This window comes from Chamaea fasciata, unplaced genomic scaffold (assembly GCF_029207755.1).
Source record: "Chamaea fasciata isolate MVZ Bird 193981 ecotype frontalis unplaced genomic scaffold, bChaFas1.0.hap1 SCAF_2, whole genome shotgun sequence".
Taxonomy (NCBI): domain Eukaryota; kingdom Metazoa; phylum Chordata; class Aves; order Passeriformes; family Sylviidae; genus Chamaea; species Chamaea fasciata.
In genome coordinates, this window is record NW_027094087.1 from 103,035,613 (window position 1) to 103,323,353 (window position 287,741).

At 41.8% G+C, this 287,741-nt stretch overlaps 9 protein-coding genes and 3 long non-coding RNA genes across 23 annotated transcripts in view; 6 read left to right on the forward strand and 6 right to left on the reverse strand.

Moving 5' to 3' along the window:
• Positions 1-7,886: 7,886 nt before the first annotated feature.
• Positions 7,887-21,059, reverse strand: LOC136285585 (uncharacterized). Its single transcript, XR_010719489.1, has 4 exons — positions 20,416-21,059; positions 20,031-20,168; positions 11,357-11,429; positions 7,887-10,814 (listed from the first exon to the last, which is right to left on the reverse strand). It is a non-coding gene; the product is annotated as an uncharacterized lncRNA (long non-coding RNA).
• Positions 21,060-36,303: 15,244 nt separating this feature from the next.
• Positions 36,304-44,223, forward strand: PRDX4 (peroxiredoxin 4). 2 transcript variants are annotated; one of them, XM_066176945.1, is made up of 8 exons: positions 36,304-36,551; positions 38,297-38,414; positions 39,382-39,498; positions 40,053-40,175; positions 40,792-40,922; positions 42,499-42,533; positions 43,730-43,776; positions 44,100-44,223. In XM_066176945.1, the coding sequence occupies exons 1-8, from the start codon at positions 36,335-36,337 to the stop codon at positions 44,101-44,103; spliced, it is 792 nt and encodes a 263-aa protein (XP_066033042.1). In that variant the 5' UTR covers positions 36,304-36,334; the 3' UTR covers positions 44,104-44,223. The 2 variants fall into 2 exon arrangements, with proteins under 2 accessions (XP_066033042.1, XP_066033041.1); XM_066176944.1 differs by lacking the exon at positions 43,730-43,776 and having other exon boundaries at positions 36,307-36,551.
• A 3,001-nt stretch (positions 44,224-47,224) lies between these two features.
• Positions 47,225-70,679, reverse strand: ACOT9 (acyl-CoA thioesterase 9). 4 transcript variants are annotated; one of them, XM_066176946.1, is made up of 16 exons: positions 70,232-70,679; positions 68,802-68,893; positions 67,203-67,229; positions 64,317-64,362; positions 60,518-60,712; positions 60,388-60,425; positions 58,281-58,364; positions 57,588-57,691; positions 56,735-56,808; positions 54,618-54,685; positions 53,537-53,648; positions 52,390-52,480; positions 51,541-51,626; positions 50,675-50,762; positions 50,337-50,487; positions 47,225-50,080 (listed from the first exon to the last, which is right to left on the reverse strand). In XM_066176946.1, exons 1-16 carry the CDS (start codon positions 70,243-70,245, stop codon positions 50,022-50,024), a joined length of 1,329 nt encoding a protein of 442 aa, XP_066033043.1. In that variant the 5' UTR covers positions 70,246-70,679; the 3' UTR covers positions 47,225-50,021. The 4 variants fall into 4 exon arrangements, with proteins under 4 accessions (XP_066033043.1, XP_066033044.1, XP_066033045.1 ...); XM_066176947.1 differs by having other exon boundaries at positions 47,226-50,080; positions 60,518-60,688; positions 70,232-70,678; XM_066176948.1 differs by lacking the exon at positions 67,203-67,229 and having other exon boundaries at positions 47,226-50,080; positions 60,518-60,688; positions 70,232-70,678.
• Positions 70,680-76,458: 5,779 nt separating this feature from the next.
• On the forward strand, positions 76,459-79,187 carry SAT1 (spermidine/spermine N1-acetyltransferase 1). The gene is made up of 6 exons (XM_066176950.1): positions 76,459-76,705; positions 76,831-76,882; positions 76,967-77,050; positions 78,232-78,333; positions 78,421-78,461; positions 78,674-79,187. Exons 1-6 carry the CDS (start codon positions 76,640-76,642, stop codon positions 78,842-78,844), a joined length of 516 nt encoding a protein of 171 aa, XP_066033047.1. The 5' UTR covers positions 76,459-76,639; the 3' UTR covers positions 78,845-79,187.
• Positions 79,188-97,428: 18,241 nt separating this feature from the next.
• APOO (apolipoprotein O) lies at positions 97,429-125,768 on the reverse strand. Its single transcript, XM_066176951.1, has 9 exons — positions 125,692-125,768; positions 121,620-121,727; positions 119,189-119,308; positions 116,514-116,568; positions 115,319-115,414; positions 113,286-113,377; positions 108,158-108,265; positions 100,613-100,708; positions 97,429-97,747 (listed from the first exon to the last, which is right to left on the reverse strand). Exons 1-8 carry the CDS (start codon positions 125,698-125,700, stop codon positions 100,640-100,642), a joined length of 657 nt encoding a protein of 218 aa, XP_066033048.1. The 5' UTR covers positions 125,701-125,768; the 3' UTR covers positions 97,429-97,747; positions 100,613-100,639.
• Positions 125,769-129,179: 3,411 nt separating this feature from the next.
• On the reverse strand, positions 129,180-131,225 carry LOC136286100 (uncharacterized). Its single transcript, XR_010719756.1, has 2 exons — positions 129,869-131,225; positions 129,180-129,785 (listed from the first exon to the last, which is right to left on the reverse strand). It is a non-coding gene; the product is annotated as an uncharacterized lncRNA (long non-coding RNA).
• A 4,082-nt stretch (positions 131,226-135,307) lies between these two features.
• On the reverse strand, positions 135,308-163,370 carry KLHL15 (kelch like family member 15). Of its 6 annotated transcripts, XM_066176954.1 has the most exons (8): positions 162,997-163,370; positions 162,814-162,898; positions 160,713-160,807; positions 158,888-158,998; positions 153,219-153,315; positions 151,941-152,021; positions 150,195-150,906; positions 135,308-141,987 (listed from the first exon to the last, which is right to left on the reverse strand). In XM_066176954.1, exons 7-8 carry the CDS (start codon positions 150,897-150,899, stop codon positions 140,878-140,880), a joined length of 1,815 nt encoding a protein of 604 aa, XP_066033051.1. In that variant the 5' UTR covers positions 150,900-150,906; positions 151,941-152,021; positions 153,219-153,315; positions 158,888-158,998; positions 160,713-160,807; positions 162,814-162,898; positions 162,997-163,370; the 3' UTR covers positions 135,308-140,877. The 6 variants fall into 6 exon arrangements, with proteins under 6 accessions (XP_066033051.1, XP_066033050.1, XP_066033049.1 ...); XM_066176953.1 differs by lacking the exons at positions 151,941-152,021; positions 153,219-153,315; positions 158,888-158,998 and having other exon boundaries at positions 163,129-163,370; XM_066176952.1 differs by lacking the exons at positions 151,941-152,021; positions 153,219-153,315; positions 158,888-158,998.
• Positions 163,371-163,643: 273 nt separating this feature from the next.
• On the forward strand, positions 163,644-177,389 carry EIF2S3 (eukaryotic translation initiation factor 2 subunit gamma). Its single transcript, XM_066176958.1, has 12 exons — positions 163,644-163,749; positions 166,000-166,063; positions 166,529-166,656; positions 166,777-166,898; positions 168,224-168,318; positions 169,512-169,670; positions 170,842-170,976; positions 171,869-171,963; positions 172,867-173,011; positions 173,432-173,601; positions 174,569-174,741; positions 176,952-177,389. The coding sequence occupies exons 1-12, from the start codon at positions 163,681-163,683 to the stop codon at positions 177,013-177,015; spliced, it is 1,419 nt and encodes a 472-aa protein (XP_066033055.1). The 5' UTR covers positions 163,644-163,680; the 3' UTR covers positions 177,016-177,389.
• Positions 177,390-189,471: 12,082 nt separating this feature from the next.
• Positions 189,472-190,936, reverse strand: LOC136285594 (uncharacterized). The gene is made up of 2 exons (XR_010719493.1): positions 189,767-190,936; positions 189,472-189,644 (listed from the first exon to the last, which is right to left on the reverse strand). It is a non-coding gene; the product is annotated as an uncharacterized lncRNA (long non-coding RNA).
• Positions 190,937-192,690: 1,754 nt separating this feature from the next.
• ZFX (zinc finger protein X-linked) lies at positions 192,691-216,727 on the forward strand. 2 transcript variants are annotated; one of them, XM_066176959.1, is made up of 8 exons: positions 192,691-192,776; positions 198,617-198,705; positions 199,150-199,716; positions 208,300-208,449; positions 208,643-208,786; positions 208,880-209,014; positions 211,299-211,439; positions 212,857-216,726. In XM_066176959.1, exons 2-8 carry the CDS (start codon positions 198,645-198,647, stop codon positions 214,041-214,043), a joined length of 2,385 nt encoding a protein of 794 aa, XP_066033056.1. In that variant the 5' UTR covers positions 192,691-192,776; positions 198,617-198,644; the 3' UTR covers positions 214,044-216,726. The 2 variants fall into 2 exon arrangements, with proteins under 2 accessions (XP_066033056.1, XP_066033057.1); XM_066176960.1 differs by lacking the exon at positions 192,691-192,776 and adding an exon at positions 192,970-192,985 and having other exon boundaries at positions 212,857-216,727.
• Positions 216,728-238,723: 21,996 nt separating this feature from the next.
• LOC136286101 (organic solute transporter subunit alpha-like) lies at positions 238,724-250,572 on the forward strand. 2 transcript variants are annotated; one of them, XM_066177515.1, is made up of 8 exons: positions 238,724-238,802; positions 240,250-240,401; positions 240,520-240,593; positions 241,935-242,093; positions 244,789-244,900; positions 245,797-245,943; positions 247,308-247,413; positions 247,895-250,572. In XM_066177515.1, the coding sequence occupies exons 1-8, from the start codon at positions 238,724-238,726 to the stop codon at positions 248,080-248,082; spliced, it is 1,017 nt and encodes a 338-aa protein (XP_066033612.1). In that variant the 3' UTR covers positions 248,083-250,572. The 2 variants fall into 2 exon arrangements, with proteins under 2 accessions (XP_066033612.1, XP_066033613.1); XM_066177516.1 differs by lacking the exons at positions 238,724-238,802; positions 240,250-240,401; positions 240,520-240,593 and adding an exon at positions 241,572-241,752.
• A 24,834-nt stretch (positions 250,573-275,406) lies between these two features.
• PDK3 (pyruvate dehydrogenase kinase 3) overlaps positions 275,407-287,741 on the forward strand; it is a 54,906-nt gene continuing 42,571 nt past the window's right edge. Inside the window, exon 1 of the mRNA XM_066176961.1 lies at positions 275,407-275,604. Within this exon, the coding sequence (XP_066033058.1) occupies positions 275,499-275,604 (106 nt within the window). The 5' untranslated portion in view covers positions 275,407-275,498. The remainder of the gene's footprint in view (positions 275,605-287,741) is intronic.

The window sequence follows — 287,741 nt, forward strand, 5'->3', positions numbered from 1 at the left end:
TCAGTCTTTATTGTCTTCAGCAGAAAGGCCCTTGATGCCCACCTGGGAATGGAGTATAGCCTTCAAAGTTGCCTGGAAACGTAAAACATGATAAGACTGTTCAGGTATTGAAGTTGCTCTCAGAAGCCAGGTGAGGACAGCCTCAGGCTGCCACAGGGCTTGTGGAGAAACCGATTACCAGGAGCAGCAGAGTGAGTTCACCGCCTTTTTCACCCACATCAAGAGCCCTCAAAAGCCAGACAAGTGGGCGCTCCCAAAGGTGGCACTGGGATATGCAGGCAGGTGTGCCTCACCACCCTGACATTTCACAGTCACATCAAAACAAGCTCATATTTCCCTTCTTTTCCCCTGATCTTCCTCCCTCAGCTCCCCATGCAGTCTCCATCTTCCACCATCATCTTGCTATGGCAGGAACAGCCAAATACCTCAGCCCAGAGTCAGAAAATGTAATGCCCACCCTGCTGACTCTCCTGAGCCAGCTCTCACTCTGCACCTTCCTTCGCGTAGCAGTTCTCAGCCACACACATTTCCTCCACCAGACTTGTACTGGTACTGACCTCTACTCCTGAAACAGCCTTCAAAACCCTTATCAAAGCTTCCCTTCACCAGTCACCATCCTGATCCACACACAGCCTTAAAATTACAAGCCCTGGATCCCTGCCAGCTTAAATAATGCAGATTCAAATGACTTTAATTTTTTTTTCCTCTCTGCATTTTCCATACACAGTGTTAAGACCCACAGCAGAAAACTGCTTCCCTGTGTTATTCTGTAATTTGCAATGCCACCCACCAAATGGTACAGTAGAAATAGTTAATCACATAGGCTTGGGATATGCATAAGCTGAGTTGTAAAGGTGCTAATAGATATATTTGAATTCAAAAGAGATCTGAGGGGTGGAAAATAATATCTTATTAGTATGCTATATGTGTGTGCAAAGCAGCAGCCTGTTCTCTAAAAGATGTAGGGAAAAACAGTAGAATCAAAGCCTCCAGCTTCTCCTATAACAACACATTAAAGTCAGCAATCTTTACATTTTTTCTCGTTAGAATTATTAACACTATTGATTTCTATTTCACAGAATTTTGAACTATTGCAAAAATATTGCACACAGTAGATCTGCATTTCTGTATGTTGATAACCCCTGGTGTCTGTCTCTGGGTCCAGCCTCAGACACCAGCAGTTCAGTGTTTCCATACAACTTGCAGTTTGCCAGGCATTTGGAGAAACGTGTTGAACCTGAATCACGTAGGAAATGGGTTCTCAAAATGAGCTGTTAAAATGTACTGAATATGGCCTGAAATAACACAGCATGGAACTATCTTCAACTTGCTTACCTTTATTTCCCAGAACAGACATATTCCTCAAATACATGTAATTTATGGGAATGGCTGTTTCTGTCTCCAACACACTGCTGGTTTGCAGGTTGTTTTCTCCCATTCTCTTTGCTCACTCTATGAGCAGCAGCCTTCACAGAACAGGTCCAATTGAATGTATGACTGAGCACTTATTTCACGGGGCCAGGGACAGAGGTTCTCCATAGACACAAGGGAGAATAAGACCAATGAAGCACGCGGATTATGCATGGGCAGGATCATAAGTTAAAAACATAGAGAAAACAAGGATACCCAAGCAATTAATCCAAGTTTCATTATGACTACTTAATGTGCTCTTGTTAGTCAACTCAGTAATTCTATCACATCCATCACATTTACATCTCAGCTACAGAATTTGGAAATGATTCTGCAAGATACAATTCAGGGGAGAAAAAGGTTACCATTTCCTTTTCAACCTTGGAGCATGAGGGGAGAATAAAGACTGGTCTATTTGAACTTACTCAGAGTGTTTTCACTGGCATAGAGATTTTAACCTGTACTCTTTTTAAAGTGAATTTCAACATTAAAAATAGATAAATGGGTTGTGCCACCCACAGCACACGCTGGGAACCAGGAGCATGACTGAATTTTAAAAAGCATTAGGCAGTCCTTGCCTGTAGACATTACCCCCCATACCAAGTTGTCTAATATACAAACTGGCACAGCGTAGAGACTGTTTCCATGAGCAAGGGGCTACTCTTGCAGAAACTCTTCTTGGTTCATCTGGTCTCAAACAGCAAACCCAGATGAGACCAAAGTTGTTCCCATGGACTTCTACTGGGAAGAACTTTCCTTTGTACTGAGTAAGAAACGCAGAAAACTGAACGAAGCAAATCCCTTGGGCACATTCCACTCTCCTCAGCTGCTCAGCATCAACCTCCCAGGATCTTTAACAGCATGAGTCAAGTTAAGCAATCTCTGTCCACCAGGGCACCTGGAAGATGCCATCCTGAGTGTGGCACACACTCCATGAGGCCTTCATGCAGCTCTGGCACCTGATGAAGGGCGATGCATTTATGGTGGGGCAGAACATTATGAGCCCCTGGCAGGTGCGTCACCTCCGGGTTTTGCCAGCAGCCCCAGAATGGCTTAAAATATTAGCGAGACATCATCATTGGAGGTGTTTGAAAAGCAAAGTTCTAATTAAGATGAAAATAACAAACCATAAAGAACAAAAGAGGATAAGCCATGCCAGGTGCAAGGAGGACCTTTGCACCTGCTGCAAGACCCCAAAAATGCACTGTAAGTCTTTGTGCACTCCTTCAAGTATGTAACGCATAAGGCAGGATTCTTGGCACCCTGCCCAATAGAAATAGTAACAGGGTTTTGGGGTACAGCTTCAAGGATCCAACAGGTGTCTTTGTGCTGGAACACAGTCAAATAAGGTATCAAACCCTCTGGTTTTTACCTTATAAGTGAAACAAAGGATGAAACCCAAATCCTTTCCTGAAATGGAAACCCCTGCTCTGTGGTGGTGCAGACTCCACCATGGGAGGTGCAGCCCCACAGAAGGGCACGGCCGAGTGCCATGTCAGCCACTGCCAGCCGGGAGGGCAGACACACTGCCAACACTGGGGTCTGACACGGGCTAGGCAAGCCCCATCTTTCAACCTAATGTTGCCTTGAACAGCAAGAAATTTCTATCCATATTGTATTCACAGCACAGCGGCTGCCCTGGGGACACCAAAAAGACTTTAAAAAACACAGAAAGGAAAACCATCTGTAACAACTTCTCTCACTTCTGCAATCACAAAAGCTGTCAGGAATCCAGAGGTCTAGAAAGTGAAGCTTCCTGTTCATTCTGAGCACAGAACAGACTGCCCAGAGAGGTTGTGGAGTCTCCTTCCCTGGAGATACTCACGTTGTCTCAACACATTCCTGAGTGATGTGCTTTAGGAGAGTAGGAAGGTTGGACCAGATGACCTCCGGTGAACCCTTTCACCTATTCTGTGCAATTTTGTGATTTATCACTTCCGGGGAATGAGGTGGTGCCCAAGCAAAGCGCACAACTATGCATGAAAGTCAGGGTGAGACAGTAGGTGGATAATGTGAAGCACATACATCTCCTCTGTTCTGCAGGAATCAAAACATCCATTTCCTTATCCATATCCTTTTTGCAAGGCTAAATCACACCTATAGCAATTACGTTTTCGTTAGTTAACACCGAATCTGTCTTTCCTGAATAAAAAAAAAATTTAAAAAAAAATTTAAAAACTCCCAAAAACCAAAAAACCGACAACAACAAAAACCAACCCACAAATTCATTTTAAAAGTTATGATTAAATGAACCAGTGCTCTTCTGCAGGACATTTAAACCTTGCTTAATCTCATGCAAATCTCTAAAATCAACATTTCAAAAATGCTTGGCCCATCGCTTTTTTAATTGCTCACACAAAATATATTTTATTCTTTTTATGCTGGGTCCTCCACATCACCTTTGGAAAGTATTCCACAAAGTACAAGCGTATGTACATTCAAAACACAGTTGCAAAAAACCTCTAGTGCAAAACATAGAGCACTCAAAACTAGTTCATGTGCATATGGATTTTTAAAGTTGAACTGCGTAAAAACCCAACAGAAGAGCAGAACACTGAAGACTTGATTACCATTTTTGCACCAGTACAGCTTCCAGGCAGAGGCAATATTTTCTTAGTATTTTTCAATTGAATCTTTATCAAGAATATTATTATTTTGCTGTCACTGGATTTTGATTAGTACCTATTCACAAATGTTTCCATTTTGGTTTTGTGGTTTTTAATGTTCGGCTGGAAATCGTAGCGTTTCACCAGCCACAGACATCATGGGAAGTATTTGATACTTTGGGGTTTTTCTTCTGTCTCTGGAGTTACAGCAAAGGCAGCTTCACCACAGAGTTTATAATCACCTTTAAAAACAATCTCTCAAATGAGTGAAAACTATTGCTGCTGGGAGCTCAGTGGGTAGCAGACACACCAGGTGCTGCTGAACATTCAGTTCATGCATTGGGCATAACTGGAATTGGAAACAATTAGATGAATATTTCAGTCCTGCACTGTGTCTCTTCCTCTAATCCTCTCTGTTGCAACTGTATTTGCTGCTTAGCAATATCAGTTTTAATTCCCAGTCCCTAATAATTTCTATCAAGCACCACTCTCTTGAGTTCATTATACAGAACCGGATGAAACGTTAGGTCAAGTGTAACTCCCAGGTGAGCCGACTTTACCATTTGCCTCCTGGTTTCTGTATGTGCTCTGCATGTTCCACCTCAAACAATGGCAGATCCTTTGCAAGTGCTGAAGTTGTTCAGCTGGGTCCTCAGGGCACCCCAAAACACAGCAGACACCACACAACAGCTGCCACAGCCCTGAGGTGTTTAGTTATGGCAGTGCAGCTGGTAAAAGCAAGCAGCCTAATAGCTGATAAATGTCACCAGGGTTAGCACAAATCATCCTTCACTCAGTGTTTTTTCCCGTTCTTCCCATCCTCTTTCATGGCTTTGAAATAAAGTTGCATAAGCAAAAACTGGTGGTTCATGTCCATGACAAATTACGAGCGTGAAATACGTGACAACTTTACATATTTAAAAGGCTTGGAGGAGGCATTTGGATCATCAGGAGCCTCAACCACATGGTTTTTAATATGCATTTCCAACTCTCAGGGATATGATGAAGAGTGTTTTACTGCTGGCTGAGCACTAATGGATTTGGAGCTGTTAACTGTAGTCCAGAGGCATCCTGAAATGGTGAGCTAATGTGCATTTAATTTTGCTTATTTGGTTTTAGCACAACCAGGTTTAGTTATAACATTGTAGTGTCAGCACCAGCCATCTGGAGGTTGAACACTGGGAGAAAAGGGTGTGAGTGGTCAGTGAAACCCTTAGAGAAAGGGAAATTTAAAGAGAAGCAGATGAAAAACAGAAGAGAAACAGGCAGGGATAAGAAAAAGGGAAAAAAAAAGTCAGAGAAACAACAGCAATAACAACCAGTGACAGAATAAAGCACCAAAAGGGAGTGCCTCAAATAAATATCCACACGTCTGGTTGCTCCACACATCTGGGTAAAGACTGGGTGCTGCTGGGAAACTCTCTGCAAACACTGGTATCAGCAAACTGAGAGATGCCAATGTTCCTGTTTTAGATATCAGCCCTCAAATTAGGATTGGAGTACTGGATCCTGTCCTGGAAAAAGAGCAGCTCTGAAACCATTCAGTTAGTCCTGGAAACATTTAGGGGCTGCACGGCCATTAAGCAGCTCATGTTAAGTTTCCTCCATGAAAAGCATTCAAAATACAGTATTTCAAAACAAAGCGGGGAGGAAATGCTTTTCAGGGAAGAAACTTAACATAAACTACTTTGATATATTACTGTGGACTTTCACCTGAAAGTTTTGCAAGTTATAATGGGCTGGCAGGATGTTGGCACAGGAACTAAAGGATGACAAACCAAACAATGATACAGATTCACAGAATTTTCTGAGTTGGAAGGGATCCACAAGGATTTTTGTACAGAAAAACAGGATCATCTCAGGCGTTTAGAAGTGTTCCTACCAGCAGGAAGAGAGTCCAAAGAAGCAAAAGGGTCAAAGACATGAAGACTAGAAGATCTGAGCAGGGACATCTCTTCAGCAAACCAGGAACACGATCCTCTTCCTCAGCTCTAGATGTGCACCTCAGGTACATCCCAGCTTGTAAGGACCTGAAACCCAGACACATTCCCAGGAAGAGGAAGGTATGAACACAAGGTGCCCCCCATGTAGTTCAGGGTGAAGAAAAAACAAGAGTGCAGTAAATACCATGTCCAGAGCTGGATGCACAGACCAGCAACCTGAGTGACACCAGTTCAGCTAACCAGCACCAGCACAGAGCAGCATCCTGGCAGGGAGACCATGAACTAGCCCCAGCCTGAACAACTCTTGGCACTAACAAATGGACCAACCATAAAAAAAAAATCTCAGTAGATCATTTTCATCCTTAGAAATTTTGTTACTAATGATTTCACCTCAGTCCAAAAGAACCTTCTATAGTTCTTACCCTGGCAGGGCCTGAAGCAAAGCCAGCTCTGAGCAGACAGTGGATATATTCCCCTAATTTTTAAGACTAACTGTAATATAACTTAGTCATCACCAGCAACAAGAACTCTCCCAAGAGGCAACCTTGGAGAGCCTAGGGGGGACTTTTAGCATCACATTAAAATATGTCTGGTCTTTAGCACTGACCAGAATTTCACTGTTTTTCATGTGGTAAACAGAAGACAGGAAAATCCACCATCTCTGAGTGACTTGAAATAAGCACGAGTTTAAACAGTAATGTCAGATGTACAAGTTCTTACCTGGAGTGTAGATTCAGAACCTGCTGGCAAATTAATATTTATCAGGAATCTTAGGACTTTAGAAGTGTGCTGCACACTGCAGGCTTTTTTATAGTAAAGAAAAGAAACAAAATACCAGCTAAGGTTTCATTGTGTTCATACACCTACTTATAATGGGACATGTTTGGAGTGGTCCCTCACACCAAGGTCCTGCAGTGGCTGAGGCCAGGTAGGAGCAGGGATCACAACACAGGCTCTCTGCCTCCCTCACACTAAATCTGCATCTCAGATGTGGGAATACCACCTGAAGCTGGAGCCTGCAAGGGCCAAGCTGTGCTCTGAGCTGAACCTGCTCATTTGCCCTGGGTACTGGGACGGTGTTTTGCAACAGAAATTGCAGACAAATCCAGAAGGATTAGAGGCTGGAGAGCAGGAGCTGAACTGAGAAACCTGCTCCTCCTGCCAAGTAAATGCAGCAAATGAGTCTTGGGTAATGGAAGGTAGAGGGTGTTATGTGAAGGAAATGCATATTGCTGTCTCCTATAATGAGGGCCACAAAGGACTCGTTGCATCAATTAAATTAAATCAATTTCATATCCAGTATTGCACTATTGCGCAACCATCACAGAAAGTGATATTTCAATTAATAGCATTTTCTCTCAGTTTGGATTGACAGTTCATAGTAAATTTTTAAAAATTTAATATAATCTCTTTCTAAAGTGAAATCCAAGCCTTGACACCAAACCATTAGCTGATTTCATGCAAGCCTAGAAAAAGTAACTTCTCAGCAAGATACATAAAGTCATGAGGAAGATTTTTGAGTTTTGTGAGAACATTTATTATTGTCACTTCTTTTCTAAATTTCATTTCTAAAGCATTGTGAGGTTTTACTTTATTGTGGCTGGTTCTGTGATTGAGTGATGCAAAGCAGTTTGTCTGTGCACTGAAAAGGGTTTTTTTACTGATAAAAGATACTGAGAATCCTCTTGAGCTTGGACTATTTAATGGTGAATGAAGATCTATTAACTTCCAAGGACATTTTTTTTTAATTAACTTATGAATTCATATGACCAATCATTACACAGCACTTCTAAAACTCTGGAAGATTTTTTTGTTTGTTTGTTTGCTTGTGTCTATAGGAGAAAAAAACTCATGAATGGCAAAACTGGTGAATAGTGCTGGTAGGTAAGCCTGCTCATCAGAAGCAAGAACATTCAGAATTTAAGTGTTCAGTCAGACTGACACAGATTTACTGCAAAAAGTGAAAGCATACAGACATTTGAGTTAAGCTGCCTTGAGGGAATACCTGTTGGAATTTTCTTCCCCTGAAGTGAGGTTTTATTGTCACCTCATCTCAGGCAAGGTCCACTCTTGGAGCATTGGCCAGTATAATCATCTTCTATGGATATATGGGGAAGAAGGGAGCAAGGAGGGGAGAGAGGGATGAAACAAGGGAGAGAAGAAATGAGATCATAGGACATTTTTAGACTTGCCAGCATAGATATATTTCTGTTGGAAAATCACTTTAGCTAACCTCATTTGTTTTATTCCTTGTTTTATGATATACCTGGGGTAAATAACAATGCCAAGTGTAAATTTTTGCTGCTAGAAGCTTATAAAGACTCCATCTGTGTTAGACAACTGTGATAAATGAACCTACTGCTCATCTAGAGGTTATCTGAGATGTAGTGAACAGTTTTTCACGTCTCCTTAGTAGTTTAGTACAAAGTGCAGTGGCTTGGATTATTTCAACTCAGATGGTTTGAGACAGCTCCTATAGCAAGGTAGAAATCACCACACCACATTCTGCAAGAAACAACTTTCTGTCTGAGAGCAAGCTGAGCAGCCACAGCTTCTGAACTGAAAACTTTTTGAACCACTTCAAGGTCTTGCATGTGCCTGCTGATATCATGAGAGTGCTGGGCTGTAAAGCTATTCCACCACACTAGACATGTTCTAGAGTAGCCTATGACCATGAAGATACATCCTATGGCTCCACTTGCATTGTTCTGTCACAATTTCTGGTCATTTCTCCATCCCTCTTATGAATAGGCAGAAATATCAGCCCCCAAACCACAGATGAGCAAAGATTTGATCCTGCCCTTCTGACCCTTCCAGACTTCAGCTCCCTGGCCGTATGTAGGGCTTCTTTGAAGCTACACTGGTACAACTTGTGTAAGCAGTTCCAGCCTCTTAAAATATTCCCTGGGAGGGTTTCCTCACCTAGAAAAGTCGATAATATCCTTATTTCAGCTAAGCATTCATTAACTTTCTGTATGCAAGCCACTGAGTGGGCAGGGAAGAGCAGAAGGATGTGTATTGAGAAGACACAGTGTTCTCCTCTGGCAGTGTGGAAAGACTGGCACATCATAATGTTCAGGAATAATAATTGCACCTCTAGCACTTCCACTACCTACTTGATCAATGTTTCATAAGGATTTAACATACTGATGTTTCTGAAAAGTAACCACCAGTCCAGATAAACAGCTTGTGAGGGTCAGGATAAGGGCAATGGAAAACTCTTTAAATTAGCTGCATAAGAAATTTGATTGAAAACAAAAAGAGTTGAAAAGCAAGTTACTACTTCTGACTTTTGCTACGGAAAAGCAACACCTCAAATAAAAAAGAAAAAAAAAAAGAAAACAAAAGAACATATTTTCACCAAAAACTCTGGGAAAGCAGGAATAATAGCTTTCATTTGAGTGACTTATATTGTCCTTGATGTAGGCCAAGCTCTGTAGTCCAATTGTACATCTTGTCATGCCTGAAGATATCATTCCCCTTCACTCATGAAAACCATTGCTTCTGGGGAACCTGGCTTACAGGGTAAATGGGGTAATGGGGTTTCCTGGCTTACAGGAAACAAATGGCAGCTTTCCGAAGGATTTGGCATAGCACTTCCAAACCAAAGGCACAGGTCTTGGCTGTACTACCTCTGTTTTCAATGAAAAGCAACTATTTCTGCCAAAACACTATTGAAGTTCAAGTGATTATTTTATTATACCTTAATTGATTGAAAATGTTGCCTCTCAATTTTTGTGAATTACCTTCATTGAACCATTGAAGGCAATGATAGACTAATCTTTTTTCTTATATTAAAAAGGAGAAAATGTGGTGCAATAATACTTGACTAATTTTGCTAGACTTTCAGATCTAATAATAGCATTCTTCATAATTGATTTAGTCTTTCTCAATTCCACCTAAATTAGCTTTCGGCTTTAATTAAATCACAACGTATTTTATGCCAGGAGAGAATTGGTCATTTTTACCTGCTGATATCATTACAAAATTTCACCAAAATGCACAAGAGAATCCTGAGGTCTATAGTTAAAAATAACCTTAAGAATTAATTTTATGCTTTTGTTTTCCCTCCAATATTTACAGCGTATTTGCATTTCTGACATATTTTATGCTGCTATGTTTTACAGTGTTTTGCAGACGGTTTTGCAATTCTCAGCATGCAATAATAAGAATTAAATATTTATGGTTGTGCATAACTTCGTTTCTCTCTGCAGTCTTCGGAGTTCCCTGTAGAAGTCAGCATTTGTCAGCTCGGAGCCTGCACCGGCACCAGTGATGACTGCACTGGCACTGCCTCGTGCTACAGCAAAGACTCTCTCTAGCCCCAGTTCATCCATAATTTCAGTGCATTTCATCTCATCCTCTTCACAGAAAAAAGTTATCAAAGACAAAAACGTTGCCCTACTTTTCCAGCCTCAGGAAGACATTATCTGTGAGCTGAGATTTTGCTTTGGTTTCTGTACATCTCATGCACACCTTGGAGGGAGAGGTTTGACTCTGTGTGGGACACTTGTAACCCAAGCCTCCAGTCAGGCCAAGACTTCAGACTTCCCTCCACCACACAACAGGTCACACAAAACAGACAAGAAAGAGATACACATGTTCCCTCCAGGGGCTGGAGTCCTACCCAGAGGCTGCAGTGAGAGACTGAAGGTTTTCAGGGACAGCTGCTCTTCTTCCAGGACAGGACCAGAAGAGCATCCAAGCTCTCAGCAGAACCAAACCTGCAGCTGACACACACAACAGCTGAGACAAATCTTTGCCTACTGCTGTCCTGGGTCCTCCTGCCTGGGCCTGGGTCTCCTCCTTAAAACCAGTTCTGGTGCTGTTCACAAACTTTAGGATCCTTTTCTACCTAGTAGACAGAAAAGCCCTGTTAGTGGCAGGCCATCCCATGCATTTAAACTAGAAACTTCAAAATTAAGTAAGAATCAAAAATTAAAAGCACTGCTAGTGTCTGTTAAAAATGTCTACACTTTTTCTTTCTCTGTTCCCTTATCGGACCATCTTAAGAACAGGAGCTTGAGTTATTTTCTCCACTGTACACAGTGAAATGGACCCCAGTAAATCTGCAGGTCCCTCCCCACAACCTTTGCCCTTTGCTATGTAAATGAAATTATTTTAATGAAGTTATTTCAATGATATATTTAGGGAACTGGCAAATCCTTTACATCAGTACATGATGCTATTTTCAACCTTGAATGCAACCACTGAAAAAAAAAAAGTCCAGAAAATAAAATATTCCTTTGCTATACATACATATTTTTATTGTTCCTAAATAGTATTTCAATTTTTATCTGGCAGAAGCTAGGAAGGGACAATAATGATTTCTCTTCAAAAATGAGAAAAGCCTAAAAACTTAAGAAACAAGATTTATGCCACCAAAGGGGTACTCACTCAAAATGCCCTGTGTCTCAGTGTGAGCAGGTACATGCCTTCCCATTTGAACATCATCTCTGATGTGCCCTGTCTGAAAGAACAGTCAGTCTGTAACTTGGACATTCATTAAATAGAAGTGAGGAAATCCTTTTTATAATGCTGTGCACAGACACAGAAAATTATCCCTTGTGTATAATTGCATATGACAATTCCAATTTTTTTACATGTGTGTTTGCAGACATATGTATGCATTTATATTGAAACATAAATAATAGAAATATGCTATTAATGACTCCAAATAATAATACTGCTGCATATTCTGGTGGCAAATGACTTCAGAAATCTCCCAAGGGATGTTGTCATTGTAACAATGTTGTTCCAACACTGTTGGAATAGAACAAGTGGACTGGAGAATTGCTACGGTCAACTCACTCCTCATGTGGGAATTTACTGACAATATAGCTTCGGGTAGCTTTCCATGACAGATCTCTACCTACAGCTGCACCAGCTCTCTACACAAAAAATATGAGTAAAGTCTTCAAATCATGTGAAGGTTCACAGCACTAAAGCTAAGATCTGAAAATATTTTATGGAAATACTAAATATTTTAACAAAATACAGCTGTGTAGTAACTGGACTGGTTCAGTAAGTGCTTGATGTAGTCACACACACATGCCTATCTGGAGACCTCTGCCAGTCTAAAATTAACTTGAGTTTTATTAAAAGATTGGAAAATGAAAACAGATAATTAAAGACAAAGGCAAAAAAGTAGCAACTTCTTAACTTTTAGTTTCTACCACTATGACCACAAACTAGTAGCAGAATTCAATCACTGATCTTACATTTGAAATCACCTAGATGTTACCCACAACCTGCTGATGTAGTAGCTGAATGCAAAAGAAATAAGGTGAAGAATAATTAAGCAACTCATAATACATTACTGCTATGCATATACACAACAAGGAATAAAAAGAAATCACATTGGCAAAAAGAACACATGGAGGAGACCTAGTGCTTTTCCTGAAAAATTGTCCAAACTACTTCCTTTAAGTAATACTTGGGAGCATATTGGGTTTTAAGGCCAATTGTTCTCACATATTGAAATTGTGGGAACATTTACTTTCCTCATTAAGTCAGAGCTATACTCCATAAGACTGACAATAAAAATATTCATGGTACTATGTCCAATTTTCAGCTGATTATCATCCTCTACAAGCAAAGCTTGCAAAAAGCAAAAAAAGCTTGCAAGCAAAGCAAAGCTGCAGGAAGCAAAAAACTGAGTTACTCACTGAAAAACAGACCAACCTGCTTTTCTCTCACAAACTAAAATGTCCATCTTTAGGAACACACTGGCAAATTTAACTAAAAAAACCCATATTTGTCCATGATCTTCTCAGTAGATGACCTACTTCATATCTTATTTTTTACTTGAAGTAAATTAACTAAAGCATTGCCAATTATCAAGTCTTTATTTATTGAGCATCACTGGGCTAGTTCCCAAAAAATCCTAATTTAGTTTGCAAGTCACAACTCTTTTTAAAAACTTTTGCAAGTCTGTCCTGTACTTCTTATAGAGGATAAATTTGTTCTTATACGACTTTGCTATAATCTTGTAGCATTATTAACTTGACAGAATTTTGGACGACCAGACCAACCACTCATCGGCAGTATGGCTCATGACATTTAACCTCTGGCCTCCTCTGCCCTGCAGCTCCAATTGCTCCTCCAGCCAGGCCAAGACCAGCATTTCTCACAAAACTGGAGTGACCTTCCCTCCTGTGGGCCAGAGAGGTCTCCAGGACCACCTGCAACACACTGGAGTTCTCCTCTCAGCTTAGAATCATAAAATCAACTAGATTGAAAAACACCTCTAAGGTCATTAATTTCAACCATTAGGGTTCTTTCTGCAACAAGTCCAGACTTTAGGCCTGAGGATACAAAATTTGGTCACAGATTTTGGTAGATTTGCAGTGAGGGAGACCCTAAGCCACAAATCCCAAGCATTTGGGAGAGTGTTAAGTATCACTGTGTGCTTTCCCTTATATTCCTCTCTCACTCAAGTATCTGCAGCTTAACAAAAGGCAGGATAACCGGCATGAAATGGTATGTCTTTGCTTATGTTCGTTAGGAATTACTGCCCAAAATTTGATATCCAGAATTCAGAAAAAGAATGAGGTGACATAAGTTTCCCTCATTCCCTTTTTCTCTTTTCTTTTTGATATTCCAAGGAGTGCAAATAACTCACTGGTTTTAAGAAATCAATGAAGACTGTCATGTCCCTGCAAGTTAATGAATGACATTTAGACTTTGCACTATACAAGTTTGAATATCCGATTGATTTTATGCTGGAGAATTTAGTTTAGGCAAGCAGTACTGCTAAAGTCTCATGCATCAAAACAAGACAGACTTTCATTTGAGATCTCCTGAAAAACAGAGTGAAACTGTCCAGAATCTTCAAGTACACTTGGATTGCATGACCTTGTAGGGGAGCTACTTGTATCACCCAGGCAAGTGCAGCACAGAGTGAGACTCTGCTTCCACCTCTAAAGCCTCCACTTTGCTACACCCTTCCATATGAATAATAAAAATTGTCTTAGGAATGAAAGTACAGATTCAAAAACCAGTCCAAGCTGTTCTCAGAACAAGGGTGTTAGTAGCACAGCAGTAGTTAAAGTTTACAAACTGTGCCAGCAGAAAAAAAACAGTGCAGAGACACTTCAGTTAGAAAACTTCCTGGGGAAATAAGGTTGGCAGTGGCTGAAAAATTTGTTCAGACCTTAAGCACACTAGAGCAAAATCATTCCCAGCCATGCCAGTGACTCCAGGTCACCAAGAACTACAGCTTCCTTCCCAATACCAAACTGAAGGTCTCACTCAACTGACCAGTCTACAATCAAATCTCACCAACAGATTTAATTCTGAGCTTTAAGATTAATTCTTTTTTTCTGTCATTTGACTGGATTTTCTCAGCTTCCTTATTAAGGAGAAAATTGGACTTGAGTTTTATATTATGACAGCACCCTTCCCTGAGACTATGTGCTGATAAACAAGGCTCTGCAAGTTCGACAACCATTTTTTTTTTTTTAGATACTAACCAAAGCTATAACAATTTTATCGGAAGAACACTAATACATTTGAGGTGACCAAGAAAGAGAAAACAGCTTTTTATTACCTGAAATATTCTACAAAGTTGTCAACAAAAGAAGAGTGTGTTGACTGAAATGCACATCAGTCAATAAAGCAACAATCATCATTTCAAATCACTCAGGGAAAAATATGTTTATCTGTGGCTGCTTTTATGACTGGAAATTAATTCAGCCAAATTTCAGAGAGGAATAAACGGCCTTTTGTCAGAGCTACCATTGCCAAATCGTTATTGCTTTCTGACTTCTATCATGATGTCAAAGCCCAGAATCTCACATGATATGTGAGTCCAGAATCCCGTCAAACAGAGACCAAGGGGAGGATATTGCATACAACCAAAGCCAGCCCCTTCCAGAGATGCATGTATTCACACCTACCCTGATTTGGGTGAAAAAAGAAAAGAGTGCAGGGTGAATGTGCCAGCTCAAACCCATGGCAAGGTGTGCTGCTGCTTTTCAAATGAATTGCAAGTGGCAGGTCAGTTTTACCAAACAAGAAGGGAGCCACAAGTGTTACATCTCAGGAAAGCACAGGTTATGATCACCAGATCAATACAAAATAAATAACAGTGGATCCCACACAGCCTGTGTATCTTATATCAGTGCTGCCAAACTATGCCTTTTGAAGGAGAGCTAAAAATGACATTGAAGGTTTTCATGTGGCTTTTACTTCAGAGTGAATCCATTCAGCCTGGGGAGACATAAAGATTCTCTCGGAGAATCTGCTCTTATCTAACAGCAGCATTCCTGCTTCCCCCGGACTGAGGACGCTTTTAATGCATCTGACCAGCAGGGTCACTCAGGCATCCCTTCCCACAGAACAGAGCCCTAATCTGATGACTATGCAGAGCATAACACAAAAGCAAATCACGACAGCTTTAGACCCTGTGCCCTGCTCATCTCCCCAAACAACTCCACTTCTGCTTTCAGTGACTAGTTCCCAAACTTTTCTGACAAATGAGTCATTACCTACCCACCCATGATTCTTTTGGCAGAAGAAAAGAAAAAAAAAAAAAAAAAGAAGCCTTGTGTAACATCCATCACTCTGAGGGATAGCAAAAACAACTGAAAAACAGCTAAACGGCTATTACCAACAGGGCACTGCTCACAGAGAGCAAGGGACCAGTGTACAAATCCATATGCCAGGCTCTCCCGGGCCACAGCATCAGCAGTCCACCCCTAGAAACCCCACCTCTAACAGAGGGACAGGGCTGGCTCCTCAGGACTGCCCATGTCAGCTTTTTCCATGCTGAGAAAAGCTTGGCCCCTGCAACTGAGTGCCAGACAGAGACAGGTCTGTAGGAGAGCTGGTCCCAGCACTGCAGCCCCACCGCCACACACAAAAGATTCCCAGAGAATGGCTGAGGTCTCCAGTTACCCTAATACCACTACTAACAACTACCTCATACAGCAAAAAAAAGATGACTTTTATGCATTTTTCCTGAACTTTTGAAGGAACCATTTCCTAAATACCACCTTTCCTTTGAAACTCTTAAGTTTACCCAGGTAGAATCTCACTCCATGCCTACCTCGCCCTGCCTGACTCCACTTTTCCCACCTGCATTCCCTCCCACTTTTTTTTCTCTACCATCAATGTGCTTCTGCTTAGAACCATTTTAAAATTAAGTTTTCATGTTAGTTCTTTATTAAGTATCTTGATCTAAGTTTGTTCTGTTGAAAAACAAATAAATAGCATTGAGCAAGTCCATTCCCACCCAGGCCACTCTATGATTCTGTGACTCTATATTTGCAATTTCTTCTGCAGTATAATCTGTGCCGCATCTTCCTGTCATATCATACTGATACAGGCCCTATCAGCTAATTAAAGATTTTTACCCTTTTTGTTTTCTTTGTTTCCTCAGACACAAAGTTCTGATTTTTTTGGTAGCACCAGATTTTTATGGAAGACATCTCTTCCAGACAGACATTCTGGAAGCAGCAGCAATAATTTCTGACCTATTATGGGCGAATCAGCAGTATTAAGTGATCTTCAAAGCACTTCTGTAGATGGTACAAAACGTATATAAGCTGCTCCATTGGCAAAATTATCTACCTTCTGGTGCCATTACACAGAACAGCCTAATATGCATAATTACAGTAATTATGCAGAGTACAGCACAAACAAAAACAAAATTATATGCTGCTTCACACTGGCACTCTTTCAGACAGAAATTCATTTTTACATTTACAGTATTGCAAATATGGACAACATTATTAAAGCAGAATTTGAACTTAATTATGCATACCAACTCTACATTAAATTGGTGTTTTCCATCTTCAATAAGTTGGAGGTAGCTGTTGTAATGTCTTTTGATAGTACACTAAACCACCAAAACTTTACAACATGTAAGTCCATCTCTGCTTTCCTTTCAACAGTATCACTGAAAGTATCACAGCATCTGTAATCACCTGCTGCCTTCAAGCTAACTGACTCAGCTTTAGCATACAGGACTAGTAGGAATTGCCAGCCAGGAAATCTTAACTTTGGGACAAAATAGATCTAAAACCACATCTTCAGGTAATTCTAAAATGAAACATCCTTCCTTGTTTAGAATTTAAGACATACTTTTTTAGTTTAAGAAAAAAAAAAAAAAAAAGAGAGAGAGAGAGAGAGAGAATGAGAGAAAATATTTTAAGCAGGATGGACTGTTTATTTCAGTTCAATTATTTTTAAGCAAAATAAAAACCTGGAGCCCAAGGTCTGAGGCTTCCTACACTGCAGTAACAACCTGCATGAACACAGCTCTTTCCAAAACACACATCCCCTCTATCCTATGATAAAATTTCAAGCTACTGTTATTTTATGCATATGGTTACATAAAAGGAGAATCCCTGTTGGGACACAAGACTGCTCTGACTTTGGGCCTGCCACATTGGCTGGGAGGTATCCCAGACCTTTTCCTGCTGTCCGCCACAGCAACTGGGCAAGGCCCTGGGGTAAGAACAGAGGGAGATGAGTGAGTATTTAAATGTTGAAGGTACCTGGAAAGGACTCATCAGGCACCAAAGACACTGCTGCGACAGAAAGAGTATGAAGAACCCATCCAGACAAGCAGAAAGTGCTTGTAGTGCTGGGGTGTGCCTGCAGGCACTGAGCTGCTGCTGGCACAGAAAACCTTCACTTGGAAACTCTAGCTGGAAGAGGAAGAATAATGATTGTCCCTGTTTAAAGCCTCCAAGAGAAGAAGGTTGATGCCAGTGGCAATTTTGGAAGTCTTTCTCACCTGTTTGGACACCACCTCTTTCATTAATGGTTTCATCTATCCAGGCTTTTGATACTTAAGAGTGGGAAAACAGAGAAAAAAGGATCATTGCAAGGAAGCTGCTGAGGAAAGCAAAACTGAATAATTTGTTAGAGGACTGAATTAGTAGAACAGTGTCACATTATTATGACCTCCTTCAGCTCAGAGTGGATACAGTGGCAGACTTAAAACCAAGAGCACCAAGAAATGCAAAGAGGGCACACATGGGAGGAAAGCCCTGAAGCCCTGCTGTGGGTCAGCAGGGACAGGGATATTCAGACTTGCCCAGACCGATCAAGCATGGGAGAGGCAATCAGCCAGGCTCCCTCAGCCACTGCCCTGTCCTGAAAGTCCCTGGTCTGAAGAACCATCTGAGCAGAAAAGCATGGTTTCTTTCCATATGTTCCTCTAGTCAGCTCTGAATGAAAGCTAAAATGCTAACATTTCTTAAGGAAACAAGGCCCTTAGTGTCTGCATCCAGGACTGTTTGTCTTTTGTTGTGTCTCATCCCTAACCTTTTGTGAGCCCATTGGACAATTTAGATCTAATAAGACAAGCCAGAAGTCTTACAGTCATTAAGTTCCTACACATTTCCTGAAAATAGGGTGTGGGTGGAAGAGAAAGAACTCATTAGTGCTGCCTGTGGGGGAATGGCTGGTGAACAAACTCCCACCTCTTTAGAAACCAGATTGCACACAAAGGACAGAAAGCAAGTGGTTATGAAAATCCCAAGTGTGGGGAAAGCTTGAGGTCTGCAGAGGACTCAAACAAAAATATCAAAACCACAGAAACAAACACAAACTTTCTGTCTTCAGGTGTTTTGACACTCAGTCTTACCATTGGGGGTAATCCAATCTATTTTAGTTTCAGGACCTGAAAAGGGAAGGGGACCAGATGTGTTTGTGCTTGGAGTCTAAGTGTGCAGATCTCTGAGCCCACGTAAGTTTCATGCAGGAAGGAAACACTCCTCAAATAACATGAAGCTGTCACATATTTTTAACTGCCTGAGACTGGGGAACTGATATCTGCAATTGCTGATAGTAGGGACCATTGATAAAATTGATGGAACTCTGGTTGTCAAGCAGCATGCATTGCACAGGTAGGGCAACAGCTGACAAGAAAGGAAAAGAAGGGTTTGGTTACCACAAAACAACTTAAAACTAGGGTGAAAGCTTTATAATCAAAGTTGCGGTTCATTAGATGAATTATTAGATGAAGTATTAGATGAATTTGCTGCTTCCATGTGAAGATGTATTCAGCTGAACAAATCAGTTCTGACTCTTTGATAATTTTACCTATTTAATCACATTTACAATCAAATAGCAGCCAATTTCTTCACTGTTAATGGGGGGTGGGGGGTTGTATATATGTTAGCGTTTCACATTCTGTGTGGTCTCTGACTGGATCTCCACCAAGTGCAAGGAGTCAGCCCTTCACTTTTCTTGGAAGAAAATGTCCTACAGTTTTCCTAAAGTTTAAGCCTCAATTCTCATCCCTACAGCACTCTGACTATATAATAATCTTCAAATTGTCACTATGAAGCTATGGCAATTGCTTGAAGACAATGACCTTCAGCAGTTTTTCAAACATATTCTTTTAATCTTAAAAATCACAGAAACAACGTATAAAAAGATTGAAGTATTTTAAATAAGGCAGAGGATATTTTCGTTTGATTTCTTTAATCAAAAGATTTTCCAAAGGTGACCATTTAAAAAGAAACATTTCCACAGCAAATACTTGAAAAATAAAATGCATTACATGGAATGATTTCAGTTTCTGACATTCTGTTTCCATATCTGATTTGTTTTATGGGTGTGTTCTGTCCATTTTGCTTTATCCTATGGTGTTTTTACAATGAATTTATTTCATTCCCAGATCAAACCACCTCCCTAATAAGTTCATTTATGCTTTTGGATACAGCACTGAAGTAAGCACACCCAAGCCAGTCACAAATGAAGATTGCTCTGAGTGGAACTCACTTATGTCCAAAGGCCAACTTCTCACAGTTTGCAGGGGTGGCAGGTTGATAAATCTGGAACCACAGCCACTTTCCAGGAGGTAAGTTGTCTGAAAGTTGCATGGGACTTTGGTTTTGCAAAAAGGACAAAAAGCTAAGCAACACAAGGAGCCCAGTTTGATTCATGAGAGAGAAACCCTTTCCAGAGCCTCCTTCCCCTACAGGGGACCTGGGTTCTGTTCTCCGCACCAGTTGCCACAAGAAGATCCTAGCCACTCACTAAAAATGTATTCTAGGTTCACAAAGTCATAGATTGGCTGAGTTTGGAAGACAGATCATCCAGTCCTCACCTGTGCTCAGAGCAGAGTCAAAACAAGACAGTTGCTCAGGGCTCTGTCCAGTCAGGTTTTGAACATCTCCAAGGGGTTTTGCCTCAGGGCACTTCTTCCTTGATGTTCAACAGTAGAGGAATTGGTGCACTACACAACCTGTATCAACAAATTTGATAAAAGCAACCATCTCTCCCTAAAACATCACATCTCTTATTAGAGCAAAATAGTCTTTTTTATTACTGCTGCTATTGCCACTATAAAACTTCAATTTTCCTTTTTGGACTTTAAGAATAGGTTTTAGAGGTTCTTTACAAGTAATTAAAATCTCCTGCCTCTTACCTCTGCATATTTGAACAGATTGCCTCATACATTCTCTAAAACCATTATTAATCACATTTATTACCTGAAGATTTAAGCCTTCATTTGAGAGATCCATATGGAGGGTAAGGAGCCACTTTTGGAGAGGAACATTTTTGAGCTGTGTACTTCTTCCATTAATCAAGGCACCAAAGGAAGGATCTCCACCAATACAGCTGCACCAGTTATCAGCAGGCAACAATCTCCCTTTAATGTCTGTAAAGCATTTCTTATTTAACAATACCGGCTAATTAAATAATCAGAGAAGCATATGTCTATGGAGAATCAGAGAAGTATATGCCTATGAATACTGCTCAGTCCCAGGCACAAGTGTGAGAATGTGGAGTTTTTTTCTGCTAATAAGTATTGAAGCTAAATTCTTCCTTAACTCTTTATCTTACTGCTCATTTGAATTTCTCAGAAGCATTAATTTTGACTCTAAGAAAAGCTGTGATTCAAATCCTTGCAGCTTTGCTGATGTTCAGATTAGATCTCCTCGTGGAGCAAAGTGTTCCCCAGGACAGCTCTGCTTAGCAGGATGCAGGGTTTGGTATTTGTGTGAATCAATCCAGACCATTTCAGGGTCACTTTTAGCAAAGGAAAGCCTGCCTGTTAAGACCAGATAAGAGTGAGGTCATTGATTTATTTTTTCCTCATTATCTGGCAAGGTTTCAGTTAAAGCCTAAACTCATTATCTCTGTGGAAATATAAACACAACTTGGTCCCTTGAAGCAAGTTAATTTAGTTTGAAAACAGTTAGGGAGTTACCTTCTGAATTCAATTAGCTAATAACTCCTGATGGGTAAAGGTCACAGAAGAGCAAGGCACTGTGCTGGTTTAAGTTAAATGCAATTCTAGGTAATATCAGAGCAGCACTTTTCCCCTTCTTACTGAGTCATGGCTGCAGCTTCTGGCCACCATCTCCAAATTCTCTGTCAATAGAGAGACAAATTTATGCCAGCAGGGATCACCTTCAGGGATGAGAACAGCAGCATTACCTTTGATGCACAGCTCCTTCAGTGTCTTCCCTCTGTATTGGAAGTAAATCAGCAGGGGAAGATGTTTCCCCTTTCAACCACACTGAATAAAGACCCTTTACTCACCCCTGTTGATCAAAATAATCTGTCCATTAAAATCCAAATCCCTCTCTCCAGCAACATGCAGTCAGACATAGGATTCACTTTCTATTCCCAGCTGTAGAGATGGTTCCTGTAAGGGTTGATGCTGTAGGAGAGCCTGTATTTTTGCAAAAGATATGACACTTGTGGATCACTCATGGAGCAGCAGCTGCAAGAGGCTGTTTCAGGCTGGGCTGGGAAAACATTTCCAGCTTAACATGCAAGTTAGAAAATAATACTATGATAGAAACACTGACAGGCTTGATCACAGTATAATAACTGTTGGTATTAGTACCACAATAGAGGGGAAGTAAATGGTGGAAGGGCGGCACATTTTAATTGTTCTCTCAAGGAAACACCGGGCTCTGAACTACCGTAGGCAATCACGAGCTGCAAGCGATTCCCTCTTAGAGAAATAATTTTTCATTTTATAATGTGAAAGCAAATTTCTTGCCAGTATTACCTCAGGTCATTAGCTACATTGTAATTCTTGTGTTTTTCCAAACTGATTTCCCCCTTCATTTGATTTTGAGCAGCTGATTAAATTTACCCTCCTTGAAGAAACAGACATTCAATTTAACTCTAGTTCGACATTCTCCTGGTTTTAAAATGCAGTTCTCATGGTCACACTTCTAGCTACAGAGTAATTTTGTCACTGCTTTAACAGGGCATTCTCTGACCAATGACAATATGTTGGCTTCCTCCTGCACATCCATGTTATACACAAGCTCAGAAAGGAGAACAATAAACGGTGCAATGCAGAAGGTACTCTTCAGACAACTATAAATCACTGAATTACAGGATGAAGGAAAACCCAATGAAGCACCGGTATTCATTTTACTTACCTATCCCACAAGGAATCAAATTCCACATCCAGAAGAATGGGTGCCTCTGGCTCATTACTGTAGTCCCCAGGGCTCTCACCTGGTCAGGTGGCCGGATCAACGAGACCTTCCAAACACATTCTCTTTCAGGACTAGGAGTGGACATCCAGGCTGGGTGCAAATTAAGCAGGGATCAAACCTTGGGACCCTGTGGGTCTCTGAGATATTTTAAAAAACATTAAAAAACATTAAACAGAAACATTATGCAGGAGAATTCTACTGGATCGGATTAAAGGTCCACTTAGTCCAGTATTTCACCACTGACAGGAGCCAGCAGCAGATACCAAGGCAAATAATTATTAAAAGGGGTAACCATGCAGTCATTTTCTCCACTCTCTCCTCCCCACATCCAGAGCCTGCCACGCAGGCAGCTCCTCAGGCACAAATGTCATCTTCTTCCCTATTAGTCCCTGATAGATTTACTTTTTCTGTTAATTCGCATTGGTTTTGAGGCCACCTAACCTCTTAACACCCAGCAGATACTGTAAGACTGCTTCCAGCTTAACCATACACCACAAGGACCAAGTTAGCTGTTGTTTGCTTAAGCCACTACCCAGTAATTCCACCTGATGTCCTTTGTTTTTGTTCTGGGAGAAACGCAAACAATCATTTGCTACTTATTTTCTCCGTGCCACTCATGATTTTAAACACCGCTATCGCTTGCCTTTCCACCTTCCCTTTTCCCATCTACAGAGTCTATCTAATCAATCTCAATTCAGAAGCTGTTCTTTGTTTGTGAAAACACTCGTCAGGTTTCTCTGTCCCCATTTGAACACTGGCATACCTTATCTTAGACGTGGAGACCAGAACAGCGCACAGTAATCAAGAGGTGAATGCACAGCAAAATAATTATTTTGTTTGCTTGTGTCTTCCCTAGCAATTTCTGACAATCCATTTGCTTTTGAGCATTGCTCTGCCCTCAGCCAACATTTCTTAGAATTACTGACAGCTAATTCGAGCGCTTTTCCCTGAGTCACAATAGGTAGTTTAAAGCCCATTTCAGCATCCTAGAGTCAGGTTTATTTGTTCCCATGTGCATTATCTTGTGGTTATTGGCACCAAATGCAGGCTGCCATTTTACTGCAATGCCACTCACCATGGTTTTAAAAGTAGATTTTTTTTTCCTACCCTGAATAACTCAGTCAAAGAAGCATCCAGCACTATTTAGGACGTTTTCCAGACCACTTTAGAATATGCCAGACATCACAGAACTCAGTGCAGATCCCTGTGGGATTCCACTTGTTATCTCCCACTGAAATACCTGACTGTTTATTCCTACTCCTCACATCACTTCCAGCAGGGAACTTTCCTTTCATCCCGCTACTGTTTTGCTTCTTTAGGATCTTCTGACTGAGGAGCTTATCAAAAGCTTTAGGAAAATCTGAGCACACTGTACCAACCAAATCACCCTAATCCACACTCATGTCAGTGCTTCAGACAAAGAGCAGTGGATTTCTCTTAGACACCATTTCTCTTGACAAAAGCCACACTGACATTTTAAATACACACCTTTTTAAATACAGGTGACAAATTGCCATTTTCCCTTTCTGTGCTGCAGTAGATGTGTGGGGTAGAGGTGCAGGAGTTCCTGTTCCACTACTGAAAGTTGGCTGAATCTGAGTGTGCAGTGCTTGCAATGACCAAAAGTCCCTCCAGCTCTGACCATGCAAACAAGGCCCTGCTTGACCTTCGGAACGATGCCAAGCACTGCTTCTTCTCCAGGGATTCCCCATTTAGTGCCTTCAACACACAGTCACTCGTGCTGCTTCACAGCAGCAGAATCCCTCTCATCGTGACTTTTTCTCCACCAACACTCCAGCTTTTTTCTGCAGCTGCTCGGTTCTGTGAATTACATCCACACCTTTAGCACCCAAAACATCCCCATAGAATAACGTTTCCCTCAGCAGCCAGACCTCTCCTGCACCCAGGCTGCAACCTTCCATGTGAAGTCAGCCCTTTCTGGAGCTCACAGAGGGGGCTGGGATCTGCTCTCACAGGGGAGAGGCCTCTGCCTTTCTCCCCCATGTTCAGCCATCCCTGAAGAACATGACATGATAGTACTATCTTTTAAGGTTTACAGAAATTCTGAATTAAAATTCATGTGGGTTGCCCAGTGAGGAAAATTTTGAACCCACAGAACTACACCAGTGCTTCCTTTTACAATCAGAGATTAATCATCTTAGTGTTATGGCTACTCATGTAAAGCCTGAGGCATTAATTAAATTGATGTAAGTGACACAGTTTCTCTAATAACATTCAGCTATTTGACAACAGACCTGGAAGTTATTTCAAATTGTTGTGGTTATTCCAAATAAAATTTAACTATGCAAACAAACTTAGTTCCTAATTTTACCTGGTATTATATTAATAGGCTTATTCTTATCTTATTCTTATCCCTTTTCAGATTTTTCATTTAATGCCTTGGAAAACATAAATGTGCACATTTCAGTGGCAACTTAGCTTTTCAGAATATATCACAAGCTCTTAAAGATGCATACATAAAATCAGTAAAAAATCCACCAGGATCTTAGGCACTGCTTTGCAGGTATGAGATGCTATCTGTAAAAGAATTCAATCAGAAAATTCATTACAAAATGTGAGAAATGGCCCAGAACCTCCAGTCTAGTGTATGCTGAAATTTATGAAGTGGTGTTAAGGGAAAATTGTTTCCAGAAGGCATCAGATAAGATAGCAAAGATAAAGACTTCCAAAGAAGGAATTGGAAAACAGACACACAGTGATGCCCAAAATACACCTTTTTAATTCCAGGTGCAAATGCTCTAGTTAACGGGTAGATTTGTATTCACTCATGTGAAGCGAGACCAGGGATTATAAACATTCCTGTCCCTGAAAACAGATATTACGAAGTATGTTAATAGTAATGGAGTTTTCTCAAATGAGGAGGTGAAACCTTTCAGTGGAAGAAAATACTAAATTTGAGTTTTTTCACTGACGCACTTAGGTGTGTCTGTGCGCACATGTACGTATAGAGGCCACGTGAGCTCACAGAGCATTGTAAAAAACACAGGTCCAGAGTTTCTCAGTCTTTTTAATACTGAAAGGTGAAACAGCTAAGGTGGCACTGCTTTCCTGTTGTGCAACACCCTCAAATGTTTCCTTTTACATGAAATGTCTTTTGAGCAGGACCACTTAAGTCCCTGGAGCGACAATAAGTACCACTAGGCAGCAACTGGTATAATTTAACTGGTATAATTTAAACTGCAAAATTTGTGTACAAAAAATCTCCCTCCACAGTACTCCAGAAGCCAGAAGGACACATGTACAATTAATATTTCGGGACTTAGAACTCATAAAGAAAGGAAAATGCAGAAACCATAGATCCCAATCACATTAGGATAATCACTGCACAGAAACCAAGCCTGAACAGTTTCCAGCTAATTAAAACCTAATAACCATAGCAATGTTTCCAGCTCTACATGCTTCACTAAACATTTAACTTTTTCCACTAACTTTCATTTCATATATTTTAGCAATATTTGTGTCTCTTGATGCATTGCTGATGCTCAGATTCAGTTCAATTTACCCAAGTCTTTCTTCCACACTAATTTCCCCAGGTGCCTGAGTTAACCTTTCAGAGAGGATGTCCCTCCAAACCCAAGCCTGGTCCAGCTGTTTTGAGGTATTTAACCAGAGCAGCAGCATCCACCGGGCTGAGCTGGAGCAGGGTAATGGCAGACTCATCCTGGTGATGCCTGTAACCTCTTCTCCACCCGGTCTCTGAAAAAGCCCCTGACTCTGCTGCATCTCTCAGCAGCAGTTTTCTGCTGGGGAAGGGAGGGTGGAAGGAGCCCATAGCAGGACAAGCCTGCAGGCATAGCAGGGCAGCTGTTCAGACCCTGCCCTTACACAAACCTCATGTCAGAACCACAGCCAAATCTGACCCATGGCAAAAGGGTCCTCCTCACTCTTCTGCTTTCAGCCACCCAAAGGCTGGGCACAGTTGTTCAGGAACATCACAGTATTCGTTTGTTTCCCCAAAGTCTTTCCTTCAAATGTCTCACAATTACATGGAAGCTCATCTTTCCTTTAAAACAACAGCCTCCATGGAAACCCAGACATGTGAATCCTACATGCACACCAGGAACCAGAGAGGTCCAAAGGTCTCCAAGTCTCTTAGTGCTACTGCTTTCCAACTTCCAACCTCTCAGCATCTGAGTTTAGCAATACTGCACAAAAGCCCAAGGCATAGGACTCACCATTTCTTCCTTCCAGGCTCGGGGCTGTTATCTGGCTCATTCTGGGGAGTGAGGGAAGAGGGAGCATTTTGGTTGGTCTGCTGGGAAGCAATCCCTGCTGCCCAGCAGAGCTCACACTCTTCCATTGTGGAAGCACTGCTGTCACCATCAGCAGGCTTCACATCACGAATGTTCAGGCTAAAAGCAAAAATCTTTACAGCTTCTGAAAAACAGACAGCCCCTGTAGCTCCAGACAGGCCAGACTTCTGTTTTCTTTGAGTGGGTGCAGAAGGATTTAGTACATATACTGGCCAGGCTATACGTTCTGTCATCTGGGGCCTTCTGCTTGCTCTTTATTTGCAGTTCTTCAAAGAAACACTTCTGTGAGGCAGGACATACTGGTGACAGTCTATCCCTCCCTCCACAACAGCTTCCATGCCAGCTTTCCTGCCTTTATCAGAAGCATCCAGGAGCACCGAGATGGGAACAAGAATGCACTGAAGCACAAAGTGGCTAGGGATTACAATGAACTACTGACCCTTAACAACCAATTTGGTAAATATAAACAGTGGTTTGCTGTGGTGCCCTATTCAAGTACGTCCAGGCACAGGAAGCAGGTGACTTTCAAGGTGTACTGCTGCTGCCTTGGGAGGAGCAGAGCACAAAGCTTATGGCCCAGCTGAGCCTCTCGGTATCACTGCCAACTTGCCAAAACAGTTTCTAGATGGCTTTCTAGTAAGAAAACTGACCAAATGGTTAACAAAAATGGAATGACCAAAGAGATTATGTCAGGAACTTTTAATGAGGCATTTTTAAAAGGAATTATTTCTTGCTAAACACTAAGAGGCTCCAGTCTGTTGGTAATGTGGCTGCAGACTCACCAGGACGAAAAGCATCACATCAGGCCTTTGAGAAATGGCAGCAAATGTTGCAAACGACCTTGAAGTCTGCTTTCCTACAGGGTGATCAGGAGATACAGAATCTGACCTTTTTTTTTCCCCCACTTTTTTTTCTTTTTTAATGCTGCTTGTTTCATTACCATTAAAAATACCATCTGGCAGAAAACTTATCTGAGAAATCAACACCCAGGTCTAAGAGAGGAACTCTGCTCTATGAACTATTCTGTGTTATCAGCTTTCTTAACTGGCAACTTCAGCTCACTCAATAGTCGCTCACAGCAGCTATTTCAAAGCGTAGGCTTGAGGAATAATCCCTTGCAACAGCTACTTGTGCAGAAGGTCAACACATCATTTTATATATCTCAGCAACATTTACCATCTTCAAAATCTTAGAAAGTTTTTAAATCTTTTTTAAAATAGGGGGAATTATTTGGCAGCACCTCCCACACACTGAATGACAGAGATGACACAGATTTTGACAAGACAGCTGCAGTTGTGGAGTGGTTCAGATACACTGACCCCTATGTCCAGGGACAGGCTTTGGGACATGCCTGGAATGGCACAGGGAGTATTAACTGTGCTCATGCAGAAGTGCTATTTTATTTTCAGATTACATGATGGTGTGAACCAACCTGTTCCCCTTTTCATCACTTTAGACCCCACACTGAGGAAAACAGAATATTCTGGTTCTCATTCTTGTACTCTGATTTAAGTGTGCAAGTTGCACATTGTACTTTATTTTAGGCTTCAAGAGCAGCAGAAAAAGAAAAGCAGCTGCACCCAACCGTAGCAGGTATCAGTATTTTCTAAACATTTTTGTCCATATTTTGATTCTGTAATGGTGAATGAGATTGTAGGGTACAAACATATAAATGCTTTTCACACAGGTAGTATACTTCAAGTGTACTACCTATAGTACCTATAGTATCTCGAAATCTCTATGCTTTCACTTAAGAATTTGTAAACTTGCAAACTTCTCCAAACTTCTAAAAATGATGCCTTTCTTAAAAATGAATAAACGTGCGATAATAAATAAAACTCATATCTATGTACCACGGGCTTTTTTTCCTTTAATCATGGGAAAACAACAGCACTAGATTTCAAGTTTAGTTGCGGTTGATCAAATATTTACTCTTGCACAGAAGCATGGCTTCCCAAGGCCACTTGGAAAGTTGACAAATCAAAGCAGAGAAAGAGCTTTGACTCTAACAGAGTTCATTTCAGTATTAACCTGAAGTAATTTACAGTTTACTACACAACTTATATGCTAAATTAGACTATTGAATTTATCTGAAGGAGACTTAAGACATACACCTATGGTCCAAGGAACATGAATATTGGGTCCATTTCACTTTCAATTACGAAGCAATTTTGCTTTGCAAGGAAACCTCTAAGTCCTCGCATTAGACCAAGCAGGCAAGCTAAAATAGCTGAACCTCTGAAATATTTGCAAAATTGAAGTGAGATAGGTGAGGATGTTACCATAAAAAAGGTACAGTCTTCATTTATTTACAGCAATTCTAAATGGAGCACAGAGATTTCTGAAAGAGCAGAGAAGAACCAGGGTCTGTGCACTCCACTCCGATTAGTTAAAGTAGAGATGATAGCTTTCTGGACTGCCTCCTAAACTCCCAGAAAACTGTGTGTAGCTAGCAAAAAAGGAAGCAGGAACAAAAATCTAGTATTGATTTCAGTACTCCAGAGTGACCAGGTTAAAACTCATTTTCTCTTACACATCTTCACCTCTTTCACCAGAATTTTTATGGGTTTTGGGGTTTGTTTGTTTGTTTGTTTGTTTGTTTTTGTTCTTCCTTTTCAAGAGACTAGTGTAGTATCACCAGCATCTTCACTGTCAGAGTATATATAATAGAGTATATAAGAAAAATTATATAAGCTTGATTGTTTTAACAAGTTCACAGGAACTGGGGTTATTTGTGAGGACTGAATATATATTTCAACTTGCATTTCCTACACCTGTGGACCTTGTATTTTAGAGAAGAAAATACCAGATCCCCAGATTTTAGGGAAATTTCAGACACTTGGAGAATAGATGACTTCAGTCCTTTCAATCGGTATAACAAGCATCGTACTGCCATCTAGTGAGCAATGTAAAAGTGACTGACACATCAAGGAGCATAAATATTTCTCATTACAAGCCATTTTTCTCTTTCATAAGTACAGATAGAAGGGAAAAGCAAATTCAGGTATTGAACACTGCTAGAAAATAGATAATAGAAAAAGCTTTGCAGATAAAAGTGAAGAGGCACAGGCAGGCCCGCATAACAAGAGGAGCTGGGAGTTCTTTATGACCACGTTATCCCATCATCCCGGGAATGCAGCCTTCTCTCCTACATAGGTCATGCTTCAGACAGTAGGGTCTGTTTTTCGACAACAGCTAAATACTCCATTTTCCTTCACTGCCCAAATACAAGGCATGTGGCACACCTATAAGCTTGAGCAAGGCTTTAGTGGCTACCCACAGAAGAGGCATCCCCTAGGTGTCACCAGTACACATCAGCAATATCTCTCCCCATTCTGGTTTGAGAGAATATGAAATTAGGTGGCCACAGGGCTTCTTTCCATCCCTGAGGCTGTGGTTCAGGCACCTGCAAGGACAAGACATAGCTTTACTTTGTCTGAACAGAGAGGTGACAAATTTTCCCCCTTTTCCCAAAGGCAGACTGAGCTCAAGGCTTGGACCAGAGTGCTCTAGGCTCAGTTCAGATCTGAGAAGGCAGAGCCAAGGGTGGGACCCCGAGGGCAGGAGCCTGTGAACCCCTGTGAATGTCACTGATGGAGATCACTACACTTGACACAGTGGGGTTACTGCTCTGTGGGTGAAGGTCTGTCTTGGTCAGCACCACCAGACAAAGCTAGTCAGGTGATTTTGGCGAGCAAGCTCCTGGCTGTGATTGTCTCAGGGCACAGCAGCAGCATGCTGCCAACAGCAGGTCCAGCGCTGGCTTTCCAGCGCAATTCCTCAACTGTCCTTCACAGTTCACTGACTTGTAGAGAACAGCATATGTCTAACAGGTGCTGTTCAGCACTGACTTTCTCTGTCCTCGTCAGTACAGCTGTCCAAAACCTGTGCAAGTGCACAGAGATGTTTTGGGCACTGTCTTTGAATACATACTTGTTAAAGGAAGAAAAAATGAGATAGAGCATAAACACACTTTTAACCCACCCCCAGGTGACAGCCAAAGGTCCTGCAAGGACTACATGATTTGTCAACTCAAGAAGGTGGTTTCACAGTGTTTGTTTTTATTCACAAACTTGTAGATTCTGTCAGCACTTACAGAGGCAGAAGAAAGCTTGGAACAGGAGGTGCTTTAGAAACCATAGTCCCCCCTCACCCAGTGACTAGCAGTACTAACCACCCTTTGTTGTCATGCTCAGTCAAACACATCAGTAACGTGCTCTGCCCTGATCCTATCACACAGGCCCTGCAGGGTTTCTGACACCAATGACATAGGAAACAGAGCTGGCTGGAGGAGAAAGGGAAAGAAATGAAGCAGAACTTTTCTATGGCAGGTGTGTTTGCAGAGGAAAAACATAAATTCATCTCTAAACACTAATGTATTCCCCAAAGGTAGGCTGCAGGCATAAACATATCTATGACGCTTCTATAGTATAAAGTGGCAGATTTTACAAAGTCTATGTTTCTGTTTACTCAGTCATACTGCCTCCTCTAGCTGACAACACAAGCAGCAGTCAGAAGCCAGGATGCAGCTCCTGTTAAAGCAAATCGCAGCACCCAGCACTTCTCAGCCTGATATATTTTTTTCTTCAAGGCCCCTTTGCAGTCAGCACACACACAGTTGACCCTGCCAGTCTGGCCTTAGCAAGAGCCAAAGAGAAGTCTTCTCTAATTGTTAATTTTAATTATGGTCATTCTGTTCCAATCCCTCTCACAAAACAGATGTTTTCTACCCTCCTTTCTCCAGCAAAGTTTCCTATGCTATAGATTCTCTTTGTCATGCACAATGAGCAATGCAATATATTTGTTAAAATGTCCCTGTAAACCATGAGGAGGATAAAACCAAGTTTCACCACCTAGTTTCACCACCACTATACTGAACATCTTCTCCATCTGTTCCAGGAAATGGTGACAAGTACCTTGCTAAAATATATTACCCTAATTTTTCTAAGATATTTTTATGTTCAGTCATTTAAATTGCAATGAGGTAATTTTATCACCACACAGAACCTCCATAACCACTTCTAAACTGCTTCAGTAGCCTAAATCACTCCCTGCTTCCATAACTTTAGTGCCACGGTGGCAATGACATCCTGCCACTATCAAGCCCTTTGTCAAAACTGAACCTTCCTCACGGGCCTGGATACAGCATGACAGGAGGAACGCCGCCTGAGTGCAGTGGGGGAAAGGAAGGATTTAAGTGATCTCCCTTTACACATGCTAAGCCTTCCTAGCTTCAGATGAGCTGTATGAGGATGAATGCAGCAGTGTTTTTCTTATCACATTTTAACAGCATCACTTAATATCACCAATTTAAACACAACAATCAGCATTCAGTCAAGTATTTAATCAATGGGAAAAGAAAGACTGATGCCCATCTTCTCCATTTAGACACTGAAGAGTGATATATATTTGGATTTCACCTTGGATTCCATTTATGAATTTTTTTCATTTTTTTAATCACTTGCAGAAGTCTGGAGAGTACAGCATCAACCAGAAAGTCTTTCTTGTTGCTCTTTTGAACTCCATTCCATGCCTATATATACTTAATCACATATGAACCTCAAATTAGTGCTCTTAAACTAACATTATATTCTGCAGATAAAACCCATTTTTGTCCTTCAGCATTTTTTCCACTCACAAGAGGCCTGCTTTTTTCTGTTTTCACTGCATTGATTTTACTGGTTTTCTCTCTCATTTAGAGATACGTGGGAATATCTTTCAACTGAAGGATGTTAATATTATGCACAGTGCATACCTTGCAACTGCTCTTTTTTTTTTTTAACCTCACTGTATGTCTACCTTTCAAATCACTGCCATTTCCTACACCTCAAAACACCAGCACAAAGAAAAGAGCAGGACCAACCGAAATAACTTTCTCTGTGAACTCACAAAGGCCATGACTGTCATTTTCTTATGAGCACTGAGATTGAGGAAAGCTTGATATTACATTCAGTGCTACTAGAGTTAGATCATCTAAGACAGTAATATATCAACACATCTTAGCAAGCTTAAATGTAAAGCTCATCTGATTCTGAGATCAGTGGGAGTACACAGATTGTTTAAGTGCTTTTTCCCACCACAGCCAAAGTGCTTAACATGAGCAAATGGGTTTTCTTCATCCTCCTTTTAATGACATGACCTTGATAGGGGAGGGGTGTCAAACTCAAACAGCAGCACTGAAAAGAACAGGTTTTATCCTGCTTTCCACACTTTGGGAGGTATAAACAGAGAATGGCCACCACCAACGCTGTGCGAAAAAACCAGGACAAGGAGATCTCATGTGCCATCAAGTCCATTTCCCCTTTAGGCAGACATTTAATACAGTTTTTCTTGTAATTCCATGTGGGGTTTTTATCTTCTTTTCTGTTAGAGCCGGGACTAAATGCTCAAGAGACAGCGTTCGTGTTCAGACTCAGATGTTTATTCTGATGTAAAGTAGAGTCTCACAAGTTGTGAATTCTAGCTAAAAAGGGGGAAAATAGCTCCATCTCTTTTAAGGATAAACTGTCCAATTATGAAATGACACCCAAATTATTTTTACTTTTAACCCAATAACCAAACACCCGTGGTCCGCAATGTGGATTTTTTTACCCAATTACAAAATACCATCCAAACCCATGAAGAAGGTGAAAAAGAAGGACTTAGCCTATGCCCTAAATTTTCCATCTTGCTTTTTATATATTACTATATTCTAAAAACTTAAACTCTAAGTTTTCCACCGTGTGATATTACACACTTCTATTCAAACTACACACATATAATCCCAGTGCTATCACTCAATTTTGGAAGCTTTTTCCACGGCCTCAGGTCAAATGTAATGTTTTCTTGAGGGTCAGTGCCTGTCAGCACAGAAAGCCTAAAATTCTCAGCTTCCAGGGTTCCAACAATTCCACACATGCTGATCAAGCCTGGTAAATATGCATGTGTTTTGCTCCCATACTCATCAGAGGGTTGTTCCAGAGCCTTATGCTTCTGACCCTCGGTAATCTTCAACCCCTTCCTTCAGGTGGGCAAATGTGCCCAAGAAATGTGGCAGTAAGGATATGAGTGACATGATCCTAACTTATAGAACCTAGACTGGAACTTAAAGGCAAATACCACAAGAGATGGGAAAGAAAAGGAGACCCTTCTGGAGAAAAGTCAGAGTTTTGGGAGAAAGGAACACTAAAATCATAGGTTAAGAAGTCCAAGCACAACTGCAAGACCTTGTTTCTCCCACTCCTGTGAATTTTTTCAAGACACAACGTATAATCACAGGTGCCTTGCTAATCCTTTTCTTCTTTTACAGAGCCTTTATTCTTCAAAAATGGCCATCAGCATTTTCTTTTGCCTCTGTTCTCTACATGACTGTTTTGTATCATTTGGGAAAAGAAAAAAAAGGGGAAAAAGAAAAAAAGAAAAAAAGAAAAAAAAAAAAAAAAAAAAAAAAAAAAAAAAAAAAAAAAAAGAGAAAGTGTACTGTCCATTCTGGCACAGGTACCACACCATCCTGACGCATTTATCACAGATCATCTGCAGAGACAGGCTGCAATGAAGATGTTCCTGACATTGTCAGTCTGGAGAAGAACTTTTAGTGAACCACCAGTGTTCCCAGAGGATGGCATCCACAGCGCTCAAAGCACAAAAGGTCAACACTTCTGATAAGGGACAGCTCCAGCTCTTTCACACCCTTATTTTTAAGGACTCTGAGTACAGTTTAATTGATACACTTAACAGATGACCTGACTTGTCTCTGTCCAATAGTTATGCCTAGTTCAACCAGAAATTGTGTGCAAAGCCTTAACCAAGTGCTTGTCACTGCCTACTTACTGTCTTCAAAATCTTTATTATGTTATTAAATGCACTGTGGAATTACATTCTATTTATGCTTCTCTGTGACATATGTAATTGTTTTGTGATATGAGCCACAATCTACTCAGCACTGAGAAAAATTACCTCTCACAAGGCAAACTTGAACCAAGACACCTGGGTCACAAAGGTGATCACAATGCTGGAGCATCCCTTCTGTAAGCACTGAGGTTGCTCAGCCTGGAGAAGAGAAGGCTTCAGGGAGACCTTAGAGCAGCCTTCCAGTACCTAAAGGGGGCTTATAAGAAAGATGTGGACGACTTTTTAGCTGGGCCTATTGTGATAGTGAAACATTAATTTTGAAGAATTAAAGATTTTAGTTAAACCAGATATTGCTGAAGTAAGACAGATAGACTTCCCTTTTGATAAGCAGAAGCCGGATATAAGGAACTGATAAATCATGAGGCCTGTCAACTTATGTTTGTGTATTCTGACTAATCAATAGGCTTCAAGAAGGACAATGAATTCATAAATCAAATACTCCTGGGAAAACAGGATTCAGTTGTCACACAACACTAAAAGGTTAAAAAGCCAAAGCGAAGAAGACTCACTTACTTCATCATTTTGAGACCCTGCCCCATAAAAAAGACCACCGACCCATTTCAAAGAACAAACCACGCATGCTTAATAGCTTTTGGCTAATTACCATACGAAGCGGGGAATGGGATGTACTAAAGTCATGAATATACATTTGTGTTTTGGGTATTCAATACTTCTGTACATAAAAAGACCCTGTGATCGTCTGTAGGTGCGCGTGTGTTTGGGAGCTATCCCGCACGCCGCCCGGCGTCGTAATTAAACATACACTTTCTAACTTTAAACTGTTAGAGAGTCTTTTGTCCGTCATAGTTGGATATTGGCATTAGGGCGATATTCATATTTTTTTAATAATTCAATAGGACAAGGAGTAATGGTTTCAAATTATAAAACAACAGGTTAACACTAAATATAAAGGAATCTTTTACAATGAGGGTGGCAAAACACTGGCACGGGTTAGTGGGTGCCCCAACCCTGGAAACAGGGTTCTGAGCAACCGGATGTAGCTGAAAATAACCCCACCGTTGGAAGGGGTGTTAGAACAGATTATCTTTAAAAGTCCCTTCCAACCCAAACCATTTCGTGATTCTGTGAATTAAGGCGCTCAGTATTTAATTTCTGTCTAACCACATTCTTACACAGTCACCAGCTGCACTACATGGTGCCCGTTCAGAGTTGCTGTCCAGCTGTCCACAATTCCAGGGCGTGGGCCCGAGGCAGTACCCCTGTCCCACATCGCCTGTATTCCTGAGGCCGGAATGCACAAGCTGCCCTTGGTGTGCCGGGTATGACCGCGAGCGGTGCCGCGCCCGCAGAACCCACGCTGCCACAGAGGAGATGACAGCAGATAGGAAACCTCTCGCAATCATACTTTCCTCCTGCAATCACACACGTGTACTTTTCCCCTCTTTCTGCACACACGTACACAATTCCCCGTCTCCTCCGAGGTCGGAGCACTCTGCCGCAGCCCCGCGGGCACCGCCCGCGCTCAGCGCCCGGCCCGCGGACTGGGCTGGGCCCGGGCGGCCGTGCCGGGCTGGGGGTCCCGTGCCGGGCCCGGAGTAACTGTGACTCTGCTCTGCCCCGAGGTGGCTGTGCAGGGCTGCGGTTCCCCGGCCGGGCCCGGCATGGCCGTGCAGAGCCGGCACAGCCCCAGCCCCTCCGGCCCCCGCCTGAGCCGCGGCGCGGCCCGGCCACGCGGCGGGAGTGTGTGCGGGCCAAGCTCCTCCCCGCCGCCGCCGCCCCTCGCCGCGCCGCGGGGACGTGCAGTCGCTCGGCGGGACATGGAGGCGGGCGGCGGGGCCGGGGCCTGGTGCCCCGCGCTGCTGCTGCTCCTGCTGGCGGCGGCGTTGGGAGCCCAGGCGGAGGCGGAGGAGCCGCGCCCGGCGCGGCAGCGCGGGGACGAGCAGTGCCATTACTACGCGGGCGGGCAGGTGTACCCCGGCGAGGCGGCCCGGCTGCCCGTCTCCGACCATTCGCTGCACCTCAGCCAGGCCAAGAGTAGGTGCCGGGCGCGGCCGGGGCTGCGGGGAGCGGCGGGGCCGGGGCGGGGATGTGCCCGCAGTGCGGAGCGGGGCGGCGGCAGCGCCACGTCAGGCGGAGCGCGGGCTCCCCCAGCCCTGCCCGGCCCCACGCCGGCTCTGCCGGCGGCCCCCGGGGCGGCCTCGGCCGGCGGGGACGAGGGAGGGAGCGGGAGGGCGGACCGGCCCCCGCCAGCTCCTTCCAGACCTGTGTCCCCATCGTGGTCGCCGCCGCCGTCTCACGGCGTCCGGCAAGGTCCGCGGTTCCAGAAATGGCGAACGAGTTCAGGGAAGCGCTTCAAGGGATGCACAGCAATGATTTGTGCTCGCACTGCGATCAGAAACAATGAACGGGCGCCTCTCGTAACCCTCTGCCACCGCTCTGGGTTTGCCACTGGTTTTGTGCCCGCGCTCTGTTGCGATTTAAATGCTTTGCATGGCAGACGTGGGGACAAACACCGTAAATCGCGTCGCTCTGACATGTTCAGGGACACCTGCTCGAAGTCCCGTCCTGCAGGGCAGAGAGTACAGAGAGATCACACAGGAATTACCTTCCCTGTGAGAATTTGCAACTTTAAAGTCCTTTACTGAGCCAGGGCGTGCGTTTTGTTTTAAACTTTTGCAAGCAGATGCTACCTAAAAAAAAAAAAGGAACAGCAGCCAACATATTTGTAACCAATACTGTTTGGGTTTTTGTCCCTTTGCAATGTGGATTACAGAAGACAGATGTTCGTAACTGCAAAAACAATTAATTTAGAAACGGGTCAAGATATGCAGTATTTTGTGAAATACCTTTTCCTTCTCCCTCCTAATCTCAAGGTCCTTGTTATACATTCTTGCTGACTATATTCTGCAGCTGTGGGTTGTCTTAAGAAAAGGAGAGACAAACAATTCAGGCACCGTCCAGATAATTTTTAAGATTTCATATATATTTTTTTCCCAGAAGCTTTTCCCTAATTTGCTGGAGATGTATGTCAATGTCCTTGACACGGCAGGTGTATTCAGATCACCTTGTCATTCCAGCATACCCCATCCTTTGTCTCAGACTTCACAGTGGTATGAAAATAGTACCTGGCAGATTAATTTTAAATATTTTAAATTCAAAATTAATCCCTTCTGATAGGAATAGTAAATATATTTCATGCTTTTCAACTGGATATTTTTTTAAACACGGCTGCCTTCAAGTTAAAATTTGCTTAGGAGTTGTAATTTAATAAACATATGGTGCATTTTTAGACATTTGTCCGTGAATATGTTGTGGCATGTAATTTTTGTGGACCAGAATTCCAGACAGGTTTCCATGGCTAAAAAGTAGCAAAGTGAATTTGAACTATCTTGTGCTTCTGGTTCCCAACAGCTATTCCTAACAAAACAATGCAAGTATCTGAAATATTAAAGAGCTTTACCCCTTCAGTCTAGCAGGTGCCTTGAGCTGGCAGCGCACATAGGGTTTGTTCAGTAGGCCCAGATAAGGTCTGTGTTGCCTTGATTATCAGGCTCATGTATGAGCACAAGTTGGTCAGATTATTTACTTTGTACGTGTAGTAAAGCCTTAATTTCTTTATCATTCTCTCCCTCTCTGTTTAGAGCTGGAAAGCAGTTTCATCTTGGAACTGTGCTGCAGGTTGTTTCTCAAGCAACAGGGAGAACAGCTGTCCTTGGACAGCTTGGTTTGAACACAGGTGTTATATTCTGACTTTTAATTCAACATTCTTTTTATTTCAGTCTCCAAGCCAGCACCTTACTGGGAGGGAACAGCAGTCATTAATGGAGAGTTTAAAGAGCTGAAGTTAACAGATTATGAAGGAAAATATCTTGTCTTCTTCTTCTATCCTCTTGACTTGTAAGTAAGAGCAGTGTAGGTGTACAAGACTGAGTGCAGCTACGCTAGATTCATAATTTATTAATTCTTCTCTTTTTTTGAGGTCTTGTATTTTTGTTTGGTAAGAATTTGGGAGAGAAGAAAGGAGTGACAGAAGAAAATATATTCTTTGCATTTGTTTTCTCATCATGCATTGGTAAAATTGCAACACAATCTTTGTCCTAATAACTGTGTCCACTAATTTGTGTCTCCACACAAAACAAAAACAACTTTGTAGTTGCCCAGTTAGGCAGACTCTATGTTCTGTTCCATGCTGTAAATCAGTGCTGCAAGTAGAAGAAAGCGTCCCATCTACTTTTTCTAGAGTGTATATAGTGTATCCTAGAGGTGGCATTTTCCCTTTAAGCTCATCCTGTAACATCCTAAGAGCGCTTAACATTAACCTCCTTTACTTAGAATGCAGTAACTTCACTGATTGAGTGAAAACATCTTTGCTTTTTAAGGGACAATCCCATTCTTTTCCACAAAATGAAGATAAGAGGACAGAGATGTATAACTACTTTTAATATTATAGCATCATTAGCTTTACTACTTTAGTTGTTCTGTGATAGAAAAAGTTGAAGACAAATTAGTTAAAACTTGCAGACATGCACAGTAACAACAAATTATAGTATGATCCTCTGAAAAAATTGGCTCACAATGCTTAAATTCAGCCACATTTGTAAAGTCTAAAAGAAAGCAACTGTACAAGCTCTGAATCCAGATTGTAAATAACCGTAGATCTATACTCTTCTGAAATAATCCATCTGTAACTAAGCTGGAGTCTGAGGGTGGAGGATTTGTCAGGCAGCATTTTGGTTAGATATTTGAAGAAGCAATAAAAATAAGCAAAAGCTGAAATAATTTGTGATAAATACACTATTTTAAGTTAGGCAGAGAATTTACTGGCTTTCTCATTTTGACTTTTATCTTGCCTTAAATCATCTAGTACATTTGTCTGCCCAACTGAGATCATTGCCTTCAGTGACCGAATTGAAGAATTCAGAGCAATAAATACTGAAGTAGTAGCATGTTCTGTGGACTCAAAATTCACTCACTTAGCATGGTATGTATCATCCTCTTGTCTTCCACTAAACATTATTCATGGTTCCAGCTCAGCAAAAGAACAGTACTCGCCAGATTTTTAGCCTGTGTAGGTATATCATAATGTGTGAAAGTGTGATGCTATTGCCACAAATGTTTAAAATAAATTTTAACCCTAGTGTATGAAAGTACCTTTATTTTTTTTAAGCTTGTTTAATGTGCATTGCCTGCAATATGTCATGTCTCAGTCCAAAAAATACTACAAATACAAAAAGAAAATATTAATGAAACTATCAGTAGATGCTTCACATTGTCCCAGTTCATGAGAACGATGGCATAAAGCAAATGTGACCAATAAGAAGAAGGTCATCATTAACAGATGTGGCCAAAATCTGCAAAAGATCTGCTGAACATTTTGTTCAAACCACAAGTACTGTTCATCTCCTTTGTGTGCAGAACAGAAAAAATGTCACTTGCACTAAATCTTGTCCATACTGATGTAGTTTGTGATTTTTGACTTGTGTAGGGAATATAAATCTGTATGAGAAATACATCTATATGTCCTTTCCTTCAAAGGATTAATACTCCTCGTAAACAAGGAGGACTTGGACCAATGAAGATTCCTCTTCTTTCTGATCTGACACACCAGATTTCAAAGGATTATGGAGTGTATCTGGAAGATCAAGGACATACACTTAGGTATTTCACTGGGTTGCAGTTTGGTTGGGTTTTTGCTGGGGTAATACTTACTGCTTTATATTTAAAGAAACATTTGAAATTTTTCTTTTAGAGCAGCTTTTGGGGATTTATGGCAAGTAACAAATATTGAACACAAAAAATAAAGTCATAATGAGTCAGAAGAGGGGTCAAGGTTAATATTGTGTTTAATAGCAGGCATCAGTTACCTTGGGCAGGGCAAATATGCAGAATTCCCTGGAACTGCAGTTGCTCTGGGACCTCCCAGATCCAAGTCAAGACTAAGGTTACCTAAAGAGATACATTTGCCTAAAACTGAACAGTTTCTTTTGGGATCCCTGTAATGCGCTAGCATCTGCAGCATCCCCTGGCAGGGCCTGTCAGAGTTTAGTTCTGTGTTCTACAGAGAAGTATCTTTTTTTTTTGTCTTAACTGGAGCTCAGCTCATGTCCTCTGATACCAAGGTAAAGACTAGTAAATTACTAATGGTGAGTATTATATAGTGTTTGCAAAGATCAAATTCCTCCCATCCGGCAGACATAAAATAGTGCATGAAAGCAGAACTGTCATTAATTCTGTTTCCTAACCCACACACACTTTTTTTTTTTTTCCTCCACAGAGGCCTTTTCATTATTGACAATAAGAGAATCCTTCGACAGATCACAATGAACGACCTTCCTGTTGGGAGATCAGTGGATGAAACTCTTCGTTTAGTACAAGCATTCCAGTACACAGACAAACATGGAGAAGGTGCTTTTTTAAATATTGCCATTTTGAAGATTGTTTTACTTAGCCTGGAAAGTGTATTAGCTTTTTGGATGAAAGATGCTCGATAGCATTAAGGTCTGGCCTCATACAGTGACTGAAGTGGTTTGATTGCCCTGCTTGATTCCGTGGTCCCAGGTCCTTAGGTTGTTTCTAGAGTAGTAATTTACATTTTGCTTCACATCCATGAGAATGAGAGCATAAAGCATTCCTTAGTCTGAATTTTGGCATTCTGTACCATATGTCACAAGCCTAAATTTGTACAAAATATGAGGCTGTGAAGAATGAGGCCCAATATTTCACTACATTTTTGCATACTAAAATAATGGAGATGCAGGCTATCCTTGTCCTGTGCCATTCAGTGAGGACCTGTGACAAATAGTTGAGAGTGTTTCATGTCAAGGTACATGGTGATACTGTGGAAATTATAGTACCATTACCTGTGTTGCCTCTGTAAGTGCTGTGTGATCATCTTTTCCCAACAAAGAAATTTCACAGGCTTCAGATCATTACTTTGTATCAAGAATTCTTACTCATCCAGTTCAAGCATGGAGTGAACTTTCTCACATTTCTTTAAATAACGTATTTGAAGATTTGTTTAAATAGGAATACACATTTAACAGCTTGACTTCCAGTTCTACTCAATGTTGCCAGGCATTTGAAAGTACCTTTATATGAAGGTACAAATCATTATTCTGCTGTGCTGTACAGATGTGAAAAAATAGATGCTGATATTTAGGCTGTGCAATCTGACTAAGGAAATTTACCCACATTTAGTTACAAAGCCACCTTACAGACTGTTGATTTGCAGTGTTTTCAGAATACCACATTTTTTCCCAGCTTTTACATGAATGTTGAGGAGAGCCTCTGTAGACACCTCATTGGTTTCTTTGCACAAAATAACAGTTCTCCACAATTCCTACTAGCATGTGGGGCATTTTGTCTGTCAGCATGTCTTAAAGGAATGTAATATGACAAAACTGCTTGGGCTGAAGCTCAGAGGGAGAGCTCTGAACAGATGAGAGCTTTACTCCAGAATATGCAGCTGTACAGGTGGTTCCAGTGCTCCCAGCCACACTGTGGTAAGCACATGCTGCAATCCCTTTGCTCCTAAGCAAGGCTACAAATAAAATCTGTGGAATCTTTGAACTGATCTCTTTGCTAAAAAATACCCCTAGTTTTGGTTTTAAAGAAAGTAGGGTAGGTCTCTGTGTCGTCACCTGAATTTTATTGCAAAACTTCCTGTTTTATTAGAATAGGTGTTCATTCTCAGATACTGCTTTGCCAGTTCTTTGTGTAGAAGGGCACAAGAATTAAACTGAGGCATAGGCATCCACCCAGAGATCTGCAGTTTTCAGGTAACAGAAGTGGTGGGTGGTGTCAGGTATAAACTGCTAGGTCACCATGCCACGTGTAAAGAAAACGGCACATTTAATAGCTTCAGATATTGACATGTGACACTTCATGGTGTTTTACTTCAAGGTCAGAAAGAGAATATTAAGTATACAAAAGTCTGTATATGTAAAAATACTTCAGCTAACTTTGTTCCTTTTTTTTTCAGTTTGCCCTGCTGGTTGGAAACCTGGCAGTGAAACAGTAAGTAACTGTTTATATTAACATGCATGTAGTACTAACAAGCATTCAGTTACCGTTTCAACTAGAGCCAAATCCAAAATCATAGCAACTTTCACTGAGAAAGTATGAGTAATGTTGCGTTGTTAAACTTACACCATTTGGATAACTATTGATTTCATTAGGGGATTGTTTCCCTCCCACTGGACATGTTCTAGTTGTTTCAAACTCTTGGTGTGTGAACAAAATTCACTTGAACAGCAGTGAATTTGTGATCAAGAACTTTTTCCTGTTCACACCTGATGAGGGAAAGTACAAAACTCTTGAGTTTGTTGTATCTTCTTGGTTATTTGTCCATATAAATTCTTGGTGGTTCTTACTGCGGATCCTGGGCACTACCCAAAAAAAGAAAGATAAAAGTTCCCAGGCTACCGTGGTACGTGCCAGAGCCAGTGCCACTATCAGCACTCCAGCAGGGAGCACTGCTTTGCTGTGCAATCACCCTCCCTTCTTTGTTACTCCTGGGCTCCATGAGACTGGAGGCTGAGGAGCCAGAGTTCGCATAAACACTCACTGAACTTGTTTATGTTCCCTGGCCCAGAGTGAGCCTCAGCAGAATAATGAAACTTCCACCAGAGGTCTGAGCAGCCTCTTCAGATGAGATCACTGTCACTTATTTGAGTATGTGGCTTCCTTCTGAACCATCTGGTGATGACAGAGCCCTGTTGTTAAAGAGCTGGCTCAACAAAAACCAGATCCCAGCAGCCTCTGAGCAGAGTTAGCGAGCATTGTACTTGATAGTAAAAAACAGTGGAATGTTTAACCATGTTTCTTTGCTGGATGTGAAAGTTTCCTAGGATGATTTGAGGCTGGGAGTCAATTTTTTCAAGCTTGCAGAGGAGTGTCATAATGGGGGAAGCTGGATATTAGGACTATGAAATGCAAGAGGGCTGGCTGGCCCAACATTCATATTTTGGCACTGAAAACTTCTGCCCTCCGTAACTGGGATCACTTAGATAACATGACATTGATATATTTTCTAAAAAACAGTCTTACAATGCTGAAAATAACAGCTCCAACGCTGCCAATTTAATAATCTAAAGCACTACATAAGCATTCTCCACCTCCTCTGTGCAAAAGATGCAGACAATAGCAGAGTAGTTGAAAAAGCCTTTCTCAAAGATGTAGTCATGCCTTCTAAATGTGTTTGATTTAATTAGATCAAACCAGAGGAAGCCATGAGAGTGTGGTGGCCAAGGGAAGAACTGTAAGTAAATTCTAAGCCTCTAGATTACAGATACTAATTTACCAAAGTACCTTGTTTTTGGGGTAAGCTGTCAAAATTCTTCCTTTGGTAGGCTGCACTCTGTCACACCTCAATCAGTTGGATCTCTCTGTTACTGCTGTTAGGTACCTTTAGAGATGAACAGTAATCTAGTACCGAATCAACTGATAAGTTACTCTTCAGTGTTGCTAGTGAGTTGGTAGTGGCACCTTACTATGAAATACTGTGCTGTTTTGGCTTTATAGTTATCTATGTTTTTGTGGCTTTGGTTTTTGACTAACATTTTCATTTTCTCTCTTGCACAGATAATTCCAGATCCAGCTGGAAAACTGAAGTATTTTGATAAACTAAACTGAGGCTCGCTTCTGTTGAATTAAATAGGTCACATTCAACTTAATTTTTGCCAATAAAATTTCATTAATTTTGGTACTTTTGTGAGTTTGATTAATATGTAATGGCAGTAAAGCATCAAAGGGCTCATAGTTTTAACAGAAGTCTACCCTGTGAGGTACCTGCACAGGTGCCTCATTAGTTACCAGAGAATATTCTTATGAAATACATGTTTCTCTTTAGGTTTTATTTAGATGCTCAGTCTTCTCCAAATCCCGTTAACATCTTGGGCTTAGATTCATGACTTTTGCTATTACTAGATTTCTTGATTTCTGCAAAAATCTTGTGTGTTTGGTCACATTCTAGAAACTACAGCTAGAAAAGAGCCATTTGGTTACGGTACGTTTGTCTGTAGTCCAGAGGCAATAGCAGCTAACTTAAAAGCCAAGAATGAGTTACAGTTGCTGAATTAAATTTCCAGTCTGTGTAAAGTTTGAAAACATTTTTCAACTACTAAGAACATACACTACACTATATAAATCAGTACATCTGCTCTGAAAAAAGCACAGCTCTTCCAGTTCATGGGATTCAAGGGCTGAACCAGTGAATTTTTGTATACTTGAGTTTGCAGTGTATTTACTGATAAGATTGATTCTGTTTCACACTTTGAGTTTTATCCCTGTCCCTACGCTGTTAACAGATGGATGGGGGGGATAGTGTCCTGTGCCAATCCACTCCCTAACTGTGGCTCCTAGTTTTAAGGGAGTAGTTGTAGTCTTTCCCAAGTACAGACATGTTATCATCAGAAACTTGTGGCTGTTGAACGTGAATTTCTTCTTCCAAGGGAAAAGAATATCTCCATGTAAAACATATTGTGTGCACTGGAGAACCCTTTCCTGTGGCTGTCATCTTGCTTCTTCCCACCTCTTCCTCTTTTTGACACAGTATTCTAGAATCTGTGTAACTGGAAAAACAGCAACTGAAATGTGTGTCAGCTTTTCACCAGAGTCATCCTTGAAAAGGCAAAAGGCACCTTCCATCACCAATCTGCACCACTGCATTATTACTCTTGGTTGGATCCCACATGCCTGAGAACTCACTTCCCCTTCCCTCACCAGACCATACAATTCACTGCCCTATACAGACACTTCATTACAGTTCTGCAGAACTAGGCCAGGACTTGCATTTGCACTGTGAAGTTACATGATTTTGTGGACTTGGGTGAGTATGGAGCAGCTCTCCATGTTAGTCACTGCAGACACAGAGCACAAACAGCTGTTTCACTTCACTTCAGCTCTGATACAAATAACACCTACACCAGGGGCAGAGGGAACCACAGGCAGAGCAAGTAGAGCGCCACTGAGCCTCACCCTCCCTGTTCCTGTAAGGTCTGGGGAAAGGAGTCCCTCATCCCATCTAGAGGGTAACAGGTGGAATGGGAACTGATTCCTAGAGAAGGCTGACCTGGAACAGAGACCAGACAGAACCAAGAGAACAAAGTAGGTATTCATAGCAGATATTCATCCAAAAGGCCTTTAAGGATACACCCTGGGCAACACAAGAGCCTGGCCAGGGCTGCACCCAAGATAGACCTAAAATGGTCACAAAATGAATGACCAGTCACAAGGTCTCACACTTTTATAAGTTTGGGGCTATTTGCAAATTGGAGTTAATTGTCCAATTACAGCTTCAGATAAGGGATGGCATAGGATTTTTTTTTTTTTTAATGCAGTTCAGTGGGAATAAAAAGTATTAGGGAAATAGGCCTTAGGCAAATACTTGAGTTGCCACATGATTGTACATAATTGAAATGAGCAAATGACAAAGCAGTCTGTTCTTCCAGTACTCCATGTGAGGTTTGAAATAGTGGAAAACTTAAATTTCATACATCTCTGCTTTCCCATACCCCAAGATATATTCAGGGGCCTCTCTTGGAAGTACATAAAATGCAGATGCCATTGTAAGCCTGTCTTCTACAGAAAAAGCAAAAATGCTCCTGCAAAGCAAGTAATGACTAATAATGAGACAGTCTTCAACTTCCTCTGCTATTTTGGGCAAGCCTCCCACACCCGTGTTGTACTCCCCCCGCAGCTGTTAAACCACATATGGTGGTGAGGTCCGTAGATGAAAGCCACCTTTCCAGGCAGGATGGATCTAGCTGAGACCTGGATGTCACTTCCAGAAGTATCAAAGAAGCATCAATTCAGATAATAATAATGGCACAGATTTTTGATGTTATTAGCTGATGTAGCCCTCTGCAGCCTTCCTGGGTTATGCCCACTCCTTGACCACAAAAACCTCTTCCTCTGCAAACTCAAGTATATCCAAAAATTAAACACCACGTTGCCGGGAGCCTGTACTGGTATTAGGTTTACAGTTGGACTCCATGATGTTACAGGTGTTTTCCAACCTGCCAATGCCCAGCAGTGCCTCCAGCCTCACGGACAGGAGCCCTGCAGGGATGATGATCTCTGCTGGCAGAGAAGTGCTCCAGTGTATTTTCTGTGCAGGTTTGGTCATCCAACTACATCTTCCACAAAGGGAGTCCCCAATTTCTCTTTCATGAAAGCTGAGTATTTACCCTTTTATTTTCCTGTTAGCTTGTACCTAGCCCATGAAGAAATTATCTCTCCCATGCCTAATTAAGAATGCATTCAGAGCAGGATCTACAATCAAACCAGTGTCACCCAAGGCTGGACTGAACGTGCAGTAAAACCAATTGAGCATGCAGTGAGTTTAGAGCAGGTTTCTGAACTAAAACTGTTGCTCAATGGCCCACATTGCACCAGCTTCTGCAAACTTCTTTCCAGAGTGCTGTACAATGTGACATGGCTGCAAAGAAATGGTCTATATTTGAAAAAGGGCCACCAGAAGCTGTCACATGAAATTTGAGTAATTTAAGTACTTTTTTGACTACAGAAGAATAAAAACATTTGAAACAAGGCACTCCTTTGGGCACTGAGTTCAGCCAATCCCATAGAAATCTCCTTTTATATCACTATTAAGTGAGAGAGTAAGGGGAGGCAATCCTGCTCCTCCTCGCTGTGTTCCAAGAAAAAACAGGCACAGACATTTGCTTCCTGCTACAGAGCCACAGTCAATTAATTATATAGATAAGCTTACTACAAACAAATAGATTTTCTAGCAATTCCTTTAGGCTTCTGTGGTAATGGTTAGTCACCTACAGCAGTGACAGGCTGGATATAAGTTGCAACATAAACCCAACATGAATTACTATGTTGAAATATTTTAATTCTGTGAGATCTGAGAACATTTTTCTCTCATCCACACAAAGGCACAAAGCAGCATGCATACCCATGAACAAAGATACCAGAGAGGGTGACAGTTTGGAGCTACCATGTCAGAGTAAAAAATACACAAGTACATATATATAGCAATAAACAGAAAAGAATGTATCTTTTACATATGTATACACAAACACATTCTGTATGGCTGTACATACATTCTGTAACTACTATTATTGTGGTATGTGATTAAGTTATCATGAACTTTGAGGACACATCAATTCTTCTACGCATCTTCATTTGTAGCATTCATTTTCTTCCCTGTGTCCAGAGGTTCTGATGCCACACCTTCCTCCATACTCCATTACTACTTCTTCTCCTCTCCAACCCCTTCCCAAAGGCTGAATTTAGAAATTATGATAAGTTCCATCTTTAAATGCAGATGAAAAGTCAATAGAGGATGAATTCAGTATCCCCTTAACTTATATGTGTTACAAAAAAGTGATCCGGATAGGATCACTGGGTCAGTGATAAAAATCTGCAGGTACTCAGAAGTAAAACATAGTTCTGAAATAGATCCTTTTATTTCTTGCTTTCCTATTTATTTTTTAATAGTCAACATCGATCCCTGCAACAAGGGAGAAGAAGCTGAGTGGTCAGTCTAATAGAGTCAGTTTTAAAACAGAAAAACACAGAAAATAGGATTTATCTCCACAGCATCATAACCATTAAAGAAAAAGATTTTAATGTCATAGAGCTGAGTCAGCACTGAAGTGTGGCTGAGGAGAGAAACTCTGTGGAGGGAACCAAAAGCTTACCATCAGGCCAGTGCATGAATCTGCTCTGGATCAGGCCACACCCCTGTGCCTCCTGTGGAAAGCCATCTAACTCATCCAATACAGCAGCTGAATCTTAAGAAGGAAAGGTTGATGTGTAACATGCTGATTATTACAATGCTCAATTACAATTCCTCACAGGAATAGCTAAGAGCTGCTAGGGGTCATGAACTTCATGCCATCCTAGCAAGAAGGAAACTGCTCCTAATTGGGACTGTCTCAGGCTTTCTTACTCAGAAATAAAAGCTCACCATGCTGCTTTATTTTATCAACGTGCTTCATGCATCTGTGCCGATTAACGTAATTCCTATTTGCTACATCCTCTTTACAAAAAGATTTTAAACCTCACATGGAAGCCAGAATCTGTTCTTGTGTATCGTAAGATATCACATTTCATCCTTTTAACCCCTGAGCCCAACTCCTCTTTGGGTGTCCTGATCAGTTAGGACATCAATCTTGATGTGAAAGGTACCAGAGATCCAGTTTCCTGCTTATGACATACTCTGAAAAAAATTCACTGCTGAAAGTTGATGCCTCCCATCCACACAGCTCCCTGATTTCAAGAAATTGGGCTTTATGAGCCAGAAACTGGAGATTATTAAAGCTTTCTCCCTTACATCGGAAGCACTTCAGTATCAAGTACTCTGTTCCTGTTATTTATTTGCCATAGTTATGGCCACCATGGTGTCCCCTGCGTTGGGGAAGTTCTCTGTTCTTCACAGGTAAACTTTTAGAGCTGTGCAATACTCATACTGCACTACAGTCCACCAAGGGAACAGATAAATAATCCAGTTGAGGAGGAGGCTGTCTTCTAGCTGTACCACCCCTCAGTGGGATAAAGATCCTCCCATCATTCAGCAGCTGACCTGGGAGTTGCTCAACACAGATTCTCAGGACCCTTAACTGCAGTACCAAACATCACCATTACCATTTGGGCAGCATTTTACCTTTTTTGTTCCCAGTCCTTAACAAACCAAAATGTTCTGTGCTACAACACCACTTCCCAGTCCCACCAATCAGACCTCGTCTCCAAGCCATGAGAAATAATTCACTAAGGAACTCACAGTTATATATTAAAACAAACAAACAAAAAATTAGAAGAAGCTGGCAAGGAAACAAAGTGCCAGAAAATACCATCTAGTCACTTGATTTCAAAAATCAGTTTTCTCCCAAGGAAACATGAAACCATCCAAACAGAAGCAGCAGTAAGTAGCCTTGTAAAATCCCCAGTGATGGGAAACACCTGCTTTCCACTGTGCAGACACTAGCAACTTCTGAGCCTCTGCTGCTGCTTAGATGCAGGCGTCCTTGTTCAAAGAAGATTTATGACCCTTAACCCTTAATTTACACAAGAATGTAGGTCAAATTGCTTCACCTGTGTGTATCTACTTACTGCACACCTTTTTCTGACAGAACTCTATCCCTCATCAGGGAATCACATAGGAGAGCTACTAAGGGAAAGGCAGCAGATAGTGAGAAGACAGCAAAGGTGGTAATGAAATCTCTTAAAGTAGACAAAGAGAGTCTATCCAATGCCTAAGACTGTATTTTTTCAGCCTCTTTTCCTAGCATTGGCATGTAAAAGATTTGAACAAATTCTAGTAGTAAAGAATAAAAAAACCCAAATATATGCAAATACATGAAGAGTACTGAAAAGGCAGATTTTGGTGTGGAGTTCGGGTTTGGTCAGTTTGGTTTTGGGTGGTTGTTGGGTTTTTCTTTGAGCATTACAAACACCTCTCCATTCGCCACCTCTGGAGACAGCTCTTGCCAAGACAGCATGCTGCTGCACTGCTACTGCAGCACCCAGTGCCTGTCAGATTTCTTTCATGACTGCAGTAAAGTGTCGCTTCCCATCTAAAAACAACATGGACTCTGAAATAAAGTGGAGAAAAGAGAGAACCACATTAGTACCTTAGTATCAATACTGGGCTGACTATAACTGAACAGGCTGGCAAAAGAAAGAAATAATCTACACTGTCATCAAAGCATAAAATCTATGTGGTTTGCCATGAAATCCTGTTAAATTACTTAAATGCCAATAGTTCATCTATTAAAATGGCCAGTATTCCAAGAGAAAAAAATTCATCTTTTTTACAGAGTTATGACAACATATTAATGGGATACTTGCCTCCATACGTCTTAGGTACAACTTGTGGGACTTCATTTTCTGATATAAATGTAAAATGGAAAATATTGGTAGTATGGTGCTCCCTGGTATTTGCATTGTAAACTTCACTGTGTACTCGAATCTGGATGTAGTTTTTTTCTGTGTAACAGACCTACACAGTTAAAACAAGAGTTAGAGCTTGTAAGTTATCACCAATGCTGAAAACTGCAACAGATTTCATTACACCATTTAGCAAGAAAAGTCACACAGTCCCATAACACACTGTTCATTATCAGTGACTAGCACTGGTGACAGCAAAGACAAGATCTGCTCCTTTTCAAAAGGAAATCAACTCCTACCTGTCCAGAAAGCAGTAGTAATGATCCAACCTCAACTGGCTTCTGAAACATGATATCATCAACAGATACAATAAAGGGTCTGGAACCCCTGAGGAAGCAAAAGAGAAATTTCTTCTCAAAAATAAAAAAGATGCTTGCAGAAATTTAAAATATCTACTTGTCAGCGTTTTGATGAAGGGTTACTAGAGAATAAATCTCTTCCTCAAACAGAGGCTACAGGAAGTGTTAAGGAGATATGTCATCGGGGAGGAAATCTCCCATACCAATGAAGTACACATTTTCTAAGGAGACATTATTGCACCATTATTATATCTTATGACTTACACTTGCTAGACAATCTTCATGCCATCATTGCTCAGGCCTCAGTTTTTCTAGCACTGACACAAACCACTTAACTTTATATCAGGCTTTGTATACCCCATTAAAACTTACACAGACCTTTGCTGGGTGATGACTTCAGTCAGACTTCCTAAGCTCAAGCAGTTAATAGAAGAAGCTTAGAACCCATTCCTCTTGTGTACTGAATGCAAAGATGTAATATTTATTTGATAGAATGAAAATGTTATATGGTTAAAAAGTCCATCTCAATAGCTTGGCAAGATAAAAGAAAACAGAAAATGGATGTATTTTCTATCTTGACAAGTAATGCTTAAAACCCAAGCTCCAAGGAGCAAGATGCCAGTCTCTTTGTAAATATGATAGATGCTTCAAGTAAAGCAGCACTGTGCATTAATAGTGCACAATTCTACCAGACACCAAAGTTTTCTCAGCTCAGATTGTCATGAGGTTGGTTAGCCTGGGTTCCCAACCTCTGTGTATGAGCAAAATGCTCTGGATTATATAAATATTGCGGGTCCAAAACTCACCCATAGCTGCAAGCAGTTGCCCATCCCAGTTCAAATGCCTTTCTCATGAGAAAACCCCCAAAGATCCTATTGAAGATGTTCCGTTCCTGTACACAGAAACAAATACCAAATTCTTTTCAAAGCCTTGTGTTGAAGTCTGCACTTCAGTTCACAGTATTTAACAGAAGTCCCAACACCTGAATATATAAAAAGCACCACTGAAATATGTATGTAATATTCAAAATGCCCAAGGCAACTTTACTTAATAGGAGCTCATCTGACTAATTTGACAGCATAAGATACCAATTCAAAATTGTATCAGCAACCAAAGGCCAAATTTTGGCTAACACTTTGCAAAGGGATTTCTTTACATAGAATGAACAGTCTGGTAAGAAAACAAGGTCATTAAAAATCCTCCATTTTGCAGTGGTAATCCATACAAATAACAAAAAACTGGCAAAAGAAATTAGGCTCTAAATTGCGAGGACTGCAGAAGCCAAACAGAATAATGCTTTGACTAATGTTAGGCCAAAATTCATAGTCATAGAATGGTTTGGGTTGGAAAGGATCTTAACGACATCTAGTTCCAACCTCCCTGACATGAGCAGGGACAGCTTGCACTCAACCAGGTTGCTCAGAGCCCCACTCTGTCTGGCTCTGAACATTTCCAAGGATGGAGCATCCACAAATTCTCTGGGTTCCAGGGCCTTATCACAATCAGAGTAAAAAATTTCTTCCTATTCTAAACCTCTCCTCTTTCAGTTTAAAGCCATTACCCCTTGTCCTGTCATTACATGTCCCTGTAAAAATTCCCTCTCAATGTTACTTCTTAAGTAACTTTCTGTAATTCATTCATGTTTTTCAAAATACCTCAGGATGGCAAATCTGCAGGCCTTTCAGCTTTGCATCTTCCATCCACACTGAATTGGGTGGTAATTTACGGCTCCGGAAACTCACTGTCCTTTGGAAGAGACAATAAACTTTATAGTCCACAGAATCAGCAGAATTCAGCAAGCCAAAAAAGCATAAATAGCAAATGCAGACACATACAAAAAAAACCCCCACAAAAACACAGAACACCAAATAAATCCAAAACAGAAATGGTATCGTGAAACACTGTTCCAGCTGACCTTGAAGCCTTATCTAAAGCTGTCCGTTGATTTGTTACTGCAATAAACCTATGCTCCTGATCTTTCATAAACTTCTGCTAATGTTCAAGTTTATGTGAATGAAGAGGCTTGAGAAAGGTACATCAAAGAAAAGATTAATCACAACCACAAAGTGCACACTTTGTCAGAAAAGCCTTGCTCTGTTTTTTAAGTCATAATAGGAAATAAAAGCACACAGTGAGCTAATAGAATAATTCAACATCAAACATGCAGACAGTTTTTGAAGTTTTCAAACCTAGACGGAATGCGTACAAAGTACAACTGCTAATTTTAAGGGAAAGCCGCTCTGCCTTTGGTAAACAGCTTTATAAATAACAATTGTATAGGTTAATAAGAAATTATAAATTATCACAAATACAACACTGCACTAATGTAATTAGACGTTGTTCTATCACTATTGGCATCAGATGACTTCACACCAATCTCAAGTATAAGAGAAGTATGCTAGCAACTCTTTCAAATAATGTTGTCAGGTATTGCATTTAAAACTCATTGCTAGGTTATTTGGTTAAAAGGTGGACAGTTCCTGCCCTCACTGTTTTTTAAATTAGATATCATGGTAGAAACCTGATTGTGCAAGCCATGACTGCAAAACCATTCCATTCTCTTATCTGGTGAAACATCATAAACCCTTTTCCTAAAATTAGGCCTAACAGCTTCTTTAGAATAACTGAAGACCCTTCTAAGAGCTGCAGATGTCATATTAAAGTTTGTACCTGCATTTCAAATAAACTGCCACAGAATTTAAGTGTGCATTTATTCCAGACTACCCTGCTACGAGCAGCCACTCAAAAGGCATTTTTCTCTTTCACAAGATGTCAGCTCTCCTTCATCCCTCCCCTTCTTGCCTTGTGTCCAGTGTATTAAGGAACATGTCATGCACAATGTTTCTTTCTTCTGCAGTGGGAGCCATTTTCAGTAAGGAAGCAGTGCTGAACTCAATCCTCTTCAACTTGTTCACTGAATATTAAAAAAAAAACAAAACAAAACACAGTATTAAAGTTCAAAAAAAACCAAATAATGGCTTTGAAGATTTTAACCAGAAATCAACCATCTTTCCATTTTTCCCCCAGTAAATTAAAAACTGTAACTTCATGGTCCTATAGACCCAAAGACAAATTTGGCTTTTATAATTGACTGCAGTGAAATAAAAATAAAGCAGAAGTTCACTTGTACCTCACCAATGCAATGAAGGACTTCTATACATATTTTATGACACCCACACACTGTTCCTACAGAAAACTTGAGTACTGCCCTCAAAGTAGTCACAACAGTGAGTACTCACAAAGTATCTAACAAGAAATCCTACAGAAAAATCAGCTTCAGGTTTTGCCAACAGTACAAGAATGGAGGTTTATGACAGAACTCATTATCATAGGCTTCAGTGATTGAAATTTTAGCTTAAAAGATCTTCTGTCCAATTTATTTAGTTTTCAGTGTTTTTTCTAATTCTCCACTTTAAAACTCCAGCTTGAAACAAATGAGGATGGAGCTACGTGCTCCTTCCCCTGCTCTCCCTTTTCTTTCTCTCTTTTCTTTTCCTGAGTTTCTTTCCAAAAGGAACATGGGCACATAGACAGGTGAGGAGCTGTGATGTCCCGCAGGCCCACACGGGGTAATCAGCTGGCCAGAGCATTAGGAGCCCCTGTGCTGCATTCAGATGCAAAGGAGAGGGAGCATCCTGCCAAGGGAGAAGACCAGAGGGTGTGCAGAGCACATCAGGAGCGTCTGTCAGTTTAGCCAAAGAGCTTCCAAGCATGTGGTAGCAGGTTTTTAAACTCTCTACTGACACAAATGAGACAGAACAAAAACCTGATTGTAAACAGATTAGGAGCATCTCTAAGTAGCAGAACTCTTGAACTTTGCTTGCTCCCAGCTATTAAGTTGAAACTGAGGCAGATGTGCATACTACCAGGAAATATGACATACATTCCCCTTGCTTGAAGATTTCTTCCTCCTCAGGGCTCTCAGGAATGAGTGGATTAACAAATGCTGGCCTATGGACAGGAAGGGGTTTTTTTAAGTCACAAACTTTACAAGATGTCCTGTAAATACATTATAACAATTTTCCATTTTTGCTTACATACAAGTACAAGATGAAATTACATAATTCAGGTTTTATGATAAAAATAAATATGGGTGCCAACAGAGTATCACATTAGCTTTAACTCTGAAGAGGCAATTAAGTGATCCAACCGCTACCTAGTGCCATCAGGAAAGAGAAAGTGACACATCTATGGTTAGGAAGCTAAAATTGTACTCACAAATCATAATGAAGATTGTTCAAGAAGAAAGCTGTTCGGAAACTCAGCAAATGAGGACATGATGATCTAGGATAGTCTAAACCAAAACTTGACTGGTTCCATTCCTCATGGAACAGAAGAAGCCTGGTGCTGTAGCTAGCAAGTGTTTTTATAATGTACATGTTCCCTTGACAGCCTTATCAACAGCCAAAAGCTGTTTGCCACATGTACCACTTATCTAAGATTATGACATGCCTTGAGCACAACTTCTCTTTATTTTACTGCACAAATAAGTTTACTTTAACATAATTATATAACATTTAACTACTTGCACAAGTAGAGACAAACACTTAAAGAGGTGTTCTTTCCCCATAGTTTCTAAATTATTATTTTTCAACTTTCAACATTGATACAAATGCTGAGAGCAACATACATGAGCATAAATACACACACACACACACACACACACACAGAGACCTGCTGAACAATTCACCTCTACCCCAAGCCTTTACTTGGGCTGGCAACAAGAGGAGCTTTTCTCTTAGAGCAAACTGATCTTTCCTGGCTTGCTAAACCTCTGATTTTGGAAATCCACCAGCTCCTTCTCCATCACAGAGCTCATTTCCCCTGAGCTCAGCACACATCTACATCAGCTCTCCTGGCCAAGCCCCAAGCTGCTGAGATGCAAGTATGCTATGGTCCCAAAGCCACACGATCCTGTTTCTGTGGGGCTACAGACAACCTAACTTATCCTGAAAGGTTAACATCTCTGAAGGATTTTGACCTCACATAAATACCCTCCTTATATGGACAGAATGCTTCCAAAACACAGCTGGCCTATGGTCAGCTAGCTTGTACAACAGCCACTGAAGTTTCCATCTACCTGCACAAGTCTATGTAGGCTTGTCCTCAGTCAATCTGCTACTGTATAATTACATCAGATTTGATGTCAATATTTTGAAAAATTCGTCTTTAAAGTGGGAACCATAATATAATTTGTTTTCTTAATGTATAGTATATTCACTGGTTCTAGAAAAAATCTGAAAAAAATATACCTAGAAACTACTTCTAATGTTATCAGGACCACATAATTGTATCAAGTAAAACCCCTTCATTAAACACATCTTTGTTAAATACAAGCAATTAGTTAAACTAATTAGAAACAGTGAAAAGTTTATTACTTGGGCAGGCTATATAGGAAAGAGGTAAGAACTACAGGCAATTTTTCTGATGCTGGAGTCATAAACCTAAACAGCAACTGAGCAGCCTTTTATTCTAATAACTAAGGAATTACAAAGAAAGTAAAACCAGGAAAACAACAAACTAAATGTCTGGATTTTTTAAAGTTCTGTGGGAATATTTACCAGTTCCATCTCAGTTACACAAGCAAGTTTTAACCTGAATTATTCTTATGACACCTATAAGTGTCTATGAGGGAATTAATGGTATTACTCACTCAAAGACTATTTAACCTCCAAAACTCAATCATTAATTCAAACTACTGGAATGCAGGTGGGTTTCTGGCAGACTTATTCACTTCTGTGTTCATTCACAGTAACTCAAATACACAGAAAAATCTGTTTTAAAAGAAGGGTCAGATCCCAAGACTACCAGCAATTCCTGGTATCATGACTCCTAAAATAAGTCTGAAGTTTGTCACAGATAAGTTCACACTTGCCAGCAGAAAGCATCAACTATGTGGTTTATTTACCAACCTATACTATATGGCTTCTACACATACAGAGCAAGCTGCCATGTTCAGCACAGCAGAAGTTAGGAAACTTTTCCTGTCCTACAAATTACCTTTTATTCTCTGGGTCCCGGGCCACCATGACAAAAGTTGCATCTAACACAGGGCTGTAATCACCATCATGTAGCTAAAAGAGACAGGAAAAAAATACATTACTGAATTCTAAAACTGGAAATGTGCTTAGCAAGCTATTTAGCTGACATAAACCATTCAATCATATTGTTAATTCTGCTTACTTTCACATTCTGTCATTCTTTCCAACACCTCTCACAACAGGTCAAAGATAAGGAAATAATTTAAAACTTTCCATTTCAGGAATTCTGCAATGCAAACATTTACCAGGGAATGCTTATTTAAAACTTTGAGCTGGGAGGGGAGGAAATGTAAAAGGACACACTTAACCTTTACTCTGAGAAATGCCTTTTTTTTTTTTTTAGTATACCAAATTGTGAGTAACATCAGCACTGTAAGGAGTTCAGAACAAAAAGGTGTAACATTATCTTCTACATCAGAGACTTAAGGAGAACAACTGAATAAAAAAAAATATTACCTGCTTACCTGAATTATCACAGAATCATAGAATGATTTGGGGTAGAAGGAACCTTAAAGACATCCAGTTCCAATCCCTCTGCCATAGGCAGGGACAACTTCCAAGATGAGGTGGTTCAAAGCCCCATCCAACCCAGCCTTGAACACTTCCAGGGATGGGGCATCTCTGCTTCTCTGGGCAACCTGTTCCAGTACCTTGCTGTCCTCACAGTAAATAATTTCTTCCCACTATCTCATCTGAACTCACTCTCTCAGTTTGAAGCCATTCCCCCTTGTCCTGTCAATATATGCTCTTGTAAATTTCCCCTGAAGCACCTCCTGCCTGCCCTAAGATGGAGAGAAGTCCCAGGAACTAACCTGCAGCATGTGCATCTTCACTTCCATGGAGGTCTTCCCAACCCAAGAAACATTGCCTGTGAATTTGATGTCACAATCTGGTTGTATAATCTTCTGGCACAAATCTACAAGATAAACATTATAGGGGTTACTGGAGACAGAACACTCACAACTAATACTAGACAGGCCAGATTCTCTAGGACCTTTATGTGATCTGGAAGTGGCAGCACACACAAAGACAACCCAGAAAAGACAGTTGTTGCAAGGGACCACACTGCTTTGTCTGCAGTTTCTGCCTCTGCAGACTTCTGAAGCCAGAACAGGAGTAGGAGGCAGGCACACAGGTGGACAACAGACCCAAGGGAGTGTTCAGCAGAGCAGGCAACACAAGCAAGGTCCAACTCCATCAGAACAAACACTGTTCATTAATGAAGCTAAGAATTTGCATGGCAAAATAAAACTAAACACAAAAGTGCAGGAACCATGAAAGTTGTATTTTGAAGGGAAATGAGATATGAAACGCTTAAAAGCATCTACAAAACCCTCTTCCCATCTCTTGTCAACAAAAGCCAGAAAACTTTAAAGCTAAAACAAGATGAAGCAAACTAAACAGGAGTGAAAAAGGTATCCTCAATGACAACCATGGGAAGGCAGTAGCTGATGAAAGAGTAAGACAAGCAGATGAAACTACTTTATTCATTAATTGCCACTTACTGATTTTATCCACCAGAGCTGTAACTATGGATAAAGGAGACCTTTGCTGCATTTCCTGCTTGGTGTGAGTGTAGCAAATAAGAACTGTGAAGAGATCAAAAATGGAGCCAGCTCTTTAACAAAAACATAAGCAGAGCAGATCAAAGTCATCTTTGCAAAGCATAAGAGGTACCTGGAAAACACAAACTAAAGTATCCTACTACAGGGGAGCACAGCTTCCACATCTTCATGTATGTAACATTCAGGATTGCTTTATAAAAAACAGCAGCAGCTGTCTCAGTTTTATGCACATTTACTTACTACGAAGATAAATTTAACTGAGCATTTTAAACCAGCTCATCACGACTTCCAATCCCACATAATCTCTTCACTCTACCTCTGCAGCTCCCCGTCTCAGACTCTATCTTCTATTTTGATTTCATGAAGGTTGTCCAAGGATACATGCTATCTGAGGACCTTTTAAATACTGATTCCTTTAAAGATTAAATAAACTGTGCCTTACAGGCACAAAACCATAGTCAGGGGTATTTATCACACTGCAATTACTACTAGCCAAACCACTATTTAAACTAATTAGCTTTGTTCATAAGAGCACATCCAAGAAAACAGACTCCTTGGCGTAATTCAATGCTGCAAAGATAGGTTTTTTCCTAATGTTCATGTAATTTTCATTCAACACAGATCTTCATTATCAAAAGTATCTGTCTTGTACTTAATGAGATATGAGAGAAGGCATCCCCATATGGACCATTCACTTCAGAGCTAGACTTCATGATCCTTGTGGGGCCCTTCCAAACCAGAGTATTCTGAGATCTGGAAGACCTCTAGCTTTCCAAGTAACCTAAGATTTTTTTTCCCTATGTTTACTGAAGTCACAATTCTAAAACCTGTTAAGCCTATCAACTTATTATATCAATATGACCACCCTGAATATTGTTTAATTGGGACAGAATCTTGATTAACCCAAACAATACACCCCCAGTGGAACTGACTGGAGCCCAGTACGACTGCAAACAAGGCAAAGACATTTTGTGCTGTCACAGGAGAAAAATTAGATCTTCACAGATTTCTGGGGAAATTAAACAAGGCACAGAATGACAAATGGGCTTATCTTATCTAACAATGCTGGGTAGCCAACAGTTTGAAGTCTCCTTTTCTAATTCAGGACAAATACTGAAACCAGTACCTTCCACCACCCAGGAAGAAATACCAGTCATGCAGCTATTTTATCTATCTTCAATGGACATCCATTCAATTCTTTCCCTGCCTTCCTCAATTTTGTCCGTCTGGACTCTCAGAAGGAATAGAAAAAAGATGTTCTATTCATAACTTTCCTTTAATAAGCACTTAATTCTTTGTCAAAAACCTCCATCAAAAATCTCTCAACCAGCTATGGAACTCAGATGAAGGAGGAAGTCACCAGGAGATGTTTTAAGAAAAAGTATCTCCCAGTTCTATTAACAACCTCACATTTATAGTACAAAAGAAAATGATGGTGAACTTTTCAAGACCACCAATAAATAAGAAGGAGAAAAAAATTAAGAAAGCTAACTCATGAAACAACTGAGTTGGTTTTACCCGTAACAACAATTTGCAGACACACCAATTGTTTTTAATTTGTTCTCAATGGATACATTACATTCTTTCCAGATTTTACTCTCTTCTCCCCAAAGGGAAGATTAAAAGATTTGTATCTCATACAAAAAAGATCTGTATCTCATTTACCCTCATTAAATTGTGGCAATTTTGGTTGAGATTTTAAGATTTTAAAAAAATCTGTTTTCATTTTCAATATGCACTATGCAAATTTTCTCTGAGTTCACACTCAATGCAAATTCATAATCTAGGATCACTTTTCAGTAAAGTAGTTTTGTAGCTGGTCCTTTAAAAATCTGACAGAGGCAGGAAGCCAAACAATTTTGCTTCCATCTGTTCTTTATTATCCTTCCTTCTCTTTCAGTACCAGTGTCTTCTTTTATTCCTTCGCTTCTGAGATGGCAGAATTATGGGTTTCCCTCCAAAGTCATACTGTGTCACACCAACCGGTGCTCAGCAGTAATCAAACTCACTCTGTGCAGCCTTTACAATGACATAGTTACATACATACCTCCTAAACTGTCAAGATCTTCAAGTATCCTTCCAAACCTGCAATACAGGGGTTTGATAATTAAATACTTACATACATGGCAAACAGAAGTTAACCATTTCCAGTAGATGTAATATGGTTGCTTTGTTACCTTACACTGTTGTGTACATTCAGGTACTTTTCTCTTATTTCCGGCTGACTTCCTAGAGGTAGAATAACTTCCAAGTAGCTATCCTTCATTCTCCTAGGAGGGAGATCTTCCTGCCGTTTTGCCAGCAAAGTATGAAGAGCTTTTCTTTCTTGCATTGCTTGCACATGATCCCTGGTAAGAAAAAACTCCTTTATTCTGAAGTAGAAGAAGGAAATTCAAACCCTAACTAAAAGATGTCACATCAATGATTATTGAAGTTAAAACCAAAAGTGGTAGAAATAGCAAGACACGGTGAGTGTGCCTTGAAAAGAAAGTGAAATGCACAAAATGAGACATGCTAAGCAAGACTATTGCAGAAATCTTTGAAATAGTTTGTGTGCAAGTGGCAAGTACATACTTCACACTAATGAGATGAACAAAATGCATCTAATTCTGAATGCTACCAAAATCATTCCCCTTGAAAAGAACAAATCACACATAATTTAACAACCTATGGGATTTTGTGCATATTCATGTCCTCCAGCGCTATAATATCACAAATCTTCCCACAATGCCAATTTTAAAGGACTGACCATGAATTTACCATCTCTCCCAAGAAGTAAAATAGGTGTATAGTGTTGGCTAGCACAAACAACAAGAGAACTAATCTGCTAAGACTTGCCATCATCCACAGGTGAGTTCCCCATTTGCAGCATCAGTTCTAACAGCAAGCTAAAAGACAAAGAAAACTGACCTACTTCTCTTTCTCTCTTCCTATGCAGACATCTTAAAATTATACAGGAAAGTTACAGAAAGAGACAACACAGAAAAGGGAGAACAATTTTTCAGAGCTGCTTTTCCAGCACCATCAAGTCAGAGGGGCTGCAACTCTCACAATGGAGAAGGGTGCAACTTACTGTGCCTTCTTTCCAATCTACCAAGTTGATTCCTTGCACAGGTATCTACAAGGTGTTAACAGTCTTGCCCAACATGCTCTGTTACCTGTTCCAAAGTTCCCTCCCCTTAAAAGTGCAACTTGACTGAATAAAGCAAGTATTTCATAACATCTGTAACATCAATACCCATCTATTAAAAACCAAAGGGTTAAACATGCAACAGTTCTGGTATAAAGCCAAGCACTAGGCAAAAATATGGATCCATTTCATAGAGCAAGAGAATGCATAAAACACTAAGCAACCAAACTTAATGGTAGATTTCTGGATGCATGCCATTCCCTCAAGTTGTGCTCGCTGCATTGCTGAGATTTCAGTGACACTGTGTTTAACAAAACCAACTAAAAAATAAATTTAAACAACAGAAAACCTTTTCATCAAAAAGAAATTTTGTCTTAAGTTTTGACTTCGGATGAATTCTGGGTATTAGCCACTTAATATGAAGGCTTACTTGGCTTGAGAATTATTTCAGAAAGTCAAGCTTCAACATATTTATATTCCCTCTTTTCTGTTTAGGAAGTACCGGGGAACTTACTAATTTATAAGTAATTAATGCTTTATTATTAATTTATGATCAAAGAGAGAGAAGGTCAAGCAGAAAACTTCAGTTGGTTTCATTTGTTTGTTTGTTTTAAACATGAGATGTGGTTTATCTCATCTGGGCAACATGATTATCATGGAGTTCAGAGGAAACACAAAGATAACAACCTCCTGCAGAGGGTTAATGTTTAAAGTTATGCCACTGCATAGGAATGGAATATTACTGGATGACTAAAGAAAGAGCAAGGTCCAAGACGATGCATCTTCATGCTTTTTTAAAAAAGTTTTTTCCAAGGTCTTTCAGTGAAAGGCTTAAAATAAATTAATCAGAAAGTAAATCAGAAATTTGTCTACAAATGTAAAGAAACCTAACAATAAAAATTTAACTATATTCTGTTTTCACCAGCTCCATCCTGGCTCCTCTGAGGTCAGCAGCAGAATTCTTCTTGACTTCCACTTCAGGATGTGCTCTTCAATATGCAGAAATATTGGGCTCAATGCAGTAACATTTTTCAACAGACAAATACTGTTACACACTGCAGTACTAGTCATACAGTAACATTAATTCATCTAAATATTAACTGGTACCTGCCCTAAACATTCTGAGGAATGTTTATATATTTCTAAAATGGCCACAACTCCATCTAGACTATATTTAACAATGAACAGATTAATAGTTTAAACTACAATTTAAGTAGAAAACCAGAATAAACACATAAGCAAGACACTTCTTTCTAATAATGAACACAAAATGCCACTGGCCTTTACAAGAGAAATCACAAACCAGAGTCTCCTTTTAGCAAAATCAGTCGTTAAAGATGGTCCTCCAACATGCATCCCTCCTCTCTCCCAGCATTCCAGATATGTGTTCATCAGTCCCTCCCTAGCTCCCTTTTCAGGACCCCTATGAAGCTGTTCCTCAGATTTGTCCTCTTCAGTCATTCTGTGGCCTAACTCAGTTAAATCCCCAGCTGTTCAGTCTCCACATCTATCACCTCTTTGACACTCCATTTTTAAAGTGGGCTCTGAAAGGCTACACAATCCATGTCCACCAAACCTCTGTATTAAACCTATCATTCTCAAGCACTCCCATCTCTGGTCTCTCCAGCTTTACTTCTTCACAGTAGCTGAAGGATTCAGTACTCTGCAAACCATTCCTGCTGTATTATGTACAGCACAAGAGAAGTATCTGTCTAGGAAAAACACTGCTGTGGTGATCCTGGCCTCAGTCTGCTCTCTCTCCACAATGGGAGCAGCGGGGGGAAAAAATAATAGATGGAAGATCAGACTTGACCAGAGCCCTCTAAAAGCTCACTTTTCAAATGGTATTTCCATATGGCATCGTTCCTCCTCAACCATTCTGGGATGTAGGAAAGGCTTTTTCATAAAAAATTTCTAGAGCCCTTTCTAGCTGACTTGATGAAAAGTTCAAGCCCCTTCATGTTTAGATACTACTCTTACTAAGCAAAAAATCAGCTTCCCAGATTCAGGCATTTTTGTTAGAATGCCTAAAGTTGTGTTTAAATAAACTGAGTCAGAAGGCCTGGACACATCAGACACTTCACCCAGGCAAGTCTTTCTTCATTTCCCTATCACTGCACAAAATGGGAAAAAAGACCTCAGCAAACACAGCCAAAATTAACATAAAACATGGGACCAACCAAACTGCAAAGTGTATTCCTCCAGACTGCTATATTGACTTTTCCAGACTGTAACAGTAGAGGGTTAAAGTCAACTCTGGTTTAGTCAATGTAATGGAGAGGGAGGAAGGTAACTTGAATAAAGCCAAACCAGCAATTATTTAAAGTAAATGTAAATTAATCAAAAATTAAGTTAGAGCAGACAAAGGAAATGCTCAAGATGCTCCTGATTAAGGAGATCCTGATCCCAAGCTGACAATTTTCCAAAGAGAGATGGGTGCCATTCAGAACACAGCCTGCTACACAGTGAAAAGCTCAGCTGCCCCTGAATCCAGTGCAGGATAAATCCACCATGTGGCCAATCCACCTAGAGATAACTCAGGAGGTAACAGCAACACAGCGTTGACAGCCAGACTCCACAGCTCCTAACTCCCACTTGATTTAAAGCTAGGACAATCTTGTAAGCACCAAGATCAGGTATTTTGTTTCTGACAAAGAAATTTCATAGAAATCTTGGAAGTTTATGATCCACAAAGTACCAGTTCAGAAGCTTTGTTTCAATGACCTTCTAGTGGGATCTTTTTCTTCCCCATCAGCAAGCTAACTATTGGTAACTTCCACTACCACAACCCTGAGCTCCACTTGGGTTTCACAAATGAAGTAAAATACATGTAATGCACACTGTACCTCCAGTTGGTAGATGCTCCCACTATATCCCTCAATTTGCTCCGCACTGGAAAAAAAAAAAAAAAATCAAAGCAAATCAAGCTTAGTTCAGCCAGTGACAAACATAAGGTTGCCTGGTGTTAGTGGAACAATCCTCATCCCAGAACAGGAAGGAAAATTAAGCAAATTTATGCAAATAGCAGCCCAGTAACAAAAGTTTGGCCAAATTCACTGCTGCTGTTAGTAGGCATATCACAGTAATGGGTTGAGTAACATGATGCCATAGCTTATTGCATATAGTCAACAAAGAGTGTTAGTGCAGTCAGTTTCCTCCAGTGCTAATTAACAGCTGAAAGACAGCATGGATCAAGATTAGACTGGGGAATTTTGATGTGAAAATATTATAGCCTAAACACAAACCGTGGAGATAACACAAATCAGAAAGTCATAAAAGAACTGAAAAGGGTACAGTGCAGCTGGGAAACAGGGAATGAGGAGAATACCAGTTAAATAATCCCACCCACAAAGGCAGGCAGTATCAGCAAACTGATTCTTGCCAGCAGGGTTTCACAGCCCAAATTTTTAGCAGTCTGAAAGAACACAGTGTTAAGACACTGAACACAGGCCTATACAATTTATTCTGGCCCTGTTTGCACTCTCAGAGTCAATACTAGTTCTCCATAAATTTTTCCTAAATTTCAAGAATCATCTGCACAAGCATCTTTTCTACTCTTTCTTGGATGATACTATTAAGTGTGCTAAGGTCCCATCAAATCTACTCCATGGCTGTTAGGCAGGTGAATGTTGGCTATTTGGAAACACCTGAAAACAAGCAGCAACAATTCTCAAGCTCAGAACAAAAGCTGAGAATTGTACAGAATGGATTCTGTGTCCATTTGCTAAGATTTTTGATGCAGAGAAGTTCAAATATTTGGGACACATCAAGGAAGAGCAACCAAAAAATACCCAGAATTTCATGGCAAAATTGAAAGAGGTTGCTGGTGAGTCACAAGCTGAACCTTTATCAGGCTTGGCATTTTTCAAGCTAAATGCCCAGTCAGAGTATTCACAGTGATCAGCAAGCTGGCCTATAAACTGTGGAGCAAGTCTAGCTGAGTTCCTAGGATTTAAATCCTATTCCACTCTCACACCACTACTACTGCTATACCCCAAACCTCCCATTCCCTGATCCTTCCCCTGCAGCACCCTCAGTCCCTGTCCCTGCACTCCCAGCCTGTTTCTGCTCTGCCTGCCTGCTAGAGGAGCACCAGCCTGAGCCAGAGGCAGGCAAGGGAATGACTTCCAGCCGGCACATGGATCCAGTGACTCACCAAGAGCCAGCAAACACCAGGGTCTGTGGCTGACCCCAGCACCAGCTCTGGCACCCTAACAAACCTCTGATTTGGAAGCCAATTTTCATATAATTTGTGGAAATATGTTTCTCTTTGAGACTCGTGGCTCATCTATTTTGGCTGACATCAAAAAGTTCTGAAAGAGAAGGACAAGAAGACAGACAAAGACAAAAAATAGATTGCTTAGGCCTCAGATCTTTACAAAAATAGGCTAAAACATATTTTGAGATTCAAAGACTTCTACTACTAATTCTAAGAACAAAAAAATTTTCAAGGAAAGAACCTGATTGAAAATCTTGAGAGTTGATTTCTTTTGGAAACAGGGAAGGTCTAATTTCTTTTTCCTTAAGTAGCAACAGGCTTGCTTAAAGAATAGGTATTACTTTCTTGTTACTCATACTCCACATGTGAAACTGCCATACCATGCATTTGATCACTACAGTGTTAGCAGAAACACTGTTATAGCTTCTAGAACACAAAACCTTAATTTTTCAACAGTGTGCAGACTGTGCTGGGATGAAGAGGGAATAAACAGCACTTTCTCCTTATTTAAACTAAATTCATCTTCCTTTTCAACTCTAAAGAGATAAAAAGCTCTGAAAAAAACTCAGGTCCAAACCTGCAAAACTGTATATAAGTTATTAGTCCCATTTAATACATCTGATTTCAGTTTCAGGTATAATAATAAATATTTTCCAGGCTGAGAACACATTAAAATTTTAATCTTAACAATAAAAGGGACAAAGTGTAAAGCATTTCTAAATGTTGCCAAGCCAAATCTAGTCTATTTTATGGCTCATAACTACATAGTTTCTAACTTTTTCCTTTCTTTCCTCCTGGGAAGACTATCTTGCTCTTCTAGATATTAGAAATTTAAGTAAGTAACAACAGAAATTTAAGTAAGAAAATTAAGCACAAAAATCTATAAGGTATTTGTTTTCTTATCTAGCAAATGTCTCAATTCTGCAAAACAGTTACAGCAAATGGGACTTCTCCATCGTGCTCACATAGGATATTTCACAGTATCTCCTAAACTGTGATCAGTGGATCACCAATGCCAGAGCAGCAGGGTCTGAGTTTATTTGCACTGTGCCGTGGAAAAGGACACAAGGAGAGCAGCTGGACAAGATCACTGCACTCATCTCCACCAGTGAGATCCATGCCCCTCGTGCTGGTGCCTCCCCAGGTTCAGGCAGACCACCAGCTTTGGTACAGAGCTTGGTCTGGACTTAGGGGAAGGACGCAGATTCAAAGGTCTAAAATGAAGCCAAGTACTGAGGGAGAAGCTGCCATGAGAGATTTTGTATCCCACAAGCCTCTTAGAAACATTTTATCCAGCACTGCAGACAGAGTGTGCTGGCAGAGATTTAGTGCAACAACACTGCCACAATAAAGACCAGGGCCATTCACCAAAGGCAAAGGGGCTTTAAGCAAGGCAACAGAGAAGAGTAATGGCACTTCATTTTCCATCAATGCTAAAGTAAGGAAAAACAGTAGCTGAGTAAGTTTAGTGTTATAGCAAATATTTTAATATGTACAAATTACCACAACACACCATTATTCACATGAATGGGTGACTGTCCTGTGGAGTACAAAACACAGGTTAGATTAACAATGAAAAGAAACAGTACAATTTACATCTAATAACGAGTTACTTGATTATTCTACCTGCTTGAGTTTCACTTAGGCACATGTTCCTTAATTTTAGTAACGGCAGGCAATCTATCCTCGCCTGATTTGCGGTCTGTGTCTTTTTGTTTTCAACTTAGTTTGTCCTTTCCTTTCAAGCCAGCTTTCCAATTCCCTGCCCACTGACTCTGTGTGGTATCTGCCTGCAGTGTAATCCCAAACAGTTCTTCAAACTTGGGGCTACCATGTACTGTTGACAAACACTGTTAACTTTGGAAAGAGTATATGGAGCATTTTTCAGGAAGTGGGATTAGAGTTTTTTCAGAGGAAAATTCCAAAGTCCTGCTTTGTGCAGCCTTTGGGAGAGCCATGGAAGAAGTGAGGGCATTCACAGCAGGAACCAGGAACCCAAAATTGTGAAAAAGAGAAGCATGTGAAAAACTAGTCAGAAAAAGTATTTGGTGTTTTGTGAAAGCATGGGTACCCAATTGAAGGTATTGTTTATTTAACAGTAGAATAGTTTATGTATCAGCAAAACTTTGAATCTGAACAATTCTGAAACAGAATCTCAAATGTTTACAGTTATTGTAGTCCACAAAATATTAGTACCCCCTGGAGTACCAGGATGACCTCACTGTTTCACTATTTTTACTGGCCTTCTAGACGGCATCATTTTCAAATATTCAAATGAACAACCAGAGCAAGTTACAAGTATGCAACATTCTGTATCCTTGCTTCTCTCCTTTAGCCTCCTAAATTTCCATTAATTAACAATGAAAATAAGTTCTCTAACAACCCTAACAAATAACTCTCATTTTCTCTTTTACTGGATAACTGGTGACTTCTGTTTAGAAAACAAAGGAGAAAAGAAGATCTAAGAAATAAGCAGAACTCCATGAAGGAATTACTTGAACCCAGCTTCAGCCTTTTTCCTCCTGCCCTTTTCTCAGTGCAAGGGATTAGAATGCAAGAAAATCTTTTTAAAAGCTTCTAAAACAGGAGCATAATGGTTTGTTACTATTAGAGCACTGAAACAAACTTTCAACACAAAGCTCTATAGACAAGAGCGATTTCACAAGGTTGCTGATCCGATTAAAAGATTTCTACAAATTTGCGGAATTAACAGGATTGACAGATTAAAAGTCCTGTATGGCATTATTTCCACTCAATTCCCCATTTCTTGTCCATTCTTTCCAGTCTCATTGTACCTATCTTCACTACATTGACTTACTATCAAGACCCAAGCTGAGCAGCAGTTATCCTGACAAAAAGAACCAAGCTCTGTCAAGGCTGAAGAAGCAGAGGAGCCTCTAAATTTGCAATTTCAGGAATTAGGCATATTTGTGCCATTCACTTCCAAACATACAGTGATTTTCTGCTGCCTCCTAAACACTTATACCATGAGCTAACAGACAAGGGCACATTCGTTATCCAAACCATATTAATACATGAAGGGACACTACCTGAAAAAATAAACTCCTCAGTAACATCATTAAATCTTCTGGACTACAGCCATTTACTTTACCTTTGGACATGTCAGGAAGCCCTGGGGACGTACTGGTCCCAGAAGTGCATGTCCTAGCCAGAACAGAAGGAAGCTTCCTCATGATGCACAACCTACAGGCAGAGCAGAAAAATTTAGTGTCATTAAAAATAATTCCAAGAAAATAATTTTGGTGACTTCAGAAACACCAGTCTTATTTTCAGCTTGATTTTTAGAACTAGATACTATCAGTGCAATGGTTCCAAGACAATTGAAATTCCAACTGACACCTTTCCTTATAGAAAAACAAGAAAGAAGAATGTTTCACTGACAGTAACTATTCTCTTCACTGACTATTCAGATGCCTTGAGACAACTAACATAGCCTCAACACCAACTTCTACCCTGTAGCATCTTAACACAGATGGGGCCCATGTGCCTCTAGGAAATCATCCATGACCCCAACCATACACTTCTCCTGCACTTGGCTAGTGTGCATAGCAGTGGAAGGAGGAATATACCAAAAAGAATTTCACAAGGTCTCACAAGCAGTCCCATTCAGCTAAGCCTGGTTTTCTCCTCCATGGCTTAGTACTGCAGCAACTCAAAAAAAAAAAGCCTAAAGTATAGGACATAATCCTCTTAACCATTAAGCAAGAAGAGACAACCATGAAACCCTTCAGTGAATGTAAACCACCCACAATTTACTAAGTGTTCTACAAGGTACTAGCCAGCACTATTCCTCTAGGCAAGCATAACTGTGGTAACAAAAACACACAGAGGGTGTATAAAACCCCTTGTGATAGTTCACAGGATCATCTTGACAAGGAATACTGAATGTTGGTCCCTTAATTTTATTCCTCTTGAGACTGGGATTCCACCTCAAAAAAGGAGAGGTGGCGGGTCTTCGGGCACCAACAGAAAAGCAAGGCCATTTACACATCTCTCTCCCCCTCACCCTTCGTGTATATCTGCACATATATATCATGTACACACAAGCTTTCACTGCCTGCAGATACACATGGAGACCTTAAGAGAGTAAAAGGGAACACAAACATACACAAAAACCAACTACCCGCCCTCTGAAGGCAGCGGAGTCCCGTATGCACCAGGAATGACGCGAATAGCGATGGTGAAAGCCTCGGTGACTCCTGCAGCCTCCGGGCTCGGTGTGTCAGGGCACGGCCGGCACACGCCTTCCCGCTGCAGCCGCACCCCGCGGGGCCCCTACGCCCGGTGCCCCGGACCGGCCCAGGCGCCGCGCCCAAGGCCGCGCTGCCCGCGGCGCTGCCCAAGTTTCAGGGTGCCCCGCCCCGGCCGCGCCCCGAGCCCCTCACGGCGGAGCGCGGCGCGGCCGCGGGGCGAGGGTCGGGGCACGGCCTCCCCTGCCCAGGCCCGGGCCCGGGCCCGCCGGGGGCACCGTCTCCCCCGGCCGCCATTCCCCAGCCGGGCCCGAGGACGCGGGCGCCTTACCGGGTGGGCAGCATGGTGCTCGCCGGGGCTGTCACTGCGGGGCCGCGCCTGCCCCAGTCACACGGTCCTCCCGCAGCAGCGACTCGCGGTTCGCCGCGCACACAGCGGGCTCCGGGCCGCCCGCAGCTGGGAGCCCCCGCCCTGCCCACGCCGGGATCCCCGAGCGGCACCGCCTGGCCCCGGCGTGTCCCGTGTCCCTGTGGGCTCGCAGCGCGGCCGCTCCCCGGGGCGGAGGTCGGGGCAGGACACCGTTAGTCGTCGGGCGGGCCCGGCAGAGCGGGCGGGCCCTGCCGGGACTTGATTTTAATAAACATCGTTATTTTTTTCTTTTTAATGCTCCGTTTTTTTACCGTGCCGTGAGGAAGGCGGGCTGGTGGTGCTCAGCTGGGCGCTGGGCCCGGAGCCTGAGGCGCGCCCCGAGCCGTCACACGGCCGTGGGGAGCACGGCCTCCTGCCCCGGCCCGTCACTTGGTGGCACTGCTAGGGAAGGTAACCGAGAGCCTCGGAGTTTTCTAAGAGGCTTAAGATCTTGAGGAGTGACGTTATCACTCTGTACAATTCCCTAAAAGGAGGGTGTAGCCAGGTGGGGGTCAGCCTCTTCTCCCAGGCAACCAGCGACAGGACGAGAGGACATAGTCGAACGCTGCGCCAGGGGAGATTTAGGTTGAACATTAGGTAGAGCAATTTCTTCCCAGAAAGGGCGTTTAGACATTGGAATGGACTGCCCAGGGAGGTGCTGTAGTGTTTAAGGAAAAACTGGGTGCGGCACTCAGTGCCGTGGTCTGGTTGACGCGTTGGTGTTCGGTCACAGGTTGGACTCGATAATCTCGGGTCTTTTCCAACCTAATTGATTCTGTGAAAATAAAGCTGTGTTAAATAAGCTGTGCGCTTTGCACAGGTGAGTAATCAACAAGTTCAATTAATCAGATTTTTTTTTTTTTTATTCCGGGGAGCTAAAGAAACTTAAGAGCAGAGACGACATGGGGCCTGCACTGGGGTGTGCGGCAGAGGGGCAGCCCTGGCTCTGTGCCGAGACCCCACAGAGCCCATAAGGACCAGAGCACTTGCCATAATTGTGTCTGCACCTCCTCGGGACGGGCATATGTAGCATCGGGCTACTGCATATCCCTGAGAATCACCTGCGCCTTCAGGGCCCAGTGCACTCTGCTAATAAGGAGCTGACGGTAAAGGCAAGGAGATGGGGTCCTGTTTGGAGACCCGAGTACTGTTTATTATTGGCACATACATAGTTGCTACAGCCCCGAATATGTGAATATGTTCCAGGGATGAGAGCTAAAAGGGGCCAAGGATCCAGCGTTATATACCAGAAAAATGGTGGTCCTGAGGGTCAGGGTCCAATAGGGATAGGGAAGCATGGTGCAGAGGGGTGGCTAGGAACTGGGGGGACTAATGAGATCACAGATGTAACACTGCAGCAAAAATAGCCCAAGGGGGTTCAAGGGAAGGAAGAACATTCTAGGAGGGGTGCATATATGGTGAACGGGGGCTGAACAGGATGACAGAACTTGACAAACCAATGAAACAATAAAATCTAAGAAATATTAACATGTGGCTGCAACGGCCCAGGAAAAGGTTTTTCTCAACCCAATCTAAAGGGTATCTCTCCTGCTGGCAGACCCCTGGGCCTCCACAATGGTATATACACATGCTCAGGTGCAGCCCGTGGCTTCCACACCAGCCACAATGTTTGTGGTTCTCACTGGCCATTTCAGCTCACCACAAAACAGTGTATACAGGAGGTACAAGTTAGCAGTGAAGTTGTTAAGCACACCTTGCTGAAGACTTAGGAAAACACCAGAGAGATCAGATGAGGATATAAGAAAACATATTCTGGCCAACACAAAATATATTAACCAGAGTATTCACTACATGTAAGGGTAACAACTGAAAATTAGATGGTCTTTAAAGTCCCTTCCAACTGAAACCATTCTGTGTTTCCGTGAAAAAGCTGAGGGCGCTATTGTAAAGCTTCTCGTTCATCTGGTCATGGAAAAAAAAAATGTGGAAGCATGGTATGCGTGCGTGCTGAAAGTTCAAAAATCAAGGTGTCATCAAAAGAATCACCTCGGGGCAGTGCAGAAGACTGTGCCAAAGACAAAACTGTGACCGTGACACATAATAAAAACACCTACTCATTGGGCAAACACCGTTAGTTATAAGGAAAAATTCAGATTTCATAGGCTTCTTTTTAAAGCCTGAGATATTTCCCCCTGATTTAGGTACACTTTGGCAGGATCAGAGCCAAAGGGACTTCTCCTGTATCCAGATACAATACTTCTACTGTATCCAAAACTGAGATGTGACTGGATTATTTCCCAACATTTATTTCTGTAACTTTTATACCCCAAATCATTTGCACACATGATATAGATGATTTGTGGATTCAGACAGATAATTAGCTATATCTAAATCCCAAATTCATTAAACTGCATAATTACAAATGACAGATAAGATATAATAGCCTACAGGAATAGATTTCTAATGAACTAAAATATGTTTTCAAAGATAATAAAGAAAACTTATGATCCTTTTATTGCCAGCATAAGGAAATTAATGTGGCTTTATCACATGAAACTGTTAATTTTGCATTTGCCCTGAATTCTAAGCATTGCTCATGCAGTATTTATTTAGTATTTGTACTATTCTGACAGAGATTAATATATTTTCTATGTACAGCCTAGTGTTGATAAACTGTAATTTTAAGTGGCTTGAATAAAACATCAGAAGCAACTGCGAACTCATAAACATAGGATTAGGAAGAAAACATTCAGTTGAAAATGATAAGAGAATCCCAAATGTCCAAAATCATGAAAAATTACAGGTCAATGCTGAATATTAATTGCATTTTCTGTATTTTTCTCCAGAGATTTGACAGGACATACAACTTGGATTCGAATACCTGGAAATATTTATTAGAAGAATCAAAAATCATTAACTTGCTACATTTTAATGTGAAATAAGGAGTTTTTCTCCTTCTCTTATTTACAAACAGAGAAACTTCTGAGGCATGAGAGAGGCATTCATACAGGAATGCAAGGAATCTTCCTAGCAAAGGAGGAAATCAAAAATTAAAACAGGGGAAGAGAGTTTGATTAGTTGAACGGTAAAGAAAGAAAGCTGGTCCCCACTTTGAGCCTTTCTGTCCATCTTCTAAGGAAAGAGAACATTAGAAAATTTAGATGCAAATAAAAACATAGTTTTGATACAAGTGCAGATGGGGTCCCATACCTCTCTGAATAAATTGTTCGGTTGCATTGCTGTGAAAGGATCTGGGGGAGCTGGCTTGGCTATTTCCTGTATCTTCAGACTAGAAAAGAGCTCCATCTCTGGGCAGGATGTGTTCCTCAGTCACTACATAAGCTCCCTGTGCTTTTATTAACATCTGGTTATAGAAGTTCCTGTTGCGTGCTGAAAAAGAAAGTACTGCTTGCTATTTTGCACAAATTTTTCTGTTTCTCTTATGAGCAATATTTAGGGAGAAGATACAGTAAGAATAATAGGAATGGTGCACATTTCAGATAGTTCTAACCATTTTACCTTCTTATACACCAAAATCCAGCCCTCCTGGTGGAAATGCAGATGGATTCAGTCAGCAGGTTCCACCTGGAGGAAGCTGCTGGCTGATACAGAAGTGAGCTAATCCAGACTTCAGTTCTTATTTCATTATAACAGAGTATTTCAACATTGGTTTACCCTAAACACGTTTCCTAACCACCTGCCAGTACACATATTTGCACGATTTCAAAAAATGTTGATCCTTTTCAGGAGACTTGCCACTACTCATTCCTTGGAGAGAAGGGCATATGAACAGGCTGTGACCACTGAAGGATAAAATCCAAGCCCTGTGCAAGTCATTAAAGATTTCATCATTGGCCTCAGCTATGTCAAGATGACATGAAGCCTGCTCAAAGACAAACAGACGTGAAACAAAAGGAAGAAGCTGTAAAACACAAACCAAATCAGTCTGATTAATTCACAAACTGAGTTCTTTTGGAACCTTTTTGTAAAATATTCTTATTAAACTTACTTATTCTGGAAAAATACCCCTAATAATACATCACTAAATAATTGTACTATAGTGTGTCTGAGATCTGGATATCTTAATTAGCTACTTTTAATTTTATTTTTTTCACTAAATTCTCTGTATCTCCTATTGTTTCATGAAACATTTTTTGACACTTCATGATTTTTTTTTAATATTTTTTCCTTCTGCCTTGTGAAATTGAAAGCTAAATCCAATCAACTGTATTAACTTAGGCAACACAATATCAGCATATTTCTGAGCAAATTAAAGCAGGAATTTCAAAAACAGTCAAGGGAGAAAATGTTTGGGCCTTTTATTGCTGAGACTTCAACTTCTAAATCGTGTGACTTTTCTGACTTGAGAAGAAAGAAACCAGGCACTTTGTGCTCTTACACAGCAGTAGGTTTCCTGATAGTATGACTTCCTCATTGTGAAATACAAAACAAAGAGAGTTGAGACAACACAAAGGCTGTTGTCTTTCACAGAGACAGTATTCCCCGTTTCTGATCCCAGTCTAATCATTTCTAGGGAATGAAAAAATCTGTATTCATTAAAGGTATGTTGTTAGGCTGAGTCTGTTCTTTGGTAGTTTATTCAGATTGTCTCCCTACTAAATGCCCTGTCCTGAGGGATTTCCAGACTCACAACCCATGAAATAAATTTTAACTTTTTTACTACTAGCCAATTAGCAACTGGAGGTTGCTTAGTGATATGGAAATGCTTCTGATCTTTGGGGATCTCTATTCTTGCTCCAGTAGAGGGTAAACTGAGCCAGTTAGGGTGTTTGCATAAATCCTAAATTATTGTCCCAGGCCTTCAGGCACTTTCCACTGTGTGCTAATGCCAGCCACACACTTCTTTATACACACTTCTTTATACAATCCTCTTGCAGTGTCATGTTCCATGCTGGTGCCTCTGTCTAAGTGAAGGCCAAACTTGTAGCTTGTTGGATACATTAAAAAATGGGGGGTGTGTTGTGAGAGTCAGCAGCATGACTTAGTGTCTTCCCATATCCCAAACCACTCTTAAAACAAGTCTTTATCTTACGTTTAACTTAACATTTAAGTTAAATGTAAGATAAAGCACTCCTTTACAATATCTAAGAATGACAGTGGCACAGCTAATAGAAGAGGGTGAAAAGAAAAGCACACATTTGGCAAAGATTTGCTCTTCTCTGGGTGGCCCAGCTGGTAGGTCTATGGACCACACAGTCATCTAGATCATCATCCAGCTCATTCCTCAGCATATAGCACTATCTCTAGGTAATATCCAGAGGAAGCACAGGGCTGAGAATAATTCCTCCATCCTTTCATCCTCATCCTTTCATGTTTTTGAGTCTACTCAGATGGAATTTTCCTCATCACACCCAGCTCTCTCCTCAGTGACATCCATACCTCCATCGGGATGGTGTCAGAGCCTCCCTTACGGCAAACTATTGGCAGATCCCCCTACTTTAAACCCACTCCTTGGTGTTTCTCCCAGCACAACCCCTTCCCCTCCAGTCAGGCGGGTTACGGTGCGTGTGCCAGCCTGGGAAACGTCCCAACCCAAGGTTAAACTTCAGTGGTTTGAACCTTTTCTCCGTAAGGACGCCCCTGCCCGGGGGCGTACTTTGGTGCTAGACACGCTCCCCTGCTCTCCGGGTTGGATAGGGATCACTGCTCCGCGTTGCCCGCAAACACCGAGGGGTTTTTTTCTCTCTCTTCCCACAGCGGGGCACGAAGTGTCCCCAACGCCGCCCCGCGCTCTGCGGCCAGGGCGGCGCCGCGGCCCCTAGCACGGCGCCCGCGCAAGGAGAGCCCCGAGGGCAACGTCGGGGTCGCTTTTCGGGGTGCCACGGCAGCCGGGGCCGAGAGAAAGGGGGCCGGCCGTGCCGTGGGCTCCTGAGGGCGGTGCCGGGGGTCCCTGAGGGCCGCTCCCGCTGCCCGGGGAGAGCCGCCGGGGTCTCGCCCTGCAGCGCCGCCCAGCCCCGCCAGGGGGCGCCGCGCGCGGAGGGGGCAGGGCGAGTCACGAGACGGCCGCAGCTGTTGCTGGCATGCCCGGGCAGGATTCCGGGGAGGGGCGCGGCCATTGGCTGAGGACGAGCACCGCGGGCGCTCCCATTGGTCGATGGCGGAGAAGGCGGGGCGAGGACGTCTTTAAATAGGGCGGCCGGAGGCGGCGGCTTGTACTCTCCGAGCCGGGGAAGCAGCGGTAGCGAAGCCGGACCACCAGCAGCCGAACGCCGCCGGGACATGCTCGCAGCCTGACTGACCGCAGGTGGCCACCGCGCCCGGGACACGAATGAAGAAACAGCTGCTCCTCCTGTTCACACACCGGGGACTCGTCAGCCGAGGGGGCCGCAGGGGGAAGCGTCGCCGAAAATGGCCTCGTTCAGCATCCGCGCCGCGCGTCCCGAGGACTGTCCCGACCTGCTGCGACTGATCAAGGTGCGGGCGGGTGCGGGCGGCCCCGGCGGGCGGGGGGACAGCGCTGCCCGGTGCCGGAGCAAAACAAGCTGTTGCGCAAGGGCGGGGGGCGGGGAGAGGCCGCTCACAACCTCCTCTTCTTCCAGGAACTGGCGAAATACGAGGACATGGAGGACCAAGTGGTGCTAACTGAGAAAGGTACGGAGACTGCAGGAGCTCACCCGGTTGGCGGCCGAGTGACAGCGCCTCTGGCTTAGGTGCGTGTGTATTCTGCTTTTCTAGAGCTGCTTGAGGATGGTTTTGGCGAGCACCCTTTCTACCACTGTCTGGTTGCAGAAGTGCCGAAAGACCAGTGGTCGTCGGAAGGTGAGACTTCCTGATATTTATTTTTGGATGCTAAGTACACAGAAGCATCATTTGCTTAATATTAACGGTTGTAGATGAGGTTCCACCAGTGGACTGGGGTAGGAGGACTTAGGTTAACTGGTAAAATTCAGTAATTCGTAGTGGTACTCTGCTGAAGTGGTTGCTAATCCTGGAAGCATGGGAGATCAGGTATAACATAATGCGCTTGACTCCAATTATTAAATGGCTTTTCTTGTTTGACCCTGACTTACCTTTATGTAATTCTGTTGAATCACATTTTTTTCTTTAATTTGTCCCCAATCTTCAGGTTACAGTCTCTAGCTTCGCCATGTACATGGCCCTTCTGTGTACATGGATGGGCGGGGAGGTAACTAAAAGATCCGTTACACAATAAAGTAGATGATCATAATATGAGGTAAGGTCTACAGGGACAAGTGCTATTCCCAAACCTTTACCAAAGACAGTAGATGACAGAAACCTGTTTGCACGCTTCTCTTCCAGTATGTGCAGAGTGTTATGGCAGATGTAGTTAAAATACTCAGGGTTTTTGTATGAGTGGGCTGTTGTTGGAAGAGTTGGTTTCTCCTCTCTTGAGCTGCAGAGTTATAATTGAAGCTGCAGCTTTACTTATCTTGACTTCCTGGTGCTGAAGATAAGGAAAATAACATGATGCTTAGTGGAAACAAAAGTGGAAGTATTTGAAATGCTGCTGTAAAGGTGGCCTGTAAAGAGGCCTTCTGGTACAGTAGTTACTGAGGAATATACATGGAAAGATTAGTGTTTTCCAGGGTTTGACAGACTATTCCTGAGGAAGCAGAGCTGGGGAAATCATTTAGATTGTGAGCTGTTGAGTGAAGTTCTTACTTGTCTTCCAGACTGGAAATGAATCAGTAGGGTGTGCATTATTTTGTAGAAAAAGGCCATGTTAGCACTTACTATGACAGTGCTTTTGAGAATTTCAGGGTATGGACAGGGAAATCTTTTTTTTATTAGGCTGATAAAAACTTGTCAGAACTTGTGTTTTCAGTTGTGTGCTTATTTGCAAACTTCATTTTTAATTGTAACCTAGTATCAAATATTTGCATGTCCCAGAGAATCTGTATGTTTAAACATGCATGTAAAACTTAATATTTTTACTTTTTAAATTCCAACTGGCTGAAGTTTTACACCCTTTGTTTCAGAAACATGTGTCGTGGGCTTTGCCATGTATTACTTCACTTATGATCCATGGATTGGAAAACTGCTGTACCTTGAAGATTTTTACGTGATGGCTGAGTACAGAGGTACCTGTTGCAGAATTAGATGAGTTGCTACCCATAGGGCTTTTCTGTAGATTTAAAACTTACGTTTCTTGTTTTTTGGTTTTTTAGGACTTGGTATTGGGTCAGAAATTCTGAAGAACTTGAGTCAGGTATGTCTAAGTGCTAAGTCTAAACAAGAATTAAAGGAGGTGGCAGGACTCTAGGCAGCTTAAAACATTGCCTAGAGTCTGGTAAACTGTGAGAAACACTGCAGTGGGTGTGGAATGAACTGGATGACTTGTGGTATGCAGTTGATGAGGAATCTGGCCGGTTGTCCCTGGGGCTGTCCCCAGGCTGTGACCCTGTGGCATTGGCTTTGCAGGTGGCTGTGAAGTGCCGCTGCAGCAGCATGCACTTCCTCGTGGCAGAGTGGAACGAACCCTCCATCAGGTTCTACAAGAGAAGGGGCGCCTCGGATCTGTCCACCGAGGAGGGCTGGAGGCTCTTCAAGATTGACAAAAAGTATCTCTTGAAGATGGCAGCAGAAGAGTGAGAGATTATTCCAGCAAATAAACTTTCTGCAAATATATGTGCTCTCTGAATAAACTCCTTCTTGCTTTCTGTGTACGTACAGTTTGTAGTGGAATAAAGTAGTGTTGGATGCTAATAATGACAGTGCAGGTGTGGTCATAGAGTGATGGTACTGTGGTCTGGAGCTGAGGCATCTGTGATGTTCAATATGTGCTTGTGTGCATCCTTTACCAGTGTGGGCTTGTAATCCTTGTATATGGAAACTTCATTCTTGTAAGTGTCATTCAAATGTGTACAATGTACACACTGGTAGGGTTTGTTTTAATTATTGCTTTTTATAAAAATAAAATAGTGTTTTCACTTCATGGCAGTAGTTCTGACTTTAATTCTCACATAAGGTTTTCCATCAAATAACATGCAGATTAATAAAAGGCTGGATTGACTTCAGTCTTCTCACAAGTGAAATGATTTACCGTGGTCCCAGTGGGATAGAAGTGCACTTGTGTGCCTTTGGGACTTGGTGGCAAGGTTCTGAGCACCTGAGTGTTTGAAAGGGTTTGAGATCAACCCCTGGTTGCTCCTTGTGACCTGTATTTTTAGGTACGGTTGGAGTCCTAGGTTAGGTTGCTGCTCTCTGGACAGCTCTTCCAAAAAGTCCAGAGCTGGGGATTTCCACTTACCTGCAGAGCCCCTCACTTGGAAGGGCATAGCCTTGAAGGGAAAGGTGCATCCTGGTGTTGGGTCCAAGGCCTAACAAAAATTGGTTCTGACTGGTCACATGAAATTATATTTGCAGACCACACAAGAAGCTCTGTTATGTGATTCTTAAACCACCAAACTCAACTGCTTCTGGTGCTGTGTGTTTCTGATCATGATTTCAGGTCAGATTCAGCATTTCTGCTGAGCCTCAGTGGCTGTGCTGAGCCGCAAGTGCTGTGTTAAGCAATAGGAAACCAGCCCTGTGTGTGTAAGCCTTTGCACAGTAGGTGAAAACAATGCTGCTCATCAATTTGTTTAGATGTCTTTGAAACAAATTAACAACTTTGCAGTACTGTGTTTACCCTTCTTGGAAGTGGATGCATGCAAACTTTGTTCTCTCTTGCTCTCTGGTAACCCTGCAATAAAAGGCTTTTTTTGGCCAGCACTGCTTTCACTTCAAAGGAAGAGAAGAGACTTAGCTGCCCTGTAGCATGAACCGGTTTAAATAAAACAAGTTTTTAAACCTGTTGGTCACTGGATAAATCATGTGTCACGTGGAAGATGTTTCCTCATCCTAGGGAATAGGGGGCAGTGACTGTTTCAGCCATGGGAAATGCTGAACTAGTTGTAAGAATAAGGTATCACTGCCCAGGGCTGACAGAGAGCTGTGTGTCAAACTTTTTATTTTCTATTTTGTTTTTAGCTGATGTATAGTCAGCAGTGTGCCAGCTCTGCCCAGCTGTGAGGTTTGGCTGTCGGCTGTTGCTTCAAGAGTGAGAATACTAATAAAAGATACAGGAGCTCTTGGGAGAGAGCAGGAGGTACTTCTTCCTTGGGGATGTTGGTGGACAAGAAGCTCAACTTTCTCTTGGCAATGTGCACTCGCAGCCCAGAAAACCAATCGTGTTCTGGGCTGCATCCAAAGCCCTGTGGGCAGCAGGTCAAGGGAGGGGGCTCTACTCTCTGCTCCACTCTGGTGAAACCCACCTGGAGTGCTGCATCCAACCCTGAGGTCTCCAACATCAGAAGGATGTGGACCTGCTGGACTGAGTCTAAAGGAGGCCATGGAGATGATCAGAGGGCTGGAGCACTTCTCCCATGAACACAGACTGAAAGAGTTGGAGCTGCTCAGCCTGGAGAAGGCTCCAGGGAGATCGAGCAGCCTTCCAGTACCTAAAGGGGCTACAGAAAGCTGGAGAGGGATTTTCACAGGGGTAAGAGGGCTTTAAGCTGTAGGAGGACAGGTTTAGACTAGCTAGTAAGAAGAAATTTTTACTGTGAGGGTGGTGAGGCACTGGAATGGGTTGCCCAGACTTGTGGATGTCTCATCCCTGGAAGCATTCAAGGCTAGGCTGGATGAGGCTTTGAGCAACCTGGTCTAGTGGGTGACACCCCTGACCATGGAGGAGGTTGGAAGGAGATGGCCTGTGAGGTCCCTTCCAACCCAAACCATTCTGTGGTTCTGTGATATGGTTCCACTGCTTATCTGGACTAACTCCAGCTGGACTGAGAATGGAACCCGTCACAAAAATTGCCTTGATTGAGCAGGTCAGGTTCTGCATAAGAAACATCCATTTCCAGGACTGCCCCTGTCTGTGCAGCACCTCAGCTGCTGTGGCAGCATTCATACCACACACAGCAGCCTGAGGCTCAATCCCTCTCCTACCCAAGAGGAGTGGAAATCTGTGTTTCCCACTTGGCCAAAGATTAAAAGCCAGGCTACAAACCCCCCTACCCTTGCTGAGTCTGTACTCTTCTGGAATTCAGTAGGCCAAAGGAAGTGAGAACAAACTCACCCAAGGAACCAGCTCAAGTGCTGGTGATGGAGGCAGAACAGGAAGAAGGAGATGGTCTCTACCAGTTCTCTCTGAGCATCAGGGTTTTGTATCTTTTCCTTGGGGAAGGTGTAGTAACTTCACTGGTTACTCTGTGAGCTACAATTACCTCCTCATCTCATCTTCTGCATGTCATACCTACTGCATCTCAGTCCTGGTGCAATCTGTTTTGAAGTTATTTTAACCTTGTGCTTCTGGCTCCATTTATCAGACCAGAAGATGATTGCTAATAGAGCCGTTTAAGAGTGTTTTTATTTTGAAATTAACAGTTCATTAGATATCTAGGGCAGGCCTGCTTAAATCTCAGGCCCCAGACTTCTGGAGCTCAATAAAGCTATCAAAGCTGCATGACTGAATGGAACAAGCTAACTAATTAGGCATTATAATTAGGAAAGTAAGCAGCTTAGTCAAATTTTCAATCAATTTAAAATTGTTTATCATATCTTGTTCGTCTTCTGCCAATGTGGCTTACCACTGCATTTTCTAAATAAGTTCTGATGGAATGGATTCTCAGGGAGTCACAGAAAACAAGTGAGGCAGTGCTAAATGAGGAGATCTTTTCTAGCCAATGGGGATAGTTTTAAACATTCACACATTAAAGGAAATACAAGAACCAGCCTTTCAGATATGACTTTTGCTGAGATCCTACTAAGAGGCAGGGTTTTTAAAACCAGCAGAAGTATTCTCACATTTTTGGTAAGAGAATCTCCAACGGTGACGTGGTAATGCTGTGGGTCAAGAAAAGACCAATTTTAAATTCCCTCAATAAGTTATTCTCAAGCTATGGGAGGACCAAAGTGACTCTGGAACTACAATTAAGACATACAGCAGAATGTTTTCTGTGGCTTTAGGTGCTGGAGAAACCTCACCTGGTGTGACTTTCCTCGCTTCCAGGACCACAATCACACTGCCGAGCTGAATGCCAGCCTATGATGGGGGGCCGATCAATACCAGCGGGCTTGAGCTGGTCGCTGGTGTCCCCACCCGTGGGAGCCCATCACAGCAGAGGCACAGGGCTGGCAGCTCAGCCAGCGCTGCGCTGCTCCCCTGCTGCAGCGAGCCCGCCTCCGGGGAAGAGTTAGGGAGCGAGTGTTACCAGCGCTGTGACATCTCCAGGGAGCCGAGATACACAGCTCCTCCTCGCTCTCCCTCTCAAACTCATGCCCCGGGAAGTTCTCCTCAGGCTGAGCCAGCCAGCGGGACATTTCGCAATGGCAGTTTCCGCATTCCCGTCGGGTGGGGACAGAAGGGTGGCCTCGGACAGACTTGGGCCGGAGGATGCGTCAGGACCATCCCGGCTGCGAGCTGAGGCAGCGCCGGCCTCGCCGCCCCCTCTCCGCTTGGCCTTTTCCTGTTCACAGGAAATCTCCTGCACAATGATCCGAGCCGTAGCCATAGCGACGGCATGGAAAGAGGCTTTTTTTGTCTACATAAGTTAAAACAAAATATATGTGAGAGAAACAACCCTTCCCCCTCCCTCTTCTTGTAAAGAGCCTTCGCTGTCGATGTAATTCAAAAAGCCAAGGCAAACTTTTCCTCCGAAAAAGCATATGGGGGCCTTCCTGCATTCCTGCACGGTGTTTTGTCTTGGGAGAGTGGCCGTCCTGGAGCCTGGCCCGCGGGGAGCGGGGGTGTCAGCTCAGGGCAAACACCAGCTCCGTACGGAGTGGGGCTGGGGAAAGCTCGGCCTAATTCCCCGCCAGGCAGCGCTGCCTCGGGCTGGCGCCAGCCCAGGGCTGTGTGTCGTGCCTCCCTTTCTCTGAGTTGACCAGAAGCTTTATTTCCTTGGGCTTGTCCAAGCGTCCTCCTCACAGCGCTCGCTGCCCTGGGCTCTCCCTCCGCATCCCTCGGGGAGCAGCAGCTGAGCTCCGGAGCGCTGCTGACACGGGCTGACGAGGGACCAGACCTGCGGGTCTAAAAATTCACCTCACGCAACCGACTCGGCTGTGCCCGGTTGTTTTGCTTGCCTGGGCAGGATTGCTTAATAATTTTTTTTTTCTTTTGGTTTTTGGTTTTGTTGGGGTTTGGGGGCGCGGGTGTTTTTTTTTTGTTGTTGTTGTTGTTTTGGTTTTTTTGTGTATTTTTTTTTGGGGGGGGGGGTTGTTTTTTTTAACTCAGATTTCAGAGAAGTGGCTACAATTTAAAGGAAGACCTCACCTGCTGTCTGAAACCAAGCAGCAAAGCAGCACCATGCCTGCTGCTAATGTTTAATCTCGCTGCAAACTCAAAGCAGGCTCTAACTTCACCATCCAGGAAAGATTCCCTCCCAGGACTCTTCCTTCTCTCACCAAGACCTGGCTAACATTTTTTTCTGTCCCGACTTCTTTTGGTGAAAACAACCTTGACAGAGGACTTCAGAACCCAACAGGAGCCCAGACTTGTCCCCACAGGGAGCTCGTGGAGGAGAGGGAGTGAGGCTGCAGAGAGTGGATGTGGGCTCTGGGGCAGGACACAGCCCAACACCAGCGCAGTACTGGGCGATGCACCTCTCCCGACCCTCAGGCTCTGCTGAGCTCTGACTTTTTCTTCGATCAGAAACACTGTGGTAACAGAATAAAGCACAGATAGGCACCTCAATTGAAAATAGTGAGGGGGAAGAAATTCCACCTTCGAACTAGTTTCGGTTTCATTTCACAGTTTTACTCCAGGCCAAAGCAAGAGACAAAAAGCCCCAGGGGATAATTAGCTTGTGAGGATGGAAAACAAACACCCGGTTCAGAAACTGCTCTCAGGTAAATAGTTTTGTTTATTTGTGTTTCGAACTTTGCGTATTTTGATCGTTGATGTAGCAGGTGTCAGATGGTCACATCTACTCAAAGGAAAAAGGAACCTCCTTTTTCTTGAACTGTTTTCCTCCTCCACTAAAACAGACTAAAAATAACATGCTTTGGTAAGACAAAACCAGGTGCCCATCCTCTCCTGTAAGTTTGCTGTACAGTATGATGAGGTGGCTTTGCATCTTCCATATCACCTCTCAGGAACCCACTGTGCAGGGATGGGACATGAATCCCTGAAATTCCTACTAGAAACTTTCCTCCACACAGGAAAAAGCATGAGAGAGACAGTAGCTTTCCACATGAAAGCCCATCAGTATTTCCAAGTAACTGGATATTGCAGTGTTACATTCAAAACACGCTGATAAAACTGCAGGGTGAGAGTTTGAAAAGCTGGTTACTATAATTGGACACCCAGATACCACTGTGGAGGTACCTTTGAACAGGCTTTCCTTATTGCTCTCATGATGAGCAAACTCCAGTTCGGGCTCTCTGTGATCTCCCTGAACTTCCAGATTTGGCCCACTTGAGTCACTGACACACAAACACCACCGCATACCTTGTGCAGGAGGAAACAGGACTTGGAGTTTTGCTCTGTAGTCTCGTGCCTTTTGCAATCAGTTCACATGATAGGATTTGGGTTTCTCCCCCAGCCAGCTTCCTGCCATGGCCCAGCACAAATGTACCGAACATTTCCAACCACAGCCTCAATGTGTTTTAGCTACAGTGGCTGGTACGTGGGTCTTTTTCAGAGTTAACGTAGAGGGATGGATCAAACTCTGCGTTCACCAGTCCTAGAGGTCATAACTTCCGTACAAAGATGTAACTTTGCCACTGGGGCAGAAAATGTAAATTAAAAAGGAGGCAGGAGAAGAGATCTGCAACACTGAAGGAGGCCTGGTGCAGGGGTTGAGCACAGCCTGCCACAGGAAGTCACACACCCAACAAAAGAAGCAGCATCAAGGGAAGAAGTTTAGGCTTTTTTCTTTCCAGATAATGTAATCAGAACAAACTGTTTCATAAAATCAGCAGTACAAGAGGCAAATTCTTGGGATACATTAATAATTTCTGGATTGTTTTTACCTCCCATTGATGTCATTAGCCATAACTTAATGCATTAGCAAGTACTAATTTTGGATTTGGTGGTATAGGAGCAGGAATTATTTGTTGCTGAAGAGCAGCAGGCAGGACTGGCAGATGGAGGCAGCAACAAGTGCTAGGATCAAAGAAATAACACCTTATTAATCCAGTTTTAAACAAAAACAAAACTAGTTGAAAATTTGTGGGATAGTGGCTATTCTCTAGCCGGGCAAGAAAGCACACCCATTTTATGTAACTACATATCTCTGAAAGCTGTAATGCTGCCAGACTGTAAAACAGGATGATAAACCAAAGTCCACTACATTACAAAGTACAGATGGTCCAAATGACAGTGAAGTCAGGACAAGGCTAAAGAATCCCAAAGGAAAACAAAAATAAATTATGTAAGCAAATACTCAGGATTTATAGGCATGAGTTGATTACCTTCTCACCACAAAGCAACAAAATTATTCTGTATTTGCATGCTGGGTTTGCCATCACTGCAATTTGAAATTTGATGACAGAAGTCCTGCAGGGACTCATAACCCCAGAGCTCCTTTACTTGCCATTTGGGCTTGGTGTCAGCAAGTTATTTTCTGCAGTTAAAAGCCAAAGCACTTTTTACCCCTGCAGCTCAACATAGTCAGACATCCCTGCTTCACTCCCAGGCAGGGCCAGGTTTGCTTCTAGGCACCCATAGCCATGTGCCACTCCAGCAGTTTGGGCAGCTGGGGCTTCCCTTACACAGCCTTACATCTGGTTTCTCAGCTGGGGTATTTTCTGCAATAAGCACAGGACTGCAAAAGTGAAATGTCCTTTTACATAGATCTAAAAGCAAGCAGAGGTATAGAGGAGGATGTGACATTATCTCCTGTTTGTTCTTAAAGAAACTGCTGAGCCGTTTGGATCCAAGCAGTGATGGTCCTTTCATTTAAGGTATAGAGCATCAGGCCCTCCTGTTTACAGAGATAAAGAATATAAACCAAATATAAATGCAACTCAGGCACGTGCAGCTTGAAAAAAAAGGCTTAGGAGCACCAGGATGCTGTGGGCTGTGCTGGGCCAGCCCTAAACCCTTGCCAGAGTGTAGACACAGTCCCTCAGCTGCCTGGGCTGCCCTGCATGTGCAAAGCCCCAGCACCACGGGCACAGTGGCACTTGCAGCTGGTCCTTCTCTTTCGTTATCTTTTCCAAGCTCAACCATGGTGGCCTTACTTTACACAGCTCTAAATTGCTCCAAGCTCATCACAGGCGCTGCAGGATGTTTAAGAGGAGTTTCTGTGGGAGCTGGAACAGCACGGAGGGGCATGGAGATGTCCCTGAGCCGCTGGAAGCTCTCTGGAACTCCTGGGTGCCCAGGCACTTGCTCTGCACTGAAGGTCACATCGAGTACTCCACAGGAGAGGCAGATGCCTGGGGAAACGACCGCAGACAACTCCAAGTGTCAAATCCTCCTAGTGTTGTGTCTGCTGATATTGTAGCCAGCAAAACCTGCCTGGCTGCAGCGTGGGGACACCTGCAGGCTCAGCACCTGCCAACACACACACACACACACACAGAGGCACACACTGTGCCAGACAGAGCCAAGACTGCGTCCTTTTCCAGGAAGGCTGAGCCCCAGCAGGCCCATGACATGGAAAGCAGTGTTTGAGGAGAGCCTGGGTTTGTCTGGGGCAGCTTCTCTGCAGCGGGGCTGAGCTGGGGCAGTCGGGGTTTGGTGCCTGCTGGGACACCACAGCCGGTCACAACTGTGGCCTCAGTGTGGCCCATGGTGGGAGCATGACAGAGGAGAAACCCGCTGGGGTAAATACAGGCAGACATGGGGCCAAGCGTGGGTTTGTCCCTCCCCGGGCTTTTGGGCATGCTGTGCTGCTGGGCCCCCTCAGCAGCCACTCTGCCTCACAGAGAAAGGAAGCTCAAACTTCTCCTTCAGACAGGGAAGTGCCTTGTCTGCAGAGGCTTTTGGAGTGAACGTGACAGGCCCAGGGTGTGTTATGGTGCCGTGGATAGCAGCACACTTGGCTGCCTGTCTCACAGGCCGCATCCCGCCACACTGGGTAAAACATACACAGACTTTTATAAGTGAAGAAATACAGTGCCCTGCGGTGAAGCAGAAAGTGTTCCCAAAAACAGCTTTCTGCAATGCAGCTGGCATGAAACATCAGTATTTTTTCCAGAGAATCTATTTTACCAAAACACTGCAAACTCAGCCACCACCCCAGGCCAGGAAAGTACAGCCAGGAGGATGTCCAGGGCTGACTTCAAATCAGCCTTCCCTATGACACCTGAGAACAACCTCCATGGACATCCAGCAGAGCTGACAGCATTAACTAAATCCCCTTTTTTTCAGAGTAGTTTGTTTAATCACATAGTCTCAGAGTTATGTGTGACTCACATCACGTGTGAGTGAGCGCATGTATGAGCATTCCTCTTGTTCTGCCCCATTAAAGTCATAGTTAAAAGACTTTTCCCACAGACATATAGTGGAGTTTGACTTCATTCACAGCAAATACAGTTAGTGCCTGAGTGATAACGTGCATAAATAGTACATGAGTTATACCTGATCATGGTAAGTTTTTTGAGTAGTTTCCATTCAAGGTGTAGCAGTGAACTTCTAATGCTCATGTCCAGCTGTGGGATGAGTGGGATTACAGCGGGTGGGGTGAAAAGCTGGCTGAAGGGCAGGGCTCAGAGAGTTGTATTGAATGGGGCTACATGTAGTTGGCCACCAGCGGTGTTCCTCAGGGCTCAGTTCTAGGGCCAGTTCGATGTTTGGATAAAAGGAGGCTGAGGGGCAGTCTCATTGCTTGCTCTCTACAGCTTCCTGGGGAGGGGAAGTGGAGAGGGAGGCGATGATCTCTTCTCCCTGGGATTCAGTGATGGTATGTGTGGGAATGGTTCAAAGTTGCATCATCAGGGGAGGTTTAGATTGGACATTAGGAACCTCTTTAGCAGGAGGGTGGTCAAACACTGGAACAGGCTTCCTAGAGAGGTGGTCAATGACCCAAGACTGTCAGTGTTTAAGAGGCATTTGGACAATGCCCTTAATAATCTGCTTTGACTTTTGATCACCCTGAAATAGTCAGGCTGTTGGACTAGATCTTCTTTGTATATCCGTTCAACTGAAATAGTTCTATTCTGCTCTGTATCACAAGGAAGTCTACAGAAAGTGTGTTGAAGACACTAAACACTGCATTTTTATATGAAATATTCCATTCTAAGTGTTTTATTCTTGAGACAACTGTATGACTAGAGAATTAAATAAGAGACTGTTACAACCACCAATAAGTGTGTACTACACCCTCTGTTTTGGGAATTGCTGCCTATTGCAGCCAAGTGCCATGTTTTGTGTCCTTCATTCAGCCAAAAAAGACATGCTCCACTGGGAACCCCAGTGTGTCCCTGACTGTGTCCCAGCAGGGTGAGGGCCTGGTCCCCACGGCAAGGACTGGCAGCCCCAGCTGGTACCTGCTGGCTGCCTCCCTGGAGCTGTTACGGCGGGGGAGTCAGCATGGCAGGAGAGCACACACCCCACAGAGTCCTGTGGTGGGGCTGACTAATGGCTGAGCCACATCTCCAGTGCAATGAGCCCGTCTCCTCTCTTTTCCTGGAGGGCAGTGGCTGAGTGCCATTTGGGCTTTTTCCCATGCCTTTTGTGAAAAAGGCAAGAGGTCCTGGGTCCTCTGGGCCCGTGTCACCTGATGTGCGGGTGTGGGGGCTCAGCATCATATTGGGAACACCCTCCTTGGGTCACGTCCTCCTGAGACAGCTTGGTGCAGCCTGACCCCATGAGCTCATACCAACACTGCCAGCAACACCTCCTGCAACTGAACCCTGAAAATTCCAGTCAGGTACCCAACACCTGCCAGTTTCTTTTTAGTCAGAGGCTCTGCAACACTTGGTTTTATCTGTCCTTTCCTGCCCTGTGACAACCCCCCATCCCACTGACTCATCTGAAGGTAAACAGTGCCCAGGTAACTTGGCGCTCGGCAGGAAACCCTCACCTCTGCTGTGCCTGATCAAAGGTAACCTTCAAAAATGCCCCAGGAGAAACATTTGGTGCACTTCTCCAGCAAAGTGTTTAATAACATTTATCAATCCAAAACTGCCCCTGCACTGGGATTATCATATGATATATTGGTTGTGTCTACTTATGTTTTCAGTAAGATAACGATGGCTCAGGCTTGTTAATCTCTAAAGAGAATTAGGGCACTGTAATGGCATGGGCATGCTTGGAAAGGCCCTGATAACTTCTTTGTTATAAATACAATTTTGCTTGTCTCTTTCCTTCCTTTCTTTTTAGGATAAATGAAATAGATCAGATGAATAAATCAGTGCCTAAATCTCCATCCCAGAAGCAAGGACCCCTTTTGATTGCCTTGCTACAAGTAAGTTGTTCTCTATGAAATGTATTTTAAATCTCAAATTAATTTCCTTTTCCTGAAGTTTAAATGTTTAAACATCAAAATGTTTAAAGAATATATCACCTAGAGCAGTCAAAATAAAACTCATTATGAAACACAATAACAAGACCTTGGCGTTACTGTAGCACCTAGAGTGAAATCAGGGCTGGGAGGGCTGAGCCACTCCGCGCCTTCCCACCTCCAGCTTTGTGCATCCTGGAGAAACAGGTTTTCCTCTTACACAACTGAAGTCCCCCACAAAAATGTCCCTTAAACTTTAACCTGGGGAGAAGTGAGTGCTCCCCCCCCCCCCCCCAAACTGTACTGCTGAGCTGGGAGTAGGAAAGGGGAGAAAGGAGAAACAAATTGGTAAGAAACCAATCCTTACTAGTGTGGAGAGAAAATCAACAATAGAGAGCATGCATAAAAAAAGTCCACTGTAGGTTTTTCAAACCATAGTACACGTTTGCTCACTCTTGTTTTGATGTTTCTTTGTTTTTTTTTTTTTCTTGTCCCATCCTGCACTATCTATGAAGGGAAGGTCAGGTTTGAGGAGCTCAGCCAGCCAAAGGTACCACGGTGTCCCCCCAGTCAGGACAGCTGTCTCCTGTAGCTGCCTTCACGTAAGCAGGAAACTGAATGTTAGAAAAACAAACACGATGCCAACCTCTTCATAAATAAACACTCATAACCTTGACTAGGTGCCTGTTATGCAAGGCATGCCAACACCCTTTCAGGGTGCAGGGCACCAAAAGTGCTGCAAAGCTGCTGTTTCCAGGATTTTAGGGACAGCCACCTGGATCAGCAGCCTCTCCCACAGTGGGGGAGAGGCTGCTGCTGTGCCAGTGTGGGGAGACAACCTGCAGGCACCTGTGCCAGCACTGGGTGATGTGGGACATCAGCCATGGCCCCACACACCATATGTGTAGGAATAACGGCTCCAGGAGCACCAGGAGTGCTGCAGACATGCTCGTGCAGAGCTGTGGTCCCCTGTACTGGGGTCAGATGTGGCTACGGGGTCAGCACAGCCCTCATGACTAAAAATTAACCTAGCTCAAAACCTTGATGTTTAAAATAAATAACATTTTAAAAAAGAGTGAGCCTATTGTTTTTCAGCTCTCAAAAGTGTAATTGACCAGGTTTTAAGGAAACACTCTTCCAAAATCCTAAAGTGATAAAAGCTGCTAGTGATAAGAGGAGCTTGAGCATATGAAGTATATGAGAAACCTTGAAAGCAGGGATGATGAGGTGCCAGAATTCCTCAAGAAAATTACTGAGGTGAGAGAAGAAATACAAAGACCTCAGAAGGACCCCCAGGCCATGGAGGTGCTCTGGGCAAAGCCAGGAAAGTCCAGAGAGGAATCACAAACTCAGCAAGACAAAAATGCTGAGAGAAAACAAGCTTTTGCAGAGAATTAAGACAACAATCAAGTATGAAAACATTACAGAATCCTCTGTCTAGGAACCCCACCACTGAGATCCTGCATGGATCAGAAAGAGTCCCACTTTTCCAGTCAGGAAGGATGTTGCAGAACTCTTCTGTTCTCCAGGAGCATCCCTCTGGAGCTGGCAGGTGAACCAGATGGGTCTCACAATGCTCCTCAGTCTTCCTGTAGGCAGAGCAGTCTTTCAGCTGCAGGCAGAGTGGAGAACTCTTGTGCAAATAAAACTGCTCCTTTTATGCATTTCACTCCACAAGGAAAATACAAACATACAGGCAGTCCCACAGGACTAGTAATTAAAATTACCACCTCACAACTCCTTTGCGGTCATGATTTTATTTATTGCAGTTTATTTACAAGTGGCGGCTATGGGTTTACTCATGGTAGTAGCCTTCCAGAACAAAAATCAGGCTTTGATCACAGCAGATCACATTCTTAGTTCAGAGGCTTGTGGCCTGAGGTATGTAGAGTTGTACCTGCACATCTGTGTTGCACTTGAACCTCGCCCACTGGGAGCTTAAAATCATTTGGTCCCATAGTTCTGTTACTTTTGGGTGTGAGTCACCCTGGGCTGGCTAGCCCAGGGCAGAGAGTGCTTTTATACCACTGCTCCTCTAACATTCCTCAAACAAAAGACTCTCCTTAGGAGACTAACCCCATCTGCAAATAGGACAATACTGTAAAAGCAATGATGGTAAAAAATCACTGGTAAATATCGGGCTTTTTTAAGAGTTCAGGAAGGGTAGTGGATGCACAAGAGGATGCACTCACATTTAAGTTACCTCTTTTTTTCCACAAGCTAAGCCTCCTTCCCTTTTATTGTTTTCTTCTTGGTCAAAACACAGTTGCTGATTTTTGCATCCGTGTATTTTGCTCTCTTGTACAAGGAGAGATCATACTGATCTTACTCCATCAAGGCAGAAGTACAGCCAAAGGTTGTTTGACCCCAGGGACGTGTCCTTGTACAGTTGGATGCTGTGCAAAAGCTGCTAAATGGCAGAAGACTCCAGTGTTATGTATGAATTGGCTCGTGCTCTCTCTTGGCAGGGATAGAGAGAGGCGAGTAGTGCACATTTCTTTCTTCTCCCAGCCAGTAACAGCTCATCCCTTTCATTGTCAGATGAACCCGGAGGCGAGTACAGGAGAGATAAACACAACAGACCGTGCCTCACTGACCTCCCAGTGAACCACAGACAGGAGAGTGAGTCCTTTGCTCGTGGCAGAGCTGAGTTTTCTCCAGCACCTTCACTGAGCTCGGTGCGAGGCGCTGCGCTGAGCCCCCGCCGGCCCCGGCTGCGTTCGCTCCCAGCGCGGCCCCGCCGGGGCCCAGCCTGACTCACTGGCAGCTCCTGATGCCATTCCTCGTCTCTGGCAGGATATGAAAAATGTGTCAAGCCTGGCACACGACAGCAAACATAATCCTTTGGGCTGGCTTTGGTGCTTTCACCAGCCCGTTTTAGTTTGGGCAGTTTGTAAAAACGATGCTTTTAAGGCAGAAGATCAAAACCCCACTGGTGCGGCTCCTCAGTAAATGCAAAGATGATTTCAGCGCGCTGCGCTGAATTACAAAAACTTTTTTTTTTCTTTTTTGTCCCACGCCGAAGTATCAGCGCAGTGCTTTGAACTGAGGTTACCTTTATGATTCACGGCATGAATGAGCACTTAGTGTGCGCATACAAGAGCCCTGTACGAATCAGGAAATGGCTCTTTCAGGTCTCCTGACAAAAGGAAGTGAGTCTGAGGCTTGCTAAATTTACAAAGAGGACGCTGGTGAACTTAATCTGGGGCAGGGGGTGGGGGGAAGGGAAGAATCCCTTTTCACTGAGGATTGATATATACAAACTCCGCATGCTTCTGTACACCGTTTTCAACAACAACAAGAAATAAAAGGGGCTAAAACGGTAGTGGTGAGGGCCGTCTCCAGCTGCCGGCCTGTAATCCCTAGCTGTACGTGCATACAGCCACGAAGACATTTTTGGCTTCGTGCTTCAGCATTCGCCCCTTGGCTGGGGCAGTGCGAGCTTTCCCCCCTCTCTGGGGTAAAGATGTGAGTTGGCAGGGAGGGAGCATCGCGGGCATCCCTGCCTCCTCTGCCCGCGGAGCGGGGCACAGCGGGCTCCAGGGCTCCCCAGCGCTCCCAGCCAAGCGCCGCATGCGGCTCACTTTCAGTTCAAAGAAACCGATTAAACTTCCTCAAAGGCACGGGTGCTGCGCCCTGGAGTTGAATGAAGGTACTCCAGATAAAGACACGGAAGATTCAGATGCAGTGGGACACAGAACGGTGGATTTTGAAAGATTTTGGTACGGGACGTGGTGGGTCCTGTGGCTACACACTATAACGGCCAAAGCAGAAAGAAATTAAGTTTTCCTTGTGTGGTTATTCTTTTATCCGGGCGTGCAGGGGCTGAACTCACTGCTCCCTTAAAATGCACATTGTACAAGCCCCTGGAAAAAGATGAGGTGCTCTCTGGCAGCCCTCCAGTGCTTGTCTACACAGCCCCAGTGGGTAAAGGACTGCACCAACAGCCTTCCTGCCACAGCATCCGTCAAAGCGTGGAGCAAAAGAGCCGTCCTGTTACTTCACAGGCTGTCTTATAAACTTCAGGTTAGCTTTGCTGAGGAAGAGCTGGACACTCAGACTAAAGTGCATCCTTTAGCTTTAATCTCTATCAAATTCTTGAGTCTTGTGAAAGTTTATAATCACACTAGAAACAAAAAGAGAAGTTCTCTGATGAAGCTGTCCCATTGTCCCTACTGCTCCTTGCACAGTGGGCACAAAGGCTCTGGGATCACAAGCACAGCTCAGGCTGTGCCATGGCTATTTCTCAGGCACACTGTAAGCAAGTCAGCTGGGATCTTCCTCTCTCCAGAAGATCCAGCAAAGCTTACCCATAACAGGATCATGCCTCAGTAACTGCAGCTGGTGATGGAGCACTGCATCTACCACAGCTGGACACAACACACGTGACTGACTGTTTTTGTGCGTTGGTTGGTAGATTTAGACCTTTAAATGCGCACATACACAAAGAAAAAGGGTAAGGAGGAGTCAAGAGAGCTTAGTCTAGTACAGGCATTATAGGTCCATTTCCAATGGAGCAGAGGGAGAGAGCAATCTTTTCGAGGGAGCACGCTTGTAACCAGCTGTGAGACATCCTCAGCCCACCTTTGATTTTGCCAGCATCAGTGCAATGGCTACCAGAACACCAGCTTGGGGACGTGGCCGTGAGAGCAGCACTCTGGGGGAATCCATGAACTTCAAGTCCAGCTCAGACTTTCGTCCTTAAGCAGAGATAGCCAGTGATGAACTTCACTGACATGAAATAGGAGAAAACACTCCAACTGCATCAATACACCAACATTTTCTCCACTGGGACCCTAAGAAAGCTGCCAGCTCCAGTCAGCTTAAGAACCATATCCAGTCAAAAAATACCAGAATCAGCTAATGGTAAAGACTGAAGAGGACAAGGGGTTGTTGTGCAATTAGAAACATACTTTTTTCTGCTAAAACTTCTTGCTTTGTAGTTTAGATATTGTTATCAAATGATTTCCTTGTAAACAAGAAGCTTTTGCACCTGCCAAAACCCCTCTGGAAGGGGGTTAACCTAGGCAGCTGCCAGGCCACCCAGGTGCAACAGCCAACACTGCTGTGAGAGGCTGCATCCAGGAAGGTCCAGTGGGAAGCCATGCAGGCTGTCTGAGCATGCCTAAACAGCCAAAATGTTCTGTCAATAGCAGTTTACTGGGATGATACTGGCTTTAGAAGTAGCTCAGAATTCATAGGAAGGTACAGAAATAATCGTAACCAACCAACCGAACAAAAAAGGGAAAAAGAAACAAATGCAGTTTATATTTGTCCGGAAGCAAATGTGCTCATACTGAAGTTTTTCTGCCAATAAACAGCAGTAACAGGTCCCCTCAACTCCCTGGGCACTGTTTTCAAAAGGGGTAAAATGCAATTCCCTCCACATCAATCTTGGTCTTTACCGCTCTCCTTGAAGGTGACAGATGCAATGACCAAAACAAAAGAGAATTAAGACTGCTATGAAGTCTGTGTCTGGGGCCTCCTGCAGTCAGAGCACTGAGTCTAAACCAGAGTTTTGCAATGAACATTTGTGACAAAATCTTGTGTGTTTATTGAAGGCTGCAAGACTGGGCACATTTACCCGGGCTGACTGGATTATTCCAGGCTGGTGATGCTCCTTCTAGCAAACAGAGAGGTTTTGTTGTCACTTTTGACACGAGACATGCTGCCTACAAGAATCCTCATCCCAACATAGGGCCATCCTGATGACCTCCAGTTCTACAGCTTCCCATGCTGCAGATTAAAGATGGTGTTTTTAAGAGAGAGCACTGCAACCTGGCCCCAACTTCGGTTGAAGATGCTGAGATGAGAACACTGTTTCAGCTGCACACAGTCCAGTTACCAAGCCAAAAAGCCTCAAGAGGAAGGATGACCAAACACGACACTTGGGTGGGGATTATACCATTTTTAGCCTACATTGTAATACCCACAGGCAAAGTCTGGCAAAAGATAATACATGCACCATTTAGTTCCATGTGTGTGCACACACAGAGATGTATATAGATAGGTACAGAAATCAACAGTGGTCAGCTCCTCTCCTGCTCCTCATTAGGAAGGTCTGTGCCAAGAGAGCTGAATGTTTACAAACTTCTGGGCTCTTACCAGCATGACACTTTTTTTTTTTAATTTTTTTTTTTTTTTTTATTTCCTGTAGTTATAAAAACCAGAAGACATAAGGAAAGGATTCCAGCTCAGGCTGTCTTGCTCACATTTTGGAACCATCTCTTTGTCATGTGTGTATGCAGGTGCTTGAAGGCAGTCATTTCCTGCTAGATGAAAGCATTCCGGTTTGATGTCAATCACTTGGGACATTTTTAAGCAGCAGTGTAAATATGCTGAATGAAGATCTGATCAAGTGAAAAGCATTTAAGTGATACTCATTTAACTCAGGCTTTTTAAACATGCACACGTGTATATGTAAACAAATAACTGATTTATCAAGTAATCATGTTCTGAAATGCCAGTGTGATATATGCCAAATATTGAAATCATATGAAACTGAAAACAACGCCAGGCATCTAAAGCTGTATTCCTAATTCTATGGTAATTATTCTCTATGTGATATGAGAATACCTAAGTGAAGAACTATCTTTAAGGGCAGAAACGAATCTATGCTTGTACCACAGGAGTGGTGTAACAACAGCTCTATTTCCCAAGTTTCCTCTCCACTACTGACAAAAACACTACTTTGATCCTCCCAAGTCCGCTTAAACTATGTTGGCAAGTTTAAAGTAAAAACAAAACCACACACACACACCTCCTAAACCCCATGCAAGAACTCTACTCCCTATATCAACATACATCTTTACCAGCCTAAAACAATTATATAAACATGCACTGAACATGTTGGGAGATACTGTTTTTCTGCCTGAGGCAACCACACGCCTTATTGCCTGTACTAAAAAAGAACTGGTCTGTTTTATAATGCCCACACAGACTGGCATTCACACTGCCAAGATCTGTTTGTTTTTCTCTGAAAGTCTGTGGAGTGTGCTCAGCTGGAATACCTAACCACGCAATAACAGGAATACCTAACCATGCAATAACAAAGATGTTTTAAAGCATTTTGAATCTGATTTACTTTGCATTTTCTTCCTTGCTCTTTTTAGAAAAGTTAATGTATCATACAAACACGTATTTCATCTTATCCTTCCCCCATTCATCATATTCACTGATTAATTAAGGAGCATTTAAGGCTCACCAACATAGCTTTAAATGCTACTTGGATTACAGTAACTTGTAATGCATCAAGCTCCAAAAGAGAGACTCATGGAAATGACAACAAAATGATGAAAGGGTTTTATTGTGCAAAGATTTCAAAATGCTGGAAATCCTTTTGTATTCTTCCCTCATCATCACTTTTTCCTGCCCTCCCCTGGCTGGGAATACGGAAACAGCCAAGTTATTCTATAGCTGGTTCCCACCACGGTAATGTTCTGGTTCCCATTGTGCTGTGCATTCAAGCAAGAACAAGAGCAAGCATTAATAGCTCCATTCCCATCCATCCACCAGACAGGAACTCACAGATGCTTCATTACACACCTCCTGCTGGCACTGATGAGCCAGAGGACTTGTATAGAAAGGAGGGGGGGACCCAGACAAAACACAAGACTCATTGTAGTTGTTCCCGTTCCCAATTCTGTGAGCTCATGTTAGCCAAAACATCCTAATACTTTCAGCTTTCCTCGCTGGTAAAAAATACAGGCACCGTCAACACCACCTCCAGAACCTCAGACTGTGCAAACATCACATCCGTGAGTTTAAAGAAGACAGGAGGAGGGGAAAAATGGACCATTTTCTGTAACTGGAATTTTATTTTATATATAAATAATAAAGAGACCGAGGGATTTTGAGACTTGCTACTTGCCATGTTGATCTTGCAATGGGACAAGCATGGGCAGACTTGAGTCCCACTGCAGAACAGAGGACGAAGTCTCAAGACTGACCCAAAACATGTAGTGTCCTTTCACAGAAGTCATACCAGACGCCCAAGCAGCAGATCATCAGACTCTCCTGAGGCAGAAGGCAGATTAGTCACATTCAAAATGGATTCAGATGGTTTTCATCTTTTTCTTGGGAAATTGTTGCTCATATCTATATTTTTATTCACCTATAACCAGAGAAAGGGGACAGAGGTTAAGGGGGAGAGGGAAGGAGGGAGAAAGCAAAATTAAATTTATCACAGGCCTTTTCATTTTTATAGTGCAATCAAAAAAAATTTTTTTTGATGTGGCAAGTTGATCAAAGCCTGTTTGAGGAACATTCTCAGTACCAATTTGCTTGCAGTAGAGATATTTAACTCTTCACATTACTGACATTAGAGTACTAATGATCATGTCTGTTCTAGAGGACTCGATTCCCATAGTTGAACTAAATGGAAAGACAAAAGAGAACACTTCAAACAGCCAAACACCAATTGGAATCTTTTATAATAAACCAACTTTCTCAAGAAGAATTCTTTTAAATCCCCATCAAATGCGTATTTTCTTAATCTTACTTACTCTGGTGTAAGACAAGGGCAATTTAACTCAAAAAAATGGAGTTACATAAATATAGATCTGGAACAGAGTGGAAATGAGATATGCTATCTTTATGGAAAAACACAAAACCCTGTCACTTCCGTGCAACTCCTCAACACAACAGCTGGATAAAATTAAAGCTTGCTTTTTCCACAGTGGGATGTGGTTTGAGCTATAGTTTGCTATAATTTTTGATGACAAATGAACTATAATAAAGGAGGTGCAATGCTGCTGGTTTTTGGAATACAGAAGTATGTTGTTGTCTTCAACCCAATATGATTTTATCCTTGGCTGACCATTCACAGTACAGAGACCCATGCTGCGGCAAATAATTGAGGAAATGAGATTGTCTTTATTTTAGTAACCACATTCAACTAGGAATATTATCAACAGTTGAAAATGCAGTGAGACTCTCAGGACTGATCTCATCAAAATAAAAAAAATGTGTCTTTTCAAAGATCTCAGCAATGTGGTCCAACTGTTGGAATCACCTAAGTCCAACAAAACATCTGGACTTGGGTATGGAGTTAAATGACTGGATTTGGTTTCAAGCACAAGTAACAAATTGCCACCCCCACAGAACAGCTGAGCTTGATACTGAATTGAACTTTCACCATCTGGTTGCCCTAGGTCAAAAAAACAGCAGTTCCCTTCATGTGCCTCCTCCAGAAACAACATGAGGTGAAGCACGTAGGTTTCAAAACCAGGAGCACCCAGGTACCGCAAGTTCCTGGGCAATTCATCATCACTCTCTTAAAACCTTCCCCAAACAAAGAAAATGTGCCTGAAGCACAAGTCTGACATTTCAAAAAGTGAATAAAGGCCTAACAGAAATGATACTCATAGCAAGAAATTCTGAAGGAAAATAAAACCTATTTATAGATTTCTGTTTGTAATGAACCTTGGTATTTGTGCAGTGTCACAAACAAAAGTTCAGTTCTCTTGGTTTTTTATCATTTAGTAGCTCTGTCCTAGTTGACAATAAGAACAACAATATTTCAGTGAATTTTAGAGAGGCATTTCTTCCTCTTGGTTGGTTCTCTTAGGATTCTTTATACCAAAAAATATTTTAAATCCTCCTATTATTGTTTTAGTTTTCATTTTACATGACTATCTTACAAACTACTTGGAAAACATGTATTCTTAAAAGACTTTACATTCATAGCTCTAAAGGGAAAGCTAAGGTACTCAGTACATCAGCCAGTTAACAAGCTCACATTGCTGCTGTGAGAATTAGCAATAACAATTAAAAACACTTTAAGGGAGTCCACATTAAAAACTAGGTTTTCTTTTAAAGCTGCCCATGTAACAGTGGAATGCTGCTGCTCAGCAGATGGGTGCATTCCACCACATCTGCAAACATATGTGACTGATGTGGATGCATGGAAAAAAAAAAATTGATCCAGTGTGTCAGATGTGGACTCTATTTACACAGTTGGCAGTAAGGAAGAGAAAATAAATTCTGATACTGCATAGAAAACTGATGAGGAGTCCTTAAAATGCCAGGATCACTTTCTGATGAAAAGTAAGTTTTTAACATGATGCAAAAATAATACAGGGAAAAGAGAATCAAGTAGAAAGCATGTTCAGAAGGGACATCCTTTATCAACTGATAACAGAGCAGATATCTGACATTTTGTGCTAAATGATGTCCAATTATGTTAAAATTATTTGTAATAAGCCTCAAATACAGAGCAATTTTTATCCTGTGAAACCAAACCATCATTAAAAAGTCGAGAAGATGCTTTTGTTTTGCTTTTTCTAGGAACTGCAACCATAGGACTTGCTTGAGTTTAGAACACAGCCCCGAGGCCAAGTCAGAACTGGTATCTCAACTGGAGTTTCTGCCTTGAAGAGCCTGGAAAATGCTGCTTTCATTTCCTCCATTTTTTTGTTCCCAAAAGGACTCATTTGGGAGCTGCATTAACATGAAAGGTCAGGCACATCATGGACTTTTACAGGCTGCTAGGCAGTGCTGTACCTTGGCACTCACAAATCTTTGGAGAAAACTTATCAGCAGGGAAGAGGTTTCTTCTCCCACCCTAATATTTGTACAAGCATGACAGAGAAGGCAAAGAGGTTTTTTAGTATGGGAGGCAGAAATAGGAAGATGAAAAAGAAAATAAAAGGCCAAAACCGATTGACACCACAATCACAAGGCTTTTCTCAATTAATTCAGAACTCTTCAAGCAGACATATATTTACTTGTTATGCTCTCAAGATGAAGAATTTAGATTTCTTAACTTAAATAGTGTTAGGGAATGAGTGCATATATTCTTGACAATTTGTCATATATTTGCATATATTCTTGTCCTAAATTTTAGGACAATTAAAATTATCTGTCCACACTCTCCTAATCATTATGAAGAAAACTATAGGTCAAACTTGAAAATGTTCAGCTTTTCCAAGTTACTCTACTGCTTAGCCACAAACTAATAGCTGACTTAATTCTTTACCTGTTTGATGTCAGGTGATGTAGCATTCTACTTCTGGGTTTGCTCTTTATTTGAAGCAGCATGGACTTCCAGGGGCTTGTCACCCACTGCATCACCCTGGAGGAAAAAAAAAAAAAAAAGTGCACAACATTTCAATTGAAGCAATCCATGATTAATGTTTTTACCAGAACTGAAACCCTCTTCAAAAACTGAAAAAAAAAAAAAAAAAATTAATGAAATCAAGTGGTTCATGAGACTAATTCAGTGTAATACACTCAAATATGATCTTCTACCCAACACTTTCTAGACTTTTGTCTTCCTGGAGTTAGCCAAGCAATTAAAGGATTTGAAAGAACAAGTATTCTCCACAGAAGTGCTTTAACGGAATCATTTTGCTTGTATTATTAACAGAGGATGAATACCCACAGAGTATTGCTATTTTGCATTCTCTGAATTCTGTGTGGATTTATACAATAGGCCTCTTTTAGCACATTATCCTTTTAGGGGGTGCTCTCACACTTTCCCCAACAAAAATGACAGAAATGAAAGAATGAAGAGAAGCTTGTTACAGGGTCTGGTCTATCTATTTGCCAAGATGCTATAACAAGCATGCATTTGATTACAGCTTTAAATAGATATCCAATAAAAAATACTTAAAGGGCCACATACATGGCTTGGGGACTGAAGCACATCCAAGGACAAGCTGAGATGAGGATCTGTTCAGACTTGTGAGGACCAAAGGGGGAACCTAATTCCTATCCACAATTTCTTAAAGGGTATTTACATATATGAACCTTCTTCTCAGAGGTTCATATCCAAAGGACAAGGAAAAAAGGACAGCGGAGCATGGCAAATTTCTCTTAGATCAAAGGGCAAAAAATTATAAATGGATCACACCAGCAATCACTGGAGCAGGTTTTCCAGAGAACTTTCTAAATCTCCACCCCTGGAAATATTCAGCACATGACTACATAAGGCCTGAACCACCAAATCTAATTTTGAAACTGTCTCTGCTTTGAACAGGGGGCTGGGTGAAATAATCAGAGGTGACACTCACCCTCAATTGTTCTGAAATTCTACACATGGAAATTAAATGGCATTTCCTCTTTATTCTAGGAGGCTATTTTTACCAACATGATTTAAATAAAGAGATGATTGGTGACAGCCAACATGTCTTCACTAATGGCAAAGTGTGCCTGACAAATTTGGTGGCCTTTTACAACACGGTTTACAGCAGTGGTGGACAAGGGAAGAGTGACTGATGTCATCTATGACTTGACACTGGCGTGCAGGACATCCTTGTCTCTAAACTGGAGAGACATTGGTTTGATGGATGGACTACTGGGCAGATAAGGAGCTGGCTGGATGGTCACACTCAGAGTCACAGTCTGATGTCTGAGTGGAGACCGGTGAGGAGTGGTGCTCCTCAGGGGTCAGTGCTGCAAGGACAGTGGGACGGAGGGAACCCACAGCAAGTCTGCCAACAACACCAAGTTGTGAGGTGCAGTCAACACGCTGCAGGGAGGAATGTCATCCAGAGGGACCATGACAGGCTTTAAAGATGGGCCCATGTGAACCTCATGAAGTTCAGCAAGGCCAAGTGCAAGCTCCTGCAACTGGGTCAGGACAATCTCAAGCACGAACACAGGATGGGCAGGGAATGGATTGAAAACAGCCCTGGGGGGAAGGACTTGGGGTTGCTGGTTGATGAAAAGCTCAACATGACCCAGCAATGTGTCCTTGCAGCCCAGACACCAACCACATCCCGGGCTGCTTCAAAAGCAGCGTGAGCAGGTCTCCTTTGCTCCTGGAAGACCCACCAGGACTGCTGTGTCCAGCTCTGGGGCCTGTGGCAGAAGAAGGATGCGGACTTGTTGGAGCAAGTCCAGAGGAGGCCAAGGAGATGATCAGAGGGATGGAGCACCTCTTCTACAAAGACAGGCTGAGAGAGTTGGGATTGTACAGCCTGGAAAAGAGCAGGTTTTGGGAAAACTTCTAGTGGCTTTCCACTACCTAAAAAAGAGGGCTACAAGGGAGTTGGAGAGGGACTTTTCAGAAGGGCCGGGAGCGACAGGACAAGTGGGAATGGCTTCAAACTGAAAGAGGGCAGGTTTAGATTGGATATTGGGAAGAAATTCTTTGCTGTGAAGGTGGTGAGGCACTGGCACAGGTTGTCCAGAGAAGTTGTTGATGCCCCATCCCTGGAAGTGCTCAAGGCCAGGATGGATGGGGCTCTGAGCCACCTGGTCTAGCGGAAGCTGTTCCTGCAAAGGGTCGAACTAGATTATCTTTAAGATCCCTTCCATCTCAAACCATTCTGTGATTCTATAATGCTACATGTGATGGAAAATGTAGCAAAAGAAGCTAGAGGAGCCTGGAAAATATGCACCAAATTTATGTATTACCTATTAAAGACAATAAGGCACCAAGTCTGTGCAATCCTGCATATGCTGTGCTGGAGATATGGACTCAATGTATCAAGATTCAATTATGAAGATATTTCTTAAATGTCTATTCAAAAAATGCCTAGCAAGACCTTTAAAAGGTAGTTTTTTCAAAAACCCATCTTGTTTTGATCACCACTTGGGATATTTCATAGTAGAGGAAATCACATCCACAAACCACACCCATTTCAAAATAATAATCTACTCCGTAATTTGTCTGTACAGGAACTTTGAAGTTAAGACATTTTACTATCATTTACAATGAACAATCTGACTAATGATGCCTCATCTCAGAGTTTACTCAATCCTGAACAAATGAACTAAAAATAAGCTCCTCACAGAGAAGCCTGTGTTTTTCCAGTTTCTTGTTTTAACTTGTAAAAAGCAAATATTGTCTAGGTAAGCTTTTTTTTTTTTTCACGCCCTGAAAGAGGAAAACAATCTAAAGCAACACACACACATACACAAGAGAACAGGGGTTCTTGCTAAATTCCTTTGTTTCTACGAGCTCAGGAGATCTCATCACAGGGCTTGCCTTCAGTAAAACTACTAAGCCTGAGTTATTTAATTCAAGCCAATCCACTGATAGACTATCATTCCTCACACAAAGTCATTTGCTGAATTAGCAATTAAGGAGTTTTTAATTCCATCCACTGTATATGCCCACTGTGTAAATAGTGAGCCTAAGAGAGACAGTTCAAGCAGTAATGTGATTTAGCCAGAAAAGGCCTTCCTGTGGCACAGGCACTTAATTTTACAAAAAAAGTGCCAAAGTCCTCTGGCACTCTCAAAACCAGGTCAGAAGCAAAAAATCTGTTTAGATCAATGACTCAGAAGACAGACTTTCTTTGTGCCAGGGTACCCTCTTATAATCAGAAGCAGGCACATATTCAAGACAGTCTTTCTACTTTCTGGCTCAACACAACCACTCCATAACAAATCTGGGTGGCCAGAGGAGTTCACACATCAGAGCTCTATCCCACAGCAGAAGAGGAAATATTTTGCATTCTTGTGTTTCTGACTGTTTCAAGTGAAAGGCAACTGATAAGAAATCTCCGTAATACATTCATTACAATACGTTCAATACACTGGGATTCCTTGAGATTAAAAAAAACCCATCATTATTTGAAACTAAAAATAACACTGGAAACAAGGGGACTGTACCCTTTCAGTACGAGTGATTGAAAAACACCCCAACCTAGCTCACACGGTATCTAACAGTGATACACTGAGACCTAAACTTTCAACAACAAACTCTGCAAAAAACCCACCACGATTACTCTGAAAATTTTCCTTCCATACAAAGAAAAACACCCCAAAGCAAACTATCTAAATGTCAAACCCCCAAATATGTGATGTGTCTTTCCCTTACATTACAGCTGAGCCAGGTGCAGAAGTTTCTGTTGCTACCTCAGAAGCCTTGCAGATGGCCAGACCCATTTACAGTGGTCTTAGAAATTACAACTTCAAAAGTACATAAGATAGGTATGTATCTTTTATGCTTATGGAAACTCTTGAAAGGGAAAGTCTGCCCACCAGAAAAAAAAAAAAGGCAGCCACAGAGGAAAAACAAAGGCTCACCTGGGCTCACAGATTAACAGATTAATAATTTACCTTATGTCCTCTTTTGTTTGCAATATATTGCTTGGAATAAAGAGAACATCACTGCCTTACCTTATTCATGCTCCCCCAGTCAATCAGTAACTTCTTCTTTTATTTAAGTTGACCTTGACCTTAATTCTCAACAAAAATATGAAGTACTTTCAAAAATGTTGCTCTAAACTGCCCTTGGAGAGATCAACTTTTTCAGAGTACATTCTTTCTGTCCATCCCACTTCTACCACATCTAAATTCTCTACTGCCCATACTAAGGATCCAATCCAAAAGTAAAATTTCTTACAAGTTTCATACTGTTTTGGTTCTTACTACCAATCAATAAAAGGAGGGCGTGTGACAATAAAAGGACACAGCATTTTCTGCCAGAAGCAGATGTTTCTCTTTTAGTTGAGATGACCAAACTTTTGCCTGCCTATTCAGAACCTACCAAAGCCACGCCTGACAAGCATTTTCTGTAAAAAGCAGCTCTCTCAGCTGCTTATGTTGTGTTTTAAAAGATAACCAAAATACATATGACTTAAAAACACTCTTTAAAACACAATTTAAGGTTTGTTATTGTCACAATTCGTGATACTGATGGTGAGGTTCCCCAGTCAAAACAATGACACCACAATTTTCAACAGAGCTTTCAGGTGAGGAAGGTTCTGGTCCACAATTTCCTTGATACTTGTTCTGAGCAAGTACAGGACATCAGCCAAAGCTGAGCACTCTTTGCACCCAGAGACATTCTGTAACCAGCTAGCACTTAATAAAATACCCAGAGATTGCCACAGAGATCGATTTTAAATATATTTTTATATAAATATATTTATATGTTTATATATTTTACATGTGTAATAAAAACATATGGGTTTAAAAATTGTATGTATCATATATTAGTATTGCTAAGTCATTGGTGGTGTCCATCAGCACACCAGATACGAATGAAAACCAAATAATATGCCACAAAAGTTTCTCTCACTCTCTGAAGCTGAGAGGGAAATTAGGTTCCTGTGAGATTTTATTACTAGTTGGGCCAAAGTGGGAAAGAGCAAACACAATAAGAAAGAAACAAGGGCTGAAAGGGTGTATTTAGAGCTGTAGTGTTGTTCTGGTTTTACACAATTTGGCCACTTCACTAAAAACAAGGGGTGCCCAACTCAGTGTTGCTGGAAGAGAGAGAATCCAAAATTGTTAAAAATACAGCAGAAGTCTTTGAATGGTATATACACAAGACAGAGAGAGAACTAAGAGAAGGAAATTGCTTTTCTGTGTGCTTCAGTTTTAGCAGAGGGATTTTATCCTGACTTCCTGAAGAGCTGCATCCTTCAACAGAGTATTAAAAACATTTATCTGACTGACTTGCCGTATGGAGGGGCTGCAGCCACAGTGTTTTGAAATGCAGGCACAGAAGGTCCCAGAATTCATGTTTCTTGGCAGAGCTCAGAATTCAGTTGATACTACCTCAATTTGGCACAGGTTTTTGTTTCATAAAACCTTCAGAAAATTAACATACCACATTTATTTTAATGACATATTGCTGCACAAACATGAAGTTATGCACAGCTGTGGTACCTATGACTATCAGACAAATTATGAGCAATGTAACAAATTAACAGAAGCCAAGAAGAGACACCCATATACTGCTTGACTATTTGCAAGAATCCTTTGTGTAGCAACAGGAAAACGCTGGAGTAAATGTCACAAAAACAAAAATAACGTCTTTTGCTCTGGCAGAGTTTCATTAAATGGGTTACATCTGCTGCAACAAAAACTCAAGAGTAACATTTAGATCTGTCTTCACTAGTTCAGGATTCTAGCTGCCTAGAAAAACAATAAGGAATATGCATACAAAAGCAACCGAATTCTTTCAAAAGGCTGTCAAATCAAGACAGAAGTCACAGAATCTATCCAAAATGTTTTGCCAATTTTAATATATGATAGTTAAAAGCATTTTCTTCTATGACACTTCTGTATGAGTAAAAGCATCTAATAAAAATAGAACTTAAACAGAAATTCTTCAGCTTGAAAAGTTGATTTGGTGGTGCTAATAATCCATATGATTATTTCCATAAGAAACAAACCTAAAACAAACCCATCTCTACGCACCCAGATTCTCAACTATGTACTTTGTATGGTTTCACCAACCCAGGCCGAAGGAAGCTTCAGAGCAAACTTCTTCCATTAGAATCACTTCTCAGTCCCCATCCTAGACAAAAGCACGTGACTTTTTACAGCTGCTGTTCAGCTTCTCTGCACAGCAGGGAGACAAGACCCTCTCTTCACAGACTTCAGAGGACAAAGCACCAGCAAGGCTGTTTGCCTCAGTGGTAAGAGATCCATGAACTTGGGAAATGCAGGCATTTTCATCAAGTGATCAAGTACTGTTTCTTCATTTGAGTCACAGGGTTTTTGTACCTTGTCTAACCCACCAAGTTACACAGCAACAGTTCACACTGACAGTACCTGAACAGTGAGATGAACTTTTGGAGAACACCCAACTATGGGCATTTTGCTCCTTTGTGCAAGTAACAGGTTCTGGCAACTAAGGGGTGTGATTTAAAGATTCTGCAAGGAGGAAGAGAAAGAAGTGTGTTTACTTAGCAGTCTCTGCAATTGTGCATGCTGTTTGTTTTTCTGCTGAGGTAGCAAGTGCCTGAATAAGCCTTATAGTAAGATGAAAGTGTCAAAAGTTTTTGCCTTCCAATAACAACCATGTGTTCCCTTTTGAAAGCCTAGGACCCAATAAAAGAAAAACTCCAGCTATTTTTACTAATGCTGTCAGTTTGTCTTTCTGAAATATTTTAACACTGACTCTTTTTTTGGGTTTTTTTTTGATTGCCTAGGTTTTAGGAAAGGTACAGAACAATTAACTAATCTTTGTTTATTCAAGTTCATTTACTGAAGTGCCTTGGGCCAATACAGATGAAAGTCTTCACTCTCAGGAGACCCAGAAACTGCCAGGACACGTGAACATTTCCCCAGCCCAGCTTGTTTGGAACTAGTCCTACACCCAGCCCTACCAAGGGAACTTCGTCCTATCCCTGAGGTCTATCCAAGTGCAATTTTGTCTCCAAAACACCCCTCTCCTAGTCACAGTAAGTTTAGAAGTGAATTTAAAACCACAGAAGCTTTACATTATACACTTGAACTTTTATTTCTTTAAGCAGCAGCTAAAAAAGAACACCTAAAAACCTTACTTTTCAGGCTTTTCCCGGCACACATTTAATCAATTTGTTCAGTTCTCCAGTCTCTCACACTATTCTTCATCAAGCTATCTACATATATTTTTAGAACTCTGTTTGCTTATCTGTACCAGATTATACTAAAGGAAACTTCCAAACAGCATTACTGAAAGTTTAACTTGAAGTAAGCCTGGTTTTCTACAGCACAGAAAGACAGAATGAAAAATTCCTCTTCAGAAATAAAAGCCAAGTCACAGAGGAACAAAACCACTGTTGTTTGTAATTTTTTTGTCTGAAAAGGCAGCAGTAAATTCAGAAATCAAGTTCCTCAGACTTCTTACCTTATCACCTTTTTCCCCTGATTTCTTTTTCTTAGGATTATCCTTCCAAAGAGCTTCTACAGCAATATATCCTTGAAGACTCCAGTCATACAGCTGTGTGCCAGCAACCTTTGAAAGAAAAGTTTTTAGAAAGTATGAACTTAATAATCTGAGGAATATTGCCTTGCTTCTTATTTAAGTGGAAGAAGTCTCAAAACAGAAGACATTTAACTCTTCCTGCTCAAGCTCACAATATACAGCATTAATATACATTTTGGAAAATAATGTCACATGAGAAATAAGAAAAAATAACGTGCTAGAAAACTGTCTGAAGACTACGTGAATATACATCTGTACAAACGGGAGTGGAATGATTCTGCGTGGAAACAATCCTGGTTTTCCTAGTATTTGACATTCAACATAATTAACATATGCAAAGCATTTCTTCATTTGACCACACCCATTGAAAGACCCTACTTAGGGTTGTCACTATTTTGCAATTTTTGATTTTCTTCTTATTTGTTTTATAGAACTTGCTGATAGATGAGTGTAATGAATAACCACCGGTCAACTCCCAAAAGAGGACACAGTTGGGAATTACTGTATTTGCTATATTACACCAACAGCTATTTTATGACAAGAAAAGGCCCCAAAGTCTAATAAAACAGTATCCCTTGTCCCTTATGTGACAAGGAATTGTAATATTCATATCACCCTTTAAAACCAAAGAGTGTTAGGTTTTACAGCCAGGCTCAGGTCTATACTGACACATCACTATCTGTTTCTGTATGAAGAACAGCAAAAAGAACTATTTGTCCAACTAAACAGCTATTAAACTAAGAAAACCTTACGAAATCAAGAACTAAGATATTTCCCTATCTTTTACAGCAGGCAAAGTCACAAAACACCAACTCTGAGAACAGAGCAAGCATAAATGTTTCTGAAACAGTTTTCTCATGTTTCTGAAAAAAAATTCTGAACTATACTTTTAAAGTTTCTTCCAGTCTCCTGCAATTCACTGTTTAGAGATTTCCTGAGCCAGAGATGATTTTTATGCGTGCAAAGGGGCCCGAGGAATTTCCCTCCCATGAACTTTTTGCATGGAGTTCAAGGGAAAGTGCAAATTTTTAGCATCCCTGTGCCAAGTGGTTCTACTGCTGGGTATGCACGGTGTGAAGAACCACTTCCCCTTGTTTGTCTGATCTGTTATCAGCAAGACTGATAACACCAGTTACTACACAATGGTACAAGGATGTGCTTCTGGGCAGATACCATGTGCTTGCTACCTTACAAAAGAGGCTATTGAATAACTAGAATTAAAAGAAAACAAACCCAAATCAGCAACTACCCTTCCAAGTCACAACTAAATCCAAACTGTAGGCTGCCTTTAATACAAAGTATCCTTTTTGTCACCATATCTGACCAGTTACATTGGTTTAAACAAGTCCATTGGAAGCACTCAGTTTTCTCTATGGCTGAAAGTGATAAGGGTCATCAGAAATAAGCACATCAAGTGAACCAGTTAAATCTCCAAAACTGCCCAATTTAAATATTACAGGTATAGCCAGTTATTTTGTTTTTCAGTATCAGAAGTGTTCATTCTCTAGCACTTCAACAAAGAAAAGATCATCTGAAAAGATGGTGGTCCCTTGTGCAAACAGTACAAACCTACCAGGACTGAAAAATAATCACAATAAACAAAATGCTGGTTTTGTCTGCAATATTACTGAAGACACAGCTAGCAACATAAAACGAGAAAAAAAAACCCCAAACTGTCCTTAAGCTGTTTGTTTGTTTCTGCTTAAAAATACTCCATTAAAATATTTAAAACCACACTAAATGCCTTACAGTACAAACTTAAAAATATTATTACAGGAGTCATATGACCAAGTGATTTATGAATTGCATTAAATGAGAAACTGGTCATTCATGTTGCTGGATTACATAGCTACATCACAAGGTACAGCAACCCAGACAGCTTAGTCTGCCAAAACCAACCAATGTTTCACCAGTGCACAAACCACCCAAGAGCCAGGACCCACAGACACTTTAACAGTTGAAAAATACAATTCTAGGCAGACTGGAAGTGCAAGCTACAAGGTCAACAGGCTAAAATACCATGGCTGTTGAATGCAGCACTCTAAGTGGGTTTGTATGCTGAAGTTTGAACAAACAAGTTCAAAAGTCAGATTGAGTGGGTCTCAACAGGGATTCTGAAAGTTTGAGATGACCATGGGCCACCAACACCCATACTGGGACTACTGGGGTAGCACTGGGCACTACTGGGGTAGCCCCCGGGGTCTCCAAGGCCTAATGTGCCACGCAGCACCATGAGTGTGCATTACTGACTATCCTGGATGTTACACAGAATTACACACCCACAGAATTTTAATCAGCAGTTCTTTATCTATGCTTCATGCTGAGAAACTAAACTGAGGATCCACTGGTTTTTCTACATGTACACTGTTAACAAAGCAATCCAAGTGCCATTTCCTGAGCATTTGGCAGCGAACACAGATCAAGGCACCCCGACTCCTGCTTTCCAACTCACAGCTCTGGAATCATGTCCTGCTCTCAGCTCTGCCAGCACAGCTGTTTATGCCTTATAGACTGAACAAGGTACGGGCTCAAAAGGCATAGAAATAATGTGGTTTGCTGTCAAAGAAACAAAGCTGGCATATTGGGAAGTTTTTTGTCAAGAAGAATGAAAGCATAACACACAGTACTTCAGTAAGTTTGAAAGGTTCTAATAACAAAGGACAAAATTTAATTCTAATGATAGAGTGATTTAAATAACTGCATAATGGAAAGTTCTTTCCAGATGAAGATGAGCCACAGTAAACACAAAGTATTTTGAGTATATTATGATTACCTGGGAAGTAATACCATTTCAAAACACTAGGGTTCCACCAGAATAAAATAAGCTTTAGTATTAAATTTAGTTCCCCTGCTACATATACAGTCTGACCTTTTGTTCTAAGTTATTAAAAGCATAGTAATAGTGGCAGTGAGGAAATAAATCCCTTACAAATTTGTGATTTATTAGAATTTATGATCTATTACTTGTTAGATTATTTACTAAAGCAGGGGACAAATATAATAGACTGTGAATTTCTTCCATCTTCAGTTAGATGACTAGTGTCTGAAAACTACCTGTTACCAATTATGAATTCTGTTGCTACAACTTCACTTAGGAGTTCATACATCCTAATTAAAGAAAAAAATTTACTTCCAGATGAATTAAGTGTTGGACCTCAATTACAAATACATTTTGCTGTGTTTATTTCCAACTCTCTATTGGAAAGTCTTAAATAAAAGTGAGACAGAAACAAAACCCTCACAAATTAAAAAAAAAGAAAAACAACACAACACCCAGTGATGGGACTTATACAACTATAAAAGAAAAAGCAGTGATGAAGTACTTAAGTGTGAAAGAAAAATAAAAATAACATAACATAAAAAATAAAATAATTTATATTTATGTTTCAGAGTATTTTCTGTATTTTTTCATTAACCTGGCAAGTGAGCTTTGTACTGCAGGCATTCCTTTCTAGGTTTACAGGCATTTTCTGAAAGGCCTATGAAATATTTAAAAATAATTAATAGAGAAGAAAGTGTTTCCAATTTCAGATTAAAGCCCAAAAATTATGGATGGTATGATACGATGTGCTTAAAACTTGTTTTTTTTAAGAAAAGAGAAGCACAAGATAGATTAGAGGAACCAAAACAGTATCTCACCCCACAGAAGTTTCCAAATTCATACGTCTACTGTCCTGACCAAGTCAACAAAGTTAAACCCATTCCAATCTCCTATCAGATTTTTCATTACAGTCAAGCTAAGAACTGTGAATTAATCAAAGAGCAATCATGCACTTCAAAGTTCTCATAAAATAAACTAAGTATTGTGAAGCTGTTAGGATGAAATCCATAGTTAAGCCCAAACTGAGCTTCTTTAAAAACAGGAACATCAGTTTGAACAGCGTTCAATCGCTTCCCACTTCATTGTTCAGAAGGCAAGTAGAATTTTAATACACAGTTTCCAACAGAAATGTCTAAGCTTCTTAAATTTTCATTTTCTTTTTCCTTCCACTTGTATAATTTTCACTCTCTGAGAACAAGTCAACAGAGTTATCTGTATTTAGAGCATCTGAATCCTGGAAGCAGTAAAAAAAGATTCCATCAAAGATCAGAGTACCACCATGTTGGCAGAGTTCAAACTCAGCAGTTTTGACTCCTCCCTAAGTCAATGACCTTTCAGTTTTCAAAGAACATCATATGTTCTTGAGAATATCGTATTACCATTCTGACATCTCGGGTTATTCGCTAGTGGCCAGTAACTAGATAGCAAATTTACCAAAGGCTGAAATATAAAGAATTTCTGAAAGATGCAAGTATGTGCACTGTGAGTGGTTAAAAGCTGGATTACAGTGTGGTGGAGATCTGAGGAATCTGCCAGTACCACTAAATGTGGACAGCAAGGCACATGAGCTAACATCAGTAAGGGCTGTAAGCAATTCTGTGGTCTCTTCAGTTCTTTCTCTCACAGGAAACTCATTTAGGCAACTGCAAGTTAACGTGTTTCTTGTGTGCCTGAAACAACAAATCCATAAATAGGGAAGGCATCCAGTAAATTTGCAGCAGAATTCTTACCCCATTCCAGAATGTGCATGCTATCGTTCTTAAAGCCTCAACAAAAAAAAAAAAAAAAGAGCAGAAAATGTCAATAACATTTATCTCAAAATGTTAGAACGACTTGTCTACAGAAACTCTTTTTCTTTTCTTTCAAACACTGTTTTCATTTGCTCACAAGATATTTCATGTTTCCTTAGTATCGTAAGTAAAGACACAAATTGTACTCACTTAGCATATATTTATGTCAATTTAGTGTTACATGAGGTTAGAGATTTTAAAAGGAAATTACATTCCTCTAACTGAAGACACTACTGCAGATGTTAGGAAAAAAAAGGTCACAAAAAGGAACATGTCTGATTATCTTTCAGCCCAGACTGCATCCACTTTGGCAAAAAACCCATCATTTTGTTAATTGCCACTGACATGGCTTTTAAACATGGATGACCAGTTAATCTGAAGCTAGGAGGTAACAATCAAAGTAAAAGACACTTCTCCAAAGAAAGGTATCACCACTGACCTTTGCAATAGCAACCGCTTGCTGGGGGTAATACATGGAGGTACCGATACCCATGAGAGCTGCAGGATACACCAACTTCTTTATTTTTGAGCCTGTTTTGTAACAAAAAATCAAAACCCACAAACCATTGTCAGAGTATATGTTAACCAAGTCAGCTGAATGGCCCTAACATTTTACTTATAAACAATTTTCTTAAACACATTTTAGTGCATTTTCTCTTCCATCCTACCAGTTTTTTAAGAAACGTAATCACTCTGATTAGTAGGGGCCTTCCTTAATACTTTGCAAAACTCTGTAAGCTTCACTAAGATCATATCTTAGATTGATTATGCACATAAAATCCTTTGGACATAAACTGCTGACCAAGTCTGGGACTAGGACTGGACACATCTAGACTCCTCTGAGTAAGAGTCTAGAAAGGAATGAATCTGAATCTGAATCACTGAAACTCAAGAGAAGGATCCTCCCCAGACAGGTCTGTCTGACCCTGTCCTCTATGCAGTAACTGATCAAGTGGATCCTGCCATCAAATCCTTTCAAGTCTTTGCTTTATTATCAATAAACACATTGTTGCTGCTCACTTACAAGTGAAGTGCATCACTCCACCTGCAACACGAGTTAAAACCAATTATCTCTAATGGCATTTTAAACCAAGCTGGATGACTGCACAATATTCACATGATTAAACTTTGAATACCATATTCTCTACTTAGTCAGCAGCTGTGCATATTCAAGTGTTATGATTAGACCTGAAGGATTTCATCTGTACCTTCCAAGAGGGCCATTTCTCCACAGAGACCAAGGGAGAGAGGAATAAAATAAAGAGGACTTTTGGTAGCATCAAAATTAAAGGGCATTTCCTTCTGTGGTTTGAATACTTTCTGGAAATAACAGTCATATTTTAAACTATTACCAGAAAAAAAGTTTTAAAATTATGGCTCCCATTCTGAAAGATTCACAAATTAAACATTTTTAGAATGAGGTATTTTCATTTTCATTAAACTTAGGACCCTCTAATCTTCCAATTCCAGTCCCAAGACTGCACCTCCCCCTCTCCCCTCACTTTGTTACAATCATAAATGCTGGAAGCCAACCTCATTCATGACCACACTATTTGAGAAGAGGGAATTTGAAGAACTTCAAACAGGGAATTTTCCTTGATTTCATTAAAAAAAATACACGAGGGAAAAAAGTGAAGTACTGCTTTCACCAGCTACACTGGAAAATTAAATATTTTGAGGTGCACTTCTAATTTCTACACAGTCAAGCACACACTTCCAGTTCAACACGTTCAGGCCCCACAAAGGTTTATTTTTGTCCAAACTATGTCCTCACTGGTATTTAAATTATACAGTTTTAAAGTTTTGTTTACCTACATTTCACTGCATTAAGAATATCTCAGTGTAAGCACAAAATACTTCTTCACAGTTAACATTTCTTAGACTAATGCTTCTTTTTATGAAAGCGTGAACATTTCTTCAATAAGGGTGATGAAATTAACTCTATCATTTTTCTGTAGTGCAAAAAAAAAATAGTACACCCAGAGTTCACATATTTGGTGAATCACCATCTGCAGCAGCTCTGCACATGGACACACAATACTTTGAAAAAACTCGAATATACAATTAATTGGACACATTATCACAGTTCTGGAACATCTGTATTTTACCATAATTCATTTCTCTACTGTTTTGTCCAGTGACATACGTGATCAAGAACTTCAATAATTAAAAATATTTTTAGGCTAAGAAATACCCAACCAGTCCTTTGCCATTTCTGTTATACTATGATACTACTGGGAAATATGGAAGACTAGATTTTAGTAACAAACACAGCAATGATAAAACAGTAATTGTTGGTTATTAAACACCTTTTCCATTAAGTTTCTTTATAATTGGAGGAACAGTGTAGAAACACACTTGTACAGTTAATTCAGATCTCCTTGTCACAATTAAAAATTAGTACCCTAAAACCCACAAAAGAATTACCTATCCAAAACCGTAACATAACCAGTTCAAACGGCTCCCACTTACCTCTAGCAAGAAACAATCCAACAATCCCAGCAAAACTTATCACACCAAGTCTCGGATAAAATCCACCAGGGGGGTTTTGGAGAAATTCATAGCCCTCTGAAAAAAAGCCAGAAACAAGTGCTTTAATGTCATGTGAAAGCATTTTTGTGATAAGGAATCATCAATACATGCTGGCAATTGTTACAAAACACAAAGAGTTATCAAAAAACATTTAACATTTTCGATATGCTGGCAAAAAATTGAAAGCCTTTGAGATCTTCTCCAGTGACACATGAATGAGACTGAATATTGTATTGTATTCACCAATTTTCATAGGAGCTATGACTTTGCTTCTGGGTCATCTGTTTTGTTTTGCTCTTTTGCATCTCAATTATATCTTTTTCAAATTAGTGATAAAAACCTTTGCAAAATGGAATTTTACCGTTTCACATTAACAAGAACTAGTTTCAGTAAAATACTGTACAAAAAACAAATCATTGAACAATGGAAAGACATAGCAAAAACAAAGTGTACTCTAAGATTGGAGTCTGCTGGGGGAATGGAAAACTATGGAAAATCTTCGAGTAGAAATGCTAATAAGTTCAAAAGACTGAAACCACTAAGTTTTAAAAAAAGAGGTGCAGTATCTGAAATGAGCTCTACACAGAATCCATGCTCAGTCCTGGTAAGCCCCAGTATGAAAGGATGCTCACAAAAAAAAAATAAACAAACTAAAATTATTGTGGATTAATTAAAAGTTCTTAGGAGATCCATAGAAGCAAACCAAAATTACATGGCTAAACATTACAAACAAAAGACCAAATGCTTGCAACAAGTAATAAACTTTACAAGGGGATTCAGCTACTAAGGCGGGTCAAGCAAATGCTGCTGAAGGCTGGGTCATGCAAATACTGCTGGCTGGGAATAAACTGCTTTAAAAACTTTTTAAAGGGTTCTTCCTCTTCCCTTTCTCCATAACTAATTTTTAGTGACACTGATAAACATAAATGCTGGTCTGGGATTTTAATTGTTTAGAAATGTAGACTCATAAGTGACCCACAAAGGAAATTCAAACACATACACAGTGGAAATAAAGTAGTCTTAAATGCATTAGAAATTATACATACAATGATGTTTAATGGAATTCCCTTTAAACTGAAGGTATAGAACAGTCCTGCATTTTAAACTGCTAGTTAAGAAAACTAAGCTGATTTACCTCTACCATGCTCAACAGCTTTTTCTAACTTGGGCATAGCTTTGGCATAAAGATCCTAAAAGAAAAAGAGAGAACAAGAGTAAATAGATACCAAGTAAGTAAAATATTAACCATAGACTGTAACTGACCTGGCAAGGAAAGGAGAAAAAAAACACCCAAAAACAAGGAATAAAAAAGTGATGGGTCCCCAAAATAACTTCCTTTTATTCCCACTTCCACCCTTCACTTATAGAGCTAAGCTTGCTCAATGTTACATTTAGCACAACTTACAGATTTTTCTCAAAAGAGTCTTTGGACAGAGATAAAATACAATACTTCGAAACACAGACGTCAATCTCAATATTTTATTAAGATTAGGCAACTGAAAGTCAGAATTTTTTGGGTTTCACCACGTATGCAGGTATTGCAGAAATACGTGAGGTGATGCAAAGAAAAGAACTACAACACTGCAATAAACTCCTTCCTCACGCTTCGCAGGGGTACGTGACTCATTCTGCAAGGTGATAAATTCCATTTTCCAGGAGACTCTTAGGCTAACAAGACTGCACTTTGATGTGACTTAGAAAATTAGATGTCCATAGATGTCCAAAGTAAATCAAAGACACTGCATCAACCCCAAAGACCAGTCATGGATTTTTTTCAGACTGAGAATATTTAGGAAGTAAAAGAATTTTATGTCTTTTATCAAACTAGAAAAAAAATATCAATAAAAAGAACCCTGCTAATTGTTATTTACACTTATAATGCTTCAGAGAGACAGAGTAAGGCAGTCTATAAATTAGGGAACAATTTCATAAACATATATATATATAATATGCCCAAAGCTAAAGCAGAGAATAGTCTTGCAATTCCACCTGCAGAAGTGAAAGCATTTGTTTAGGATACTGCATGGGGATATCTTTAGAACTTTCATCTCCTCACTGGCAAGAGTGATGCAAAAAAACCCCATTTGTCATGAAAATAAAAAAGAGTTAGCACGTGACACACAACATAACCTTAAATGGATGTTGGTCTTATGAAAAGCCAATTTAAGAACTTGCTCTAAAGAACCCAGAGACTAAATCTGCCTTAGACTTAGTCTTCTGTCACAACTGGAATATAACTGGCTCATTCTACGTCTGAGTTTCGAGCTGCATTTCTACTACAGTTGAGTAATTTTGGAAAGTAAAATGAATATACAAACATAACCAATTTCATTCTGATTATTCTGAGTTATCTGTTTGATTTTAAAGACAACTGAGACACACCTAAATATTATTTTCCTCAACATAGCAGGGGTGGGCAGGGGGTATAAAATCAAAGCTACGTCTGACTACAGTTAAGCAGGATTACCCCAAACCCATAAAGTTTACATGCCTGCTTCATAAAATGAGTCAGTAAACCACTGCCAGGAAATGGCTTGTGTGTGAGCAGAAGGGCACATCTTATGTCAATGATCACCAGACAGACAAAAAAAAAACCAAAAAAAAAACCCAAACAGGATAACAACAGGTCAGCAAGACATCAAGCAAGGTTAAAGGCTAACCTCCTTTCCAATTTCACTCCCCAGTGAACCACAGGCAACCACACAAACCCCATGTGTTCAGGAGGTCAGAGCTCTGACTTATCCTGTGGAAAACCCCCCTTCCCCTTCCAAGCTGCAGCCAGTGCTCCTGCTGGTGGCACTTCAGAAACACTAGACTGAATAACTCTGAAAAAATATTTCAGTCTTGTTAAAGGTAGCACCACACAGAACTTCCAGGCTGAACATCTAGCAGCTTAAGGGGACTCACAACAGGCAGAGGGCAAAGCAGAGAATCACCCACAGTTGCCAAGAGACAACCACAGGGCAAGGACGCCCTTGCTTCAAAAGTAAGCCTCAACATTTCCTGGGCAGGAAAGAGCAAGAAAGCTATCCTGGGGCTTTGCAATCTAATACCAAAAATTTAGGCCTTGATTCCAAAAATCTTGGTTTTCCTCTTCACTACAGAGCCTATTTTTGTATTTAATGACTATTTACTCTAAACATACTACCTAATAAAATATATTTAAGAAATTCTGGGGGGAAAGGTCTGGGGATTAGGTTTACCACTACTTAGTGGCCTGAGATTTTCTCTCTTCCAGAGAGCTGCATTCCTTCCCTCAACATTCCAGTTCAGCAAATACTGACTTATTTTTTGCTAAGTTGTGTTTTGTCACAGTTGCAACAAGGGCAACTTGGTTTTGCTGCTCCGAAACACACTGCTTGATAATTTAAGGCCTCCTTGAGCATGAAAACTGCAAATACTCTCAGGAAAACTGTTCTCCTATCTCCCTCAGCCACAGAACAGTGCCAAATCCAGATATCCCTAGGTATATTTAAGCTTAAAGTTCACTTCAGAAAACAATTCTACGCTTTAGTTAATTTTAATTCTTTTGGAAGGAGAAACCCTAAATCCAGGGTTTAGTTCAGAAAACTAGTATAAAGACACAACTGATTCTGTGTGACAAGGGGGTAAACATTATGATCTGAACTGTGGAAAATTTTAAGCAATGCAGAAAACTGTCAGTGATGCCACATTTTTGAAAAATGCTTTTACAGCTATCACCTTTTACTTTGCTGCTACCTGTTAATTCCAACTCAGAAAAAACAAACCACAATCCCAGCTGGGGCTTTACCCCTGAACCACCACCAGCTGCAATACAAACCATTATACCTGACACCAGGCTGTATATGGCTCCAGAACATGCCGTAAACGGGAAACCCCCTCTTCCAATTCGGTTTTGGGATTCTCCACATATTTAGTCTCACGAGCTGGGGAGGAGTACAGTGACAGCTGTGAATATTAGCAAACAAGATGTTAAAAACAAAGGTGTCATTGTGTAAGTAGGTCTTCAGGGCATGAACAGTCTAAGCAGAGAACACCTAACACTGTGCTTACTACATAAACAATGCACAGTAAAAATTCACACAGCTCTGAGACAACCATTATGAGCAAAGTTTAATTACACAGTACATAATTACGATGAAGATGACTTCTAACTGCTATACAATTCATTCATAGCTGCTATATGATCCAAGTCACAAGTTATAAATTAATATTAAACTAGTTTAATAAGAACACACAACATAATTGTGAAAAATGTTTCTCACCTTAATCAGCACTTCTGGTTCCCAGTTAACATACTGAATGTACTAGAAATCACAATCAATCATTTTCTATATTTGCACAAGCCATCATTAAAGAGGCTAAGCAGCTTCTAACAAAGGTAACATCCAACACAAATGTGCCTGTTTGCGACCGAGCAGAAAAATGGTACAACATCCCAACCCTTGGTCATTAACCACATCAGCAACTAGCAGCATTAATGGCACCCTGGCACTGAGCAAAGAGGAACTCTAACAAGCAATGGGCATCTTCACATAATAAATGCTAAAACCACCCTGCTTAAGGTTTAGAATCACAACATTTACAACAATTACCTAAGCATATTTGAAACTATATTCCATTTAAAAAAAGACTCAAGTTTGTACCACTGAAGATGAACAGCAAAGTTCAGATGAAAAAAAAACTTACCAAAATTTCTAGCAGTTTATAACTACACAGATGTTTAGTATAAAATATATTTTACACCATGTTTATACTCTATTTAGTAGTTTATTATAAACTGATAATTACATGTATTGCTGCATTAAAATGTAGCTAGCTCTCTTTTCATGATCAGCTGGAAAAGAACTGTCTCTATAACATAATAAAAAAAGCTGCTAACCATAACATAATAGAAAATTACATCAAATTTATGCAATAATTTGATAACTTGTACAGCTGGATTTCCCATAATACTTTGAAAGACAAGGATTTTCAGCCTCACATCCCTAGGAAACATGGTCATCCCTGGCAATCATAGTCACAAGCTGAACTTGGATCCTGTTGGACAACCTAAAAGCAACGTCTGGCACAAGGACAGAAGCCTTGGAGATAAGGAAATTCCCATATATTTTATGAAACTAGACAGCTGACACAGTAGAGATCCAAACTAACACCCTGTGAATGGCAAAAAAGGCAGCCAAAACTCCATGGCTTGCACATTCTGCTGTGCTGGAGCTGATGGCCAGCCCATTACTCAGCTCACATGAACCCCATGCTGCTGCCTCACGACTGACTCAGGCCAGCAGAGGTTGGGCACAGCCCAGGCTGAGGTTCTCAGTCAGGGAGGGCCAGGAGCCCATGGCAGCTCTGGCTCCTCTCACTCTGTACACCCTGGGGAACTGCCCAGCCAAAAGACATAGGTGTGCACAAACATCAGCCTGAGTTCCTGTGCTTGCAGTACAACACTTTAGCTTGGGCTGAAGTACTCAAAATTTTTAAACAATTGCATGCTCTCATGCATATAAAGCTGGATTTCGTTATGAACTATTTTTTTAAAATTTTTTTTAGTATTGGAGACTTTTAAAAGCCTGTGCAACAATGCTGGTGAGTCTACAGTTTCACAGGGTATTTTAAGGCTCTACTTACAACCAAGACATTTATAACATCTTAAAGAAATGAAAAAATATCAGGTATTTATTACCACTATTTATTGTATTTGTTGTTGTTTAGGTCCAAATACTGTGAAGAAAAGAAAACTGATAAAATTCTGTAGGCTACTATGGTGGATTCAAAGTATTGCCAGATAAGAATTTTGATCATAAAAAAGAGACTATTTTTAGAAATAAGACATTCTGATTTGCTGTTTTAATGGAGAAAATAAATTAGTTTTTATTAGAATTTACCAACGGTACTTACAGTAAAAAGTAAGTAGCATGATCTGGATAAAAAGCAAAGAAAATATTCCTATGAATTTGAAATATAACTGTAAGTAAATCCACAAACATGAAAATGTAATTTCTGAATGGAGAATAGAAGGCTTTAATGTAGGAAAAAGATCTTACACACAGGCAAGCCTGGCAGTATCAAGTGAAGAACACCAACAGCAGTGTCCACAAGCAAAACTATATAGGTGTCTCTGTTGTGGAAAATTGAGAAGCAAATTTAAAGACATGAATAGAAAAGGTGACACGATGTACCTAAATGCTTTCATACATCAAAACACAATGTTTCCAGAATTCTTTAGATAGAAAAGCTCTAAGACTCTAACCATACTTACCTCCTCAGTTTTCAGCAACTCCTTTTTGGAAGTCTTCTCTGAAGAAGCAGCATAAACCTGGACAGAGAGCAAGCTCAGGCTGACAGGGGCGGCCCCCAGCCGAATTACCTGGAAGCATTACAGGAAGACAAGCACGTTATTATGTGCAAACAAAATGGCAACGTGTTTGAACATGTCCAGGCAGACAATGTTTATGTCCCTCCACATGGTAAAAAGTGATATACAAAGATGCTCGGAAATAAGGAGAAAGGAGGGCCAGCAGCACACAATCTAATGCTCTCAGGCACTCAGATGGTAACTGGAAAAGCCTAAGGCTAAAGGAGGCAGTAGAAGTAAATGCTAATCTCATCAGTTTTCACCTCACAAAAAAGATTTTGTTTTCTCTAATTTAAAATAATTTTTGTATTAACTTTATCAGTTTAAATGGCAAGATCATATTAATATTTTAAAGAATTTTGTGAATTCCTATAATACCTCAATTTTTCCATAGTTAGTACCAAGAAGTTCAGTGTTTTACTTCTACTTAATATCTGCATCTAGATTTAGGAAAACAATGAGACCTACAGCTATAAATACCAGAACAAAATCAATACTTTCTAAGAATTTTAGGAATGTTTTACATTACGTAAACAGAACAGACGACTGGGGATACAAGCATCATAAAGTCACCCTAGGACACTCCTACTTTTCTGTGAGAAACATGAATTACTTGACTGTTTTTGGAATACTTTAGATTCATTCCAATCACACAACACAACCACCATGAGTAAGGTGGATATAATTCTTCCAATATTCAGGACATACACTGAACTGAATTTCTTAATGGGAAAGTCTGCTTCGACTTAAAAAACAGAAGGAAAAAAATTCACAGCTGCACAGTAAATCAAGAAGGCCTAGAGAGCATTTTCCAGCAAACACACATCTTTATTAACAGCCAAGTATAACTCCAGAAATGTCAGTTGAAATGGGAAAGCTTTCAATGTCTCATACTCCTGTTACTGCTCAGGGAAATGTGCAGTTACAACGGCCTGTGTTTTCCTGCATCAGGTTACAGCACGAGTGGATCTAACACCAAACTGGAGGCGTCTGGCTCCTCTCCAACACTGGCTCCCAGAAGTCCTGCTGCTCACCTTGCCCTAGCTTTGGTGGCCGGACGCTCCCACCGTGAGGCAATTCACCTCGCCAATTTGGCAAAAGATTAATCCTGAAAGAGAAGCGGAGAGCTTTGTGCGGGCTTAGCAAACTGAACCCTTCCATGAAACAGCCTGACAAGCACCAGAGGAACTGTGTGGGCCAGGGGAGAAGGGATGAGAAAGGAGGAGGCAGCGAGGCCGCCTCCTTTTCACAAATGGTAGGTGGGATCTGACCTAGCTGCTTGTGAGACTGAAGCCGTGGTCAAACCACACATCCATCCTTCATGCTGTGGGTGGGTAACTGGTCCAGCCACGGCACAATTGCTCTGTCTGCTGCAGAGCTGTTAGAAAATAGCTTTAAAATTATCCAGACCATATCAGCTTGTTGTAGGCAGTCAAGCGCTTGCAGCTTAAATTCATTCCACTGCTTTGCAGGTGGAATGTTTATTAAATGTAACCAAGAGACTCCTCAAACTAAAAATTAGACTATACAGTTGTCAAAATTCCTAAAAATGTGTAGAGAAACAGCACGCAAGAACTAGGTCACAGGATTGCTTTTCTGGAAGACATAAGGGATCTGGTGGGTCAAAAGGTATAGAAAAAATTGCTATGGAAAAACTTGCTTAAAATGCAAGTTTTTCCTTGTCTGAGTTTATGGACTCATTACTAAATCACTATAAATGAAACACCACAATGACTGGATCAGCTGTTTCACAGCCAAGGAAAGACAAGGATAATCTTAAAACATTTTTCACATACTTCCGTTAGCCAGGACAAAAACAAATGCTACTAACCATTAACAGCTGTAGAGTTTATTTCCTCAATCTTTCCTTTTTTTCACTGCCAAATTGTTCTGTCACTGAAAAGGTAAAAATCTAAATGCATTTTCATTATGAAATATGTTTTCAAACAGTGTAAATGGTGCTAAGTGTCACCAGCAGAAACAGTAAAACCAAATGTTTTAAATATTTGAGATTTTTATATAAAGACACAAACAGCAGAGCACAAGACTAGAAGCACCTGGGTTTCACAAAACAGTATCAGTGATCACAGAACTACTCTGACTGAAAATGTCAACTGTCTACTTTATCAAGATACCGAAGTGCAGACATTTTCCACTGCTTTTACTTTTTAACAAAATTAAACTAATCTCTGAAAGTGCAAGTTAGATTTCTTCTTAAATGTGCTGTTCAAGTCACACTCCAAGGGTCCCCTACATCAGCTACCTTACAGGACAGACAGAACTGCTGCTGAAATACTGTATATTTGCACACACAGAAATATTTATTTGGAAGTATGAAAGATCAACTGCTGTACTTTTTGTTTCCAAAACTCCCTTTAGGACCTCATTTCTGAATTCCATACTAACCACATATTACTAAAACAATTGCTGTAGTAAAACATTTTGAGTGATTGAGCTGTGCCTTCAGCCTACCAGTCTTACAGCCACTCAGTATCAGAAAAGCAGAGCTCACATTCCTCTCTATTGGCAATGCTCTGCAGTTATTTTAAGCAAAAAAGATACTTTTACTCCTCTCTAGCTAATAATTCAACTTTCTCTTTAGACACCAGATAGGAAAGCCTTGAGCATACTTTTGAGAAGGCTGAGTTCTAATTAATGAAACCACTTCATTTTTCTCTTCTTTTTCTATTATTCCTCCTATTTCTCAACCCAAACTATAAAAACATAAAACCAAAATCCAAACTCTTCAACACTCCTCTGTCCCTGAAGCACAAATATCCTGGACAAAAAGCCACCTTCCCCTTTGGCTCTCAGAGGTATAACATCAGGTTGGCCTGAAGCACCTAAATCCTCAATGGCTGCATAAAACTACTAGTACAACACATAGTGCCTAAATGCATAGGTTCACATATAACCCCTCTAATGACAAGTCAGCATCAGTTACGGAATTCTCAATGATTCCGAGCACAGAATCCCAACATTAAAGCACAAAATTTAAAAAAAAAAAAAAATAAAAAAAAATAAAAAAAAAATTGTGACAAGAGCAGAGCAAGGGAAGTCTCTGCACATCAGTATCACAGACTCACAGAATTGTCACGACTGGAAGGGACGTCAGGAGACCATCCAGTCCAAACCCCCTGGCAAGGCAGAGTCACCTGAAGCAGGTGACACAGGAACATGTCCAGGTAGGTGGGCTTTGAATGTCTCCAGAAAGACTCTACGACCTGGGCAGCTGCTCCAGTGCTCTGCCACCCTCAATGTAAAGCTCTTCCTCGTGTTGAGATGGAACTTCTTGTGTTTCAATTATATTTTAGTATTTAGTATACTTAGTATATTTGTAGCTGTATTATCAATATTTCACACAGAAAATGGTACCAATGAAAAAGAATACCAAGAATCGAGCATCACCAGGTTTGGTGGTGTGTTTTTTTTTAAACTAGCAGCCGTAACCAGGATCTGACTGGCACCCAGAGCTTGGTTTTAGCCTGTGGATGTGATCTGGGGCTGCTCTAATCAGAGGCGAAGACCTTTGAGACAGCGAGAGCCGGACCGTGCGTTTCGCAGGTCTCACTGACAACCTTCACGCCCTGAGACACTTCGAGATCGAACTGACACTTTCAAGCGACAACTGCACGAACCCAGACTCTGCGGTAACGCAGCTCCGCGCTGCTGGACGCAATTTCAAACTAAGAAGCAACTGCAAGGAAGGAATGTGATGTGCACGCACGAACCCCAACTCTGCGGCAACACAGCTGCACGCGGATGTACCCCAGCAGCAATTTTAAGGAATGTGTCTCTTTCCATGCAACACGGAGGGCACGCGGTTCTGAAGCGCTAAAAGGAGCGGTTAAGCAGCTGCAAGGAGAGTGGGAGTAGGCGCCTGCCAAGAGTTAAGCGGAGAAGGGCGCGGGCGGAGCGCGGAGCCCCGAGCGCTGCGGGCGGCGCGGGCCCGGCCCGCGCGGGGACCCTTCCTCACCTTGAACATGGCGGCGCCGGGCGCGCGGCGACGGAGCGATGGCGTCACCGCGGCGTGACGTCAGGCGGGTGGCCCCGCCCAGCGCCCGCCCGCTGCCGGCGCCGCTCGGGGCGCGGAGTGGGTCAAATGTCCGTCATTTGCCAGACGGGAATGGCCTTCGCCTTGTGTGGGACAAAAGTGAGGCGCCGCAGTGCCGAAAGGGCTGACACACTAGCCCTCAGCCCCGCAGCGTGGCTCGGTGTGTTACCCTGCAGCCGTTGTAAAGAAGGTTCGGCTGTTCAGAGATCACAGAATCAGTCACAAGATCACGGAATCAGTTAGGTTGGAAAAGACCTCTGAGGTCGTCGAATCCAACCTGTGACCGAACCAACTGGACCATGGCACTGAATCCCACGTCCAGTCTTTCCTTAAACACTCCTATCTAGGGACGCTGACTCCACCAGCAGTCCATTCCAATGTCTACTCACCCATTCTGTGAAGAAATTCTTCCCTATGTCCAACCTAAACTTTCCCCAGCACAGCCTAAGACTGTGTCCTCTCGTCCTGTCGCAGGCCGCCTGGCAGAAGAGACCGAGGCCCCCGGGCTGTGCGCTCCTGTCAGGGAGTTGTGGAGAGTGATAACATCACCCCTGAGCCTCTTCTTCACCCGAGTGAACAACCCCGGCTCCCTCAGCTGCTCCTCACAGGACTTGTGCCCCAGACCCCTCAGCAGCTTCATTGCTCCTCTGTCTCACTGCCAGTATAATTTGGATGGGTGTCCTGGTCTTGGCCGGGGCAGAGTTAATTCTCTTCACAGTGGCTGGGAAGGGGCTGTGTACTGGATTAGTGCTGAACCCAGGGCTGATAATACAGAGATGTTTTTGTTACTCATGTGTTGACGACGGAATATCCCTTTTGTCATTTGGGGTTACCCGTCTCAGATGTGTCTCCTCCCAGGCACTCCCAGCCCCTGGCAGCATGGCCTTATGAAAAGCAGAAAAGGCCTTGACTCTCTGTAAGCCCCGCTCAGCAATAACAAAACCATCTCTGTATTATCAGCCCTGGGTTCAGCACTAATCCAGTACACAGCCCCTTCCCAGCCACTGTGAAGAGAATTAACTCTGCCCCGGCCAAAACCAGCACAATGCAGCTAGTGTATGGCTAGGGTTCTGTGCCTTTCTAATCTAATTATATTTGGAAAAAAAATAAATTAAGGAGCCTTTTCTCAGCAGTTTTACACTCTTTGGTCTCTGCATCCCCTGTGGCGTCTCCCAGCCCACTTGAGTTGGACAGGTGCAAGTTTTTTCTGCTCACATCTGTGGCAAGGGAGGGTCCTGTGTACGGCCCATGGGGACTGACTTGTAACTCAGTGGGAGATGAATGTCAGAAATGAGAAGTGCTAAATTTCTGTCAGAAAATGGACCTGGAACAGGCTGCCCAGGGAGCTGGTGGAGTCACCATCCCTGGAGGTGTTCAAGAAACTTAGTTTCTTGAAATAAGCTAATATTGATTTTAGAATATAAATAGTACCATGTTAGTCCTAGAAAATGTTATTTAAAGAATTTTAATGCAAAAGGTAAATCACCTGAAGAATATGGTAGCAAACAGCTCATCAGGAGCAGTACTGTGGACAGACAGAAAAGGCATGCACCTTGTACAATTCTCCTTGTGATGATAGTATTTGTTGCTCCCTCTTAAAATTCCTGTATTTCTTTACTGCAGGTTCTTTATAGACCTAACAGAAGCAGCTATAGCAGGAAAAAGTTTAACCACTGCATTGCAGAACTGCGCAATGCTGCTTAACAGGCAAATTAATGGGACAGCAGAAATGCCATCAACAAATGGTACAAGATGAGCTCCAGTACTCACAGATAATACTGAGATTTTGTTAGGGATTTGGTCATAAAAATTTTAGCATGGAAGAGTTAAACCTAAAATGTACATAAGTGACCGATCAGTGAGGAACACTAATTGTCCTCTTTCTCCATTGCACCATGCTTTGCACAAACAGCTACATTTACAGAATATAAGCAGCCAAAGCGAGGCAAATGTTTATGGAAAATTGATTTTGCAGCATTTTGTGGAGGTTTTGTCAGGATCTGGAGTGATGGTGTAGTTTGCGAAGCAGTTGCATTTCTTGATGCATTTTATTAATAATTCTCAAGGAGTTTGAGAAAGAAAATGTTCAAAGCTCAAAATTACAGGTGAGCCCACAAGAGGAGTGATGACATCAAGGTGAATAATGGCACCTGCTCTGGTTAGTTCTCAGCCAAAGCTAAGTCCCATGCCATGTGTAGGATCGACTGTTCCTCAATTTTTGCAGGCAGCAGACATAAGAATATGTCAAATACACAGTCTTTTTAAGTTTGGACCATGAACAGTAATGAAAATCCCAATTCTTTCTGGACATAAAATGGTGTAAATGTTCCATATATGTATTTCTGTCATAAATTTATATGTAGTGGCTATACAGCAATTATTAATACAATTACGCAACACAGACAAACATATCTGAAGAACAGACGGTTGTTTCAAAAATAATTTAATGCAAGTAATTTTATTAGCTCAGGCATCTTCAGGGCACTTTCTTCGTTAATGTGGAAGTTAATCTTTAAAACTACTGATATTATTAAAATTGATGGGAAAACCTTTTTAGGGAACAATACAAATATATTTGCTTTCATGTAGGTAGATTCTTATGCTGGAAGAGGTTGTCCCTTCAAAATTTCCCTGAGACAAGGATAATATATGATGCTATTATGGATTATGCACAGTCCAAAACACTGTCAGACAGGCCTAAAAAGGAGCTGAAATTTCTGCTGCTGAGGCCACAGAATAAAGAGGTTTGGCATGATTGCCTTCTGGCTGTTTCTAATGTAAGAACCTCTAGCAAATTGCTGTTTGATTTTGCATGCCAGTATTTTTCTTTCTCCTTGGTAATTGGCTTTTCTAAACACTTGTGAAAGACACATTTCCTACAGAAAACTGCAGCTCAGAGAAGCTTGAAACCCTTGCCACAGTTCATAAACTACGTCATCACAGGCAGAAACACAATTTAAGAAACTTGATCTCTAATCCTCTGCATTAGCCATTACACTGTGAGCTTTCATGATGTTGTATAGATTGCTTGTTTACAGTTTGTTTTTTGGTCAGGAAAATAAGATCAGTCCTTTATTACTAATAAAATTACAGTTCTTTTCCATAGATCTATAATTGTAGAGAAAAAAATTGATTTGTTGGACATTAATGTTAAAATCTGAGTGTGTAACATCTGTCCATCAAATACGAATGAAGTTACCTACTCACGCTGATCACTGGAAAACATTATAATTCGGGAAGACTCGTTTATTTTGATGTTCTCCTTCATGATAAATCTTCCTGTATATTAAAACAAACAACCCCAACACCCCCCATCTTTTTCCATGCATCTTTTCTCATTAAATGATTTTTTTAAAATACCATGACTTGCCACCAGAGTTTTGCCAGCCTGTTTAGAATTGGGTTTTGAGATCTTTATAAAACAAATTGCTATTCCACCTCTTAGAGCTTTTTGTTTGTGGGTTTTTTTTTTTTTTTTTTTTTTTTTAGCGGAAAGGATGCTGTTTGGCAGATCTCTCTAAGTTCATTGAAAATATGTAGTTAATAGGAAATACACAACCACAAGGGCTCCAGTAATTTCAACCTTCAGTTGTTAAGCAGCTTCAGCCTGGTGCTCTAAATGCCCACACAAGTCACAGTGGGACAGGGCAGGTCAGGCACACAGTTTTGCTGGATGGCTCTGCAAAGCACATGATCAATTTCTCAGGTTCCTGTCACTTTTAGCAAATATTTGTTAGGCAGTTAATTGAACTGGCTTTTATTGGGTGCATGATGACACTTTTCACAATGCCTTTGTGAAGGGGGAGTAGTTTGCATGCCCATAAGAATACTCCTTCATCCTTTCTACTTCATTCACTTCCTAAATAAAAACAAAACAAACCGAAATTGAACAGATTTTTGTATTTAAAAATGCTGTCTTGTTTAGAGTGAAACTTACCTTGTGCTTTTACTTTTCACACTTAAGATGGGTCGTTTTTCAACGTTTGTCAGAGGCACTTTATTGGCAGCTACAAGATCTGAAGTTACACATTCAGAAAGTAAATTGGGTGTTGAGAACAGATACCATTGCAGAGCTCTTTGTGCTTTCCCACTGACCTACCTTTAATTGCAGCAAAGTCCTTACTGCATTCACATCTGAGGTAAACCAGGACTTGAATTTCAGCACCTGTTGTCTCACCAGCTTTGTCACATTTTCACAGCATCCAAAATACAATCACTGCTTTCCAAATAAAGATTCTATAATTCAAGACAAGGGACAGGTAGAAGAGAGACATAAATAATGCAAAACCGCCAGTGTAATTCAACTGCATCTATTTCACTTTTGATATTACCATGGTTAAAAATCCAAACATTCCTTCCCTAATTCAAATCCTTGGCTTCTCACTGCACCCACCAGTAGCTCTGGTTCCACATTTCTCAGCTACTCCTTCCAGCCGCAATGAATAATTCTTCTGTCAACAAGTTATTGATACCACCACCAGAGATGTGTGGATTGCCTAGTCAAGCACAGGTAACAGGTTACCAGTAGCAGTGAGAACACAAACACCTTTTGATGCCCTTAAATACCCATCACAACAAAGCCCAACTCCTTTCAAAATTCAAATGCACCTCAGATTTCAGTTGAACAGGGTATTTTCTGGAAACCAACTGAGACTAAAACGTGAAAGATTCTGCATCTTTGCCAGTGTTTATATATTTTGTGCATGATTTTTTTTTACCTTAAAAATCATTTTCACAGTAATCCCTAATTTCTTAGCAAGGTGATATGAATAACTTTACCTCATTTGCCTGTAAATGTACTGATTTACATATATTCATAAATATGCATGTATATTAAGTGTCGTACATTATTTACCTAAACGAGTTTTTGGCCTACCAAATAATTTTCAATTAAAGGTACATATTCCTTCTGGAAGAAAAATGCCCTTTTTGTGACATAATCTGGTTTCTGTGCAGAGCACTCATTAGTCAGGAAGTCCTTCTGCAGTTCCTTGCTCTGTGGTACCATGGCATTCGTTCAGGCTGGGTTTGCACCTTTGCATTCCTCTGCCTCATGTTCATTACAACCCATCCTATCTGGTACCTTCCACTACTGCTTCCTTCTGGGAGCATTTGCCACAAAGGAGGAACACTCAGCCTTACTCAAGCTTAATCCTGAAGTGCAGTTAGGAAACCCTAGGACACATTCCAGGGGCCTCTCACAATCACTAATGAAAACGGTCATTTAGACTGTTTCCCCTAATGATCCCTTATCTGTTTAACACACCTTATTCCCTACTACTCCTGCTCCTATGTGATGCTATTGATGCCTACTCCCCTCTCCCTCTACACAAGGGCTATGGCTGGCATCATTGCAGCTCATGGTGTAGGAACCAAGGGGGCACAGCGCAGTGGGGCACAGCCTGACAGAGTCTTTAACTGCTTCCATTGAGCACAGCATTTGAAACTACCTCCTCAGGCTCCTCATATTAGTACAATATGGTGCTGGCACGCACACACACACACACACACACACACACACACAAAACCCCACCAAAACAACAAAAACACAAACAAAAAACAACAAAAACACAAACAAAAAAACAACAAAAACAAACAAAAACAACCAAACCAAAAACCAATGCCTTAGCTTGCTTTGGCTGTTGTATATATGAGAAAAATGTCACCTTTCTCATGAGTGATTAAATAGGTTCTCACTTCTCTCTGCATATAACAATGCAGGGTATTACACGGGCCCAGAAACTGGATGTTACAAATAGGAGCAACTTCACTGAACATCAAGCGTGGCAATTGCATGAATTGAAAAGCCTGAGGGATCAATCCATTGTTACAGAAAATGGGAATATGAAACAGGTAAATTGTATGTCTGGTTCCAGACATTATCTCTGGAGGATATTGGATGATTTCCATCCACAGCAGATGCATAAATCATCAAAAGTTAAAGTACTGGAAAATTGCTAACCCATCCAGTCACTTTTAATGTGTTCTGGCCTACTTTGAATCAGGCTGCAGATCTGAGAGCAGATCTCTTTGTGGCTTTCTACTCCAGTTTAACAAGTTTAGCAAAAAATACATTCTTGTAATTAATTTTTACCATGGGAAAAATAAAAATCTCTGCACAGCAAAGCTAGGATGAAACTAAAATTGAGAATCTCTGATCACTTTTTAAGGAGCAGAAGTTCTGCAGAGTACAGCTGGTAATTATTCGGGTGTTAACAATTTTGTACTGAGATTTCCTTGGCTAAGGTATTTCATTTATTTAACTTACATAGAGGTCAGACTCACTCCCCTTGTTTTCAGAGAACAGCACTAAGCCAAAATCCACCTCTTTCAGAAAACAGCTAACACTTTCCAAGGTTGTTACTTGGATCAGTTCCCAACTTTAAGACCATGAAAAGTCCTTCAACTAAAAGCTGCAGTTCAGTTAATTATCATCACCGGTTTTTTTCCCCTTCTGACTACATGCTTTGCAGTGCTTTGGATAATCTGTGAGGAGAAAGATTAGGAAAAACTATTACTTGACAGCAACTTCCTGATTGCAAAAAATGAACTCCAAATCAGGAGGAGAAGAAATAAGACAGATTTTAAAAAAAAGCTTTTGTCCTCTGAAACATCTTCTGAAACTTTGGCATTTTGGATTTCATTACAGTAAGTTAAAATTCAGTTCTTGGTATCAAGTTGTCACCTGTGTTAGATGAAAAAATCCTTGCACAAGTACATGTAAGAGCCAGAGAAAGAAGAGAGAGCATGTGTGACACAAGGCAAATCCTATGGAATATCCTCAGTTGACCAAGGACACCTAAGTAATTTGGACTCTTTTCTGGGCATAAATTTGCCAAGGCGGCTTTCTGAGAGGTGGGGGATGATAGCAGAGCAACTCCTTGCTTGCCAGGAGTGAAAATAAAGGTTATCACTATATCAACATAGGGGAAGCACTCAATGCCTTCCATCAACACCAGAAACACAATCCCATCCATTTTGTATGACTCTGGCAATCTGGGAAGGTAAACACAGTAGGAACTCACTGACCACCTTAGAATTTTTACCCTGAAATGACAGAACTTAAATACAGAGGAGATACTTGGTTTCTGCTGGCATTATGTAATTCCTTCGACAAAGGAAGGATGGTAAAGTCAGAAAGTCTCATCAATAGCGCTCAAGTACATATAAACAGACCCATACCATGCACAATTCACCACAGGGAAGAAAAGATTCTCACACAGAAAAAATAATTACATGGTGTAACTCAAACTTGTGAGATGAAATACAGGACAAACTCCAAATAAACCTATGTTCAGAACATGCCTGAGGACATACTGAAAAGGCTGTGAGAAAGGAGGCTGTCAGTTTAAGCCAAAGACAGACATAGCTATCTGGTAAAATTAAATAGTGCAATTAAAGGGTTAACCATTAAAGCCCTCTATCTCATTAGAAAACAGATATTTTATTCAGCACCGCTTACTGAACAACATTTTTTGTAATACAGGAGAAATGCTGCCAAGGGTGACACCACCATGAGACATTTGAAGACTTCAGATACACAGCAAAGAGTATTTTTTTAGTTCTTTTAAATACCATATACTATCAATCTAGAATGTTTGGTGCTCAGCATGTATGATGCTTAATGTTGGCGTTCATTCCAATGGATAGATAACTGACCAATCACTGGGGCTTAAACAGACATCACAATGAGGTTTATTCTCACCTATAAACATTGCCCAAAGCACCTGTCAGCACAACTACAGATCCAATGTAGAAGTGAAAAGTGTCAATGAAAACAAGAAATTGAAGCTGCCTTTACAAATATCCCCTACCTTCTCCTTTGAATGAAGGTTTTGCACATGCCAAGAAAGTTGCCTTGGACCAGATGGTACTTCAGTTCAAGGGCGACACTGAACCATCAGCAAGATTTGACAGGCTAGAGGCTGGGTGGGAGATCACATATCCATCCACAAGAGTGTTGTCAACTCAAAGGGTACAGAATTGATACAGAATCTGTGCAACACCCAAAGCAACACTGCCTTTCCATATTATGAAGCCAATGGATTCAAAAAAGAAACAAATAAACAAACACAAAAACCAGAACCCCAAAATCCCAATCTATAACAAAGGCGGAACAGCTGTTGAAATTAAGAATTTCATGTCACCAAGGATAATTCATAGTAAAAAATATAGAAGGCATTCACCAAATAAGCTCTTTGCCAAAATAACATGAATTTCATACCATACAAAACAAGTGAACAGATTACTAACTACTGCCAAAAAATAAGGCCACATATTAAAACAAACAAACAAACAACTCCAAAAACCAAACAAAAAACAATGAAGAATTTGGTATGGATCAGCCAAAGTGTGAGAGCTCCAAGTGAAACAATGGGAACTCTGTGGACATGCCTGATGAACTAGAGGCGCTAACAAGTAAGTAAAATCAGGCACTGTGACATGCTGGAAAAAAGGTATTGCCAAAAATTCAACCAGGCTCACTGAGAAGGGAAATTAAAAAGGCAAATAATAAGAAATGTAAGTAATATTTACAGTGTGAAAAGACTGTCATCTTCCCACTGTATCAGACTAATGCATTTGGTCTCCTTTTGAACTCAAAACAGGGACATATCACAATTAAAAATGTCCCTTCCTCCCTTTAATTCATTCACAGCATTCTTCCATTAAACAATACATTGTGTAGGATGAAGAAAAGTTACTAAAAAAGGAGAGGAAGGGGGGGAGGAGGAAATGAGGAAAGTTACTTTAAAGTAATTTGAATTATTAAAATAAAACTAAAATGCTATTTTAGAACTCATTACTGAAAAAAAAAATAAAGACACCACCAAAATAAAGTTATTTTCAAACATTCTTGACAGCAGACTTTTAAATCAGGGGCTTTGATCTGAGAGAGACTTGACAAAATAGTGACAGAGAAAGGAAAAGCATGGCAATGGACTGACAAGGAAGGCTTTCATCGGACTGCTTGAGAAAATAGGATTATAACCTGTTTTACCTGCCCTCCCACTCTGCTCCCTGTCCTTGGAATTGAATGCTGGTCCAACACTTCAATCCTGAAATGAAGCGTCCCCTTCCAGTTACAGGAAATGTTAAGAAGTACATCCCGGCCTTCTGGCACTCTGAGCTCCAAGTGTGCGATGAACAGACACGGTGTGACAGGGGCTGGGAGCCCTGGATCCCATGCACCGAGGGCAGGGAATGGTCTCTCCCAGCTGCTGAGCAACACCAGAGGCTGCCCTGACTGCTCAGCCTCGGCAGTTTAAATTCACAACTTCACACCGGGGCAAATGTAATAACCAAGTCAACTCCAAACATTCGTTCCAGCTTGAAATGCAGAGTGAACAGATAAACACACTACAGCAATTAAGACTGGGAAGACTGTAAAATAAAGGTAAAGAGAAGAGCTTGAAGTTGCTTATATTAAGCACATCCAACTTGATGGGATAGCTTGAACAAAATCTTACATAAACATTGCAACAAGACAGTTTTGAAGAGCTGTTTAACTGAGTCATCTCTGAAGTCCTGGAGAAAATAATCCAGGTCCACTACATTTTTGAGTATTACAAAGTTTACACAAGAGTGTTTAAAGATTAAAAATATTTTATTTACACTTTTCTTTATACACATTTTATACATTTTTTTCAGCTTGAAACCCAAATAGAGCACATATGCAAGTCTGAGCATACATAGCAAGGGAAAATTACTTTCTGCCAAAAAAGGGGGGAAAAACAAGGAAAAAAAAAAGGAAAAAATGCTTGAAACCAGTTAAAAAGAGGCAATTCTTAAATTACTTAGACAAGTTTATAGCAGCCCTATGGTAATCATTAGACAGTAAATTCAAATGTATATATGAGGTCATATACATACCATTTTAATTTTCTATAGGAAAAGTATTTCCAGTAGCTAGACACAAACACAGTACAGTTTGAAAATAACTTTTCCTGTTAACTTATCAAATACATTCTTTTCAATACAAACAATCTGATATTGTACACTGGAATTGTGGGATATTATACCAGAATTGCTATCTCCAGCATATAATAATTTATTTTTAAAAGATCTACAAAAATAACAATATATAGGGAAAAATATTTAAAATAAAAACATAATTCACTCTTCCCTTCACCTGCTCCAACACTGACATAAAAGTTAGGTCGGTCCTACTGAGGTAATAAAAGCCCCCCTAAATATAGCTAACTTTACAGTCCTACAGAGCACTTCGTTTCCTAGATTTATAGTAAGATTTTTCTACCAGAGCCATAAATAAAAACTATCTGCAAATAGAATTTTTTTTCCCCTAGTTACCAAATTAATATTAATCCAAAGGTATTTCAAATTGATTTTGAAAGCTACTTTTAAAAGATTACATAAATTGAACTTAGAGAAGTATAAAAAAATTAGTAGAGGGACACACAGGAAAGCTGTGCTCAAAACAAATTAGTTTTTCTGCCACCTGCCAGATACAACTATGTTTTATTATATTAACCCACACAAATGGAAATTTTCAAGTTACTAACCAACTTTCAAAAATAGAATACAGATGCAAAAGTAGTCATTAGTATTTATTTTAAGCAGCTTTAAGTTGTTTAACAAACATGAAAATCTCAGAATGTTAGCTACAGGACACCAGCAAGCTCTGTTTAAATAGATAATGTGTTTTCCAGTTCTTTCCACTCTCATTCAATAAACCTCACCATGTGTGACAGATGCTTATTCAAGTAACTTCACCACCTATATATATATATATATATATATATATATTAGCAAGAGAGCAGGAGGGTGATGGACCCAACCCTATAAACTCTTAAGCACAGGCTTAGTAACACTTGTGCTTACATGTTTTCCTTTAAGTACCTTACAGTTTTCTGTTTCTTGTATTGGACTACTCACATATGTGAAGTCCACATCTGAAGTGTTGATAGAATCTGGGGCCAATTCACTATTTTTTTTTAAGAAAAAGTATATTAAAAAGGCAAAATACCTCCAGAAGTGCACTACTTCTAAAAAGACTTTGACATATGCAGGCTGACACAAACTAGAAGTTTATTTTAAAGAACTGTTAGTGTCTCCTCACAACGCTTACCCTCCCTTTGCTAAAGAATGGACATAATGAGTTAAGCAATGGGGTTTTTTAGATCAGTTTGATTTTGCACCTGCTGAATTTTATCTTTGTTTCCTGAGTGTCAAGTGAAGCTTCATCCCTGACACAAGTAGTTACCATATTATAAGCATGAGGAAATGCAGCACTTGGGATTCTAAGAGAGGAAGGCCTCAAGAATAAACAGCTGCAAATCTCAGGAACCGGGGAAATACTACAGTCAAACCCTCAGAGCTAGTTCTAACAGGACTGCTATCATACTGCAGGAAGTAGGACATCCACATTTTTCAAAAGAAAGTAACATAAAAGCAGGTTGTCAGGTAGCTTCATATGCTGCCACTTGCTAGCAGTGCTATCTGAAACAGCAGGACCTCTGTAAAACCAAGGTCTGCCTCCTTCCAGCGGAATTCACGGAGAAAAGAATTCCTGAAGTTTCTTTTTGCCAGCTGATGCCTCCTACAATGAAACTACCAACACTTTGTGGTAGAAAGTGAGCTATTTTTTCCTTATGCAGTACTTAAAAAAGAAAAACAGACCCAGGAGCATGTGAAATGGGAACTGGCAGTATCTGGTCCCTTTACAGGAACACTGTGCTTTTTGTCCATTGTCTCATTTGAAAAGAAAATTTCCTCCTGAAGTTGGCTGCTAAATTAAGAAATGAAGCTGATACATTTTTTTCTATAGATGTGAAAAAAACCAAAAAACCAAAAAAAACCCCCCCACAAACCCTAGACTGTAGCTCACTATGTCCACCTTTTTTTAAAAAAAAGGCAAGTACACTTGCTTTTCACAGCAAGTCATATGTTGAATTTTATATATTTGGGTAACATTAGATTTGCTGGTACTCTATTATGGGGTGGGAATAGGAGAACCTCCCCAAATCTAATAACCAAAGATCATGACTTACCTTTTCCTTCACAAATTGGAGGCATTTAAATGTTTAAAACCCATCTTAATCTGACCATAATGCTCAAATTTGATAGCAATAGGCAATTCTCACTAGCCATCTTAGGTTTGTTCCTATTAAGGTACTAAATTATCTGGAGCAAATACTATGAGCAAATATTTTTAAAAAAATAAATTAAAAAAATATCCCTCCAAGTAACTGTCTCAAAAGTTCCACTGCAGTATAAAAGAGAACAGAAGCTAATTTTTATATTTCAGGTCTGAAAAATTGAAAGCATAGATATGTAGATATGTAAATTGACAAAACATTCTCACATATCCCCACCATTCTAATCCCAAGCAAATTTCAACCATCCCTAATGCTGGAAAGGTTACAGCCAGCCTCTCAGTGGAGACACAGCTTCAGGGAAGCTGAAACCAACAGTTCAATTATAATTTCACTGAACAATTACTATTACAATCCTGAACAAGATCTTTCAGAACTGGGCACCTGAAGATAAATATGAGCTTAAAAGCAGAGCACCAAAAACCAATCTGGTTCTTCATTTTTCAAGTGTCAGCACTCACCAATGAGCTTAGTGGCAGTTGCTGAGTGCACAGAGCTTCAGAAGGCGCTTAAATGCAGACTCAAAAATGTAACTGGAGACACCCCTATCCTTCCCATTACTTTTAATAAAATCTTGGCCATGTCCCTAAGACATCTGACTCCTGACCACCAGCCAGCCAGAGCCAGGGCTGCTCCCCCACACTGGCACCAGCCCCATATAAAGTGAAGTACTCTTTGTAATGTGCCCTTGCCAGCCATCTCACACAGGAGTAGCTTGCTGTCCATTAATTTATTGAGAAATGAGCTGGTGACGATAAACAAAAAAAAGCACCCCAAAAAAACCCCAACAAAAACCAACAAACAAAAAACCCCAAGCTTGTTGGTGTTTTTTTTCTCTTGTGCCCCAATATTCCATGAACTATGTACAGTCAGCACACAGCCAGCACCTACCAGAGTCAGTTTGTCTCTCCCCATGTAGGGTGATGTACACACAAGTCTCAAGTGAAACTGAGGTTTTAGTGTAAGCAACACTTGCTTTAAGTTAGGCTATCAAGAGAGTAAATTAGATTTCTAATTCAGTAAATTGAATTCTTATTAAAAAAGACAAATTTAGCTGCAAACTAGTCTGCATCAGAAGGCTGAATATCAATATTTGGTCCAGTCCCTTCTGCTGTAAGTAACTTATCACTACAGCTATGATGGCAAACATTCCCTCTTTCTTTTAAAACATATGAAAATACTCAGTTAATAAATCATTTCTAACAATAAACAAACGCTAAAAATCTGCTGACTTGCCATATAACTCCAAATACTCACATTTCAACCCAGAACATAATTCCTACAAAGATACTGGAATACAATATGAGACGTTTTACACATTGTTTTAACCTCTATTATTTCAAACTTCATTTACACAAATAGGTGTTATTTTTAACACGGAAAATTTAGGGTGATTTTGGTCCCTTTGTAAGTGCATTCTTTTGAACTCCCTGAGTACTGTACATTCCTTTTCTACAGTGAATTCTGACTGGAAGATGCTGAATAAAGTGGTTTTGCATTGCCGCATATAAAGTAAAGTCTATTGCTTAAAATGAAACACAGCAGCCTAAGATTTTACAAAATATGCAGCTCATGTTTCAGCATCTGAACAACATGTGAGCCTTCAGCTTCCCCAAATCTCTCCTTTGGGTTCTAGAAGTGGCTAATTTACATCCACAAAGATAGTCAAAATGCAGTTACTGTTATTACTTACGTCTTGGCAGGTAATTCTTACCAATCTGCTGTCATTTATACCTGCAAGTTAACACGACGGAATAGTCAAAGCCCTCTTGGACCAGCCATCTCTGTTCAGGCACTCCAAGGTCAGTAGCCATAGTTGTGTAAGTTTTTATAAAAAGAAACAGAAACTATAATGACAAACCAACCATCTACCTCCATATTTTCAAAACACAGTAGTTCTTAACAGTTAATAATTAAATAATAAGATTATGCCACTTCAATATGAGTACTCATATTGAAGTGCAAATATAAGCAAAGTATTGACAATAAACTGTAGCATATCCAGTATCCAGCTCCAAAAATAACTGTGGGTTGCAGCAGTGCTGAGCATTTGCTTATTGATGTTTTCTATTTTAACGAAGAAAGAAAACTAGGCAGCACATTGAAACCAAAAAGAAACTCAGGTAAAATGAGTTTTCTTTTTAAAAAATAATTTATAAAATAACAAATAACCAACAGTTCATTATGTAGCAACAATATAAAGAGTTTAAGGTTACTGAATCAATCAGTATATACTAAAGATAAGATACTTTGATACCAAATGAGGCTTCCAGTTTTACTTAAGAACTTTGAATTATTTAGCTCATGAAAGAATACCTTAAATTCAACAGATATGACTGAATCTGTGCACTAGTTAAAATATAATATTGCAACTGCACATAAAAAGATGCATTTATATACAGTTTTTACAGTGTATGCACATGTGTGTATACTTTTCTTTTTACTCGCCAACAAACACAACACAGACAATAGAAGGCAGCATAGAAATAGTGTTTTGAATATAAAAATGTTTAGTTTTCCATTTAGTAGAAAATGTGTAATTTGCATTTTGGCAGACTTACTTGTACAACTGTACAAAACCAGGAAAAGGGTCATGCAAAAGGGTTAAAATTCTTCTCCAAAGTAAATAAGGGGGAAAAAAGCCTAATAGACTTGAGAGTACTTTGCAGTTAATGGGAAAAGCATCTAAAAGATAACAAAATACAGAAACGGTTTGGTTTTGTTACTTTATACCTGGTTGTACCCAAGTACAGGGGATGAGCTGTAAAAAAAAAAAGAAAAAAAAACCACAACAAAGCTTTCACAAGGTCAGACCAACTATCACCTTTTCTAATAAACCTGGTAAGTACACTCCCCGTACATCCTGTTTCTCTTGAGCATTTAGCTGTTGTTCTTATACCCAAGGAAATGTCTCTGCAGGAATTCAACTGGCTTGTATTTTTTTTCAACAAATTAGTATAGCTCTTTTGTATTTGATTGGGTTGTTCATTCTGTTTTAGCTGCAACGTCTAACGTGCTCCAAAACATACTCAGGAAAGTGCAGGCTGCAGACCTGTAAGCCATCTAGCTTGCAAGGCATCCTTGGATATTCATCTTCTTTCCATTTGTTTTCTTCTGGATCAAAAGTGAGAATGGAATCACTGTAATGACCATTGTAACAAAGGCCTCCAAGAACCATTATCTGCTTGTCCAGAACAGCTACCCCGTGACCACTCCTACCTATGGGCATAGAAGCCAATATAGTCCATTGATCGGTCTCGGGGTCATAAACCTCTGTAGATGGACATCCTTGGGATTCGAAGGAGGCTCTCAGGATCACACAGACACCACCAAAGACATAAAGCTTACCATTATAAGAAATCATTTTGTGAAAGCATCTTGCATAATTCATTTTGCATTTGTTCTCCCAACAGTTAGTGACCACTTGAGTTCTCCGTGTTCGCTGCTCTACTGTCCCCTCTTTACTGGGATCAAACACACACACTTGCTTAGAAGTTGAAGACGATGTAATTCCACCAGTGATATACAACTTGTTACCAAGCACAGTCCCTTCATGTCCGTACTTATTGACTGGATAGGGATCCACAAATTCCCATTTATCTTCAGTGATATCATACCGTTCAGTTGAGTAAAACGTTTCATCCCTGGTTCTCCCAGCCACTGCATAAACATACCTGCCAATCACTCCAACAGCAAACTCAGAGCGTGGCACAGACATGTCTGCCATTCGTAACCAAGTGTTCTGTCTTGGGTCATATCTAAACACTTTGGATGAAGCATGGAACTCACCATCTGGCCCCAGTTCTTCCCCACCTAATAAGAACACGAAGTTATTTACAATGGCAAGGCAGTCTGGTCGTAAAGGTACTTGAGGACCCTCTAGTTCCCACCACACCCTCGGTTTGTGCAAGAGAAGAATTTTACTGTTTACCATACTGTGTCCTATCATTCCTCTAAATACTGCAGTCTGGGGTTTGGCAGAACGAATTTTGTTCGATTTCATTTCCATCAAAGGCTGTTGGTGAACGCTATGAAAGTAATTCATGGCTTGGTCAACCTCGTGTCGCAGCTGCCGGGAGTATCGATAAAACTCTGATGTTTTTACCTATGAATACATTTAAAAGATATTAAAATCCTGACCAAGAGAAACAATCCAGAAAATCTAAATCACTACGTGTCATTAGAAGATTATTTTACTTTGCTTCATTCAGGCAATCTTGAGAGCAATTGCATTTATGCATGAAGGTTTAAACTGATGTATTGTTATCCAAAATCCAGAAGGCAATTTTATGATTAAGAGCAGTGACTAACATTTTCAGCAGAATAATCACATGCAGAATTTATGCTGGAATTAGACACAACTGAAATCCCCAAGCCTAAAAATCATTATTCCTTCTCCTGAAAAAAGCTTCTGTTCATCTTCCGCTTAACCCATAAAGTACCCAAATTAAAAATTCCATCTTTCCCTGGGTTTCAAAGACACTCAGCACAGTCATTCTGTAGTTACCAAGGTCTACTCTAGACTGGTTTGGCTTTTTTTGAATTCTCACAAATAAAGCCTGAGCTCTCAAATGCTAGGCTCTGCTCACAGGGCTATTTAATTGCCATGGGGTGGGAAGGGAAGGTACCCAACTGCCTTCCTTCAGAATCTGCTTGCACCAACCACTCATCACAATGACAACCTTATGGCTTTCCCTCTGTGAGTCTCCACATGTTGCCACATGCCTTTAACACAAGAAGGAAATATCTCCACCTATAATCCTGTGGTTGTGCATTTCTTTGGCAAATTGCAGAGGCAGGTTTGAACTTCCACTTCCCATGAGAGAGTTACAACCTAAGAGCCATCCCTGCTCAGTTTTATTGGAGTTGTAAGCACAGGGGAAAATAAGGACTCCTTTCTGGGACCCTTCCTACTGTCTAAGCCAATTTAAGTGCCTGAGGTTGGTCCTGAGAACATCCCAAAACACACCCCTGTCCTGAATGTTTTAATTAATCTAGCTCAAGGCAGTCCTCAGCTCACCCTGGGAATCTCTTCAGAGGCCTCACTCTTCCTGTACAGTCTGGTGTAACACAGCATTCTGAATCACACTTCTAAAACAAATAAAAACCTGCTAGATGTTGCCAAATCCACAAATCCTCCATCGGATTTGATCCTAAATCCCAGTTTCTTTCACATAAAATTGGACTGCTTTCAAACAGTCTGAAAGCCTTTAGCACCTACCAGCTCTAAATAGGAAGTTGCTCTGAATGCTCTGAAAAAAATCTGAGACTGCTCTGAAATTTCCAGTGATCACAAGGTAACACCAGGAGCTACTATTTTTAAGTATCTTACCCCACTTCCTCCTATCCTCTCTCCCAAAGAACAAATGCCTCAGGGGTGGTGGTATGAATTTTGACATATATGGAAAGCAATTTAGAAATTAATGTTCTTTATACCTTGTGAATAAAGTAGCTGCTTGTTCCATAAACACATACTATTAAAATTTTGTTAGCCATCTGTTAATCATCTCTTCCTTGTGTAGTAATTAAAACATTCTGCTGTCAAAGAATTATTATTGGACACAATTTGCACAGTTTTTGAGACAGTTTGAAACACCAGATTTAAAAAAAAAAAAAAAAAAAAAAAAAAAAAAAAAAAAAAGCCAAATACTAACCTACTGTTGTAAAGCAATGTATAGCTCAAGAGTGACAGTGACTTCTGACAAGTTCTACTTATCTTTGCTGAAAAAAAGGAGGATGGTCACATGCAGATCACATGTATTATTCTTGCAGCAATGTCCAGCTTCTTTCTACTGTTTTTATTAGAAGTGATTTCGGAGCAGAAAGGTTTACTCAGCTATGGTATTTACAGAAAACCCACAGTAAGCCCAACTCTTCTAGGAACAACAGCTCTATTTTCTCATTGCAAATAAAGAATATATCATACAAAGACAGATCTGCTCATATGGTATTTGTTAGAATAAACCATATACCTTGCCTGACTGAAAAGACTGAACAGAAATTACAGATAATATCCTGGCATAGGGAACCACAGCACAGAAATATGGTAACATATAAAGGTAACAAAGCATGAAAAAGGAAGTTAAAATAACAAAGAATCATGGCTGGGCTACTTTAGCCTTAAAAGGAACTTCACATTCTAAACCAGCAGGAATACTTCAGGTACTCCCAAACTGGAGCTATTCTCTTTGGAATTAAATAAAAATATAAATTATCTTTGTTCTACCTATATACAGTTCAGATTTTCTTGGATAATTATGGAAGAAAACAGGATCAACATGCTTACAACGTGAAGCATACCAGTAAAGCCTGCCAGAGATGGAAAATACTTTTCTTTCTCCCTCAACATTTTCAACTCTGTTATTAGATCTAGAAATTGGAATGCCAGCCAGAAACTGGAATTAAAATAAGCCTACAACTTCATCACTCTTTCACATAGCCTAAATCTCACCTCATGACAGCATGCCAAAGGAAACAAGGAGTATCTCTAATTCCAGAGAGAGACCCTCGAGGCCAGGGAATCAAATCTGTCAGTTTACTACTGATCTCTTGACAAAGGCACTGATGTCAAATCAAAGCCTAAAGCTCTTACCTTAAATGAAAAAGACATCAAGGAGCAAATGCAACTCCCAGTTATTAACTCCCCTCTGTGACAGAAGTTCACAGTAAAGCTTTGACAAGCACAAGTCTGAACAGCTGAACGTGAAAATACACAAGCACCAGCATTTCTTACAATATGCAGAAAAAAAAATCCCACAAAACAAGAGTGACCAACTACCTCACATCTGGTAAGAAAAGGTAATTGGAGCATTCCTAGATTTGGCTGTCGAGGAAAAATATCCCCGTTTTTAGTCATCCTCCTTTCACCAGCATAACCTCCACCATACAGGAGCAGTACCTCTCCTGAGGCTCAAATGATGGTCTAAGATGAATGTTAGGATATGCCTACAGGAAAGTACAGACTGCTCACACTTGCTTGATGCAAATGAAAACCAAGCAAATGTAGGTCATCTGGCCCACTTTCAGTTACACATTATGAAATGTTCCAGAACTATGTGAAAGCCCTGTTCAGCCCCTAGTAAGAAAAACCCTCTGCCTACACTTTCAATTTTACAGTCATTTTCATTATTTGTGTATATAATCAAAAAAGAGAAGCATTAAAATTTAGGTGGTTTGCTATTTAAAACAACTGTAAGTTGTGAGTGTCAGCAGATAGAAGCCCATGGCCTTTTGCAGACATGTCTATGTGACACCTAAAACATGCAGAAGGAAAGCCCTCAGCTTTCAAAGTAGGCTCTGCCACTACCTGTAAGTAGCAACAAGAAGTTGATCAGCAAATATCGAAGTGCTTATCAACAGACCCATTTTCCTGTTAAGTTCAAATGGAGAAGCTCTGGAAGGAATGCGTCCATAATTACCAACACTCGAACAGAACACATGGATTTGAGCAAAACAGATGGAAATGTACAGCAATTGTCACGAAGCCTGAAGTAAAACAAATGTGCATTCCTAAAGAGTACATCACCAACTCGGAATTGACAGAAATACATAAATGCTTCAAAGCATCTCTGAAGTTTCTTTTTAAATTGTTCTGTTATCTTACTGAAGGGTCTCAAAGGCATTTTAAGCTGGACTTCCTTATCAACCCCAGTCATACTGTCAAAAAAGGAATTTAATCCAAGTGCTAAAGCTTTGCTCATGTGATTTTTTTTACATTCTCTACATTCTTTCCAATTCTTTAATTTTCTGGAGAAAGCCTTCTCAAAGAGGTTATGCTGGGACACAACCTAATGTAAGAGCTTCCACAAGATCTCCAGAGATGAAGAATGGGAACTGTCTCAACATACGAACTACCAGTGGTTCACAGTCAGACTTGCAGCTACACAGACTGAGAACAGCATAAACAAAATCAAATGTGTTATTCCATAATAAAAGATGCAAAAATAATTTAAACATCCACCCCTCTACTCACCCACTAGGGCATCCCTCCAGTCACAGTGAATTTAACCTTTGATGCATTTTCTATTCTTCATTTTAAATCAGTGAAACACTCCATAAAAAGTGCTGGCTTTCCAAATTAATGCAGTGATTAATCATTGCCTATTTTTCTGCTGTACTGAATGCATGCTTTTCTAGTTGTAGCAGCTATGGAAGTCTCTGAATCTTCCATTTATATCATATGAAGAAGTAAACTAAAAAATTAAGCCATTAATTTCTAATTTGAAAAGTTATCCCCAGAAAAGACCAGCCCTGTCCCACATTATGTCCATCAACTTTCCCCCTCCCCAAAACAGTTATGCTGTTATGAATAAGCTGAAGGAAGAGCAATAAAATGCAAGGTAAATGTTCTGTAACATGTTTGATTTCAGTATATAGCCTTTTAAAAAAAAGTTTCTTCATACAACCATTTACAGCTACTGCTCTATTTGTATTCTTGTTACTTAGGTTTATAAGAAAAAGCTTTCCAAACCAGAAAGAAAGGCTTCTTTTGACCTGACCAAACTAAACACCTATTATCTGTGCATCTGGTAACTAAATTTTAGTATGCCCTTTATTATATGGGGTGGATACTAACTTGCTTCCTTCTTCCAATGAACAATGATGGCATCTATATCAAAAAACTTCTTAGGACCAAATTCTTACTAAAAAAAAAAAAAAATCCACCAAACTTATTTTACTAGAAATTAACCTGAAACAAAACTAAAAATCCATCAACTCCACTAACAAGGATCCTTATTATTTTCACAACTAGTTATCTCTGGCCATATTCTAATCACAATTATAAGCTGGTATGAGAACTGCTCAGTACCAGTGGAGGGCTATTCTTCAAGATTAAAAATCACTTAAGTGTTTTCAGCCTAACCATAGGAAGGCACAACCTCTGTGCAGCAAGGACAATGCCCTCAGACTGATTGCTCAGCTGCTCCTTTTTAGAAACTAGAAAGAGAAATTGTCGAAGTTAAGCTGAAGTCTAACTCAATCTAATCTCTCAAATCAGAGTGAAGTCAACAATCTATATGCCACAATCAAGAAGCTCAGCACGTAATAAATACTGCTAGCAAATCTATTCAAATCAACAGTAACCTTAACACCCAAAAATATTAAGCACAACACCTATTTACAATAAGGGCCCCTAACTTTACCCACACTTCTTAGTCTGTGCTTCAGCAAACAAAACTGTGTAAGTAGATACATATGTACTATTAGACATGGAGGAAAATGGGAAAAAAAGGAAATTCAACACATTTATGAAAGGTAAAGTCACAGTAACATAAAATTACAATGACATCTTCTCAAAAATTACTATTTTCTAGGAACAGGACAGCAGATATTCAATGATAATGTGCTATTCATCCTACCTGTACAGCAGAAGCTGATGAAGCTAGTGATTAGTGAAGTTTTGATTTAAACTGGTTATTAATAAATCATCATGGGCTAGTCATAACAAACCTTACACTCTGGACATAAAAAACCCCTGGGTTTCAAGGACAGAGATTTTAAAACAACATATCATTTTGAGTAGTACACAGAAACTAAATGGAGGTTAAACAGTCTGTTTCAGGGAAATCATGACATGGTTGCCTCCAGTAACAGAGAGATTAACTCAGTGACCCAGGCGAAAGGCACTCCAACTTCTATCTCCAAACTTCCTCAAGACTTACAGAGCCATGGGTATGTTTCATAACAAAGGAAAGCACAACATGGATGGTGAAACTTGTGCTTTTCCTAAAACACTTTGCCTTCACTTTCTAACTACTCCCTAAATCCTTACTAGATTTATCCTTCCATTTTCTCCCAAATATCTGCATGTACTTTAAGGGTTGAGGAACAAAAGAAGTACCTACTCATGGTACAGAAGCCATTCTGCCAGGACAGTTTGCAGTAGGCAAACACATTGAACCTTCACTTCTGCACTCTGAATGCACATCAGCCTCCAGGTATTAATCTACACTCACTGATTTAATTTTTAAATTGTACACCTCTCCAAAAGTATGATGTAAGGAACAGGATGGCTTAAGAGGACTAAAGTATCCTGACCATGACTTGCAAAGTTATATCAGTTTTTTATATCCTACAGTGACAGCATCTGAGAAATGTGTAATTAGAAAGATTACACAAAAGTACATGACGAGCCAGCCAGTGTATAGCAAATACAGAGTTTGGTGAACTGGAAGAGTCAACCCCAGACTGTATTTGGTACACTCATGCATTCAGTATGTGCTGGCTTCAGGAAAAGGGTAGATTCTGCCTGTGGGTCTCTGAAAAAGGGAGTTTTACCACTATTTCCCCATTCTACACAGAGAAGAAAGAGGCTCTCCCAGAGTTACTGCCAGAACAGTGAACAGACAAGCTCTTCTATTAAAAAAATAAAATGTTCTATATTCTGATGTTGGCTCCAACTTCAGTTGTCCTTTGTCACTTGTCCTGCTGGATAACTTAATACTCTCTAGCCAGGGCAGAACACAAATGCATTCCTAGCAGCAGTAACAAATGACATAATTAGCTCTGCTTCCCTCTGCTGAGCTGTCTCACTCCATAATCTGCACTGGCTTTTCTCTGCTCCCACATACAATTAACAGAAAGGGTATTACCAGATAAAGCTTTTACATGGAGGTACATAACCTGGCATGCTGGAAACAACTTCTCTCCTGAAGTTGTACCTATTGGGCCATTTGGTAGCTGTCAAGATAAAACATGAGAAGCACTGTATGCAGGATTTGTACCAAGGATATCAAAACCAACTCCAGAAGTTATACCCAAATATAATGCTGAAGACCAACATACTCTTTCACTTGCACTTACAGAAATTTAACTGAAGACAGCTTGATGCTTGAACTTGCATCCCCAAAACTCATAGAGCTGAAGCAGACTCACACAAATCCTGCCTTATTAGATTAACCTCAAAAAAAAAAAGTTGTGAATTCTGTAGGTTTTATTACTGAAAGGCTTAAATGATGTGATAATATGGTAGAAGTGCTATTTAAAACAAGACACTATATAGTATCCTGCAGAGTTCAGCTCTTACTAGTTAAAAATGTTTTAACCCAATATAAACATTACGTTACTGTTCTAAAATATGTTTAAGTATTTATTTTGTTTATGCCTATAGTCCAATATAGCATCATATATATATTTTATGTATTATTACTTCCTATACTCAGTTCATACACAGAGAAAAAAATCCAAAACATAAAAATTTACTAGTCTGAAGTAATTAATAGCTCTTATAATCTGAAATACAAATAAGTATAAGAATTGCTTGGATGATCCAGTGGCCCTTAAAACCACCAAAACAAATACAACCATGTCTGCATATTCACTAGATAAAATACATTGGAGAATAATTTGTAAGAAGAAAAAATGGGGTCTGAACTTCTATTAATTTGCTGAGAGGTGAAAAATACAGAAGGTGAAGTAGTATCTTTTAACACAAAATTAACATTGTTAAAACAGCACAGATCCAGTAATTCCTAACCTGAACACTGTTGCTGGCCTGTAAGAGAACTGCTTACAAAGTATTGTAACCCTCTACTGTAAACAAACATTCAGAGATTCTCAAGAACTAGAAAACAAATTTTTTGTCTGTTCTTCAACAGCAGAGTAGAAAAGGCAAGCTCTCTTTTAACTCTTTACTACATCCAATGAAAGTTGAACTATAAGATCCCCTGTTACAGAGTTCTCTGATATTCAAAGTAAATCATTACATTTGATACCATCAGTAATTTTTGATTGTATTATGTCTTGTGTACAACCAAGGGTATGTGTAACTTTGCAGATTCAGGGCTTACTTCTAACTGCTGTGTAATAGTACAAGCACTGAAGATACAACAACACTGGAGATTTAAGAGCAGATGCTACTTTTCATTTGTAAATAACCCTCCCGTGTACTTAAGCCACATAAGATCTAGAGTCACTATTTTTGATTATATTGATAACAATCATCATAACACACACCCTCCATATTATGTGCAGGTCTAAAGCCTCTGGAAAGCAAGAAGCAACTAGTGGGAAACAGTTAAAAACGTTTGAAATCAAACTAGATACAAGTGACCTTATTTCAAAAGGTCTTTCCCTTATGAAGTCAGGTATAAACATGTACTGCAAACATACCTGTTCTCCAGCCACTGCAGGTATTAATGTCTAATAACAAAGACAACACTTCTAGATGTTTGCCTTCTATGCTTTTCTTTATTAGAAAGATGAATGCTATCATTTTGTTCCTTCTCATAGCTTCCAGAATTTTACCTATTTAATGGCATGCTGCCCTAGCTAAATGATGAATCCTGCCTATTGCTTTTCAAATGCACCAACCTTCTCAAAAACACTGGATGGTGTCATCAAACAAAACCTGATGTTCTGAATGATGGTGTCCGTATGTCTCCAGCGTCTTCTATCATGGCGCAGCCAGGCCTGAACAGCTTCATACAGCTCTATCTCTGGAAACCTGCTCAGGTGGTCATTATCCAAGTATGACATGAGCTTCTCAAAGCTCAGGTATGAAAGGAAGTCAGGTCTGGACATGAGTGGCACAAAATTCTCTAGCAGAAAGGAATCCAATTTTTCCCTGACTCCTTCGATGTTTACACCAAAATCATCCAGAAGTCTCATAATTTCTGCACAGTTTTCTAAGCAGATCTTAGCTAAGAGAAAAGAGCAGCAAAACTTTACCACCTCTATAAGCTGGACATACATGGCAGCCTGAAGGATTTCATGAACAGTGTTCATACTCAGTTCGATAGTTCCATAGTACATGAATTGCAGGACATGACTGAAGCCTGTAGCTGTCAGACCCTTCAAATGGATTTTGTCCTGATCTCGTTCTCGCATGTCTGCTGTGAACATAATCCTGAAGTAATCACTCTGGGTGGCAAGCAGGGCTTTATGGGCCTGAAATTGGTGGTCTTCAATGACAAGTGTGACATCAAGAAGCAATCCCTCCTCATACAGTGCTCTGAATCCTGCAGAGACACTGGTGTCATGGATGGAGGAGCTAAACCCTTCCACGTCCCCTGCCATGAATCACCTGGGGGGAAGAAAAAGAAATAAATAAAAATAAAAATAAATCATGATTTCTAATAACATATTACAAGCCCTTCCTGATCAGATAAATCCTAACAGAGACTGCTTTGATTAGGACTTAAAAGTCTTCACCATTCTTTCTGTTTTCTCTTCAGCTGAAGAATCAACTCAGCAAATAACTTAAAACACAAACTTTAAATATTTCTCCCCAAATCAAATATTCTCATTTTAAAGACAGGGTAATGAACAAAAATAACTGTGCAATACTGCCAAAATGATTCCTTACTCCAAGTTAATTCATGGTCATATAATGAACTAAAAACGTTGTCATGGTTTTTTTCCTCTCCCTCAGTCAATCTTTCTAAAGAATTTATCCCAGGGGAGCAATAAAACACCCACTCTTGAATATCAAAGGTCTCAAAAAGGAAGCCAAACTTCCTTAACTTCAGAAACAAGCTTCAGTAGATCTGTACATGGTATGATCTTAAAAAAAAAAAAATTATTATGTTTTAAAATCTATGGTAATTTACTCAAAGTTATTTGTAGGAAAATTAACATTTTCAGAGATACTATTTGAAACCGTGTGCTTCACTTCTCCTGTAAAAACACAGCCCCATCATGTTCCCCCATTTCTTACTACAGTGATTAATATTAAGTTATGAGATCTGTAAAGTGCAAAATACTAAGGCAACAAGAAGCATTGACAAGAATAGGTCACACAAAATAATATTCTGTATAGTGGGCTTAGTGAAGCTTAATTGCTCATTAAGCTTTTGCAGATATAGTGTTGCTTACATGCAAGCTATAATTAAACTGCAAATAAACCAAGAAAATCTAAGAGTAGCAGGATCCTACCCTGTTAAAGTCAATGCAATAGTGAAAATAGAAACCTATTCAAAATCCAGAAATTTCTCAAAGTGTTGCTCAACTTCCTTGGGTTTAGGTAGAGTGAAGTTGCACAACACATCTTGAACCAATTAACAATTCATCAAAGGACCACAGCACACTACATTCTCCTTCTCTGTCACATTCCAGGACCTGAGTTCCTGCTGCCTCCATTGAGCCATTTCTGGGGTTCATTTGGCTTCTCCAGAAAGTCAATTCAACTCACAAATAGAACTAAAAAACAAAGGAAAAGCAGGGAGGGACAGACGTGAAAAAGACACGACACAAACATAACCACCCCCACTCCCCAGCACACACGAAACCTCAAAACTAGAAATCTTTCTGCTTCCCAATGAGCTGACTTCTGACTTGACACTGTGAGGTTTGGCACAAAAACCAACCTGATGCAGAGGGCAGCACACATACCTGGGCAGGAAGAGAGAAAGAGCAACAACTTCCCTATTTGGCATTCATTTACTATTAGAATTGGTTCAGCTACTTTTGATCCACTCGACCCCACCTTAAATTACACTTCAACTTTCCCTCAGATATTTGTTGCATTTAACCCTGAATTTTCTATAACAAATAAAGCTAATAATGTTTTGGTACTGGTAACCTGCATGAAAAGCTAAATAATACTAACACATTAGAAAAACCTGCAGATTCTCAAGGTCATAAACCTTCAAATGAGGATATGGACCCAGAAGTGACTCTAGGCTGGCCTGTGTTTCACAGCCTCGGAGGGCAGTTACCACTTACTCCCACCTCCTCAAGTACCACATTCTGGCTGCTGCCATTGGAACAGGAATGCATTTTATTAGACACATCAGTGGTTAAGCATCTCCTCTCCTTTATTCCTCAGCACACATCCTGGAAAACCAAACTGGAGATACCCTTTGTCTGTGCAAAACTAAACTGGTGAGTGGGTGTTTGTAGCCACACCTCATGGAATTAAGCACCACTCCCACACTGTTGAAGCCTGATGATGGGTTCTGTGCACAATAAAGCCAGTGCTGGGAGTGTTTGTTACAATTAAGGCCTTGTCACAGAATTCAAATTCCTGAAAGTAAGAGCAGGAGCAAAAGAACAAAGACGACAACCCAATCACTTTCTCACCAATATCCATAATAGCGCTTTCCCTTCAATGTCACTGAAGACAAAGAGAAACATGCAAACCGCTCTGAAACCTCATTTTGTGAGTCTCTTATTCCTCAACATCAAATGCCTACCAGAAAGAAAAATTACCATCAGATATTCTTCTTAGTTGCCAATTCTTACACAAAACCAGATGAAGAAAGAACTACTTCACTAAATCTCACCACCTCAAAAAGAAGCAAGCTATGGAAGAGGAAGCATAAAGCCTGACTTTACAGGATTTTGCTTTCTAACTGGATTTCTAATATCAAATAAGAAGGTAAGCACCAATATTACCTTATTTCCTTCCTTCACTGGAGCACTTGAAACTTCTCTCCTCCTATCCCCAGTTCTCTGATGTTTAATAACAGCTGAGCTCATACCTCAGTCCTTCCTGTTCAAGAGATTTAATGATCACTTGGCTTTAAATGGGCCACTCATTTTCATAAAACATACAGTGACTTAAAACAACTCTCACTGTCTGAAATCAGCCAAGAGGTTCAGTGTTACAAGGACAGTGTGAGTTACAGTGCTTTAGGAGACCAACTAAGACTTGGCTCAGCATCAGTTCCATGATCAGAGTTAAAAATGCGAAAGGACACTTGGAATTTGCAAATGTGAGAATGAGAACAGAGTAACACAACAATGTATCAGGGGAGGAAAAGTCAAAAATGAAAACAACATTCCCCAAGTGACAGAAGTAAATATATATTCATCTGGAAATAATGGGATCTCCCATTGCACAGGTAATCCTACTGAAGGGATTTCTTCCAAACAGAATGCACCTTACTGTGTACCTGAACAGCACTGAAAGCCACAGCAGCAAGCTCCAAACACACAGGAGGATCCTTCCTTCCCCTTACCTTGAGAAAGGTAATTACATTATGGGTACTCCACAAATAAAAGGAGATAAATTAACTTGTACACAGGATGGCCCTAAAAGAAAGACCTTTCAGTACCCTCAAAGAAGCAAAAAGGAAAAGTTTAAAGTGAAGTTAAGCAGGGACATGGTAGATCCATCTCCAGTGCTGCTTTTAAGGATCAAAACAAGCAAATAATACTAAACACAAACAAACAAAAAACCCAAACAAACAAAAACTATGAACAAAACAACACAAACAAACAAAAAAACCCCACCTAAACCAGCATCAGAGTCCTGGGCAACTGGCCCGAGGTGGCCCTGATGACCTCCAGAGGTCCCTTACAACCTCAACTAGTCTGTGAATCTGTCATCGTGTTGCTTTTGCACAGACTGCAATGATGTGGGGATGTTTTTGCTACCTTCTTTTTAATTCTGATTAAATAGAAATAAGACAGATATACACACACACAAAAAAAAATGTAGGTTATTATCCTTTGAGTTCTAAACCTAACAAGGCAGCAATCACTGAAATACTGAGAAATAAAACCCACCTGTATTTAGGGAATACCCTTTCAGGCTCAAATTTTTACATCTCCCTACAACTGGCTATTCCATAAAAAGTATTTAAAACACTGAGTCAGCCACAAATCTCCATAATGGTAACAAAGAGGTCAACACTTGGAAATTATTACTTCTGAATGTTTTAAAAATGCAAGTGTTTTAAATCACTTAATCCTTCTTTTCACATCCCTGCTGATATTACTTTGAGTTAATCTACAGTTTTCAACATCAACATATTTTTCCTGCTAAACAGCAGCGAGCATTTAATGGATTACTTAAGTAGACACAAAACCAGTAAGACTTCTCCTTACACCATCTAAAGAAGCTTCAGAGTTCTATGAATGAAAAGCAAAAGGACTACTTGTCTTCCTGCATTAAATAAAAGGAGTAAATATCCTTTTCTTGGCATAAAGCCATATACATTATCAGCAGATAAATTTTTCTTTAAAACAAAAAAATGTTTTGCCAGTGCAAACACACAAAGGGGTTAAAATAGTACAAAACCTGGGGAAGTAGATAATTAAATGCCTATTATGCTTAACTGGTAAAAATCTTCATTTCTAGAGCTAACATCCTCCGTCAAAAGCAAATAGCAATGTGGTAGTTTAAACATTAAAAAAAAGCAATACAAAATACTCTCAAACCAAGTAATTTTTCTAAAGCATAGCTATGCCATTCCTCCCACACACACACTTGCAATCTTTGATGTAATTCTAAGCACTATTCAAATGCTGCAGTTATTTCCCAGAGGACAATACATGATGATTTTTTTTTCATATTCTCAATAAAAATGGAAAATTCAGTTAGATTTTCTTCATGCATGCAAATCACAGGAGCACACTTAATCCAAAAGAAGACATGGGGCCTGCAGTGGTCTATAGGAAAACTGGAACAAAAAAAATTCCAATGTATAAACAATGAAGGGGAGGTGGGGGGCAATATACATTGACATTTGTTATTGTTCTGCACACAGTAGAGCTGATCAGGGTAATGCAGCACAGGAAGTAAGACTCTGCTGAAAAGCCAAACAAGAAATACATTTAACCTTACTAGCTGTTCCTTACATTCCTTCCTCTTTTAGCACATAATGCATTAGATTCTACAGTGCTGTGACTGTAAAACCACTTACTTGGAACACTGATTTCTCATCTTTATTCTGCAGCTGTAATAAAAGTCTGAAAACCCTACTCCAGACTGCTTTTTTCTTGCTAAACAAGGAGAACCTTCTTTCTTCAGGGTGTCTGAGGCTCTTAGTCACAAGCAAAAGAAATGGAGTCTAAATGCACTGGCTATTGAGAAATTATAGAATACTGGCTTTTGACTCATGCCCTCCTGGATTCAAAAATCTCTCCAAAAGCAGTACTACCTGAAAAAGGACCCTCTGAATATGTGTCTTTATGTAACATGTAAGCTTATATGAATGTTCTAGGGACAGAAATCTATTTTTCTAGGAAAGTACTGACATTACCAAGTCTAGCACACCAGCTCAAAGGAAAATTTCTGCTTTCCTTTATTGTTGTTCCTTAGTAACTCATTTGGGGTGCTGAGACAGAACCAACAAGATTTGGTTTACTGATTATGGAGAAACTGTTCGTTTTACCTATCACATAAATATTCTAAGAAATCACCTTTGAGGACAAGCTGAACAAATTTTAACGTAACAAACCACCATTATCTATGAGTTACACCATTAAGATATTTCACCAGACACACAGAACCATGCTTCAGTTACACAAAGTACTAAAATAGAGCTTAAAATGCAGTAATCTCTTCCATCCACCAACTGCATGCATGTCAACGTAAATGTTAAAACCATTACGCATGCTTTATTTGGTGAGGTGCACAGCAAAGGCTGCCTAGAAGCAGAATTCTTTGACCCGTTTTGTTAACATGCTTTTCTGCAGGAAGAAGACATTTCTCCACAGTCAAATGTTACACGCACATATGAAAATACAACACAAGTATTTGCACACACTAGCAAACATTCACAGCTGCACACATGGCTGAAGGCTGGGCCTTTGAATGCAGTGTACTGTACTGAGTAAGAACGCAATTATAACATACACAGTATAGATAATTTATCCCCCAAATTAAACCTTTGTTTACACGGTTTAAAAGTAAAAACATTATATTTTGTCCACCATTTTTCATCATAAACCCCCACTAACAGCAACAGGAGTGATGTCATGTGGGACAGATCAATAATCAGCGGCTAGCAAAACTTTCCATTGCTACAACAATTGCAAACATGGGGAACAAAGAAATACATCCAGTTTCCATGTGCTTTATCTAAAATCCTTTGTAACCAGTACACTAAATTTGGGAAACAATTTATCTTAAACACAGTGGTATGTTCACGTTTAAAACTTCACCCAACCCATCTAGAGAATTCCAAAAGCACTGGATTACTTGGGAAGGGAGAGGTCAGGAGCTTACCAATCACCATCAGTCAGAGGAACCAGAGTGCCAGAACTCCAGAAATTAAAACTTGGGTACTCCTGGAAGCTGCTCACACTCCATTTCTTAGGGGCACAGAGGCCACCAGGACAGCTGCTCTGACCATCTCTGCCATGCTGCTCTCTGGGAGCAATGGGAATCAGCCCATAGGAACAGGGGCACTCCGTATCATAATGGTCATTGTGTGAGAAGCTCTGGAACCAGTGACAACCAGACCTACCAAAACTCAGCCTGGCTGTGCCTCAGCTCAGGATGGTTATTCTTCACCCTAAGTGTGCCACAGCCTGTAACTGCACTTCACACACACTCAAATAGCTTGAACCATCTGTCTAAAAGGTCACTGCATCACACCTGCACAGAAAAACCTGCTCCCCAACACAGAGCAACAGCTCAACACTCTTTCAATTGCATTTACTGATACCAGAATGAGTGCCCTGTATGAAACAGTTGATACATCCACAAAAATGAGAATTGTCTTTAACTGGAAATACTTGTATTCCTAACACCTAAAAGTTAAATGATGAGTGTTGAAAACTACAGATTTCGCACTGCTCTCAAAGTGGACAGGACTGCTCTATCCTGAACGATATCAATCCTTATATACATACATATATATATATATATATATATATATACATATATATATACACACTTGTCTTAGAGAATGATTAATTTTTTTCAAATGTAAGAAAAAGGTATGATTAAGGCATAATTTTCTAACTGCAAAGATTTTTATTAAGAAAATTATAGTGTATTTTATACATAGAAGTAGTACGCTAAGTATCTCTTAGTGACAAAAAAATCCTATCTTTTTTTGACTTATCACAAATTTTTAGCATAATAAGATGGAAATGAGCTACAAGTAGTATTTAGACTATATTAGTAAAAAATTTTAAATCTAAATTAGGTTTGCTAAACTACCCCCTCCACTTGTCTTTTTGTTATCTGTATCTTTATTGCTAACTTAGTAAGTACTCCTGTAGCATCTTCTGAGAAAATGACATTTATTGTGCCCTTTGTTCAAGACACACAGGTTTTGACCTAACTGCCAAATGTCAAATTCACTTGCAGAAACACAGAAATCTCCAACGTATTTAATTTCTACACAAATCCCCCAATCTGGCAGCTAGATGAATGAAAAAGGTCTGATGTCTCCAGTGTGAGCTCAATGGTTATCTGCTGTGCTCTGCCTGCTGAAAGACCAATCAACACGTAGATCCAAACTAGCCACAGGGTATAATTAAGGAAAGTGAAAGGAGAGGAGTGTCAGTGGGAAAGTTTATGGGACATGTGTTAGAAATTAAACACGTTTACTAGGTGATGGAAGGGAAATGACAGGAAGTTATGTTGGTGCATGGTGGTATGCTCAGGGGATCTGAATGTGAACTGGGGCAATGGTGGTGCAAGAGCTGGGTTATTTCTACAGGCAAGTTTATCTAACAAGTCTACAGGAAGCCAGACTTCAGTAATTCTGTCCTTTTATCCAGTGGTAGCTTTATGATTCTCCTATTCCTCTTCTAAATGGGAGGGAAAAAACCCAAACCCCAAACAATGAAAAGGCAAGAACTTTAAATTTTTAAGTGACGTTCCAGTATTCAGTAAACAGACCAAACCTCTAGTACCAACCCTGGGTAGCTCTACTCGTTCAGATCACGGACACTTTTCACGATCAGCTACGACTGGGGGGTGGGTGGTGGGGAATGGCCATTTGCGGGGTAGGAACTCAGCTGACCTACTTCATCCAGCCTGTCTGCTGGAGGCTCAGCCCCGCTCCGCGGTGAGCGGAGCTCGCAGGCCGAGCTCCCCGGCCAGCGGGGCTGGCAGGCCCGGGCTCCGCGACGTGCGGCCGCCGGAACCCCAAGGGCCCGGCGGGGCTGCGGCCGCCCCGGAGCCGCCAGGCATTCGCTACGCCCGGCCGTGCCCGATCCCCGCTCCAGCCCGCTCGCTCCCCGCCGGCCGCCCGCGGGCACCCGGCCCGCCGCCCCCAGCCCGGGGAGGAGGGTCCCTGAGGGCCAGGAGGGAGCCCGGGCCGCCCTCCATGGGGCGGGCGGCGGCGGCGGGAGGGCCCGGGGGATCCTTCACCCACCTCTCGGCAGCGGCGGCGCTGAGGACGCGGCTCCTCCCGCTGGAGCGGCGGAGAGGGGCCCTGGCTCCGTGTACCATACAGCCGGGGGCGGCGGAGGGAGGCGCCGGGGGGCTGCGGAGAGGGGCAATGGCTGAGGCGAAGCCGGGAGGAGGAGAAGGAGGCGGAGGAAGAAGGGGGGATCCTGGGCTCCCTCCTCCCCGCCGTCCGCGCTCGGGGGGGAGGTGGGAGCCGCCCCCGCCGCGCCGCCCGGGCACCGGCGCTCCCGGCCCGGCCCGGCGTCGCCCCCGGGGTCCCCGCCGCCCTCACGCTTGTTTACCTTCCGCGCTGCCCCGCGCGGCCGCTGGCGCCATGTTCCCCCGGCAGCACCGCGCCGGCCGTCACTTCCGCCGCACCTGCGGCCGCGGGCGGGCCCGGGGCACCGAGCGGCTCCGGCACCCCGGCACCGCCCCGGGCCGGCCCCGCTCGCAGCCCCCGCCCCGAGCAGGCTCCGCCAGGCGCCGGAGCCCCGGCACGCCCCGAGGAGCGCGGCTGGAGAAAGCGACACCGAGGAGCATCATCTGCGTCCGGGCCGCGAGAACGCGCATCCACACGCGTCCGCTTTGGGAGGGTCGGTGTTGCGCCGCTCTCTCCCACCCCTCTGCCTCCAGGCTGCGGCCAATTTCTCCGAGGCTACGGCAGCTCCGTATTTTCCCCGGCGGCTCCCCGGTGTAGCACTGCATCCCGCCCCGGGCTACAGCAACCCCAGCTCGGTGCCGGCTGAGCTCCTCCGCGGACAGCGGCCGGGCGCAGGTGCTGCGGGCTGATCCCGGCTCCCTGCGGGCTGATCCCGGCTCCCTGCGGGCAGCTGCCCCGCCAGCCGCCCTGGGAACCGGGTCACCAGAGCCCCAGGGGCCCGGGCCGGCAGCCCGTGAGCAGCGAACAGGCTGCACACAGGGAGCGCAGGCCTGAGTGCGGTGAGCAGGACTCTGCCTTAGTACAAACATCACCCTTTGCTTTCGCTATTTTGCCTTTGCCTGGCAAACTAATTTTATTGTAAGAGATGAACTAACCTACGTGCACCTTTCGTTTACCAGTACCGCCCCCAAACCGTTTGCTATTCTTCTATGTCACTCACTGCTTTAAAAAGCAGGCCACAGGCTGCTATCCTCTCCCTGTTTACTGCTGCTCCCATCCCCTTCGCAGCCTATTTTCAGTGTCTCATTACCACCCGCTCCCCATTCTTGATTTACAAAACAAGCCTACCTTCTCTATAGCTGCCACCCCCAAGCTGAATGTCTTTCCCACCTTTCACAGCTTCACACAATGAACCAGCTATTCCATGCGGTGCTTCACAAAGACTTCCCAATGCTATTCCACTCTGTTAAACTGCCCACCTACTGCTCCCTCTGCTACAATCAACCTCCCGTTCACTCCTTCATCCCAACGGCCAGACCTCTCTCGGCTTTCCAGCTCCTTACTATTCCATCTCATTCACTCCTGCGGTAAACTTGCCCCACCTCCCCAGTCACAGTTTTGAAACCTGTTATTTGTGAGCTTATGGTGACAAAACTGGCCTTCACCCTGCCAAGACAGCAGGTGTGTCCTGCCGCCTGTGTCTCAAAGGAGAGAGATTCCCTCCCTTTTCCATAAGGTACATCTGCTGCTGCAGCAAGCATGTACCCACCCAAATCTAATGCCTCAACAAAGAAAAACGAGTAGAAACTAAGCTTCTCATATACAGAAATGATGCAACCAAAACTTCATGGATTTTTCTGCAGCCCTCAGACTTTTGACTTTCATAGGTCAGTAAGGGTGGAAAAAACTAAGCAAGACTTTCATGTTTTACCTGACTGTCATTTTGCTGCCTGCAGTTTGTGTCAAGCTGAGGCACAAGATGATCTTCAGGTCTCTCCTACACACTGTCATAGAAGGACCTCAAACCTAAAGCAAAACAAAACCACCACAGCTTTGACATTTAAAACATCTCAACATTTCAAAGCACAAAAAAACCCCTCCCATCCCCTCCTCCTTCACGTTGAAGGAGTTTGCTTCTACCAAAAAAAAAATCAAAATATGTTAATAATGTCTCAGTTCTAGTCTCCTAAATAAAATTAAATAATTACATTTAGGCCTCTGACAATGATCACTGGTATTAACATTACCTCATTGAATATTTATTTAAATTGAGATTTGACCCCTCTGATTTAGGCATCTGTACAAAGTCAGTGGCTAAGTAGTTACCACTGGCTTAAATGAGACTATTGCAATGAATAAAATTCTGGATAAAGTTTTTTGAGCTATATTAATACACTAGTTAGGATTTAATTCTAATATTTTTAAACTTTATTTATTCATACATACATGTACAATACACATATATTGACATATGACATAGTGTCAACTCGTAGAAATAAATGTTCTTACCTATTTCAGTTGGGGTTGTTCAGCCTGAACAAGAGAAGGCTCTGAGGAAACCTTATAGAGGCTTTCAATGCTTAAAGGGGGCCCAAAAAAAGGCTAGGAAATGGACTTTTCACAAGGGCATGTAGTAACAGGACAAGGGGGAATGACTTTATGCTGAAAGAGGGCAGGTTTAGATCAGGTGCTAGGAAGAAATTCTTTACTGTGAGGGTGGTGAGGCACTGCCACAAGTTGCTCAGAGAAGCTGTGGATGTGCCATCCCTGGAAGTGTTCAAGGCTAGGCTGGATGGGGCTCTGAGCAACCTGAGATAGTGAAAGGTGTTTCTGCCCACAGCAGGAAGATTTGAACTCAATCATCTTTAGGCCCCTTCCAACCTAAACCATTCTATGATGCTACAATAATTATTTGCAGACTTTAGACTTTTCTGGATTTTCTTTATACTACAAACATTTTCAAGAAAATAAATCAAAACAACAAGAGCACCTCAGAATATGTAAAATGCACAACCTCATTGTTAAAATAGAAGCAACAGTTTGTGTATTTTTTCAAATTCCTGACAGGGTATTTGGCAAGGATTAAGTCCTTTTTAAAGGCTGTTTCAAATGTGACAAAAAATACTTCCATATTTTTACACTGCACTGCATTTATTGCATAACTTGAACAGCTAAGTAACTAAAGTCCAGTATTCTCAGTTCATTTTCATAAAAGAGGGATTATACATGCACGAACATCGAGGCAACTACAAACATGTATTGCATCATGTTCCCACTACACCTCGTGTATCTCAGTTGTTTTTCCCCGAAGTGAGAGATTTAATACAAAACTGAAAACACCATGAGGCCTGATAAAAGATTAGATGGGAAAATTTATTTTCCAGACCAATGTACAACAGGATTGGGTTGCTAGACAAAATACATTTTGTCATTGGCAAGACCATCATAGATCCTGGAAGGTTTATTACAATGTGTTTCTGTTAATTTCTTCAGATCAAGAAAACTGGCAATGTGTTTGCTCTAGTATATCCAGCCGAACTCACTGCTAGCTCTTGTATCAGGAAAGCATGGAAATAGCAGCATTTGTGAAAGTGGCAGATTACAACCATTGTTAAACCAGGCATACCAGTTTCACACGGATTTCCATCATCACATTTCAATCACGTGGTTGTCTGCCCCAAACCTGCTTTTTTTGACCTGCAAAGCCAAAGTCTGAGAACAAATGTGTTTTCCAACAGACAAAGCCACTGTTGTTGGCACAACACACACGTATTTGAGGTAACTGGTTACCTGCATTGAAACCTGTTTCCCTGACCACGGAGGAAATACTATCAGCAACATCCTCTATGCCTTTAAGAGGTTCCCATGAAGTCAGTTTGATTTCCCACAAGGAAGGGTTGGAAGTTTGGCCTTTACTCTCTGGTGCACCTCTAAAGTGGTTCTCACCACTGGATTAGGGATTTTATTCAACTTTTAAAGCATTTATGTCGTACCCAACTCTGGAAACAGCAAGCCTTTGGTGGGTTTTTTACCTGTTTCGTACAAAACATTCAGGCTGTTCGTATGTTGGAGGCAGCTCTCACATCCACGTGGTCTGCCTAACAATAAGCGCCCGGTCTACAAAAGACAGGAACAAGAAAAAAGGTGGAAATTAGAAAAATCTTCTCATGCCGATGGCCAGCAGAGGTAACAACACGTGTACGGTGACACGTTACCATTCAAGCAGACACCGCGGTCGATGGGCTCATTTCGGTACACACACGGACATCGTGCTCCAGTCCTCCCCCCAGGTGCCTTCCTGCATCGCACCCCCTCGGCACCCCAAAGAAATCCGCACAGCAACAAACCCTGAGCACGGCGCGGGCCTCCCGCCTCCGGTGTGTCTTTCCTGGAGCCCGCTCCCCTTCCCGCAGCCAGGGCGCTGTTTCCCACCAGCGCGGCCCGTACGGGGCTCCCGGCGCTCAGTGCCGCGCCTTTGGGGAGCCCGACCCGGCGGGTTCCCGGCACCGGCCGAGCTGCGCGCTCCCGCGGGCGCGCCGTGCCCGCCCTGGGCTCTGCCCGCGCTCTGCCCGCGCTCCCGCGCCGTGCACGCGCACGCTCCTCCCCCCGCGCACACTGCGCGGCCCCGCCGCAGGCCCCGGTTGCATCACCCGGCGTGAGGGCGACCGGCGGTCCTTTCCAGGGCTGCCCCGTGGCGCGCCTGACTCGTGGCCGCCCCGCAGCAGGGCCGACGGCGGGCCCCCGGCGCCGATCGCGGTGTCTCCTAGAGCTCGGTGTCCGCTCCCGGGCCGGCCGGAGCCGCGCTGCGGGCCGGAGGCTGCGGGCCGGCAGCGGCCGTGCCGAGCGGAGCCGGCGGTCAGGCGGCCGCGCGGGACTCCTCACTTCCTACTCGGGCCAAGATGGCGGGGGACGAGGCGGGAGTGACTCTGGGGCAGCCGCACCTCAGCCGGCAGGATCTCGGCACCTTGGTGAGCGCCGCCCGCGGGGCGCGCAGCGGCGAGATCGGCCTCCCGGGGCTGGCGGGGGCGCCCCGGGAGCGGAGGGGCCGGGCGGGCTGTTGTGGGCGGGTGGGTGGGGAGTGCGGCCCGAGGGGCTCCGAGCCTTCTGCTGGGCCCCAGCGCGGCCGATGCGTTCCGAGGGGCGCAGGAGGCGGTGACGCCTCGGGGAGCCCCGTTCAGCGCGCTGGGGCCGGGGGACGCGGGCCCAGGGCAGAGCGGCGGCTCGGGGAGCAGGTCCTGCCGGTCCCGGGGATGGGTGTGGGGCGCCCGGGCGAGGCGCTTGGCCTCCCGGTGAGTGCGGGGCTCAGCGGGCCCGTGTCCCCTGCAGCCGGCGCGGCTGAAGCTTTTATGGCTCGCTGGTGGGTGCCGTTTTCCTCGTGTGAAGTTTGCCCTGTTCAGTGCTATTAAAGACTCTTCTCTTTCCGAAGTAAAACCATCAACTTGAGCTGTGTTTCTCCAGCAAGTTCGAGGGGGTGGCCAGCCCTGTCTCGGTTGGTTTGCCAAGAACATTTTCTGGACTATTAACAACTACCGAGAAATACCAGTTCTACCTACCACTGCAATTGCCATTGCAACCAGTTGCAGTGGTCTGCTGCTGTGGCAGCCTTGCCTGTTAAATATCTCGCCTGGGCCCCCTCACCACATTTATTTCCTAGTCTAAGTGTATATGTAATGTATATTTCAAATTCAAGGCCATTATAATGTACGGAGTCAAAAATCCTCTTGCTGTGTCCCCGGTGTTAAAACAGGAAGAGCTTATTTATCTTTACAGTTATAATGTTCGATGTTTCTCGGGTTTGAGCACAGGAATTAATTCCCTGGTGTTATGGATAGCGTTTCAGCTATTTCAGATAGTTTCTTTACTTCCTGCCATTGTTGCCCATGGCATTTCCTAGTCGGAAAAGGCACAGATAGAGGCTAGCTGGAAGGTGAGCAGGAATTATCTTTAAGGCCTGTTCTGCCGGCCCTTGAGTGCTTAAGGCTGAGTGAAGCTTCTTGCTGAGCAATAGCCTTATAGCAGTCTTGAGGAGAAAACTCCCTGCGTGCACGATTGTGTGCACCAGGAAGAATTCTCTTGGTGGCAGGAATTGCATCACGCTGAAATCCTGGCGGCCCGGCCACATGGTGCCATCTGCAGGTCACGTTCCCGTCGCTGGGAAGTCATTTTAAGTTCGATGTATGAGAAATAGAAATTTGTGTGTCTTAGGTGTTCAGAACTTGCTCTGTGTTAAAGATGAACATTTTATTCATGTCATACTTGAGAACAGAATGAGTGAGCTCATGTTTTTACACAGATGTGATCATTTTGCACAGAACCTTCATGTAACACTAAACAATATGTGATTTGATGTTTGTATTATTTGTATCTTAAATTTTGTCCTGCAGTGAGGACTCTTCTGGCATCATGAATCTTTGCTTGAACTGAGTGGCTCATCCATATGGATTCAATGCAGAATGGATATTAGCTTTACAGAGGAACATTTCACTGTATTTCAGCACTTGTCCATTATTTGGACAAACAGCTTTAAAGAAACCTAAACAACTCTTTCAAAATTGTTTCTTTATCTCTAGAGGGAGTATTTGTGAGGTCTTTCTTTTGCCAGTGGCTACCAATAAGTTCACACAACAGGCTATTTAGGACAGCAGAATTTTTGTCAGGTACCTAAAGCAGTAATGACAGTATCTGAGATAAAAATAGCCATTAAAAAGAATAAAAAGTCATGGTGCTAATGAAACCTCTGGACCCACTGACTCAAAAGTATTAGTTGTGAATACATATTAGCTGTAATGGAACCTTACACCAATTAAAGAACTGTTTATTGTCAAAGCTTTGTTTTTAAAATATTAGTGCCTTCATCATGTAGACTGTTGAAAATTAATTTACCTGTTGTGTGTAATTTAGGTTCAGGGCTAGGGAAGGGCTTGGGGTGTTTTGTTAGAAGCTTCTTTTGAGGTTTCTTGTTTTGTTTCCTCCCATCTTTAGCACTTTGCAGCCAAGGCTGGTTTACAGCCAAAGTCTTGAATTGTAGCCTGTACTGATTCACAGGCAGGACTTGGTTCACTTTTGGTCATATTTCACATGCTTAAAAGACTGGAATGCACATAATCTAACTGGATTTTGCTGAACAGAGCTATCAGTTCATTTTCAAGTTTCTAAATTTTTAACTTTCTAAACATTTATATACAAGAAGAATAAATTCTAAAATCTCCCTTATACAGGATGTTACCAAGTTGACGCCTCTTTCACCAGAAGTCATCAGCAGACAAGCAACAATTAATATAGGTAAAAACAAACTTATAAAAAGGAGGGGTGCATTAAGGTGATTCTTTTGGCACTTGTGCGGTAGCAGAAGGTGCCTATGTGGTAACTCCCAGGAAATTTGCACAGAAACAGTTACATGGTAGTTTTAGGGTCTTGTCAAGCCCTTTTGGTTTGAAAAGCACTAATTTTACTTCAGGAACACATTTGAATGGTGTGGGGAGCAGTTGCTAAAGCAAAATTTGTTTTCCTTGAAAGAAAACATTGAAATGAGTTTCATTAAAATGCAAAGATCTGTCCATTGGGAGCACAATTTCTGGTCTTGTTCATTTAAACAAAAATGATTACAAATTCCATATGTACTTACATATGTATGTCCATATGGACTTACTGTCTGTGGAGAATTGGGGTAATTGTGTTTTGATTGTAGAGGAACATTGCACAAAATTAAACTGTGGTTTATTGACAAACATTTCATTTAAAACACAGGTACAATTGGGCATGTAGCCCATGGAAAGTCGACAGTAGTCAAAGCTATATCTGGAGTTCATACTGTCAGATTTAAAAATGAACTGGAAAGAAATATCACAATCAAGCTGGGTTATGCTAATGCAAAGGTGAGTCATTGAGTGGTAAATGTAGCAGCTATGCTGCTAATAATTTTCAGGGTGGATGGAACCTTACAGGTCACTAGCTGTTGAGGAATTAAACCTTTTTTCAATTCTAAAAACCCACAGATTTACAAGCTGGATGACCCAAGCTGCTCTCGACCAGAGTGTTACCGCTCCTGTGGAAGTAGCACCCCAGATGAATTCCCTACAGATATTCCTGGCACCAAAGGGAACTTTAAACTAGTCAGGTAACTGCTTTAAATGACTGGAATAAATTGTGTTTTCTCCCCTTTGTATGAAACCAGGATTGAGCTGTGAGCTAAATGTAGTCTGCCAGAACACACATTCTTAGATGGGGCACCCCTGAGCTGTGGTACAGCACATCTGTGACTGCTCTCTTCAGCTACTTACAGGACTTTGAAGTGAAATATTTCTGCTATTAACATAAGTACATTTTAAACCAGCCAGATGGAGAACTAATGTGAACCTCACAAACACATCTTTAAAATCCCTTTTGTAAGGGTGATTGTTAAACTTTTTCTTCCTAAGGGCAGAGTTTTCAAAATTTTTAAAATAAATATATGAAAGCCTGATGCTTAATGAAAGATCAGGTCTCTCAGTAGACGACAAGTGTTCTTTATTTATAGATTTCTGATAAAGTATAGCACAGTCTTTATGCAGTGGTTACATGGTTCTGCATAATGATTGCTCAAATAAGAGTAGTCATGAAGACTGTTGTACAAGACTCTTAGTTTGTGTTTATGATAAAATACATGTGGGGCTGTAACCATGCGTCTTTCCTTTTCCCAGATTCCCAGCAGAGCACTTGTACCTCAGTATGACAGGCAGGCAACCATTGTGAAACAACTGATTAAAAGCTTTGCATTCTTTATCCTACTGGTTATTTTTAGTAGATTGTAGATCTACTGTATTATTGTAGTAGATTCCTAACATCATCAGCAAAGCACCAAATTAGTCCCTTGCTTTCTGGTGGCCTGCCACTAAGAACAAGGATTCTTCACTGGATAGGTTCAGGAAAGAATATAGTGAATCAACTATCTTGGTCTGCACAATGAAATCATAAGGTTGGAAATGTAACATCATGTCTGTAGACAAATCTTTGAAGTGCAGTTATAACCGTGTAATTAAAGATGCATAATTTCCTAAAATTGAAGAATGGGAGATGCCTTTTTAAAAGAGATAAGGGAAATTCTATGTAGTGTGTTGAGGTTTGGGTTAGTGGTGGTGGGTTGGGTTGATTCCGGGCTTTTATCCTGGTGCATTTAACTCTAATCTAATTTACAAGTAAATTAGTAAAATACTAGTTTATTAATTAATAATAAGAAATATTGTTAAAAGGTACATAATGTGGATATGTGGTATTAAATCTTCAAACTCAGGAAAAGTATTCAGTAGCTGTTCAGTAGCATTTGTGTTGTTCTAGAACTTCTGTGAAAATCCTCTTTTAAGGATACTTTAAACTTGTGTGTCTACCTAATCACAGACACAAACCAGTCAGAGGAATTGTTGATAATGGGCTTCTGGGTTTCTCTTTCACCTTCTCCTACCACAGGCATGTCTCTTTTGTGGATTGTCCTGGCCACGATATTTTGATGGCTACCATGCTGAACGGTGCAGCAGTAATGGATGCAGCTTTACTGTTGATAGGTAACAATTGCTACCCAAAAGTAGAGCTCCATTCTGTAGTAAATGAAGCAACTTTATATGGGCTTTAAAATGTCCTAGGATGTGGTGAGCAATTTAAACAAATGAATACTTTTGAGATGTGTTAAAGAAAATAAGGTGCTGCTACAATGGCAAGGTACTCTAACAAGCTGGCTTGTTTTAAACACAGCTATCCATACTCACTCGTCTGGTAGTGGCCCCATTGACAGAAGATAGGTAACATAAAACCTTGTAGTAGTATAGTACTGTAAAATTTTTATCACTTTATGGGATCAGATTAGCTGCATTTCTCTGAAGGTTCAGTTTCCTTTAAATATGCATGTAGTCTTTGCCATACAGCAGAGTTCACAAACAGCAGTACAAACAGTAAACCCAGATAAAAACAGGCCAAATTTAAGTACAGGAGATTTAATGTAACTTTTGTTCTGATTTGCAAGCAACAGAAAGTGAGTGAAACCAATTTTTCTATGTCTGTAGAACATTCTGGTGTTCTGTAGTGATACACAGCAATTACCTTACTTTGATAGGCTATGTCAATAAAGGAAAAAAACAGCTTCAGATATTGTAATTTAAAGTCTGAGATAGATGATGAGCTATCATTTTTTCTCCCTGTTTATCTCTAGAAAGTGTGATAGACCAAACTTCAGGCAAGATTAACCACTGCAATGGCACATCAGCCAACTTTGACTTCTTAGCTGAAGTCTAAACCATACTGATAGCAGCCCTATTCACACACTTCATAGAATTATAACAGAGTTTGGAGATCTTGGTATTTTTATGACTTTACTGATAAGTAAATGTTAAGATACTCCTTGAAAGGTAATTTGTCTGTTATGCTACAGTAAACACTGAGATAACTGAAGAGCTAAAGGATGGAGTAAACCAAATTAGCTGTTGGTGTCTTTGGATATTTTAGGTGGGTGTTTCTAGTGGGAGCAGGTAGAGTGGGGGAACCTCTGTGGCAGCCTCTTCCGTGTCCTGCATTGTGTGGAGGCTGCAGCCAGCAGCTCTAGGGGAGCATAACTGCTTATTGACTTGGCTGCTTCACGTGTAGATTACTGAGAGACAGCTGTTTTGTTGGGTTTTTTTTAAACATACTGGTAGTAGATACCCTAACTGTAGGAATTTTGTCTATCTTTATAGTTTCTATATTCCAGTCACTTCTCTTCTTTCAGCTGGTAATGAGTCATGCCCTCAACCTCAGACTTCAGAACATCTAGCTGCTATAGAAATCATGAAACTGAAGCACATTTTGATTCTACAGAATAAGATTGACTTGGTGAAAGAGAGCCAGGCTAAAGAACAGTATGAACAGATTCTTGCATTTGTACAAGGTAAGTTTTCAAGAGCAGAAATCCAGTTAGTGGTGGAAATTCGGTGTTGAGACATGGACATAGTGGCTTTCTGTGTGTTCATAGAGAAGCTTCTCTTAGGCAGTGCTGGTGTACAGGGTCTGTTAATGTGAAAATTAGACCCTGGGAGTTGTGCTTCTTCCTTGTTTCAGCCTGCTTGCATACCATAGTGTTATGGCTTTGGGTCAGAGCTCTAGATGTAAAACTAACATCAATGGCTCTTATGTAGTAGCTTTCAGTGGATTTGTGATTCCTTCCTGAAGTGCTTCTTCGGTCGGGATTTCACTGTGCTTTGACTGCAGTGCAGGAGAGAAGGAGGCTGTACTATTTAGGGACACCTTATAGGTTTAAATATATTAATTTTTTTAATCTGATGACAAAAGACTGCTCTTTCATCTGTCTGTGTAAATCCAGTTTGGGCAGTGTTATCCTACTCCGTAAAGGTCTGCTCCTCTTTGTAGTGCTTCGAGTTTTATCTTTCCCAGGAGCTTCCACTGTTTTCCCTGTTTTTCTGCAGTTGGTGGGGTATGTGACAAGCTGCAGAGCTAGATTGTCACCATCAGAAGTTGCCAATGGGTCTTTTTTTTTTTTTTTAATTCATAATTGTTGCCTGGCAGAAGCTGTTCAAAACTCTGTCAGAGTGGCTTGATGTGTACGTTTGGAGTTTGAAAACTGGAGTTATCACAAGAAAGATAGACATAATTAAAATGAATGATGTCTAACAAACCTGGATTACTAAATGCATTCTTCTGTAAAATTAGGATTTTTCTAAAATATGTATTTGTATTGCAAAGTTTGAAAAGCATAAATCATTAAATAAACAGGAAATTTAGTTTGCCATAATGAAATCTGACTGTAAAATTAACACTGCTGTATCCAATACTGAGGTACTGATCTCTCTTAGGAGGTCTTAAAAATATTTCTGATCACAGTGTAGGAAGTGAATTCTCCCTTAGAGTGGAAGATTATCTTGCACACTTTCAGAGTGCCTCAAAAAGTAGGTGTGGGCTAAAATGTTGAAGGGAAGGATGGATGCTCTGATGTTGCTTTGGGAAATATACACAGAAGGTACCACAAAATTATTCCGTGTTTTTAATAAGGACAGAATGCTTGGTCATATTGAGGTTTAATATTGATCCTGGCTTTGTTTCAGGTACAGTTGCAGAAGGAGCTCCAATAATTCCAATCTCAGCACAGCTGAAGTACAACATTGAGGTGGTTTGTGAGTACATAGTGAAGAAAATCCCGGTCCCTTTGCGAGACTTCACATCTGAGCCAAGGCTCATTGGTAGGTGAATGCTTAGGCCTGGGGGCTGTGGCCAAACATGATCTGAACGTGTCTACACTTAGAATAGCACATGCTGAGTGCCCTAAACAGAGGTGGGCTTAAAAGGATATTCAGGACACTCTTATTTTAAAACTTGAATGAGTTCTGAGAGCTGTGTTGTTTGTTCACTGTTAATTGCTGTTGGTTTTGTGTATATTCTGTGCATATGACAGCACTAAAATGCAATAAAAGTGAGAAATTCGTCTGTATCTTAAAAACATCCCTGTAGTTGCTATGAATTTAGTTTTGATTTAACAAAATTTTAGCCAACTGATGAATTTGATAGTTAAGTCATTTCCATGAAAATACTTTTGGTAGCTTGGTTAAATCTTTTGTGTTAGTCTCCTGATTCCTGGTTATAACTGTCAAGGTTTCGGTTCTTGTCCAGCATACTATGAAATGCAGTTCCTACCAGGAATTCATTTGCTTGCCTCTTTTTTCAAAGAATCCAAAGGAGTCCTACATTGTATAAATGCATTAAAATTGGCCACATTACATCAAGGTTACCGTGTTCAACTATGAGTACATTAAAACAAAGTTCTGGGATTCACAATTAACATTGTGAATATTAAAGGGATTTTGTAAAATGGTTGATCACTGCTTTCTTTTTCAGATCTTCAACTTTCTGCTATGCAGAAGTCTTATGAAACATTTATGTATATGAGCAGTTTAAATGGTTTTGAGAATAAAATTAATTGCATAAAAATTTGGAATGAAATATTGATCTGATTTTGTAATATTTATAAATATGTGTATCCTTTCATAAGAACAGAGAAGCAAAGTTGCTAAAAAAAAGACATTATTTAAAAATCTGATAGTAAATATAAACCTGGTTACGATCTCTTCTTTTCAGTAATTAGATCTTTTGATGTCAACAAGCCTGGCTGTGAAGTTGATGACCTTAAGGGAGGTGTTGCTGGTGGCAGTATTCTAAAGGGTGTTTTAAAGGTAACTCTTTCTCTTTCTTGGCTGAAATTTGTTAGGACAATGAATAGAGTTTTTCCATGCTTGCTACAAAATGTATATATATAGTTGATTTTTTAAAAAATTTGAATACAGTCACATGGGACTTATCCTTTCTGTCTGTTCTTCATTTTCACTTTACAGTTTTAAAATACTAGAACAAGAAGCACTGGTTTTAATTTTTTAAATATATTATTGTAGTCTTAACTTTTGCTAGTAATAATAACAACAGATTTCATCCCTTACAAAAATGGATGGAGTTATTTTTTTCCTGTCCTACCACTTCCACTTGCTGAATTACTGTGGGGAATAGGAGAACAAAAGAACTTTAAAGCTCCTTGGAAGTGTGTATGGGTTCTCACAGGTCCCACTTCCCAATTTAAGTGTTCTGTATATTTTTTTTTTATTTTGCTTGCTTACCAGCAATAGACAGAAATTCTAAGCGATTGCTTTGCTAGGCTGGAGAGGAAGCTATGTCTTTGAACGTTGATACAGCTTGTACTTTCTCTGGTTTGCAGTGTATTGATGTTGATCAGTTACACTGATTGAATTAACTCAATTTTTCTCAGTGCTGAAATATTTCTAAATGAAATACAGGGTTTAAAAATTAAACTGAAATTTAATTGTTGGAATTATTGCTGAAAAGGATCCTTTACTAAAGCAGTTTTACAAATTGTATTGAAAAGAAAATCAGTTGTTACCTTTGCTGTAAGTATTGTTCCATTTGCAGCAAACGGTGCAGCAGAAATCCTGCAAGTTCTACAGTAGCCTAGAACCAAGGACTTGTATAAAAAGTAGATCTTGGGATATGTAAGTCTTATCTATGACTAGTCAGCTTTGTGTTCCTGTGAAATAACCCGTTAAACACTTCGTCGCTTCTGTCATTAGGTGGGCCAGGAAATCGAGGTGCGGCCTGGTATTGTGTCCAAGGACAGTGAAGGCAAACTCATGTGCAAGCCAATCTTCTCCAAAATTGTGTCTCTCTTTGCTGAACACAATGATCTACAGTATGCTGCTCCAGGAGGCCTTATAGGTAAGAATATTCTCTTATGAAAAGTTTAATTTCTTCATGCTTATTGAAAACACTTGGTTTCATTCAACAATGAATGTCAGTGTAATTAACAAAAATAGCATGAGCAATTTTAGATAATTCATGTATGTAGAGAGAGAGGGGGTTGGTAGTGAAAAATGGATATTTAAGATTAAATAAGTTTTGTGAATGTCACTGGCCAATGCAGATCAGCTTGCACTGTTAAGTGTACCAGTTTTAACAGCAGAATATTTCTTCATCTGTTTAGACAGAGCTCAAAGTCTTGCTGACATTCTGAAAGTGCAGGTAATAGGGAATTCCCATACATCCTGTGTGTTTTTAGATCATCTTCAAATATTTTAGCACATAAAAATGGCATCTGCCTTCCCGTTACTCCTTCTGACTCCCCTTGTTGTGTTGTAGGTGTTGGCACTAAGATTGATCCCACTCTGTGCCGGGCTGACCGCATGGTGGGCCAGGTTCTTGGTGCAGTTGGGGCACTGCCAGAAATCTTCACAGAGCTGGAAATCTCCTACTTCCTGCTGAGACGGCTCCTGGGTGTGCGCACGGAAGGAGACAAGAAAGCTGCAAAGGTCTGTGCCCCTTCTTTTGTTTTTCCTGATTTTGCTTCCTGTGCTAATTTTCATTAATGAATAATTTCTTTGATGGTATGTAGAAATTTTATCTCAGTGTTGATATAAGCTTGTCTCAAAACTTACCTGCTTGTTTAATACTGTAGAATGGTTTTCAGAGGAGTAGAAATTCATGTTAGTAGTTTAAAGTAGCATGAAGTATTTATGTGTCATGTTAGGTATTTTTCTAAACATGCTGGTAGTTGTTTTCTTTTGCTATCATCCTATTCATTTGTGCAATAATTAGTTTTACAGTGGTACTGGTCTACCTCCTACTGACATGCTTTTTGTAGGTTTTTTTCACTGAAGAATTTTTTAAACTCTGAAGTATTTTTGAAATACTCTGATTGAAAAAAAACTGAACTTGAGGCCCAGCACAAACTTGTGTAACATGATCTGTTTTACATGAATCTACTAAAAGATCATAATTCCCCTGTTAGCATTTAAATCTATAGACTGCTTCATGCAACAGTGAGCAAAATGCTTCAGTGCTCTCTTATCCTGTGAAATATTTTATTTTTGCCTTTTTTTTAATTGTAGGTATAATGGAAATGAGAATACACCATCCTTGTAAATAATCTGTATAACATCAGAGTTTGTAACAATATCTCTGACTGTTTGTGGTTTTAATATATTATATGAAATCATCAGTATAGTTTATAGAAAATGTAGGTAAATCCCAAGAAAGTTCATCATACCAAGAACCTCAGAACTACATGTACAACATCTTTATGTATTTGTGCTTTTGCATATAAAACTTTTATCTGCTGACACTGCTGCCCATAGTTTGTGTGTGTATATTTTTAGTATTTCTCAGCTGTATCTTTTTTTGTGGCAAGAAGGTAACAGCAGATACTTGGTACTGTCTGTGCTATTTGTTTTTTAGTACTAAAACTTATATTTCAGAGTTCTGTATGTCTGTCTTCAGGTGCAAAAATTATCGAAGAATGAAGTTCTAATGGTAAACATAGGATCCTTGTCTACTGGAGGGAGAGTCAGTGCTGTCAAGGCTGATCTGGGGAAGATTGTGCTAACTAACCCTGTGTGCACAGAAGTGGGAGAAAAAATTGCTCTGAGTCGAAGAGTTGAGAAACACTGGCGGTAAGTTGGTGCCAAGTTGGTAGAGTACCTGGTTGCTACATTGTTAACAAAAAAATACTTGGATTGGATTTTGTACTAGAATAGGTTAGTGTATGTCTGCTTTAAAAATTCTTCTGGATTCTCCTGACACATTGGCACCATAGTTGTGGAATGCTTCATTTCATTGCTATCCCTTTTTTAAACAAACACTATGAGCAGGAGGGTACCTATTAGTTAACAGACAAGGAAACACCTGAGGTTCCTGTTTGTTGCCCAAACTGCCAAGCTGTAAATTGAGCTCTGTAGGGAATCTTGGCAGAGGGGTTGGGAAATTCTCATAATGTTAAGCCAAATATCCATCTTTATGCACGCCTCAGTGGTTTTTTACCTGTGGAACTGCATGCGATTTCTAGTGCAACCTGGAAGTAACAGGAGGGCAATAGAGAAGGGATATTTGAGTGTTTTATGTACTACAAGCACAGAGGAAAGAATAGAGCCTCAACTGGATTGACCCATTCAAATTACAAATACAAAATGTCTGACTGCACAGAAGCATCTGGAGGCTGAAAATAATGAACAGAATTGGGTGGTGATTCATTTTATCACAGTGCTAGACTCTCTTTAGCTGATTACACATACTGTACCTGTCACGTGTTTCATAAGACTGGATTGATAAGAACATAAGAGTATTTAGATTTGTTAGCTCTGCAGAGCCCTTGTAGTATGAGAGAGTGCAGCCATTTTTACAAGAATTCTGTACTGTATGGAAGGGAACCAAGCTTTAAATATCCATGGATGCATGTTTCTTTTTCAGATGACAAGGAAATGTAGACAGAAATTTAGTGCTTGCTGTCTCAGAGCAAGATGACAGATTAGGGAAGAGATTATTCTCTGAAAAAAAACCCAAGGCAAAAGATAACATGTCTTGAACAGGAGGAAAAAAAAAAAGGCAGGACCCGAATTAGGTCAGGTAAAGCAGAAGGAAGAGAAGAAACTATATTAGAAATTATGCTTTTTTTTTTTTTTTTCTTTTTTTAAGCTGTAGACTGATAGCCTGTGCAAATTGTAATGTGTCTTTTGTTGCTTCTGTAGATTCCTTCCCAGTTAAAAAACTTGACCAAATTTTGCCCAAAAGCCCACCTGTCTCTGGATTATGAGGTGGGCAAATAGTGGCAGCCTGCTGTAAAGATAGTTATTGACAAGTTGATTTCCTATGCTGTATTAAAAAGATAAAGACAATGTAAGGAAACTGAAAGTTGAGAAAAGGGAAAGGCAATCTGGGAAAACCAGCATAATAAAGTCTAATTGTAGTAATGATAATACACAGTTGGTACTGTGAAAAGGAACTTGCAGCCTGAGATAATGGAGTACTGAAAATACAGAAGAAAGTTCATAAAGCAAGACTACAAAGAGGTATGAAATAAAAAGGAAATAAACAGAGGCATTGAGAGAGGTAAAACAGCAAATGGGATACATCAGTGATTCTAAGGATCAGTGAATTCAAAGATGGTCAAGTTATGACCAGTGAGTAGGGTACTAAAAAGTTGGAAGTGCTGCTCTGATAAACTTCAGTTCCTTTTGTGGTGTCCCAAGACAGGCTCTACTGCTTAGCAAGGTAAATTGAGATGCACGTGTGGTTTCTCACCAGAAACTGGAAAGGTTTTGAACACAGTCTTACTAATAATATGAAATACCTGCTGACTGTGGAGATGAATGTATTCTGAATTTCTTATTACAAGCATATTTTTCTGAGGCAATAGTGGCCTATAAAAAAGACCTTCATTTTCCTGAATATAAATAGCAGCACTTACCCAGTTCATTGAGAGTTACAATTACTGTTCATTGAGAGTTACAGCTGTTTGTAATCTTACTGAACTTTCATTTCTCTTTGAAAGTAATGCAACACTTCAGACCCAGGGGAAAGAGATCAAGCTGTGCATAGATTTACCATCCAACAGTACAACATAAGTTACAGTATTTTCAGGTTTTCAGCTTCTGTCCAGGAATACACCCTTAGGTGGTTATAGATGTCCTCTGTCCTTCGCCCTTTTCTGTTCAGTGTTTCCACTAAGCAGGTTTAGTTCTTGTAGGATGTCTTGGGTGGGAGACAAGTGTAGAAAATTCAGAATGTAAGAACTGAAGGCATAGGGAGGACAGAAGAATGTTGACTTATACAGGATATTTCTGACTACTATTAAAAGTAATAAAACTTTTTTTTTTTTTTTTTGCAGTTTAATTGGTTGGGGTCAGATCAGAAGAGGAGTGACAATCAAGCCAACTGTTGATGATGACTGAAGAACAAAAGAGTGCTTCATTTTTAAAGATGAAGTGCCTATTTCTATTTTGGAGGGGGTGTATTTTCACAGTGGAATTGGAAGCTGTGCAAACAGTATCTTCGAGTTGTATGGCTGTCCTCGTGTGTTTTATTGAATTTTACCCTCTTACTAAAATACTAGTCACTATCACCATTAAAAGTGTAAAAGAATTGGCATAGAAGTGGGTTTCATTATCCACATTTTAGTAGAAATTAATTGTACATGTCTCATGGCATGTCTAATTTATGTTACTTTGTTTCAGACATATCTGTTTAATATCAGTCAAACCAGCCCCAGTGTAACACACAAACCATAAATCTGGTATTGAAATAAAATATTGCTTATTTTCATTAATTCATACAGTTTCTCTGAGTAACAAAAGACTGCAGTGATTGTTCAAGTACAAGAATTAAAAGCAAGCAACCAAACTCTTCTTGGAAGACTAGTACCTTTTCTGCACAATTTGTTTTGTTTAGACAACTGTTACCAACAAAAAACTTTATTCCTTTGTTTCTCTGGTTCTGATTTTAGGATTCTAAAGTATTACACTTTGTAATTAGGATGGCAATATTGACTGACTTGAATTTGTCATTTCTGATATTACTACATGCTTTCTTAAATCCCCAAAGAAAAACCACAAGTAAACTGGATCTGAACTGGCAGTACTGATTTTTGCCTGTTTTAGTATGTATTTATGAAAAGAATGTGATTAGTTGGAATGTAACTTTGTCATCATGGAACTCTGTGGGGGTGACCTGGGAGTTCTTTATATACTAGGAGTAAACTACTTCAAAATTATGTTGAGTAAATATAAAATACTGGGAAGAGGCTGTAGAAAGGAATGATTTGGGGTGGGGGCAGTGTAGTAGTGGTGGAATTGTGAATAGGATGAGGAAAAATGGTGTAAAACCAGTTTTGTTTAGCTAGTCTGAATCACGTGCCTCAGGATAAAACATAATGTAATAAACTTACTGTAGGGTGCTAATACTTTAATCCATTTAGATTTCACTTCTTCATTTTTACTAATATACATAGTTCTAGCTGGTTTATGTACTGTTTAGCAAGTCGTGCTACTTAATATATTTTGGTACAAAGTACTGTGTGTTTTCAAAGCTTGGTTTTGGTTTTGTTCAATGTCTTCAAGGGCTTTCTAAAGGTAAATAGGATTTCACTCATCAAATTGGACTTTGATGAAACAGCTTGCATTTTGTTCCTGATTTTGCACTGTATTGTGTTCCCTTATTCTGTCTGCATTCCTGTACTCAGTTTTTCCATTTGTAAAGTACTACCTCACATGGTGTTGAGAGTAAATACATTAATTTTTGAATAGTGCATTTCCATTTTAAAAGCAAGAGTCAGCTGTAGTTCTCTGACTCTCCAGGTACTTGACCAATCTACAATCTTAAATGTGTCTGTTTCAAGGATTGCATCTTCCATGCTTTGGCCCCTCCTTTCTGTAACTGAATTCTAGGAACTTGGATAAACTTAAGCCTTACCTAGTCTGGTGGCATGAGGGTGAGCATGAAAGAGAATCAAAGCCACAGCAGAGACCTTGGATGGCAACAGCTCCAAGGTGAAATTTAGTGCAAGGGTCCTTTCTCAGTGCACTGCACCTGTGGGTCTGATGAAACACATGTGGAAAAGCTTCTGAGAAACTGGTTAAGCACCCACAGACATTTTTAAACATTCAGATGTTTTCGAGATTGTGTGTGTCTCGATCTGTAATTTAAAGAACACCAGTGCCATAATCTTGCCAAAGTTGTGCATCGACCTGCTTTCCCAGTGGCTTTTCCAGGCAGGGGGAGGCTTTCTCAAGGATCACTTCTTTCTACACTGTGCTGTATATCCTGTCAGACCAGGATGAGGGCCTGGGGGGTAGATCACACACAGGGTTCTTTTTCTGCCACCAAAATGTTAAATTTCATCTAATGAAAAGCTTTGACTGCTGACATGAGTGATGAGCAATAGGATTTTGAGACTGCTGGATACGTGGAATATGTCTCTGCAGCATTGGAGAGCCACATGTGAACAGTGTAAGTACAAATGCACCGTGTGCTGATCTGTGTACCACCCCCTCCTCAGTCACTGAACTGTCATGCTGAGATGTTGAGTGACAAGAGAAAGCAATATCATGTACAGCTAAGGAAGTTGAAAATTTTGATTTTCTTGGCCAGGATGAAAATAGTGACAGATGCATTGTGAGCTTTCTCACTTTATCAAGGATTTGCTTCAGAGTGATTTTGGTTTTTTACCCTTTTTAGGTCATATTTAGATACCTGAACAGAGGTGTGCATTTGCATTTCAAATGAGTTGGGTACATGTAGATATCTTGTGGAATCGTACAAAGTTGAAGTGTTGTGTCAGTTATTTCTGAGCCATTTCCACCCAAATACCAGATTTTGTTCTGAAAGGGTGAAGAAAAGAACTTTCAGTTAACACCTTAGCTGATTTGTTCCTAGTATACACGAATTCCCAAACCATTTTAAAAGTATGTTTTTGTTGCATTCGTTTTGTAGTACTTTAAAAAGTGCTTCCTTCTAGCTCACTGCTGCAGAAAGGGTTCCTGTTCCTTTTGCATGCTGAGTCATGTGGATGAGCCTCCAGACTGCCCACAGGAAAGGTGTAAACTTCTGTCCCGGCCCCGTTTCCCATCACTGCTTCTGCCAGTGTAAAGTCCCAGCTCCGCCGCCCCTGCCGTTCTGGGTCACTTCTTGCTGCCAGGCTGGGGTTAAACATTGATCAAGTTTCAAACCTGCCCTCCCTTCACCACCCGCAGCCCCGACTGCCGTTCCCAGCTCCCGCCCCCTCCCGGCCGTGGCACGGCCCATGGACCTCCACCACGTCCAGTTGCCTTTCCCTGACCACCTGACCTGTGGACACCACTCCTTATTCATCAGTTCTTCCACTGACGCAATTCTTTTGGCACAGTTTGGCTTAATGGCTGATCTTCACTCATCATAGTGTTAAAATTACTAAAGTGCTCTGGCTTCGTCTTGCTGCTTTTGTTTCTGTAAAGCTCATCGAATGTTCCACACATCTCCAGTCCATCCCAGTGGTGTAGAAAAGTGCATGTTGCATACTTTTCCAGACTAAAAACCCAGCTAGAATAACCATTTTTACTGAAATTTTGGTTTATGGTGAATAACACAGCAGCTGTAACAGTCAAAAACTGTAAGTGATACAAGTATGTAAATAAATTCTTTCTCACCCTGAAAGGATTAAAAACCAAACTAACAAGTCTCCTAACATGGGCACTATATATGCAATGAAGAAAGAACAAATTAGCAAGAGAATTTTGTTACCAAGGAACAGACATTTCGTGCAAGGAAATACCTCAAATATTTAAATAAATACATATTCCTTAATGTCTTTTATAAAACAAGGAACTAGAACACTGTGCTCAAACAAAGATTAATACTGTTGAAATATTTTAGTTGAAGTAATGCTAATATACATAATATTGTGTTGAGGAAGGCTTCATTAAGAAATTGCAGACTATGCATTTCTAAAACACAAACTTCTCAGTTTAAGCAGTTTCTTTGCAAAGTCTAGTATACTTTTTTTAATATTTCAGTATAGTTGGGGGGGGGGAAATCAAGATTCACTTAATTAAGTCTCATGTTACACAATCCTAAGGATTCAAATGAATCACAGCACCAGCTCTCCTTTTTAGCCTCTGTGTGGGCATTTGTAAAGAACTCCAACATACTAGACTGGATTCATTATGTTATTTAAAAAGCCCCTTCCCCTGCCAAACATTACTCTATGTTCAGTTATTTTCGTTTATTTGGTGTTCAATGAAGACCTGAAAAGTGTTTTCTCCTACAAATGCGCCTCGGGGTTCTCTGAACTCATTTCTCTTCCTGGTTTTGCTTAATCATCTATTTGATTAGGTAATCTATTATGTATCTCAAAATACTTCATTTGCAACATCATCCTAACTACCACACAACAGAGTTAAGTCTCAGCTTTTGCAAGTTTTCATTAAAACAGCTTTTTTAACCTGGTGACTAGCACTGGGCATACAGAAATAGAATAATTTTTTGTACTTTTTCTTGGCTACAGCCAAAATGCTGTTGATAACAAAATTTAGCAACAAATATTTTTATTTCTTTAAATTGTTCCCCATTTATTGTGTTGGCAGGAATTGTATACAGCTTAATCCTTTAAAAATCTAAGATGGAGTCATACTTCACACCAGAAAGAGGTATGGGGGTGTAATTAGTCTTTCCACAGCAATCACAATCATTCACATATTCTCCATATGGTTTTGGCTTCTTGCCTCCTGCCTCATTGTCTGTTAGCACACGTTGAATACACCGAGCCAGCAAACACGGGTACAGCCCTGTAAAACCATGCACTTGTGTGCTTCAGGCACACCAATTGTCCTGTGAACACTGCTGGGACCACTGTTCACTTGCAGGTGAGCTTGCACTTTAAGTGTTTTGGAAACTGCGATCTTGAATTACTCCCATTTTTCTGAAAGCTAAATTCCTCCTTTAAATTCCTTGCTACTTCGCACTGTTGCTGTTCTACCAAGCCGTGTGTTCATGCTGGGAATTTATTTTTGCAGTTAAAACCTGACATTTTGTCTTTGAAAGCATTTTGAGCCTTATGGGAAGGTGTCTGTTTTGACACATCACAGGAAAGTGGACTCGGTACATTCCAGAGCAACCTCGCTGCTTTATGGACTGGGGAAAGCTGCTCCAGGTAGAAGCTGATCACCAGTTCCCATCCATTCAAAGGGAGTACAGTCTATGTCGCTGCAGAAGAGTTTTGCTGGAAGGAGACCAAATAACACAGCTTTGAACTCACAAACACTAAAAATCAGTGTTGTCCCATTAAAGCTCCCCAAAAGGTTGGTCCCTCAGTGTAATGGTTTGGTTTGTAATGTCCTGTTCTCTGGTTAAACGATTTCCTAGAGAAACAGGGAGGGGCTGTTTCTATTTCAAAGCACAGGGTTTATACAGTCACCAAAGCAGATAACCCTCGAAGCCATCTACAAGCCTATCAGTCGAGAAAAAGAACTCTTTACACTTAGAATCTTCTCTACCCTTTCTTTTTCAAGATCCATCCCTGCTGACTTCTAACAATGTATCAGGTTGAACATTTACCAGTCCTTTAGCTTTGTTACATGGACTCACCAACAACTCTAGGCTGCATCTTTGATTCTTGGGCAAATAAGGTAACTGAAATGTGAGCTTACAGAATTATGGAGGAAATCATGGAATTTTTTTATGTCCTAACCAATGAGAGTTCAAGCTAAGAGATGTTATTTGAAATTGTAGAATAAATAATTAACGATCCTACCTAATTAAAAATTCCTCTAAGCTTGCACAGCACTTGATCAGGAAGCACTAGAAATAAAATTGCCTGTGAAAGCCTTCCTTTAACAACTAAATACAACTAATTATTAAGAAGTTTATTGAATATTTGAAAACCAAGACATGTCAGAGATTTTAATGCAGACAAATAACTTACCAGTTCTCCACAGGATGCAAGGGACTCCTGCTCAACACAAGGAGCACCCTGCTGTTTAAATGTAAGATCTGTATTCAACTATTTTTATTTAGCTTTTCAATTAAAGAAAGAAACAACAACAACAAAAAAAACAAACCCAAACTCTTCTCTTGCTTTTCCCATTTCTTCTTTTCTTTCCTTTTGTTTTATCTTTCCTTTTTTTTTCTTTTTTTCTTCTTCTTTCTTCATTTTCTTTCCTACTCTTCTTTTCCTTTCTTTTTTCTTTTTTTTTTTTTACTTTTTACTTTTTCTTCTTTCTTTCTTTTTCTTCTTTTCCTTTCTTTTTTTCTTTCTTTTCTCTCTTTCTTCTTTTTCTTTCCTTTTCTTTTCTCTCTTTCCTCTTTTTTTTCCCTTCTTTTCTCTACAAGGGCAAATAATCTACATTTTGATTGAGGCAGCTGAAAAAACTGTGTCTGGAGTCTTCACAAAAAATTCAGTTTGAGGCCAACACCCCTTAGGGAAAATTTCAGACTTGTGAAAGCTGGCAAAGTTTTACGAGCAACTGAAAACCTGTACAATGCAAAATGTCAGACAACTTCAAAGTAAGTGACACTATGCTGCACATTGCTGGTATTTTAAAGTAGAGAGTTTATCTGAGATATATGCAGCTGTAGAGATTTCATACTGGCCTTACAACATTTTCACTTATTTAAACATTTTAGGTCAGTTCGAACCTACTGACTTTGTATAACCGAAAGAGAAAAGACAGAGACTGAATATCTGGACCCTCTTCTGATCTTCATCTACAACTATCCTGTGTGGCACAGCACAGACAGACCAAACACAAGAGCCTTGCTTTCCTCTTCTGGGTCTCAACACCATGGGACACAGTTCCCTAAGATAGATGATAATATTGGAATAAAAAACATGTCAGTCGGGCATCAGCCTGGTATATGTGAACACATTTTTTAAATACTCTTTTTTATAAGTAGGAACCATTAGAAAGTTTAGGTTCAAATACAGTTTTCAGACCCCAAGCAACAAATAAGATTTTCTGATCATGTTTCACTGTTTGGTTTGTTTATTTCCCACTCCTTTGCTATCCAATATTCCAGCCTTATCATGAAGAAATTTCTCCAAAAGAACATTGCCATACTTGTTTTACAGATATTCCTCCAATACCTTATTTTTCAGGGTTACACAGATCGCAGGAATGTCTATGTTGAGGCTTGGTAAAACTATGTGTTATAATGCCATGAAAACCTTCTTTGAAAGATGTTTTTGCTTTATTTAATGAGCATTTTTAATGTCAATTTTTTCAAAAGAATTCTGTGTACTAACACAATTGTAAAGGTCAATCTTTGTTTCATTACTTCATTCATTGCAACTAGTTTCCTTATCAAAGGAAGTATTTCTTACAGCTTCATTCATCTTTCTTTGCCCTCAAGCCTTTGGCTCCCAAGCACTGTGGCTGCCTGTATGCATGGGCAGTTCAGTGTGCATCCCAACTCTGGTTGTCTAAATTCACCCTAGAATTGGAGACAAGTGCATATGGCACTTCTCTCCCCAGGCATCATGGGCTGAAGTGAGTTGGTGGCTTTGTCTGCATGTGTAGTGTTGGCTGTAACGTGCCTGTCTCAGTGGGCAGCCATTTGTTCAGACAGACATCAGGCCAGATGCTTCCCAACACAGGCACTGTGACAGCCTGGGCCCCTTTCCAAGCCCTGCTTCCCAGAAACTGTATGAAGCTTCCTGCCGACAACAAGTCAGTTTTTCTTCAGCTCTCTCAGGGAGCACCCTGAACACCAGCAGTAATCGGAAAAGTGCAGATGGATGGGTCACAGCCCCTTCACAGGCTCCCAGGGGACGGAGATGAGCAGCACACCAAGCTGCAGCAGTCTCATGCTCGAGCTCCATGGTGAGGATACTGCCTGGTGGGAGCAGGTCTTGCAGCAAACCCAGGACTGGCAATTGCTGAAGCCGGGGGACACGGCAGGTGACTCTCTTGGAGTCCTATGTCTTCAACAAGGCAGATAACTAACAGAGAAGGCTGGGGAACTGGGAAGCCTCTACTTGCGACCAGCTTGCCACAACCTGGTGTAGTGAAAGGGCACTTCACTACAGAGGAGGTTGCATCTAGTTGATTTTTAAGGGCTCTTCCAACCCAAACCATTGTGTGATTCTGTGAACCAAGCCTTTGGAGAGGAATGCAAGGTTATAAAGCAGTAGCCAGTTGGAGCCTATGGATCACATACACTGATTGAGACCCGGGCTATTTCAGAGTCTTGGGATCTCCTACCCACCAGAAAGATTACTCATGTAGGCCTCTCATTCCCCTGTCCAGCATGAATGCCAAGCCCAAACTCCTCACAACATCACTTCACAGCTTGGAGCACCTCATGTTCTTTTGGTCTGACTGCACCTCTCCTGTGCTGTGATTTTGCTTAATTCTATGATGTTGGTTGCTTGGCCATAACATGGTGCAACACTTCATACTGTGGATGAAACACCCTGAGAATTCCAGGTAACTTGGCCTGTCTTCACTTTTCTGTAGGGAATTTCAAGGGGTTCTGCTTCATCCACTGAGATTTTACGTGTGACCACGTGCCTCTGTCACAGCAGACAGCAATAACCAGTGCTGCTTTGGGAGGTTCCAGCAACTCTTTTCTCACCGTGATTTTTGCCCCAGGTGAGAGGAGTTAAGGAACCTTCTTTTCAGAGCTATTTTAGGCAAGGAGGCTGTGATTCAATAATTCCTGCTGCATTTCCTTCTGTGGGTCACAGCCCATTCTTCACTGGTCTTGCATGGAAACTCTTGAGACCATCTAGCCTGGACATTTTTTGTGAAGGACCAAATGGTTGCTAAGAGATAATGAAGGACTAGTGATGGCAGTATGTGCTTGTGGTGGCCAGGGAAAGACCCCTTTGTAAACTAGCAGCAAAACCAACCAAAAATAGGGCGTCAGTCTGCCATTAAAGGCTTGGCAATATCTGGAAATATCAATTCTTTAATATCCTAGAATGAAAAGAGGGGAGAAACAGGCATTGCTGTCTGAGAGCAAGCACCTCAGCATGGACATGGAGTAGAGGACTTTACAGAATTAACTGTCTCCACAGGTTTGTATTGGATAATTACAGTAGTTTCACTTACAAACACAAATTAATGTCTGGACAATTCTTGAGAAATCCCAAACAGCGCTACAAAGACTACAAAATGGCCAAAAAAAATCTGCTACTACGAGTAACTAGGCCTGGGCATGTCTTGACAGAGCAAAAAAATTACTTGAAACTATTTTTAGATAGAAATCATCAGTCTAGTAAAAAATAGGACTCCATGAAACTATATTCTTCTAGATACCTCTATCTGCTTCCACTTGTGAAAGGGCAGGGGAGGATTGTAAAAGATGGCCTAATACAAATTTCTCTATGGCATAAACCATTAAATTTCACTCCTTTGTGAACCAAAGGACTTGGGCAGAAATGCCGGGAAGTGCCATCCAATCTGGAGGTGAAGGCATTGAGGGGACGAAGACTCATCCTGTCCATTATGTTTTGCTTGTGGTTGATCTCCATTTATCATTTAGGAAGCCAAGTCTTTTTTTTTTGTTTTTGGTTTTTTGTTGGGTTTTTTGTTTGTTTGTTTGTTTGAATCTATCTTGTTTAAACTCCAGCTATCCATGTCTCTCTTCACACTGAATTTCTATTACCAAGAAAGCACTACATTGTGGGCCTGAGAGATGTTTAGCCTGCTAGCAGCTGCTTTTTCCCAAAGAAAAATTTCTCAAGAAAGAGTTTTCTCAAAACAATCTTGGCAAACAACTATCCTTTCTCAAAACAATCTTTGTCCAGGTGGTGTTTGTTGTTTCTCTAGCTTAACCAATGGAATTAGAGAGGTGCCATTCCTATTCACCAATTATGTTAAGTCTGTATTGAAACACTTTATTAAGGGTAGTAAGAATTTGGACAATAAAGCCTTCTCTTCTATGCTCTTTGCCTTCTGAAATATTTGGAGTCTTTTGTGTCCTACAGCGACACTATATAATTCATGTGTACATTTTTTGTTCTTGTTGGTATTAAACTGCTAAAGGCTTTTTAAGCATCCAAATTCTTTGTAGCCTCTACAGTTTCTGGTCTCTTTAAAAAACATGACCCAGCAGATACAAACTCACCTTATTTCTACTACCTACTCCTGTGTGAGCATCCCCAAACAGCACCAGCCCTTTTCGTCCCATGTGTATGAGGCTCTTTTTGAGGTGTCTTGTGACACCTCCTAATGTTCCTTTAATCTTTTCTGAAGTTTCTGCTTTCCAGGATTCAGAAACATCCTCTAGGTACATGATTTGCATTCATTAATCCTAGACACTTAATTTTGCACTTGGACAGATTAAGACATAACTTATTTAAATGGTTCCATTTACAAAGTAATCCAGTCTGTGTGATGTTTCTGGGTTTTTGTCTTTTCCTCATCATCTGTATGTACTTATTTCAGCAACTTTTCACAGCCACAAATAAAAACAGGAATGACTCTGTGATGACTTCCAGACCACGATGGAAGTGTTGGGCCATAATTAAGGTTCCACCTCTTTGAACAATCCAATTGTTTGGTTATTTCTGCAATGTTATGTATTTCTTCACAACTGTCAGTCCATCAGCTTTTAAGCCATTTAATGATACTGAAAGGAAGGGAGACTTGGTGTGTGTAGTATGAAGCACCTTACCCAAGTCTGCTCCATCTACACAATCAATGTTGTGTTGAAGCTTCTTACCTACTCAAGTAATGAAGTTTGGTGTGTCTGCCAAGATCATTTTTCCCTAAGCCACACTTACTGGTACTACTGGTACCTTTTATTCATCATGAAAGAAATCTCATGTTTTCTTTTCCATTATTTTGAAAGAACTGACTTTAACATGACAGCCAGCTTATTACCCAACTCAGGCAAATGGGCACTGGCTGGTATCACCCTTTCTGAAGTGGCTCAAGCCTTTTGAGATTTATTGTTATAAATGAACCAGCTCCCTCCTCTGCTGACAAAGGCAAGCAGGAGTGCATTTGAAAGCACATAACTCTACATTTCCCTATACTTTTACTTCTCACTAGGCATCTCCTACTGATCAGTGACCAGAAACATCTTATGAGGTCTTACTTTTGGTCTGACAGCTTCTCCTTTGTTGATCTCAATTTTAAGACTCGGAGGTTATCTGGACCTGCAGATCAAACTATCAATAGAAAGACGCTTATCCCTCATACTTCCTTCATTTTGGGACATTTTTTTACATGGATTCCTTTTCAGTGTAACTCTCCTGAACACACTATGCATGAAAGTCAGCAGCTACTACAGTCATGAAGTAGACCTTTATACCACTGCTAGGAGCAATCTTGTTAATCCTCCTTCCTCCTTCCATTTTAGTCCAATGACTGCAGGTAAATATTGGTGCACTTGCAATATTATTAACATTCTAAAGAGAACATTATGGAACATTAGATCCTTGGGTAAAACGGCAGAATTTCCTTTTTATAGACAAGTTTAAAACAGAAGCTAGAAGACAGAAAAATTATTCCAGAATTTCCGTGAGAATATATTAACAGAGGACTGTTCTGGGAGAAATTAGAACAATCCCCCTTCACTTTCTTTCCTATCCAACCTCCATCACTGTGGTTGCATAGGAAAAACATAACTTCAGAAAAGATAACTTCAGCAGGTTCATGTTTACTGTACAGTGACGTAGCCAACATCACTGTGAACCCTCATCACCAGCTGAGGGGTTTGTCAAGATCAAAAAATGGTTATTGAAACAGGATCACATAACTGGAGGGTAAAATAACTCTATTTCATCTATTTCACAGGTGAAGAAGCAAACACATGTCTACTTAAAGACCTTCAAACTGGCCACCAGAAAGCTGACAAAACTCAAGTTACTCTCTTATAACCTGGGGCTTGGCAATAGAGGAGCTACAGCTGAGAAATCTGGGAGTGTTACTCAGCACAATGGTGTTTGCTATGCATGTTGCCAGTACCTGGAAAAGGATCTAATTTACACACAAGTTGAAAGGAACTGTGACTGAAAATGGCTAATTATAATTTTTTATAATTTATTGACAAGTAAATTATCAGTGAGATGGATGAAAACATCAGCCATACTGACTTGGAGCTGTTAGCCATTTTTCATGATTCGATAGAGACAGTAACTGCTTTTTAGATTACTGAGATGGAACCTAATCACTACATTGTAATAGCTATTGTGATAAATACATGTCCAAGTATGAAATTAGCAGCAGGTATCTCCAGAACTAACTCAATGACTGCTAAGTTCAAGTGTGACTTTAAGAGGACACTCAGCAAAAGCCACTGACTTAATTTGCTTTTGTGAGGAACAAGATATAGAACAGTACCTACTCCTGAGTGGCACCAAAACAAACTCTACAGAAAAATACGAAGAAACAGTAGATCACAAGTAAAATTAGAGTTGGACTGCAAGGGCTCTGTTCACTGTTCTGAGAACAACTGAGCTATAAACTTTTGTAAGTTTTGTAAGGCCTTTTTCTTTTTTATAAACTTTTTACAAGCTCTATTCTCTCTCTGGTGTACCAAATCTTACACAACCTAGCCCCCAGTCAAGGTCAGAAATCCTATTGCTTACAATATAGTTTTATCCTTTGCCTACTGAATTCCAGAAAGTGCAAGCTACAAAAACATTTCTGCAGGTAAGTTAAGCTATGTTGTTCCAAAGCGGTGCCAGCACACCTATGGTACCTGCAGTTTTCAAGTGCGTTCTGTCCTCGGATACCTCTGTTGACTGTGGGAGCAGAAAGGGCTGTGAATATCAGCTGCAAACACAGCTTCCCTCCTGACAGCTGCACCCATGGGAGTTACCCTGTTTCTGATCACACCAGGGTGTCTGTGGCTATTGGAAACCAGAGCGGCTGGAGAAAACACTGAGGTAATGGCTCCATCAAGACAAAAATTACACAGAAGACTCAAAATATACTGGGATCTTGCTACCAAGTGCTGAAGAACAAGGGGGTAAATGTGAAACAGTTATATACAGACAGGATGAATGGTCAGGCAGTCAAAAAGCTGGGATTCAGGTCTTGCAAAACATCCAGCCATTTGCCTTTTAGTGGCATTGAAGTTTTCTGAAGCTCTTCTCCTGCAATAACATGACAACTGGCTATGCTGAACCCTTTGGGGCAATGTGCCCTGCATTCAGGATTTCCATTGCCTATCTGAACAAAAAATTGAATATAACGTCCTTGGAACCAAAGACCTTACAGGATATTGTGCTGTTCACTGGAATTTTCTCTGCACTTTGTTGGAGAGCTGGCGTAGAAATCGTACAGTCATTCAAGCTGGAAGGTCCTTCTGCAGACTGTCTTCCCCAGCCCTCCTGCTCAGAGCAGGGTCACCTACAGCAGGTTGCTTAAGGCTGTGTCCAGTTGGGTTTTGAGTATCTCCAAATCCAGAGGCTTCACAATCTCTATGGGAAACATGTTCCACCATTTCAAAGAAATTCAGAGTCTTAAATTCAAATATAAGGACAAAGAAATATTTTTTCCAATTTTTTACTTATCTATACTAGAGTTACTTTGTTGTTGATTATAAACTAACCATCATCTTTCTCTGTTCTTTCACTTAACCTCTTCCATCCTGGCAAAAAATACTTAGTTAAGAGTATTTTACATTAATATCACATGTATGACCAAGCTCAAAAAACCTTGTGAAGGTCAGTATTTTAGGACCCCTTCCTGAACCTCAGGTCTGGGCTGAGTCTACAAAAATTTTACTGTAACCTCCATGGAATTAAATAAATTTTTTAATCATTATTGTTCCCATTCTGTTCTCAGTCTCATGGTGTTTTGGGTTAATGCAGGTAGGTCTTGGTAGCAGGGGTGCTACAGAGGTGGCTTCTGTGAGAAGCCACTGAAAGCTTCCTCCATGTCCAGCAGAGCAAATGCCAGCCAGCTCCAGCATGGACCTGCTGCTGGCCAAGGCCGAGCCCAACAGGAATGGTGGGAACATCTCTGTGATAGCATGTTTGAGAAGGGGGGAAAAAAAAAAAAAAGGTCTTTTGTGCAGGTGTAATTGCAGGCAGAGAAAAGCAGGGTGAGAACATATGAGAGGAACAGCTCTGACACCAAGGTCATGCAGAAGGAGGGCAAGGAGGTGCCCCAGCCACCAAAACCAAGATTCCCCTGCAGCCCCTGGCACAGCCCCTAGTGAAGCAGCTGTGCCCCTGCAGCCCATGGAGGAGACACAAGCTGGAACAGGTGGATGCCTGAGAGAAAGCTTTGAGTCCATGGGAGGCCCATGGTGGAAGAGACTCCATGGCAAGAGGAGCCCACACTGCAGCAGGTTTCCTGGTAGGACTTGTGACCCTTTGGGGGACCCACACTGGAGCAGGCTGTGCCTGAAGAACTGCACCCCCTGTGTGCAGTGTGACCCACCTTGCAGTTGTTTGTGGAGAACTGTTGCCTGTGGGGTGAACTCATGCTAGAGAAGTTACCTGAGAACGGTCTCCTGTGGGAAGGACCCCAGGCTGGAGAAGGGGAAGGAGTCCTCACCCTGACTAGGCAGAAAAAGCCTGGGATGAATTGATCATAACTCCCATTCCCATCTCCCTGCACTGCTGGGGGAAAGGAGGTAGAGCTTGGGAAGAAAGGGGGGGGGGGGGGATGTGTTTTTTATGATTTCTTTTACTTCTCATTATCCTGCTCTGATTTTGTTGGTAATAAATTAATACCCCCAATTCGAGTCTGTGTGCCCTTAGGTATTTGTTGAGTGATCTCCCCTGGTCCTTATCTCAACTCATGAACCTTTGTCATGTTTTCTCTTCCCTGTCCAGCTGAGAAGGCAAAGGACAGATCAGCTCTGGTGGGTGCCTGGCATCCAGCCAGGGTCAACCCACTACACACAGTTAAAGTTTGCAGGGTGCATGTTTATCAAACACTGTACTGAAATAAACTCCAAGCATTGCCCAACTTACATTTTATGCCTGCATGTTAAGATAGAAAAGACTAGTGTGTAAAATTGGAGTCAAAGCCGAACTAGAGGCTAATTGGCAAAATAAACACTACACATTTGCTGTTCTCACCCAGATAAGTCACGTTTGCATCATTTGATAAGTGCAACAGCCAATTTCCTTCCAGTTTCCTTAAACGTTAAAAAGGCCTCTTGAAGAAACCTCCTCGAGGCCTGAACTCTCAATTATGCAACCAATATGGAGGTACCTCCTCACATCCATGAGGTTACCCACTTAATTTCTAATTCCTTGGAAACTTTAGGGTGCATCTTCCATGGATCAAAAGCAACTCTCTCCTAAAAAAAAAAAAAAAATCTTATTAACTTTTACGACAAGCATGAAAAAACACCTCTAGACAGGCCTTAGGTTTCAATGCCAAATTATTTCCAATTTTCCACAGTCCACCATATGCGACCACCCTCCCAGCCGGTACTGCTGTTACGCGAGTGCCACTGGCCCCCGCGGAGCCACCGGTCCGTGTTCTACGCGGGGACCCGCGGTCCGGCACCGCACCGGCTGCCTTCCGCCGTCCTTGTTGATCCCAGCAATTCCCGCCGGCAGCCGCGCCCCGCGCCGGGCTGACCCGGCGCCACCCAAGTCACCCCGGCCCTCGGCCGCCCCAGAACGGAGTCCCCGCACCCTAAAAACCCGCACCCTAAAACCCACTCCCCGCCGCGCGGAGCCGAGTCCCAGCCCGCGGCGGGGGCGCGCAGCCTCGGGCCCGCACTCCGGAGCCGACCCGGGCCGCGGGCCCGGCGGCGCGCGGGGGGGCTCTGCCGGCATGGAGGGGTCGGGCGGGGAGGGGGTCCCGGGGCACCGCTGCGCTCCGCGGGCGCACGCCGAGCCCCGGGCGCCGCAGCGCGGCCGAGCAGCGGCGGAGGCGGCGGCAGGAGGAGGCGCGGGACCGAGCGCCGCCGCGCCGCCCCCGCCCCGCCGCCCCGACCGCCGCCTCGCCTGCCCCGCACAGGCCCCCGGCCCACTCGGCCGCACCGGCCCCCGCGGGCGGGCGGGCGGCCCGAGGCGGCGGTGGCGGCGCGCTCCCTTCCGCCTGCTCCTGGGCTCTCTCGGGCAGTGACGTGACGTGCTGACGGCGGGCCCGGCCCGGGGAGCTTGGCCGCTTCCACTCAGCTCCGAGCTCGGCCCCTCCCTCCCCTCCCGCCCGCCCGCCCGCCCCGCCGCAGCCGCCGCCGCCGCCGCCGCGCTCGGCCCAGTCGCGCTGAGAGAGGCCGCGCCGAGCGAGCGCCGCCGCCCGCCACCCGCACGGTAAGAGCCGCGGGCCGGGCCCTGGCGCCCGCCCGGCCCGGGCCTCCCCCTGCCCGCACAGGCCGCGGCGCAGGCCGCGAGGAGGCCGCAGCTAGGCCGCGCCAGGGCTCCGCCACAGGAGCGGGCCGCGGGCTCTGCGCCGGCGGGTCCCGCACGCCCGGCGCGGCCCGGGGTGGCGGGGGAGGTGGCGTGAGGAACGCGGAGCGGAGGTGGGTGGCCGCGGGCCCGGGGGGAGGCGAGTGGGGCCGGTGAGGGGCCGCGGGCCCGGCCGGGGGGGGTTCGGAGGTGTCTGGAGGAGGAGACAAAATGGCGGCGCGCGCGGGGGGGGGGCGGAGGGCGCCGGCGCCATCTTGAATTAATCGCTCGCACAGCCGGGGCCCCGCGCGGGCCGGGTCGGGCTGGGCCGGGTCGGGCCGGGCGGGGCGGGGGAGCCTCGGGGCTCCGGCAGGGACCGCCCGCAGCCTCCACACCCTCCCCGCCTCCCGCTGCCACGCTGCCAGGCGCAGCGGAGCGAGGCGCGCTCCGGCCCGCGGCGGCTTCCTGCGCGGCCGCGCCGGGGCTCCCGGCCGGGTCCTCCCCTGCCCCGCCATCTCCTTGCTCTCCGCCCGCCGGGGGTTCGGGCGGCGCGGGCTCGGCAGCGCCGGGAGCTCTCCCGCAGCCGCCTTCGCCCACTCGCCCCGTAAGCCGCCCCATAATCTCCTTGGGGCCCCCTTGGTGCTGGTTCAAAGGTGCGCCTGGGATCGGTCATTTCCCTAATTTAGGTTTCGTTAAGAATTACCTTGTTTCCTTTGGAATTACTGTCGTCTGGTGCACAACACCCCAGTGAAATCTGGAGCAGACCCTTTTTTTTTTAGTCGGCTTTTGCAGATACCCCACCACTGAACTACAACAAAGACGGGAATGACTTGAGGGCTTTTTTTACGGAATTGCAATGAAAACAGCAGCACTGATTTTCCTGCCAAAACCGAGGGAGATGCGTCAAGAAATTAGCAGCTGAACGATCGCATTGTTACATTTGTAACATCGTTTTTATTCTTGCGCTTCCACCTTATAATAACGGGGGTTATTTTCAAGGCAGGAATTAACTCCTATAGGAGTGTAATTTTTCTTTTTTTCTTTTTTTTTTTATTTTGCCTTTCGTTGTGTGTGCCACTGCGAGCAGTATGTGTGCGTGTTCCCCACAAGTGGGTCACGTCGGGCGAGTTGTGACACTGCAGCGGTGGCGGGGACTGAGCCCGGAGCCGCCTCGGGAGCCCGGCGGTGGCTCGGGGCTCTGACCCAATTGGGACATGCCAGGCGTGCCGCAGTTTTTAATGGGATGTAGCAAGGCACCACGGGAACATGGTTGTGGCTGTGCACTAAGTCATCCCAGCGTGGGTAGGGGCCAGCACTTGCGCTTGGGGAATTTTGCTGGTTTATGCCTTGATTTGTAAGAGTTTTGCTGCCTGGATATTTGGTTTGTGGCCGTATTGCAAATTAGGAGTAGGCAAGTGGCTATGTTGTATATTTCTTTTTCACAGGGATGGCTTTTCTGAAGTTTCCCCTTTTTTCTCCTTTTTCTTTTTCTTTTTTCTTTTTTTTTTTTTTTTTTTTTTTCTTTTTGGTAAGAGCAGAGAAACAGTTTCTGTGGAATATTAAATCTCTTTTAAGGAGCTCTATTTTTAAAGTTGCTCCTTCTTTAAAACGTGACAGCTCGTCTATTTCTTTATATTTTATCTTGATTACCTTGCTAGGTCTGTTGAGTCAAGGATCCGTAATGTGGCAGGACTAGTGCACTGTCTGCGTTACTTCTCTTGGCTGATTGTTCTCACAATCATTTTTGTTTTGAAAGATTATTGCTAATACAGTAATACCATTTCCTCCATAAATATGTAATTTTCCATCTGTCCTTCCACTTGAAAATGTTACCTTGACTTTCATAAAGCTAAAACCTTCCATGTCTCTGAGTAAATAGGTAAAGATCAGTTTGTAAAAACTAACTGTATGGACAGAATTAAGTGTATTGCAAAGTTGTATTAGTTCTTGATCCACGTGAAGCTGTCATGGATCCAAGACATGTAAAAGGTGTAGATGTTTAGTTCTTTTCAGAGGTTATAAAACCTGATTCTGGGTGCCTCCGTTTTTTTTGTATCACAGTGGTAGAAGAGTGTTACCAGAATTCCTGAGATTTGAACAAAGACCCACATAGTTGAGGAGGACTAAATGTAGGGGCATGGCTGGGCACGTGCTTTTCTTTGAGAGTTTGGGTTCCCAAGCTGGAACTGAAAAATTGATTCAGTTGGCTTTGATGCCAGAACTGGGTCCTGAGGTAAGTGTCAGCTAGAATGTTTTGGAAGGACTGAGAGGAGTCTCTGTCCTTCTTGAAATCTTGCAGGAAAGTGAGGAGCTGGAATTGCTTCCAAGCCTTTATGGTACCACAGAGCTAGAGCTTGGGGTGCTTGCCAGGGAATTGAAGATCTTCTCTGTGGTGCTTGCAAGAAGCAGCTCTGGTATTTCTGGTGTCACGGAGCTGCTGTTGCAGGTACAGAGCCCTGTGCTGTTCCTACCTTTGTGTGGCTTCATCTTGTGCCCCTGTGCTCACCCTCTGCTCAGAGGAGCAAGCAGGAAGAAACAGTGTTTTCTTATCTCCTGGTTTGAATGCTCAAACCCTGAAGTGATTTCGGGAATCTTTTTGTATTTTTTGACCTCAACCATAGACAAATTACTTTATGCCTTTTTGGGCTGCAGATTCTGATTAGGACATTCTTCTTATTTCAGATAGTTCCATTATTTCTGTTTTAAGTGCCTACGTCCTCTTTTGGTCTTCTTGCAGCAAATTTCTGTGGATATGGGGCCTGTGCCCTTGTGGAGCACTTTGAAACTCCACATGGTCCTGCACAGGGGTAGGAGTTGGTGTGCATTTGATGTGTTGACTGGGTCTCTATGCTAAAGCACATTATGAGAAATATTATTTAGTAAGAGATTCACTGAGTGAAAGTATTGAAGTTGCTTTCTACTCTGGAACAAGCACCAAAGCAAATGTTGGTTGCCTTTTTAAGGCTCAGACATAAAAGCCCGTGTGCCCAGGAAGTGTCTTTGGTTTGTTGGAGCCTGAGCCTTTGTTTTGAGCACATTTTGTCAGTGTAGGTGAGAAGACCTGACCAGTACAGAAGAGGCCAGAGTTAGGCAGTTGCAGGTGGAGAGTGTGCTGGGCTGTTACTGCTGTGAAACTGCACCTCCTGAACACCACAGGGACATTTAGGGTTTAGCATCTGTTGCCTGAAATCCAGGCAACAGCAAGAAAAACAGGGAAGAGATGGTGTTAGTGGGCACTTACAAGAAGCTGGGAAGTAGTGATGGAGACCTCTGCGTCTCATGGGTGAAGAGGATAGACAGAAGGACAGAGAAAGAGTGCCTCACTTAGTGAAGGGAGGAATTTAGGGAGTGGATAGGATAGAGAAAGTACAGGCATGAATCATAAGAAGTAGGAATTTGTGGTGGAGTGTTGGTCAGGTGGGTGGTGAAAGCAGGAAGCAGAGAAAACGAATGCCAGTTCTTCCAGTAGCTGGTGGTGAACTGACACTTCAGGCTGGTCAGGTCACAGCAGATCACAGGCTGATGTGTGTGATAACACAGCCCTCAAAAGCACTGCCACAAAGGGCATCTGAACTTTTCCCAGAGCGCTTGACAGAGAGTTCCATCTTCTTATGTGTGTGTTGTCTGAGGAGAGAGGCAGTTTTATTTCTGCCAACCCTTAGTACTCCTTTGCCTCCTACCAAAAAACTTCCCCCTCCTAATTGCTGATACAATCTTTGCTACAAATTGGTGGGTAGCAGAGGTGTGTGTGAATGAGGGGGGTGTACTGTAGTTAGAAGCTGGAGGGATGAAATGAGCAGGTGAGGTCATGAACATAATATTGGTGCAGGCGCACCAAAAGTCGGAAAAGAAGCAACAGAAGACAAGAAACTAAACAGTGAAGGCAACACAGAAAATACAACAAGATAAATAGGAAGGACATTGTTAGACTCGTTGGGTGTATACCAAATAGATGGAAGGAAAGCAATTTGGGTATGAATAATTCTTGCTGGAATTACTGTATGGGATTTTGTTACTCTGTTCTTGTTTCTCTGGCATGGCAGAAGTTGATTGCCATCAGTCAAGCTGTTTCTTACATCTGGGGCTGAGAAACACTTTCCTTCTGATCATAGTTCTGAAAAAAAGCCTTGGGTGAAGAGCGGTTCCTCTTAATAGTGGGCACTTCCGGTGGGAGTGCTTGACAGTCGGAATAACTGGGAGGTGATTTATGTCCAGTTGAATGCCACAGTGGCTTGTTAGCACAGCTGTCTTTAAAATACAGAGGCCTTCCAGCTGAGCATCGCACAAATACAGAACACCTTGGAAAATAATTAGTGTTCCATTATTTTTCTTCCAGTTCTATGTCTGGATATATTTCTCCCTCAACTTCTGTAAAATACAAGGCTCGAGTGACTGCACTGGAGGCTGGACAACACCCCAGGGGAGAGTTCCAGAGGTGGAGAGTCAAGAAAATTTGAGCTAAAAAGTGGGGCAAGTTTAGAAAATGCTTGTTCTAGATTAGGGGTTTAGATTTGTGTTTTGGACTAGGTTTTTTTTTTTTTTCTATTGTATAGCAGTTTCCCCAATAAAGACTTAACGAATGTCAATGTTATTTGATGTAATTTGGAAAGGTTATGATTCTTATGGAAACCTTGGGTAGAATCTTCATGTTTTGTATGTCTTTTGTGAAAGTATCACAGAAATGGGGTGCTTTCTGCCTGTGACTGTGAGAAATGTTTGGAGGAAGAAAAATAACATCTTCCACTTGTACAGAAATACAAGCAGCAACATGAAGTAACATTCTGTTGCCTCTTGCTCTGTCTCAGTGTAGGAAAGTAGTTGGACTTAAGTGCAAAGGAATAGTACAAGTTTATGTTTGACTGCATTTTACCCAGCTAGGTTTGCCTTATCCAGCTGTAATGCACATATGTAAGCAGCAGAATTTCGATTGCAGTTTCACATTTTTGCAAGTATTTTAACTTCATGGTCTTGTTTGGTTCTTTCATTAAGAAGATTGAAATCCTCATCATTATGCATTGAAATGTTGACGTTCTGTTCAAAAATTTTGGTGGAACATGACATATGGTAATTTTTGAGAACTAACTCATGACACTAATGGTCCTTTTTCTTAGGGCAAGAGTTTTGAAAATATTTATAGATCTAGGTTTGAAAACATTTGATGTTATGCTCTGGAAGCAGTTTACATTGATGATTTCAGTTCCTGAAGTGACATAAAGTGAACTCTTCCTGACTGTCCAAGAATGAACATGAGGACATGAGAACTGGTGTGCATTTCAGATAATGAGCTCTCCATGTTTAACCTATCATATTGAGCCTTAATAATTTGACAGTTCTATATTCCTCTCCATCCAATAGGGACTTGAGTTTCTTGAGTAGGTGTATGTCTGGGCTTTGTCTTAATTTCTCTCTCTCTCTCTCTCTTTTTTTTTTTTTTTTTTTTTTTTTTAAAGATAATAAGGAAATAGTATTTTCACATTCCTTCATGAGCTGCTTCTGTGTTTGTGAAGCCATAGGGTTTGAAGAAATGGGCCCTGAGTGTTGGGCCTCATACCCTAGTTCAGACAGTGTGTGTTTGGTCATCCAGGGCAGTATTGCTGGAATCCCAGACTGAGGGACCCTGAGTGAAATCTGATGCATCTTAAAGTCATGAGGTGCTGTGTGTTAGCTTCCATGCACCCAAAATTTCAGTTTTTTTGGTACACAGACAGAGGCACCCTTCTTCACCTAACACAAGTGAAATAACCTTTCTTCTTTATCTTCTGCAGACACTGTGACTGATGAGAGTTAAAGGCCATGGATGAAGATGGGCTTGAATTGCAGCCACATGAGCCAAATGCATTTTTTGATCCAACAGGTCTGTAAGGAGATAATTTGTAGATAAGAGTGTTCACATTAGATGCAATTGACTATTGTTTATTCTGCATTTGCTTAGAAGTGCTGTGCTGCATCAATGCTTTTGTATAGAGTAGTTGCTTTTGAGTTTGGATTGTTTTTATTACTCAGCAATATGAATGAGCTACTGTTCTTTCAGTCAAGTGATAGTTGTTTGGGTATTGGGGGAGAGTCTAAAAATTGCAAATCTTTTCTAGGAGACAAAATCTTGTTCATTTTAATTATGTTAGCGTCTCTGATGACTTGCTTTATCTATCTATCTTAATGGTTCATATACTGTTATGCCTGTTTTACTAAAGTGGAGCATAGTGTAAAAGTTGAAGTGAAACAGAAGTAATTTCAATTATTAACCACCTCATGTGAAACAGTTTTACAATTCAAGTGCCGTTTTGATTGTGTTTTTCAGGAGCTGATGCAGCACATATGGATGGGGATCAGATTGTTGTGGAAGTACAGGAGACAGTGTTTGTTTCAGATGTAGTGGACTCAGATATAACTGTGCACAATTTTGTTCCCGATGACCCAGACTCCGTAGTCATCCAGGATGTCATTGAGGATGTTGTTATCGAGGATGTTCAGTGCCCAGACATCATGGACGAGCCAGATGTCTCTGAGACAGTCATTATTCCTGAGCAGGTGCTGGACACAGACGTAGCTGAGGAGGTTTCCTTGGCTCATTGCACTGTCCCAGATGATGTTCTAGCTTCTGACATAACGGCAGAGACAATGTCTATACCAGAGCATGTACTGACAACCGAGTCAATGCATGTACCTGAAGTTGGACACGTAGAACATGTAGTTCATGATAACATTGAAGAAGCAGATATTGTCACAGATACTCTGGGAACAGATGTTGTTTCTGAGGAAGTCTTGGTGGCAGACTGTGCATCAGAGGCAGTGATCGATGCCAATGGAATCCCTGTGGAACATCAAGATGAGAAAGGCAACTGTGATGATTACCTTATGATTTCCTGTAAGTGTTTGGGTAAAGCCATCCAAGTTCTTTTAATATGGGCTTGAAATGTCTGAGGGAGGGCTTAAGACAATACCCAAAGCAGAGTTTCTGTGTTTTTTATTGAAATGCAGATCTCACAAATGTACTCACATGTTTTTAGGAACGTGTACCAGCTGAAAGTTCTGGTGAAGCTAATGGAGAGAAACACTGGCAAATGCATGCCTGATTATAAGTTATTTCTGTAGCAATTTTTAGCATATGAACAAAGGAGTAAGAATGCCAGTAAACCCAATGCCATATACTTAATAAGAACTGAAAAAAAATTAATGTGATGATGTCTAAAAATGCTTATGCGTGGAGGTTGCTAAGATGACTACCAGGACATTAAAGAAACAAAAATATTTAATGGAAAAGAAAGAGTAAAAAAACGTGGTTTCTGAAAATCCAGTCCTTGTCTTGTTTTTTTGCTAAGCCCCCACCTCTTGCACTCCATTTATTTTTGGATGCAGACAGCAGTATGGGTTTTTTTGCTGTTAGGATGTGTTTTCTCTTGATTAAGCAAAGGACAGGGGTATGCATCTAACAAAAAGAGTAGCTATTGCTGCTCATAATTGAGAAGTGAATGTCTTAATCTGCCTTAGGAGCAGTGACACAATCTATTTGAATCACATTTCAAAAGGCTTAAATAGAGGGTGGAGAAAAAAAGAGCATATCATCAGTCCTTTTTCTACTGAGGATATACATTTGTGTGAACTAGAGTTTACTCTAAGTATGTTACTTAGTATAGTGATTACTCAGTGCAGCACTTAGGAACATCACAGTGTCATGCTGAACATTTATTTATTGTAGAAATAGAAAAGCCTTGTTAGGCTGGTTTGTTTAATTGCCATTTCAGGCACTTCAGTTTTGTGTGGTGTTAAATGATTCCATCGATGAGGTGTACTTCGTGCTGTGCTTCAGTTGCCTTTTTTTTTTTTTTTCCTTTCCTCCCTCCCCCTTTTTTCCCCCTTCTTTACTTTTGGACACATTTTTGAAATGTATAATTTGTTTTAATTTTATATTCTGTACTTACAAATTTTAATGTTGCTTCTCCTTACCTAGGATCACTGCATTTCTTAATTTATCATCTCTTGAGTTCCTTGAGTAACCTTGTTGCAGCCATGTTTTGAGTTTATATGAGGTACAGTTAATTCTCTATTATCTGGGAAAACAATGAAATGGGATAATGCAAAATATGGATCACACAAAATACTGTAAATTAAACTTCAGGACTGTACTGAGGTGAAATAGGTCAGGGGATCTGTTCTGAAATTACATTGATCCAGACTGATAAATGCACTCTTGTCTAGTGTGGTACAGATAAAACTTTCTGATTCTGGACCCAAGTTAAATCAGATGAAAGCAGCTCAAATGCTTCTGAACCTGCTGCATGGTTAGACCACAAAGTGGATAATGTGCCTATGGATAATTGAGGCCTGATTCTGGTGGTGACCTTCCCCCTTCCATATCCCTGAGTGCAGCTCTCCAAGGCATGGTTGCTCCTGTCTGTGCTCACTCCTCCTGTGGAGGTTTCCCTGCAGCAGAGCAGGGCTCTGGGGCTGCAGCCACGAGGCGCTGGGCACACCGTGCCGGTGGAAGTGCACCAAGAGGGCTGGGGGTGTGTCCTGTTCACGGCTGGCAGTGGCTGAACAAGGACACAATGTCTTGGTAGAGGCTGTTTTGGATGATCCCCATCTAGCTGGGAAGGCTTCTTAGATACACCAGTTGTCAACAGGTGGTGAGTGGCAGGAAGCTCAGAAATTCAGTTGTTCACTTTTGCTGGGGTATTCTCCATTTTTAGTCACGTATTTCTGCAGTTTCAAACTTTATTTATTATTAAATGTCTCTTGCAATGTACTTTGTTTAGATTCAGAACCTTAAATAAGCCAGCATTTAAAATAATGGTTACACTACAAAATATGCATTCTATTTGTGTTTAATGTTCTACAGTTCATTTTAGAGGGAAGTCCCTACTACCACCTACTGTGTTTAAAGCCTGCATAACAAGTTCTTCTGGTTGTGAAGGCAGAGTCTGGTGCTTTTCCATCAAGTAAAGACTGTCTTGCCAAACAGTCTCTTTGTTGTATCAAAAATATGATTTGTATTAATTTTTTTTGTTTGTGTGCATCAGCAGTGTATGTGTTCATTGATCTGAAGCCTGTCTCAGTTCTTCAGTTGAAGTTAGTTTTCAAAAGGTAGTAACATCAGCCAATCCAGTTCTGGGTTTTTCATCCTAACTTGTAAATTTGTGTTAGATTCTGGCAAACCTCCCTGAACTGCAGGGGCAGATGTTGGAATGTAATCTTGTCTGCCATTTCAGTAGCCAAATGTTACTGCTTCCCAGATCTGTGAGCTAGACTGTGTTCTTCAGAATGCCTTTGCCTTCTTTCAGATAGGCACTTGAAAAGCAGGGGATGTCACTTGGTGTTCTTTCTGTCGTAGGTTTCTCCATCTGTTTTCTTCAGTGGAAGCTATTGGCAAAATCTTTTTGCTTTTTCCTATTTTGTGGCTCTCTTTAAGCGTTTCCAGCTTTGTTCCGAATGAGCTGAGTATACATATATTATCTTAAGATCATTTTCTTAGCTTTTTCCTGAAAAATATGTGATTTGAAATGAATAATCTGTGTGTACATTTTTTAAATGTTGTGTTTCTACCTTCTTTCTTGGTTTCAGGCTGGTTTGTCTTTTAAGAGTACAGTTCCTGTGGGTTTCATTCTGTGACTCTGCTTCAGTGAGCTCAGTATTTTAGTACTTCTTTTCCCAATTAGATTTAATTTAGCTTTGGCATTAATATGTCTTTGCTATCTTCATTTTCAAGGTAATGTTTCTTGGCACAGCTTTATATCACCAGTTACTTTTAGATGTACTTAATTTTTTTCTTGGATACTTTGTTTTTGCCCTCAAGATTCATATTTGTTGCATGGTAGAATTGGGGCACTTACAACAGAGCAGAATCAGATATTCATTCAACTAAGAATGCAAACCTACCCGTTAGTGGCTTGAAAAAGATGAAAGGAGGTTTGATAATTTTTTTTTTTAATTTATTTTTTTTTCCTTTTAAATATTCCATAACCAGCCATGAGTTGGGTGAGGAAAGTATAAATTGTGCTGTGACTCACACTGGTACTAATTATTTGGTAGCTTGGAGAACCATTTCTCCATAAGTGAAACACTAGTGGTGAGGTTAACAGGTGTTTGTCAAAATAAAACAAACATTCTACATTTACTAAGGAAAACAGTGCCCTGCACCTGGCAACAAGATAGAAATTGATGATTTTTTTTGTCTGGTTTCATTCTGTTTGGCAAAGATAGACACATCCTCTGCCATTTACTGATTCTGTAAGAACAGTTGTATCCTGATATACTCTTATTTCAATAAAAATAGTGAGGCACAAGAGTCTGGAAAGAGTGGAGGGCAGCCTCACAAGGCTTAAACTGCAGCTTTAAGAATTTAAATATTTGCAGATATGGGAGCTGTGTTGTATCCATCCATCCATCCATCCATCCATGCATCCATCCATCCATCCCGTTGCTTTTCTCTGAGATGGACATGTGTCTGGTTTGTTTTATCTGAATTAACACTTTTCATTACAGGAATGCGTGAACCCAGGGTAACTCACAGAGAGAGAAAGGTTTCACCTAGGCCTATGAATATGAAAATCAGTCTTTTTTCACCCTTGTTGGATGTTTAAGTTGAAAGCAATGGGTCTGATGGACCAATCTCATTTTTCTTTCTCTGAGATAGAACTTGCTGTCATGCCTCTGTCTGACCACTGGAGTGGCACCAACAGTTGTCGCAGCTCAGGCTGCTCAGGAGGTTGGTTGCCCTCAGAGGTGTTGGAAAGAGGAGTTACCTCGGGCTGGGTGATGTCTCATAGCTAGTCTGGTTTGTGTGCTAGGGGCAGAGGACAAGAATGACAAGTGTTGGATCCCAGCTGTAAGCTCAGAAATTACACCTCTGCTAGATTACTACCCTGGAAGGACCTTTAGATGCATAGGATATACTCACGTGTAAAGGCAATGGATTAAATTCAAAATAGAGCAGATTTCTCTGTTCTCATAGGTTAACTGTTTTCATAGGAAACCTGCTTTGTCATTCAAGAAATAAGTATGGTAAAAATAGCTTCTACAGTGGACTAGGAATTGTCTGCTCTTGAGCGAAGTAGATGTTTCTGTCACAAGTAACTGAACAAAGGCAGGGGAAAACAGAATGCTTTTAATCTGTTTTAGAGAGAATAGTTGGTAATGGCCTTTATAGTTAAGGCATAAATAGGGTTGTTTATTTTGTAAGCAGATAAGCATCCCATGATAGACATTTTTTTACCAGCAGAGAGAACCATTTGGGTGCATAAAGTCTGACAAAATAGATGATTCTTGTCTAATTGCTCCGTTGACACATTTTTAAGATCTGTTTAACTGGTGTAGATAAACTTTTCTTCAGGTTGTTTGTTTTGGTGTGTTTCTTAGCAATAAGCGGTGGGTACTTGAAAAAGATGGAAGGCGTCTTTGTGTTTAAGTGAATTTTATTTTTTACAATCCTTTCATTTTCCTCATTAGATCCCACATAGAGGAGAAATGGTAGGACAGAATAAGTTTTAAAAGTTATGTCATTCATTAAAAATAAAGGCAGTTATGTTTGCATTTTTTAATTAGGAATAAATCACTGCAAGAGTGCAAAGTCTTTATCTTCCTATCCCTCAAATATTTGATATAAAAAAACCTAAAAGCCACTTCTTGGGGAAAGTGCATGTATCATGGTTAAATAAAAGATGTTGAAGCAAATCAGGATCTTGGTCTGATGTTTATGCTTTTGTGTGGGGAAACTAACCTCGACAGGGTTTTAAATATGGAGTTTATTTTCAAAGCACAGGAGCTTGATCTGTCCCAAAAGTGCCGTTGGATGTGTTTTAATAGAAGGGTAGAGATACTGGAGATAATTGTTCTTTGGCTGTTACTAATTTATTAAATGATTTCTTAAATTAAATTTAGTACTTTCTAAGAAATGCTGTCATTGGGATAGATCACACAGTATCTGTTGTTGCCTGTATCTTTTATTTCTTTACTTTATTCTTTATTCATTTTTTTTACCTGTTGGTCTTTCTGTTGATTTCTCTGTAAGTGCTAACTACACAGGTTTTAAATATGCCACGGCTTTCATGTTGTGTGACACCTTTCTCATCTGTTTGTGCTCTTCATTACAATTCTAGAATTATCTTTGTATGGAAGCAATTATTGCAACATTGGAGAAGCACATGCTTATTTATTTCTTGCAGCTCACAGTATGCAAAGAGCAGGCTGCTCTAATCAGTGAAGTCTGTGAAGAATTTTGGCAAACTAACCATAGACTGCATTCTTGCAATTCATGTAAAATAATACTGTGTCCAGTAATTTTTCTGGGTTTTGGTTTGTTTTTCTTTTTGACTTTGAGATTTACTTTGTATCCACTTGTTTACTAAGTGAAAGCTGCCAGCTAGTATAGGAGGGAAAAAAGCAGACATTTAAAGTTTTTAGTGTCTGGTTCATATATGATAAAATGGCGGCACAAGGTGTGACAGCACTGGAGTAATGCTAGCCTGAAGTTTTTTCTAGCATGTGACTTGTGATTAGTTTAGTAATGCTCAGGGCTTCCACTTAAAAGGAAGTGGTGTCTTAGAAGCTTAACTAATTTAAGTACTCTTTTTTGTTTGGTTGGGGGGTTTTGGGGTTTTTTTTTGCTAATGTCAAAGAGGAGCAATATGAAAGAATATCAGCCATGAATGGTAATTTGTGGGACCCCTTGATGGGCTATGAATTCAGATGAAAAATTAATATCATCAGAGTTCCAACTTCAAACATTGATCTATCAAGTATTTCTGGATATCATTTTCTCTCATTGTGAGACTGAGACACATGGAGAATGCAGAAACTTTAGGCAAATGTTAAATAGAAAGTAAATTTCATAAAATGCTGCCGGTGAAGCAGTATAAATAAATGCTTGTGTAGCCATAGGACAAATTACCTTGGAAATGGTACTTTCTGTGATAGATACCCATTCTCTTTCACCTTGTTTGTCTCTTCCTTTGATTTTTGTCTTCTTTAGTATCTTTTTCTTTCCACCCTATTTTTCAGCCTGTTACCTGTTTGTTACTATACTGCAAATATTACTGCTTTTCAAGCCCATCAGAGGCTTCAGTTTTTAAAGTATTACCACCTGTCAAGAGTGAGTATTTTTCCTTTTGGATGAGAAAAGTTGGCCTCATGCCTCCTACGTATCAATTTCCTTACAGTTCAATGGCTCCATTAAAAAATATTTAAACCAGTTGTTACATTTTTAAAACAATGCTGAATATAAAGGGAATTCAGGAATAAACAAGCTCAAAATTTTATAACTTTTTTTTTATTATGTTGGATAAATAATACTTAGAATCTTGGAGAACTATTTCAAAGTATTAATAGAGCATGTTACTAAGACCTAGAATTCTTTGGTTGTGTGAAAGTTGTGAAGGGATACTTCCATATGTAAATGGAAGTAAAAAAGTCTGGTTTGGTTAAAAGAAATGGGCCTATTTCACATCATGCACATAGGTTTGGTTGGCTTAGCCGTGATTTTCCTTCCTTGTGGGTATGTTCCAGCCGTCAGTTGATCTTGGTGGCAGTCTTCCCTTTTGGCTTCAGAGGTGTAAAGTCAGCCCACACTGCTCTGAAAGCCTTCCAAGTACATGTGCCTGACACTGGCAACAGCCAAGTTAAGGGAGAACAGCTACATAAATGTAGTGTAGGAACAAAAACAAACTTTCTTTTTCATCAGAGTTCCAGTGACATTTGGTATACCACGGATATGACAAAGAAGTCAGGGAAGTCTGTTAGTAACTGAATATACACACTGTGGAGCTACGTTGTTAATAGGATTCAAAAGAACATCTTAAGGTTTTTACTTTAAATGCTTTGGGGTTCAGCCACAAGACGTTATGTTGTCCTGTGACACAAAGTAATTTTTTGAACATCCTAGTGCTTGAAACTGTGTGGTGGCCACTGATCAGGGTCTTGGCATTCAAGTATTTAATGTTTCTTCTGCTGTTCTTTTGGTAAGGAGGGAGACAGACTAATTTATGTTAGTGCTTTATAATTTAATGTTATTCTTATTTTTGTGAGTAATGATGCCTGATTGAGAAATTGTACTGAAATACAGTTGTGTTTGATATGTGAGACAGAACATGTGATAGTTTATCTAATTCAAAGACTAATTTATTGACTTCATGGCAGGAAAATAATAGTAATAACATTTTGAGCTTTTTTTAAAATATGTATTGAAATAAATTTAAGAATGCTGTTAGTGAGTAGTAAAGCTATGATTTATTTGTGAGGGTAGTTCAATGACTGAAGTAAGCGTACTTTGTGAAGTATTTGGTATGTGCTAGGCATGGTAGTTTAAAATTCTTCACCATTTATAGGACAGTTCTTAGACTTCTATTAGTATAAATTCCGTGTCTCTGTCATGAACTGAAGTCATGCCTGACTCTTAGGGAGTGACAGTAAACTCACAAATTACATAAGTATTCTGTCACATTAAGAATTCTTAAATAATCTCAACACTGAAGAAACATCTGGGGCTTCTGAAAATTGGAAGATTCTCCAAAGATCTTCAGATGCTGGATTTGATTTTTGTGAATGCAAACTTACTGGGTTTTTTTCTTGAAAACCTGTTCTTGGTAAAGTAAGATGCGGGGGAGGTGCCCATGTACAGTATGCCTCAAAAATCCAAGTGTGTTCCTCGTAAAGCTGGCTGTCAGCCATGGCTCTGTGGGATTCTGGGCAAGTTTCAGCAGTTCAGGCTGGAGCGTGGTGTGGTGTCCTTCTGGAGGTGGGAGCGCAAAGCTTGGGAGTGCTCAGGGCTGCAGCAGGAAGGGAATGGCACCAGGACAGGTTCCCAGCATTGCAGTGGCCGGAGAGCACTCGTGCTGTGCTCCATCCCGTGGCTGTGGAGGGCAGGAGCAAAGTGGAAGTTTCTTCCTGGAGTTGCCTTTCAGGTTTCTTCTGGCAGCTGGAAAAGCATCAGTACCAATGCTTTGCAGGTCTGACAGGCAGCAGTAGTACCGCTTGCATCAGGGACAGGGTTCAGCAACAGATAATGCTTTTGGAAAGAACAATTAATAGCTTATTAGTTGTGAAGGAGAAAGCAATTAAAACTGAGAATAAGTGAAATTATCCCACGGAGTGAACTACTGATGTGTACTTTCTTTCTACCATCATCTTGATGCAGATCACAGTTTCCTTATTAGCATTGCCTGGTGTGGTGCTCATGCTTCTAGTTCTGTCACTGCAGCATTCTTGCACTTCCACCTTAACTAGGAGATAACAGCTTGAATTTATTTTAGTGTTTATTGTCCCTGTTTTCAAGGATCTGAAAAAAAATATTAATGGGTAGGTTCTTTATCACAACTTTTATTGTTTTTAGTAAAAAAATTTATAATTTAAAATTTTCATAATTGTGAACTACTTCCAAATACGAGTTATAAACTAATAAAGTCTTTCATCTATGTCTATCTGCATATGACTGGGTAATTGTAATAACTTGTTTTTGTAGTGGATGATGCTGGTAAGATAGAACACGAAGGTTCTGCTGAAATTACCATGGAAGCAGAGTCAGAAAGTGGCTCTTGTAAAGTGGATGGCATTTGTCCAGAAGTCATCAAGGTCTATATATTCAAAGCAGATCCTGGAGAAGACGATTTAGGTAAAAGACGCTTGTTTGAGAATACTCCAACCTGACACTTGCAATTTTGCATGAGACTGTGGTTTCTCTCAAGTGGTCTGTAAAGACCTGTGAGTCTAATGCTAAAGAGTTGACAAACTTCCAAATTTTTGTGGTTTGGCATAGATTTTGGTCAAGTGTATTGAAAATATTTTGCTCTGGTCTTCCTGATCAGGGGGCACAGTAGACATTGTGGAGAGCGAGCCAGAGAATGACCACGCAGTTGGATTGCTCGATCAGAATAGCAGTATTCGTATTCCAAGGGAGAAAATGGTCTACATGACTGTAAATGATTCTCAGCATGAAGACGAAGACTTAAGTAAGTAGGTGGCTTTCCTTTGGGAGCAGGAATTTTCACTTTCAGCAGTGCAGCATTCCTATTTTATTTTTTTTAACTTCTTTTTTCTCTTAGATGTTGCAGAAATAGCTGACGAGGTTTATATGGAAGTGATTGTAGGAGAGGAGGATGCCGCAGCTGCCCATGAACAGCAAATCGATGACACCGAAATTAAAACTTTCATGCCCATAGCTTGGGCAGCAGCTTATGGTAAGTAATAGTCAGAAGAATTATTCTTGGTGACACTGCAGCAAAGTTTCAGGGATTGGTTTGTGGAGGGTAGTCTCTAGAGTTTTTGTGCTTTGGTGTTTGTTTTAGAGTTTTAGTTGAAGAATGGTTTCTTATCATAATGAGCTTTAAAAAGAAAGGAAGAGGGAAGTTGTAAGGCAGGCTTCTTCTTGCTCCTATTTAACAGGCATTTTCCTTCCTATTTTCATGATGTGAAAGGGGAAATACGTGAGCTTCCAGCTAAAAAATTTATTCCCAAGTACATCTGTTCCTCAGAGTTTTAGGACACAGTGAGAGCTGGCTTGGGAGTAGAACTGAATATTTTGGAGGGGGGGTGTGGGTGGGCAAAAAAAGAAGGCAAATGGGAGTACATTAGATCCAGTGTAGCAGTGAAAAGCAATACTGAGCTCTAGCTTGATTTCAGTACTTTCTAGAACAATCATATAAATATGTAATTTCACTAATGGCAATAATTAATTGATTAATTAAAGGAAGTTGGAAGGAGATATTAAGAATGTAGCAGAACTTTTAGAGTATTTCCAGCATGCAGAGCCATTTTCTCTTCATCACTGGCATGTGAACACCAATTGGTGCACAAACTGGTGTCCCAAACTTTTGTAAGCTTAAGACACGAATTTCATCTGAAAAAAATGTTTCTGTCTTTTCTCATCTGAAAAAATGTTTCTGTGTTGTCCCTTTCTCCTTCTGAACAAAACAAAAGAAATAGTGGAGTAGAGGACAAAAGTTACATGTCTGCATGATGTGGATTGTGGTGATGGTGCCAGCAGACAATTGTGCTGGGAATACTGTGGGGGCTGGAATCTTGGACGTAAGTTAGGAAGGGCAAGATTTCAGGGAGCAGTGTTAAAAAGTGTAAAACACTTCTAAAGTGTGTTTAACTAGTGTAAAGTTTCTTTTAAAAGTTGCTTAGGGGATGGATGGTAGTGCACCCAAAGCCTTATCTTAGGCCATATACTGGTGAGCCCAGTTTGAGTGAGAAGGAAAGGACATAAGCCAGTCTGAGTGGGCATTAAAAATGAAATTAAGTGAACTTGAAACAAGTTGGATACTAAACATTGAGTGATTTTGGAGGAGATGGAGAAAATTGAGCAGAATGTGTCAAAAACAGTGAGATGGAGTTGAAAGGAGAATTTAGGAATATGGGAAACAGTGGAGTGGTTGCATTATCAGCAGTAAGCAACCTAGCATGCAGGGTGAGAGATGGTGGGGACAGGGAGAAATTAAGCATGAAGGCCTGAAAATGGCAGAGGAACACTTGAGCTAGCACATAGATGAGAATCTTCAAGCTCTGCACATGTGCCTGGCTCTGAGTCTCCTTACATTAATCACATATATAATTCTCAGCACTCTAAGAAAGGAACAGCTATTGAGCATCTTGTACATTCTTCCACTTGAGTCTTCCTGTCATATTTGTGCTTTGTTTTCAGCAAAAAATGTTGGCTTTTATTGATTCGAGTAAATACCTGACTACAAAATTTCTTGCTGAAAGTTTACTTATGCCCTTAAATCACCAATGTTAAGCTGATTGCCAGTAAATACCTTCTTGAATGTATTTGTAATTTTCATGTTTGTTTCACATACAGTGATGACATTTGTGTATTAAACTCAAAGCTCTGTGAGGCAAAGACTTTCCTTCTTTCTGTTATACAACACTGAGCATGATCTTTGTTCCCAGTAGAAAGAATTTGTAAGTGCTAAAGCATCAGATGTATAAATAGTAAGTAGTGTACTTTGTTTGCCACTTCATGGGCTGTTCAGAAGGATTCTTTGACCGCAGCTCCAGTTCAGAAACTTGGTGTGTGACAAACTTCAGTCAGTTGAATTCAGACATACAGAAATGAGTGTGAGCTCACACACAAATGTATTTCAGGACTGAGAAGAAAATCAGGCACAGTAAATACTGTGACATGCTATTATTTACTAATCTTAAACGTTCTGGGTATAATCAGCAACCAAAGAGATTCAAAAAATCCTACATTTGAAGGAGAATTCTCTGTGTAATGAAAAGCCATTCATTCCTGTACATTATGTACTCCTGTAAAATTAGGTTAACAAAGCTAAAACTCATAATACCAAACATAATTCCTAAGTTACATGGTGAGACATTTTGCAGCTTATGCTGTACATGATAACAGTTTGATTAAATGTCCAGATAATAGTTTATCATTTCTATTGCTACCACTGTAGAATTTGTGCTCAAATTACCTGCAGTGCTGGTAGGTAACTTTTTAACTTACCTTGGTAGGTAATAATAACGATGGCATCGAAAGCCGGAATGGCACTGCAAGTGCTCTTTTGCACATAGATGAGTCATCTGGGCTTGGGAGACTGGCCAAGCAAAAACCAAAGAAGAAGAGGAGACCTGAGTCCAGACAGTATCAGACAGGTGAGTGTGTGGTGCCTGGCTCTCGTTCATCCAGGCACTTGCCCATAAACAGGTGCACGTGGAATGTCTTGTAAAAAGAGGGATTTGGGGAATTACTTGATTGACAACACTTCTGCTTTATAAATGAGTGCTTGTTTTATTTTAAAAATTTTAAATACATGGGTGGTTTGGATTGTGGCAGGTCTTTTAAAGGAAGCCATCTCTGACACAGGAAAAAGTATCATAGCAAAAGTTTAAAAAGCTGTATATTTAACTTGCCACATTTGTTTTAATGTTTAATATAAGTTTTTAAAAGGTGGTGTTAGGTAAATGGTGTTCGGTAATACTGCCTTTTTAAAACCCTTTTTTGCCTTGATTGAAAATATATAGAACAATGCATTTCATTATATCAGCTCAGTAGGTAACTGGTAAGTCTGAACGATGTATATTAATGTTCTCTAGTGTAACTTCTACACTCTTTCCTGTTCTAATGGTAGAATAGAATTGCCTTGATGTTTGTGCCTTTTTCCTTTCATCTGTAAGAACAGAAGTGTTCTGTGGCATTATTTGGTTTCTGCTGTTATTGTGTTATGGTCAGAATATTTATTTGGTTTGATAAAGTTGAAAAAACACAACTTCTTTCTTCAGCAGCCTTACCTTAAATAATACTAAAAGTTTCTTTCCAAATTGTGACTTAACTGTAGGAGTTGTTTTGTTTAGCTTGAGTTAGTAAACCGTGGAAATTAAAGTTGGCCTTTTCTATTTCCAGCTAGTCAGTTATCCTTATAAAACATTTTTGGACAAGACAGCTTTTTTAACGAGCCAAGGCAAATTCAGTGTAAACAAATCAGGGTGATAGAGGAGTGCAAATAATTTCCAAAGGTTTGTGTATGTGAAACATGTTCTTATTGATTCCTGCTTGGTACCTCTTCAGATTGTAGCTGTGACAGATGGCATAAGAAGGAGGTGTTAGTTTGGGGACTTCTAAATTGTAGTCAGTGGTAAGTGATTAAACTGCCAGATGAAACTTTATCTACAGATTTGTGGAGGGTCAAGAGAAGATTATGTGCTTTGCTTACTAGATGATACTCAGTTTAACAAGTTGGCTGCTGTTTTTTGCACCAGCCATTGGTTTCTGCATGTATTTAATGTGTGAACTCAGTCAGAATTCTTCAAAATAGAATTATTTGAGGTGAAGAATATCTTTGGTTGTCTCCATCAAAAACCAGTGTTTTCTTTCTCTTAGTAATGAAAATGAGTGAAAGTGGTGATTCCCTCAGTTTCTTCTGCCTAACTCAGTAACAAGCTTGTTTATTGTGTAGTAAAATGTATGGATCCCATCTTTCAACAGTACATCTTATTGTTAACATCTGACATTTATTGAAGTGCAGTATTGTTGTATAATAATATTGATAAAGGGTTTTCTGTCATTTTTCAGCAATAATCATTGGCCCCGATGGTCATCCATTGACAGTCTACCCCTGCATGATTTGTGGAAAGAAATTTAAATCCAGAGGTTTCTTGAAAAGGCACATGAAAAACCACCCGGAGCACCTTCTTACTAAGAAGAAATACAGATGCACAGACTGTGATTACACTACGAATAAAAAAATAAGTTTACATAACCACTTGGAGAGTCATAAGCTGACCAACAAAACAGAAAAGCTTCTTGAATGCGATGAGTGTGGGAAAACCTTCTCTCACGCAGGAACTTTATTTACTCACAAGATGGTGCACAGGGACAAAGGAGTTAATAAAATGCACAAGTGCAAATTCTGCGATTACGAGACAGCAGAACAAGGGTTACTGAGTCACCACCTTTTGGCTGTCCACAGCAAGAACTTTCCTCACATTTGCGTGGAGTGCGGCAAAGGCTTTCGCCACCCGTCGGAGCTGAAGAAGCACATGCGGATCCACACTGGTGAGAAGCCCTACCAGTGCCAGTACTGCGAATACCGATCCGCCGACTCTTCCAACTTGAAAACCCACGTAAAGACTAAACACAGTAAGGAAACACCGCTCAAGTGCGACATTTGTTTCCAGACTTTTTCAGATACCAAAGAGCTACAGCAGCATACACTTATGCATCAAGAAAGTAAAACACATCAGTGTTTGCATTGTGACCATAAGAGCTCAAACTCGAGTGATCTGAAACGACACATTATTTCAGTCCACACAAAAGACTATCCTCATAAGTGTGATATGTGTGATAAAGGCTTTCACAGGCCTTCGGAACTGAAAAAACACGTGGCCGCTCACAAAGGTAAAAAATTGCACCAGTGCAGACATTGTGACTTTAAAATTGCAGATCCATTCATTCTGAGTCGTCACATACTCTCAGTTCACACAAAGGATCTTCCATTCAGGTGCAAGAGATGTAGAAAGGGTTTTAGGCAACAAAATGAGCTGAAAAAACACATGAAAACACACAGTGGCAGGAAAGTTTATCAGTGTGAGTACTGTGAGTATAGCACTACAGACGCCTCAGGCTTCAAACGGCACGTGATTTCCATTCACACAAAAGACTACCCTCACCGGTGTGAGTATTGCAAGAAAGGTTTCCGAAGGCCTTCAGAGAAGAACCAGCACATTATGCGACATCATAAAGATGTTGGGCTGCCTTAAAGTCTCTTTCACAGACTTATGGCTGGAATTATAAAGGAAATTTGCCTTTCAGGCAGTTAGCTTATTTTAAAGCCAATCACCTGCGATCACACACACACAAAAAAAACCCAACAAAAAAAAAATACTGTGCATTTGATTTATTGCTGTATAAAAATAGGATTATTGCTTGTAGTTGACTTTTATACCTTTTGTTCAATAGCGTGTTCTGAATTCTATTCAGTTTGTTTAATAAATGAAGAAAAGATGGCAACAATAAAGTTGCATTTAATAAAGTAAACCCTGTCTCTTACTGAATTTTTCAACCGTAATAGTTTATTTAAGTATATTTATCTTACTGACCTCGTTGATACTCACAGTGTCCATGTTAATGCAGTTTTGTCGTGAATTTTAAAAATACGAAATTTCTCTTGATAAAATTGTCAGAGGTGTGTATAAAATGGGGAATTGTCATGTTGACAGTAAAGTCACTAGAGCCCACCTGATTGTCCTGTTTAACTATACAGACTTCGTGGCAGGTAAACTATTTTCCAGTTGAGGAGTTACAAGTGTCATTTCGTGTTTTCATTCTGGTTTCAGAGAGAAAAATATTTTAAAAAATGGTTTGGGGCGGTTTTTATCTTTCCTGGGCAAATTTAAAAGTATGCGCAAATATTACATTTATTGTTCTGTGCTTCTTTGTCTTTGAAAGGTTTTGTGTGTTACAAAAGAGTTGGGTTTTTTCTGCTTTACTCCTGTCTTAAATGTTGGAAACGTAAAATACTCTTGTTCCATTTGCAGAGTTAACAATAGATCACAACTGTCTGTATGTGCTGGTAAACGTACCTCAAACTTTATGCTTTTATGTATGTTGGTATTTCTTTGAAAGAGCAGTTTGTGGTTCAAGTCACATTTTTATTGTTAGTTGTTTTAGAATAAAATTTAAGACCAAGAGGTGCCTCGATTTTGGAAACCAGATATTTACAGTGAGAGCTTAAGGGAAGGGAGCGAAGCAGATGGATTTATAAGGAGTAGAGACACTGTAAAATAGATATTCTTAATAAGAAAAGTGACTTAGGATAGATGCAGTTCTGTTACTATGTTAAATGTTTTTCCTGAGCTATTAGTAGCTGTGTTCAGCTGCTGTTTATTAATTAGTACAGTATCCAGAATTAACCCAGTTCTTTTAATCTGTTTATAAACAACTGGGAGAATATTACAATTATTAGATGCAATTTTGCCACCTGAAGACTACTCTAAAGTAGCTCCATATCATTTGCTAATTGCAGTGTAAATGTACTGAGCACAAAGTCATGTGCTTTAACAACCTTGGAGCAAAAACACCCAAGCCATTTTAATTACAGGCCAGATTTTAGGACCTGGCCCTACTCCTTTTGCTCAGATTCCCACCCCAGCCACTGTTTGATGATGAATTGCAGAAGCCAATCCCGGCTGCCTGCCAGATTAGGATAGATTTGTAACCAACAATTCACTAATGGAAAGGCTTCAGAGACTGGGCCAGCGTTAATTCCTGTTTCTAGGCAGGTGAACTTCCAGTTGAAATCAAACAGGAATTTTAGTGATGGTTTCAAGTCTAGGGTGATAGAGGGACAAAGGTTTCCTTTTTGGATGTGCATCTTCTAGGCCTTTTGTATTTTGTCTTGTTACTGAGCTGTGCCCCTACTGCTCATCCCTCCTGTCTCACTGTAAGCTGAACTTGTCTGTAGTGTGCAGTTCAGGAGAATCCAATCCATGTCACTGCCTGTGTTGTAGGATGCTTTTTCCTTTCTTTGCCTGCTTGCAGTGCCCCCAGACTTGCCAGGTGTGCTCTTGTGTAATATTGCTACTCGCGGGCCGTGACCCTTAGCGTGTAATTCCTGGCTGTGCTGCATTGTGCCTTCCTTGAAATCCCCGCTGAAGCCAGTGGATTTCCTACATGGCCGTAGTGTCCATTGCCTGCTGATGCCAAACCAGATGCAGTAACACCCAGCAGAGATTCCCACTCGCTTCTTGCAAAATACCTGCCTGTGACTACTTTTTTTCCCTCTCTTATGTTCGAGCATTTTCTAACTGGAAACCTGGAAAGTGTACAAAATCTGCATAAATTCCCATAGTAGCGCTGAGGATTTTAGCCATTTTGAACTTTATTTTTTTAAATAAGCTGAAAGACAAAGAACACAATTTTACGCATTTTCTTTCTCTTACGTAGCCTGGAATCATACACACTTTTTTTTTTCTTCTTTTTTTTTTTTTAAAGCACAATGTTGAAACTTTTTTTTAATAATTAAGGGTTTGGTCAAGTGGATTTTGTAAAATGTATTTGTCTGTATAAAGAGAAAATGAAATTATAGTTATTGTTAATGTACTGACATTAGTTACAGGTTAGTTTTAATTCTTAAATAATTTGCTTAGCAAATGCTATAAAATGGATGTTTCAGTTTAATGTTTAAAAAAGGTACAGATTTTTACAAGGACATAATATAAATTATTGTTCTGTAGAAAATACCCTGTTAAATATTGTATATGTCCTTCCCTCTGTACACTTTGTAAAAAAGACAAAAGAAAAAAACAAAATACATAGAACCATATAGGGATGTGTGACATTATTGTAATTGTGTACTTGATAATAACGTGAAAAAATAAAATTAAAAATATTTTCCTTTTAATAAACGTTTAGTCTATTTGATGCTAGTTCTGAGATGGAGCCTTGTTCTGAGGGACACGGTCATCTGCAGCTCCACTGCACTTTAACTTCCCTTCTGCTCTTCGGCTCATTTTGTGTATCACTGGGGCGGGGGGCATTCAGTCCCTGCTGTGGCTGAAACGTCCCTTTGCCTGGAAGTCTGCAAAAGTGAAAGGGATGGCAGGTCTTCAAAATCCATTTTAATGCCTGGTTTTATATTAAAGAATTCACATCTGATAAACTTCTGATAATGCCTTTGTGTTTTTCTGCAAGGTGATTACATACCAAGTGCTGCTACACTTTCCCAAAACGCCCCAGCTGACCTTGAAACAAGTGAGGGGCACTGCTGTTGCTGGGACTGAATAAATGTTTCCCGGTGCCTGTTTTGCCATGTGAGCCTCAGCAGGAGCCCAGCTCCCCCCACCCCGTTCCCGCTGGGATGGGTGAGCGCCATGCAGCTCCGCAGGGAGGATGCCTGAGCTGGGCCTCACTGCCCTGCCCAGCTTCTCCGCCTGCTGCTCCCTGTGGGGGCCGGCTGGGGGTGCCGAGGGCTTGTGGCCGTTTTCCCCAGTGCTCTCCGATGGCTACAGCCCCCTTAAATCCAGCTGGGCAGTGGGAGCTCCTGTGGCAATGGTCTGTGCGTTGACAGCAGGATGTCACCCAGTGCCAGCCCACTGGTCCCGTGAGTGGCAGAGGTGCTGCTGGGTGTCACTGCCCTCTGTCTGCTCCTGCCTTCCAAGGGAGGAGACACAGATACCTTGAGGACGTTTAAACCAGTTAGTTCACTCTCACTGGTACCTTTAGGAAATACTGACTTCTCGTCTCAGTGATTCAGCCCCACTGGCATTGGGCAACTCTTCACAGTAAGAATCTGTCACACTGCAGAGCCAGCAATCTCCCTTTCATTTGGTTTGGTTTTTTGTTTTCTCCAACTACTTTATGTTCCTCAACCACTAATCAGGAATTGTACATTGAGTACCAGAGACATTCAGGGCTGGAGAAGAAATGCATCATTCTGGCTGCATCATTCATCTGTGAGGAAGGGCCAGGAGCAGTTACCAGCTCTAGGCTCCTGCACAGTAGCAAGGCCCCCCTCCTCCAGGATCTCCCCTTCTTCCTTTTGGATTTCCATAGCTGTGGGAGCCTCACTGCTCTGCTGAAGAATCCTCAACTTGCCCAGGTGCCTGCAACCCTCACTGGGACACAGTAGCCAAGGTACCCAGAGCCTGGATGCCAACCTGAGAGTTCTTTGACAGCCTTACTTTGCAAGCCAAAGGCTGTGTCACTAATTAGGAAAACAAGCAGCTGGATAGCTGCTTAATGCTGTTCCCTGGCTTGTTAAAGTAGTAATTAAAATTAAATAATGTATCATAAATAGAAAGTACAAATAATACATTAACAGGACAGAAAATTGACCAAGGAGGGGCTGGCTGGAATCAATAAGGAAGTGAGCAGAGGGGTCAAGAGCAAAGAAGGGGTTGTTGATACAAACAAAAACCTTTCCTTTGGTTTTTGAGAAGTTTGAAGAGGGTATTGATTGATTTGGTTTCCTAAAAGTGCTGATGCAGAAAAGGCAAATGTTTTGATAGTTTATTGTTTTCTAAAAGAAGCATAATTATTAAATAAGGCTGGGGATGTTTTTTTCCAGACCTGTGACAATCAAGAATGTTATAGGCCAAGAGCATTTAAAAACTACAATACAGGTGGTTCAGAGGCCATGTACCGCACAGACTTCTGTAATATTTACTGGAAATCCACAAATCTGGAAAAAAAAAGTTAGTGTCCCATTGAAGACAAAAAATTGAGAATCATCTCAACACAAGCCCAGGCAAAATCAGGATAATCAGGATAAAGAATTACAGCTGCTGGGACCAAGTAAAGAAGGGAACATAAAAGGAGTTAAACACAACAAACATATCCTATATTATAGTTAGAGCAGTTATGCCCTAGCTTTGAACAAGCTCCTCCAGGGCTGTGGTAGTGCAGGGTCATGTCCGGGGCTGTCCCTGGTGTGACAGGACAACCCTCCAGAGCTGAGTACCATGTACCACCACTGCTCACCCCTGCTCTGCCTCTCACCTTATTTTCTGCTGTGGTTTAACCTGCGTTGATGGTTCACTTTAACCAGCTCCGCTGTGGAGCCAAGGGTGGGGTGTCAACAGCTTCAGACGGGTGACTTCCATTGCGGTGCTTGCTCTCCTTGCCTCCTGTCTGAGGATTGTCTGTCAGGCCCACTGCCCTGAGAGGCCAATGCACCCATGCTGGTCAGGGGCTGAGGAGCCAAGTGCTTGAAATAAGGTTTTTGACGGAAAAACTTGTGCTCTGTAATCAAAGGCCAACACAAAGCACCAGCCCTGACAAGAGTCTTTCCAGCTGGGACCGTAGAGGTGTTCCGGCCCTGGGAAGCAGAGAGCCACATTTTGAGATTTTTAAACTAAAGTCTAATAGGTTGGCTAGAAGCTCAAAGAACAGCCTACAAGCACAGTGTCAGGCAGGGTCTGAAAGTCCTGCCTTGTCCTATTTAGATTTCTTGGTTCTAGTTCAGTTGCTCACATCCAGGCTCAAAAGCCTCGTGTGATTGATTGTCTTGGGATCCCAGGTGCTACACAGGTCCTGAGGGGAATCTACACATGATGGTGTGCTTGGAAACAAGTACAGATGAAAAGACACTTCATGACAGACAAAAAAAAAGGATACAACACAGACTTGATTTTTCTCTTGCACTGGCATGAGAAAAAATTTCTCAAGCGCTTTTATGTTAAATATGATACTGTAAAGTTAGCTCTAAGAAAACTTAGGACATATTTTGTTTGACACAGCCCAGGAAAACAAAGAATGCCAGCATTGTATCCATTAGAAAGCATGAATCATAATCAACAAGCATTCACAGGTACAGAAGCTGAGATGTTACAGCCAGTCAATTGACTGGCAGAGGCAGAGAATGCTAAGAATAAAGAAGTGCTTGAAACCAGGAAAATTAATACATACTTTATATATTTACTCTATTTTTAAATGTCATTGTGGTATCATTAACACCACTTTGCCTATCTATCATGACCCTACAAAGGGAGCACTTTAGTTTCCTTACTTCTTAGGCTTTTAATGCAGCAGTTTTGCTGAAAACTTTCTGGCATGAAGCAATGTGAATTCTCTGTGGGCAGTCAGAGCAATGCCAACACTTGTCCAGACTCACTAAGCTCCTTTGCAGCAGCACCCAAAGCTGTCACCACACTGGACAATTGACCAGTATCACAATAAACTTAATGTGGATGCAGGAGAAAACACCCCACAGCCCTGTATTGCCATGCAAAAGATCTTCCTGTAGTACAACAAACACCTCACAAAAAGACTCTGGCAAGCCAGGATAGTGATACCATCTCATGGTCACTGCAGAGCAAGAGGTGTCCTGACCCTCTCGGTAGAGCAGCTCGGGGCTCAGGGCTGCCACCACAAGTTCAGATACATCACATGCGCAGGCACAGAGCTTGGAAAGGATCAGAAGAAGCTGACTGCTGCAGAAAGACAAACAGCCTGTGCTGCAAGTGTCCTGTGGCAGGATTTCTGTGCAAGCCTGAAGAGAATCCTGGCAAGAATGAAGGATTGGCTCTTGCATGAGGCTGGGGGATGATGGATCTATGCCACTGAGGCCAGGTAGCTTTACCTGCAAATGCAGACCAAATCCTTCCCCACAGCTTGGATATTAAGCACCTGCTCTGGCAAGGCAGGCAAGCAGAATCCCAATTTGGACACTTTCCGGGAGTTCCAGCTTGTGCTGGGTCATGGGGCCCCCTGACAACTGCACACAGGGATGGAGTCAGCCCCCTCTCCTCCTCTGGCTCTGGCTGGATGGTGGAATGGCTGCTGGGCTGGCAAGAGTGGCTGAGCAGCAGCTCTTTTTCTTAGTAGATACTTCTTTGCTTCATTGGGAGCTTTTGAAATGTGTCACCGGCAGTGGGCAACTCCGAGACCAGACCAGCCGGGAGTGGCAGAATGAAATGGGGATGGGAATAATGAGGACTATCCAAAAAATAACTTTAATAAAGGAGCAAACAAAAGCATGATCCATACACAGTATAGGACAACCCTCAAATACCCCGACAATGGGGTGAACACAACAATATATACAGTGCGATCTGAGGGCAGGGAATCACTGAACAACAAGAACTCAAAGCATTGCCTTATATGTAAATATTGTTAACCAATCATAAACAAGATAACATAACCTTATTTGGCATGAACATATTTACATAACCTTTCCCATGATCCCATTCTCCTCACCATAACCTAACTACATGTTTTCTTTCTTAACATCTTGTTTCCCAAGGCCTTAACTTGATGCCTTCTTTGTTAACACTCACTGACAGGCTCACTGTCCATCCCAACCAGTTGAACTCCCACAGAAATGAGCTGAAGACAATGAAATGGAACCCAGGTACCAGCCTGGCCACTTGCAAGAGGTCAGTTAGAGAAAGGACTGGATAAAAAGCGATTCCCTTCTTGCATCATGGAGACGAGGAGGCTGGGATGGGTGCACCAGCAGCTAAGCACCAGCTGCCTCGCATTTCCGCATGCAGAAGACCATTAAAGCGAAGAGAAAGCCCTGTACATGCAGGACCATCCCAGGCTTCTCAGGGAGGGGAAGGACTTGATTTACCATCTGCTTTCAAATAAATACAAGTGGGACAAGTGATATCCCCCAGAAGACACATCCACCTGTGAAATACACCAGGGCTTGAAAGATAAAAATATTTGGCAAGTGATGTCTCTTCAGTATGACACAGCTCTTACTTAAAAGAAAACTAAATTAATGTGATCTTGACTCTGAAACTTGAAAGGGATTCCAGATTACAGAGCAGCCTCATAGAGATCCAAGTGCCTAAAAATAACACTTGTTCTCCTTCTTCTTTATTTATTTATTTATAGTTTTTGGAAGAGCATACAACGAGCTGTAATGCAAATGGCAGGTAACATGCAACTAGTCCTGATGGCTCTGCCTATAGCAATCAGAAGAGCACCTCTAAAGGAGAGAATCAATGCTGAGGGCATCACGTCCATCCTTTAGCCACCCTGGTGGCTTTTGCATGTTTGGATGCCCAGGGTCCCTCCTGGGGTGCAAGATCACCCTGGCAGTGCTGGGGATACCATCTCAACCACTGAACCCTGTGCCAGCACACCTTGCTGCTTCCCTGCAGGTGGGCTTTTCTTCCCCATTGCACGAGGGAGTAAATTATTGTATCCAAAGCCTTATCAGATCTGCCGGTGCTTAGCTTATTAGTACTAAGAGGCTTGTGAGTCTTAAATCAGGGATCCTGTTAGTGGGACCAATACTAGGGACCAATATTAGGAACCAATATTAGGAGTCCTGTTCCCTCTTGGGGCTGCCAAGTTCAAGGGGCAGAAATCACAGCGTTTCCTTTTGGTTTTTGGTTGGCCGGGCCAAGATCAAATTAAGTTCTGCTGACCAACCAAATGATGGCACGTCTTTTCCTCTTCTGTGACCACAGAGGAGGCCCCATGAGAGTGGGGTGCTCCCGGCTGCAGCGAGCGGGTTTGAGCCCCAAACACACACTTTGAGAGCTTCGGGGAGAGGTGGTGAGTGATGTCTCCAAACGAGAGGGAGGCTGGGCAGCTTTCCCAGCTGATGTGTGCCTCGAAAACTTGCGGTGCTCCTGATCTGTGGCGTTCCTCTTTGAGGCCAGCAAGAGCCAGAAGGGGCGAGAGGAGGGAACGGCTCCGGTGGAGCTGGAAAGGCTGCCTGCTGCAGCTCTCCCAGAGTCACCTTCCCAGCCCCTCTGCGGCAGCACCCAGCCGAGCCGCTCCACGGCAAAAGCCTGCTCCCCCCCGGCGCCGCCCTCGCCCCCGGCTCTGCGGCCGCTGGCTGCCCGCGCTCGGCAGGTGGCGGTGCCGGCCAAGGCCGGGCCCGCGGGCAGGGAGCGGCTCCGCCGAGCCCCGAGCGGGGCCGCGCCGCGAGGGGCCCTGCTCAGCCCGCTGTGCCCCTCAGCCTCAGGGGCCCTGCTCAGCCCGCTGTGCCCCTCAGCCTCAGGGGCCCTGCTCAGTCCGCTGTGCCCCTCAGCCTGCGGCACCCTGCTCAGCCCGCTGTGCCCCTCAGCCTGCGGCACCCTGCTCAGCCCGCTGTGCCCCTCAGCCTGCGGCACCCTGCTCAGCCCGCTGTGCCCTTCAGCCTCAGGGGCCCTGCTCAGCCCGCTGTGCCCCCGGAGCCTGCGGCACCGTGCTCATCCCTGTGTGCCCCTCAGCCTGCGGCACCCTGCTCAGCCCGCTGTGCCCCCGGAGCCTGCGGCACCCTGCTCACCCCTGTGTGCCCCTCAGCCTGCGGCACCGTGCTCACCCCTGTGTGCCCCTCAGCCTGCGGCACCCTGCTCACCCCTGTGTGCCCCTCAGCCTGCGGCACCCTGCTCACCCCTGTGTGCCCCTCAGCCTATGGCACCCTGCTCACCCCTGTGTGCCCCTCAGCCTGTGGCACCCTGCTCACCCCTGTGTGCCCCTAAGCCTGCGGCACCCTGCTCACCCCTGTGTGCCCCTCAGCCTATGGCACCCTGCTCACCCCTGTGTGCCCCTCAGCCTGCGGCACCCTGCTCACCCCTGTGTGCCCCTCAGCCTGTGGCACCCTGCTCACCCCTGTGTGCCCCTAAGCCTGCGGCACCCTGCTCACCCCTGTGTGCCCCTCAGCCTATGGCACCCTGCTCACCCCTGTGTGCCCCCTCAGCCTATGGCACCCTGCTCAGCCCTGTGTGCCCCTCAGCCTATGGCACCCTGCTCACCCCTGTGTGCCCCTAAGCCTGCGGCACCGTGCTCATCCCTGTGTGCCCCTCAGCCTATGGCACCCTGCTCAGCCCTGTGTGCCCCTCAGCCTGCGGCGCCGTGCTCATCCCTGTGTGCCCCTCAGCCTATGGCACCGTGCTCATCCCTGTGTGCCCCTCAGCCTGCGGCGCCCTGCTCAGCCCGCTGTGCCCCCGGAGCCCGTGTCGCCCTGCCGGCAAAGCGGCTTCCCCGGGCGACCAGAGCCCTGGGGGTCTCGGAGGGCCCCCCCAGGAGGAGCCCCGCGGGCAGGGGGAGCGTTGGCCCCTCCCGGCATCAGCTGCCTTCGCCCGGGACGAAATTAAACAGGAGGATCTGTCCTGGCAGCCACGGGAGGGGGACCTGCGCCAAAACCTCTTGCTCAGACTCAGTGTGACTGGCGTCCTGCCAAACTCCCGGAGCCGAACAAAACCCGAAAATGCTGTCTCGGTTTAGATAGACAGGTATCTGCTAGGGAGGGTTGGAGTCTCCCTTAAAATGTAAGCCCCTTTCCTCCTTTTCTAAATTATTATAAATTTGCAATTAAAAGGCTGTCAGGCAAAGATTTTGGGAATAGGTATAACAGTCCTTTACTAGGGATATAAAAATACAGATGTTATAGTACAGAAGAATAAGCAAACAAATAAACAAACAAGAAATCCTAGAAAACCCTGACAGAGTCAGAAATACAACCTGACACCCTGTTGGTCAGGGTGTTGGAAGCAGTCCAAAGTAAGCCCTCCTGGAGTGGCAGATGTGGTTCTGTTGGAGTAGAGATGGTCCCATTGAAGGGTCCAGTAATGGTGAGATGGGTCCGGTCTTCCTCCAGGGATCTGGTGGAAAAAAACTGGATACCGAGTGGGACTGTGGCTGCTTTTTATGTAGGTTAAGATGGTTTGGTTCCTCCTCCCTGTGTGGAGCAGCTTACAATAGTGCACTGTAATGTGTCATGTCATTGATGAGCTCTTAATGGTCCATTAGCAGAAGACATTCCCATGGAAGTAGTGAAACAATGGAGAGATAAGTAGCACTCCACCATCTGATAAGGGACACTGACCCATTTGAGCAAAGATAAGCAATTCTGCTCCACCCAGATGGAATAGAATAATATGCTCTTTACAAAACCCATGACAAATGCCCACCCTGTGGGCCATGGCAGTGGGCGAGGAGAGCAGGACACCATCCCATGGGAAAGCTCAAACCCGAGGGGCCGATTCCTCCGCGAGGGATGTTGCTTAAGGCAAAATGAGGATGGGATTATTCATTGTCTCCCTCACACAGGCAAATTCGTTTTTAGCGACTGTTGTTACAGCGAATACCGAAGGAATTAATGATTCATCCCTTAATTTCCTCTTCCCCTCCTCCCTGCACCTTGATTTTGCTTTAATAAACTGGTTTGGAGCCAACTGCAGCATCAGGTTAATAATGACTTTAAGCACCATTTATGCTGCTATCATGGCAACTTAAATTGTCACTTTCTATTAAAAGGTCCAACTCCAAATGGGTTTAGCTGAAAGCATTGGCACAGACAGTGCAATTAAATAACGAAACTCTTTTCTTGGGATGTCAGTGCAAACACATTTTAAATAGGGGGTCAGAAGCACCTAGCTAATTTAAACTACAGTATAGCTTTCTTGTGAAGAATAATACCTGATGCAGGGAATTTTCTCCATGCTGTGTGACAGTTTTCATTGTGATTGTAAGAGACTTAAAGAAGTGATGTGCCAAAGGAGTCCAGCAGCCTTTGAAAACCTCTTGTCTACATGATGAACTTGGGCAGTGCTGCATAAGCAAAAGCCATTCTCAGCAGATCCACATGAAAAGATACTGATCCTAAATTTACAATCTTGATTTCCTCCAGACAGTTTGTAAGAACAAATCACTTTACTGGGTATCCATCTGATCCTTTGTCTCCAGCTTTACTGCTTATCTTTCAGAAACACACTATGTATGGTGCACCTTGCATGTCTCACATTCTTTTTATCTGTGGCTCTCGAGTCATTTATAAACCGTATTGTTCTGTGGGAAAAGACACTCCTGTGTATAGGATTTTTTACAGCTTACCCGTAAAAATCACATCCAGTTCCTCAACTGGCTGCAAAAACAAAAGCTCTTTATTTGCAAGCTCTGTGTAGCAGCTGCAGTGCCAGTGCCAGGCTGTCCAGCCAACTCCTCCTTCACTCCTGCTCTGCCTCAGCTCTGCCTCCTCTCTGGGTCTGGCCCTTTCCTCCTGCACAGGGCACAGACTGGTCCTCCTTTACCAAACACCTCCTGATCTTCGACTCTACCCCACATGTTAAGCTGTTTATTTATTTTTTTTGGTATCAAATAAAAATCCTTTTGCTGCAAAAGGGAGACTGTGAAACTATTTCATGTGTAGAAGGTGTTTACCATCCTAATCAAATTACCTAGCATGAATATTATAAATCACAGCATCACAAAAACAAAACAAACAAACAAACAAAAAAGCAAACTTGCTCAGCTTGTGTTGATTTTACTTATTCCTACAGAGGAGGCAGCCTGAAAGCACAGCCCTTTGCTAGACATCAGACAGAATATCACAACTGCCATCCTCAGCATCTGTGTCTTAAACAGGAAGTTAAAAAATACCTGAACAGCTTTAATGGTTTGTATTTCAATTTTAACGGCTTTAAAGGTTCTCCAGTATGTGACAGTGTCCCTTATGTTATGACCACTGGGGTTTTTCTGAAGTGCATTGCATGTGCTGGGAATAAATGAGTGATTGCTCATCACATTTAAGCTCCCCCATCCCATTCTCAGTCGCTACAGTTATTGCTCTGAAAGACACGGAGACACATCTTGAGATAAGTATTTTTAGGATGGCTGAGGATACAATATTTATGTCTACACAACTACATTTCTGGCTACAGAGAACTCCACTTTTTACCACTTCACTGAAAAGAAAAAATGCAGTGGCAGGTTGATTTATGGCTGGCTCTTACAAAAATAATATGCAAGGGAATAGGATCAAAGGTCAATTTCTTTACAAAATTGTGGATGTTATTCTGTTGTTTTGTTTGGTTATTTTTTTATGAAAAGGAGAACAAGACAAAAATTATACTGGTATTCTGAGGAATGAAAGAAAAGAATGAATAATTGTAGAAGTGAATGGAGAGTACATGCAGTTAGAACTTTTTACTTAGTGATTTTGTCATCATAAATGCCACGTATTTTTTTAAATGAAAACTTTTCAGGAGAACAACGCCATCTTCCAGTCTCAGTGGAACTCACATTCTCACAAGTGCAATGCCTGAACCCTGCCTTTCTCTAACATTTGTCTTCTGGTTTTTCTGTCTTCAGCCTTGCTGGACACACCTGGAGCAACCTGCTCTCAGTGCCCCTGCCCTGAGCAGGGGAGCAGAACAGATTCTCTCTGAGGATGCTGTCTGTTCTCAAAGCCCTCAGCCACTCTGTAATTCTGTGAAATCCAGCATGACAAGGAGGTTTTTCTTCAAGACTGCATCACTTGCTGTTCTCTGGGTATCCTGCACAGGGGCTGGGTAGAGAACGGGCACTAGGACATGAAATCAGTGAGTTTCCTGGGCACAGGCTTGGTTTTGATCTCCTGAAGTGGTTCCTGGTTCTGTTTTCTCAGGGGAACACTCAGCTCCACACAGTTTTATACAGGGCAATAGATTTCCAGTGGGATAGAAACAGCTTCCACAAAGGCCACCAGTGGCAGTGGGAGCTGTGAAGGCAAGGGAGACGCCCCTTCTTCCAGAACTGCAAGGACCAGGAGTACATGTGCATTTGGGAACCGTGCTGAATATGTAACAATGCTGTGCTCTATGTCTATTTTTGAACATGAGGCATTATACCTGACTTTTAAAAAGGAAACAGCTTTGTCAAGTGTTGCAAAAATAGCCCAGAATTATTAAAATATGCTTTTTGTTTGAATACATTTTCTTCAGTATTCTACTTTATTGAACTAATCTGATAAAAGCCTATTTCAGACAACAGTGAGATTTTAATACATACACATATTCATACATGTATAGGTATATATACCCCTTTTACAGTATTATGTTAATTTTTTTGGTTGTGTGTGTTTGTTTTTTCCTTAGAATATAGATAGTATTTTCAATATTTTTTGGACAAAAACATCTTTAAAATTGGACTTTAATTTTGAGTGAAAGCTGAGATTTTTTCAGAAAATAAAACTTCAAGAAAAATTCCAATTATTAAAATAATTTAATAAATATCCTCAATACTAAATATTTTGAGGCTTCTGTTTTTTTCTACTGAGATAACAGTGTGGCTTTTTGCAAGCATCGCACTGAATTAACTTTACTGTCATGAATGTTTTCAGTCATAGTAAACTCCAAGCAATAGTTGACAAATGTTTATACAAATTACTTTCTGGCCATGCAAATGTTTGCACTGTAGAAATTGGCCCCTAAGTATTACCTGTCAGTCAGACAAGGTAATAATTTTCTGTCGTGAGATTTGAACACCTCCTCCCTACCCTACAGCTCAGCATTCGGGCAGAACTTACTCAAATTCTTCCTTCCACTTACAAAGTCAGAATGAATTGGTGGAGAGTAAATATCAGAGAAGCTGTAAACTGACTAGGTAGAATTGAGAGAGAGAGGGAAAAGAAACAAAGGGCATCAGAGAAATTTTTCTTGGAAAATTATTATGCAGGAGTGACATTTCTGAACTGAGACAGGTACCGTATTATTCAGCTGTCAGCAAGGGCTGCAGGATGCTGGGGGAGCTGTGATAGTTGCTATAAGAAGGTGCTAGTCAACTTGTCAGATGCTAGAAAAGAGGAAATTGGTAGCAAGAGGAGATAATAGAAGAGGCAAGTAGAGATAAATCAGAGAGATGTTAGACTAAGGGAGAGATAACAGATGCTGCCATGGGAACTGCCAAGCAAGAGTAGAGAAGCTGGCTTGGGTCTCAGATAGACCACACACCCTGCAACTTACACATTAACATGAACAATGTCTCTTGTGAAACAGAAATATATTCTAAGAAAAATAACATAATGACGAGGTGACGAGAGAAACAGGCTATCAGGGATGCAAGAAGTATCTGGAAATATTTAATGAATTTGTCAAGACATGGGAAAGATGTGTTGAAAAGATCTCTCTATAGTCCAGCTCATGGTATGTTAAAATTTCTTCTGCCTTTCATGCTTAGTTGTGCCTAAGGTTACAGCGTGAGCCATGTCACACCGCTGCCTCTGATGGTTCTTACACCTGAGAGCTCTCCTCTTTTTTCCCAGTTTTATCAAGTCAGGCTAATAACATTATCACTTCCTACAACTTTGCCTCACTAACATGCAAAACATCTGTTTTTCTTTCTCTTTCCTATTTTTTTAACAATCTCTGTATAATGATTTTTTTCCCCTCAGGAACTCTGGAATATAGATGAAATGTAAGAGGAATAAGTAACAGCTGTTTTGAAAATGGTTCAAGAAATAAGGAGAAAGTGCCCAGCAGTGCAGTTCCTAGTGGCCCTAAATAATCTCCTTCCTTCCTGAAACAGATGCTGATGAAATTCACTTTGATCCAGTACGTGCATTTGCATTAGGAGAGTAGTGTCCTGAGACAGGCATGAAAAGAGGTTTTGCTGGTAGTCAGACAGGGTGGGCATCTGGGATATGCCACTGCAGCTGTCCTCATTCTGGCAGAAGTGCCATGGAAATCAGCTTGCTGCCTTCAGAGTAGCCCGTAGAGATGGGGCTGGTCTCCTACTAAATGTCAGCTGCTGGCTGTGGGTGAGAGCCCAAAGCAAGTCCTGCACGCTCAAGGTGCCAGTCCTCACTAGAAACATCCCACAGATCTCTCCTTCTGTGCCAGCCTTCCTTACAGAGGGAGCACAAGTGGGATGTGCAAGGTGGACCCAAGCCAAAGGTGAGTCACCCCAATGTTTCTTTGTTGCCTCAGTCTTCCACTAGGTCAGTGTGGACCTTCTGGAAATGCAGGAGTGCCAAAAATCTTACATCTGGAGCTGGAATTTCTATTTCAGCTTGAAAGACACAATTAGGACCTTCCAAGCTGTCTACTGAAAGATACTGCTTTTGCTTCCTTATGGGAAGACAGGCTCTGAGTTTCACCTAATGAAATGGGCAATGAGCCTTTGCCAAAGAAACCACTCCTGAGTTATGCCAGGTGTGATGTCCTGAAAGTCCTGCTCTGCAGACTTCTGCAAACAGGAGCCCAAATCCACAGTCACTCAGGAGCTTGTGTCTCCATTCAGGATGGCTGTGGTGTGTGCCTACGTGTTTACTCCAGATGGAAGGGGATGACAAATGAACACTTTGAAGTAAGCAGGATGAATGTGTGCCAGGAGTAGAAGAAAACTGCACTCAAGATAAAATCAAGATATGTACATAGTAGATGACAATACTCATTAGAACCCTATTCCACTTCAAATTGCTTTTCATCTCTGGCAGGTCTTTGCAAATTTGTTTAATTTGTAATCTTCCATATCAATGGATCATGAGAATTAACGCTGTCAGGAGTATGTCTGTGCTGCTTAGGCAGAGCTGCATAAGGAGAAGGTGGAATTTTTGCAGCATATTCTCTTGAAGCATTAAAAATGAAGCATGGCTATCAGATTCCATTCAAAGGATTGAGGGGGCAGAAGTGCAGAGAAAATGAAACTTCTAAGTATAAACATATGTTCATTATATGATGCTCTTTGTTTATTTTTTAAGGCTGATGTGTACTAATTCTTACAATTGTTTGGTGATGACTTTTTATATTACTCCAGATTCCATTTTGCTCTTTGGAGAGTCACAAATTTCTAGCTGTACCCCCTGACAGCTGCTAAGATGATGTGACAGCTGCTGATAGGATGTGATTATTTTTAGTAATTTATGGTTCATTACGCTCAAGGAGCAAGCTGATCTGAACCAGTCTTCTGGCTAATACAAATGCCAGATAATAGAGCTATCCAGACTCCCTCTGCAAACGAGGCCTTTAACCTTATACTTTGGAATAAATCATAACAGCAAAGACAAACATTTGAATTTTGTTGCCACTTTTTAAAGTATTATTGAAAAACTATACAATTCCAAATAGGACAAGCATCAGAAGAATTCTCTTGTCTATTTGTGTGCTGACCAAGAAATGTTCATGTTTCTTGTCCTCCTGCATCCATCTCTGGAGGGACCTTTCCTCCATGCAAGTGCACTTCTGCCATTGCACAGATGAAAAAGCTCAAACTCAGGCTGCTTGACTTCCAAAATAGTTCTTGCCAAAACTAAAGAGATACCACAGCTACCATGAATCTCCTTCACTGTATTCACAAGACCCCTATTTCTGTCCAAATGAAGATACAATGGAAACAAAACATTTTAAGAGAACAGTATCATAAACCCCCAGAGTGGTACAGGTTATTCATTATCAAGGCAGTATCAGCACAATTTGAGTATTTAGCTGTTTTATACTGGAAATCACAAGAAATGGCCATTCCCTTGGGAAGGACCCAGTTGCTTTCTTCAATGCCTTGTTTCCCTCTGGCAGCCTGAGTTTCCCCTGCCTGTCTCTGTGAGCTGGGGGAGAGTCAGTGGAACCCCCGGGGATGACACCGCAGGTACACCAGACACACCAATTCCAGAAGGGAAAACCCCTCAGGGGTTGCCACAGGTTGTTAGATGTTCCAAAAACCTCCAGGGGTGTGCAGAAAGCGGCTACGGGGCCTGTTTCAAATTAGTGTTTCAGGATGTTCTTTTTTCCTTTTCTGCAGAAACACAAACAATTTAGCAAGATATCTAAGCCCTCGAGTGGGGGAACCCCTGGCCTCAAGACAAGAGCTGCCCCTGGACTTGCAGTTTTATGTCTGGGGCACATTTCCTCAACACACGGATCAGAGGCACAGACAGCATTTGCACAAAGACAGGGAGATGCACTAGAGACAGCCGTGGAGCCCTTCAGTCATGCAGCCTTTCTCTTGCTAACAAGTTTCATAATTTTCCGGTTTACTTTGACCTGTGTGTTATTTCATAACATCCCAGACCATGCAGCTATCCCTGCACAGTTTAGGTGTTTGTCTAAAGCCTAGCTTCCAGTTTTTATCTGCAGACAGTGCATCTTTGAGCTATTACAAATGTGTGCCTGATGTTTATCTGAAGCATAATTTGTGTTTTCTTTCCAGCCAAACTCTGCTTCAGGTGCTCTTGCTTCCCTACCAAACCTATTCACCTCTCCATTTGACTCTGTTTGTGTATGGACTACAGGACAAAAATACAAAATTGAATGTGGATGTTTGTGTTCTTCTTTCACCTTCACAGTTCACTACAAACTCAGACACTGCCTGTGGCTTTTCAGTGTTTTCTAAACCACGAATTTCCCATGCATGCAGCAAGAGCTACCACTGAGGTGGCTTTCAAACAGCAACAAAATGAAAACATCCTTTTTCCTGACTGTTACTTTCAAAATAAAACTTCTACTAATTACTTGGAGGGTAAAAAAACAAGTAGGAACTTCAGTTTTTTTCACAGGCTGTCTTTATATAAAGGTAAAAAGTACAGTTTCAGACTATAGCACTGATTTTGTAGGTAGACAGTGCAGGATTTCACCCGTGCCCAGGCTGCTGGCACAGGCAGTCTCACTGCCATGGTGACTAAAGTCCACATTGGCAGTATTTTGCATGCATACATGTGTGTTCTTTTCTCCTTTCTTGCTGGTGGGTGCTCTGCTTACTCCACAAAACAGTATATTCCTAGTTTTGGAGCATGTTGTGGTTTGGGTTTTAAATTATATTACTATATTTTAATTATAATATTATATAACAGTTTTGCAGTTGTGTGTGCATGTTCTGGTTTTGGGTTTGTTTTGGGGTGGGTTTTTTTTGTTGGTTTTTTTTTTTTCCTTCCCAGTAACAGCAGTACAAAGAGAGCAGAGAACATTTCTGTCATGTTATGACCTGTTGGAAGAAATGCATGATGTGTCCTGCCCAGCACCTGACTGTTGTGAAAAAATCAGTCTGAGTCATTAAGGGCAGAGAGCCTGAGATGCCCCAGTCAGATTAACATCGGCAACTTCTGTAGAGACCCCTGCTCTCCCCTCCAGGAAACTGCCCTAATCCATGATCTCCAGCATGGTTTTGGCTCTGCAAACCCTATTCCATAAGGAGGTCCTCAGCTTTTCCTAAGGTCTGGTATCCTGAATCAAGCTGAAAAGCAGAAATTGACTTTTTTTTTTTTTTTAAAAATGGATTTGTGTGTAATTTCCTCACTTTGAAGCATTACATTTTTATTTACATTACTTTTTTATTTTAATGATTTTCAAAAATTTCATATTTCAAAATTTGCTTTGAACAGCAGACGCAAAACAATTCCTGTAGGAAATGTCAAGCTGAAATGTTTTTACATAAACCAAAGTTACAAAATAGCTTCCTGACAATAAATCTTTTAAAAATCACCCCTCTTCTCAGAAGCCTCCCTTCAGATGAACTGGCATTTTTGACACAAAACCTCAAAATTCCTGACAGCCCTGCACTAGAAGTTGGGGGTTATAAATCAGGACTGGAAAGGAAAAATCTACAGAAATTCACCCTAGAGACAAAACTTCTTAATCCTTGTCTATTCCTTTTGATACTCAAGATCTGTGAGGTTTGTCTTTGCCCATCAGTGCCCTTGGATACATATGAGATGCTCTCAGAGTGGCATTTACCTGGTCCTTAAGGCATATTTGTCTTACTGCTCATCAACACTCCTTTGGGGAAAAACTTCTTCCATTGCTGAAAAGCTCTGCAATCAAATATGTGTACTTTATCAGAGCAATGGCAGGGAAAATGCACTCCCTTCCTCTACTCTCCCTCAGGATGCTGATTGTTGGCTACCCCCCTTACTGCCGGTTTGGGGTCCTAATTTTATAAGGTTCTTTCAGCTCTTTGTTCTACTATGAAGTACTGTGAATTCCCTTTCTGTTATTCTACTGACACAGGCAATTGCTCCTAAGTTACTTTAAAAGGGCAAATAATTACTCATAACTGGAGGAAAGTGTAACAATACATTAAAAATTAATAGTTTGATTCTGTCTCTGTATTTCTCCCCTTTACTGACTGCCAGAAACTGATCTGCTGCTTCAGAAGTAAGATAAAATCAAACCTGTTAGCCTCAGATTTGATGAAAGCCTCTCTCTTTTCTCTTTTATTGCTTCTGTACTGATAAGAGTCTTTGTCTAAGCTTTCCTCTTAAGAGCATGAAAGCTTCTGGCACACCTGATATTCTTTTTAATGTAGAAATTTGTCCACCTGAATAAGCACTAAAATTACAATTCAGTTTTGTTATCTTAATTTATTTCATTGTCGTGACTGTAACTATTTATTTTTATAGTTGCTGTCATGATCCAGATAAGATGCAAATCCCCTTATTCATCTCTCTTATAGTGATATAGATGTTCCTTTTCTTACATTCACGACCCACCTTTCATGAAATGGGTAGTTTATTACTGGTGGCTGGTGAAAAATCAACAGATTTATAGTGGAAAAGGCTGTCTTGCATGTAAGCCTAACTGTATACTATGCTATAGCTGAAAAACAGGATTTAATTTAATTATTAAACATGTTAATTCCTTTGAAATCTGAACAATTTTAGCTGACTTTCTGGTTTCTTATCTGGGTATCCAAACTTGGGAGAAATGTGATGTACAGTCCCCTGTAACACTGAAAACTGATGACTTATTTTTCCAGCACAAATTTGTCCTGGTAGCTTGAACTATGCTGAACAGGACAAAAATTCAAAAAGTTGGTTTCCTTCCCTGTAATTTCTCCCAGTTCCTCTGAATTTTCATCTAGTGCTTCATGCTTGACTAAAGCATAACTTTGTTTTGGCAGAGCACACAGAGGAAATCTAAATTTCTTCTAAAGGGAATTGGAGATACCTCTCTTCCTGAGAGTGAATGAATTAAGTCTAGGTTTTGGCATTATTTTAAATCATCAGTTAGTATTATTTTTCCTCTAATTTTCCATTTTTTCTTTCCTCTCTGTGAATGTTCCTTTTCTTTATATTTATTTCTTTTTGATTTCTGTCCACCACAGGGAAAAATGACTGAAGAACCAGTTGTTTTCATCGTATTAAAATATTAATCCAAGTTTAAAGACTCCTTTACACAAGTTTTTACTGACATTATGAGTTTCTTGCATCAGCATAGACCACATCCTTTCATATAATCCTAGCTGCAAGTACTTTTATAGTGCTCCCTGTGTCTACACTCTAGCAGAGGTACTGTTGAAGCTCTACCTCCTTTTTCATGAAATGAGTGTACAAATGGAGCATTTCAAATCCAGCAACAGTACTTAAAAGGATAATTGCCTCTCCCATAAATGAGTGTTAGGCTCTTTCAGGTGTGATTCAGCTCACTGCTCTGTATCACTTAGCCTCCAAATTGTCTTAAGCAAATGCAGTGGGAGGAGGTTAAACAGTTCAAATCATTTGTCTCTGTCAAACTGGCTGATTTATCTATGTGATTGGAGGTCCATGACCAGAACTGTCAGCAGAAGAGAATCAGGTAGGTGTAGTAACCTTTCCTTCTGGCACCTCTGGAGTATGTTCATCTACAGCTCAAATCCTTTACTTTCTACAACTGAACCTGAAATGCCTACCTTGTTTTTTAACCTCACTTAGCGAATGCAGCTGCTCCACATATTGGTATCTGTCCCTGGAGTTCACAGTTGTTGGGGCCCTTTCAGAATCAGCTGGAACCTTCTCCAGGTAATGTACATTTTCACAGACTAAAGGAACGTAAGGATTTCGAAGGTTGTGTACCTGCCAGGAGGTGAGTTAACCTTGCCTCAGAACTGTTTGCAGTGTTAGGTTTGTGGTTGAACTCGATCATCTTAAATGTCTTTCCCAGACAGAATGATTGTAGAAATGGGTTCCATTTCCCATCTTCCCCATCTGCACTCATGATGCTTATGTCTGCTGCACTTCTTACAACCAAAATGCAATAGCCTATCCTATGTATCCTGTGCAATGGAGCTTTGAGTTTGTCCCGTGAGATAACCTGCAGGATCTCCTGCTGTTCAGTTTCAGAGCCAGGGCTGACATCAGGTTTTTGTCTATAGACTTGGTCCACCACCATGGGGTAGAGGGGCTGAGTCACCTTATGAAAGCCAGTATTCCTCCTTCAGGGAGACACCACAGATGGCATCAGCTCCTCTAGACCACATGCCGTGGGGCAATGATCACAACAGCCAACCTGTTCCACCGAGCTAAGAGGACCCAGTAACCCCTGCAGTGAGGCAGGTGAAAATGAAAGTCCTCATAAAAATGGAAGAAAGATAAGCATCTGCAGTGCTCTTTAAAAGATGAACACAAGTAGAAGCAAAGGGGCAAAGTAGAAGCAAAGGTGTCTTGAGAAGAAAAAAGTCTGAGCTGTGCAGTGTCTGGAAGGGGGCTGAACCATGAAGGATTTGAAAGCTCATGGTCAACAGAGGCAGGGAACTGTGTTCAGAGGTGGTTTTTATTCTGAGGACCTGTGACAATCTTTTGATGCATCTAAATGGATAGGTGATCCATTTATATATACTCTCCTAGTGCTGAACATGGCTTTGGGGTTTGGTTGGTTGATTTTTCATGGAAAATACAATGTATTGAACCAAAAGGTTAAACCAAAAACTGAAACAGTGCAGCTGGGAGGAAAACATGCTCAGGCTTATGGGAATTTGAAGGATTCATTGTTGATGTAGAGACACAGCATTTGGCTTAGAGGGCAGAGCAGAGAGGGCACTCCTGAAGAGCCTGGTCTAAGAAAGTGTGCACAGAGCAGCAGACGTCTGGCTGTGGTGACTGAGGGATTAGGGCACATTCCTCAGTTTGCTTTATTACATTTAAACACTGTCAGGCAAATATTGTTGCCAAGACACAGTCCATAGTGTGAGGAAGAGGTGATGCATACTCCCCCCAGGATATATGGCAGCTTTTAAGGAAGTGGGTTCAGTGTTTGACCCAAAAATGGCAAATGGTGTTTCTAACAAAAGGGAATCACAGTAGGTCTGTGGTTCTCTTTTTAGACTCTATTTTGCATGAGATGCTCCAGTAGGAGAAGAGAGTTGGATGGATCCCTACAGCAGCAGGTGGGAATTAATCCCTAACCTCTAAACCTTAGCCTGTTAATTTTCTATAGATTTGAGACAGGAAACTCTCTAATGCCATGTTCAGTGTCTGCTGCAGTATTTGTTCCAAACTGGTATTTCTGAATGGCTTAAATATGACTGTCAAATCCAAAACTGCTATTGAGTTCGAGGAATCTTATACTTAGTGTATGAATGTCTTTAACACAAGCATTGCCAAACCTGCCTCATTCAAAAAAAGGAATTCACAGGTAAGGGGTTTTTATTTTTAGCTTTCAGGGAATACAAGGAGCTGGCAACCAAAACAGCAACAGATGGGAATCCTGTTGTGTCTGCTCAGGAAGAACATTCAAAGGCCTTGGGCCATCTTTAAATCTCAGCAATCCTAATGAGCTTTTGGTCACATTTTGGAATATGTGACCACCTAAAAACAGTTGGTTAAAAAAAATCAAGCAAACAGTGTAGAAAATGAATGGTCTTTTTAAGGTCATTTCCCTCTCTGCTAGCAACTGTTTCTTCAGGATGAGAAAACAGACTTTCAAATAGAAAATAAGCTGAAACGGTTTCATGGATTTTGCCTGTATGTTTCTGCAGCTGAGCAGCAGCAGATGTGCTGGATGGAGAATGCTCTGGGCAGACTGTGAAAATTGGGCAGATACCACATCCCAACAGCCACTTACTGTTGCGTCCCTTCTGGTAAAACTGGAAGGCTTTCCTCCTCACCTCTCAATGCAGTGAAAACAATGTCAGCAGTGCCAAGGAGCACTCAAAATAATTGCTTTGATCTGTAACCAAACTCTCCTGACAGTAGCCTCGTCTGTCTTGCTCCCTAATGCTGCCACCTCTCAGTTGGGTACCTGCTGGTGTTAGACAGGGAGCAGTCCAGTGCTCCCCTGCATCCTTATGTTTCTGCTGGCAGCGATTCAGTGTCCGGCCCGTCCTTCACACAAAACCTTTGGAAATCCTGTGAACACTGCAAGATGACAGCCCTTACCACAAGGGCCCTTGGTGCTTAAAAATGTCCCTAAACTCCTCACCTCCCCAGTTCAATTTGTTCAGCTTTCTAGAACACCACCATGGTGAAGGGAGGCTTCCCATATGGATTTTAGCTGGTTTGTGTCCTCCTTTATTTATCAATAAATTTTTCGTAGACCTTTGCATTTTGTCCTATGCTGATTCTTGCTGTCATTTCTGAAGACTGTCCACTGTGCCCCCAGGATCTTTTTTATGAGTGGCAATCGCTTATCACTGCATAGGTAATTAGGACTGTCCTCCTTCCCCGGACACCACCCTATGCTCATCGTTACAGCGTGTCCCTGTCGTTTTGTCACTCAGCGCTGTAACCATTAGGGTTAGCCAGCTTTCACCCTGAGTATCGCGAACAACTTGGTGGGTCACCAAATTCCATCATTTCACTGCTCATTCTCTTTTTCTGGAAACAGTCTGAAAATACTCAGGCTCCAGAACGAATCCTTCCAGAGAAAACGTGTGGGAAAGTGGAGAATCTCTCGGTATATTCCTACCTTCACTGTGTTCTCCTTCAGCGTCTCACTTCCTTGCAGCTAAGATGATCTGAAAGCCTTTGGTGAAGGGCTCCATGAAAAGTCCCTCAAACTCCTGCCCCATTGACCGAGCAGCTTTCCGCCCGTGCCCAGGGGCTGGAGGGAAGGCGGACACGGCCCTGGGGATCCCGCCCGCTCGCCCCCCGGCCGGTTCCAGTTTGGCCTCGGCTGCCGAGACCCGACTCGAGGTGCCCCGACACCGTGGGGCTGTGAATATGGGCCTGGGGAGGGCCGGCTGGGTTCCGCAAGCAGCTGCACCGAGGCCGGGCAGAGACACGGGGAACAGCCGGGAGCAGCGCGGTCCGCGGCGGGCAGGGTGGGCTCGGCGCTGCTCCGGGCTCGGCGCTGCCCCGGGCTCGGCGCTGCCCCGGGCTCGGCGCTGCCCGTGCCGGGGCCGCCAGCGCCGGGAGGCAGTGCGGGCTCGCTCCCTGCGCCGCCCGCCCGCCCCTGCTCGGGGTAATCATTAACCGGGCCCGGCCGCCGGCACCGCGCCGCGCATCGCCGCCCGCACTCGCCAGGGACCGGCGGCCGGGCACGAACAGACCCCGCCGCCCGTCCCCAGCCCCCGGCATCGCCAGGGCACCGCGCCGGGGGCCGGCGGCCGCGCAGCCATGGAGGGCGAGGCGAACGGGACCCTGCACCCGTCCTGCGACGCCAGAGAGCCGCCCTACTCGGAGGAGCTTCTCCGGAGTAAGTGTGGGGCGGGAGGAGAGGGGGCTGCCCGCTGCCGGGGGGTGCCTGCGCCCGCCGGACACCCGGGAGCGGCCCCTGCCCGGCAGCGCCCTCGGCGGCCGCCCGCGACGGGATGTCGGGGGCTCTCCCTGCTCTGCCTGTACCCCTGTCCCTGCCCGTGTCTCTGTCCCTGGCTATGCCCCTGTCCCTGCCTGCACCCCTGTCCCTGCCTGTGCCCCTGTCCCTGCCCGTCCCTTTGTCCCTGTCCCTGCGTGCCCCTTCGCCGTTCATTCCCCGGCGAGGAAATCCCCGAGCAGAGGCCGGCATCCAGCTCTCCCGGCCGATCCTCCGCCTGTCTGGGGGCCGAGCTGGCTTCGGGGCAGGGTGAGAGCAGAGCACGGCCCCAGCCCAGGGCCGGGGGGATGTCACAGAACGGGGCGGTCGGGCTGGAGCGCCGGGGCCGCCCTGGACCTGCGAACCGAGCGCTGAACCGGCCCCTGGAGCTGCGCCGGGTCTCAGGCTCCGTCCGGTGAGATTTAAGGAGTGGAGATGTCCACTGAGACCTGCACTGCCCCGCCTGCAGCCAAGTCTGGAAGTGCTGGGGTTTTTTGAAGCATGTTAGGTTAAAGAGGCTGGGGCAGAGGCTCTGCTTTCCCTTTGGATAGGCTGCGGGTCCGGCAGGAGTTAGTACTGATGATGAACATGAACTTCTCCTAAATTAAGCATGGCTCCAGTGCAGTGCCTTTTTTTGTCTCTGGAAACACATCCCTTGGGAGAAAATGCACTTCAGCCATCAGTTGTGGGTTAAACTGATATCCATACCCAGTGTCAATGGAGACATAAAACCTATCACCTATGGGTAAATGTTGATATCCATATGCAGCTTTAAGGGAGGAGCAAAAAAGATTCTGGTGAAGACACCAGGTTTTATCTCAGGCTTGGTATATCAGGGGCCTTTCCTTACATTGTTTGCATGCCCTACACAATTCCACCGAGTTTCTAGGTTTGCCTGCCTAGGGAAGTTACATGTAACATGCCTATGAACATATGATGGAAGCAGACAACTAATACGGAGTGAATACATGTTTGCTTGTAGCCTGTCCAGAAAAGTTCCCAGATTATGTATTCATTTCTGCTACATCTTTACATTCACCTAAGGATATTTGTCCTGGAAGTCCCCTTTCTGAAAGGAACGGTTGTAAAATGATTTAAACAGGTGAAGGCGTATTCTTCCTGCCTGCTGTCTGTGGATCCTGGAAAGATTTAGTCATGAACTTCAGTATTTGTATGGTTCTGTGGAGTCAGTGGTCTCTGCCTGTGTAACTAGGGATGAATGCAAGTATTTGCAGGAATATTTGCAGGTGAATTGCATCACCTTCAGAGATGGTGCTGTTACATTAATGTCTGAAAGGCTTATGAAATAAACCAGAACTGTCTGTTTTCTTTTCTCTCTCTCTCTCTGCAGGCCTTGACCTACCAGGGAGATTTCTCTTTGCAATCTTGACTCTGATGACGCTCATTGCCATTCTGGTGTTTATAGAGGAAGCAGTCTACATCTACAGGAAAATCCCCTCCTCCAAAAGATCAATCATAATTTGGATTAATGCTGCAGCTCCAGTAAGTTAGCATAGAAACAAGATAAAATTCAATGTTGAAAATAGTGCTTCCCTGAAAATCCACAGAAGCTACATGAGATTTATCTCTGCCCTTCATACAACCTTCCTTTTCTCTGTAGGTGATCTCTACTACTTCATGTATTGGCATGTGGGTTCCTCGCTCAACAATGTTTACAGATTTCACAGCAGGAATGTGAGTATTCTGTTTCTTTCTAGGTGTTGCTCCAAACTCTGCATTTCTTCCCTTTAAACATCTGCTGCTCTTGGTAACACAGTCATTCTATAAATTTAACAATTCAGTAATTTTTTTGTTTGAGTTAAAATCCCTTGGCAGCTCTTTCCTGGGAGGTGGAAAATGCTGAAACAGTTCCCAGTGCTGCAGTCCCCCAGTGTGGGAACGTCAGTATGAAGGATCTGTGACTCGCATGTAATTTATTCCTTGGATTGACAGTCTCTTTGGAGCAGTAGTCTGTCTTTCCTCTCTCTGCATGTCATGTGGAACGAGAGTCTGGTCTGTGACTTCTTCCCTGCACTTTTACTTATGATGAGCCTTTGGAGGTCCATTATTAATGATGCTAAGTGAGCCCCCAATGAGTATATCAATGTAAAAATGTTCCACAGTTGTCCTGATAAAAGCACTTTTTGTGTGAGCATGACAGCTCTGGCATGCACAGAGAAGAAGGGAGAAATGTGGTCCCTGCTTTCTGGAGGTGATGGCACAGCCCTAGTGGGCAGGACCAAGTAGGGGTGTGCCGTGGCCCTGAGCACTCCACATCTGGAGATGAGTAGAAGAGAAGGGACGACACAGTAACAGAGAACCCTGTTGGCATGCAGCAGTGTTTGCAGGTAGTGCAGATTGCCAGAAACTTCCAGCAACCCAGTCCTGTGGCACTTCAAGCATGTTTAAATTCCCCTTTCTCCCTTGCCCAAGCTGCAGGCAGTGCAGAAAAGGACCTCTTTTATTGATTGGATTTCCATGTTTGGTGGCATAATCTGTAGTTCCTGGGTAGGGTTGACAATGTGCAGCTGGGGAAGGAGGGAGAGGTGGGGTTGCAGCAGTCGCTGCTTTGTCTGCAGAGGAACCACACCCTGCCTGGGCCAGCATATTCAGTGATAGCTATTTATGTGAACCTAGCCATGTTTGTTGGTTCAAAGCCATGTTTGAGGAGGAAGAGGACCTGTTCTAAAACGTTTGGACTAGCCAGAACTAGATAGCTTATGGAAAAATACAGCCAAAATGACTGGGGTCAGGAAAGCCTGTGCTTTAATACTGACCCTGCCACCAGCCAGCAGAGCGGTTTTGGGAAATTCCACCCCTGCTCTGTGCCTCAGTTTATTCCTCTTTCAGTGAGGTTAGGGCCATTCTGGTCCTCCAAGGTGATAGAAAGCAGAAGGTGTCTCACAGATGGAGCTGTGAATTTTTGTTGATTGCCAAGCATAAGCTGTAAAAACCCTGTACAGAAGGTGGCACTGGCCTGCACAGGCATATGAGACACACAGGCAAGCTTCAGCTGGAATTCTGTTCCTCTCCTAGATTTTTTGCCATAGTTATCCACAAGTTCCTGATGATGATGATTAAAGAGTGTGGAGGCCAGAAGGTGCTCCTAAGGAGGTTTGAAAATGGTCGCTTCACCATCAGCACCGGCCCCTGCTGCTGCTGCTGCCTCTGCCTCCCTCGTGTGCCCATCACCAGGTGAGTCCCCCTTTCAGATTTCCCAGCTTGAAAATGGCTGCTGGAAGTCAGCCAGCTTGGCAGGGCCAGGGTTATAGCAAAGCTTCCCAAAAGTCAGTCTCAGGCCATCTCAAGCTGTCTCTTTTAAACAGCATCATCACTTTGAGACTGTACATCACCACTAATTTATTTTGTATCTATAATGCAGAGGTGTGTGGGAGGAGAAATTTCTACTCTAGAAAACCTAATAATTGATGTTTCAGTTTATTTTCATTCCAGAAGGGAACAAATATCTTGAGAATGGGTATTTTTCACAAGCAGAATTGTCAAATGGAGGCTCTCTTGATAGAAATTTTCTCACTTTGATAAAATTGAAACGTTTCATTCTGATTTTGACTTTACTTGAGAATAAAATATTGTTTAGAACATAAAGTAGATGTAATTCTTGTAAAGCTTTGTTCTCAATGAAGTGGCATTGTCTGGTGAGGCAAAAGCAGAAGTTTTCTTCTTCTAAACATAGTAGTAAAGCTTCTTTGAGAAGTGGGGTCAGGATGGAGAGCTACAGGAGCCAACATACTGTAACATAAACCTGTCCTCCTTTGAGCATTTCCTGGTGGAGCTCCTCCTCTGGTTAGTGTCACCATGTCATTTATACACCAGTCCACAGCCTGGAAGCCTTGTGTATTTCCCTGAGCTTTCCTACTGCCATAGAGCATGAGACTGTTTCTCTCATTGTAAGCAAAGTCTGGGGGACTAAACTTACAAAAGACACTTTTCTATGAGAGTGTGGACTTTAGTGTCAAAGGGTCCTAGGGTAGTGTACAATCTGTTTAAAGAAAAGCATCAAACAGAACGCAGTATAGTGGTTTCTGATGCATTTTCAAAAATTCTAATTTTTTATTACAATATCTTTTCCTTGAACTGCCTCATTTGGTATTAGAATTTAAACTTCAGTTTCCACCATTTTATTTTAATAGAGTAACACTAAATATTTACATGGAGGGGATATGAAGAAGAAGAGGTAGTAAACCAACCAACAATGCACCTTCATCTGTTTTTCTTCCCATGTCTGTTACCCTCTGTATAGGTTGTAGTAGCTGGGAGCTTGGGAGAGGATCCCCTACTCTGCCTTGCTGTTGTTCAGCCCAGTGGCAGCTTCTGCAGGATGATGTCAGTTTATATGGGGTCATTTCAGGATCTAGGCAGTGCCTACTACTGCTGGCAGGAATGACAGCTGTCTGTTTAAAATTAAAAAAGGCTTTTTGCTGTGCAGGGGGCTTAGGCCTCCTTCTTCAGTGTCTGCACCACAGGGAAACCCACCTGCTCTCTACTTCTAACCTCTAGCCTTTTCCCATTGCAGGGTACCTTTTAAAAAAAAAGATATTGGCAAGCTATATGAGAGAAATGTCATGTTCCTCATGTTTCTTCCATATGTATCTTATGGGGAAACAGGGAGCTACCCCAAGGGAGGGATTAATTATTAAAAAAAAAAAAAAAAAATCGGCAGTCCTGGGGAAAATAACAAGGTACAGGTGAGGCAATGTAACAATTCATGCCATAGGGAGAGGTGTGGCAGAAGAGATCTGGTGATTAGTAAAGACAGGCCCATGTTAACAAGGGAAACAACTCGTGGCATTGCAGTGACTGCACTGTTTGTCACATGTATTATTCTTTACAGCCCTCTGGGAATAATAAATCTTTGAAGAGGCACACACTGAGTGGCTGGCCCATTGCAGGTCTTTCCACATGTGTTTGTGCTGTTGATAATCTTGTGGTTATTAGCTACATTCATGGAGCGATTCCTATAATTCCTGGTTCATGGCTATATCCTTTAGCCCACTAAATGGCAGCCTGTTGTCTATGAGACACCTCTGATGGCAGTGTCAAGGGCCCAAGGAACTCCAGTGAAAAAAAAACCACTGAAAATATGGGAAATAATGCATGGTGACAGACTAAACAAGGCAGCTGTAGCAGCTGCAACTTCTCCTGTGAAAGCTGCAGGAGAGTTCAGGTCAGTCAGCTTTCATGGCCTCTGTTAGAAAGTTCATCTGCCCCTTTCCTGGAGGCCTTTAGTGCTCTCTGGCCAAGTTACAGGTGTGTTCTGGACCCACTTCATACTGGCAGAAGTGCAGGAATCCTGAGCTGTCCTGCTGGCCTTGTGCAATTTGCCGAGTGAGAGACTGTTCCTTTGTTCTGTTAGACTACAGAGGAGCAAACCCTGATGCATACATGGTACTGTTCATGATGCCTGAAAAACTACCAGTCCTTTCACCCAGGACTGTGTGATTCCCTTTCTTGACCTACCACAGGACTAGGAAGTGGTTGAACAGACTGATTTGTCCAATTTCATGGGAGAACTGAAATAACAAGGCAACAAGGCAAGAGCAAATGGCATCATTGTTCAGAAACCGGTTATGCAGCTGCTGTCTCCCTGGCTGGCTTCAGGGCAGAGAAAGACATCATGTTTTGCCCAGCTTTGGTTAGTACGTACTTGCTGCAGAGCAGGAAAAGTACTATTTTTGTAGAGACTTTATTAAATAAACATTGGGAAATTCTTGGAAATATTTTCTAATCTTGAAACTGTTCCTCCCCAGACTTTAGCCACATGCTACAGGAGTGGAAAAGTTTTGCAGTTGACAGTATCCAGAAAATGTTATTAAGGTTGCTAATAAGATCTTGGCCTATCTAATTTACTCTATTTTATTTTTTTGGCCAGGCAAACCCTCTTTTGGCTGAAGCTGGGCACCTTTCAGTTTGCTGTCTTTCGGCCTGTGCTTGTATTTTTATCAATAGTGCTTTGGACTAATGGCAATTACGCCCTTAATAATGTAAGTAACTATTTTAATCAGAGATGGTTCTCAAAATCCTTAAGTTTTAGGGTGGATGTAACTACCTTAGCCTACAACTAAACTGTGAAATCTGGGCCCACTTCCAAATGAATCCTTACTGTATTCCTTTGAGACCCTGAAGCATATAATTTCTGGCTTCCTCGACTCTCTTGGAAAGAAATTGGGCATCAGGGAGGGTTGGGCAGCAGATTATGCTCCAATACATCTCCCACCTTGTATGATTAGAATATCAGGACTGCAAGTTGCCCTGTGGGATGTATCTGCCCTGTTTTGTAAAGTACAACCTTAAGAAACAAGTGTATGTACTGGCATGTTAACAGGAAGCCTAATTCTATGTTTTTCATCAAGTCATGGTGATTTTTATATCTGTGTAAAATAAAAAGATAGTGCTGTACTTCTGCTTTGTACCATGTAACCTGCAAGATGATGGAGAAATCTGTATCTCATAATGATTAGGCAGCTCTTGGATAACTCAGACTAAAAGTAGAATTTTTGTTGTTGTTCATGTTATAAAATGAATGACCCACCTGAGACGTCAGGCTGAACATGCTCTCATGAGCTGTTGAGCATTGCCAGGTGCTGCTGGGTTCTCTGAAAAGGCACACACTCTCTGGCTGGCAATTGCAACATTGAGGGGTTGTGTCACTTGGCACCTCCCCAGGCTGAACACATCTCTGTGTTGGTGCCTGCAGGAGGAGAGCCTGTGCCAACACTCCAGTTGGTACTGGGCAGTTTCCCCATGCAAAACCTGGCAAATGCTGCTGCCCCCAGCTTTCATGGAGGTAGAAAAAGGCATTTTAACATCATCCAGTTCACAACTTCTTCCTGGAAACTCTAAAGTAAGGTTGGATAAGGTTGTGTGATTTGCTTCTCAGTTGTCTCCCAAAGGACCTGCACTGTGGATCAGCTGCTTCGTTGGTGCCCTCACCCTTTTTGCTCTGTGGGCAGTAGGAATCATGTTTCGAAAAGTCAGGATTCTCCTTAAGTGTAAGAACATTATCCCAAAGTTTGCTCTTTATCAGGTGAGAACTTTAATATTTCTGGTAAGAGTTTCTCTTAACTGTTGATACTATTTTGCCTCTCCAGTTCTTGCTCCTTTGTTGAAAATTTATGGTATTTTTTCCCATTAAATACACTGTGCAAAGCCATATTTTTACCTGATTAAAGCTGCATCCCTTTGAAGCACTCTCCTTGGCTCCTATTCAGTTTCACTTTGAGCCAATTTACCTCTAGTCTCCCAGGAGTGCTGGAGATATGAAAGCCATGTAAAACCTATTTATCTTCAGAACACTGAAATCACAACAGCACTTTCTGTGGGGCTTGAAGGAAGCTTTGTAGATGTGGTATCCTGAAATGCAATGTTAAAATGCTGGTGTGTACCTCAGAGAGGATATGTTGCATTGTGCAGGCGGCTGTTGTTTGAACTGTTTCAGCATTCCACAATGTGCTGTTTTAACAGTATTTTTTGGCCATTCTGCACTTCAGAATTAGATAATAGTGAAAATACTGGCTGTGAATCATTAAATAGTAAGGAACAGAACCATCGGTTAGACTGAAAAGGCACAGGGACAAGACCATCCTCTTCCACATCACTCTGAATAGAATCCAGCGGAATCCTTGGATATGTGTCCTTCTTGAACAGCACGTACATCAAAGCTGGGGCACTGAGGTTAGGTAAATCATTAAGCACTTATAAAGGCAGTAAACAGGATGGTCACACCTGCAGAGCTGTGTTAGGGTGAATTCAGGTTTGGAATGGCAAACTGCTGATGTGAGGGCTTGGACTCAGGCAGTTCCAGCAGCTGGAGGGGCACCTGGAAAACTCCATGGCAGCGAAGGTTTGGCTCAATATAATGTGATGAGCAAGTGGTGGTTGCTGAACTCAAGCTGTGGAGAGTCCCTTGTACCTTCTGGCAAAGAATCCAGTCTCATATCATTTGGGGACTACAACATCTCCCTGCTGTGACAAAAAGAGGAGACAACAGGAAAAATGTTCTTTGAGTCTTTCTTTGATTAAGGAAGAACTTAAGCTCATGAGTCAAATTAACCGGCATTTTTTAAACCTTGTTACCTATTATTCAGAACTCAGTAGTATTTGAAATCCCTGCAGGGAGGTCTGTATATAATGTATCTCCCAAATGAAGGGCTGAGAAGAAATATTTTTCAAGTCCAGGATTAATTTAATACTCCTATTCAGAGCAATATCATCCTGACCTTAAGATGAAATCTGCAGAATGGCAGGCACCCTGCTGGGTAGATGGGGGGAAAGAGAGGCCAAGCAAGGAGGAATGAGGCATAAGAGGTTCTGGTATGAAAGCAGAATTGTTGTGTGAACTATAAACCCCTTTCTGGTAGCTAAGGCATTTGTTTTCCCTTTCTGGTGCAGTTTATTGTCATTCTGAACCAGCTGCAGACCACTATTATCAACATATTCGCTACACAAAAAATCATTCCCTGTGCTCCACCACTCTCCTCTAAAGCAAGAGGATCATGTAAGTTTTTTTGGGGGGAGAATGTTCTTCATTTACTTATAAAAGTACCAGTTCAGTGTTGCTAATGGCAATCTCTGGTGTTTTCCCAAAATACAAATTTCATGGTATCACTAGCTTTTGGAGAATGTCATTTTTTAGTTTAAAAACAGGAAGAAAAGTTTTATAGCTGTCATGGTCATAGAGAACAACTTGATAATGAGAACTCCTGGAATCAGAAATGAGAGCAAAAGAAATCAACCTGCATAATTACTGTTAAATCACTTGTGTTTTGGATGCATAATTTATTGCACATTTATTGATGGGCAATACTGGAATTCTGTAACTGATGTCATTGCTGAGTGTGAGAGACATGGGGACAGGATGATAGAGTTTGTTCCTTTTGCACACATGAAAATTAATAAGCCAATTTCTCATTTCTTGTCTGATCATAATTTCCCCTTTTGGGGACTTTTCTTTGTCTCCCTTCTTCTTTTTTTGGCAGATATAGCCCAGCAGCTGCTCATCATGGAAATGTTTCTGATAACTGTAGTCTCAAGGGTTGTCTATCGGAGAAAATACCATGACCTAGAGCCTCCAGAGTGTGTGGCTGAAGAACCTGGGGACAAGAAGGAGACTCCTAAGATTATCCTGAATGGTGCAGTTGTTGAAGATGGATTGCCAAAGGTTTAGAAGCCTCCTGTGCTCCTGTTATGCAGGAGCTGTAAGATCAGCTTGAGGCACTTTCATATTCTCGCACCAAAAATAGGCACTGCCCATGTTGGAACAACTTCTGGCATAAATGCCTGTGAGCTGAAGTACTGAAAGGACCAGTAAAGATAATCCTGTTGATTCTCCAGCAATGTATGCATGCTGTGAGTGTTTTCACACCATGTAATTTACTAAGATTTTATACCATTTTATACTGTTACTGGGAACTTGATGGTGCCAAACTCTCTTACCATATGATTTTATTTTTTTTTTTTTTAGCTATTAGAATGGCAATGATTTAGAGTTAATTCAGAGTAATTGTTTTTAATCTTTTTTGACTTTTAAAAATCTCATTTCACCCTGGATTGCTGTCACATGTCCAACACAGCATTTTTTCATGCTTCCTCCATTACAATAGATCATCTCTCACTCTATACCATCGATGCCTTGGGAAGGCTGACCTGAAACAGAGACTGGATAGAGTTAGAGAATAAAATAGGTATTTATTCAAAGGCCTCTAGGATACACCTTGGGCAGAAGAGGGCCTGGCCAGGGCTACACCCTAGGTGGACTGAGAATGGTCACAAAATGCCCGACTGGTCATGAAGTCTTACATTTTTTTAAGTTTTGGCCAATATTGGGGTTTAATTGTCCAATTTACAGCCTCAAGTTGTGAGGTCTCATCCTTCTTGTTCCTCCCTTCAGTCCACTGTTGTTTGTACTTTCGGGCCTGAAAGTTGTCCTTGGTCTTCAACAGGAAAAGGATTTGTTTTGTCTACCTACTCTGTGAAGGGAGTTCACTGGCACTTAATATGAGGCTCAGAACTACACAGTTAGGCAGCACAGAATCTGAAAAACAAGAAAGTTAAAACTTAAGGTGTCACCATGAGCTCACCATAGCTAATTCTGATCAGTAAATACAGTTTTGTGTGTTTGTTCTGAAATCCCCAAACCTATGTGGGCTCTCCATCTACAGAAACAATGATCCTTGGCAATTCACCTCCTAAATTGGTAAATACTCAGTTACTGTTTGTACATATGTCAGGTGTTCTTCCTGTGGACAGCAGGTTCTCTGTCACCAGCCTGGAAAAGGAAAGTAGGAGCTGAGTCTGGGATGTCTTCTGCCACTGGTCTATGGTGTTACATGGTGCTTTGGTTCTCTGCTTGGTAAAAGGGGATAATGATACTCAGGATCCTTGCACTAACAGTGACTGAGAGGACTATTGGGGTGCTGGTCACCAGCCAGCTGAACACAAGCCAGCGTGTCCCCAGGTGGCCAAGAAGGCCAATGGCACCTGGTCTGTGTCAGCAATAGTGTGGCCAGCAGGACCAGGGCAGGATTGTCCCACTGGGGAGGCCACACCTGGAATCTTTTGTTCAGGTTTGAGCCCCTCATGACGAAAAGGGCATTGAGGGGCTGGAGTGTGTCCAGAGAAGGGCAAGAGGACAAAGCTAGGCAGATGGAGTCACTGTATACTTAGGGTTGGAAGAGACCTTTAAAGGTCATCTAGTCCAAGGCCCTGCAGTGAGCAGGACATTCTCACCTAGATCAGGTTGCTCAGAACTCCATCCAGTCTGGCCTTGAATGTTTCCAGGGATGGAGCACCTGCCACCTCTCTGGGCCACCCATTCCATTATTTTATGTCTCTCACTTAAAAAATTTCTTCCTTATATCTAGTCTAAATCGACCCTCCTGTAGTTTAAAACCCTTATCCCTTGTCCTGTTGTAACAGGCCCTGCTTGAAAGGGTGTCCCCATCTTTCTTGTAGTCCCCCTTAGGTACCGGAAGGCCACAATAAGGTGGCCTCTTCCCAGAGCCTTCCCTTCTCCAGGCTGAACAGTCACATCTCCCTCAGCCTGTCTTCATAGGCTGAAGTGCTCCAGCCCTCTCATCATTTTTGTGGCCCTTCTCTGGACCCACTCCAACACACAGTGGGGCTTTATTTTTTGCTTACATTGAATTAAAACATTGCATTCCGTTTGGGAGTTGGTGGGAAATGAAATATTCTGAAAACAACTAGTGAACCACCTGAAGAAGAAATTGGGGCTGACTTAAACAAAATGTTTTCTTCTTTCTGATTGAGGTTAGAAACAATATTTTCTTAAACAACTAAAGGATTCCATTAGAGCAGAAAACTTGAATTATTTTTGTTTTGAAATGGTTGACACAATTTTTATATTTAATCTTTTTTTTTTTTTTAAAGTAGGTAGTCTGGGAAATTAATACAGATTTTTGAACTGCATTAATTTGAGAGAATCTGCACTTCTCCCTTGAAAAATAATTTATACTCTGCATTAGAGTGAGTGCATCAGAATTAACTGGGATCAGCTAACTTACTCTTAACATGAGAAATCTTCTTAATGTATTTTAACATTAGCAATACTGAATTTCATAACAGCATTGGGAATGGTTGGCTGCAAGTTCAATCAGCTTCAAAATTGGAAAATAAAATATTTTGAGTTGGTAAGGCATCTTTGTGTTTTCTGTAGTGGTTCTGCAAGGAAATGCTTTGATGGGTGGGATCTGTGGCATGGAAAAGCAGACCCTTGTGCTGTAGCATGGAGAGTGCATTTGAAAACCAATGGAGTGCGTAAGAAGTGGTGTCTGTAGGTCCAGAGGAGGCTGCTGGGGCACAGCAAAAGTCTTCACTCATCGCTGTTGGGCTGGTATCTGTCATGTCTCCGCAGTGCCTGTTAAATATATCTTATAAACATCAGTGTGGGCCTGATTTAGCTACAGGTATTGCTAGCTGTTATGTTTTTGGATAGTTATTTAGTACTGGTTGTGACCTTCATCTGACATACTTCAGCAATAAGGTGTGCTGTGGTGATTGTCAATCAGACTTGGGATTTGGCAGCAAATCTGTTTACTCCGTACAGTCACGGAGATCTCATTCCAAACTTCACTTACTTACACAGAAGCCTTTTCAGAGCAAAATTAGACATACATTTTCTTAAGTACGTGCCTAAGAACTTTCCTGAGTTACAGCCCATGTGACTGTAGCAGAATGTGTGGGCCTTATTGTTACAATTTTTGTTTTACTTTTTGTTTTTTTATTAAGATTTTATTGCTCTCCTCTGGCTCAAACCAATAGCTGTGTCCTGCCTAATTCAGGTGCCTGGAAACAGATGGCCTCCATTGCAGGATACTTTATTCAGGTACTCTTGAAATGAAAACATTGCAAGTCACCACCTCCAAGCTGGACCTTCATCAGTCTGGGGCTGGAAAAACAAAACAGAGCTGGAAATTCCTCCAGTCTCAGTTCTGATAATCATCTCTTTCAGGTCACTTTCAACTACGTGTTTGTGATTGAAGTATTTGAAAACAGTTGACAAGAGCTAGAAGATAAATTTCACAACTTGTTTTATACAGCTGTAGTAAAGTAATAAGTGTTAGGGTGACTGCATAACCTTTATGCTGTGTTTGCCTGGGATTATCGTGTGAGGAAGGGTTAAGGTAATATTATCAGTGTTTTTTGTGATTAACAATATTAAACAGAGATAAGCATACACAGAGAGGTGTGATTGAGGGTTAAGAGGCTTCAGGCACGTGGAAGTAATTCATTAGAACGTGGGAAAAGATGAGTCATGTGCTTTGGGTGTCCATGTGCTAAAATTGCAGGCAGGAGGGTGAACGCTGGCCATGAAATCTCCTGGAGTGTCAGGTAGGGGTATATAGCCCACACACAAGGGGGGGAAATCTCTAACACCTTGTAATGCTGCAGGAGTGGGTTGGTAAACAGAAGCTGCACCACGATCTTCTTTTCCACCCGTCCTCTAAGCTGTTAATTTTAAAGCAGCATTAGCTGAGTCCCTCCTGTTTCAGAACACTGTCGTGTGGGTTCCTGTTGTCTGCAGCATGGGCAGTGGCTGGAACCTTGAAGAGGTTCTCTCAGCAGACCTCCTTGAAAGGCAAGCTTTGCCATGCCTTTGTGTTTCTCATCTCTCTGGCCTCTCACCAAAGGCCTCATGACTTAATGCCCAAGGGATTTGTTTCAGGAGTTAAGAGGGTGCTCTGTTGTCTATAGAGCTTCTTATCCCTACATTCCACCCTCCAATCGTCCTGTCTGCTCCTTCACCCTCACACTTGCCTCTGCCTTGTCCTCCCTTGCTTGAGAAAAAAAACCATGTGGGTACCCATCAGGGAGGATGTGCAAGGGTGTAGGCTCATGCCTGCCATGTCCACGTAGGACAGCTAGAGCTGACTTCCTATGCAATGTCTGTTTCCGAAGACAAACCACAGAAAAAATACCCACAGCGATAGTCGTGATCCTGTGGTTCCCAGAAATGGAGCAGGGGGAAGAATTTGGGTAACATTACTGAGCTGTTAGAGAGTGTCCAAAGGAGGCCCCAGGGGTGGTGAAGGGCCTTGAGGGGAAGCCGAGTGAGGAGCAGCTGCGGTCACTTGGTCTGTTCAGCCTGGAGAAGACTGAGGGGGGACCTCACTGCAGGTATAACTTCCTCATGAGGGGAAGAGGAGGGACACTGATGTCTTCTTTGTTGTGACCAGTGAGAGGACCCAATAGAATGGCCTGAAGCTGAGTCAGGGGAGGTTTAGGTTGGATATCAAGAAAAGGTTCTTCACCCAAAGGGTGGTTGGGCACTGGAATAGGCTCCCCAGAGAAGGGCTTACAGCACCAGCCTGATAGAGTTGAAGAAGTGTTTGGACAATGCTATCAGCCACAGGGTGTGATTCTTGGGGATATCCTGTCCAGGACCAGGAGCTGGAGTTGATGATCCTGATGTGTCTCTTCCACCTCAGCATATCCTGTGATTCTGTTGGAATACAATCAATGGTAAATTGGACAAGTTAGGGCATAGGTAAGCAGTAGAGAAGCCCTGAAGACTCATGGATAACAGAGAAGACAGCATTTGCTATACACCTAATGCAAGTGCTGGAATACGTCTGTTGCAACAACTCCACCTATTCAACAATTTGAATAATTTAAAGCATTTGGTTTCTTATCCTTTCAAAAAAAGTCTGCTGCTTTTGCTGACAGCCATTTACATGTTCCTTCAGGACAGCTCATGAATCTACTTGCACCTTCTTGGCTCCCAGGTAAAATGGATGACTATTTTTAAGACACAGCTTTTTGGGGAAAAGGGTTAGATAATGTACTGACCTCTTAACTGCTTTAGATCCCCTACAAAGTGCTAGCTAGGTGATTCTAACAGTTGTCTGAATCAGCATGTTCATCTTTGTTTTAGCAAAAGGGAACCAAAGTAGGGAAATCTAGAAGACTATGTCTCTACATTGTGCTGGTTGACAATATAAAGAAAATCAAAGCGTTAGATTGAAAGAGCTCAAAACCTATTTTTGCAGAATATTTTTTCTTTCTTCCCCCCCCCCCCCCATTTCTCTATTTGTTGCCATTTCTTTGCATGCAAAAGAAATTTGTTACACCTATACTGATGCCACTTCCTGAGAAATAATTGAGCAGTTGGTGTGCTGCTTAAGTCTCAGAATAGCCTTTATTTTATTTCAAACAAGGAAAAGGAATCCCTGCTGTGGAAAGTGCACTGAAAAACTGGATTTTTCAGTGTTTAGAAGAAACATTTCTAAAGATGTTTAGAAGATTTAATTCAACAGCCTTTACATTTTTGTGGGAGAAATCAGACAAATTTTGACAATAATTTGGACAGTTTTTGTCAGTTCTAAGGAGAGGGAATTGTCCAAAGACAATTTCCTTTTCATTTTCTGGTGTTTTTTCACTTTGCAACTACACCTAGGACCCATTCTCTAAAGACCTAACTGCCCAACATCCCTCATCCAGGTAGGATCACAGCATATGTAGAGAACTAGTGGTAGGATAAAATTACTTTTGTTTTCTTTAATGCAATTTAGCAGCTGAAAAGTGTCAGTCTCCCCTCTAGAGATTCAGGCATCAGATCACAGATGTCATCTGGAAACTAAGGAACAGTTTCCACACAGGCTGAAATTGGTGCAGACATCTTGGACAACTGCTAAGCTGTGAGAAAGTGCTGCCGAGGAGAGCCATAGGGAGAAAGGGAAGGTTGCTGCTAAGGGGAAGAGGATTGACACAATTAGCAGCTCAAAGGTTCTCAGCGAGGAAAAAAACAACACAAAAAACATTCAAAACTGCAGAAGCAAAACCAAGTAGCCCAGTAACAGCAGCAGAGCAATGTCAAGGCTCAGCCCTCTCCAAGCAGCTACAGAAGACAACCCTTCCCTCGGCTGAAGGAGCCCAGCCAGCCCTGGCTGCTCTGGTGCCTTATCAAGGGTGGTGAGCACCTCAGCTTGTTATCTCTACCCACGTGTTGTGCATATTGACCGATAAATCAGAAGTTTAACTCTCTTAAACTGTGAAATCCATTTTGCTGAGGCTTGGTACCTAGCAAAAGGGACAGTTCAGTATAGGCAGCACCTGCTCATCTATCATCCATGGCAAATTCCTGCCTTAAGAGCCAAAGCAGGGACTAGAAGCAGCATGGCAACAGTTTTTGAATTTATATTAATCTTTTATTGCCAGTTATTGAAAAAAGGTGAGTTTTGAGTTTCAGTGTCTCCCTGTAGCCTTGTCATACCCAGCCAGCAAAGGGTGTGAACTAATTGTTAAATTCAGTTCAACAAGTTCCTCATTAGGGTGAAATTACCTGAGTTTGAAATCTGCTAATTTTCCAATCAGGATGAGTGTTTGCACTTGTGATTTGGAAATAATTAACACATGGTATAACATCAAAACCTATGTAAAGGCTAATGGTTGAATGGCTAATTTCCTTGGCATGAAAGTGGTGTGCTTGGTTTCTCCAGAGTTCTATTACTCTTCTTTCAGGATTGGTACCTGCTGTGTAAGGTGTTCTTGTATTTACTTAGATTGTTTCTCCACAGAGTTATACTTTTTATGATAATTTTGAAAAATTAAACTATTATCTTACAGGATTGTTGGTATTTATTTTGAAATGTGATTTACTTCTTTCTTCCTCCTGTTAGCGCAGACTTTCCTAGAATTCCTTGTTTCTATTTTCCCTAAAGGAAGACGATAAACTGATTAGGACTTTAACCTGAGTTCTGCAAAATTTCAAATGCAAGCCCTCAGGACATCCATGTTCTGATACTTCAGGACATTCCTAGGAGTGTGAATGCCCTGTAGTACTTAATAAGAAAGGATTTCCAGGTAGGACAATTAATTAGGAAAGCTGATATGTACATGAGTAAAACAAATGTAGTTGGAAAACACAAATTTTCTACCTTAGTTTCAACAGCCCTGAATTCTAACACCCTGACATAGCTCAGTTGGTCAGAGCATGATGCTAATAATGCCAAGGTTGTGGCTTTGAACTTTGTATGGGCCAATTAACTAAGAGTTGGACTTGATGATCTTTGTGGGTCCCTTTCAACTCAATATAGACTGTGATTCTGTATTATTGGATAACAGTAGGTGGTATAAACTAGGTACTTCCTCTGGCAAATGATGCTACCCTTGTATCTTAGAGCATGGTACTAGGAAAACTCAGCACATTAGTGACCTGTCACCACAGGGCTCCAAAAGCAGAGGAGTGACTTTAATCTCTGGTAGCCAACTCCACCCAGGTGTTAGTCTTGGTGTGAGTGTGCTGTGGCTTTTGACAAGCAGGGTGTGACTTGACAGGTACTGACAAGGAGAAGAGCCCTTTCCATGAGAGCAGACAGCCTGCCAGAGGTCCAGTTTCAGCCAGGGGAGCAGTGGCAGAGTGTGGTATGTAATTCTGCTTGCCTACAGCTGGCACGCGGAGCTTTTCTTTGCTGTTTCTCACAGCGTTGCCTTTAAACTCCTAAGACCTCCAAGCAGAGCCTCCCACAAAAAAAGAAAGCCATCAAAGGTAGGGAAGATTGAGATGGCATCTAATCTCCCAAAGCTTTGTCAAGCAGCATTCTTTAGGCTGAGAGGCTGCCTCGAGAAGCTCTGGGACGGGAATGTTGTTCTTTCTGGGCAGCTCTGTCTTCTCACTTGTCTACAGATATCTATGGCAACTGTTTGCACTGAGATAGGAATTGTGTTCCAGGTACTTGTGAGTCAGCTCTTGGGAATTCCCTTACTGGAATAGTATCTCTGACTTAGGTAACGTGTTTTGAACATTTCCAGTACCATAATTGTTTGCAGCTTTCTCTTCTCAATGCATTTTTTGATGAATGTAAATTGAGTTTGCTTTTCTTCTTTCACAGAGGAAGCATTTGTGGTTTGTGTCCATGCCCATTCACACTGTCAGAACTGCACACAGAGGTGGCACGGATTTGCATTTTCATGCAAGCAGATAACTCCCTTTCTTGGTCAGTTTTGCTTTTTATAGCTCATTGCTGATGAACTACTATTGCTTGTGAAATTCTGGGCTGCAAGTCTCATATTCCTTTTTATATTGCTCTGTTTCTGTTCTGCCTACTTTTGTTCATGACATCAGCTGCTGTGGCTTCTGTGCTTCAAAAGAAATTGTTCACCTCTGATCTGGTTGCTTTGGTTATGGGCAATATCTCCTAAGTCAAACATGCAGAGCTGTAAGACCATCTTCTTTTCCCCCTCCTGTGTTGAGCATTCCCCCACACTGCTTGTATTTGATGTGGTAAAGAGAGCATGGTCAATTGACTGAGAGGAACTAATACACTAACACTCATGATTTAGATTGGAGGTGATTGCTTATTTTCCTGAAGCTAGTTGTTTTCCCCACGTACCTTAGCTTCTACTTTTAAAAAAACATTGAATTTCAAGTTCTGGTGAAGTAATGTTGGCCACTTCACCCTGGCTCTTACTGAGCAGCTACTGTGGTACAAAAGACACACCTGGCAACTTGGAGATAATTTTTTCTGCAGTGCCAGCTGCCTTGGGAGTTGCTGAAGAGCCTACACTGTACAAGCAAGGAAGATCAAAGCCTTCAGATCATCTGGCAGACCAAGTCCTGCCTGTTGCCTGCCTGGGAATGATGTTAAGGGGATAAAGCTTAACCAATCGTTTTCTTTGTCTCTTATCTTTTTGGTTATATGCTGCTTTCTACTAGGGAACCTTCTCTTTCATGCTCCTTTCTCCCTTTAAAATTCCCTTATTGCAGGCCCAAGGATCACAGTCTCCTGCCCCAGACCACCTGGGGAAGATGGCCCTCACTGAAATGGGGGATGTCTGCCCAAGTCCCCTTGTGAGGCGCTACCTTGTTTGGCTGCCTGCATGGGGCCCAAGGCAGCTCTGAGCCCCCAGGAGAGTAACTGTGAGGTTAAGATGGTCTTTGCTGTCAATATAATTACGTGTCAGAAAACCAGATGGCTTCTGGAAGCTGATAGTAGTCTCAAGCCATTCTCTGCTTTTAATATAAATTGCCCTGTTGTTTAGTGCTGGCCCAGCAGACAGCATCCCTTGGAAGGCCACAGGGAGGTGTGTGTTTTGCCCAGATCCTGAACAGCCAAAGTGGCTTGTCACATTGCAAGGCAGCAACCAGCAGCAGCCACAAGGAACCAGTTCTCAGGTGAGCCTCACTTGTGTTGTGTTGTACAGCTTCTTCAGCAAAGCTGCATTCATGAATCCATTGCAAGAGAACGAATTAAAATTGTTCTTGTACTGATTTTAGTGGGATTTTGAATTGCTTTTGTAGCATTAAAAAAGAGACAATGCTAGTCTTTTGCCAGCAACCCATCATCAACTTTAGTCTGTCTCTCCCTGAAGGAAAAGAATGCTGATAAATGGAGAGAGGTTAAAAGGAATTAATTTAGATTTATCATTCTTAATTTTCTACACTTAAACCCTCTCTTTGAATGGCTTTTTTTGTGGAAGTGATCTGAATCCTTTATTAGTTTAATAGGATTTGGCTAATATTACTGACCTTATCCCATCCTCAAGCAGGATTTCTACTAACAGACTAAACAGATTTCCTTGACACTACAGAAAATCCTCTCTGTAAACAGTTGTAGCTGGGATGACACTTGCTATCAGTACTTTTCCTCCGTGTTAGTTGAATCCTGTTGAAACTCTCTCCCAAAGAGAGGTGAGACAAGTGTAACTGTCAGCTTGCTGTTATTTTTTCTTTAAAATCACATGATTAATTACTTTAAGTTTTCTTATCTTCTTTCTGTGCTCTTCTGCCACCTGAAGCTGGATGAAGAAACCCCTGCAATCGTGTTGCACTAAAAAAAATTGCAGCGAGAGATGATTAGTATCATTAGCCTCTGAGATTCCAGAACACTGTCACCAGGCTAGCAAAAGAGGCTGAATTTGTTTGTGCCAGTTCACCCCCATTTAATTTCTTTCTATTCCACAGTCTCTCCAGGGGTTTCAGTACCATACCGTGAGAAGAAACTTAATTCTGCTAATGAAGTCAAAATCACTGTATTTCCTGCCCCTGTTAGAAAAACAAAAAAGAAACGTAATTAAATAATTGTGTCACACCTCCACCCCGTCCCTTCCGCCCCTCCACTTTGTTTCCACATTTCTTCCCAGATGAGGAATTCACTGCAGCAGCCACAGCGTAAGTTATGTCACAGATCACAGAGCGAATCTCCCTGTGGACTGCCCAGGGACTCCACCTAAGGTTAAGGTCTCTATATGCTGAGCCCATCCTCTCTTACCTTCTCCAATGACCGGATCACCCGCCACTGCCGGCTGAAGCATTCGGCCCGACATCTGGGGCGCACAGCTGTCCTGCCAAGCGGAGAGGCGAGGGATCCGCGCCCGCAGGCGCTGCCCGCCCGGTGCCCAGCCCGCAGTCACTAGATGGCACACTGAGACAGCTCACCGCGCTGCCGGCGCCCAGAGCCCTCCCCACCGCGGCGCCGCAGCTTTTCAGCTTGAGTGCTTCTCGTATATTTGCAACTCTGTAATTCTTTAGGGTATAACTCTAAGCTCCATATAGAGCGCTACCCACTGTCTTCACATTTTGGTCAGACAAAACAATTCGTCTCTAGGCCTGGAAATCAAGGACACCTTCCTGTCTCAAGCCCCGAAATGTATAAACAAAGGGGGAGAGCAAACTGGGGATGTATGACTCCACGACCTGAAGCTGTAATTGGAAGATTAATCCCCGATATACAAATGGACAAAACTTATAAAAGTGTGAAAACTCGTGACCAGTCGTCCATTTTGGGTGTAGCCCCTTGGGGAGGCTTTGTCTGCCCTTAATGTACTTGAAGGCCCTTCCTTTAATATATCCACTTTTTATTCTCTAAATTTTGTCTGGCCTCTGTTCTAGGTAAGCCCGAAAAAGGGATCAACAGGACACACAATTCTTCCGTGTGCAGGCTGGCTCTGTGTGTATCATATTTTTATTGCAGCTTCCTGCCCTCACTGGCAGGCTTACAGTTAGTTATTAGCACACAAAGCTTGATTTCTTTGCCTTCAGTTAAGTAATATTGACGTCTTTGATATTGGAGGACGTGTTGTTTCTGCAGGCAGTGATACAACCCTGGCTGCTGCTCCAGCAGCAGTCATACATCTGGAAGGTTAGGGGGATCTGGGATTTATCTGGGAGGAAATAATGCATGGTGCAGCCCCTCCTGGGTACTGATTTGAAAGAACAATTTTTACAGAATACTTTTACCACTTCCATCTTTTCACCTGCACTCCCCAATAGGACTTAAGATTGCTATCACCAATACTATAAACAGTAAGAATCAAGGCTTGTTTGCCTTTTAACCATCTCTGTAGACAAAAAATGTAAATCAAAGCAGGTGATTCATGCCATTCTCAATTCTTGCTTAGATCCTACTCTATTAGTCCTGCCAGGTGGACACTCCATCTCCTTCAGTGCACCCTGCTCCTGTGTTGCAACAATCACAAATTCAGTGAATTTACTCCTAGTGTACGTTTTGCTTTGAACTCCATCCTTGTCAGCACAAGAAAGTTAATGGTATGTGAGGCTGTATACACATTCAGCTCTTGAACCCTGCCCTCCACGTGGAGACATGAAGACACCGTGGCCCGGGACCTTGGGCTCGTTCTCCAGCTTATGTTGAAGTCCACTCCCCGCCTGGCACAAAGCAAACAACTCCTCAGGGATGCATTTTTACAGCTTGTCTCTCTGATTGTGTCTACAGTAATGGTTGAAATTGGATTAGTGGCCGTGAAGCAAACCTCCTAATCGTGTTTCTAATTATGCCTTGGGCTGCCCCAGGGGGGCTGACCTCCAAGCACTCCAGCAGGATTCCTACTGTGGGAAACTACAGGGAGAGATGTGCTCCAGCACCTAGAACTCCCCAGCTGCCAGCAGGCCATTCCTGCCCACGGGACCAGCTTCAAGCTAGTCCAAAATGTGAACAATTGGAAATACCAAGTCCTCAAAGCAAACCCCTGCACTGTACAGACACAGCCCTATGGCGCAACTTCAGTGGCCAAATTTATGTGGAGATACTGTTCCTGATACTTAATGGGAAATTTCTCTCAGTCTTCATGTAGGAGGAGTTCTTGAATTTATCTGTCAGTGATCTCTATACTATGAGTTATTTGTTGTTTCTTTTTAATTTAAAGCTTGTGGAGAATTTTAGCACTGATCACTAAGAACATGCCTGCTTTGTGATCCTTTTCTTCCCTCCTTTCTCCTTGCCTCTCTATGAAGTACCACTCAGGACAGTTCCAGGGATTTGTTCTTCCCAGTGTTGACGGACACAGGAAAAATTCTATTTCATACAGAGAAGAAACATAACCCCCTACCCTACCCTATAGCCAATGATGCCAAGGGGTTGAAGCATTTTAAAGGCATGCTGCTGCAATTTGGCTTTAGGAGAATTCAGTCACACAGTGTAGCTGTTTTCAACCTTGTTGGTTTTCACCTTTCACCTTATCATTCTGGTTTGGAACAGGATGTATAAAATCCAAGCTCTGTGTGCCCTCTAGTGAAAACTGATTCTTTCTTTCTTCTGATTAAAGAAGCCCTGTCAGAATGTTAATGCCCTAGTTTAATCTCTCTTTAAATACGGATAGAGAGGGCCTGTTGATACCACTTGGTCATGGAAAAAAGGTCTTCACAGCAACCCCTTCTGTTAGACAGCAATATTATCTAGTGATGCATGCTATCCAGCTCTGTTTTAGTTGGTGGTATCTGGTAATTTTAGGCCATGCAGTGTGACTGTGTGGCAAGAAGAAGTGAAGCAGGGACAGAGGGAGAGGAGAGAGAGAGAGAGCCAGGACTAGTGCTCACGCCTGCAGCCTTTCCTCAATGGGTCATCTCCCCTTGGGCACCTTCTCCTATGCTAAAAGATGGCAAGGTTTAGAAACACACAGCAAGTATTTGTATCAACTAAGATATACATTACACAGGTACAACTAAGAGGCTATTCAGCTAAGTAGTACTCAAGTATTGATTGTGACCTAAGTTCTGAAATACAGGCTACTTTGGCTAATTATTATAAGTATTACCGTGCAGGCAGGCAGCCGTTGGTTGGGAGGAAGTGTTCATTTCTATGACTCTGGAGAGGACCATGATCCCTTGTCTGGCCAAGCTGCTGTGTGCTGAGTGTCTGTCTTCTTTTTGAGGGTGTTGCAATTTTGCCCCTCCTCAGTATTTTCCAGCTGACTGTTACTGCTTTACAGTTTCACTTCTCCCTTTGAAGTAACTTTCACATGGCATTAGCTGACACTCTTTCTTGCAGCTAGACAAGAATGTTCTAAGCAAGACTCAACCAAGGCATCACAACTATGCTACAGCAAAGGCAAACCTTGGGTCACAGGCAGCTGAACATCTGGGCTGCTGTTTAGCATCTGAAAGTTAGCTGCACATTTGCACCAGAGCAAAGGTAAAGGCATAATATTGCTCTTCGTGTGACACATAGACTGGTGTCATACTTGCCATTAACATGGGGGGGTAAATTATTATTAGGGCAGATTAGAACACTGGCTCTGGGTATTTTGGGACATTATGAAGTTCAGGCTGGACAGCTCATCATGACAGCAGCAGCAGAGTACTTGAAGTAACTGCTGACTGTATCACAGCTGGTCTATCAGATAAACACACTGGGTTTGATTTCTGAAATAGTCTAGTGATAGAAAATGTCCCACTGGCTCAGACATATTGTCCTGTGGGATGTGTTAACACTTTGAGAAGGACCAAGTGCACCAGAATGCTTACAGCAAGACTGCTGGTTTTGTAACAGGCTGTAACAGATCTGAACAAATTTTGTGGTAGAATCTTTTGAGGAGAACAAAGACAATATTAGAATCTACCGTTTGAAAATTCAGACCAAGGAAGAAGACCAATCTATTTGGACAGCAGAGCAGAAAAGCCCTCAGATAACTGAAAGAAGCACTTACATACCAGAAGCTACACATGCAGAGAATGAAAAATGTGATCTTTGTGGAGCAGCTGGAAAAAAAAAAAATCTTTGATTTGCTGGTTAATCAGAATGTACTGAAGAGAAATCAATTTAAGGATAATCTCATTTGCTATTTATTTCTGGCTCATATTTCCACAGGCCTGGATATATGCATTTCATCAGTCATCTACTCTGGAGAGGAATGGCATAAATTTCAACACATCTGCTATTTTTGCCTGCAAAATATTCAAAATTGTTTCTGCAGAAGCTATGGGCAGCAGTGGGGGACATTTATTTAAAGAAACTTGGAACAATGGATCACTAGCGATTAAAATAAAAATGGAAATTACATTCTGGATGCAGGAGGCAAATGAGTATTGCATTTACAATACTCTGGCATTTAGCATGTATGAACCATCTTTGAATAGTTGCATTTTGGAAATTTTGAAACCTGGTTGTCTTTTGAAAAATGCAGATTCAAGCTTCTCATTTCATGCTAATGTGAAGAGGTGAAGGAGAATACCAGTTTGTTGAAACAAGTGAATTAGCATGTGAATGGGGCGTTGGACTTCTCCCTCTTGAAACGACGGCTTTCAAAATACAAAGTAGGATTTAAATCTCACACTGTGATTTTTCTCTTTTCAGATCCCCAAATCATTTTACTTGTAGTGCATTAATAGCCTTTGAGCCTGTACCCCATCGACTAGAGGTGCTGTCGTTTTTACCAATAGCCATAATCTACAAATCTAGCAATCAGTGAAACCTGTTTTCTCTCCCCCTTCCTAATTCTTCTTTTGGATCTCACTTTCAGTTTTTAGGACTGATGGTTATGAAAACACTTGCAAAGTAAGAATGTGAAAGGCAGGTCAGCCTGGACTCTCTCCCTCATCAGATCCTTCTTTTTCCAGAGGACCACACTGTCAGCCTTGCCAGCGAGGTTTGCCTTCAGTGCTGATGTGCTCCTTGCAAATAAGACAGGCTTGCAGCAGTATATTGCTGAGGAAGCTAGACTGCAGTGACGCAGTAGAATTAGTGCTGCTAAAGGGAAGAGACTTGGGGAGGCAGTTTCAGAAACGTTTCCAGCACTTGGGTGACTAAAATCTCACAGCTCAAACAGCCTAATCCCATACTGCAACAAGTCAAGCCACCTTCAGCAGACACGATGACATTTTTTGCTCAGGTGAAGTAAAAACTCAGGAATCTCTGCAGTGAATGAAATTCCCCAATGAAGCAAAGTTTTGCCTTCTAAGATCCTCTCCTCCCTCTTCATCACCTCCTTTCCCCCAAATTAGCCATGGTAACCTGTCTTGTTTTTCAAATACCTGCTTTTATTTGTGCAATGAAATGTACATTTGCTTTCCTTCACTGCATTTTACTTGCCTTTGATTAATGATTAAAGCTAAGCAAAACGATTGTAGCTGGTTCTAAGTGCCTCCATTAACAAAGAAGGGAGCTTGAAGTAAATCTGCTCTGGTGTCATGACACCAGAGCTGGACCACTCTGGGCTACTTTCAAGCCAAGTCCTGCAAATATCAGTTGGCAAGATGTTCCCTGCCTCACCCAACCTGCTTTTATTTGCAATTACATTCACGTTATTTGTAATGCAACATCATATTTGAAAATAACATGGAGATGCTTTGGTTTTAGTTCTCTTATTTGTTTGGGGTAATCTCTGTCTTCCTCTTATGAAGTAACGCTAGTCCAAGCTCTGTACCAGCTGGATGTGCCCTCTGTACTTTCAGAGAGTGGTGGCTAACCTCCCCTTGTGCTACAATGCCAGTTGGAAAGGTAGCAGGAGGTGTAGTTATATCAGGCTGCTTTAAAGGTTATAATACTCTTCTTTCTCGTGGTAATGCCAGTGTTTGCTGTTCTGACTAAATGACTGACTCTTTGATGCAATAGCTGCTTTGCTCCATAGGGGGAAGGTAAGTCACTCAATAAAACAAGTGTTTACAGTCATAAGATTACAAAGGTTGTTTATTTTTGTTTTTAAAATGGGTGTGTACTTGTCTTGATTGCTCTACTGTGCAATAAAGGTTTTCTAATCAGTTCAGTGAAAACCTTGATTCATAAAGGACTGGTGCTGATGCTGCCTTGTATTGAGATGTAGTGTCTCCCAAAAGGATTTATCATAAGACACCTGTAATCTTCTCAAGAAAAGGAAATTTAGGTGGTAGCTGGTGGAGAAGACCATGCCATTTTTCAGTTGAAGTAATTCTGACTGTCCTTTGAAAGTAGTAGCTGGTGTCACATTCCTAAATCTGCTTTACAGTTTGCTGATTTCAATGAACTCAATGTCAGCAATGGAGAATCAGAGAGCTATTGCTGTATTTACAGTAGATGAGATCCTATAACGTGGCTGAACAAGTCTCATGCTGAAAGGAGTGGCCCTACAACCCCTCTGGTTCCTTTGCAGCTCTAGAGAGGATCTGTAACTTCTCTCCATTGTTTTTGATAACGAGCAGGAAGTAGGACCACTTCTCCGTTTCTCCACTCCCTAAGGTGGCATAGCCTGGGGCTGGGTTAATGCCTCAGCTGGGCAAGGAAACATACCCGGGAAAGGGATTGGGGAACATTGGGCAGCCCCTTGCTGCAGCTGAAATGCTTGTGGCAAGGTGTGAGCCTGATACAGACATCAACTGTACTTTCCATTTGCTGGACCTGAGGTTCAAATTTAGGTGGCATTACAAAGTCCATCCATTGCAGACAGCACACCATGACAACTCAGGACTGGCTTATCCAAAGTCATTAACTGCTGGGTGCCCTTCGATTCTTAAGCCTTAGCATCAGCAAGACAGCTGAGTGACTTTTGACTGGAGTCAGAATGTAGACTCTTTCTCAGAACTGTCTCAGCTCCTTAGCTTCCTTGAAATAGTTTCCCAAGAGAGGTATTAATCTGTTTTTATATATCATGATTGCTATTCTTAGGAGCTACCTTTGATTTGTTCAGTGTGGCAAGGCAGAATACAGAGCTGTATTGAGCCGAATGTTTTAAGTGCACTATGCCCCCACACACTGGAAACGCACATCCTTATACAGACATGCCTCACATTTGTCTTTGTCTCTGTGTGAACCTACATCAAGCCATAAAGATTGAGTGGAATGTCTGTATTTTACTAAAAGAAAAAGAAGCCTCTGTGATATCATTTATATGGCCAGTGTATTGGGTCTGCATGGCAAGGATTCTGTAGTGGGAGAGCTGCTGTGAGCTTCCGATATAAAAAGCTACGAGAAGCTTCCCCCATGTCCAGCTGAGCCAGGGCCAGCCGGCTCCAGGATGAGCCCATCAGCAGCACTGGGAGTGTCACTGAGGTGACATTTGTAAGAACAGGGGGAAAAACCTGCTCTGGTGTCACTAGATGGACACGAAAAGAACAACACTCACACAGTCACGTTGTCAGAGCAAAAAGAGGGCGTTTATTTCTCTACCTCGATTTATATAGATTCTGGACAACGACCAGGGATTGGAGAATGAGGTTGCCACCTCTCTGACCCCACTGGTCGAACTAGAAGTCCATCAGTTGTCCCTCCTCCAGAGAGGAATCTGAAAACAATCACTTTGTTTATATTACAATCAGTGAGAAGCTCCACTACAAAAATGCAAACATCAGAAGGCTGAAAAAGATCAGGGCGACACTCAGGGGACAACAGCAATTGCAGATGGAGGAAGGATAACACGAGAGAAACAGCCCTGCACACACACCAAGGTCAGTGAAGAAGGGAAAGGAGGTGCTCCAGGCAGAGATTCCCCGGCAGACCACAGTGGATCAGCTATCCCCCTTTAGCCCATGGAACACGATGATGGAGCAGAGATCTACCTGCAGGATCCCATGCCAGAGCAGGTGGACACCCAAAGAAGGCTGTGACCCTGTGGGAAGCTGGAGCAGGCTCCTGGCAGATCCTGTGGAGAGCAAAACCTGCGCTGGAGCAGGTTTGCTGGCAGGATTTGCGACCCCTTGGGGGATCCACAATGGAGCAGCCTGCTCCTGATGGACTGAACTCTGTGGAAGGGACCCATGCTGGAGGAGTTGGTGAGGAACTGCACCCGATGAAAAAGACTCAAATCAGAGAAATTCATGGAGGATTGTTTCCTGTGGGAGTGACCCCAGACTGGAGCAGAGGAAGAGTGTGAGAAGGAAGCAGTGACAGAGACAAGGTGTCTCTGGACTGATTCCAGCCCCCATTCCCTGAACCCCTGACCTTGGAGAGGAGGGTAGAGAATTTGGAAGTAAAGATGATATCCACAAGAGGGGAGTGTGTGTGGGGTGAAGGTGTTTCTGCAGAAAGAAGTCCAGCTCAAATTTGACACTTTACTTTATCTGCAAATGTGAGACTCAATAGTTGTGCTCTACCACGGGCAGCAGCTGTAGCACACACAAGACAGAGTCCCTTTGAGGTATAGGGTAGAGATATCTGGGCTTGATTATGATGCAGGTTCAGCCATGAGTGCACTTGATGGACCCTCTTTTCCTTTCCTCTCACTTAGAAAAGTCATCTTGTATTTAATTCCCATTCATTACACATGTGTAAGATCAAACTTCCAGAAGTCAATACTCGTCAAGTGGTTAAGAGCTGGCAAACATCTGCTGAGCACAACTGGAAATGGCTTCTAAAGTCAAGCATTCAGCAACATTAAAGATAAAAATTATCTGTGCTCTTCATTGTGCTTTTCAGTGTGTCCATCACACAGCACTCCAAGCTTCAGCTGAGAAGAAGGGCATTGAACTACACAAATGTGGTAATGTTGTTGTTCATTCGAGTGTGACAACCTCTTGTTTAGCATTCAGTTGCTTAATGAAGTGTAAAGATGACTTTGGATCATGAGTAATTCCATTCTTATCCACGTCCACGTTGATATCCTTATCTTATCTTTCAAAGCTAATCCATCCTACAACAAACTTGCAGGCTTGAGTAATGTTGCAACACAGAGAAAGTAAAACTTCCAGGTTGACAGGAATCTGCACAGAATCCATTTTTCACCTAAGAAGAGCATTTTATTACTCCTGTTATCTCAAAGCACTCATCTGCAAGCAAACACCAGAGCAAAAGTTTTCTTCCCACCCATGAAGTCGTGCTATGCTTTCCCACAGATCATGAAAATAATTTGCATAATAATTTTCATAATAAGATGCATGTTATGTTTTGTAGGTAGAACAGTTGAAAAAACTATTTATTTGCTTATCTTGCTAAATTACAGTATTTTTCAGTCATCACCTTTAAGGAGGCTCTGCATAGAGACACAGGATATCTTGCCAAATGGTGCTTCTGGAGAAGTCACCAGCTGTTGGCAGCAGGCCTTCAAGGCTACTTGAAGAAGCCTGAATGGAGCCTACTGCATTTACCAGGATCAGGTGCATGGATATGACACATGAACATGATGCATTTAATTCTCCATTGTACTGTGTACTTAAAGACAAATTAAAATAGATTCTTGTTTGGCATCGGTATTGAGCTCCACTACAGGCACGGGCTTGAAAAACCACAATTGCATCCTGATGTGACTCCACCTTTTTAAGAGAAACTGGAAATTAGAGTCATGATGCAAGAACTCCTGTACAATACCTAGTAGAAAAGCTTATCTCTAACCCAAAACTAGTGCTATTATAACCCTGACAAGTTTTCTGTTTAGGTTAGGCCTAATTTGCTATGTCAGTGTACATAGACATAACACTGTATTTGCCTATTTTCTCATCTAGACCAGCGTACAAGCTACAGTGTGCACACTATTACAGAAAATCAAGCAAAGTATGTATTGCTGTTTACAGGGAAGAGAAACCCCAGAATCCAGCAAAAAACAGTATCAGCAACAGGTCCAGGATGTCAGAAAAAGGTTAAATATGATGTTTAACTTGAGCTATATAAACTAGTTCAGTTTCCTTTCTGTGCACTTTCAAGTCAGTACCAAATAAAAGGAGAATATGCAAATGGGAATAATAAAAGCTTATTGATTGAACAAGTGCAGGAAAATGTTTTTAACAAAAAAAATGGAGAAACTACAATAATTTGTTTAAACTTTACATGGTCTTAAATAAAAACTAAAATACCCACCAATTCTTGTGTAAATCTACAGAGTGAAAAAGCCCAATGAACAGTAAGAACTGTAGGTTAATAAAACATATCAGGTCAGACAAATGTGATAACCAAACCCACTGCAATTGCCTGTGTGTTATATAAAATTATTTTAGTGCATGTAATGTTTATTGATTTCAGAAAAGCGCTTGATATGATAGTGAATTATAAAACTTCTAGCATTTGGTGCATGAGATACAAGGAAATATAATGGGGTAAAAAGGAGATTGATCAATGCACAGGAACAAAGTGATGCATCACTGTTCTCTAAGGGCAGAGTTGCTATTGGAACAGCGGCTCTTCTCAACACATTTTCTACTGCCAAGATCTGGAAGAGGAGGCAATCAGAAAATGCACTTGTGCTTCCCTAATATTGTTTAGTTGGTTGGTTTTTGAGAGGAAAATGGCTGATGATTCATTACAAAGTGTGTATTTGGACTCAGATTTTTTTTATTAACTTGTCTCTTGGCACACAGGTTCCTCTGGAAAGTGCAGCTCGGGAGCAGGAATTATACTCTGAAAGATTTTTAACATTCAGAAAGTTCCACAATGACAAGCATGACAGCTCCTCTTCCCAGTTGTTACAGGAGCTGAACTTTTATGCTGTTTTATTTAAGGAATCCAGTGAAATTGGTGGATTCTCAAATAATGTTTTGATGTTTCTATAAAAACCATGGTGCTTCCTGGAAGCTTTAGTTCTCACCTCATGGGTTGCAGTGAAATAAAAAAAACCCCCGAGTTTCAGGACAATCTATATGGCAGAGCTGTCAAAGTCCTGGGATGCCTGCTTATCCAATCTTTCAGCCTGCTAGATAGGGTGTCAAGTATCAGCAGAGATGGGAACAACTTCCTGTGAGATTATGGTGTTTTTCAAACAAAAAGAGCGGTTTCTTCTTGAAGATTTGAGTGCATGGAAAACAAATCTGCTATGCAAAATGAACAAAAAGTGCATTTCTACCTCCATGTGAAATTTTTCAGAGAAAGGTGACAGAATCCTGCTCCTTAAATGGTAGATCTTATTCCATTTATCCAAGGATATGAGAACTTCTCCTGCTGCAGGATAAACTTCATGTAGCAAGGTCAACTCCTTTTCAGCTTTTTCCTCACAAGACCGCTGCAAATTTCAGTTTTGCAAACCAAAAGGTACTGAGATTATATTCTCCAAAGGTAAAGGTATATCAGGGTGTGGTTATGGTTATTCAATCTGAAATAAAGTTTTGAGTTTTCCCCTGGAAGACTCCCTAGCAAGGGAAGGAAAGAAAAAAAAAATCTTTCACAGACACTCCTCTCCTACTAATGCCAAACTTGCTCTGTCCTTCTCCTCAAAGTATATTGCCAATCACATTTTAAAGGACCTAGTATAAACCCCAAAGTTGTGTTTCTTATGAACCAGTGACTCTTCCTCAGCTGGTGTTCTTTAAAGCTGTTTCTGGAAAAGAAGATAAATTGTAAATCCTTGCTACAAGTGCACTTGTAGGTACCTGTAGCTGCTGTAGGACTGCTGGTTAGGTGCAGTTTTGCACATTTTAGATGCAAGTTAGGACCTTGCTGTGAGGTTTTTTGTATGTTTGAATGGTAAAGGAAGCACCAAGACACTCTCATAGGGGTTGCTCTGGTGTGGTTCTGTGCCACTCAGCCATAGGTCTGCCTCACGGGTTCCAATCGTTGTCCTATGGAAAAGGCAGGACAAAATACCATGGCAATAAGGATACTGCTAAATTCTTTTTCCCTGCATTTACTCTCTGTTATCTCACTGGCAAGTGTTTTCTCTCCTGCATGCCTTAACAGTTTCAATAGAAAAAAAAAGCTATTAGTTTTTCTTTAGACATGAAAGGTTTTTTTGCTATTAGAGAGTAACGTAGGTCTGTCCATTAATGCTGGACACACAGATGGTGTCCTCGGACAGAGACCCAACATCGGCTCCATGGGGGCACCAGCTTTAATTTAAAGCAAATTACAGAGGACAGCTCTGCAATTGAAGAAATTGTGGAGTTCATAATCTAAAAAAATCTAACACCTCTGAACCAGATAAACCATTTGACAAGCCATGGTATTTTTGGTTACAAAGAGAGTGAATCCTTTCTTCAACTTCCCAGCTCTTAGATTTGCTGAGTGCAATCTTTGATATTTCTAGATGATTCCCTTAGGAAGACTGCTGAACTCTGCTGGTCATCTAACTAGGGTGAGAAACACTAAATGCAGTGACTACCAGCTTTTGCTGGCAAAAAACTTGGTGAAAAACATTTTTTTCCTTGGGCAATAGACAAGAATGGCTGAAAATGTAGATTATGGTAGCGACAAGGTACAATACTACATGTATATTCCCAAGTACAAGAACTATCTGAACAGTGTGAGTAACAGTCCTTCCAAAGTTACCCACTGGAATGCACATATACTAGGAAGTGATAAATTATTAAAAATAAAACCAGATCCTTTTTGAAGTTTAGGAAAGCTTCAGTAAAGAGCGTTATCCCTTTCTCACACCATGTGTTCCCAGTGTGCCTTTGATTCACTACTTGAATCTACCCTTGAGAGCATATAATGCCAGGTAGGAAAATACAGTGGGGTTATCGACAAATATTAGTACTGTGAAGAGCAGAAATTTGTATGAAACATCACCCTATACTAGATTTTCCTGTTCTGTGCTGATTTTTCTGTCATCTTGTAAGAGGTACTTTGGGACTATAATTTTCTGTGTAAATTTTCTCCAAATAACTGTTATCAGTTATTATTATTGTTCCTGTTTCAATTGTACTATCCCCATTCTCAATGAGTGCTTCTGAACTTTGAGAAATAGGGGTTATATTAACTTCAATATAGGTTTATTTTTGGTAAAAAAAAAAATATACTGTGAATTCTACAAAGTCAAAGTGTCTAGAAAACACTAATAACTGTGTTTTCTTGGATTAAGTTTAGCATTCCTTTTCCCCTCCTCTCACATCCATACAAAGGAGTTCATTATGCTGAATCCCCTGCAGTTAATTTATAGACCTACTACATATTCTGCAGTGAAATAAAACAAGCTTTGTTAAGGAGACTATAGCTCTGGTGTTTTAAAGGTCTGAAATTTTCGCTGTGAATAAATGTTAATTGAGTGAAATACTACATGCAAAACCTTTGATCCCTGAAAACAAGTGCATGTAACATAAAGCTCCAGAAAGAACAAGATCTGTAAATGTAACAAAAATGCATCTTTTCAAATCTCCATATCAAGTTTGGCTACAAATTTCTGTAGGAGTGAATTTCTATTTTTAACTAAGTGCTAAGAAAACTCAAACTCAGGGAGAATTTTATTTTTTGGTGACTTAATTATCTGGTTACTAGTCATAGAAAGGTCTCTTATTTATCGCCCTGGCTGCACTGAATTAACATATAAAGACAAGTTCCATACAAGGAGCAGCAAAGGCTCTTCCATGAACACTCTGGCATTAGGGTACACAGACACTTCCCTCCCATCATAGCTAAGACACAAACCCAGGGGAGGCCAATTTTTAAGTACTGGCACTGAATCCAGTGGTCAAAAATCAGTGTTTGAAATTTCTGAGGGTAGGAGACACCAAAAAGCTTTGCTTTTGCAAATATTCTCTACATCAATTCCTCTGTTTAAGGGAATCACTCTGCAGCAAAACCTGATATTGTTGCTTTTCCCTCTCAAAGTTTCTGTGGTTTGTGAGTCAGAAACATTGATTTTATACAAACTGCAACACAAAAATCCAAGAAAAATTATTAAGGCAAGATTGTTTACTCAGTTTTAATTATCCGTCTCCTTTGTCCCAGTAATGGCCCAATAAAAACTGATTCTATGATGTATCTGGGGCTCCCAGGGAGCAAGCCAGGGGCAGCGGTGCTGGGTGGTGCTCTCTGGGCCAGGACACCACAGGCATTATGTACCCAGTGCAGGGTTCTGGCAAATGTTCATACCAAGACCCTAATTCCCTTACAGGTGCTGAGGTTTCCAGTTACCTGCCTGCTCACAGATTTTAACTGAACAAAGGACTAAGTTGTTCTGGCTACTAAATGGCCATGTAAAAGTGGGTCATCTTTGACCCCTTGGTTAATTCTACTTATTCCAGATTGGAATCTAACTGGACAATATGAAAATAATACTCTCAGTAAAAGAGAGATGATAAAAACACCAGAGAAATTCAGCAGTCTTAGGCATTATCAATGTTAAAATTAAATTTTCTTAAGGGGTAAATAATTTCTTGCCTGCATGCCTGTAGAAGTTTTTTAACATGTAAATAAAGATGCAGGTGGGCTCTTAGAGAGCGAGTTCAGGGAGCTTTTCTGCACCAGATATGTTCTGAAATACATAAAGAAGGCAGGTAGGAGGTATGAGAAATCCAACTGGTCCAAAAAGCAAAGCAGCTTATCATTTAATTCTATTGATCCCAGTGACATTTTGTATTTTGCATGGTTTATGCCACTAGCTTCTCTTTATTTACGCAGATTGTTTAAGAACTAGGTTTATGTGTGTGCTTGCTGCTCTCTTGCATTGGCAAAACTATAGTCTTTCCCACGTGCATTTTATGTTCACTCAAGCAAGTCTTGCAGTCTTCTTAAGCACAAGGCCATGAAGAGCTGCTGGGTGGGTCTGGGATTTGAATGTCTCCAAAGTGTGTACTTGAACAGTTTTTGGAGAATTTGATCTGTTGGTTATGTCATCAATTTCTCCAGAGTTGAGAGAAGCTACTGGGAGTCTGTCTGATGAGAAGAGCACACCTCTGCTTTGCAGTGACTTTGTGCATGTCCTCATTGTGGTTTTAGTCTGTATCACCATAGACAAAGACAATTTCAATTTTTCACATGGGTTGGCTAACACAGGTTCAAGAAATTTCCAAAAAGAAAAAAAAGATGCTGTGATGCTTTATATTGCAAAAATGATTTTGTGTTTAGAAAGACAACTCAGTAATTAACTGTTGTCTTGCTACTTTTTGAAGCTGAAATTGCATTAGAATTACTTAAAAATATGAAAGAGACATAAAATCAAACGGCTTAAATGTTGATAATGAATCATCCTTTGAAGTTGCTAATTTCATCTTAATGTGGAAAATGTTTTTCTCTCTTTAACAAAAAAAAGATATTGTTTTCTGCCAGATAATTCTGGAACTGATTTCAGAGTTATGCTCTAAATGAATCACAATCAAGTCCTGATGAGTATATAACAAAAGTTTTAAAACACTTTTCCTCACCTGCCAAAAAAGCTTCAGAATTACAGTAGATGTTTCATTTTGTCAGTCTTGATTACATGACATGCCTCTTCAAGCCAGTCATTCCTATAAGCTGCAATTGAAGTGATTTTAAAATGCTTTACAGTTATTTTGTACATTAGGTCAGGATTTCTCTGTCTCAAATTCTGTAAGGACAATCATGACAGAAAGGATGGAGAGACTTCCAGTAACTGAAGAGTGCTGGTTTCTTTTGCAAGGCAAAATAGAGTAATGCTATCATGTACCTGCTGAAGTTTACATTGAATTCACTGGAGAAAAATAAGGAATTGGTCACCAGTTATTTGTCTTAAATGTACTGAAACCATGTCATACCAAAAACCAGTCAGTGACTGCATTCAGTGATACATTTTGATTCTCCGATACCTGGCTTCACTTTTGAGTCTAGTCATCAAAATTAACTTTAATAGTATTCAGATGCTTTCTCAGATAAAAATGAGACTTTTTCAGAAAATTTCAACTACTATCACATGTAGTGAACTTTGTTCTGCCAGCCTCACACCTGCTGTATACCCGCTGGATACCCGAGGGCTGTGTTTTGGCTGGAAGTCAGCTGGGAAGGCACGGTCCTATGGACCAGCTGAGACAAACCAGTTAACAAACTGGTCCATATGAAACCTGATCAGAGGGTGCAGCCAGGTGGGGATCGGGCTCTTCTCCCAGACAACCAGCAACAGGACGTGAGGCCATAGTCTTAAACTGCCACCGGAGGGCTAGGCTGAACATCAGGAGGAATTTCTTCACAGAAGGGGGGATTAGATAATGGAGTGGACTGCCAAGGTGTTGCAAAATGAGGAATATGTAAAATTTGCTCAAGAAAGGATGTTCTTTGATGTTTGATCTTTGTATATGTTCAAGCTTAACCAATAAGGGGGACATTTAGTCTGTGAAACGCAGCAGTTAGTTAGCAAGGGAGCTCTAAGTGATGTCCAGCCGTCAGCAAAATAACTTGTTGGTAGAATTGCCTTGTTAAGGTTTAGGGCTTGATATGCTGTGATGATCGCAGATGTAGAGGGAGGTTAACAACGCTTGGGGAGAAGGATGCTCACTGATAGTGGACACAAAGAATGCAGAATTTACGGGCCACAAGGACATCTGGCAGAACTCCCAATATTAAGGAGAAATTAATAAAGCCAACTCAGCAATTGTGATGAAATCAGCTCCAGCTGGGTAAGAGGTAATTCTGGCAGGGAGAGACTGGGACCACTGACCACCAACCTCGGAAACCCACTGTACCAGAAGAGAGGGCTAATTAGCATGACAGGTGAGAGAATCACTAACCAACAGAAAAACACTGATTAATGAGAGAGCTATATAACTTGCGGCTAATAATCACTCATTCTTTTGTTTGCTAAAATCTCCAGTTAGTAAAAAGTGTTGATAGTTGGTGCGCTTGATTAATGGAACACCACTGAGCACCCAACCTTGCGCAACCCTGAAATAAAATAATATCTCCCTCGAGGGTATTACATATTGGTCACGAATCCGATTTTTGTGGACCACGGGGTGGTGGAGTCACGGTCCTCGGAGGTGTTTAAGGCAAGACTGGACGCGCCGCTGAGCGCCGCGGTGTAGTTGGCAGGGGGGTGTTCGGTCCTAGGCTGGACTCGATGACCCCAGAGGTTTTGTCCGGCCTGCCTGAGGGCAGTGACGGCGGCCCCGAGGCCGGGCCGGGCGCCCCCCGCACTCCCCACGCCAACCCGCTCCCCTCACGCTCCCGCCCCGCCCCGTGCCCCGACGTGCGCGTGCGCGGAGCGGGCGCGGCGCTCGCCCCTCCCGCCGGGCCGGGCCGGGCCGCGGAGCGCGACGGGCGGCGCGGAGCGGCCGCGCCCGGGCAGGAGCCGCCGCCGGCGGGAGCTCAGCGGAGCCGGGCGGGCCGCGCCATGCGGCTGTGCGGGGCGCTGCTCAAGAACCCCATCCCCAAGCAGATCGAGTACTACTCGCGCTTCTCCCCCTCGCCCCTCTCCATCAAGCAGTTCCTCGACTTCGGTGAGTGCCGGGGCCGCGGCGTGAGGGGATGTGGGGGTCGCCGCGGCTCTCCCGGGGAGCGGCGGCGGAGGCCGGCGTGCAGGCCCCGCTCCTCGGCCGCGGCTCCTCGGCCCGCATCGGCAGCGCGGCCGGGGCCCGGCCCCGCAGGCCCGGCGCTGGCACCCCCGGGGCCCGGCGCTGGCACCCCCGGGGCCCGGCGCTGGCACCCCCGGGGCCCGGCGCTGGCACCCCCGGGGCCCGGCGCTGGCACCCCCGGGGCCCGGCGCTGGCACCCCCGGGGCCCGGCGCTGGCACCCCCGGGGCCCGGCGCTGGCACCCCCGGGGCCCGGCGCTGGCACCCCCGGGGCCCGGCGCTGGCACCCCCGGGGCCCGGCGCTGGCACCCCCGGGGCCCGGCGCTGGCACCCCCGGGGCCCGGCGCTGGCACCCCCGGGGCCCGGCGCTGGCACCCCCGGGGCCCGGCGCTGGCACCCCCGGGGCCCGGCGCTGGCACCCCCGGGGCCCGGCGCTGGCACCCCCGGGGCCCGGCGCTGGCACCCCCGGGGCCCGGCGCGGTGTCGGCAGCCGGCGGCAGCAAACAGGCGCTGCTCGCCTCGCCGAGGGGCCAGGAGAGGCGGACTTGCCTCTGCTTCTTGCTTTATCCCCGGGCACGGGTGGGGATGCGGATCAAAACAAGGATTCCTGACCTGACGTTTCGTGAGCTTAGCGCGTGAAGGAGAGAGTAAGTTAATGGTCTTGAGCGTGAAAATTTAAATCTGCCGTGCAGAGATCGGCTTACTTAAAGCTTACTTAAAGGCGTAAACTCTTAACTGCGCTTGTATTGGAGACCTGTCTGTGTAAAATTCAGGAGCACTTCAGGAAATGTTGTGATGATAAATAGTATTTTTCTTTTCAGAAGCCCTGGAATGAAATCCAAAAGTGGCTTGTGTTGCTGTTAAAAAACATGCTTCCGTCTAGATAACGATAAACCCGTATCTTTATCGCAGGCTATTTGACTCTTGCTCTCTGACATGAGAGTTTTTGAGATTTTATTGTCATATAAATATTGCTGGTAGAGTGAATGTAAAGGCCGTGTGTAACGTCGTGAAGCTTAACAGAGTGTTCCTTCATTCCACTCTTACAGTAAGGGTACAAAAGGACAAAAATGAGCCAGTGTTCAGCCAGAAAGTGATTAAAAGTAGTGAATACAATTGCACAATTATGGCAATGGTATTAGTGAAAGAATGCTGTAAGTACAGAAATCCAGTAATGAGCTTGACATATCGTCTCAGTGGGACAGGATTTTGTACCATTAAAAAAAACCCAACGAAACCCCTTGTCTCAGCTTAGAGGAGAACCTGACTAGAAGCTGTGCTTTCTTTCTCTGGTCTCCACTCACCTGAGTTTTTTGCCTCTTCCTCACCCCTTCCTGTGCTGCTTCTCTAGCACTGGTGCTTCTTGCGCTGTGTCTTTCTGTTCTGGCAAGAGCAATGGCCTAAAACGTAGAATATCTTTATTTTAGCCCTGGTGCTAAACAAGTTGTATCGCCTTTGCCTGTGTGAAAGTTGGGTTTGTAAATTGCTGGGAAAGTGTTGGTATTTGTGAGTCTTTTCAGTCGTGACTAAAGAGGTGTGAAGATTTCAGGATTTGCTTTAACACCTTGGATGTTCAGACAAAACTTTGCTTTTTGGTAAGGATTTCTACAGTTCTGTGTTACCCTGCATGACTCTTTGCCTTTGGACATCTCTTCTTGTCAGCCTTTTCATAAGGCTGCATTTGTTTTAACATTCTAGTGCCTATATTACTTTATGGTTTTGTAATTCTGCAGAAGAAGTAGTTTTATTTTACGATTTTAAGCCTGGCTTATGTTACTGGAAATGAACAGAGTGAGAACAGGACATTACAGCCTGGTCAGCCTTATTCTTTAGATGTGCTCCAGTTGTCACTGGATGTGTCATTGGAATCTTCTGTGTGTGTGGCTGTGTATTTTAGGGTCTTCATGTCTTAGGACTGACGGGAAGCTATCTAGTCATTGACATTTAAAACCTCTGAAGAAAAAAAAAAGGTATGGTTTAGTCTTGGAAGGTCACCAGGAGTTTCTAAAATTAGTAGGTTTATGTTGTATCAACCTTGCTAAACCTATCACCTTGATCTTAATAAGTTTATGGGCCACTTAACATCTCCACTTACTTACTCTTTAATGTCTGTATTTATTTGGGAAAACTCAAGCAGGAAAGTTACAGCAGTTTAAGCCGATAGATTAAACCAAATGTAGTTACTAATGTACATGGTCTTAAATGTTTACGGCTTTGGGTAATTTCAAGTTCAGCTGAAGTCTTCATAGGCCTAGAGGAAAAATTGGCATCAAAATATGAGTGATAGTGCAAAAGTTTTCCCAGTTGAGGTGTGGAAGGCCTGGACAATCTGCACCATGTCAGGGAACTGTGTTACTTATATCTGAGTTAGCCAAAAAAGAATTTTCTGGTGCTGCAGGATACAGGTATTCGAGAGAGCAAACATGTCAGGCATAAGGAGCACGATACTCAAGATGCAGTTCAGTTGTGTTTGGTCATTTGTAAGAATGTTTGATGGGAAGAAGACACTGGTTTGTGGTCAGCTTATAAGAGGATATTTAGTGTCTTTCTTCAAGAGAAATGATCCTTTTAACTGTGCTACTTGAATGTAGTGCTTGTTTTGCAAAAATGTGATTGAACTTCAAACAAATGTTGAAGAAGAGTAAGCCCAGAGGAAATGTGTGCGTAACCCTCTCATGGCTGGCTGATTTTGTTGTCTGGTGTACATTTCTCATGTGAAATTTGCACTTACTGTGATTTGGATTTATGTTAAGAAAGTTTTTCGACTTAATTTCTGACAGTAGTGAAAACTACAATGTGTTCCTTATGTCCTTTTTTATATTGGTTATATTGGTTTAGACTAAGTTGACTTACAAATTTGTGAAATTCTGGTGAGCCGGGAAAGAGGAACTTTGTATTTCTTCTGGTCTGAAGAGTCTCTTCAAAGATAGTTGGTGGCTATGTGTATTGAGGTACAGCTTGGGCTTTTTAAAATTACTGTCTGTCGGTGTGAGTTGTATGTAACACAGTTATGTGCATAGTGAGGCTGTAGAGTCTCTATTCCTTTCCAGTGATATGAATTAATGATATTTATTTTAAAACTTTCTCTGCTTAATTCAGCTATTTAAACCATTGTAAGTGACAGTTTGTTTAAATTAGCTTGCTAGTACTAAAAAGCTGTGAAACAAACCAGCAGGAAGTAGTTAAAGCAGTGATTCTGGTTTGGTGTTTGTAGCTGGGTCCTGTTTGTGTCCGTGTTCTGTTGAGCTGCAGCTGCTGTGAGTGTGTCAGAGGTTACTGTGCCCTGGGCTTGGGACCTCTGTGTCAGGAAGTCTGAGCGCTCATACTGTGCAGCTTTTCCTTTCTTTCTGTGTGTACACTTTCTGTTTGCACACTCCTGGATTCTGTCCAGGCATTTCTTTTGTTAGGAAGTGCATTTCCCAACCTTCTTGTGCAATCTCGTTCCTTTGCAAAAGAATGACCTTCTGTGTTTCAATATAAACAAATTTTGACCTTGCTAATGCTCACTCCAGGTTTATCCAGGCCTCGATCATTGTTCTGCTCTGAAAAAAAAAAAATACAAAGCCTACCAATTGGATTGAGCTATGTACTTCCAAACTTCAGTAGTTCCTCTGGAAGTGGTTTTGGTAGATTTCCAAGTGCAGGCATACCTTAATGACCCAGACTAAATTAATTACTAAGATATCTTTTTTGAAATGAACTTGTAAGTCAAGATATCATCTAACATTCAGGGTCCATGGATCTTTGTACATTTTGGGGGCTGGACTGAGAAAAAAAATTTTGGAGTTTCATATTGATAGAACATCTCAATTTTGTCTTGTGTGTAAGGTGGGCCTTAAACAATGACAGGTTAATCCAAAATACGCAATACTTACTCAGCAACCACACAGATGAGTAACCAATTGGTCAATCCCTTGCCTGGGGAAGTAGTCACCTGTTTGTTTGAGGAAAGTAGAGTTGCTTTTCTAGGAGTGTCTTAGCATTTAAAAAAGATTCCCAGAGTCATGAGCTGCTGGTGCCAGCCCTGCAGCCTGTCCTTGGCGTGAGGCAGCCTGGGGGGAGCTGAACCCTGTCCCAGCTGGCAGCTCCTCACGGCTGCTGCCTTACATCAGCAGGGCACCTCCATTTTCAGCAAAGTCACTGACAAATGTTTTGTCAAATGAATGGTTATGCTGCAGAGGTTACATGTAATTAAGCACAAATGAAGAGATGAATGAAGTATAAATGGTGTAATCCTTTGATCGTGCAGGAAAGAGTCATTTGAGGCTGTGCTAGTGCTGTGTTGTGAAGGAGACTGTACTCAATGTAATCCTCTCCCTGCTGCTGCTCAGCTGACCAAGTGTCTGAGACCTGAGGTGTGTTTTGTTAGAAACATCAATCATCTGTTTTTGTGGTTTGTGTACTACTGAAGCTGTCTCGGCCAGTTGTACCCAGCTATATTTTAGCCCTTTTTGTTTCATGTTTCAAATGAAATGCTTTGGATGAATTGTGTACCTAAGGGGTTAAACTTGTTTTTTTGTTAGCTCTTTGAACATGACATATATTAGTGTTCATGTAGCACAGAGTTACTGATGAGTTTGGATTAAAAAAAAATCCTTGTGCTGAAGACAGAAGATCACAGTGATTTCTTGTTGTGGAATGTGACTTAGGAGATCCCGATTTTGTAGGTTATAATCAAAATATTTGTGGTGACTGCTGCAGTTAGTGGCATTGAAAAATACCATAAAGGTTGTAATTTAGTAATTTTACTGTACAGAGAACAGCTGAGCATGCAGCAGATAATCACCATGAGTGCATGGAACTGTTGTGCCCTGGGGCATATCTGGAGGAATACATCATCAATAGATCCTTCTCATATTTTAAATACAGTTTTTGGTATGAAATTTAGTTTATGTGGTTCCTATTAAACTCACCTGTCTTGGGGAAAACATGTAGGCCTCTTCCAAAATGATCTGAAGAGCAAACAGGTATCAGCATTCCTGTTGGTTGCTGCCATTTGTAGGAGCAGTATTAGATTGGGGTTTTGCAAGGTGTTTATGCTTCATGTTGCCTTCTTGGTAGAGGCATGGATCTGAGCTGAAATCCTGCCACTGGAGAGGTAGCTGGCAGATAGAATTTGAGCAACAACATGTGGGGCTAGGAAAGTAGAGATCAAAGCCTGCCTTGTCTCCAAATATAATTATTAATCTCATGAACAATGGCTTTTGGAAGATTTTTGTACACAAAAAGATATTGGAAGATTTTTATTGGTTTGGATTTTTTTTAACGGAACATTAGTGGAGAGACTGTGCATCTATAGCACTTGCAAAGTTTAGGGCTAAAAGATATTAAATAATTACCTGCTATTTAATGGTTGTGGCTGTGCTTTTTCTGCTGCTTTCCGTGCATTGTCCTTTAAACCTTAGACTTGATTTAAATGCATCTTCAAAACAAAAATACCCTGTTAGCACAAATGTTGACCACTGAGTGGGATCAGGAAGATGAATGCTAGCCAGACATTACTGTCTTTTATTTTCATCTGACTGGCTTCAGCTTCCATCCAGCACTTTCATTAGAGCTTTTTTTTTTTTTTTTGTAGGTTGGGATCCTTTGATGCCTGGAATATTTTCACTCTGTGATATATGTACATTATATATCACAGAGTGAAAATATTGGTGGAGGTATCTTTCTTGATTTTGTAAAGATAAATACATTAAACGAGCTATTTTAAGCCTTATGAAAATACCATGGAATTAACTTTGGTTGCTTTTCCAGAATTTTCAGTATTGTTCTTCAAATATGTCTTCTAGAGCTTTAAATAGAATCCCTTTAGGAGTTTTGTGGAACATTGGAATAAAATTGTTTTACTGCTGTTTAGTTTTTACCTTGAAAGGCTACCAGTGACAGCTTTATGGGCAAGCTGGATTGTCTGCCTGCTTTTGTTCTTGAATTCTTTTGCAGTTACCAGTTTTCCATGTTCAGTCCTTCATTTCCTAGATCTGGGTATGAATAAAGTTTGCGTTTCAGAACATGAAAAAGAGTTTTCTTTGAATGGGCTGTAGCACTGCAAGTAAGCTGGAAGCCTTTTTGATGCCCCTGTTATTTATAACTTGTTCCTGTTTACAGCTGCCAGTTGCTGGCAGGCAGTGATGTTCCAATACTATATATAATATTGAAGGGTTTTATAAGGCCTAAGATTGATTGTTTTGAAGGTCTGGAAGAGTCACTGTGGCTAGGTAACTTTGTTCAGCAGTCACTATTGAACTGTGGTATGATAGAGATATTTGTGTGAGAGTGCTGTGTGATCCTGCATTGTGATACATTTCATTTACAGAATTATCCGTACCAGCCACTTTTACAGGCTGATTATTCAATAAAGGAATGCTTAATTTCTGTGAGTAATTGAGACTTTATATATTCTAAATTCAGTATTTTAGTATAGTTACAGTACAATTTCCATAAATTGCTGTAGATGATCATACTGGATCACCAAGGTAATTTTTTTTCTTCCTCCTAAAGCCTAAGCACTGAAAATCCTGCTTTCTGTTGGTGGTTTGGCTGGCCACTCTTGGCTGTAAGCATAGGCTAGTAGTTTCCAAGTGAGCATCCTTCAGCTGGTGGAATTGCTTGAGTTTTGTTTCCAAAACAGCGGAAGATGTCTCAATCTGTGTTCTGTTTGTCTATGGATTGATGAGAGGAGCTGGGCAGTTTTCTGCCTTGGGATGCTGGGGAGGGAATGATCCTTCCCTGCATATGGACATGTCTGCATGCTTGAGCTTGTTCTGTGTTCCCTGAAGGTGGTTTGGTGTGTAAGCACACAGCTGAATGCTTGGGTGAAAGAGAGCGGGCAAGAGGACATCCCCATCTGCACGAAGCAATGAACAATGCCAGTGGGTTTGTTAATTTCTTTTTAGGAGGCAGCAGAGGCCGTGGAGAATGGTGCTGGACAGAATTGAGGGCTTGGGAAGCTTCTTTCCAGAGGGACAAAAAGATAGGATTTGTAGCTCTTGAACAGCTAAGAATGTTTGGGACATGTTTTTCTTATAGCTGGTAGAAACTGTGGAAATGCCTTCTTTAGAACAGATTTAAACTAATGAGGCGCTTGAAAATCTGAAATTAAATTTTGAATAAAATGAACCTGAGTTTGGTAGCATTCCTTTTCCAGAATGGAAGAGCTGACAGCCAGTGATTTAAAAATAGTGTAACTTCTACAAGCCAAGAAAAAAGGCTGATAGGGTCTCTCCCAAGAAATAAGCAGGAGTAAAAGATGATCTGTCAGTTTGAGAAAGAGCAATTCTCATGCAGACAAAAGATAAGAAAGAAGTGGAGCAGTGTTATGATTTCCAGAAATACTGTTGATTAAAAAACATATGAAAGCTGGAAGCAAGGACATCTGTCTTGGGTTGCAGTACAAGTAACAGCCAAGGTGAAAAGTCATGGGGCAGAAAAGCAGATAAAAAGATGTTGAGATAATTTATAGTAGTTGGGGAGAATGCTGAAGTGAAACATTTACTTGGTGAAAGTAAGTACATTATGATAAAGACTGTTGACTTCATCTTTGCTTTGGTCTTTAGAGAAAGATTGATTATATCCAGAAACATAAGGGAAATCACAACTCCCCTGACCTAAATTTTAGGTAAGCTGAAATCTGTCTGGATCCTCTTAGTTTAGTGGGTTCCAATGGGAGTCAGTCAGTTCTGTGTGTTGTGTTCTGCAAATGTGTGTGTCCTGGTGCAGCACTGCTGCTGCTTCTGGGCTTCATGGGAATAACCCATGAGGATGGCCCCAGGGCTTGGGAAGGGGGAAAACACAACCCTTGTCTTTCAGGGGAAAGGAAGAGGAGGACATTAGAGTTAAATCAGCTGGACTGAAGTAGCCGTAAAAGAGATGGAGCTAATAATGAAGTGATACATACATAAGCAGCAAGAGATGATAAGGTAGTAAAGAGACAATAGATTGTGTTGGCCTAGTCTGATTTGGTGTGTGCTAAGGCAGTAGCAATAGGTGCTGTACCTCCCTTTTTATGAAGTTGGGCACAGCCCCATGTGACATTCTTAATTAAAAACAAACAAAGCTCAATGTACAAAATAATGGAGTAACTTCAGGGTAAGGTTGTTATACCCAATGTTCAGTGTTACAGTGGGTTGACCCCATCCAGCAGCTCAGCACCCACCCAGGTGCTTGCTCCCCTTCTTCCACCCCCCACTGTCCTGTCATGGGGAGAGAAAAAGGAGGGCAAAAATGAGAAAACTTATGTGTTGAGAACAAGAGAGTTGAAGAAGTAAAGCAAAGAGGAAGAGGAACAAGTGATGCACAGGCAGGCACTCAGCACCCCCCAGGAGCGGAGCTGTGCCCAGCCAGTCACTGTGTGATGGACATCTTGGGGGACAAAGCCAAGCAGTTTGTTATTGCTGGGCACAGCACCACGTCATACAGAACATCCCTTTGTCCAGCTTAGCTGTCCTGCTCTGTCCCCACCCAGCCTGTGACCCACCCCCAGCCCTCGCTGCTGGGGCAGGGGCTGAGGGCAGGAGAAAGAGGAGCCTCCATGGTGTGCAGGTTGCTCAGCCACAGCCCAAACACGACTGTGCCACCCAGGAGTTACAGCTCCAGGGCACAGCCCCTGGGGGCTCTGGGAGGAAAAGTGGTCCCAGCAGCAGCTCACACAGATCCTGATAAAGAACAACTCAGAAATACTCTACACTGCACTAGCAGTCACTGATCTTCGCAGCACTGTGGTGTGAAGAGTGAGTGGTGTGTCTCCAGCCCCTCTTAACTCACATCAGCATAATACATCATAAATTTAGGCATCCATTTAGGAATTGTTTTATCTAATTCCACACTCACTATATTAGAAAAGCTTTTCTTGTTGCCTGTCATGCTTAATATAATGGCCTTTTTAAAAAGCTGCCTTTTTCTCAGAACCGCTGAAATATTTCACAGGCTGCTACTTATCCTTTGAATAATGTTTGGGGGTTTGTGTTTTTCTGGTGTCAGTTAAATGTAATTTTTCTTTTTGGAAATATTAGGTTGAAAGGATGAATTAGAGCACTGAACTGTGACTCTTTGAGGTATGGTTCTCCTTTTTCTGCTGCTTTGTGTGCTATAAGAGGCTATTTTATTGGCTCTTGTTTCCTTTAAACCTTTCTGTGTAAATGTGACATTCTCTCACGTTTTTGTTCTGTTATTTTCTGCTTGTAGTCAATATAAAAAAAAGTAACACAGTATTATAAATATTTTCACTGGCTTAATTAATTAAAATAGTAGGCTTGGGCAAATTATAATTGGTGTTTTTCAGAGTTAGGTTTAAGACTGTGAATAGAGAGAGAGGCAAATTTTTTTTTGCTAAAAATAATTTACATTTTTACTGCTACTTGTTTGGTTTAGTCCTTTTTTAGTGCTTTTCTGAGAGATTTTTATAGACTGCGAACTCTGATAACTAGCAATGACATAGAGGAATCCTCTCATCTTTTTTATAATGTGGTTTGTTAATTATCAAAAGTGTTTTGAAACAAGATGTTTAACAGTCTAATACATTTCACCTCAGTGAAAGGGAAACTGGAGCATGTGGTATTGGGAGTACTTTTATGTAATTGGTTTTAACTGTGTGAGTCTTTGCTCCTAAATGTTAATTTTATTTATGCCGGGGATTTGGAATAGCTTTTGCTTTGGCAGGTTGTCAGGAACTAGAGGATAAAGCGGGGATTTGTATTTTTCTGGAATGGTTAGAGAGAATTATGGAAGTTTTTCATAAAGGTTAGGAAGGAAGTTGTCAAAGTTGTGAGAGCTTAGGGAGAGTGTTAAAAATTTGGAACATCTAATTATAATCTTCAGTGTGAGATAGATTTTTACCTCTTTTGGGGAGGAAAGGTGATTATAAGACCCAAAAAGCACAACTGAGTCTTTTCTGGTCAGTTTGTTGTAACGGAAGCTGATCAGAGCATCAGAAGGGGAATAAGGTTTCTTTGGCTTGGTACTTTAAGCCTCATCTACATTAAAAAAAAAAATTAAATTTGTTTTACAGTTTTGCATCTCAGCAGAGCAGAACAGCAGAATTGTTCTGTGCAGGGTGTCCTGTGTGAAAGGCACAGAGCCCCTGGCAGTGGAGGGGCTGCTGTGCCCCCTGTGCTGCTCCGGCCGCTCCTGCTCAGGCCTCGGCAGGGCTGGGGGAAGGGGGGCTGGTACAGCTGCAGAGCCACCTTGTTCTGGCTCTGTTTGTCTCCTTTAGAAGCCCCTTGTGCCTGCCTGGGGAAGGACTAGGGTTGCACAGATGGTTCAAGATCAAGAACCTGATCAAGCTGTGGTTTCTCCTGAGAACTTTTTGGCTCTTTGCCTGTCGTTTTCTGTGGGCAGTGCCTGTGATAATGGCGAGACCAAGCTTTGCTGCCGAAATGATTCACCTGATCTCAGCCTACTCCCAAACTGCTCAAAGGAAAGACAGCCTTGGTTGGGTCTGTATGTCTAAAAATAACACAGCCTGTGGGTAACTAGTTGGGTGCCTCTGCATTAGACTTCATAGATACTTCTGATTACTCTGGGCAAATGCGTTAAAATACTCAAAAGGTTATTTTGTTAGAGGTGAGTGGTAAGCAGCTAAACATTAGTTTAAGAACAGGGAAGCCTATCTTAAAAATTCAAAAAATTTATTTTAATTGACGTTGTTCTGTTTAACAGTACACAGTGGTTTGCAGCTTTGACAAGTGGTTATCTGATAATCCATTCCTCTTGAGAGGGGCAGACGTGTCTTCACTTGGGTCTTTTCTGTGACAGGAAGGCTGTGGCTGTAGGAGTTAAAATTAATGATTGCAGAGCATTGTGCATCTGTTAATTCCTCCTGTTGATCTGTTCCAGATCAGCAGTAAGTTAAGCTGCTTTCCAGCACAGTCAGTTTCATACAGAGCAGCATTTACTTGAAACAGGCTTACTGGAATTGACAGGTTAATTATTATTATTATTATTATTATTAATTATTATTATTATTATTAAATTAGTGTATAGCTAATATGATAGTAAATGTAATGATTCACTCCATGTTGAGCTGTCCTGCTGTGCTAAGGACAGCCAGCTGACATTTTTCTTTACCTGCACTTATATGAAAACATGAACTTTTTCTTGATGCCAGTGATACTCCTTAATGTGGGCATAGTAATTAATACCCATAAGACATAAACCAGCTCACTCTTAGGGGTTTTGGAAATAAGTGGAGATAAGCAATTTTTTTCTGTATACAAATTTAAGAGTAATTCTATTTATTTTTTAAGTTTTTAAATTCAAAAGTCTAGACCTTGATTATGAATGGGTTTTGATCTGGTCATTCAGACAACAGGGTATAAGCTAATGTATTCTCCTGAGTGAATGCTGTGCTGAAATTTTCCTCTGGAGCAGAAAGTGGGCATTGCAGTTGCTCTGCAAAGAGTTCTTGAATGCATAAATTGAAAATGGTTTGTTAAGCTCAAGTGTTTCAGTATTTCAGCCCTTGTTTTTTCCATATGCTATGTCATGTGACTGTTGGAAAATGTAACTGGAAAGCTAAATAACATGTGAGCTTCCTAGTTTGGATTGCACTTGGCAGTGAAATGGCAGAGTGCAAATCAATGGCCATACAGAGGTAATAACTGAGTTCCCTCATCTGTGAACATAAACCAAATATGAACATAATCCCCTGTCAGTGTACTTTCCCCTAGGCTGAAAGGGCCCAGCTGGTCATGGGAGCTGGGCTGAAGCAGAGGAACAAGGATTTGTTAAAGATTATTTGCAGACTTCAGGTCCTTTGGCTTTTAGGCTGGTTTTCTGGCAGTAGTTGTTTGACAGAACTTAATTGACTTCATAAAAGTGATAAATTTATTGTAGTTCAGTAAGATCTAAAAACTATATTTTGTTTCTGTTTCTTCAACTTTCAGTTTTTGAAACTTTAGAATTTCTCTGGTTTTGTACTGACATAGAACCAATCTCTTAATGTGCCAAGTGGAAGCATGCCCTTCAAACAGGACACTTGCATGAAACAATTGCAAGGGCCGGTGGAAGTAGCCTTAGAGAGCAGTAATGGAACTTGGGCTAAAGCTTAATCCTGAGACTCTTTTTAGAG

Coding starts and splice junctions, on each gene's coding strand:
- PRDX4 (XM_066176945.1), top strand. CDS start 36,335: ATGGAGGCGGGCGGCGGGGCCGGGGCCTGGTGCCCCGCGCTGCTGCTG. Junction 36,552..38,296: donor GCACCTCAGCCAGGCCAAGA/GTAGGTGCCGGG, acceptor TTTTTATTTCAG/TCTCCAAGCCAGCACCTTAC. Junction 40,923..42,498: donor CACAGACAAACATGGAGAAG/GTGCTTTTTTAA, acceptor TTTTTTTTTCAG/TTTGCCCTGCTGGTTGGAAA.
- ACOT9 (XM_066176946.1), bottom strand. Junction 58,365..60,387: donor AGATCTTGACAGTTTAGGAG/GTATGTATGTAA, acceptor ATCTCTTCACAG/TTCTTATTTGCTACACTCAC. Junction 50,488..50,674: donor TACTACTGCTTTCTGGACAG/GTAGGAGTTGAT, acceptor TTAACTGTGTAG/GTCTGTTACACAGAAAAAAA.
- SAT1 (XM_066176950.1), top strand. CDS start 76,640: ATGGCCTCGTTCAGCATCCGCGCCGCGCGTCCCGAGGACTGTCCCGAC. Junction 76,883..76,966: donor AGTGGTGCTAACTGAGAAAG/GTACGGAGACTG, acceptor CTGCTTTTCTAG/AGCTGCTTGAGGATGGTTTT. Junction 77,051..78,231: donor AGACCAGTGGTCGTCGGAAG/GTGAGACTTCCT, acceptor CCTTTGTTTCAG/AAACATGTGTCGTGGGCTTT.
- APOO (XM_066176951.1), bottom strand. Junction 113,378..115,318: donor TGGATTGTTTCTTGCTAGAG/GTAAGTGGGAGC, acceptor GTTACAAAACAG/GCTCAAAAATAAAGAAGTTG. Junction 100,709..108,157: donor CAGGGGAAAAAGGTGATAAG/GTAAGAAGTCTG, acceptor TTTTTCCTCCAG/GGTGATGCAGTGGGTGACAA.
- KLHL15 (XM_066176953.1), bottom strand. CDS start 150,899: ATGGCAGGGGACGTGGAAGGGTTTAGCTCCTCCATCCATGACACCAGT. Junction 141,988..150,194: donor CATCCAGTGTTTTTGAGAAG/GTTGGTGCATTT, acceptor ATGTATTCATAG/GTAAAAACATCAGAGTTTTA.
- EIF2S3 (XM_066176958.1), top strand. CDS start 163,681: ATGGCGGGGGACGAGGCGGGAGTGACTCTGGGGCAGCCGCACCTCAGC. Junction 166,657..166,776: donor TGGGTTATGCTAATGCAAAG/GTGAGTCATTGA, acceptor AAAAACCCACAG/ATTTACAAGCTGGATGACCC. Junction 166,899..168,223: donor GGGAACTTTAAACTAGTCAG/GTAACTGCTTTA, acceptor CTCCTACCACAG/GCATGTCTCTTTTGTGGATT.
- ZFX (XM_066176959.1), top strand. CDS start 198,645: ATGGATGAAGATGGGCTTGAATTGCAGCCACATGAGCCAAATGCATTT. Junction 198,706..199,149: donor TGCATTTTTTGATCCAACAG/GTCTGTAAGGAG, acceptor TGTGTTTTTCAG/GAGCTGATGCAGCACATATG. Junction 199,717..208,299: donor TGATTACCTTATGATTTCCT/GTAAGTGTTTGG, acceptor TTGTTTTTGTAG/TGGATGATGCTGGTAAGATA.
- LOC136286101 (XM_066177515.1), top strand. CDS start 238,724: ATGGAGGGCGAGGCGAACGGGACCCTGCACCCGTCCTGCGACGCCAGA. Junction 240,402..240,519: donor GGATTAATGCTGCAGCTCCA/GTAAGTTAGCAT, acceptor TTTTCTCTGTAG/GTGATCTCTACTACTTCATG. Junction 244,901..245,796: donor GCAATTACGCCCTTAATAAT/GTAAGTAACTAT, acceptor TTTGCTTCTCAG/TTGTCTCCCAAAGGACCTGC.